At 40.3% G+C, this 288,358-nt stretch overlaps 1 protein-coding gene across 1 annotated transcript; it reads left to right on the top strand.

The window, feature by feature from the left end:
- The first annotated feature begins 47,873 nt into the window (after positions 1-47,873).
- Positions 47,874-266,672, top strand: LOC136864765 (serine/threonine-protein kinase 17A). Its single transcript, XM_067142134.2, has 7 exons — positions 47,874-48,388; positions 214,350-214,562; positions 220,826-220,964; positions 231,475-231,601; positions 240,362-240,410; positions 257,532-257,711; positions 265,493-266,672. Exons 1-7 carry the CDS (start codon positions 48,222-48,224, stop codon positions 265,938-265,940), a joined length of 1,323 nt encoding a protein of 440 aa, XP_066998235.2. The 5' UTR covers positions 47,874-48,221; the 3' UTR covers positions 265,941-266,672.
- Positions 266,673-288,358: the final 21,686 nt, after the last annotated feature.

Below are 288,358 nucleotides of genomic sequence, written 5' to 3'. Positions count from 1 at the left end.
ATCACCAATATTTGCTTCCTTAGTTCAGAATTCTGTTCCTTATATGGAGCTTCATGGAAGTACGAGATCGAAGCAGTCCTTCAGTATAACCCACCTTAACAAGGTGATGGCCTGTTCCGTATTTCCCGTTGTTGAATGTACTAATATTTGTGGCAGCATTATTTCAGAGTTAGACACTCTCTTGTCATCAAGGACACAATTCCAAATGGAGAGGCTGGTTAGCCAAGGAATTTGTCAAGAAGATGTGGCTGTGTTGTTGTTGGGCAATATGAAGTGTGGACTGAAACAACTGTGTATAAGAAAGATAATTGAGCAGATTGTGAAACATGAATTACCAGGCATTCAGGTGAAAGTAGAGGAGATTAAAAACCAGGATGAAGACTTGTTTAATTACAGTGAAGATCTGGGGAAAGAGGCATTGTTGTTAAAAAAATTGAATGAGTCGGTAATTGAGTGTGTTGTGACAGATCATCTGAAGCTGCCTATTAGCTTAGTGCCAGGCTTCTTGATCGAAGCCGCTCGCCTGCAGCTGGCAACTTACCTCTTCTCTGCAGAAAGCATCAGGTCTCCATCAGATGTGTTAGGACCCTGAATCTGAACTCAGAGATTCCTGGGAATCACTTTATTGTATATGTAATTTAGCCTGCACACATAAAAAACACTTAAATTAATTGAAAACTCTATTAAACAACTACATTTTTCAAGATTTGATTAATTTTAACATGTATGTAATGTATATATGTAATTCATTTTACAATATGGAAATATTGTATTTATTTATAAGATATTTATTAAAGCATTTTATAAAATTATAATTATAAATTATATTATGACATATTTTTAATATGTATTGTTATCTTGGTGATCCATTGTATAATGATTTGTATTGAAACAGTGATTTTAATACATCTATATATATAAAATCCGGTCTAGAAAGCCAAGAATAACGGCCGAGAGGATTCGTCGTGCTGACCACACGGCACCTCGTAATCTGCAGGCCTTCGGGCTGAGCAGCGGTTACTTGGTAGGCCAAGGCCCTTCAAGGGTTGTAGTGCCATGGGGTTTGGTTTGGTTTGGTATATATATAAAATAACTTGTCCTGACTACCAGACTGACTGACTGATTCATCATCGGCGAGCCAAAGCTACAGGACATAAAGAAATTAAATTTTGGGGATATATTCATATTAAGATGTAGGTGCTTGCTAAGAGGGGATTTTTGGATATTCCGTCGCTAAGGGGTGAAAAGGAGGTTGAAATTTTAAAATGAGTGTATCAATATCTCAAAACGTTAAAAGTTTACAGATGTAAAAATTGGTATTTAGAATCTTCTTTAAAAATAAGGAAACACATATTTTTTTGTTTTCAGAAAATTCCAATAGGAGGGGTGAAAAAGGGGCTGAATGCCTTTAATCAGGGTACCGGTAATTATATCTCAGAAAGTGAGGATATTACATACCTGAAAATTGGTACTTTTGATCTCTTTTAAAAATAAAGAAACACGTAATTTTTTGTTTTTGGAAAATCCAGTTAATGGGAGGGTGAAAAGGGGGCGAATTTTTAAAATCTCAAAACTTTTAAAGTTTACAGATGTAAAAATTGGTATTTAGTATCTTCCTTAAAAATAAAAAAACAAATATTTTTTGTTTTTGGAAAATCTCAATAGGTGGAGTGAAAAGGGGTGAAAAAGGGGTTGAATGCCTTTAATGAGGATACTTATATCTCAGAAACTGAAGATATTACAGACCTGAAAATTGGTGTTTGGGATCTCCTTTAATAATAAAGAAACATGTATTTTTTGTTTTTGGAAAACCCAATTAATTGGGGGGGGGGGGAAAGGGGATGCATTTTTGAAACGAGTGTATCTATATCCCAAAACTTTTAAAGTTTATAGATGTAAAAACTGGTATTTGGTATCAACTTTAAAACTCAAGGAACACAAATTTTTTTGTTTTCTGTAAATCCCAATAGGAGGGGTGTAAAAGGGTGAATAATGGGTTGAATGCCTTTAATGAGGATACACATATCTCAGAAACTGAAGATATTACAGAACTGAAAATTTGTATACGGGATCTCCTTTAACAATAAATAAACATGTATTTTTTTGTTTTTGGAAAATCCAGTTAATGGCGGTTAAACAGGAGTGACAAATTAGGGTGAATTTTTTGAAAGACTATATCTACAGAATATCCGAGAAACATAAAGTGTTATATACGTAAAAAGTGGGTATTTGGAATCTTCTGTAAATGTAAAGAAACATAGGTGATTTGTTTTTGGAAATTCCACTTAAGGAGAACTAAAAAGTGGTGAAATTTTAAAATAAGAATTTCTACAGTATATCTAAAAAAACTTAACATGTTACAGAAGTGAAAAATGGTTTTTATTATCTCTATTAAAAAGAAACGTGTATTTTTAGTTTTTGGAAATACCACTTGGGTGGAAGGGGGGGGGGTAAGAGTGACTGAAAATGGTGTTGAATTCTTTTAATTAGTCTACTGATATCTCAAAAATGAAGATGTTACAGATGTGAAATTTGATATTTGGAATTTGCTTTAAAAATAAAGAAACACGTATTCTCGGAAACTCCAATGAAGGGGGGGGGGGGGGAGGAAAGAATTGAAAAATGAATAGACTTAATTGTATGAGAATACATACATCTAATAAAAACTAATGTTTTTACAGACGTGAAAATTGGTATTTGGATCTCCTTTAAAAACAAAGAAAAACTCGTTTTGGGGGGGGAACCATCCTGGGGGGCGGGAGTGAAAAGGAATTGAATTCCTTTCATGAGGACACATAAATCAAAAACTGAAGAAGTTAGAGTCATGATAATAGGTTTTTAGAAGATCCTTTACTATTAAAAAAACAAGTATTTTTTGCCAGAAATTTCACTTAGGGTTGGGGGAGGAGTGTGAAAGGAAGTGAAAGAAAGTGAATTATTTTTATGGGGATACTTATATCTCAAAACTGAAGGTAATAGACGTGAACATTGGTGTTTGGAATCTCCTTTAAACATAAAGAAAGATGCCTTCTTTTAATTTTTTGGGGGGTGGGGTTTAAAAGGAGGTGAGACCAATTGATTTTACCGTTCATAATGTACTTATAAGGAGCCTCTGTTGCTCAGGCGGCAGTGCACCGGCCTCTCACAGCTGGGTTCCGTGGTTCAAATCCCGGTCACTCCATGTGACATTCGTGCTGGACAAAATGGAGTGGGAACAGGTTTTTCTCCAGATACTCTGGTTTTCCCTGTCATCATTCATTCCAGCAACACTGTCCAATATTTCATTTCATTTGTCATTCATCGATCATGGCCCCAGAGGAAAGCTTCTGCAGCTGGCAAAATTCCTATTGTCACCGCTAGATGGGGCTTTATTCATTCCATTCCTGACCCTGTCGAATGACTGGAAACAGGCTGTAGATTTTCAATGTACTTATTCTGATCATAAACAGATCATTTTTAATCTTTCCTGGGTTCGTTTTCAAGAGCCATCTTTTCCTTCGGAGAACGTTCTTAGATTACAGTAGACTCTCCTGGCATATGAATAAAAATTTAAACACATTTGAAATAAACGATAGGAATGAGATTGATCGTCAGATTGTTCACCTCTATAATAAGGTCAATAATGCACGGAAGTATGTCATTCGTATCGCCAGAAATCCCGCACACTTGCCTACACGCAACAATTTTGCTGGTCACATTGTCAACAATGACAATGGTAGCAGTGGTAATTTACCGCCAAGTAGCGTTCTTGCATCTTGCTGTGGGGTCCAGAACATCTAATAATAATAATAATAATAATAATAATAATAATAATAATAATAATAATAATAATAATAATAATAATAATAATAATGTTATGGACCGTCGTCAAATTGTGCGGACCATGCTGGAAACAGGTCCTGGCCTGGTAATGACTGGGGTTCAGTACCGCCAAGGCATCCAAGACGACACCACGCCAGATCTCCTTCAGGATTTGATTGATACTAAAAATGCTTATAGGAAAAGATAGCAAAGATTTATGGATCCAACTGACCGTGTGGAATATCTGGACCTAGCCCGGGAAGTACGAAATCGATTGCTGGAAAGAAAGATTGAAAAGTGTGAGGAACTTTTCCGTAATCTCTCAGAAAACGAGTCAGATCGCGAATTTTGGCGGATTCTCTCAGAAAGCGAGTCAGATCGCGAATTTCGGAGGATTATATATAAAACGTTAAGCATTCAATTACAAATTTCAGTATAATACAGTAGCAAAGCACGGGTATCTTGCTAGTATCTTAACAAGTCAATTTTCAAATTTGTCAGATTCATTAATAAATTTTCAGATGATTGTTCCTGGTGATGAAGATGATGGCGGGCTTACTGATAATCTCAGCTCTTGACAGTTACATGCCAGTGCTGAAACAAAGTTTGTAAATAATGAAATAATTGGGATTAGTTACGATGGTAAAGGGGTGTTACCAGAGGACGAAGTACCTTTTGTGCCTACTGATGCAAGATCTGTTCCAATTCCTGAAACTGCAAAAGAGTGGATAACTGATAGAGAAAATAATAAATTAAATTACAAACCAAGATGGACAGAAGGGGCTGATTTTGATATAGGGCGACTATTGATTTTTCCGGAGCCTAATTATAGCAAGTGCAAATCCATGACTGTTGTTGAAATTTTTGAACTGTTTGTAGACAACCAGCTGATCAAACATTTAGTTCAAGAGACTAAAAAGTATGCAATGTTTTTCAATTGTACAGACCCACAAATAACTTCTGATGAAATTCATTGTTTCATTGACATACTTTTCATTTCTGGATATAGTAAGTTGCCCTCCAAGCATTCTTACTGGGATACACAGGATGATATGAAGACAGTAAATGACTGTCATTCTCTATCTCTGTGCCTAATGCACAAGTATTGAGGGTGGACTTTTATCTGCCTCTGAAAATGTTGACTACTGTAGTTATTCTATAGTATGTAACTTCATCTGAAGTTCTTTGGTTCTTCATTTTCTTATTTTTGATTTTATTTTACTGTTCCAGTGAGTGTTTTGTTTCCACAGGCAATAAACTATACGTATGTCTGTCTGTACGGCAAATAAAGATTTTTCTTCTTTGTTCAATAATTCTATTTTTTAGCTGTGATGTGAATAAAAACTGATTTTCAATATTCTTACAATAAATAATGCTAAGATTTTTCAACATTGTTATTGTACGACAAACAAAAACACACTTTGTAACCTAAATTCGATTTCCAAAACTCATTGTTAAAAAATAGGTAGTGCAAGAGCCTAGCATTGCCATATTGCAACATCAAACATCTTATGACCTAGCGGTCCCAAGAAACTGAAAGTAATTTTGTTAGTTTATTTTGGTCTCAAATATGTGGTAAAACACAATAAATAAATTATTCTCAGAAAAAAAATTAATTCAGGTGCTAATGGGCTAACAAATAAATAAATGAATAACTTTGACAATTAAACATAACCCTATTTTTAAGAACGCCTTGACCAAATTAATTTGTTATGAAATAATTAATACTGCTCCCAGTCACAAATTTTATTAAGTTGTATTCAACAAAGCGTATCAGAACTTATACTTTATCGCCAGGTGGTGAAATGGTGACATACAGCTGGTAACAATGTTAATTATTTCATAACAAATTTGACAATTGACTTATTAACAGATGTATTAAAACCACTTTTTCAATACAAATCGTGATACAATGGATCACTAAGTTAACAAGACATATTAAAATTGTAGTACATGTTTTGTCTGTCTATAGAGCATCTTCAGCTATACAGGTTACATTGCTCAGTAACACATAATTAAAATGACAATGTATTGCAAATTGAGGTGGGGAATTTAAGAACACCTCTATAGTCTTAAAAACACTGAGTAAGTATATGCTCACCACTGCCTCAGTACTGTTACAACATACTATTGAATGAATGAAAACCTACAACCTGTTTTCCAGTCAGTGACCGGGTCGGGGATGGAATGAACGAAGCCCCCAAATACAGGGAGGATGGGAATCTTGCCGGCTGCTGAAGCCCATCGCACTCCTCTGGGGGCAATGATTAATGACTAACAAATGAAATTATATTGAAAACTGTTGCTGGAATGAAAGATGACAGGGAGAACCAGAGTACCCAGAGAAAACCTGTTCCGCTTCCTCTTTGTCCAGCACAAATCTCACATAGAGTAAGTGGGATTTGAACCACGGAACTCAGAGGTGAGAGGCCGACGTGCTGCCGCCTGAGCCATGGAGGCTGTATGTTACAATATACTGTTATACAATGTAAACACAATAAAAAACTTGAGTTCAACTGATTATTAACCCATATGCATCCAGATGCCATGTTCACTGACATTTATAAGAATCCGCCAAGTTTCTAGTATGCAGCATTGGTGTTATAGACTGTAGTCAAATGCTTTCAGCAGGGCTGTTCCGAAATGACACGAATAAGTCTGAAATTACCTTTTCTGCAATGAATAAGGCATTGTAATAATAAGAAGAGAAGAAGAAAAAGAATAAACTATATTTGATTGAATAAGCCCTCAACAAGCCCTCAACAACTCTTCTTTTTTTCTTTCTTGTTCCACTTCCTTTCCTAAAGAAAAACAAGGAGCCATATTTGATTAAGTAAGCCCCCACCAACTGTTCCTTTTCTGTCTATCTCCACCACTTTTCCTAAGAAGAAGATGAAGAAAAATCGAGTAAGTCGCGTAAGCCCTCAGCAACTATTGTTATTCTTTCTTTCTCCATAGCTTTTTGTAAACGAGGAGAAAAAGAAGACGGAAAGAAGAGAAAGAATGAGAGGAAGAAAAGAAGAAGCCATATTTGATCAAGTAAGCCATCATCAACAGGAAACAAGAGGAAGAAAATAAAAAGGAAAGAAGAAAAAGAATGAGCCATATTTGATCAAGTAAGCCCTCAGCAACTGTTTTTTTTTTTTCACCACTGCTTTTCCTAATGCTGAAGAAGAAGAAGAAGAAGAAGAAGAAGAAGAAGAAGAAGAAGAAGAAGAAGAAGAAGAAGAAGAAGAAGAAGAAGAAGAGGATGAGAAAAGAAGAAGCCATATTTGATTTAGTCCTCAACAACTGGTTTGTTTTTTCCTTCTCCAGTGTTTTTTAAGCAGAAGAAGAAGGAAAGAAAATGAGGAAGAAGAAGAAGAAGAAGAAAAAGAAGATAAATATGAGCCATATTAGATCGAGTAAGCCCTCAGCCACTGTTGTTCTTCTTCCTTTCTCCAACGCTTTTCCAATACTCTAATGGGGTTGCGGGTGCAGACCAGTACATTTAAGGATATATATCCCATAACACAGAGCATGTACCAATCCGCTTATGAGTGCATTTGGGTTAATAATAATGGAGTTATGTCAAAGGCATATTAAAAAAGTTAATTATTGTGCAAACCTACAATGCCTTATATCCGGAGCCATCTGTTTTCAGTTTCGACTCAGTTAATTTATAAGTGTTGGGTTCACAAGTATAAATAATGAGAGTTTTCCACCTAATCAATACTTTATTATATGAAGTGTCTAAAATATTTCAATCACATTATAAACACAGAACTGGTTTTGACCTGTTAATTAGGTCATCATCGCTGCTGATGAACCTGCTTATTCAATAACGATTGTACAATGTAAAACATTGCTTAGACTAAACATGAATGCCACATATTCCAAAAAAATACAATGCTACAATTTTAAAATATATACAACAGGGTACAGTTCTTGAAGTCTAAAAAGGCTTTGACATCCTTGTGTCACGTGAATATCACACGTTCCATTAAAATATTATGCTATAATGTTAAAATCAGGGTACAGTTCTTAAAGTGTATAGGGTTTCTGACATCCTTGTGTCAAGTTAAATATCTTGTGCTGTAATGCCAACATTATATCCAACGGTTGTACAAGGTAAATTCAAAAGTGCATTGTTGGGCCGCAAATATACGAAAGAACGTTATGTCCAGTAGTATATGGGTTCTGTTCTTGTTTTATAGGTACTTACGCTCATCCTCAGCCCATTATTATGCTGATAAACATGCTTGTTTTTACTAAGGCTTCTTGTTGAGATATAAGTTGCTATATATGAAGTACTGATATTAATAAAAGTAAGTGTGAGTGCTCCCCTCTTCATACATGTGTTCCACTCAGGTAAAGTCAATTGATCTATGAAAGAAGAAAAGGAAGGTAGAAGTTAGATTAACTAATAGAGAGTGCCTGTTGAATGTGTTGTGAACATCATGTGTGTGCTACTTACGTGCGAACTTGATATGTCTTTGAGCATGGTCGGGAGCGTGCTGCACACTGTTCCATGTACATCATGTGGCTGTTGTAGCATTAAGATGGAGAGGTAGTGGGGAGGGGGAAGTAGCTTGTGGAAGGGGAGGGGTGGAGTGGGGTGTGTCTTTTGGGGTGTGTGTGGATTTGTGTTTGCTGATTCTTTTTAGATATGTATCTTTTAGAATAGGAATGGCTGTGATAAAAAGAATGTTTGCTTTATCTGTAATTTCATTTAGGTTGAAGTTAGGATTAGCATACTGGTCCATACTGATGTAGAAATATTCCATTATATTGAGCAATGGGCCTGCGGGGTTCATATTTAAAATGTTCATGTCGTTCTTGATATCAGTGAATTTATGCTTGTAATTCTCGACATGTTGCCCTATGGATGAAAAATTATTATGTTTTATAGCATTGATATGTTCATTGTAGCAAATTATAAACTTCTTCCTGTGCGCCCGATGTAGCTTCACAGTCATTGCATTTTATGCGGTATACTCCTGAGTGGCTGTATTTATTGTTTTCATTGACGGATTTTGTATTATGTAAAATGGAAGCATTATTACGTGTGGTTATGTAAGCTGCAGTATTCTTAGATTGTGTCTTTTGAAAATATTAGTTATGGGGTGGATGTGCGTGTTGTTAAAAATAAAAAGTGCGTAGTCTTTCTTAGGGGTGCTGTTTCTACTTAGTTTGGATTTCGGTTGATGTTTTATTTTGTGAATGATTTTACTTATCATGTTTCTATTGTACCCATTTTGCTTCGCTATTTTGTGAATTAGGTTTAGTTCGTTCTTCCTGAGATAGGGGTTTATTGAAAGCTCTGGATATCATACTGTAGTATGCCGCATTTTTGTGTGCGTTAGGGTGAGTGGAATCTATTTTTATTGTATTGGATGTTTGTGTAGGTTTTCTATAGATTTTGTATGTTAAGTGGTCTTCGGTTTTAGTGACAGATATGTCAAGATAATTCAGAGTGTGATCTTTTTCAGTTTCCATCGTAAATTTTATAAGTGGATCTATCTTTTTAACTGTTCAAGTATGTTGTTTTCGTTTGTAAACCTGCAGTCTAAAACAACGAAGAAATCATCTAAAAATCTACACCAAAATGATATATTGTTAATTTTTCTAATTACTGAATGCTCTAAATGGTCTATACCAGGTGGCTCACGGACGCCGTACTTTCTACTTATAAATGTCCCGCATGCATAAGTGATCTGTGGGGTGTCTACCAACTGATTTTAACAGGGGAACTACTGCCAGCGGGTAGGTTACGTCAGAATATGAAGAGATAAGAAACAGAGTCACACTCGCAGCATGTTACTCAGCTCTGCCGGTCGAATGCATCCCTTGTATTCGTAAACATCATTTTCGACCGCATAGTTCTAGGCTGGTGTATGGTATGTCATAGAAAAAATTGTAAAAATTGTATGGTACAGCCGCACTATATTTGCTGTCTTCATATCGGCAATGGCTAGTGTGATCAGCAGCGGTGAATACATAGACATTATTTTAAGCTGGACAACCTGGTCGGAATGCAACAGAAGCTCCAAACAGACGTACGCCTTCTACACACATATTTCACCGAACAGTATTCGTTTTTGTTCCGTACAATAATCTCTTTTATCGAGTTGAATGTCTACACGTGTCTAAATAAATAAGTTATTAGATTTCCTTTTCTACATCTTTGGCGTGTCTACAAACAGTAGCGGCGGTTAGGGAGTGGGGTGAGGAGGGACAGTCGCTCCCACCCGCACTTTGTAGAGTAAATATGACATTTATTCCATTTTAGCCAGCTTGAACTAGGAATTATTTTAAAAAAGCTATTTGTACAAGCCTTGCTAAATCTTTCCTTTATTGTATAGCGCTACGGCAAGTAGTGGAGACGTTGCATGTGGCGTGAGGAAGAGTAGTAAGGGTACAAATTGTTGTCGAGGTCGTGGCCACGGAGTTATAATTCACCCGCTTGCTGCGCGCATTCATCAGTCTGGCAGTCTCTTTATTGTCTGTTAGTTTCTTAGTGTGTATTCAAATACTAAATGATTATTAATTGCATAATCATGCCGTACATCTATGTAATTGTACAGGGCGATCTGGCCATGGGGTTACGGGCGCGCAGTTGTGAGCTTGCACTCGGGAGATAGTGGTTTCAAATCCCATTGCCGACACCACTGAAGATGGTTTTCCGTGGTATCCCATTTTCATACCAGGCAAACACTGAGGCTGTACCTTAATTAAGGCCCCGGTTGCTTCCTTCCCATAAGTTCTATCTGTGTCAGTGCGGCATGCAGTCAATTGTAAAAACAGATATATTTAATTGTAATTGTAATTTCAACGCGAGAGAATACCAACTTTACATTCACCGGACTAAATTATTTCGTTTGTATTATGCTTTTATATAAGTAAATGTAATTAATCAGCCCCATGGATTAGGCCTATTTGTAATAATAGTTTTTTTGAGATTTTGATTCAATGCTGTATAATAAATTTTTCACCAGGTCTCACAAACATACTACGGGGCATTTACTTAATAAATAACATAACACAAAGAAATAACAAACATTGGTATTAGTTCTGTTGAAATACGATTACAACTGAATATTTTTTTTACAATTAGCTTTACGTCGCACCGACATAGATAGGATTTATGGCGACGATGAGACAGAAAATGGCTACACGTGGACAGGAAGCGAGCATGGCCTTAAATAAGGTACAGCCCCAGCACTTGCCTGGTGTGAAAATGGGAAACCACGGACAACCATCTTCAGGGCTGCTGACAGTGGGATTCGAAACTACTATCTAATTTAGTATTTGAATACTCACTAAGAAACTAAGACACTAAAGAGACTGCCAGACTGATGAATGCGCGCGACAAGTGGGTGAATTATAACTCAGTGGCCACGACCTTGGCAAAAAATATATATACCCCTACTACCCTTCCTCACAGCACAGGCAAAGTCTCCATTACTTGCCGTAGTGCTATACAAATTGGTTAGCGGCGATGAACAGCATTTTGTGCGTATTTCCGTCAATAATTATGTTAATAATTAAATAAAATAAATGAAGGAATTAGCAGATAAGATAACAAGGTTTGTACAAACAGCCTTTTTAAAATAATTCCTAGTTCCAGCTGGCTAAAGTGGAATGAAAATGTAATGTGTACTCCACAAAGTGGAAGGGTGGGGGAGCGACTGTCCCTCCTCGCTGCACCCCCTAATCGCAGCTACTGTTTGTAGACACGCCAAAGGTGTAGAAAAGGAAATCTAATAACTTATTTATTTATACACGTGTAGACATTCCACTCGATGGAAGAGTTGCATGTATGAAACAAAAACTAATACTGTTCGGTGAAGTACGTATGTAGAAGGCATACGTCTGTTTGGAGCTTCTGTTGCATTCCGACCAGATTGTCCAGATTAAAATAATGTCTGTGTATTCACCACTGCTGATCACACTAGCTACTGCCGATATGCAGACAGCAAATATAGTGCGGCTGTACTATACACCAGCCTAGAACTATGCGGTCGAAAACAAGGTTTACTAATGCAAGGGGTGCATTCGATCGGCAGCGCTGAGTAACATGCTGCAAGTGTGACTCTGTTTCTTATCTCTTCATATTCTGACATAACCTGCCCACTGGCAGTAGTTCCCCTGTTAAAATCAGTTGGTAGACACCCCACACATCACTTATGCATGCGGGACATTTATAAGTAGAAAGTACGGCGTCCGTGAGCCACCTGGTCTAGATCTCAGCTATTATTCCTGAAGCTGGTGAACCCATGGGGAGGCCTTGCTGTTTATAGATAGTATCATGGAATAGAATAGAACGATGCAAGAAGGAAAGAAAATCCCCAGGTAACTTGTAAGTCAACAGTCTCTGGCAGCATTTCTGGGCAATTAGAATTCTCGGAATAGGCCTATACACCACTAGGTAGAACTGCATTCCGATGTACCTTCTCTCCCCTTGCACTCGAAATAGTACAAACATTCAAAAGGGATTTCATTATGTCAGAAGAATGGTTTTAAAAGAAAGGATTACATGTGGTCCGGCGTAATAAATTGTCCTGCAACGAGTAAAGTGTCCGCTTAAGTCAAGTGGACGGGACAAATGGTGATGTCCGCTGTCTGGAGCTTGAGGTGTGGCTTAAATGAGGCCAATTTAACACTTGTCTTATGTAAAATAAAATCAGTTCCGAGGAAAATTGTCCGTGTAGGGAGGTGTCCGCTGAATAAGGATGTCCGTTAGGGCAGGTTCGACTGTACTACTGGACATAACGTTCTTCCGCATATTTGCGGCCCAGCAATGCACTTTTGAATTTACCTTGTACAACCATTGGATATAATGTTGGCATTACAGCACAAGATATTTAACTTGACACAAGGATGTCAGAGACTTTAGACTTTAAAAACTGTACCCTGATTTTAACATTATAGCATAATATTTTAATGGAACGTATGGCATTCACAAGACACAAGGATGTCAAAGCCTTTTTAGACTTCAAGAACTGGTCCCTGTTGTATATATTTTAACATTATAGCATAATATCTTAATGGAACGTGTGGCATTCACGTGACACAAGGATGTCAAAGCCTTTTTAGACTTCAAGAACTGTATCCTGTTGTACATATTTTAACATTGTAGCATTATATTTTATTGGAATATGTAGTATTCATGTTTAGTCTAAGCAATGTTTTACATTATTCAATTGTTATTGAATAAGCAGGTTCATCAGCAGCGATGATGACCTAATTAACAGGTTGAAATCGGTTCTGTGTTTTAATGTGATTGAAATATTTTAGACACTTCATATAATAAAGTATTGATTAGGTGAAAAACTCTCATTCTTTATACTTGTGCGCTCAAACTATCAGTACGGACAATGAAGCTGATAGATTATAGTAAGTGTTGGGTTCTTCAGTCTGCCAAAACTAATTTTGAGTAATAAATTTATAAACTATGTGATAAAAAAATTGTGACAGTGAAATGAAATGGCATATGGCTTTTAGTGCCAGGAGTGTTCTAGGACAAGTTTGGCTCGCCAGGTGTAGGTCTTTTGATTTGACGCCTGTAGGCGACCTGCGCATCGTGATGAGGATGAAATGATGATGAAGACGACACATACACCCAGCCCCCGTGTCAGTGAAATTAACAAATGATGGTTAAAATTCCTGACCCTGCCGGGAATCGAACCACCGGGCTGAGTGGCTCTGACGGTTGAGGCGCTGGCCTTCTGACCCCAACTTGGCAGGTTCGATCCTGGCTCAGCTGGTGGTATTTGAAGGTGCTCAAATACATCAGCCTCGTGTTGGTAGATTTACTGGCACATAAAAGAACTCCTGCAGGATAAAATTCCGGCACCTCGGCGTCTCCAAAAACTGTAAAAGAGTAGTTATTGGGATGTAAAGCAAATAACATTATTATTATTAGGGAATCGAACCCGGGACCCCTGTGACCAAAGGCCAGCACGCTAACCATTTAGCCATGGACATTATGACAGTATTATACTTAAAAAATTGAATTGTTATATTTTTCAACTATAATACTGAATTTCAAGTTCCCCCGTCTATCATTCTAGGCACTAAACTTTAACTTAATTCAGTTCTTTTGTACTACATTCTAATCATTTATGAAAACTGCAACATTGAATACATGGCAACATATACACCCATAAATTACTTTCTATATGTGGTAGCCACTGGCGTCAGACCATCTCATCTACATTTTGTAGTTGTGTTCTTATATTAAAGACAGGAACATGTACAATGATCCAGCCTGCAACTATCACTGGCATGATGTAATTTTGCCAAAATTTTGCACCGGTAATGGGCACAGTAATCAATTGATCGTTCGCTATTGATCTGCATTTAGGGCTGTTGCCCAGGTGGCAGATTCCCTATCAGCTGTTTACCTAGCCTTTTATTACATGTTCTCAAAGAATTTGGAAATTTATCTTATGTCCCCACTGGTAACCTATTTCAATCCCTAATTTCTCTTCCTATAATCAAACATTTGCCACAATTTGTCCTCTTGGATTCCACCTTTATTTTCATATTACAATGTTTCCTACTTTCAAAAACACCACTCAAACTTACTCGTCTACTATGTCATTCCATGTCATCTCTCCACTGACAGCTAAGAACAAACCTCCCTACTTCATTCTGTTGCCCATCACCCATGAAGTGGATAAGAGGTTGGCCTTCCAGGAAAAGGGACATAAAACCAATATCATTATTATTAATAGTAGTATTTTCATTTGTGTCAAGACCAGATTTTTGCCCATTTAGTGAAGCCCCTATTGTAGCAAATGTGATTTGAAAATGATTAAGATGAAGAGAAGAGATCTAATAGGATAATACTATGAAAGACAGCAAGTCAATTGTTTTTATGCCTGACTCCTAGACTTTTCTGATTTGTCCAGCCTTGTCAGAAAATCAACATAAACTCGTCAGTATGAGAAAGCAGGCCTGCTCCCGTTTTTTCATTTCACAATTATGAATCTATTGTCAGACTGTTAGAAATGTGTGTTTATACTGCACACCCTCCATTATGTTCGGCTAGCGAGTACAGTAGCAAACTTTCCTCCTAATTTGCTCCGTGATGTCTTGCTTCCAGAGAGGCCTGGTGTGAGTCTTTCAAGTTGATGCCCAGGGGCGACCTGTACATCTGAGTGTGTGTGGTAGGGAGAGGGTGAAACCTAGTGTTGGTGCATAGCATACCCCTATCCAATAAAACTTAGAGATCTGGTCAAGGCTTAATGTCCCCATCTGATATAAGAATCACCATCAACAGAGTAATTTGCCTTCATTCAATATGAATATTGTTATGAGGTTTAAACTGAATCCAGGTTTTTGTCACATAATTTAGTGATTAGTATGTGATGACAGTTTTATATACCTTGCCTTTCAGCTTGATAACCATCTACCTGTCACACAAAACACCTGTCAGCAAACACCATTTCATCTATCTAACACTGATGCGGTGCTTCACATCATCATCGATGATGGTATGGGTGGCAGTAACAGAGTCCAGGTACTTGAATTTGTCCATCATTACCAGTGGTTCACCTACTAGATAGACTGTATTAGGTGAACCTTGAACTTTTGGCTTGGCATAGTTACAGAACATATTATACTCGGTCTTTTTACAACTAATTCCGAGTCCATTATTCTCCAACGCTACCCTCCAAAGCTCTAAGACTGCCTCGACCTCTTCACGTGTTTCACCAACTAGCACGTTGTGGTCCACATATAGAAGGGTCCATGGTATGAAGGTCGATCAAATATAAATGGGATTTTTATTCCTGAACATCAGCAGTTGGTAGAACTGACTCGTGCTTCTGCTATGCTTAGGCGGGACTGTTAGGAGTGGGGAGAGAATTCTGTTAGATATTTCCGGCCGTTTTGTAAGTAAGGCTCACGATGTCGGTGCAACAGGTGCACCCTCCTCCTCCCCCCCCCCCCCCCACTTCACAAAGCATAATTATAAATTTTCTTGCTCGATAAGGAGTTACAGCGGCGGAAATTTGCCAGAGATTGACTGTACAGTTTGGAGATCAAACATTGTCAAGGACGCGTGTGTTTGCCTGGCATAAAAAGTTCAAGGAAAGATGAGAACGTGTGGAAAATTAGCAACACGATCACCATCCTTGGACCAGCACTACAGATGAAAACATTCTTGTGGTTAAAGACATTATTGACGATGATCGACGGGCGACAGTATCAGAAATCGCAGAACAAGTCGGAATCAGTTATGGAGCTGTCAAGCAATCATCACAATGCGACAATGCACAGCCCCATACTGCAGCCCTAACTGTCTCCAAGCCACAGGAAATGCACTGGACTACACTTGATCATCCTCCTTACAGCCCGGACTTATCGCCCAGCCATTTCCATTTGTTCGGACTGCTTAAAGAAGCTTTAGAAGGGCAACGATTTGAAGATGACAAGTGTGTGGAAGACTTCGTGTGCAACTGACTGGTGACACGACCCTCTTCTTTTTATGATGAGGGCATCAAAAAACTATCCATACTTTGGGACAAATGCATTTCCACAGCAGGAAACTATCAGCTGCTCTGTCTGATAGTTAATGACAGTGTTGAACAGAATTGGGCTCATGGCTGAACCTTGATGTATGCCAATCCTGCCCTAATTTATGGCTCTGAATGTTGAGCAAGGCAGAAGAAGCACGATCAGCAAATGGACATCACAGAGATGTGAATGGTGCGATGGTCAGCATGTGTCAATCAGTCTGACTGACTGAGCATTGATTGAGCACATGCAAGGATCATTTAATACTACCCCTATCAGTGAGAAAATGGAGGAGCAGCAGTTGCGCTGACATGGGATAAAGAGAGAAATCTTGCCATCAAGGAACCAAGGAGGGGATGAGGACGTCCTAGAGCAATGTGGTGGCAAGCAGATAAAATAAAAATTGAAGATAAATGGCAATCCAGTGGTGCACACATCAAACCGAAGGGAATACTCTGTGAGGACCTGAAGAGTCGAGCCTGAATGGTACTCGGGAGTGTCCATTATGTGCACCGAGATGGCCAAGAAAGAAGAAAATAAAAAATTAGAGATTAGAAATTGTATACCTCCACATCTATGCTGGTGGCCAATATTCTGATGGTGAACACTTTTTCCACCAACAGGACTCGGACCAGCTAACCACCTTGTTAAACCATGAAGACTTGACACTTTATACAACCATGTCCAGCAGGTGGGAAGTCATACTTCCTAACTTCCAGAACTAAACAAAGGTACAAGGAATTTGGAATTTGGGTGCCACACAACAAGACCATCCTCAACAAGAGGAACATCAGTGCTGGAGATGATAATTTCTCTAGACCATCATTTAAGATTAATTAGTGGCCTGTCACAGCAATAGCTGCAAACTTATTTCTTGTCTTATTGCTTTGCCAACATTATAATATGATGTAGTGTATGAGTTATTTAGCTAACTGTTGGAGAGTCTTTCAATTGTCTCTGGATTAAGAGAGGAATTTATAGAATTTTCATAATTAATTCTGTTTTCAAGACTTGAATCTATTCTATAAAACAACGTGGTGGCAAGCAGACAACCCTGCCCTGCCATTATTCTCCAACACTACCCTTCATTCCATATGAACATTGTGGAGAGGCAGATGCTTATAAAGCTGAAAGGCAAGGTATATAAAACTGTCATTCGATACTAATCACTAAATTACGCGACAAAAACCTGGATTCAGTTTAAACCTCTCCACAACACCATTTCATCCATTTCTTAAAATTAATATTTAGCCGTGGATCGCAGCTACCACTATGTTCGTCAACAGATGTGGATTTGTGAGGAGATGGACTTGCTATTCATTGATGATAATTCATGAATAGGAAATAGGGATATTGGAAGATATGGCCTGCATTTCAACAGAAGGAGATCTTCACATTTCAGCAGCCTCTTAGAATAGCGGAACAGCCACCAAATGGGAAACGAGTAAGGAAGCAGAGCGATGGTCATGTGAATTCATGTGATAATTGAAGTGTCCCTTTAATTTTAGCTACCGGTACCTTGAGAGTGGTCTCACATCCGTAGCTCCAGCTTTATGCCAGGCATTGTGTTGCAAACCAGCAACCACACCAGTACAATCAATCACATAACATCTCACTACAACTGCTCAATGAAGTTTTCAATCCACATGATATACGACAATTCTCATTACATTTGAGACGATCAACAACTTGTCAAAGGATATGGTGACACAACTTCCCTAATTATAGAGTTGCCACTAGGACAAAGTACTCTTCATTTTTTCAGTACAAAACCTACCACACTGTTTAACAGGTTATAAAAAAAGATACTGTGTAATAAATCGTATGAGCATGGAATATGAAATGACTTTCACATACAGTGCAAAAAGAAATTATGAAGCAAAAAGTATGCACATGATGCTATTGACTGTAAAAATGGTTTCTTAAAATTAATATTGAACCGCGGATGGCAGCTACCACTGTTTGTCAACAGATGTTTTTCTAAACCTTATGAAGCCCAAAACTGTGATCAGAATTTCGTTATTGTTCCCCGTGTTCCCACCATCAAGCCCGTGACTGATATATTTTGCAGGCCATATTTTTCTTTATAATACGAGACTGTAGGGTCATAAATGCTCTTCTTCTCTAAATTCATTTCTTGCGGTTGACCAGAATGCGATTCAAATTGCACTGTTGGGTCAATGACCATTCTGTTCCTGTTTTCCAGTTTAAAGGCAATGATTCCATTGGCCTGGTGCTTCCATTTGCTGCGAATCCAGGCACTTCCTCGTAGACCATATAGCCTCATTTTTTGAGGGCACCAGCCATCATATGTCGAATCTTGTTGTGTTGACTATTCCTTAAAAGCTCTCTGAATGAACAAGCACCCAGGACATAGGCAAGTGTTTCATGCTCTCTGTAGCAATGCTGACAGAGGGTGTTGTCCTGGGACCTGCCAGGTAGGCAGCGAACTGCAACAACATTAGCTGTCATCTTGATTGCTTCACACCATTCTGAACATGACAGACCCTGGTGATCAGATATCCACTTCTTAGTTGGTGAGTATTCCTTAAATAATGTGACACCCTTACTCTTATGAGGCAGTTCACTCCAATGCAAAAATTCACGTTCTCGCAATTCGGTACGAACCTTCCTGGTATGAGTAAATTGAGTGTAACTGTTGATGATTAGGTCAGTTGTTTGAATGCCAAGTTGCTTCAAGCAGTCGTAACTCTCTGCTTTATGGTCCCTTGTGATGGGTAATGGGTAAGGTAATGGTGATGGTGGTGATAAGCACATTACTATTGCTACTAATTATAATATTAATTATAATCTAAACAAAATCAGGTCAGCCGTCCATTCCTCAAGATCAGATTGACATCATGAGTGGTCTCGTTTCCATAGACCATCAGTGGACTGTCCAGGAATTATCCACGGAGGTTGGTCTCAATCATCAAATGATGTGGCACATGCTGACAAAATGTCTTAACATGAGGAAAACTGCATCCCGTTGGGTTCCACATCAACTTACCAATGTACAGGAATGGCTCCGGCATGCACTGGCTGGCGTCCAACTGGACAGATACCGCAACGAAGGAGACGCATTTTTGCAGCATATTGTCGCCATTGATGAGACTTGGGCACAAGCCCATGAGTCTGAATTCAAGCATCAATCAAATGAATGGCATCACCCAGGTTCTCCACGTCCACAGAAATGTTGACAGGAACCCAGTCGGGTGAAGCTATGCTAAAAGTGCATACAACTATGAAGGTATTATTCTTACGCATGCTGTGCCTGAGGGACAAACCATCAACTGTGACTAATATTGCCGATTTCTTGAGCGACATCTGTGTCTGGCTATGTGGCACAAACATCCTCATTTATTGCAAGATGATCACCACATCATGTTACATGACAATGCATGTTGTAATGTTGCAAACAATGTCAAGCTCTTATTGCGATGATCATATTGGGGAGTCTTGGATGGAACACCCTCCGTATTCACCAGACATGAGTCCTTGTGACACTGACCTGTTTCCAAAGTTGAAGGAACCCCTCTGAGGCTGCTGATTTCCTGACGTGGCATCTGTACTATGCGCAGTAGGGTGCTCCGTCACTGTCATCAACAGAGAATGCCTTGGCAACGTTCCCCACAGGCTTCCCGACATTAGGCAAAAGGTAATAGACTTTGCGGGTGACTACATTGAAGAATTGTAATGCAGTTGTACTTGTCAGTCCATTAAATATAGCATTTTAGCAGGCGAGTTGGCTGTGTGATTAGCGGCACGCGGCTGTGAGCTTGCATCTGGGAGACAGTGGGATTGAATCGTACTGTTGGCAGCCCTGAAAATGGTTTTCTGTGGTTTCCCATTTTCACACCAGGCAAATGCTGGGGCTGTACCTTAATTAAGGGCATGGCCACTTCCTTCCAACTCCTAGGCCTTTCCTATACTGTCGTTGCCATAAGACCTATCTGTGTCGGTGCGATGTAAAGCCACTAGAAAAAAATTGCGTTTTATCAATATTGCGACTACATTATTTACAGCCCTCATATTATTGCCCCCCTTATATGGACTAAGAAATCTACTGATCATCAGAAAACTAAACATAAGATAAAATGGTGTACTGCTGAGCATGAAGTTTAAAAACAGGAAGGTTATTCTATTCTAGACACTACATAAAATCCAGAATATGTTAAATACCAAAAAGGCATACGTTTGCATGTGGAACAAATATAAAATGGCATTTATAGAAGCTAAAATATCTGCAAATAATAATTGTATACGAAATTCTAAGAATTTGTGTAAAACAGCTTGGACAGTAAATAAGGGTGTCACTCTTCTAATGCAAAACTTGTGGCTATAAATGACCCTGATTTATTTAATAACTACTTCATTCATTTGGTGGAAAAATTCTGTTCTGAATTTCAATAATCAAGTAGTATGGCTATTGAAAAACTGACAATCTCAAATTTCAAACTGACCACATGTAACTTAGATTTTAAATGGAGAATGGTTAACTTCAAAGAAGTGGAAAGATTTGTTAATAATATGAAATCTTCAAACAGCAAGTATCACTATGGTTTTACCAACAACACTTTAAAATTGCTCATTAAGCCTATCTCTATTCCACTGGCAAAGATCATTAATGGATGTCTTCAAATTGGTTACTTTCCAGAGCAACTAAAATTTCTAGGTTAGTTCCAGTGTTACAAGATATTAGAATCATTCCGTATTGATGGTTTTCACTGTACAAGGGTGAAAAAATGAGTGTATCCTCCTAATTCAATACATCATATATTCCATCATTAGACAGAGTAAACAAATTCAAACATGTTTCGGCTCATTTGAGCCATCTTCAGTGAAAAATGAGGGGAGGGGGTGTTGAAATAATTTACATAATACAAGTTAAAAAATGCCAAAGATTCCGAAAATACGCGAAGGCTTATTGCGCCGAGCAGAACATTGTGTTCCAAGTCTGTCATCTGCGGTCTGATAAACATGCTGTACTGGCTAATGAAATTAGTCAGTATCCTATCTCGTAATATTTAATGTGGTGTCGTTAAAAGTAAATCTGTCGTGTTTTGTGTGCGGACATACAGAATCCCTATGAGGAGTCACTTAAGGTATATCACACAGGTATGATTAACCTGTAGGCTACGTACAATGAATTCTGTGAGTAATATTTTAAATAGACCTTTTTCTCAACTGTCTGTAATGGAAAAGACCGAGATAAAGACACTCGGTCGACCAACGCCTCATTTACAACTAGAGCAAGTCGGACAATATAAAGGGGTGAATATTGACGTAGATTCCAGCCAGGGGTGTGTACAGAATATGAGTGGTTGTGTGGCTGTGATTCAAGGAATGCGTTTTTCTGTTTTCCGTGCATGTTATTCGGACATGACCTGACGTGGACGAAAACCGGAGTAACAGATCTCAAACACTTGAAAGAAAAAATTAAAAAACACAAAAGTTCCTTCCAACATATCAATTCATGCATGGAATTAGCTGTGCTAGGGAAAGTTAATATAGTGACTCAACTGGATTCTGCTTATTGCCAATCCATAAACAAACACAATGATCAGGTTAGGAAAAATAGGCACATATTACGCAGAATTATTCAGTGCATAAAATTCTGTGGCGTATTTGAAGTGGCACTCTGTGGCCATGATGAGACAGAAAATTCTCTAAATCCTGGAATTTTCAAAGGTCTCATTAATTTTATGGCTGAAATAGACGTTGCTATGAAAGAACACCTGGCCAAACTTCTGTATTTAAAGGTACTTCAAAGACCATTCAGAACAAGCTTCTTGACTGTATGTTGAATGTGTGCATGGAAAAAAATTCTTCAGAAATTGGGGAATCCCAGTTCGTTGCAACAGAAGCAGATGAAACAACGGATGTTTCAAACAAATGCCATTTGGTACTAGTTTTTCGATATGCATTAGAGGGTCAGGTCCATGAAAGTTTCTGGGGGTTCATGAATCCAACTGACAGGACAGAGGATGGATTGAGTCAATGTCTGTTAGAGCAAATTAATCCCATATTAAGGGACACACCACGTAAACTTATTTGTCAGAGTTATGACGGAGCCAGCGTAATGAGCGGAAGGACAGGGGGTGTGCAGGCAAATTTGAAAGTACACTACCCTAATGCACATTTCACTCATTGTTATGGACACCAGCTAAATTTGACAATGCAGAAGGCTTGTTCGTACAATCCCCAAGTCAAATTATTTTTCTGTAACCTGTCTGCAATTCCAACTTTCTTTTCCAACTCATCTCACAGAAGTGACCTCTTGAATGAAATAATGAAGACTAGACTCCCTCGGACAATCACTACTCGCTGGAACTACAACATTCATACGGTGAATATCATTTACGAGAATAGAGATAAACTGATTGAGTGCTTTCGTAGAATAGAAGAAGAAGGTAAAACGTCTGTTAGCATAAATGAAGCCAGTGGACTGCGACATGCTCTTGAGGATACCATATTCATGTTCTGGTTGTCTATTTTTCACAAATTAATGCCGCATGTTGACATTTTGTACAATCAGCTACAAAAACGCGAAACAGATTCAGTCCAAACAAAAAAGGCTATTTCTGACTTCGCAAAGTGTGTAACACAACAACGTGAAGAAATAGATACAATTTTATGTGATCTCACGGACTACAATAATTCTGGTAAAAGACATAGAGTAAGTGACACAAGGACCATTGCAGTGAAGGAAGTATGTGATGTAATGAATTAGGTGCATGATAGGTTTGCATTTACTGGGTATATTGAAGCTGCAACACTACTGTACTCCGATTCATTTCACAAATTCTCTATAAACTTTCCACAAAATGTATTAAATTCTACTGTTACATTATCCAATGTTGCAGAAAGAAAGGCTAAAGATGGAATTAGAAGTGATTTATAAACGGACAGATTTCAGGCAAGTCAAAGGAGCTCTACCACTCCTCGCTTTTATTTTAGAAAATAATCTGAAATCAACGTTCAAAGAAACGCTAAAGCTTCTCAGGATAATTGTGACAACACCCATGTCCACAGCCAAAGCAGAGCGCTGTTTTTCAACACTGGCTCGTATTAAGACATTTCTACGCAACACAATGACCGAAGAATGACTATCTGCTCTGGCAATGATTTCTATTGCGAAGGACCTTATTTAGGATATGCCTGACTTTGACGATAAAGTCATTTCTAAGTTTGTGAATTTAAGGCATAGAAGAATGGAATTCATGTTTAAATAAAGGGATAACACTGCGATCGTTGAACAAGGCCCTACCGTATTCTTCATTTGTATGGCCAGGGTGAGTAGACTGTACTTCATTTGTCCTGTAGACCCAGTAGTAGGCCTATCAGTCAGTACAGTAATTTGAATGGACTTCTGGATTACAAGGCCATCCAACAGTAGGTCCATAATGTATATAGCACTGTGAACGTATTTCAGATAGACTTCAGTGGCAGTAGGTACATTGAAATAGTTCAAGATACATTAGTGACAGTAGGTACTGTACATTTAAATATTTCAAGATACGTTAGTGACAGTAGGTGCTGTACATTTAAATAGTTCAAGATACTTTAGTGACAGTAGGTACTGTACATTTAAATAGTTCAAGATATGTTAGTGACAGTAGGTGCTGTACATTTAAATAGTTCAAGATACCTTAGTGACAGTAGGTACTGTACATTTAAATAGTTCAAGATACGTTAGTGACAGTAGGTGCTGTACATTTAAATAGTTCAAGATACGTTAGTGACAGTAGGTGCTGTACATTTAAATAGTTCAAGATACTTTAGTGACAGTAGGTACTGTACATTTAAATAGTTCAAGATACTTTAGTGACAGTAGGTACTGTACATTTAAATAGTTCAAGGTACTTTAGTGACAGTAGGTACTGTACATTTAAATAGTTCAAGATATGTTAGTGACAGTAGGTGCTGTACATTTAAATAGTTCAAGATACTTAGGGTGATGAAGAGTCTGGATCCCTGCCTTCTTCAAATGGACACCAACATTTCATTCCACTTACTTACTTACTGGTCGGCGCTACAGTCCTTGTAGGTCCTTGGCCTCCTTTATCACCTGCCTCCATTCATCTCGGTCCTCAGCTTTTCTTCTCCAAAGTTTAACCCCTAACTTTCTAAGGTCATCCTCAACATCATCAATCCATCTTTTCCTGGGTCTTCCTCTCCTCCTCCTTCCATCAAGTTTCCATATTTTACGGTGCAGGTTTCTGCCATTCTCTGAACATGACCGGCCCACCTAATTCTTCCCTGCTTAATTTTAGCAACAATATCTGGCTGGCCAAACAGTCCTTGCAGCTCTACATTTGTCCTCATTCTCCACCCATCCTGCTCTCTTACTGCACCGAATATCTTTCTCAATATCTTCCTTTCCCACCGTAACAGCCACTGTTCTTCTCTGGCGGTCATCACCCAGCATTCTGAGCCATACATAACTATTGGTCTTAGTACTGTTGTGTATATTTTAATTTTTGTATTCCTGCTGACATTCCTGGATTTAAACATATTTTGCAAGGCGTAAAAGCATCGGTTTCCACTTGTTATCCTCTCCTGTATTTCCACGGAGGTTTTATTGTCCTCTGTTATTATAGAGCCTAGATATTTGAAAGATGTGACTCTTTGATATTCCTTCCCATTTAATCTTACTGGGGTCCTTCCTCTTACTCCCTCTGTATCTCCCATCTTCATATATTTTGTTTTGTTTATATTCACTTCTAGTCCTAGGTCCCGTGCTTTCCCTTCTAATACTGAGTAGCTCTCTTCAAGAGCTCTTTCATTTCTTGCAATTATTGCTACATCATCAGCATATGCTATCACTCGTACTAATCTGTTCAAAATGGTTTCCCCTGGGTTGATAGGCAATTCACGGATTACTTTTTCCAATGCTAGGTTAAAAAGCAGTGTGGAAAGTACATCTCCCTGTCTTAGTCCTCTCTCCACTGAAAACTCCTCTGACAGATCTTGCTCCACTCTCACCTTGCATACCGTTGTTTTCAAAGTCATTTCTGTTAATCTAATCAATTTCCTTGGGATTCCAAATTCTTTCATAATCTTGTAAATTTTACCCCTATCTAGACTGTCATATGCCTGTTTAAAATCAACATACAGCTGATGTAGCTGTTTGTCATATTCATAAAATTTCTCTAGCACTTGTCGTAATATAAATATCTGATCCAGAGTAGAGCGATGTTTTCTAAAACCTGCTTGGTAATCCCCTAATATTCTTTCCATCCATAATTCCAATCTTAAGGCTAGTACCTTACCAAAAACCTTGTATGTTCCATCCAGCAAGGTGATCCCTCGATAATTTCCACATACTGCCTTATCTCCCTTTTTATGTAATGGGTAAATTATACCCAATGTCCAATCCTTGGGTATTTCCTCCTTTGTCCAAACCTCCTTAATCAATTCATAAACAGCCATTTCTATTCCCTCTCCCCCATATCTCAACAGCTCTGACTCCATTCCATCTTCACCTGGGGCTCTATTATTCTTTAATGCATTAATTGCAGCTTTGACCTCTTCTAAGTCTGGCTCTTTTACTGATTCCTCTTCCAATTCTCTTTCTTCCCCATCAACATTTATATTTTCCTCCTCTCTATCATCTTCATTATTTCCATTGAGTAACTCGTAAAAATACTCCTGCCATCTTCCAAGCACTTTGCTTTTATCACCCAGAAGGTTTCCATCTTTATCCTTGAAGAAAACAGCTCTTGGTTGAAACCCTCTCTTAATGTCTTTTGTTCTTTCATAGAACTTTCGTACCTCGTTTCTATCCTTCATTTCATCCAGTTCTTCGATTCTCTTTCTTTCAAAAGCTCTTTTCTTATATCTACATATCTTATCTGCTCTTCTTCGTTTCTCTCTATACTCTTCTACTGTTTGTCTTGTTCTCCTTTGAAGCATTCTGTTCCTAGCATCATTCCTCTCTTGGATTAATGTTGAACATTCCTCATCAAACCATTCTGCTCTCTTTACCAATTTCTTCTTTCCCAGGGTACTATCTGCAACTTCACTGATAGTTGTTTTCAGTATCTCCCATTTATCTTCCACTTCTCCTTTCTCCCATAATTCCCTTTTTATTGCCAAAGATTCAGCTATTTTCTTTTTGTATTTCTCTTGCAATTCCTCATTTTTTAGTCCTTCAATATTGTGCTTTGCCTTTCTTGTTACTTTTTCCGTTCTTGCCAAATCTTTTTTTTGTCTGTACTTGACTCTAACAAGATAGTGGTCTGTATCAGCACCTCTGCAGCTTCTAACATCCATAATATCTGATGCATGTCACCTGTCTATGATAACATGGTCTATTTGATTTCTTGTCACACCATCTGGTGAAATCCAGGTCTCCTTGTGAATGTTTTTCCTAGGATGCCAAGTACTTTTAATTATCATCTGCTTTCCACTCACAAAATCAATCAATCTCAATCCGTTATCATTATTTACTTCATGCAGGCTTTCTTTCCCTACTAAGTGTTTGTACACTTCTTCTCTTCCACTTTTTGCATTTAAATCTCCAAGGATAATTTTCACATCATGCCTTTGAACTTTATTAATTTCTTCCTCCAATTTGGTATAAAATGCATCTTTCTTCTCATCTTCTGCCTCCTCAGTAGGGGCGTACACACAAAACACAGTTACGTTGAAGAATTTTGCCCTAATTCTCACAGAGCACATCCTATCATTGATTGGAGTAAAGTTGATCACGCTTTGCTTTACTGACTTATGTATGAGGAATCCTGTGCCATTACTGCCTGCTTTTTCTCCACTGTACATCAAAATATGTTGTCCAGACATCATCATCCCTTGCCCTTTCCATCTTAGTTCCTGTAGAGCTGCTCTTTTCACTCCATACTTATCCATTTCATTCCTTAATTCTTTCAACTTGCCAGGTCTCTTCAATGTCTTAACATTCCACGTTGCTAATATAATATCCTTTTTCCTTCTCTTTAGCCGTTTTTCTCGCCGGTTCGTCACCAAGTTTTCCAGTCCTGCATTATTCATTCTTAAGGTATCTGTAACAGTTGGTTTTTTACGAGGTAGGGGAGTTAACCCTACGCTCAACCCCCAACCTGGAGGACCAGGGTATCACTCTTAGTCTGGATCATCACCTTAGACCTGTCCAGCTTGGGTGGCCCTACCAGGAGCAGATGCTCCCGCCGGCATAGCTCTAAGGATCATTTGACCACGCAAGCCTCCAATAAACACCCGGCAAAATATATTTTGCCTTCGTCAAGGTGGTGATACCTTCGGGAGGATTTCATTCCACAGTTTCTCTTAAAATGGAGAGGATGACAGTGAAGTAGGTGAGTAATCATCAAGTATTTAACACTGTATGATGTGTATCCGGGTATGCATTTCTTTACTCATGTGTGCTTAGTAAGAACGTAAATTTGTGAAAAAGTAGTGTGCCCCTCCGCCAGTTCCCCTCAGCAGCCACTACTGGGATAGTTATGAAAAAATGGAGGTTAGGGTATTCCGGGATGCAAGAGTATTTTTTTGTTCTCCATCTTTAAATCAATGCCTTACATTTTGTGAGAAATGGCTTTAAAGATGGATCACAATTCATTGTGAAAGGAAACCATCTCACATTCTCTTTTTGGTGGTGTGGCAATACAACGGAATGAACATGATGTTTACATGGTGCTTGTAGGGAACCCGAACGATGAATTTCAGTGTAATTTTGAAGCTTTATACCAAGAAGTGATCTGTGGAGACATTTCACATGTTACAGAAGGGGAATGGATGAATGAGATGAAGAAATTGAAGATAGATACCACCAATAATGAGGCAAGTTTGGGGCCTATAGAAATACCCATGGGGGCAGACGTGGCTGGCAAACCTCTAATAGGAAGAAGGGAATTGTTGTCATGTGGTTTAGTTGCAGTAGAGACTTTGTTAGGTTGGACTTTGATGGGAAAGATTGCTAATACCAAGAGAAGTGAAGAAAATGAAGGTTTGCTTGTAACTTCCATGTTTATTAAAGAGGCAAGTATTACTGATTTGGGGAGATTGGATGTAATAGGCGTGTCAGATCCTGTAGAGAAAGTTACAAAGAAGCAATGAGAAATTGCAGCAAAAGATCATTTCCTCCAAAGTGTTCATAGGAACTTCCTATGTTTTTTAAGCTGGAACAGTCATGAAAAAGTGGAGGTTAGTGTTTTCCAGCATGCAAGAGTGCTTTTTGGTGTAAAGTGTAGTCCTTTTCTCTTAGGAGCTGTAATCAAACACCACTTATTGAGAGAAGATTCAAATCATTCTCTTCTGAAAGAAAAGTTACTGCACAGTTTTTATGTTGATTATGTTGTTTCTAGTGTGGGCACTGAAGCTAACTCAATGTATTCATACCAAAACCAGTCAGAGTCATGTCAAAGGCCACATATGAACCTATGGGGTGGGAATGGTCCAATGAAAAATGTCAAAGTGCTCATGAGAACTCTTATTCTGCAGTATTGGGTTTGTTATGGAATCGAGAAAGTGATGAACTCAAAGTTAACATGAGTTGGATTAGAGAATTCCATTTTATCACCATTATCTAGCAAACAATCCTGTTGATCTCACACAAAGTGTTTGACCCTATAGGTTATAGTTGCCCTGTTATGTTGTGTCCCAAATTGCTCCTACAGAAAATGTGGAAGATGAATCTTGATTGGGATACAGAAGTTGATGATACCATCAAGAAATAATTTCTGTTGTGAAATGATGTACTCTCTCAATTAGAAGAAATTGGCATCCCCAGATGGGTACAGAAACCTGTGAATATAGAGGAATGCACTTACACACCTTTTGTGATGCCAGTCAAGAGACGTATGAGGACATAATATGCAAAAGCTGCAAAATCCAATTTCTGACATTATGTGCCCAATGAGGAATTCTTTGGTTATATTTTATTAATCATAAGCAAAACCTGCCATTTTATGTTATAAATGCATGTAGAAATTTGCAGTTTCAAGCAATAACCGCCATGTCCTTCGGGTCATGGCAAGCAAGAACCGCCAAGTCCACAGGGGCCAATGAAACTGCTCATCCGTCTCACGTGACATAGTTCATAGGTTTCATTTCACAGATGTTTATCAGGTTGTAAGATCACATACATTTGTTTAAATTATCAAGAAATATATTAATAACATGAAAGATTGTTCCGCTAAAATAATGCCTCTCAAATCAAGAGAATAATACTGAGAAAAACAAGCAGTGGAGTTGCAGTTCAGGGTAAAACACATTACTGCACTGATCTATATATCCCTAAAAATATTCTCAGGAAGGGAAAGAGATTAGGAAACACTACTCTTAATATTCTTCCAAATGATGTCCATGTGAAGAAACAAAAGCTCACAGACATAGAAAACCGACTGAAAAAGCAATGGAATGGATTAGCAGGAAATGGAGAGCCTCAAATTCTACAAGGACCTCATCAATGCTTCCAATGAAAATCTACCAGAATTACTGGAAGATGAGCCTGCCTGTGAAGGGAATGGGAGTGAATGTGTGCCTGATCTGAGAGTTTAAAACAATGTGAATGTTTTTCGATTGTCAAAATCTATTTGGTGAAATGTAACTAATTAAATTAAATATTATTCTTGAATTTACACTTGTAAAAAAGCTTTTTATTATTGAAATATTGAATTGTTAACACAAAATACAGATTGCAGAGACTTAGCTTCACATTCATCTACATTCATCTATATGACAGAATTTTGAATTGATGATTGCTATCATGTTCCAACCAAAACCCTCCAAGTCCAAAATAAAATCCACATTTGCAGCAAAAATAATAGGTATATGTTTATTTTTCTTTTTTCATATTATTCCCAAACCTCTTACATATCTCTTATCCAATACATACACAATAAGAAAAAATTGTAAAGGAGAGCCACGTTTTTCTCAATTTTTGAAAATTTTGTCAATGTGGACTTGGCAGCTTTTTCATCTTATGTCCTTATATGCAGCAGTAGTTTTGCTCAGAGTAGAGACAAGCGACAATTTCAAATTCATCTGTTGGCTGCCAAGACTAGTCTCTCCTATACCGAGCTCGATAGCTGCAGTCGCTTAAGTACGGCCAGCATTCAGGAGATAGTAGGTTCGAATCCCACTGTCGGAAGCCCTGAAAATGGTTTTTCGTGGTTTCCCATTTTCACACCAGGCAAATGCTGGGGCTGTACCTTAATTAAGGCCATGGCCGCTTCCTTCCCACTCCTAGCCCTTTCCTGTCCCATCGTTGCCGTAACACCTATCTGTGTCGGTGCGATGTAAAACAACTAACAAAAATAAAGTCTCTCCTATAAAGAATATTTTTATTCCTTGCTTGGATGTTATGACTGCAACTTTAGGAGCAAGCCTTGCAAACTCAGTTCTGACAGATTGGGATGGAAAAATGTGAAGACTTTGTTCTGGAAGTGATTCTACTTCGGTAATGGGATAGAGTACCAGGGGATACAAGGGCGGTCTTCATCAGAAATTGAGTTAATGAAATTAGGAACATCACTTGCTCTGAAGCTTAGAAGTCTGTTCCAGGGGAACTTAACAATGCAGATTTACCTTCCAGAGGCTGCAAAACTAAATTAGTTGCTTCTAGATGGTGGGAGAGACCTGCATGGTTAAAAGAATCATGAGGAAATTGGTTTGCATGCAATGATGATCTAAAAGAAGTCAAAATCAACATGGAAAAGATTAGATCCACTGCTGTACTGAATGTTTAATGTTTGGTTTTGGAAAATCAAAAGAACCGGTATTAGTCGTTTACTTATAGGCCTGCGTCAGAGAAGGGAATTAACTATGAAAGAGTATGCCACTTTTTTTCTTTTTTTTGCTAGTGGCTTAACGTCACACCGACACAGCTAGGTCTGATGGCGATAATGGGACAGGAAAGGCCTAGGAGCTGGAAGGAAGAGGCCATGGCCTTAATTAAGGTACAGCCCCAGCATTTGAGTATGTCACTGTTAGAGTGTATTCAAGAGGACCTTTTCCTGGATTGAGGGACAACAGACTGCAAATGCTCAGTGCGTTTCAAGAAATGAAAGAATAATTAGGTTGAAAACAAAGGTTACCTACAGAGATGACCATAAAGCTTTTTGTCAGCCTGCAGTACTTTCATCACAACACGAGGTAGTTAACAGGTTATTCATGACAGAACACAATATACAAGGACACGTAAGATTGTAAATGCTACTAAATAACCTCAGGGAATGGTACTGGATTCTAAACGGTTGGAAAACTATAAGGTTGCTTTTGTCCAAGTGCGTCATGTGCAAGAGACACAGTGAAAGACACCTCAAAGTTATTTCACCTCCACTTCCATCCAATCGAGTACGGATGCTGCAGTGTTTGAGATTGTTGGACCAGATTTAACCGGGCCCTTATATCTACAAAGATGAATTAAAATGTTGGTGTGCCTCTTCACTTATGCGGTGTTTAGAGCTGTCCATCTGGAATTGGTATCATCAGTCTCAACAGAAGCATTCTTGCAAGCACTCAGTTAATTTGTGGCTCGCAGAGGAAGATGTTCTGTTATCTACAGTGACAATGGAATTAATTTTGCCAAGGCTTCCAATCTGCCTTGAACTCTGAACTGGGAGGATATAACTAAGTATAGCACTGCTAAGTGCATTGAATGGTGTTTCAGTCCCCCACAGGTGCACCATGCTGGGGTTGCTGGGAGCGCTTGATACACCTTCTCAAAGATTAATTAAAGAGGATGTTGGGCAGGTCAACTCTTACTTATGAGGAGATGATGACTACATTATGTGACTGTGAGAGTTTAATGAACCAGCCCCGTGGTGTAGGGGTAGCATGCCGGCCTCTTACCTGGAGGGCCCGGGTTCGATTCCCGGCCAGGTCAGAAATTTTTTTCTGGACCTGAGGGCTGGTTCGAAGTCCACTCGGCCTACGTGATTAGAACTGAGGAGTTATCTGATGGTGAGATAATGGCCCCGGTCTAGAAAGCCAAGGATAACGGCCAAGAGGATTCGTCGTGCTGACCACACAACACCTCGTAGCCTGCAGGCTGAGCAACGGTCGCTAGATAGGCCAAGGACCTTCAAGGGCTTTAGTGCCATGGGTTTTGGGGAGAGTTTAATGAATTCCGGACCCTTGACTTGGAAGATGGTTCTGAGCTAGTACCTCTCTCCCCTTCTTTATTCCCGCAAGGTATAAGAGAGATTGGTGTTCCTGATCATGATACAATTGACAAACACAGCCTCAAAAGGAGGTTTAGGTACAGGCATACTTTGAAAAGGGATTTGAGGAAAAGATTCAGAAGTGAATATTTGGGGCAGTTGGTGTTACATCATGAAAAAGAGGGCACCCGTACTGTAGTTGTGGTGGACGTGGTGTTGATTGGGTGCATAAGAGACTGGCCATTGGGATGCATAATTGAAGTTATACCAGGTAAGAACGGTGTCGTCAGAACAGTGAAGCTCAGAACGGGCCAGGGAGAGTTATTATGTCCAATAAAAAGGATTTATCGATTGGAAATGTCTTCTGATGACCCTATTGTGCTCTCTAGAAACTGTGATTCTTCAGGTGTACCAAGGGATGATAACAATGGTGATCCAGTTGTTACTCGAAGTGGCTGAGTGGTGAAAGTTCCTGACAGACTTGATTTGTAAGCAAGAGGTTTGTATTTGTTGAGTAGCCTTCTGCTACCCAAGGTGGGAATTTGTTATGTCAGAATTTGCTGTAGACAGACTGTTGGCCATTTGCCAGTAAATTACATCTGGTGGCCACTTATGAAAATGTGGAAAACAATTGAATGTAGCAATGGGTGCTGTGTTTAAAAAATAGGAAGTGTGATGTAGGCTGTGAACAAGAAGTGTTTTTTCATTAAATTCAGTATAGATGAGCTTCCAGTTTTAATGGTAAAACTTTCTTAAATTTGTGTTTCTGCAGGTAATGGTATTACACAACAATGACGATATGAAGTTTAAATCTCAGCCAATGCATGTGGGAATTTTGAAATGAAGAAGTCATGCAAAAGTACTACAAGCTTGCTCTTATTATTTTATTACACTAACCAAGAACACTATGGTTTACTAGGAAGTCTATGAAGAACACCTACAACAAAATGTAGGCCTACATCAGATATATGAAAAGGGCTGGAGTATCTCAAGAAGGCTAGAGTTAAATGATTGAAAAACTGCACTAGCACCGTGCTTTGGCAACAATGCCAGCGGTGGCACAGAAGGAACACTGCCAACTTTTCAAACAACATGGTGCCAGTGGTACTATAATCGCATGAACAGAATGGATATTTATGATCCTTATTTTCTATTATGCCAACAGCTGTAGCCGTGTTGAAACACCGGATCCCGTATGATCTCTGAAGTTAAGCAACATTGGGCGTGGTCAAGATTTGGATGGGTTGCCACACATTGTTGGTGGGGGGTAAGGGAATGGAGGAGTGGAAAGGAACTGGCCACGCTACCCTATGTAAACTCCGGCTCAGGCACACCTCTGCAGAGGTTCGGACCTGCCTTTGGGCAGAATACACCTTTACCTTTATTTTCTATTAATAACAAAATGCATTCTACAAATGTGGTGTTGACGAGTCACAAGAGGAATACAGACACCGCAGACTTTACTTGGAACACAAGTGAGAGGAAGGAATACGTAACGAAAACAGTGCTTTTCTCGACAGTGCCAGTGTGGAACGGTGCTGAAGGAACAGTGAGGCTGTTACTGTGCATGAAAAGAAATACCCACTCACATTTGCTCAGATGGCATGGCACCGCAGAGAACAAATTCACACGATGCGATACGAATCACAGTTGGCACGGTGACTGGCACAAAACGGTGCTCTTTTATCCATTCAGTGCCATCTTGTAAGTGCAGCTAGTGAACAAGTTGTAGAGTACATACCTGAGGCTACATTTTCCCCTTGTCATGTTCTTTCATGTAGTAATACCAATATAATGGTCCGTTATTGGACATTATAAATTTTCCAGCTAACTCATTCTTGGTTGCCTGCGTTTCGCCCTTGTGTGCTAAGTTGGGCTCGTCAGTTGGGACTTAGCACACCTCCCAAGATGCAAGGCTAGTGCATACCGTAGAGGACGAAGGACCAAGGGGGAAGTTTTCATTCCCCTTCCCGAAGGGAAGGGGCGGGCCACCTAGAAGGTAACGCCTTCTCTCTGGCCAGGAGTCCACTGCATAGGCTACTTGAAGCCACCAGCAGTGCCAATGCACTATGAGAGCTATGTCTCATTTCCAAAAATTGATGCCTGCCTGGCCATCAGATGATATAGATGTTGATTCCCATAGGGAACTTAAAATATTTGTCCTGAATGAGTAAATTTATAATACCAATATAATGGTCCATTATTGGACATTATAAATTTTCCAGCTAACTCATTCTTGGTTGCCTGCGTTTCGCCATCGTGTGCTAAGTTGGGCTCGTCAGTTGGGGCTTAGCACACCTCCCAAGACGCAAGGCTAGTGCATACCGTGGAGGCTACTACTACTACTAACAATGCTTTCATTCCCCACCCTGAAGGGGTGGGGCAGGCTACCTAGAGGGTAACGCCCTCTCTCTGGCCAAGAGATGTGGGCAGGTTGGGGAGATGTGATGGAAGAAGGAGGTGGGTAAAGGATGTGAAGAAGTAGGAGATGGGATAGGAATTATGTCTATGCCTAGGGATTGAACAAACGCTTTACTTAATTCATAAGTACATAGTAAAGCACATAGATGATTTACGGAAGGGTGTGAGGGAAAAGGTGTTGTGCAAGGGGGAGAGATGAAGTTTGGAAGGAAGTGCCGGTGTAAAGGTGCAAGGTGAGGAGATGGAGGGTGGCTGTCATATGATTGAGGGAAGCGATGAGAAGATGGAATTCAAATGCTGGGAGGGGTGGAGGGATGAAACCAGTTGGAGGAAGGGGTGGACACACTGGTGGAGATAGGTAAACAGGAGGAGGAACTGGCCGGGGAGGACGAGACGTTTGATCAGGGGGTTGGCGACCGGGTGAGGGTGGGGAATGAGAGGGTTCCACTCGATAATGTTGGCCGTGGACACTGGCACCGGTGGTGATGAGCTGGAGGATGGCCTCAGATGTAGACAGTTGGAGCCGAACCAGAAATGTTGGGCCATGGGCGTTCCGAATCCGGATAGCACGTTGGACTGGAATGCCCGCTGCACGAAGTTCTTGTAGAACGTCCCTGTCGGAAATTTCAGGTGGAATTCCACGTAGTACACAGCTATACACAGCTGGAGGGGACTGTGAAGATGACTGGGTCGATGATGTCTGGATGGCGGCTGCTGCGGTGTTGGCTGGTGAAGATATCGATGGCGAAGCGGCGATAGTTAAGTCCGGCGTGCTAGCAGGGAGGTGCTGAAGGGCAGTGGACGAAGAAATTGGGAGAGATGACGACATAACAGGTGATGGGTGACAAGTGGTAACTATCCGGATTCGGAACGCCCATGGCCCAACATTTCTGGTTCGGCTCCAACTGTCTACATCTGAGGCCGTCCTCCAGCTCATCACCACCGGTTCCAGTGTCCACGGCCAACATTATCGAGTGGAACCCTCTCATTCCCCACCCTCACCCGGTCGCCAACCGGGGTGGGGAATGAAAGCATTGTTAGTAGTAGTAGCCTCCACGGGATAATACACATTCACAACATCTCTCTACTAGTGGGCATCGTTTTTCTCTTCAGCATTATTTTGTTCGGCCGGGTGGCCTTCACCTATATCTGCTACTCAGCCGACCTTAATTAGCAAAACAGTTGACACCTCGTTGGCTGTCGACTTCCCCACGACCATGGCCTTTTGCATAATTCCTGGCGTGGATCCTGCCATTCCCGAAGATGACATCTTCGACGACCTTTGTGCCGCTGGCATTCTGGTCCACAACGTCTATCGACTGGTTGATGGCCTCACCTCTACACCTCCTTTACAGATTCTGGTTCATCTCAGCGACGAGGCCGCCCTTCAACATCTCTACACTTCGGGCGCAACGATTCACTGTCAGATCTATGCAGTGGTGCCAACCCCTCCATACATTGAAGACCAGCTTTCCGCCAACCCAACCCTTGTCCCAACTGTCCGTGAGCCTCCATTTCAGACGATGCCTCTGCCCTCAACTCTCACCATCCCGACAACCACCACAATTACCACCACAACACCGTCCATTCTTCTCCCTTCCTCACTTCCCATCACCACTGTTACCACTTGTCATCCCTCCCCTGTTATGTCGTCCTCTCTCCCTATTTCTGTGCCCCCTGCCTTTCAGCAAGTACCCGTTAACTCGCTGGCCTCGTCTGTCACAGTTTCGCCACTGCCATCTCCGCCGGCTAACACCGCACAGCAGTCATCATCGACCCAGCCGCCTTCACCGTCCACTTCTGCCGTGTACAGCTGTGTGATCCGTGGAATCTCTCCAGACTTCTCCGACAGGGACGTCTTCCAAGAACTCCATGCAGCCGGCGTTCCTGTCTGACAAGCCATTCGGATCTGGAACGCCTCCGGCCCAACTTTTATGGTACGCCTCCAGCTGACTACATCCGAAGCAGTCCAACAGCTCATCGCCATCGGTGCCCGTGTCCACGGCCATTTTTATCGCGTAGAGCCCTCTCTTTCTCCGCCTTCACCTGGTCGCCAGCCCTCACATTGTCCATCTCGTCGCCCCCGGCCAAACCCTCCTCCCATTTTTTCACCTCCACCAGTATGCCCACCCCCTCCTCCCAACGGATTCCTCCCTTCTCCCCTTCCAGCATTTGACCTCCTCTGTCTTCTCACCGCTTCTCTTACCCATCTAATCACTTCCCTCCATCTCCTTACTTTGCACATCTACCGCGCCACTTCCTTCTAAACTCCACTTCCTCCCTTGCATTTCACTTCTTCCCTCACGCATATCCTGTAACTTGATAACACATGTATTTGTAAACACATCATTGTATATACCATTTGTAAATCTGTCAATAAAGCTCTAGATAACCCACACATCCTTAACCATATCTCCTTAACCTATTCATTCATACTCAGGCATAGGCACAATTCTCCTCCCATCTCCTACATATTCACATCCTTTACCCACCTCCTTCTTCCGTCACAACTTCCCAACCCCCCCGCAACTCTTGGCCAGAGAGAGGGCGTTACCCTCTAGGTGGCCCGCCCCACCCCTTCAGGGTGGGGGAATGAAAGCATTGTTAGTAGTAGCCTCCACGGGGAGGATTGCTACGAAGTACAAGAGAGCCCACCAAGAAGTTATCAAAACAGTCACCGAAAGAAGAGAGTTACTTATGGGTTCAGTTTAACGCGTCAGTCCCACAGTACGCACGAACAACTCCGTCCACACAATGCACACTGATAGCAACTACAAGACGCATCCCCTACACCGAACATCCACATCCTCACTTATTTTTGCTTCGGCTGGGTGTCGGCTCAATTATATCTTCGCACCCAGCCAATCCAACAAAGCACATAGGCCAGACATCTCATTGGAAGTAGGCCTCCCAACATGTACACCTGTGTTGTCCTGGATGTCCAACAATCCATTACTGAAGAAACCATCCTCTCGGAACTCCGCAAGTCTGGAGTATGCATCGCAACAAGGCTGTATGAAGGTTCCGTACCATCAAACGACGTCCTGCTTTTCAACACATCCACCGAACATGACCATCTTCTCGCCACCGGTGCACAAATCTGCCAACGCCTCCATCGCATGGAAGACACTCCCAGCAATATTTTAGAGCAACTCCCGGACTATTCTCCTGATTCACCTCCTAATACACCCCCGCCACAACCCTTGCCCTTTCCTTACACTACTACTACCACCCTCACAACTTCCCCAGTTCACACCTCCCTCACAACTTCCCTCACGACTACGGTAACCACCCACCCTATACCTATCATGACCACTTCTATCACCACGCTCCCCACCCCTACCTCATCAAATCAAGAACCAGCGCCTGCAACTGACACTACCACCGACACAATGCCGCCACCATCGACTGATTGCACCTGCGTCATCCGAGGAGTGGACCCGCTCTTAACCAACAACGCTATACTTCAAGACCTCCGCCAGACAGGAACACCAGTTCGCTGAGCAACTCGGATTTTCAATGCTACAGGACCTACCCACCTCGTTCGCCATCATCTGCCGACTCCTGACATTGCCCAACATTTCATCAACAACGGCATCCATCTTCAAGGCTGCCATCATCACACTGAACCATCTTGCTCTCCTCCCCAACCTGCTAACCGATCTCATACACCCTGTCGCCGTCCCAGTCCGGCTCCTCCTTTCCTTCCACCAAGTCCACGAATCCGTTTATATCCTCCTCCACCCGGGTTTTCTCCTCCAATACCACCCCCAACAAACCCCCTCCACAACTTACATCCCTGCATAACTTCTCCTGTATCTTTCACATCTTAGCCATTTCCCTTACCTCTAGCACTAACACAACCTTCGTCCAACAGCCATTTATATCATCCTACTACATACTTACTAAATCTGTGTAATATCTTTTGTACTACTTTGTACCCATCTCTGCTAATAAACTCACTCAACAAAATTCAATACTTAGGCATAGGCACAATTCCCATCTCCTATATATTCACATCCTTTACCCACCTCCTTCTTCCGTCACATCTCCCCAACCCGCCCGCATCTCTTGGCCAGAGAGAGGGCATTACCCTCTAGGTGGCCCGCCCCGCTCCTTCAGGGTGGGGAATGAAAACATTTAATAGGTAGATAGCCTCCACGGGGAAGACTATACCACGGGTCTTTCATCGACCTCTCAGAAGTGTCTGGACTTGAACTCCGTATCAACTAACCTAATTTTTGTTCGGCCGGGAGCTCTTCACCTATGCTCAAGCTCTCTGCCGACCCCAATAAACCATATGGCCGACACCGCATTGGAAGTCAGCTCCCCCAACCTACGCTACGCTCTAACTAACATGGCCAATACCTCCACCCTCACCACGACCACTACGACCTCCGCCTTTGCTTACCTTACCTGCCTATCACCACAGTAACATTTTCCCATCTTTCACCGCTTTCTACAATGATTCGTCCTCTGTCATCATCTCTTGATCTGCCTACTTTCCTTTGCATCCCTCCCCGCTACTTCAACAGTTCGTCCCCCAACACCGATGCCGCAGCAACGCCACGGGTCCCACAGTCATCCTCCTCCGCTGATTCCGCACCAGGACCATCATCTCTATCGCCACCACCAGATCGCTCCACTGCAGAAGCCACTCGAGAACCGTCATCACCACCACCAGATCGCACCACCATCTACAGTTGTGTCCTTCGCGGCGTGGATCCTGCAATCTCAGACCATGACATACTCACTGAATTAAACCTGGCAGACATACCTGTTCGTCGAGTCTTTCGTATATGGAATGCCTTGGGACCAACTTATCTAGTCCGACTCCACCTGCCCACTGCGGACGAAGTACAACGCATCATCGCCAGCGGAGCACGCCTCTACGGTCGACGCCTGAAAGTGGAACCTTCCCACTCCCCTCCCCGCCTGCCTCACAGCCCACGTCATCGACCCCGGCCACCACCTCCATATCGTCCTCCACCACAAGTCCGTCCACCTCCTCCCCCTCCAATTCACTCCTCCTTCCCACCACCATCGCAAGCCAAACTCCTCCGACTTCTCACCACCTCCCTTTGCACTATATCTGCTACGCTTCACCTCCTCATTCTACATCTTGGAACTCCTATCTAAACTTCAGCCACTCCTTAAAAACGCATCTCCCTACCCAAAGAGATCCGTATCATTTCTCCTTCACCAACACGCATCTTTGATCACCCACCTTACCCATATCACACTTCACACCGTTCTCTTCACTGCTCCTGGCCTGAGAGAGGGCGTAACCCTCTAGGGGGCCCGCTCCGCCCTTCGGGCGGGGAATGCAAACGTCTCAAGAAGAAGAAGAAGCCTCCACTGTATGCACTAGCCTTGCGTCTTGGGAGGTGTGCTAAGTCCCAACTGACGAGCCCAACTTAGCACACAAGGGCGAAATGCAGGCAACGAAGAATGAGTTAGCTGGAAAATTTGTAATGTCCAATAACGGACCATTATATTGGTATTATAAATTTACTCATTCAGGACAAATATTTTAAGTTCCGTATGGGAATCAACATCTATATCATCTTTCATGTAGTGTCGAGATAAATGTTCTCGTGTATTCCTATAAAGACTGTACTGTGTTTTAGCTTTTTGTGATGGCGGGTAAACTTCAGACTAGTCCCATGTGGAGATATTTCTCTCACTATAAAAACAAACCTTACATAGCCGTTTGTGGTATACATAAAATATCTCTGTCATATAAGTTAATAATAACTTGAATCATCGTCACCCAACAGTGATTTTGTGTGGAGCTGAACAAGTAGCAGGGACTGTTTTGTAGGTGTTGCCAACAGTACAGCTGTTTCTGATATTTCTCCCGTTGAAGGTACTGTCATTAGTCACCCTTCATCACCATCCACATTGACTCAAATTCCACACAAAAGAAATCCTAGTACAAAATCAAACAACCAGTCTATGGTAACAGGCTACGTTAGAAGACTGCTGACTGCCACACACACACACACACACACACACACGCACACATGCACACACGCACGCACGCACGCACACACACACACACACACACACACACACACAAAGGAAATAGACTTTGCCCTAGCAAAAATTATTTTATTGGACTTACAACCATACAGTTCAGTAGAAGATCGGGGATTTGTTGAATATACCAGAGCATTAAATCCAGACTACGAACTTCCATCAAAATATTTACTGAGTAATTCATTAATAAATACACTTTAAAAATCATGTCTAGTTAAAGTAAAGGAATGTTTTCTCCTTGCACCTACTGTATGTTTAACAACTGATTGTTGGACATCAATAAACACAGAAAGTTTTATGGCAATCACAGCACATTTAATTTTTCCAGACACAATGAGCACGCAGAGCATATTATTACAGTGTTTTTCATAAAGGGTAAGGCGGGCACGCAGAGCATATTATTACAGTGTTTTTCATAAAGGGTAAGGCATACCTCTGAATATCTCTGCACTCAGGTTAAGTGAGTCGTGAGTGAGTGAGTGAGTGAGTGAGTGGAGTATTGATGATAAGATCATCATGGTTGTATCTGACAATGCCCCAAATATTGTATGTGCAATCCAGATGGGAAAATGGAAGAAGTTTGGCTGTTTAGCTCACACTTTGAATTTAATAGTACAGTGGGCATTAAAACACAGCCCCTTACAAGCAGTTTTACAGAAAGTGAGGCTTACTGTGGAATATTTCAAGAGAAGTATGGTAGCAATGGCAGAGCTCAGAGCTTACATAGCTCAGAACAATTTTCCAGTTGAAAAACTCATACAGGATGTATCAAGTAGATGGAACTCTATGTTGTATATACTGGAAAGAATTCACAAACTTTCAAATGCTGTGAAAAATATGGCTGCTGTTCTAGATGCAAACTTTCCGATAATCGCAGTAGATGAATGGGTCATTATTAAGGACAAGTGCATTGTTTTGAAACCATTCAAAATAGTGACATGTGAAATGTGTGCTGATAAGTATGAGTCTGCATCAAAAGTAATGGTTTTGAAGAAGGGATTGCTTTCATCCTGCAAGGAGATGAACGATTCGTTTTCATTGTATAACTACTGAAGTTATCGAGTCTTTGGAATCTGGTTTAGCAAAATGCTATGGAGATATCGAGAAGATGTGTACCTTCTAAGATCCACGCTTTAAGAAGGTAAGAATGTTTGATAACCCCCATGATGCGGAGAGGATAAAAGAGCATGTCACTGAAATTATTGCACATGGAATATTGAAATCCAGTCATGAAGAGAACATGGAAGAATTCAGAAGTTCTGCTGAATAGAAACTGCTGCTGAAGATGAGCTTGGCAAATTTTCTCCATGGGCCATCTAAAATTAGGATTTTTTTCAGCTGTCAGGAGCCAAAACACTCAACTCCTTTGTCCAGAGCTATTGTGGAAGTGAACTGCTGAACATAATACGTAATGTTTTCACTATACTTTTAAGCCTATTATCATCCGGTTTTAGCCATGTACATCTGTTTTATATATATGGGCTATCACACAGTGTATAAATAAATATACTAACTAAAGGTTTTCCTTTGCCAACAGATATTTGGAAGACCCTTTGGTCGGCAGATATGATGATCGCTTGAAATGTTGGTTAGGAAAGAAGACCCAGAATCCCAGTCTCTACACTCTAGCTGTTGGAAAGTTGTGTGTTGTAACTACATCCGTTCCATCCGAACGTGTCTTTACAAAATCGGGACACATTCTGACGAAAAGACGGAACAGACTGTCAGCAAGTAAAGTATAGAAATTATTGTTTTTAAATGTTACTGGAAAACAACTTTAATGATGCTCAAATTCTTTAATTAAATAAAAGCACTTCTGCAGTGCATTTCAGTATGAAATTTGGTTTTATTTATTTTCTAGGTTATGAAATGGAACGATATTGACACACAGTATAATGCTCTAATCAGCATATCATGGCCTTACAGCTTAGATCTGTACTCGTCCACATGTGCTAAATTAAGTGTGCAATAGGACATGCCGAGTCATAGGTAGTGGTAGTGCCGTGCAAAGAGAATGAGTGACACAGACTGGCATGGTGCGAGCCGATGCCTTTAAAGGTACGAGATTTTGTATCACTACTTAAGGCCAACTGGATCCCTCGCTGCACACCTTATACCTGCCTTGAAAATCGCTTGTGAAGCCCAGCATAAAGCTGTAATTGGAGAGTTTCACCACAATACCGCTGGAGCGCTGGCCTCCTAAGTCACGGACAGGAAACTGTATACCACAAATTACTGCATTTCCAGTTTTATTTACATTGTTTTGCTGTCGTAAATGTTGGCAATGTGTTCACAATGAGGTGTTTGTTGGCTTGATATTGAGAGCTGATAGTTACACACTAATCAGTTTATTTTTTTATTGTGCAGTTTGGTGATTTGATTTTTTAATTTGTATTTACAAATCTTGGAATATGTGATATTATTGGGCGCGTTTTTGTACTTCAAACATAAATTTTCTGCAAACAAGAACAAATGTAATGAGTGGCTCAAAGTGATTTCTCGCCGTAACTTTGTTCTAAACAAGAACTTTAATTTATGCACTAATACGTATTTTTTAAATTTTGTAGTGATTTGTTTTTCTTTAACTGTTTGGAAATATTCAAATATATATTGCTGTGTGCCTTTTTGTACTTCAGCCATGAAAAAAGGGTAAAGATATACTATCATTTCGTGAATTCTTTGTAGACCAGGACAAAACTACGGAGTGGCTCAAAGCAGTTAGCATTTTCAACTTAGTTTTCCGTTTCTATTTCGGGAATATATCTTTTTTTTTTTCTTTCTTTCTTTCCTAATTGGTTTACCCCTCCAGGGTAGGTTTTTCCCTCGGACTTAGCGGGGGCTCCCATCTCTACCACATCAAGGGCAGTGCCCTGGAGTATGAGACTTTGGGTCGGGAGATACAACTGGGAAGGATGACCAGTACCTCACCCAGGTGGCCGCAACTGCTATGCTGAACAGAAGCCTTGTGTTGGGGATGGGAAGACTGGAAGGGATAGACAAGGAAGAGCGAAGGAAGCAACCACGGCCTTAAGTTTAGGTACTATTCCCGCATTTGCCTGGAGAAGTGGGAAAGTATAGAAAACCACATCGTGGATGGCTGAGGTGGGAATCGATCCTCCCTCTACTCAGTTGACCTCCCAAGACTGAGTGGATCCCGTTCCAGCCCTCGTACCACTTTTCAAATTTCGTGGCAGAGCCGGGAATCGGACCCGGACATCCGAGGGTGGCAGCTAATCACGCTAATCGGGTATTTTTTACCCCTACATTTTCTTTCATTGAATAATCCTTTAGGCGGAGTCATATTTGCCACATGACAGCAACACAACACATTTTTATCCAACATAATCTGAACTTTAACATTTAAACACTGACAAGCAGAACCATTACTGTTATGATAGTAATGCCAACATATAAAGTGTTACCTGTGCAATGAACAGTTTACAATGTATTTACTCAAAGTACTTTTCTCTCGCTGAATTTTTATTTAAATTAATTTTTTTTTTGCTATTTGTCTTACGTCGCATCGAAACAGATAGGTCTTATGGCGACAGTGGGATAAGGAAGGGCTGGGAGTGGGAAGGAATCAGCCGTGGCCTTAATTAAGGTACAGCCTGGTGTGAAAATGGGAAACCACGGAAAACCATCTTCAGGGCTGCCGACAGTGGGGTTCGAATTCACTATCTCCTGGATGCAAGCTCACAGCTGCGCACCCCTAACCGCATGGCCAACTCGCCTGGTATTTAAAATTCTAGTACAATCAGTCAATAAATCAGTCACTACTGATCTGCATTTAGGGCAGTCGCCCAGGTGGCAAATTCCCTATTCATTGTTTTCCTAGCCTTTTCTTAAATGATCGCAAAGAAATTGGAAAATTATTGAACATCTCCCTTGGTATGTTATTCCAATCCCTAATTCTCCTTCCTATAAATGAATATTTGCCCCAATTTGTCCTCTTGAATTCCAACTTTATCTTCATATTGTGATCTTTCCTACTTTTAAAGACACTAATCTTACTTATTCGTCTACTGATGTCCTCCCATGCCATCTCTCCACTGACAGCTTGGAACATACCACTTAATTGAGCAGCTCGTCTCCTTTCTCCCAAGTCTTCCCAGCCAAACTTTGCAACATTTTTGTAACGCTACTCTTTTGTCGGAAATCACCCAGAACAAATAGAGCTGCTTTTCTTTGAATTTTTTCCAGTTCTTGAATCAAGTAATCCTGGTGAGGGTTCCATACATAGGAACCATACTCTAGTTCGGGTCTTACCAGAGACTTATACGCCCTCTCCTTTACATCCTTACTAAAACCCCTAAACACCCTCATAACCATGTGCAGAGATCTGTACCCTTTATTAACAATCATATTTATGTGAATACCCCAATGAAGGTCTTTTCTTATATTAACACCTAGGTACTTACAATGATCCCCAAAAGGAACTTTCACCCCATCAATGCAGTAATTAAAACTGAGAGGACTTTTCCTATTTGTGAAACTCACAACCTGACTTTTAACCCTGTTTTTCATCATACCATTACCCACCCTCCATCTCACAACATTATCAAGGTCACCCTGCAGCTGCTCACAATCTTGTAGCTTATTTATTACTCTGTACAGAATAACATCATCTGCAAACAGCCTTATCTCTGATTCAACTTCTTTACACATGTATGTATGTATGTTTAGTCCTCAGCCCGAAGGCTGGTTGGATCCTCAACAGTTCCGCCATAGCTGTCATAGATGGCCTAGGCATCACTGAAGAGGCGTACTAGGGAAATGAGGAGTGAGGTAGTTTCCCGTTGCTTTCCTCACCGAGTCAGAAGTTGCTAGTACCGGTACATATCAGTCTGCCAAGCCCACTGAAATGCAAGCACCAACTGACCCTATGAGCAATATTTTCACACCATTCATAGCAGGGACTGGCTGCAGAAGGAATGGCATTACTAGCATCACTCATACCTCAGTCACTTTCATATTGTCAAAGCCAAGAATAAAGCTGAGACAGATCAATGAAAGTAACAAAATTACTCTAGCCCATACCAGAAGACATAGTGCACTGCAAACACTAGGTCCTGCCAGCAAAGGCACCTCTTTACACATATCATTGATATATATAAGAAAACATAAAGGTCCAATAATACTGCCTTGAGGAATTCCCCCCTTAATTATTACAGGGTCAGATAAAGCTTCGCCTACTCTAATTCTCTGAGTTCTATTTTCTAGAAATATAGCCACCCATTCAATCACTCTTTTTTCTAGTCCAATAGCACTCATTTTTGCCAGTAGTCTTCCATGATCTACCCTATCAAATGCCTTAGATAGGTCAATCGCAGTACAGTCCATTTGGCCTCCTGAATCCAGGATATCTGCTATATCTTGCTGAAATCCTACAAGCTGAGCTTCAGTCGAATAACCTTTCCTAAACCCAAAATGTCTTCTGTCAAACCAGTTATTAATTTTGCAAACATGTCTAATATAATCGGAAAGAATAATTTCCCAAAGCTTACATCCAATGCATGTCAAACTTACTGGCCTGTAATTTTCAGCTTTATATCTATCACCCTTTCCTTTATACACAGGGGCTACTATAGCAACTCTCCATTCATTTGGTATAGCTCCTTCAACCAAACAATAATCAAATAAGTATTTCAGATATGGTACTATATCCCAACCCATTGCCTTTAGTATACCGCAGAAATCTTATCAATTTCAGCTGCTTTTCTAGTTTTCAACTTTTGTATCTTACTGTAAATGTCATTGTTATCATAGGTAAATTTTAATACTTCATTAGTATTACTCACCTCCCCTATCTGGACATTATCCTTGTAAGCAACAATCTTTACATACTGCTGACTGAATACTTCTGCCTTTTGAAGATCCTCGCACACACACTCCCCTTGTTCATTACTGATTCCTGGAATGTCCTTCTTTGAACCTGTTTCTGCCTTAAAGTACCTATGCATTCCCTTCCATGTTTCATTAAAATTTGTACGACCACCAATTATACTTCCTATCATGTTAGCTGACTTCATTGCTAGATTCAATTTCCTAGTAAATTCCTTCAATTTCTCCTTACTTCCATAACCATTTCTAACTCTATTTCGTTCCAACCTGCACCTCCTTCTTAGTCTCTTTCCTTCTCTGTTATAATATAGTGGATCTTTACCATTCCTTACATCCTTTAAAGGTACAAACCTCTTTTCACATTCCTCAACAATTGCTTTAAACCCATCCCAGAGTCTGTTCACATTTTTATTTACCATACCGTATTCCATTACAAGGTACCGAATGAAATGTAATCTGAAACTATATATAACTTACTGAAATTAATATTTAAACACGTTTTAGTCTTATCCATACAACTGCCCCAAAAGTAAGATTTTATGTTTTGTCCAGCCCCCTTTCCGACAGTAGCACTTGAAGAATTTTAAAACTCTAATAATTGAACAATGACTTAAGATTAACATCAGAAGACAAAAGTATTGTGTTAATTTCTGCTATGTATCTAAATGCTAATAAAAGTGATTATGTACTATTTTTTCTCATAATTAAGGAACATCAGTTGGACTACTGCATTTCTCCGCAGTTTCATTTCACGACATTATTTTTGGCAAATGTCAATTAAAGTAACCTTTAGGATTAATCATTTTAACGGTATTAACCTATGTAACATGGATTGCAGTGCGTGGACCCGATTGTCAAAGCCGGTAAGGGGCTAGCTAGAGCGTTGCATACGAGATATATGTGTATCTCGTCGGCAACGGCTAGAGTGACACATCAATTCGGCCGTGCACTACCGTTGCCCACGAGACTTAATTCATTACTTTGTCGCTAGGGTCGCGCGCATCCGCTACTGTCTGTAACTCGCTGGTAGTACGATTAGTCGATTGGATGTTGTACAGTCGATTAGCAACCTGTATTCGAAGCTGTGCTGCCTCCTATTCTTTGTTACGTTGATGTTTGTTAGTGACATAACAAACCGCGTGAGGGGCGGTTGTAATGAACGGTTTGTGGCTATTGTACTGCAAGTTTAAAAAATGTTGTGAATGGCAAGAATGTTGTTACTGGCCGTGTGACTTTTGTAGTGATAGATAAAGACACGTGGAAGTGGTCTACAGACGTTAGGGAACCAGACGCTTTTATTGAGACTGTTAAAATATAAAAAGTCCTGTGTTGTAAAGTAGAAGCAAATTAAAATTCCCCAACGACTTCTCTTCCTGACTGCTGACAGTTGTTTTGCCTTACTTTATGAGAGAGCTATTTGTCGAAGAAACATGTGATTTGTTTTTCTAAACTTAATCAATTGAAATTTATTTGAAGTTTTAGATGCGATTTTGCCGCTCAGACATGTCGAAGCCACATTTTGGTGATAATATTTATTTGAACACTGAACATAAGGGACTTCTAAGTGTATCAGATGAACGCTTGACCAATTTGATAAAGAAGGAACCTATTCGCAACATATATCATGTGGAGGATACGCCTTTCGCAAGGTAAGGATTGCGGTTCTTTCTTTTCAGCACTGTTTGAATTAGTACCTCAGTAATACTTGTTTGCAACTTCACTTGGTGATTTATTAATTTCATATTCCCTCAGGAAAAATCTTTTGTGAGGTGAGTTTCGTCCGCCTTGATCAGAGTTCAGGGTAAATTGACTAAGTTATGTTTATTTTGATATTAGAATGAAGTCTCTAGCACCTAATGGTCTTGGATGTGTAAATACAACCCTTGTTTGATCGGGACCTAAATGGCCCATTAGTTGTCACTTTTGTGAAGAGGTCCAGCATGTACAAAGTTGATCGGAAGTGAAAGAACACCTGTTGATTCAGTCTTCGTAATAAGCAGATGAGTTGTATACTAACCTATATACGTGGCTGACCTCATTTTACTAAGCTGTAGGCCAGTGTTTGTCAGTATGTCATCTCGAAGTTACCTGTGAGGCAAAATAAAAACATGTTTCATTAAGTGGTTGGTGTTTAAGGGTATCTAGAGATTCTTCGAATGCTCGATTAATTCCACAGAATGTTATCACAATGCATTGATGCATTTCGTGATACGGTATCGCTTGCTTTATTGTAATACGTGTTACTCGTACCGTTCTTCGTGAGTCTTTCCGAAATCAGTCTCTTTAAAGAAGGAAGTAGTCTCGCACATCCCCTTTCATTTCCAGTAATTAAGGTTCTGAATTTCGGTATAAGCGTACTGACGTATTTTCAGATGACGGTGGACTGTCTGTCTTAAGTTACTGTCAAGTCTGTAATTTAGAAAATGTCAGAAAATATGTTTTGTTGCGTCTATTGTGAGTGTGTTTTTAGCAAAGTTAAGAAGAGGGTTGATTTCTGATTAGCATCAGATGTTATTGATGTGACTTACTCATTATCGTGGTGGAGTGCTGTCTGTATGCTCGTACCGTAGCGTTAAATTTCAGTGGCGTACAAATTTCAAACTGAAGACTATGCCGTTCTAAAATGTTATGTTTAATTAAATATACCAGCTTTCACAAGCGATTGAAACAGACGTTCTTTTTCTTCACATTTGCAATTAAACTAATTACTTTGGCACATAACTTAATGAAGGGTCAAGGGTGAGAAATCTTCCGGGACCGAGCTCGATAGCTGCAGTCGCTTAAGTGCGGCCAGTATCCAGTAATCGGGAGATTGTGGGTTCGAACCCCACTGGGGCTGTACCTTAATTAAGGCCACGGTCGCTTCCTTCCCATTCCTAGACCATTCCTATCCCATCGTCGCCTTAAGACCTATCTGTGTCGGTGCGACGTAAAGCAAATAGCAAAAAAAAAAAAAAAAAAAAAAAAAAAAAAAAAAAAAAAACTTCTGGAAGCGGAGGGGCTGGTCCCCACCGTCGACTGTTCTGAGAATGGTTTTCCGCGGTGTTTCCATCCCCTGCACCACCCCCTCACCTGGGCACATCAAATCACCGCTTCCAATCACCATGACCTGTGAGGGGGCGTAACCCGCTAAGAGCACCGCGGTAACCATTCAGATACGGAATGAAAATATTTAGTAGTAGTAATGGGAAATATAACTGGGGATGGTGTGCTGAATCAACTGCTTGTTATTTTTTTTTTAAATAGGGCCTACTTTGCCAGTTTTTTTAATTCCTGAGTGGTGTTCACTTGCAATAACCTCTTGGATCTTCAGTCCGGACTTACATAACGGAATGTTTTCACAATCCGTAAAATTGAATTGAGCGAGAAAAGAAATTGATTTTTTAAACTATTTTGCGTAAGACCAAGAAATCCCCTTTCTTTAAGAAACACAGAATTGCATTACTTTTACGGTTAACGCATTTTTGGCTGCAAAAAAATAATCAGCAGGAAAGTTGAGGGCCATGTACAGAAGAAGAGAAAAAGCGATTGAAATTATCACGAACGACAAAATCGTTTACAAAAAGCGTGTCAAGTCTCCCTCACTTGACTTAAATATACCATGACCGAGCTCGATTAGCTGCAGTCGCTTAAGTGCGGCCGGTATCGAGTATTCGGGAGATAGTAGGTTCGAACCCCACTGTCGGCAGCCCTGAAGATGGTTTTCCGTGGTTTCCCATTTTTATGATGATGATGATGATGATGATGCTTGTTGTTTAAAGGGGCCTAACATGGTTTCCCATTTTCACACCAGGCAAATGCTGGGGCTCTACCTTAATTAAGGCCACGGCCGCTTCCCTCCCACTCCTAGCCTTTCCCTGTCCCATCGTCGCCATAAGACCTATCCGTGTCGGTGCGACGTAAAGCAACTAGCAAATATATATATACCGTACACCATGTAAACTACTACCTACATTTAGACACTGGTTCCTTTTGTAGAAGACGTTGTCAGAGCTTTAAGCCCTGGGATACACTGGTATATTGGCAAGGTCTGGTTTAATTTCTGCTACTCACATATTAAGTAGGCTTATTGAACCAGATAATTTGGATCGAATCCGCTAGATTATCTTGTTCTAGGATGTGGTCGTATCTCACATTCGAGAATGACAGGCTGGCAATGTTTTTAAGTTCCTAACTTACTTCAAAGCTAAAAATAACACCTAGGCTATAACACTATAACATACCTGTAAAAAAACACACACACTATTAAACTTGTTCATGAAGGAACATCAGATTCTATCAAATCACATGTTTCAAAACATTCTGTTCGTGTCCTTTAATAGGTACTCGAAAGTTGGAACATATCTAGTAGTGCTCCAGTAGTCCGCCCCCTCTCCTCGCTACTCCAACAAGGAGTGCAAGAAATTTCTAAACAATTTTCATTTGTTTAAACATGATTTTCTTTGAATCTGATGACGTTCTTTCTAGAGCAAAAGGTGCCATTCTTTGTTTAATAGTATGTTTTTTTTACATGTACTTTTAAGTGTTATATTTAGCGTTCGACTGACTTCCCTCTTAACAAATTCCTAATTGATGTTCACTTGAAGTAACGTCTGGGACCTGTTGTTTAATCCCCATAATTTGCTCATGATCCATGTTCGTTCTTCCTACCTCAACTGTTGTCACATCCGCCGAGGGATTTTCACGTGGATTTCTTGGTCATGAACGCAATTATTAGGTGACGTGATATTTGTATGTTAGGGATACTGTAACTGGATGTCAGCAGTTTCCGTACCTTCTAAGCACTGATCCATGCAGCGTCATTCACATACTTGAGAAACGTATGAGTTGCAGTCTCGCTGTTCATCATCCGTGAGATGTCCAGCTCCATGGCTGAATGATTAGCGTGCTGGCCCTTGATCCAAGAATTCATTATAGGCAGGGCCCCATTTTCATAGACGCGCAGGTTGCCTATCGGGCGTCAACTCGAAAGACCTGCGCTGGGCTCCTCTGGAGGCCACTCACCGTTATTTCGCATTTGTACTCTATTCTTCGTCTTCTTCCGGCGGTTTATTCCACACTGGTGTGGTTGTGGGTGTGAGAAGTGTACCAAACACAAGATAGAGGGAGTAACGAGTCTGACCCAGGACCCTCTGAACCAAAGGCCATGATCCAGGTCATTCAGCCAAGGAGTAGGAGCGGACCATTTTTCTCTTGTCAAATACTGAAATGTTAACTGTCCCCTCCCCCCCACCCCCCTTTATGCATATAAAACCACTAATGCATCAAAATAACACTATCTAGCAGATCGATTTCAGTGAGTACACATAACTGAATGATTATCAAATTCCCAAATATTGCAGGTGGAATATCTCTTTTTCTGTTGGGCTTCGCAAGGCAAAGGAATTACCACAACTGTGTCGTATGCTTGCTTTGCTTCCACTGTATGTAATTCGGGATCTGGGACTAACTTGTCACTTTATTGAGGAGCTGCGGACGGCGGTGTGTACGAAGAGGGGAAATATGTAATGGCTTGTGCTGTGGCAGTGACTTCTGCTAGTGTATCTGAAATTAGACTTCGGTACCTTTAGGATCTAATTTATCATCTTACATTCGGGAGATTGTGGATTCGAACCCCATTGTGGACAGCGCTGAATATGGCTTCCCTTGGTTTCCCACTTTCACACCATTCAAATGCTGGTACTGTACCTTTAATAAAGGTCACAGTCGCTTCATTTCCCCTCCTAGTCCTTAACTATCCCATCGCCGTCATACGATCTATCTCGGTGCGACGTAAAGCAACTTGTAAATAACAAAATCTAATTGCCGAGAGGAGGGGTTAGGCGACCCTGGATCGCTTCACTCCGCTATGACATCCAAATTGTATATTGGTGAAATTTTGCTATATTCAGCGGTGAAGTACACATCGTAGACTTTCGTTACGTATTGTGTTGAATTTAGTGAACTGCACCGACCCCTTCCTTTCTTTCTCAATCGTAATTATGAAAATAATATCTCCTCCAGAGGGAATTAACTTCTTCCACAAGTACTATAGGCCTTCCTTAGATAATCCGAAACTCTCCGCCTTTTCCATGGTCTGTCTGAGAAGTACGTTGTGATGAAACTTTTCTGATGAGATCCTGTAAGTCGTCCCCTCCCAATACAGGGCTCGTCCTGTGTGAATGCAGAGTTGGTTCTAATCATAAGACTGGAGCTTTTGTGAAGTGAGTTTAGTTAAATATTTCGGTACAGATTAAAGTTGACCACGATGTGTCTAGTAGCTCATTGAAACTAGGACTTTTATTTCCTCTTCCGTTTAATACAGCTGAAATGTAGCGACCGATGACTGTTGTTGGTTGTAATATGGCTATCGTGACGAATTACACTGCCGACTATGTGAGTTTCGCTCCTCATTAGTGACGAATTTGACACTCCCGCTCCAGACCTTTATACTGCGGATTTTTAATTTGACATAGCTGGGGATCCCGTCTCCCAGTTTAGTAGCTACCGTGAATATACATAAGGATATCATCGAATTCATTTCACTGGTAGATCCGTATTATTTCTGTTTCACAGGGAAGGGTAACTACACGTTTAAATATTTGTGATTGTAAGTGGTTTTTATTTGTTGTGCATTTCCTAATTTGTAATGCAAGGTGTGGCTATATTCATTTCCTCTGAAAACTGAGGAGACTATGTCTGGTGCATTTAGAGTTTACGCCTGATAGGCCACCTGCCTATTCAGATCCGGCCGGGAATCGAACCCGGGACTCCTTGGACCAGAGGACAACACGCTAACCATTTGGCTATGGAGCCGGATAACTTAGTCATGATAGATAGTTTCAAAATAAGCTGAAAGTGGGACGGAGTGTATCGTCCATTTTAGAATTTTTCTCTTTCTTGAACTACACGGACCGATTTGTAGTTGTTGGTCTGCTATACACACAGTTCTCCATATTTCTCCTACGAGGGGAACCCGCCAAGTGTAACTACCCGTTTTCCCAGAAACTTCGCTCAGTGAAAGAGGGGTAGAAATAAGCGAACACATCGTTCCTCCCTCTAGCGAACTAACGAATCTGCAAATTGTCAAAAAATTAGGAGAGCTGAAAGAAGTTGTGATTACACATGTCAAATCAATTTTTATATTTAATGATATTTTATGGGTTAGGCATACAGAACGATCTGCAGATGTGAGACTTTGTCAGAGGATAGACATTATATAAATAATAAAATGTAGACCAAAACTTCAGAACTACAGATTCCCCAGTTTGTCATTTTCGCTAGTTTGCCGTAGTGGGGACGACATGTTTCGGCTTATCCGTAGACACTCGACCGTTCCGAGAAAATGACTGTCGAAGTTTCCGACGTGCATTACGTGCCTTTTAACGCGGCTTCACACTTTTGCGCCCCGTATTCAAATCCCGATGATTTTTTGTTGTTTCATTTATTTACTTTTGTCCAGTCCGGCCCCGTGGTGTAGGGGGCAACGCGTCCGCCTGTCACCCGGCGGCCCCGGGTTCGATTCTTGGCTGGGACAGGGGTTTTTAATTGTAAATGATAAATATCGCTGGCCTGGGGACTGGGTGTTTGTCGTCCTTAACGTTCCTTTCCTCCATTCCAATTACACGCAGGTTCATATCACATGGTGCAAGTAGGGCAAAAGATCTCTATAGGTCGACGCCCCCGCATTAAAAAAATACTTTTGTCCATTGACGATTACTACACGAATGGTTTTGTTCAGTGTATTTTGGAATATCGTTGCCCATTTTTCGTCTGTTAATATTCTGCCTGGTAAAATGAATTTTAAAACATCAGTATTGTTCTACACTCATTGCACGGCAAAATGTCACGACTAGACGCGACGTAATAAAAATCCACGCATTGATTCATAATTAATTGCAAGCGCCAGTTTTTGGAGAAATGATTCGTTATGCGTGGTTTGTTTTGTCGCAAACTTATTGTCAACACGTCAAATCTTCAGTAATGTTAACGAAGTTCCTTTCCCAAGTGACATTCCCACCCAGATATGGTACTGTGGCAAACCTGCCTTTGCGCGATGCTTGTGGTAAGCGATTTTTTTATGTTTCGACTGCTTCTACGATCGGTATCATCCAAGGTAATGCACCGTATCTCCCTGAAGTGTTAATATAAGAATGAACTTACAAAACATTCTAATCCTTGAAAAATACTACATATATAATAAATACAAAACACTTATTGTGGAACCTTGTTGTAATTTTACAATCAACATAACGCCGTTGTATCCACTAACTTGATAAGAAATATTCGTGTAGTAATCGTCAATGGATATAAGTAGATAAATGAAACAAACCAGAAAGAAGTAATCGGGATTTGGACACGGGACGCGAAAGTGTGAAGCCGCTGCGCCACTCCGTCTGTTCAACTTGCTACGCGCTAATGGGTACGCAAAGCACGACGGAAAATTCGACCGTCATTTTCTCGGATCGGTCGAGCGCCTACGAATAAGCCGAACATGTATTCGTTTATTTCGACCCGTCTTTCGCTTAGCGAAGTTTCGGACAAATAGGGTTGATACACTTGTCGGGTTCCCCTCGTTAGTGGTATCTTAGCGATTTCTTCTTCGCACATTTTCTAGGAGTACTTTTTAATAGCGATTCATACAAAACCTCGAGCTACATACACGTGTGCTAGGTCCTTGTAATTACACTTCATTTATATACGCTACCAAAGTCATAGTTCTTCAGATTGACCCGCATGTCTAGGTACGTGGCTGGTAATCAAAAAGTCCCTAGCTTCATGGAATACGTACCTTCCAGTATTTTTGTCAAATTTTCTCTCATACTACTATAATTTTCTTCGTTTCGGGAAAGTTTAAATTATGTTGAACGCCGGTTCCAATTCGATAGTATGACGAGACAAAATCATTTTTAAAGCATAATTTATTATGAAATACTTCTGAACATTAATATTTAAATCATATCTGTATATATAAAATAACTTGTCCTGACTGACTGACTGACCGACCGATTCATCATCGCCGAGATATAACTACTGGACATAAAGAAATGAAATTTTGGGAATACATTCATATTAACATGTAGGTGCTCTCTAAGGGAGGATTTTTGGATATTCAGTCGCTAACGGGGTGAAAATGGGGGTGAATTTTGAAAATGAGGATATCTATATCTCAAAAACTTAAAAGTTTAGAGACGTAAAAATTGGTACTTGGAATCTCCTTTAAAAATAAATAAATACGTGTTTTTTGTTTTCGGAAAATCCCATTAAGGGGGATGAAAAAAGGGGGAAAAGGGGTTGAACACCTTTTACGAGGAGACTTATATCTCAAAAACTGAAGATGTTACAGATAGGAAAATTGAAATTTGGAATCTCCTTTGAAAATAAACACATATTTTTGTGTTGTTGGATAATCCGATTAATAGGGGGTGAACAGGAGTGACAAACGGGGTGAATTTAAAAAAAGACTATATCTGCAAATTATCTCAGACACGTAACATATTACAGATTTGAAAACTGGTATTTGGAATTTCCTGTAAATGTAAAGAAACAAATATTTTTTAGGAAAATTCACTTAAGGGGAACTGGAAAAGGGGACGGTAATGAATTCCTTTTACGAGGATACATATATCTCAAAAACTGAAGATGTTACAGTCGTGATAATTATTTGGAAGCTCATTATAAAGAAACGGGCACTGTTTGTTTTTGGAAAATTCACTTGAGTGCGGAGTGTGAAAGGAAGTAAAAAAATGAATTACTTTTCTGGAGGAACTTATATCTCAGAACTTAAGATTACAGACTTGAAAATTGGTATTTGGAATCTCCTTTAAAAATAAGGAAACACTCATTTTTTGGGTGGGGGAAACTAACTTAACGGGCGGGGGTGGAGTGAAAAAGGAGTTGAATTCTTTTCATGAGGATACTTATATCTCAAAAACTGAAGATGTTACAGGCATGAAAATTTGTATATGGAATTTTCTTTCAAAGTAAAGAAACACGTCATCTTTTGTCTTTGGAAAATCCACTTAAGGGGGGTGATAAATTGAAAAATTAGTTGAAATATTTATATGTCAAAAACTGAAAATGTTACAGACGTGAAAATTAGTATTTGAAATCTAATTTAAAAATAAAGAAACACGCATTTTTTGGGGGGTGGGGAATCAACTTGGGGCGGGGGTGGTAAGAAAGGAGTTTAATTCATTTTTATGAGGATACATATATCTCAAAAACTGAAGGTGTTACAGACGTACAGGCATGAAAACTGGTATTTGGAATCTCCTTTAAAAATAATGATACACGTATTTTTTTGTTTTCGGAAAATCCAGTTATGGGGCTGAAAAGAATTGGAAAAGCGGGTGAATTTTTAAAACGAGTACCGGTATATCTACATTATATGTCAAAAACATAACATGTTAGAGACAAGAAACTTGGTATTTGGGAAGTCCTTTAAAAATACAGGAACCTGTACCTTTTTGTTTTCGGAGAACGCACTTAACAGGGGCGTGAAAAGAAGTGAGAAATAGTTGAATTATTTTTTATGAGGATGCTAGGAGTTGGAAGGAAGCGGCCATGGCCTTATTTAGGGTACAGGTCCAGCATTTCCCTGGTTGCAAATGGGAAACCACGGAAAACAATCTTCAGGGCTACCGACAGTGGGGTTCGAAACCCCTATCTCCCGAATGCAAGCTCACAGCTGCGCGCCCCTAACCGCACGGCCAACTCACTCGGTAGATGCACTACTATTTGCGGACGTGAGTATATACAGTACCTTGGTGCAAACTTAAGTATACAGAGGGCTTGTACACATTGCAGTGAGGCTCAGTAACCATTGCTATTACCTGATCCTCATATTAGTTCCGATTTCTACAGTTACGGTTCAATTTATTGTACCAAATTGTGATTCACACGCGATACAGCAAGGTAAGCGCATGAATTGGGGATAGCGTTGCCGGGTGTCCCGGATTTACGGGATTTCCCGTATTGGAATGTCTGAAGTACTGTCCCGTTTTAACAGTATGCGGGACGTCCTGTTTCCCCATATTTAAACACCTCACTTCTGAAGTCCTGGAGAAAAAGCAGGACTTCTTTAAGATAAGTTCCACATTTCAAGTTCGTAAGTAGTTAAACAGAAATAAACAAAAATATTTGAGTGTGATCTGATAGAATCTGATGATGTTCTTTCAATTAAGTTGATTCTTTTTCAAGTGTAATACTGTTACCGTGTGTTTTCTTTTTCAGATAGTTTGTAAAGTTATTAATCAAAATTAGTATTGGTAGACTGAAGAACCTAACAGTTATAAATTAACTGGGTCGAAACTGGAAAGAGATTGCTTCAAATATTACAAATTATTGAAAAAGGCTAAAAGTGACGAAAAATGAGTTTTCAACTTTTTATATAGAAAATGAAACCGCGAAATATTGTCATAATGTTTGTCCCTACAATGTAATTATGCCTGGTTTTGTAAATTGATATCTGCGTTTTATTGAAAAAGTATTATATCGTGTAGACATGACCAGTCCCTTAATGGCATTTAAAAAAATGCTATTTGCTTTACGTCGCACCGGCACAGATAGGTCTTATGGCAACGATGGGAAAGGCCTAGGAGTGGGAAGGAAGCTGCCGTGGCCTTAATAGCCCCATCATTTGCCTGATATGAAAATGGGAAACCACTGAAAACCATCTTCAGGGCTGCCGACAGTGGGGTTCGAACCCACTACCTCCCGGATGCAAGCTCACTGCTGCGCGACCCTAATCGCATTTTGGGGACCCCTCGATGATTTCCAACAAATAAGTGTGGAAAATAATGAAGGAATGACCATTGTGACGTAATATGATAATCATATATCTCGACTCGCATAGTTCCGGCACTGGAGGTTGTGTGTGATTGTGTATCTTCTTCAGTAGAACCCTGAAACCTCTGACTATTCCGTTATCGCACACGAGGCTGTTGGCTGTGTCGCCTCACGTTCTTCATACTTGCGCACACAACTTGTTGTCCGATCCTCTTTGTTCGGTTACACTGACAGCTCGTTGCGTAGTCTAATCCTTTCGGACTGGAAATGTTTTTCTTGCAGCAAATTGGAGAAAATGTGTGTTTTTCGTCCTTGTTGTCAGTGGGATTCGAACTCTATAGTCACCTGACTGGCAAGCTGATACTGTACTTCTCGGCTACGCTTATAGAGTCACTGTAGGCTACGCTGTCTGTGTATAAACGTTTGAAACTGTCTTGGCGCGAGTTCAAAACGCAGAGTCGTTAGGGTTTGTGTTCAGTTAATGCCCATCTTCATCTGTGATCGCTTATTTGAGCGAGATTCATTGTTCGGCTACTCGGTTCGCATGTATCTGGGAACCCACAAAAGGGTCGCAGTATGAGCCCTAACAGTAACAGTACTTAATCCATCTCTTTCAGAACTTGTTTATAGTGTACCGGTACTTAAATTGCTGAGTAGACCTATTAATTTCCATCACTTTTAGTGCAGTGTACCACTGCCATAACATGGGAATTAGAGACCAGTATTATTTCCTGGTCTATGATTATCATCTAGTTGGGCTTTTTAAAGTTCATTTTACGTCGCAGCGACACAGATGTCTTATGGCGACGATGGGATAGGAAAGTGCTCGGAGTGGGGAAGGAAGCGGCCTTAGTTAAGATACCTGGTGTGAGAATGGGAAACCACTGAAAACCACTTGCAGGGCTGCCGACAATGGGGATCGAATCGAACCCACTATCTCCCTAATGGAAATTCACAGCTGCGCGTTCCTAACCGCACGGTCAACTCGCTCGGTTTATCATCTGCTCTTAAATAATAATATTGTTAATGGCTTTCCGTCCCACTAAGTACTTTTTCTGTTTTCGGAGACGCCGAGGTGCTGGAATTTAGTCCCACAGGTTTTCTTTACCAACACGAGGCTGACGTATTTGATTACATTCAAATACCACCGGACTGAGCCAGGATCGAACCTGCCAAGTTGGGGTCAGAAGGCCAACGCCTCAACCGTCTGAGCCACTCAGCCCGGCATCATCTAGTCTTGATCGTTATGCAGTTCTACAGGGTGTATCTAATGATTTATAACAGAGATCGTAACAGGGATCAAAACAAGAACAAATGCGTTGTTAGCGAGTTCCATGTGACGGAGTTTCAGGACGTACATTGACCACATCAAAAGAAAGTCTACCGTGAGCAAACAACATTATTGATATACTGTTTCAGGTCACGGATGTCGTTAACCAGAGTAGCGTACACCACACTTCTCATGTGTCCTCGCTGATGTAAGTCCTGTGGGTTAAGATCAGGAGACCGAATAGTCCAAGGCACTGGACCTCAACGCCCGATTGACTGTTGTGGAAAGGTACAAAAACAGGTGCACATGCAAATTGAAGTGCGCTGGAGCCCCATCATGCGTGAACCACATGGCGCGGTGAGCTGCTAGGTGCACATGTTCCGGTAGTAAAAGCAGCGTTGTCCCTCGAAGAGGTTAGATAGGCTGGTCCATTCAGTCGTCTGGGTAGCACGTATGGGCCGATCCAGTTGACCATGGATAATCCAATATTAACATGGCATCCAAAGCGCTGTTGATATATTAAAACTGTACCATGCGGATTTTCAACTGCCCACGTGTGTGTTTTATGCAAGATTGATGTCATCTCTTTCAAATTTGGCTTCGCCAGTGAAGTAGAGTCCTAATATTAAAATAAGGGTTCTGACAGCTAACGCAGGAGGGAGGGCCTGCCGTTGCGCGGTGTTGCCACATTCCTTTCTCGTTTCTCTCTCTCTCTCTCTCGTATTCGTTCAGACTGCTGTATTCTGTACCGTGCGACAGTATCTAACTGACAAAGAGAGGCCAGACCCTGCGTCCAGCCGATTTCGACGAGCTTCAAAGTACCTGTTGGGGGACACTCAGCAGTAACTCGTGTAGAAGGGTTTAGGTCAACACGCTTTCGTTTTCGAAAAAAATGAGGTCAAATGTCATGACGCAGGACCTGCTTTGGTCCAAGTGGAGGCGATAGAACACTAAAAGGCGAACAAATTTTATTTAAACAGTCAGGTCTGCAACCTAATAATTTCCGAAAAACTGATGAATCCTCGATTCCAATGCGACGGATATATACTTAGAGTTACGCCAAAGTTAACCGGAGCGGTGGCCGCTTGGTCACCGTACTTGTCTGCGAACCTCCACGACGTGATTTCGAGTCTCGTCGCAATTACATTTTTTGTGCAAGGTCTGATGATCTTGTGAGAACGTTTAGGCCTATATCAATTTCAAGTAGAAAATAAAGTGTGTTGCAATTTGCGTAATACTTTTGTTCCATTTTTATCTTCATGTTCCCCAAAAAATATGTTTTACCGAGCGAGTTGGGCGTGTGGTTAGGGGTACGCAGCTGTGAGCTTGCATTCGGGAGATAGGGTTCGAGTCCCACTGTCGGCAGCTCTGAAGATGGTTTTCCGTGGTTTCCCATTTTCACACCTGGCAAATACTGGCGCTGTACCATGGCAACGGACGCTTCCTTCCCATTTCTAGCTCTTTCCTATCCCATGTCGCCATAAGACGTATCTGTGTCGGTGCGACGTAAAGCAACTTGTAAAAAATATATATTTTGTACAAAAAATGTAGCTGCGACTAGACTCGGATTCACGTCGTCGAGATTCGCAGACAAGTATGGGGCGAGCACTGGGCCACCACTCGAGTTAACTGCTCTGTAACTCTCCATGTTTAAATAAAATTTGTTCGTCTTTTAGTGTTCTGTCACCTCCATTGGTCCAAAGCAGGTCCTGCGTAATGAAATTTGGTCTCACTTTTTTCGAAAACGGAAGGGTATTGACCTAAACGCTTCTACACGAGTTACTTAGTGTGTGTCCCCCATCAGGTACATCGAAGCTCGTTGAAATCGGTTGGACGCAGGGTCTGGCCTCTCCTTGTGAGAAGAGAAAGGTTTGGCAAATCCAGGTGGGTAGCAGGCACGTCTCCATGGTGACCGCAGTGTGACCCACGTTTCGGTGGCAACTATATCCCTACTCTCTTCTGTCCAGGCAGGCAATAAACGGATCCTCTGTGCGCTAGCAGTCAGAACGCTTCTTTCAATATGCCACTATAAACGAACAACGGTTGACAGCGTCAGTATTGTAGTGGCTATGTGTAACGCGTTGTACCTCAATACAAACACATTGTAGAACATACGTTTAAAGTGGTATTTATTCTTGTTTTGAAACCAGGAATCGCCCCGCGACGTTTGTTACAAATGTTTAGATACATTCTGTATTTGCACGTAATTTAACTCGTGCAGAATGATACATGTGATCACGTCATCGTCTGTAATTCCTCGAAATTTACAATTACTGTACGTTCATATGATTGTCACATATGACTGATAATAGAAAGTAACATAGTTGAATTACGTTGTGCCTTTGCTTGAATTTATTATCTGCTGCCTGTCAATCACTTGTCTGGTGTTACCTACATTTATTTTCCTTTTGTATTAAATAATAATCAGTGGCGGCGATAAGGATCCTGCGGGGGGTGGGGAGAGGGGTGGCTTGTGAGGGGTCCATTACTTCAGTAGCTGAAGAGTGATTTTACATATTGACAGGCCCCGATTTCAAGTAGTTAGCGCCCTGGGCAAACAATATTTAGCCGCCCGCCCCTCTGCTCGTTTTCCTGTTCCTCTAAAAAAATAATTGTTTACAAATTAAATATTACAGTTTTCAAGATTATGAGTTTTAAAACAGCACATTATGCAAATACAGTTCTCATAATTAAACTTATCAAGTCAAACAAAGATAACAGCCAAATAAGAATGATACTGTTTTTATTTTTATTTCAAAAACCGTTGGTTCAGTTTGATAGTTTCTATGTAAGTAAATAATTTTAGATATAAGACACGTTTTCTTCATAAAACTTAAATATATAGATTAAATTCAGGTTTAAAAGTTAGAATAGGTTAAAGTGTTTTATATAGTCTAATAAAATAATTGGAATAATTTTTGGAATGTAAAAGTAATTTGAGGGAAGTGAATTTAAGACGTAATTCACGCAGTCCATAATTACTCGATCCGCCGGCCGCCGCCCCTCAAAAACTGGCGCCCTGGGCAAATGCCCAGTCCGCCCATTTGTAAATCGGGGCCTGCATTTTGATAAAGCTGCAGCACACAACAGTGTTATTTATATTACAGAGGGTTATTCCAAACTTAGGCCGTCGTAGTGCAGAGCTTCTCTCATCAATAGCAGTACGGTAGTTATTTCTGAAAGAATGTGGGTTTCCCAACCTGTTCCAATAATAACCATCCCTTGCTACCACTCACAACAATCGACAAATACACTAGTCCAAGACATACTGCAGACTTACAATACTTAGAAAAATAAATGACAGCAAGTTACCATAATATGGATTCCCTCACATAAGGGAATACAAGGCAATGAACAATCTGACATATCAGCTAAAGGAGCAACTAGTCTTCTTGTACATGATCCAAACTTTCTAATTCCCCATCGCAGATGTTGCTCCTTATCTTACTACAAGGATCCGAAAACAATGGTTAACTGACTGGACACTGAAACAACCCACAAGACTTCATGATATCAGGCGTGGATCCACAGATAAATTTGATGTTTCATTCCTCCAGCGTCGAGAACAAGTGCTCATTACTAGAATACATATAGGCCATAGCAAACTGACTCATGTACATATCTTCTCTAAGAAACCTCCACCAATATGTGGCACCTGTCAAAAAACAAAAACTGTTGACCACGTTTTACTAGAATACCATCTATACGATCAACAAAGACAGTTGTGTAACTTAAACCAGAATAATAGCAAGTACGTTTACATGGGGATTGAGATCGATTTGAATACACTTTCCGTACTGAATACGATTCCCCTTTATATGTAGTAGGCTATTTGAGTATCGTATTGAATCCGCCAACAGAAGGTTATCGTTATTTTGTTAATCGCAAGAGCTGGCCGTCTTATAATATGATTGCAGTTGTTGATCATTTATGCATGTAAATATATTTACTGGCTTATTATATTTGTTATTTCGACAAAACTTTGATGATGATTCCGTCAGAACAAACATGGAGTGTGAGCGCAGTCGTTTTCAATACGCTCTCAGTACGATCCGCGTTTACATGGAACTCAATTCGAACCGAGTACGATACGATCCCAGATTTTACCACATCGACCTTGAGACTCAATCCGAACTGAGTCCCCGTTTACATGGCGTTTCCAATACGGGAAGTGTACTCAGACCGATCTGAATCCTGCATGTAAACGTACTGAGTGTATATGACATCTTGAACAAAGATACTCAGTGTAAAAACATCAAGTTTTTTAGACAAGCAAATCTATTCAAAGACATGTAACCACTATCTGATCAGTATGTACTGTTGTTATTTTTGCAGTTGTAAATCTATGTAATCAATGTAATTATTCCTTAATGTATAATTATGAATGTCTAAGTTAAACCGACAATAAATAAATTTAAAAACAATCAACAAGGCTTTTGAAGTAATTAGCCAGTTTTGAGAACCCAGTAGTCAGCGAAGATGCGATAACAAAGACATCCTCTTTATCTAAACTCTAAATACTGAAGTTTCGAGCCTGTTTATAACTCTCGGCAGTCAGTCTAGCTAAATAGGCTATGATGGGCGATTGAGTTGTAAATTATTTGGTCCTAGGAACGAGATTTATTAATATTGTGACGGCCAGCGTGTTTTGGTTACTATAATTGTAATATGCATATCTTGTATGTGTGTGTATGTGTGCTCGTACCATATACGTATATTATTTTTATTCCTTCGCATTTGAAAACTAAATTGTGTAAATTATTATTATTATTATTATTATTATTATTATTATTATTATTATTATTATTATTATCGTCGTTGCTGTTCATTGTAATAATATACTACAAGGTTGTAAATAAACTTGTAACGTTCCTTATCATGAAACGAGGGCTGGGAATTTCAGACTTCATTGGTTAATTGCCGATGGCTCGGGGGCTGGGTGTATATGCCACCTTCAGCAGCAGAGTTCATCACACGTAGGATCCCGTCCTCACGGACACGCAAGTTAAACAATTCCTGCGGGATAAAATTCCGATGTTCAGGTGCCTGTAAAGACCATTAGAAATTAGAATGAATGTTAGACAGATGTTAGTGTTATGCCATATTTTCAAGTCCCGCGGCATCTACCGCAATCCTAGGCCCTAATAATTACACTTGTACACCCAACCACCGAGTCGATGGAGTTATCAGAGTGCCTTCACTCACGCGCAAGACAATTATTGCTGTTATTATCAAAAATGTTTCGCAATGACTTGATAAATCAAGAATAACAGAAGCTTTGTTATCGCCAAAGTTCGAGCAGATGTTATGTTGCAAGAGTATCATTGGTCCCCAAAAGACTGAGTCCATGGTGGCCAAATGATATTGATTCCCACGCAATGACAAATGAATTGCCCTTCCCGTTGCCATTTTTGGGGTGGGATAAAATTTAGAATCATCATTGTGGCTCAGTCCGGTGGTATTTGAAAGTGCTTAAATACGTCAACCTCATGTCGACAGTTTTACTGGCATGAAAAAGAACTCCTGCGGGACTGAATTCCGGCACCTCGGCGTCTCAGAACACCGTAAAAGTAGTTAATGAGACGTAAAGCAAATAACATTATTTTAATAATAATAATAATAATAATAATAATAATAATGGCGTGTGGCCTCCGCAGAAGCCTGGTGAAGGTTTTTCAAATTGACGCCTGATAGGTGACTTGCGTGTCCGTGAGGACGGGGTCCTACCTGTGATGAATTCTGCTGCTGAAGGTGGCATATACACCCAGCCCCCGAGCCATCGGTATTAACCAATGAAGTTTGAAATTCACGGCCCAGCCAGGAATCGAACCCGGGATCTCTTGAACCAAAGGCCAGCACATAGACTATTCGGGATTGCACTGTGTAATGTTTTAAAAGCTCAAAGGTGCAATAGTTCTAGAAACATTTGTTGTTGTTGTTTGCCTTCGCCATTCTCATTTGGTCGCTTTTACGGGTTGACTCATGGCAGTCTTGGCCAGTTGGTGGAATGCGAAATGCATGTTGTTTTGTAAAGTAGAAAGGTTATTTATTTTAGGATTCTCTTAAACGAGAGCTGTGATTCATCAGTATCATTCGTGGGAGATAGTTATACAACAAATTTAGAGCAGTGAATATTGAATGAAATTTGTCTTAGTCCTTTATAATATTATAAAACTTGAAGTGTGGTAAAGGTATTGAGGTGCGAAGAAATCACCCTAAGATGGGATATGAAATGGTAGATTGTTTCTTAACGTTCGCGTAATTAGTGACCAGTGTTAGATTAGAAATACAGTGAGATTATTCTGAAGACTGTTAGAAAGCTGCTTGTTGTCGCAGGAAATTTAGGGCGCATTGTAGACTGGAACTTGATATATAGCTTTGCATTTTAAAATGACTTGTTGCGAGAAAATCTGTCTAGCGCAGTTGATTAGTCGTTCAAAGTTATGGAATTAAATCCATTAAATGAATTAATAAGCTTTAAAGAAAGCTTGGTCACGTAGCTGTTAGCTTACTTTCGGGGATAGTGGGTTCGCACCCCACTATCGGCAGTCCTGAAGATGGTTTGTCGTGTTTCCCATTTTCACACGAGGCAAATAACGTCGTTGCAGGTGCAATACTTAACAGTGAGAGACTCATATTAATAGATTTCCTGGCACTTTCAGTAGCTCCCTTTCCCGGCCCCACATAATACATCAATCTTTGTATAGGAAGTATAGATTATTTTTCTTAATTCTATAACAAACAAAAATGTTCACCTGTTTTAGCAATCTTGACAAAGATGTATCTTAATTGAGGCCACATGCGCTTCTTTCCCTGTCGTCGCCACAAGACCTGCCTGTGTCGGTGCGACGTTAAACAAATAGTGTTTCGAAGCATTGTAAAGTTCGAACTTTTCTTTCTTCGCAACTGCAATGACTGCGTGAATGGTTTCGGATTACCGAGCGAGTTGGGTACGTGGTTTGGTCACGTGGCTGTGAGCTTGCATTCGAGAGATGGTGGGTTCGAGCCCCTACCTTATCTCGTCGCCATGTGACCTGTCTGAGTCAGACGTAAAACAATTAGCAAAAAAGTTTGATTCTTCTTCCTATTTAAGAAATTGGTGCCATATGGTCAAATTCTCGAGCTGTTAAATAATCCCTGAGAGTGTTTCTCAGTTATAGAGTTTCATTCCCCTATTCTTGATAACTTCTGTTTCATATCCTGGCAACACACATCATATGAGAATTAGAAGCCAACACTTAGATGCTCGATACCGGGCGAGTTGGCTGTGCGGTTGGGGCGCGCAGGTGTGAGCTTGAATCCGGGAGATAGTGGGTTCGAACCTCTCTGTTGGCATCCCTGAAAATGGTGGGTTCGAACCCCTCTGTTGGCATCCCTGAAGATGGTTTTTCGTGGTTTCTCATTTTCGCACCAGGCAAGTAGCCACGGCCACTTCCCACTCCTGGCCCTTTCCTATCCCATCGTCGCCATAAGACCTATCTGTGTCGGTGCGACGTAAAGAAAATTGTAAAAAAATGCTCGATACTGGACTGCACTGATTTCCGAAGGTTATTTTGGCTGTGGATTTTTGCCTAGTTTCCTCTAAACTTAATGTAGATAAATAGACCTACTATCTTCGGGTTACTGAGACTTACCCCGAACCTAGATCCTGACACCAGAATAACCTATATCACTTGCAACCACGCTACAACTACTACAGCGCTCTTAATCTCCATCAAATGTGAAATCCCTCCTCGTTCTATTTGCCGTTCGCCAGTTTTTTTTTTTTTTTTAGCATCTCAGTTGAAACGTTGCTCACTGCCTTTTGCACTTTGTCCTAATCGAAATGACATTTCTCCCTTTTTTCTCTCGTCACTTTAATCCCAGTAATGTTCCATAATCATTTATTTGACATCCAGTTGTGCTTTCACCAGCCGGCACACTCCTGTACGTGGGGCTGACATTCACGTTGTTTTGCTCCTAATCACCACCACCACCACCACCACCACCACCACCACAGTTACTCTTGTACCTGGACGATACGTAGAACTTCATATGCTTTGTCACTGAAACTAAATAGCTTCAAGCACCTTATATCATTGCAGTTAAGGCCACGGTCGCTTCCTTCCAACTCCTAGGCCTTTCCTTATCCCATCGTCGCCATAAGACCTATCTGTGTCGGTGCGACGTAAAGCCCATAGCAAAAAAAAAATAATCAATGCAGTGTCATAAATGCGGATCACGTCTGATTTTGATCGCGCAGTTTTATACCATTTCGAACAATGCATGGTTTTGTGACTAATCTGCCTCGAAGTCTTTGAATATGAAGTGTTGATTCTGTTTGCGAATTCTATACCAAAATGTTCACCAGATTTTGCAGACAAAGATGCAATAGCACTAGTGAAAAGAAAATAAGCGAGCTTGTTGTTTACGTAACTGATACTATGATCTGCCACGGGACCTCCAGTTTGACGTGGAATCCGACTCACAGGGACATGACATTCCAGGGACCTTGCCACTCAGCTATCACGTCTCTACTAGTGCAAGTTTTTTGTTGTTGCGTTTGTATGTGAGGGGAAAATGAGAAATAAATATTTGAGTTGAAAATACGGTAGAACTTGGTTTTAACGACATACAAGGAACCTGATAAATTGTGCCGTTATAAACGAGTGTTGTTGTAGCCGAGATTTGCGCCATTATTCGAGTAAATGATACACGGTAGAACAAAACTTGAATAGGCTTATTTTAGAATGTGCACCCTTACCTTTAATCCTGGCATTAATGTGCAAAACTGAAGTAGGGTAGGAATTATGATATCCAATCTAATTGCCACTAGGGGTCGTCCGGATAAGCAAAGATCCGGATAATAGACTTAAAAATAAATGTTATAAAATAAACATACAAGGGGTTCAGTACACTACATAAAACATTTATAAACAACTAGCAAGATACCCGTGCTTCGCTACGGTATTATACTGAAATTTATAATTGAATGCTTATTGTTTTAGATATATAATCCGCCGAAATTCGCGATCTGACTCCTTTTCTGCGAGAATCTACCAAAATTCCCGATCTGGCTCGTTTTCTATTAGATTACGGCACGCTTCCTCCCATTTTTCAATCTTCCTTTCCAGCAATCGATTTCGTACTTCCCGGGTTAGGCTCAGGTATTGCTCCCGGTCAGTTGGGTCCGTAAATCTTTGCCATCTTTTCCTATAATCATTTTTAATATGGATAAAATCCTTCAGAAGATACGGCGTGGTGTCATATTGGGTGCCTTGGTGGCACTGAACCCGCGGCCGGACTGCATTCTTAGTCATTACCTGTCCAGGAGCCGTTTCCAGCGCGGTCAGCACATTTGACGACGGTCCGGAACATTATTATTATTATTATTATTATTATTATTATTATTATTATCATTATTATTATTATTATTATTATTATTATTATTATTATTATATGTGTTTCTGGAATTAATGATGACAGGGAAAACCGGAGTATCCGGAGGAAAACCTGTCCCGCCTCCGTTTTGTCCAGCACGAATGTCACATGGAGTGACCGGGATTTGAACCACGGAACCCTGCTGTGAGAGGCCAGCGAGCTGCCGCCTGAGCAACGGAGGATCCTTATAAGTACATTAAGAACAGTAAAATCAATTGGTCTCACCTCCTTTTACACCCCACCACCCTTAAGTTTATTTACCGCCAACACCCCCCCCCCCCCCAAGAAAAAATTAAAAGAAGGCGTGTTTCTTTAAGTTTAAAGGAGATTACAAACACCAATGTTCACGTCTATTACCTTCAGTTTTGAGATATATGTATCCCCATAAAAATCATTCATTTTTTCACTTCACTTCCAACTGCCCCCCCCCCCCCCCATAAGTGAACTTTCCCGCAAAAATACTTGTTTCTTTAATAGTAAAGGATCTTCTAAATTCCAATTATCACAACTCTAACTTCTTCAGTTTTTGATTTATGTGTCCACATGAAAGGAATTCAGCTCCTTTACACTCCCGCCCCCCAAGATGGTTTTCCCCAAAACGCGTTTTTCTTTGTTTTTAAAGGAGATCCAAATACGAATTTTCACGTCTGTAACAACTTTAGTTTTTATTAGATGTATGTATTCTCATACAATTAAGTCAATTAATTTTTCAATTCTTACATCCCCCCCCCCTCCTCATTGGATTTTCCGAGAATACGTGTTTCTTTACTTTTAAAGCAGATTGCAAATATCAAATTTCACGTCTGTAACATCTTCATTTTTGAGATATCAGTAGCCTAATTAAAAGAATTCTCCATTTTCAGTCACTTTTACCCTCCCCCCTCCACCCAAGTGGTATTTCCGAAAACTAAAAATACACGTTTCTTTATGTTTAATAGAGATAAAAAAATACCATTTTTCACTTCTGTAACATGTTGAGTTTTTTGAGATATACTGTAGAAATTCTCATTTTAAAATTTCACCCCTTTTGAGTTCTCCTTAAGTGGAGTTTCCAAAAACAAATCACAAATCACCTATGTTTCTTTACATTGACAGGAGATTCCAAACACCCATTTTTTACGTCTGTTACATTTTACGTTTCCAAGATATTCTGTAGATATAGTCTTTCCAAAAATTCACCCCAATTTGTCACTCCTGTTTAACCGCCATTAATTGGATTTTCCAAAAACTAAAAAATACGTGTTTCTTTATTTTTAAAGGAGATCCCTTATACTAATTTTCATTTCTTTAATATCTACCGTTTCTGAGATATGTGTATCCTCATTAAAGGCATTCAACCCATTTTTCACCCTTTTACACTCCTCCTATTGGGATTTACAGGAAACAAATAAATACGCGTTCCTTTATTTTTAGAGGAGATTTTAACTACCAATTTTTACATCTGTAAATTTTCAGGTTTTAAGATGTAGACACACTCATTTTAAAAATCTCACCCCCCCCTTTCACCCCCCAATATTTGGATTTTCCAAAAACGAAAAAATACGTGTTGCTTTACTTTTAAAGTAGATCCCAAATACCAATTTTCAGGTCTATAATATCTTCAGGTTCTGAAATATAAGTAGCCTCATTAAAGGCATTCAACCCCTTTTACACCCTTCCTATTGGGATTTTCCGAAAACAAAAAAATACGTGTTTCTTTATTTTTAAAGAAGATTCTAAATACCAATTTTTACATCTGCAAACTTTAAAAGTTTGGAGATAAAGATTCACTCATTTTAAAAATTCACCCCCTTTTCACCCTCCCATTAATTGGATTTTCCAAAAACAAAAAAATACGTGTTTCTTTATTTTTAAAAGAGATCAAAAGTACCAATTTTCAGGTCTGTAATATCTTCAGTTTCTGTATATAGGAACCGGTATCCTGATTAAAGGCATTCAACCCCTTTTTCACTGTTTTTTACCCCTCCTATTGGGATTTTCTGAAAATAAAAGAATACGTGTTCCCTAATTTTTAAAGAATATTCTAAATACCAATTTTTACACCTGTAAACTCTTAAAGTTCTGAGATATTGATACACTCATTTTAAAAATTCACCCCCGTTTTGAGCCCCTTAGAGAAGGAATATCCAAAAATCCTCTCTTAGCGAGCACCTACATCTTAATATGAATCTATGTCCAAAATTTCATTTCTTTATGTCCAGTAGTTTTGGCTCGGCGATGATGAATCAGTCAGTCAGTCAGTCAGGACAAGTTATTTTATATATATAGATTGTGAACAAAAAAGGACTCTTGTTTGGGTAACTGAGAATCTGGGTAACTAGGGTCCGGATAATGGCTTTTACTGTATGTACAACGTAAATTACAGTATTAAGCCGAGCGAGTGGCTGCGTGGTTTGGATCATGCAGCTCTTATCTTGCATTCGGCGGATGGTTGTTTGAACCCCACTGTCAGCAGTCCTAGAGATGGTTTTCCGTGGTTTCCCATTTTCACACGAGGCAAATGCTGAAGTTGTACCTTAATTAAGGCCACGGTCGCTTCATTCCCCCTCCTAGACCTTTCGTATCCCATCGTCGTCATAAGACCTATCTTTGTCGGCGGGACGTAAAGCAAATTGTAACAAAAATAAACTGATAAAAAAATTCTTCAAAATGCTATATATATTGACCCCGAAACCTTCTTGAAAGATCAAATAATGACCCACCATCCGAAATCGGCAAAAATGCAAAATAATGCGAATTAAGAACGCGTTATTATCCTTCGTTGTGTATGTATGTTTAGTCCTCAGCCCGAAGGCTGGTTGGATCCTCAACAGCTCTGCCATCAGCTGTCATAGATGGCCTAGGCATCACTGAAGAGACGTACTAGGGAAATGAGGAGTGAGGTAGTTTCCCGTTGCTTTCCTCACCGAGCCAGAAGTTGCTATTACATATCAGTCTGCCAAGCCCACTGAAATGCATGACCAACCGACCCTATGAGCAATATTTTCACACCATTCATAGCAGGGACTGGCTGCAGAAGGAATGGCATTACTAGCATCACTCATACCTCAGTCACTTTCATTTTGTCAAAGCCAAGGATAAAGCTGAGACAGATCAATGAAAGTAACAAAATTGCTCTAGCCCAGACCAGAAGACATAGTGCACTGTAAACACTAGGTCTCGCCAGCAAAGGCACTATCCTTCGTTATATCGCTGAATACATTTCTGTACTCTGAGCAACGTTCTAATGCAAAGGAAAGAAAGATGATACTTCATCAACATCCGCCACTTAGTAATCACATTTAGAATATCACACGCTATTTTTCGCAGCAATTCTGATAATTGTAAATTATTATTAGTCATCGACGGAATAATCTTCAGCGGCATTTATTTGTTCAGTAGGTGAAATTCCGTCATTGCAGAAATCATAATCCAGACTGAGGTTTAAAATGACGTTGTATACTAGGTAGACACGTACAGTGACCGCCAAACAACAACAACAACTAATACTACTGCTGCTACTACTGCTACTACTACTACTACTACTACTACTAAACGTTTTCATTCCTCCCCTGAAGGGGGAGGCGGGCCTCTTAGACGGTGACGCCGTCTCTCAGGCCGGGAGATTTGTTATGGTGAAGGAGATGTGCGAAGAAGGTGAGGGGGTGGGCGGCCGTGGCCTAAACTACGAACTGTCCCGGCATTCGCCTTAGTGCAGGAGAATGGAAAACCACGGAAAACCATTCTCAGGACAGGCGTGTAGTCCGGCACTGTGCCCCAGACCCGTCTCCCGAATGCAGAGGCGTAGAGCCACGGTAGAGCCGTGGCCACCTTTCCTCTGCTCGGTTGGCCGGTCAGAGTAGATTTTTTAGATTTAGATTTATTATTTTTCTTTAGATCTACAGTAATAATACCCATTTGATCCGTTATAAAGAAAAATAACAATGTCCAGCCTAAGCCAAATTACATACTACTAACTTGGTGGACCCTACACAGGCGGAATACCGGGCAACCATGCAAGGTTCCACCCCTAACTAAATCTGTTAAGCTGCCTCTAACATGGACGGATGAGCCGGTCAGAGTACAGAGCTGTTGGACCACGGACAAGCCATGGCATCTTAAGGGACGAAGCCCAAGGGCCGAAAACCACTCTGCATGGCGCGCGCAGTGAGCTGACATGAAGGACTGGCTGTATTCCCCCCCACTCAACAGGTTACCTGGCGGGATACAATAACAGCTTCTTTGTCCAATCCTTTGTCCCGTAAGGCTCGGTCGTTAGTAGATACAAGATGAAAGTGCACAGTAACGGTTATCCATCATGGTTAAGTATACCATTGAGCAACAAGTGTTTGTTGAAGGATATCTTTTAAAAAAGAAATCGTGGGTGTGTGGGGAAGTATTGCAAACGATTTCATCAAAACCATATGTCACTGCTTTGTTTGAAATGAAAATTGTTTTCAGCAGTTGCTTTTTTTTTTTTCTTTTTTACGTCGCACCGACACAGATAGGTCTTATGTCGACGATGGGACAGGAAAGGGCTAGGAGTGGGAAGGAAGCGGCCGTGGCCTTAATTAAGGTACAGCCCCAGCATTTGCCTGGTGTGAAAATGGGAAACCACGGGAAACCATTTTCAGGGCTGCCGACAGTGGGGTTCGAACCTACTATCTCCCGAATACTGGATACTGGCCGCACTTAAGCGACTGCAGCTATCGAGCTCGGTAGCAGTTGCTTTAATATTAAGACAAGAGAGGGAAAATCTTTGCATGCTCTTCATTTCCTTTTTTATGATAACGAAGCTGTTTCTTAATTCTTTCTTGTGAAGATAACAGCGGCTATCTGAAAGACTGAAACACATTTTCCTTATGAGGAATGTGTTGGTACCACAGAATGCTTGGCACTATAGACGAGGTGCCACTGAAACCGACGTTGCTTAAACGAAGTTCTACCCAGTAGGAATAAAGAACAGGATATTGATTTAATGTCCCGATATTTTATTTTGGTACCTGATGAACTGCAGATTTATGAGCATTGTATCATTACTAACATCTGGAACTAGGCTACTTTCAGAAACAAAGATACTCTATACGCTTGCCATGCTACGAAAACAGCAACTAGCAGTGTGCTTGAGGTAAATTATTTCAATGCACTTCGTAGCGAAGGTATAATAATAAACGGTTAACACGTATGATTAATTTTAAAAATTTCACGTGCTATTTCACTTTTCTTTTTCCTGCGTTTTTCCACGCTACGTTAGGAACTACAATAAATTCGACGAACGGAGATAGGTAAACAGTTGCAAAGGATAGCCGATATACTAGAAGTAATTTTTTTTTTTTTGCTAGTTGTTTTACGTCGCACCGACACAGATAGGTCTTATGGCGACAATGGGATAGGGAAGGGCTAGGAGTGGAAAGGAAGCGGCCGTGGCCTTAATTAAGGTACAGCCCCAGCATTTGCCTGGTATGAAAATGGGAAACCACGGAACACCATTTTCAGGGCTGCCGACAGTGGGGTTCGAACCTACTATCTCCCGAATACTGGATACTGGCCGCACTTAAGCGACTACAGCTATCGAGCTCGGTACTAGAAGTATCAACCTGCGCTTAGCAACAACGGACAACCAAGCAGATTCAGATTGTTGAGTGGTTACTATACAGTAGTTATAGCGACACAGTGTATACAAGTCGTTGAATTGTGTTCCTGCGTCTTGATAACAGTGAATTAAGAATTGCTGTTGAGCTGTGAGTTAAACAAAAGACTGTCGTTTCAATTCGTCATTAATTTTACGTCTTTCCGACAAACACAGGTCTTCCTGCGATGAAGGAATTGGGTAGGGCTAAGACTGGGAAGGAAGCGTGGCCTTAATGAATGTACAGCCCGACCATTTGCCTGATGTGAAAATGGGACACAGTGGAACTCTGTCTTTGGGGCTGCCGACAGTGGGGGCTCGAATGTCACGAATGCAAGCTTTCACCTACGTGACTCAAACCGCGCAGCCAACTAGCTCTCACTCGGTTGACGATTCAAATTATTATGTATGTTGAGCAGAATTGATTGCGAAAAAACTGTGTAGGTTAAATAATAATAATAATAATAATAATAATAATAATAATTTAACGTTCCCTCGAGTAGTATTTAAGGAACGCCAGGGTGTCTGAATTCTGTCCGGCAGGAGTTCTGTATTTTGCTGGAGACCAACGACACTCCGCGGGTGCGTTTAATCACCCTCAAATGCTGACCTCAGCCGAGATCGATCCCACTATCTTGGGAACAGAAGGGCAACGACTAACCGACTGCGGCAGTGAGGTCGGCAAGAGCGTTTTTTCATTCGGGAGACAAATTTGTACATGCTGTAGTGCTTCTCTAAGTATGTGAACGACATGCGTGCACAGTCCTGATATGTTTAATTAAGGACAGTGCTACGCATAACTCTATACGGTTTCTACAATGGCGCTGCAGGAAGCGAAATGAGCGCCTTGTTAGTACAGTACTTACACCGAGTATGCTGAAGTACTGACACGTGACAGATGTGCATGGATGCATTGATCCTTGCTATTCTAGTCGTGGATTGGACAGTCTGCCGTACATTATTGGAATAGTACCGAATGCAATCCTGATTTGTGTGAATCGATCCTTCTTACGTGTAAGTGAACTAGGCTTCTACACGATCCGTAATTTTCCTGTAGCTGTTTCTGCTTCCATGCCACTCACCTTGAAGTCATTAAATACCGATCGTAGCCATCGTTTCGTTTCTTAACAATTTTCTGCTTTTCTTACCCTTTAAGAGGTATTCTGTTAATATCTTGGGGACTTATTCTTTATTCACATTAAGTGATCCCTACATCATCTGAACTGATCCATGTACAGCTTCATCCGACGTGATCATTCCTCATTTTTGCTTTCATTACTAACACCCTCTTGCCATCGTTCCCACTACTTTGTGCCAACAGTCGGTCTCCTACTTTCATGTCTGTTCCTTCCAGCTAATTAACATGATATCTTGATCTTAGTCAGCCTTTTTTTCACCCATAAAACAAAACTGATCTAAAAACAGTGTCATGTACGGAACGATTAGTTGTGCAAATTAGTTTCCTTTATACATAGTTCCATACATTGCTACTGCGAACATTTACTTTTCTAAAATTTTATTTGATTTCTGTCTATATACCACATTTCTGTGTGAATTCATGCGTACATTTCTGTTCTGATGGAAATGTTCCTATATGTCGAATGTGAATAAAAGAGGCAAGGAAAAACATGGTTTAGACTGTTCATTGTATTTATAAAATTAATAATTTGGTCACGTTCTAAAAGAAATCTGTTACGAATAGCTAAATACAATATTTAACATTTGTTTTTGCTTGCTCTAGTATTATCTTCAACTGATATAAGGCATATTGTTCCCGTCATGAATATTCTGCTTGGTATATTCATGTTTAAAATGAAGAGACTCAGACTGACCTTTTTTTTTCGCGATGATGGACTAGGATTAGAAAGGAAGTGACCGTAGCCTTGATTTACCTGGTGTGCAAACGGGGAACCACGAAAAATCCTTTTCAGGGCTGGTGATGGTGGGGTTCGAACCCGCCGTCTCCCTTTATGCAAACCAACAGCTACATGGCCCAAATTGCGCAACAAAGTCGCTCGATAAAAGAGAGAACTCTGCTTGACAATATATATATATATATATATATATATATATATATATATATATAATAAAAAAGACGGCCATTGGTGAGTCCTTATTTTAAATTACCGAGCTCGATAGCTGCAGTCGCTTAAGTGCGGCCAGAATCCAGTAATCGGGAGATAGTGCGTTCGAGCCCCACTGTCGGCAGCCCTGAAGATGGTTTTCCGTGGTTTCCCATTTTCACACCAGGCAAATGCCGGGGCTGTACCTTAATGAAGACCACGGCCGCTACCTTCCAATTCCTAGGCCTTTCCTATCCCATCGTCGCCATAAGACATATCTGTGTCGGTGCGACGTAAAGCAAATAGCAAGAAAAGAATTATTTTAAATTGACGCGTGAAGAATTTTGAAGCATTTCAGAACCATTGCGTTGTGCTCTTCCGAATTTTCCGCAGATCACTTTTAACTGATAGTCATATTTCATTTTGCAATTGTAAATAAAATGTTTGAAATGTATGTATGATGTTCATAGCAAGGAACGTGTCATTCGTCGAAGTTTTGTGTCGAGAAATAATAATAATAATAATAATAATAATAATAATAATAATAATAATAATAATAATAATATTTTTACATCCCACTAACTACGTTTACGGTTTTCGGTGCAGATTTTTTTTCTCGCGGGAATTTTTTTGTACGTACTAGTAAACCTACTGACACGAGGCTGACGACCGGACTGAGCAAGGATCGAATCTGCCAACTTGAGTTCAGAAGGCCAGCGGTCTACCGTCTGAGCTGCTCAGCCCGGCGGAGAAAAATCAAATAGTAATGAAGAGTTTCATAAGCTATATCCACAGGATATTTCTGCCAATGTGTCAGTTTGTATACTGCACGTACGTACAATTTATGGTCACTTCATGTTGACAAGAAACGCGGTCTCGGTGACAATCCCCAGTTTTGGAGTTCGTGGACTTGGCCGATCTGCGCCGTAGTCTAAAACTCGCGAGTAGGCCTACCATCTGCCTCATCCTACGAGATGACGAATAGTCAGAGGACCTCGTCTTCCGTTTTATGAGGAATAGTGGGCTGTTTTATCGTATATGAACACAGTATTTCCTGTTGGTCTTTATATTATTGTTTACTACGTTTTATTTAATTGACACTGTTTTACTCTGTGTTTGTATATTTTAATGTGCTTTTTTATATCCATTTGAATAATATATTTTACTGCATGCCAAGGCAATACCTTTTTCTACCGTAATGTATATTTTCTGTCATTTTATCAGAAAATAAGGCATTGTGAATTAGATCTACTGATTGTTTTAAACTCAATCATTTTTCATCATCGTTTGTTTTAATTTCTAGTCAGTGGATACGTTTTAAAATGTTAATTATCATGCCATTTCGTTTCACCCTGTAGCATTAGGGGCCGATGACCTAGATGTTAGGCCCATTTAAACAAGCATCATCATCAGCAATCCACAGTTTTCATGACGTCTGCTTTGGCACTGTCCTTTTTTTTAAGGGTAATGGTTCCCAAAGTGTGCTCCATGGACCCCCAGGGATCCGCGGGATTGTCATATTTTCTTTAAAGAAAGAATCTACAGAGTGCAGAAAAACTTTGTTTCGTAAATGAGAGTAGTGTTAGAAGGTACAAGTACGAGTATTGTGAACATAGGAACCATACGTTTGTGATAATTAGTTTCGGCGCTGAGCGCGCATATAGATTTCCGATCGGCTGCCAGCCTCCCAGGTGCTGGAGCGTAAACGTGACACTGGTTTGCTTATCTTGTTTTTTTTTAGCTGCACATTGAAAACGGACTAACGTACGAGTACAGTACCTCAAACCAGGTGTTCGAAATGTCTCCCTCAGACTTGGCGGCACAATTTACATTGGCGCAACAATGATTCGCATATTGTGTGGAAAATTCCCGGCGCTTCTCGGACTTGATGTGCAGGATTGGTGACGGACAGGCGGAAGGACAACGAAGACGTAAGGTCAAGTGGACAGCGCCTCAGGAAAAGTAGTGTGGCTCGTTTACGCTCTCGGGTCAGGGAGGTAGGCAGCCGAAACTAATCATCGCAGACCTATGGTTACTATGTTCACAATGCTCGTACAGTATTTGTATCTTCTAACACTCCTTTAATTTACGAAACAGTTTTCCTACACTCTGTATTAATACTACATTTTCTCGACACAGCTGTACAGTACTGTACGTGACTACAGTATACTAGAGAAAGCTAGAACGTTTATCGGTAAGGGTAAATTACCAGATCTCACCCTTGTGTGTGAACTGGCCTTCAGGCTGTTTTAAAAAAAGCACAACTTTCTTTCTCCTTTTTTCCCGGATAAAGTCGTCAACTCTATCGAAAATTATTTTATTTTGAGAGATGAGGGTGGCGATTAACTGATTGTAGTTGTAAAAAGAGACAGTGTAAGTTTGCAAGGCTATAGCCGGATAAGATAGTGAAAATTGCCCGTAAGTCAAACTGGACAAGTCATATACTGTACCAGTCGTTAGCCTTTCATTAGAGAAGCATTGTTGCCAATTTCCAAACCGCTGTCGGTAACTTAAGAGGAGGTCAAAATGTACTGTTCCTCTCTACCATTCCAGGAACTACTACTTGTTTACATATGGTGCTCTGTCGTCAAGTACTGCGCAGTTCATCAGTCTGTATGTCCTTGGTGATACGGTGGTTCTTTTTTTTTCAGTCTTGATCAAAAGATCGAAAGGACAGTAGCTCCTTAACGATCAACACACATTCCATTCTGAATTCGCCCTATCGTTGTTGCATTTGAAACATTCTTCTCTAAAATTCATCTACTGTATTGGGTCCACAGACGTACTCGCTGCTCGCCCCGCTGTCACCTGTCACTTGCGAAAACAAACTCTGGCTCCTCCTTACCCAAATGCAGTCGTATTTTGAGTTCGTAATATCAGCTTAAAAATGCATCTCTGCAAAACTCCAGGCAAAAAATTCCGCCAATTATGACGGAGGTGGGGGACGTCAACACAGACATCCTATAATGTTTGAAAAGTTTGTAATTAAACGTGACGGTTTTCATGGCATTTTTATTGTTTATAGTATAATAATTTTGGTAAGAACAAATAAAAATATTCGAGTGACTAACGTCTTTGTTTATAGGGTGTGAATAGTAATCTCATAAACCCCGTCGTTGACGGGAGCATGTGCAAAGTTATCTAGCTCCTCAGCTACTTTCCGCCAATATTCAGGCATGCTGTTTTAATAGGGACGCAGCAGTAATCCCATCAATCCGATATGAGGGCAGCAGAAGGAACAAATCGCATCACAAACAGTGGTCAATGTAATGTCATTGTTGATCAGTTGTATGAGCCACGAACCTGCTACGCCTGCGTAGCAGGGGGAGAGGTGATACTCCCACGTGGCGCGTCCCAGGTGGCGGATAGGGGGGTCCTAACCGGCTTGCCGGCGGACTTGAGGGAAATAAAATACCTCTCGCGGACCAAACACACTACCCCCTGCGGGTGGGGTACGCACATGTAGAATACACCCGCGGTATCCCCTGCCTGTCGTAAATGGCGACTAAAAGGGGCGACCAAGGGTTGACTGAATTAGAACCATGAAACTAATTTTTAATCGTACCATTACGCGGGGAACACTATAGGTTGCCTGTACTTGCGAGTAGTACCACTAAATTCGGTACGAAATAGGTTTGTGATTAGTAGCAGTAAAAGCCTGGCCTGGTGGATTCCAGTTCCCGTGCGTCGTACCCATGTGAGCAACGCTGCGGGTCTGGGCGTAGCCTGTGAGTTGTACCACTATATGAGCAGCACCGTGGGTCTGCGTTGCCTGTGGTTAGTACCCACTATGTGAGGAACACCACGGGAATACCGGCGCCCGTGTTTAGTACACCTAGGTGGGGAACCTTCTCGGTTTGCGTTGGCTATGAGTTGCGCCACTGTGTGAGACACACCATAGGTCTGCGTTACTTGTACGTATTGCAATACTTGTGAGTTAGTACCATCTTTTGTGGAACACCGTGAGTCTTCGCTACTTCTGATTAGTACCCCAACATGACACATACCATGGTTCTATTTTACTCGCGACATGTACCATTCTGTGGGGCCTTAGACGTGGATTTTGCACCCCTTTAGACGCCAAGCATCATTGTGCTTTATAAGTGGTTCCTTGGTCGGTAATAATGTTATTTTCGATGTGTTTTGAGTCTCATCCACTGTCTTTTGTTTGTCTGTTTTTTTTTTGTTTTTTGTTGGGTTCCTGTCCATCCATTCATTCTTCATGACATATTTTATTTTTATTTTGGTCAGTGGATGCCTTTGAAATTTTTGTTATTTCATTTCGTACCATTAGGGGCCGATGACCTTCGATGTTAGGCCCCTTAAAACGACAAGCATCATCAGTTGTACGAGCTTTCGATATTGTAGGCCTTCACATTTAGTTTTCTTCCGACTCTGTGATATTAGGGCATCTAATGTAAAGGGAGTCGGTCCTCCCTTCGTTCATGACGACCTCTTGTTATTCTTCAAGCGATCGTTTCTTTACTATTTTTTTCTCATTTTTATAATCATCTTCACCATTTTCCTTGTCGATTTGGTCCGATGACCACGCGGTTTTACACCTTAAGACAATCATGGCAAAAACCATCGCCAGTTCACATGGTTAAACAATATTTCCATGTTAGCAATGCTCGGCATTGGTATGGGCTAAGCAACAAAAGTCTAAATTCATGAAATATCATACCATTTCATAGTCGGTATGATTAAACTGTATAACACATAAATGATCGGAACTTGTATTCTCTATACCTTTTGTTATGTAATGCTTTTCGATAGGGCCTATAATATAGGTATTTCAAAAAATTAAATTCTAGGCACCTTCCCCTAAACTGCCATTTCATCCAGCGTGAATAAAATTATTTGTACCCTAGACTGTAGTACCTTATTCCCAGAATTTACATATCGATCTTCATTAAATTCTGTTCACCCATTTTCTCATGGTTCGGCGTTGAGATGGACTTGGCAACAAAAATTGAAATTCATAGCCGGTACGGTAAACATGTATAAGACGTAAAAGATAGAAAATGTAGTACTTATCGGTAGGACCACTTAACATAAATATTTGATAATTAAATTTTAGGCCTTCCCCTAATGCCATTCTGCTCATTGTGAATGTTATTGTTTATAGCCTAGATTGTAGTGCCACATTCTCCCACTTTACATACCGATTTTCATTCAATTCTCTTCAGCCATTCTCTCGTGATGCGCGTACGTACGTACATACATACATACATTTTGCTAATTCTTAGCATTGTACAAACAAAACTCTTTATTTTATATATTGATAAAAGTATCAGTCGCAACCCTCTCCGGTGGGTGTGTCAGTGAATACATAGTCTTTTTCTCTCACTTGTTTGTAACTTCACCTATTCACCATCGTTGACAGGGTTACACAACGTAAACGAACATCTGTACGAATGGTTCAAAGCGATTTAATCGAATCTGAAAATGTTCTTAAAGCACGAAACATGTCATACTTTATTAGAGAGAGAGTTTTTTTAAAATAATGAATGTTTTCGACAAACTGAAAAGTTTTAAGTTACATTAACTGAGTCGACACTGGCTACCTTAACAACATACATCTAGGAATTTCATCGAGGCAGATTTCCATCTGTTAGTGATGTCTGATCCGACGATCGTAAGTGGACCCTTACTCTCCGCCGGCTAACGAGATAATATCGAAGCAAAAAATTAAATTTAAATAATACAAAATAACGTCAAGCGCCCAGATTGGCACTTACCGCAAAATAGGTGTAAACGGTCAAGATAGGCACTCATAGGCAGTTAGAAATGCCTTTTATTTGTCATATGACGAACCGACTATGACGTCTAGCCTATGCATGTTTGAGCTTTTTAGGAAATATCCTCAGCTTAGTTGTAATCGGTCTTTCATTTTCGGGTGAGCTTTTAGTGTATAAATAACCCTATAAATAGTATTTTACGGAGCGGGTGGCTGAGCGGTTCGGGTCACGGAACTGCCAGCTTGCACTCGGGAGATAGTAGGTTCGAACCCCACTGTCGGCAACTCTGAAGATGTTTCTCTGTGGTTTCTCATTTTCAGACCATACAAATGCTGGGACTGTACCTTAATCAAGACGTGGACGCCTCCTTCCTACTCCTAGCCCTTTCCTATCCCATCGTCCCCACAAGATCTAGCTCTGTCCGTGCGGCGAAAAGCAAATTGTAGTTTAAAAAACGTCGTCTCGGTGACTAAATGAAATGTTCTTGCTCAAAATCTTCCTTGGACATTGCGTTGTGATTAACTTATGTATCGTATCTCATATTCATCCTGGCTATACAGGTTATTTTATTAGTCCATGTTCCTGCAACTACACTGAAGAAAATGTAAATTGCAACACCCAGGAGTGGTGCTACATTGCTGCAATTGAACATGCAGGACGAGTGTTCGGACGGCGAGTTTCTCTTAAAAGACATGGCTTCTGTGAATTCTTGAACACGTGGTTAAATTTCTGACATAGAAAATGGTTTTCGTGAAAAAATAGTACTACGAGAATTAGTCAGTATTAGGTGAATAATTTAGAATTGCTTCTTTGAGATCGCAATATTACATTTCTACAGCCAGGAATGTGTAATACTTAGTTTGATGTTTTATCGTTTCTGTAAACTCCTTTCGCGTTCATATTTTTTCACTACAGGATGTGCCTCTACTCTACTTATCATGTGTACAGCAGTCATATCCATGTGCCTGGTAAGGATACAAACCATATGCTGTGACATAAGTGTTCGTTAATGTAGAGACACTTCATTCCGGTCTTTTGGGAGAGAAACTTTATCCTAAGGATACGTTTCTTACATAGCCGAAGAACAATGGTGCTAGGCCGGCTAGTTTGTCATGTGTGCGGCGGGCGGAGCTGGAACAAGTGGCAGCTTCCTGTTCGGTTTGCCGCCCGAAGGGGGGGGGGGGGAGGGGGGAAACTGTGAACTCCTATACTTGTTATTGTAGCCTTACTTTGCATCATTGCTCCAGAATAGGCAGTAGGATATTTTGTAAAAGAGTCGGTCCTTCTGTTTTTTTCCTAGTAATTTAACGTTGCATTATCTGGGATAGCCTAGTGTGCAGTTACAGAAAACTATTTTCAGTGGTGCCGATGGTCGATTTCGGACCACTACCTCCCGAATGCAAGCTGACAGTTTCTTGGGTCGTATCGCGCAGCAATTTCACTCAGATCAGTCTTTCAGTGGAGGTCAATATTGATAGGGAATTTTGCTTGTATGGTCGTAGGATTTTCGGATTCGATGAAATACTAGTTAATGTTTGGTAATTGGTCATTGAAAATCTATATTTGGTTCCATCGTAATACAGTTTTGTTTTGAATTCCCCATGATGTAGCGGCTCTGGATTCATCCTGGTCTGAGGGTTGGAACGCGTTCACTAGCCTCGTGTGGTCCGTTGAGAAGCAATTGATATGAACTCGAGCGAACCCGGTCATGAAAGCCAAGCAGTACGACTAAGGAAGTCTACTTGCTGACCATGTAGGCCATCAGACTGTACAGCAGGCGAATCGTCAGGCCTGTCTGTATAGGCCACAGGATTGCGTTTTGTTTTTGTTAAAAGCTGTCCCGTTTTACAGTATTATACATTGCGAGGGTTTAAAGCTTTCGTCATTTTGTTGTTTGGGTCACGAGCCTGAAGATTAATTTGATGCAACGCTCTATGCCAATCCTGAACTTACATTTTAATTTTTTCATTGCTACTGCGTACTACTTCTACTCTTATCTGTTGTATTCATGCCTTGGTTTATCCTTGCCGTCCCTCCCCCCTCTTCACTATCCTCGAAAACTATCCGGACAAGTCCCATGTGTTCCATCAATCTTACTGGGTCATATTTCACCAGATCGTTCATATCTCACAAATTCGATTCAGTACCGGTATTTCATCTGTGATCCGATGACCCTTCTCATCTTCAGCATTCTTCTGTAACACCATACTTCAGAAGCTTCTGTTCTCCTTTCTTCTGCGCTAGCGCTAGTTATTGTCCGTGTTTCACTCCGTAAAATGCCGCGCTCCACACGGAGGTATTCAAAAACAATTTTCTAATATACGTAGCAATTTCCGTTTCTTTGCTTGGGCAAGTCTACATTTCTCATACTCACCCAAGACAGTCTTTCGCAGTATTTCGCATAATTCTGAAAACTAGGTAATTTTTAGGTCTTTCTGCTATCTTGTATTAATGCCATCCTAGTGGACATGACTGTACGAACCTGTTTCCAGAGAATATGAGCTATCAGGTGTAGTCTCTGCAAGTACAGTATATCACTTTGTTTTCCTTTGACATAATGTAGGCATGGGGGTTGGGGATACAGTAGCCCTAGACTCCGAGGAACACATACGAAATATCAGGCTACATTTTGTCGATAAGCTTAGACAATTTTCTACCCTTCGTCATGCTCAATTTCTTGCTAGACGCTGCTGAAAACTGCATGGATGTTTTCCTTGCCTCAATTGTTTATTTGCGAAGGCACACTATTTGATGTTCTAGAATAAATAGAATTCCTCTTGAAATTAAATCGTTACAATCACTTTCGTGTACTGATACCGTTTTGTAACATTCTCCAAACGCTTTATCTAGTATGGAGAATTTTGTATTTAGTCTACTGAATTACATATCAATCGTCAAGACAAATTCCATTACCGGGCGAGTTGACCATTCGGTTAGGGGCGCGCAGCTATGAGCCTGCATCCGGGAGATAGTGGATTCGAACCCCACTGTCGCCAGCCCTAAAGGTGGTTTTCCATGGTTTCCCATTTTCACACCAGGCAAATGTTGGGGCTGTTCCTTAATTAAAGCCACGGCCGCTTCCTAGCCCTTTCCTATTCCATCGTCGGCATAAGGCCTATCTGTGCCGGTGCAGCGTAAAACAAATAGCATAATAATAATAATAATAATAATAATAATAATAATAATAATAATAATAATAACAAAAAGCAAATTCCATTAAGATTCGAGACAACTGGAGGACAGAATTACTCACTTCGGATCGTATCTAATTATAATTTATTGTAGATATATACTGAACCCCCAACCCCGTATCAGGAAACGGGTCTAATCGGTAGACATACATGCATACATTGCAGGGCTGGACAAATCAGAAAACATCTAGGAGCCAGTAACATTTCTTAGGCGCCAGACATAAAATATAAATTTGCCTACCTCTATAATATTAACCAGTTTGATCTCTCACTTCATCTTAATCAATCTAAATTCACATTCACTGCTCTAGACATTTCATTTAATGGACTTAAACCGGCGAGTTGGTCGCGCGGTTAGGGTCGCTTCTCTGTGAACTTGCATTCGGGAGATCGTGGGTTCGAATCCCACCGCCGGCAGTTCTGAAAATGGTTTTCCGTGGTTTCCCATTTTCACCTCAGGCAGATGTTGGAACTGTACCTTAAGGTCATGGCCACTATTTTCACATCCTTGCGTTGCCGAAAACATTCGATGTGTTAGTGCGACATTAAACCACTGTCATTATAAATAATGGGCTCAAATGTCCTAATCCCTGAGCAGTAGTAGTGCAGTACGCGAAGAACATCTTATTCTTCTAGTCCCTATCCGTTCCGCATGTCGGCAACCATCTTGGCTGTGTCTTGTCTGTTGTGAGCTGCTTGGAGTAACACTGCCGATGTCTTGAGAGTGCAGTCTGAGGTTTTTTTAGCCAGGAGATTCGTCTTCTGCCAACACCTCTCTTTCCAGGTATTTTTCCTTGCAGGATTTCTTGCAGTAGTTGGTACCTCCTTCTGTTCCTCATGATGTGGCCGATGTATTGTAGTTTTCTCGTTTTTACAGTGGCCAGTACTTATCTCTTCTCATGCTTCGAAGGATCTCTGCATTTGTGACATGATCTGTCCATGACACTCTTAGCATCCTTCGGTATACCACATCTCAAAGGCCTCTAATATTTTACTGAGCGACTTCGTTAAAGTCTACATTTCAACAGAAAACACACAGCACCGACAGGGTCTCAATTTTATAACTAATGTTAAGTCACGACTTTCAAATAGTTTTCCCATTTTGTTGAACACAGTCCTAGCTTTCCCAGTGCGGGACTTCAACCGAATTATCCCATTGATCATTGACGGTGGTGCCGAGATAAGTGTATTTCCGGACTCGTTCAACAGGTTTATGGTCAATTACTAGATGACATGCAGGGATAAAGTTTTTACTTATGACCATAACTTTGGTTTTCTTTATATTAATGTCAAGACTGTATTCATGGCTAGTGAATGCTACTTTTTTAATGAGATATTGTAAACTTTCTGAACTATCTGCAAAAATTACAGTGTCATCCGCATATCGAATCTTGTTAATCCATTGTCCGTTTAAAAGCACTCCCATTTGTATATCATCCAGTGCTTCCCTGAAGATATAATCTGAATAGATGTTAAATAGCAATGGAGACATTATACAACCCTGTCGTACACCCCGTTGGATATGTACGTCTTCCGTGTTTTCCTCTCCCAGTCTAACAGAAGCAGTCTGATTCCAGTATAAGGTGACAATGATTCTTAGATCCTTATTGTCTAGACCAATACTCCTTAATATTTCAATCATCTTGTGGTGTTGGACTCTATGAAAGGCCTTCTGATAGTCAATAAAACAGGCATAAATATCACAGTTTATGTCTCTACATCGTTGAAATAATACCCGAATGCTAAATAGAGCTTCCCGTGTGCCAACTGCATTTCGGAAACCAAACTGTGTAGGTGAAATTTGATCTTCGTAGAGTTTGTATATTCGTCTGTGAATGATCTCCAGAAAAAGTTTCAACAAATGGCTCAAAAGGCTTATCATTCTGAAATCGCCACATAACTTACCTCCTGTTGTTTTAGGTAATGCAATAATTTCTGATTTTAGCCACTCATAAGGAATGTTGCCAGAATCGTAGATGTCATTGAACATTACAGTCAGCCACTTCACATTGTCCTCATCAAAAAAGTTTTAAAAATTCTGCATTGATGTTGTCTGGGCCTGAGGCTTTGCCATCTTTAATTCCTTTATTGCTGTCCGTATTTCCTCTACTAGAATACTTGGTCCTGTTTCACAGTTTAGCTGTGGAGGTTCTGGTCAGTTGTCCAGAAACGGTTGTTCTATATATCCCTTCCATGTATGTTTTTTTTTTCTAGTTGCACTGGCACAGATAGGTTTTATGGCGATGATGGGAAAGGACAGGGCTAGGATTGGGAAGGAAGCGGCCGTGGCATTAATTAAGGTGCAGCCCCAGCATTTGCCTGGTGTGAAAGTGGGAAACCACGGAATACCTTTTTCTGGGCTGCCGACAGTGGGGTTCGAACCTACCATCTTCCGAATACTGGTCACACTTAAGTGACTGCAGCTATCGAGCTCGGTACCATGTATGTTTTATTTTTTTCTAAGTCGACTATGACTTTTCCTTCACTGTCTACGAGCTTGTTTTCTGTCCTTGTTTTGAATTTTCCTGTCAGCTCCGTAACTTTACGATGAATGTTGTAACAGTCATGTTTTAGTTGTAACGCTTCTATTTCAGCACTTTATTCCTGCATTTCGTTTTCTTTAGCTTCTCTTATTTTTATTCCTGATCTCTTTATTAATGTTTTTATATTCATTAGTGTTACGATTTGCTATCCTCCTCTACCCCATTACTTTAAGGATCTCATCAGTCAACTAGGCCTTCTTTTTGACATTTATTCGCATATGTTTATCTTTAATAAATTCCGTTGTGTATTTTAATTTTTCAATTTTCACTTCAGTGCAATTTATTTAGTTGTAGTTCAACAAAGAACATAACTTAGAAAATTTGGCGCACAGACCGGCCAAAACAGAAGGTTTAGTTTGTCGATGTAATGTTTACGAGAGATCACGGGATATATCGAACTCTCATCGATTCCTGTCGGAAGTTCAGATGTAGCCGATGCTTATAACCGTTTCAAAACCCTATGATCTCCATCAGCAACAATGACAGAAGGAAATAAAACACCTTAGGAACGAATTTTACTGTCGACTTTTTAAAATGCCATCATATTTTTTATACGTTGTTATTTTCAGGGTGCAAATACATTCCGAAAATGCTATTTTTCCTCAGATTGGAATTTAGCAGTTGAGTTTGAACATTTTAGGCGCCTACAAATTTATTTTAGTCGCTATGGCGACCGGGCACCTGCGATTTGTCCAGCCCTAATATACTATACCTCATCTTGAGGCATGCCTGTAGTGTCTGTTGTTCAAAAATCAGTTTTCATGGATCATTAGCTGATCCGAAGACTTCCCGTCATTGGATGTGGTGTTCTGCTTGTTGTACATGATGTAACGTGTACGAAGATTTCCATCTCCACGAGTCCACAATGTGTAACAGGCAGGGAGCAACGCAGTCAGAGCATCCGCACTTGTACCGACTGATGTCTACATCTGTTTCTAGGCAGCTCGCTTGTCTGTTTTTGTCAGCCAACTAGTGCTTATTTTTTGTTGATTCAGTAGTGTACGAAACGAGTATGAAATCGAAACTACACGCAGGGAACCGAGACGCTTTTCTCACACTGCACATGTTCGTCGTGTTTAAGAATGAAGGATATTGTAAAAAATACTGTGATGTATTGGGAGTGACTTGGACTTGCAGCAGCAGGATAGGGATATCTTGACACAATTAATTCCGCGTGAAATTCTTCTGACATGTTTTATATAATCTAGTTCTAGACTATAATTCTAGGTCTCATTTGCTCTACATTGACATTCTGTGAGAATAGAACTTCGAAAGCTATCTACCTTTTTTCGAGTCTCGGTCTCAGTTGGAGAAGAATTCGCCGCTTATTATACTTTTTCACGGCCGGATAGCACAATTATTGCCATCTCTCGGACGAAATGAGCATTTTCGACTGCGAACTTGAAAGTGAATCGTCCTGAAAAGTAAATGGGTTGTTCCTGAATGTTGATAGTCGTAACATGATGATTGATTTTATGTGTAACCTACATGTATTTTTTGTTCGCTGTTAGCATTACCTATTTTTACAAAAGAAAATATTTATAAAATCCTCCTATCAATACAAGTCAAGATGAAGATGACTTGTATTGATAGGAGGATTTTATAAATATTTTCTTTTGTAAAGTGATAACCGTCAATACGGAATGAGATTCATAACTTGCAATTACATATTTTCTCTATAATTTTCAGGAGGATTAGACTCTAGAGCGCGGTATTTGCAAAGCAGAACGAAGCATATTTCCACATCTCCGGGAAGTGGCATGCATTTTGCCGGCGCAAACCGGAAAGAGGAAATGCGGGCTTCCGCCACTGGGTTGTGATTTCAGGCTACACGGCCTTCGACCAAGGTTGAACTTGGTATATTCGAAGCGAATTTCATGTATAGGTGTATTGATATTCAGTCGAACACATCTCGTCTCACCTCGCCCGCTCCCCATTTCTATTCTTTTCCAGGAGCCACTTCTTTGAAATTCTTGGAGTCTGTCGGGTTATCGTTTCCTGTGTGAATACTAAAGATACATTATGCTTGATTTACCTCGAAGGATACTGGTTTCATGGCTGCATTTCACGAATAGTCTGGCTGTCATTGTCCCTTAGCTTATCATTGCCCAGAATAGTCGTTTGAGTTAGAATTCATACATTAATTGCCGTAATCTAGCCTGAGAAACAGGATTTTTATTGTAGTATATGACGTGGGAAAGGCTATTTTAAACCGAACTAGACCTACTTCAGAAATAATTGAATGCCTTTTGAACAAAGCGCATTTGAGTTATCGAAGCCGTGATTGATAAACTAATGTGAAGTCGGGTCCACATAGGTTTAGAAATAACCGCTAGATGCATCATTCTCTCTATTAGCCATAATTTTGTTAGAAGGTAATTTGTACTCTACAAGATCTCTTACACAATAGAGGGTTATGTAAAAGCTCGTTTACCGAACGAGTTGCCTGCGCGGTTCGGGCCATGTAGCCTGTTACCTTGCATTCGGGAGATGGTGGACTCGGGTTTTCCGTGGTTTTCCATTTCGCACCAGGCAAATGCTGGAGCTGTACCTTAAGGCCACGGTCGCGTCCTTCCCAGTCCTAGCCCTGTCTTGTTCCATTGTCGCCATAAGAGAGGTCTAATAAAAGCTCGACTTTCAATAAAATGCGTCGTCTTGATCGATTTGAAACAGGATTGATAATCACGCATATAAATTAAATTATTCTCATGCACAACAGCCTTCGGGAGGCCTGATCCCCATATTCAGTCCCCGTAATGCATTACGGTGTCTCGTGGATAGCGCCACGAAACCCACCACTGCGCCATGTGTAGGGTTTTTCTTTTATCATTTTACGCGTTCAAACGCGAGATTGACTTGTGTATTTTTATTGGTGTTTAATATCTTTCCTGAATATACTGAGGATAAGGTGAGGTTTAAGTTTACCGTCTTGTCACTGCTGAAAGGGGAACACCTTGTGATATCTACACAACGTTGTCTGCTTACCTGTCAACAACTCTGCAGGATGTAATTCAGTTGAATGAAAATATTGTACGCTGTTTGGCTTCTGGCAATGACTTGAGGATTGTAAAATGCGCTATAATATTTCGGAACCTGAAAAGTTATAAGAACAGGCGGTAAAGGAAAGTAAAGAGGAATTTGGAAAGGGGATCACAATCCAAGGAGAGGAAATCAAAACCTTGAGATTTGCCGATGATATTGTTATTTTATCTGAGTCGCAAAATATCTAGAGAAGTTGCTAAATGGTATGGACAGAGTCTTGGGGAAGGATTACAAGATGAAAATAAATAGTCCAAAACAAAAGTAATGTTATGCAGTCGAAGTCAGGTCGTGCAGGAAATGTTAGATTAGGGAATTAAGTCTTAAAGGAAGTAGATGAATATTCTTACTTGGGTAGTAAAATAACTAACGGTGGAAGAAGTAAGGACATAAAATGCAGACTAGCAAAGGCAAGGAGGGCCTTTCTTAAGAAAACACATTTGCTCTCTTCGAACACTGATACAGGAATTAGAAAAAATCGGATGGGACTTCTCCTGTCTCATACATCTTACACACTAAATGAAATAACCCTGCCATGCTGGTTTCTAGTAAGGCAGTCAGTAATTCAGAGGGAATGTCATCAATTCCAGGTGCCTTATTCCTATTTAAGTCGCTCACAGCTCTGTCAAACTCTGACCTCAAAATTGGGTCTCCCATTTCATCAGCATTAATAGCCTCTTCTTGCTCCAGAACCAAATTATCTACTTCTTCACCTTGATACAACTGTTGGATATGTTCCTGTCATCTTTCTGCTTTGTCTTCTTTCCCTAGAAGTGGTTTTCCATCTGAGATCTTAATATTCATACACCTAGATTTCCTTTCTCCAAAGGTTTCCTTGATTTTCCTTTATGCAGCATTTACCTTTCCTAGGACCATACAACCTTCGACATCCTTGCACTTCTCCTTCAGCTAGTCTTCCTTAGCTGCCTTGCACTTTCTATCCACTTTATTCTTTAATCGCCTGTAGTCTTTTCTGCCCTCTTCATTTCTAGCATTCGTGTATTTTCGTCGTTCATTAATCAGGTCTAGTATCTCCTGAGTTATCCATTGATTCTTAGTTGATGTTTTCTTCCTTCCTAACATTTCTTCAGCAGCCGTGCTGACTTCATTTTTCATGACTATCCACTCTTCCTCTATTATCAGGTGCGCATGAAGCAGAGACAGGCAAGAGTAATAGTATATTATAAAAAAATAAGTGTGCGACAAACCAGGATTTTTTGTTTATTTCTTCTTTGAATTTATCGCCAGTTATGTGGAAACTTATACCAGGAAGTTTAAAGCCTGTTGCTGTCCGCTCTACCAACTACAAACACCTCGTCAACGCTGTACCGTCCGAATCTTCTTCCTGTGGTAGGGTCAACGATTGAAGTAACGTTGCAATAGTTACTGTACAGTACGTATTATAATTTATATAATAACGTGCTAGGTCAGTTTTCAAACATTTTGATCATCCATAAATAAGTCAATATAAATTCCTGGAATCTTTCCCGGAGGTGAAATTGTGTTTAGAATGTTTTAGGAATAGTTTTCGCACCGAACTCCATCTAAGCATTCAAACCAATGAAGAAAAATCTGTTCACTGTCCTTTGGTGAATGAAAATCAAGATGGAAGACAGTAAGATGGGCCATTACGTTCTTTAAAAATATTTTAGTCCATCTAGAATGACGGAATTGCAATGCATGTGTCATTGCTGTTTTGTGTTTTTCCTACTCTCGTGAACAACTTCCTTTCGTGTCCATAAATCCTTGCTTGTCTTCTCGAGTCTTAAGATCTGGATTGTAACGCAACGATGTTCCATGAGGTGTCTTGAAAGTGCCCAATAGATCTGAAGAACAACTTTTTACTGAACGTGGTCGCTTTAACCGATATATATTAAATCTTAACTTTCCCCAACTATTCTTCCCATTACAGATCTTTAGGGGTACAGTTATTGCATAGTTTTATCAATTCGGAGTAAGTCATGCTTGTACAGCTAAGAACTACATCCGCAGGTGCCCATAGAATTGTTCGTGCTGATGTGAGTCAAGAGCCCAACGGGCACATACTTTCCGCTTGCCTGGGCACTCGACTTGAACGGATCAACTGGTGCCCTTTCTCTTTCATCCTCTACCACAAGTTCTGTCGTGTTTTGGTTGTTTCTCGCCATCGAAACAAGTGAAAATTTGAGCTGTTTCTCTCACGAATGCCCTACATCTACCGCATAACTCCAGCACACCCTTTAATAAAATAGTTTCGCTGCCGAAATGGTGGATAAATTTCAGTCCATGACACCTATCTTTTACAGGATTCCCATGATACACCTTAACGAGACTATATCGTCCCGTACGAACATTTGGCAAGGATAAACATATACCTGTTGGCGGAAGACTAATGATTACGTTGAATTGTATTTTTGGAACTGTAACACTTTTCAGCTGGACACGCCGGCGAATTTCACAAGTACTCAGGATGAAATAAGCTACGGACTTGGTTTATTCCAGAATTCCTGAAACTGAGAAACTTTATAACTCTTCCTATGTGCTCCAACGAAGCTTTGGTTCTTTATAATACGATGATGCTGCCTCATTTAAGGGGCTTGGGTCATCGTGGTCAGCAACTCCCGGTGCTTCGTGCTTGTGAACTCTCTGGGTGGATAACTTGGAACTGCAGCCCTTGAATTTCTGAACTTGTTACTGTATGTAGTACCGAACATGTTAGCTGAGTGCGTTGCGGCGCGACCAGTTATGGTTGCTAGCTCTGGGTTCGAATCTCCCTGCCGGCCATCCTTGAAATATTTTCCGTGGTTTCCCATTTCAACTCCAGACAAATGTCGGGATGGTACCTTTCTCAAGGCCGCGGCCGGTTTATTCCCATTCTTTACCGGTATAATTACACCTACACCCATTGCGGTACATGCACCTCATCGTGATGGGGTGTATCAAGAAAAGCAGCTAGAGAACCGGCGGCAAGCCGAACATGTCCTCGGACATTTCCGGCACCATAAACTATACGCTAAAAAAAGTCTACAATCTTTATCGGTGCAAAGCAGGGGTGGTTTAGGGATGCTTAGTTCACAGAAATGCAGAGACTGGATTCTCTTTCAGAAAGTAGAGACCATTCTGGGCGTAAAGGCTCATGTGGTCAGCACGACGAATCCTCTCGGCCGTTATTCTTGCCTTTCTAGACCGAGGCCGCCATCTCGCCGTCAGACATCTCAATTGTAATCACGTAGGCTTAGTGGACCTCGTAACAGCCGTCAGATCCAGGTAAAAATCCCTGACCTGGCCGGGAATCGAATCCGGGGCCTCCAGGTAAGAGGTAGGCTAGGCACGCTAATCCTACACCGTAGGGCCAGCAATGCAGCGACAATTATATGGAAATAAGCATTTCCAAGACGAAAGTAGGATTGAATATCAACTACGGAATACAAATCTGGAACATGTGGATCGTTTCAGATGTTTAGGATATCAACTCTGTCGGGGTGTATGTTTGTGTATTTTTGTTATCTCAGCTTGATGGCTAGTTAGATCCCCCTCCCCTCTCCCGCAGTTCCACATCATCTGTCACACAAAGTCCAGATGAGACTAAAGATGAGAGGTAGTTTCCTGTTACTTTTCTCGCCGAGCCAGAAGGTGCTATTACACGTCAGTATGCAAAGACCACTGAAATTTTGACACCAACTGACTTTACAAGCTATTTATTGCTGGAACTGTTGGTGTAAGCGATGGCGTTACAAGCATAGCTCATGTGTCCACTTTCGCATTGTCAAAGCCAGAGACGAGACTGGGACAAGTCGATGAAAGTAACAAACTTGTTCTGGCCTATACCAGAAGACTTAGTTTTCAGGCACTGATGGGAGTATAGTAAGTGATATCGAATCAAAGTGCAACTAAACTAATGCAGTGAGCTCTTTGTTGCGATCAGCGGTATTCTATAAAAGGAAATGAGTTGCCAAAGAAAATTACCCATACATAGCTCCCGTTTTCATGCTGACTCGGCTGTGCAAGTATGAAGGCTGGGCGAATCAAGGTGTCTTGTTTTGAAGCTGCGGGTAATAGACATTGAAGTAGCGAGAATGAAGACTGATTCAAACACGTGGAGAAATTGGCGGGAGGACAATCTCAATACGAGATTGATAGTTACGATAAGAATGAAGTCACTGGATGAAACTGTTCGTGTGAACAGATTTCGATAGTGGGATGTGCAGCGAATATAGCGGAATACGTTGCGTAGGAGAATGAAGGCCATGGAGAGTAAGAGATGTAAAAGACTGACGATTTTCTCAAATATCCATAAATCGTATCATAAGCTACCACATTACACACTAAGGTAATTCCATTGTCGTAGTCCCGTACCTTTATAAATAATGATACCCCATCCTTGCCACGTTCTGCTCTGTGGCTTACTGGTCATTGTTTTGGCATTCGGTCACCGGGGTTATGGGTTTGATTCCTGGCCGGATTGTGAGATTTTAATCTTGAACGGTTAATTTTTGTTTGCTCGAGGCCTGGGAATTTGTGATGTCTCCAACAATTCTCCAAATCGCACACCTCATTCAACACCACACCCTTCGCCACATACACGCAGTTTATTATACACGGCAGATGCCGCCTATCTTCGTTGGAGAGTCTGCCTTACAAGGGCTGTACCAGGCTAATAAAAGCCACACAAAGTTGTTATTAATAATATCCCCGCCCTAATTAATCTTCCTTCCCCACATCTCTATATTCCAGTACGTACATAAGAATAACGACACGTATCAAATAGAGCCCATATCGTAGTTAAATACGCACAGGGGGCTGATAGCTTTGATGACCCTAACCTCTCCATGAAGATCATTTCCATAGTCATTGTGAGCGTATAAAGAATATTTCTTTAAACGTACGAACAGGACCGTTCCGGGTAGTAATTTTAAAAGCACCCAATTAATACTGTGTCGCTGTGCTCATGCAAGAGTCCCTTGTATCTTAAAAAACGGCCATCCAATACCGGCAAGAAGTGAGCAATTAATCTCTACTTAATGAATTCAGCTGATAAGAGATGTTTAATATTGATTGAGAGATTAGCCTTCATGAATTATTGGACCAAACCATTGCATGGTTATCTGAATTAGCTATTGGTCAGAATACACGTGCATACTGGTTTGGATTTTTCTTCAATCATGTAAATTTATATTATGGCTCGATATTTACAGGGATGTTTTTTCAGTGCCATAGGGTTGAAATGTATCACTATGTGTACGATACATGGTCCGTATGTTATTACTCAGATGGCATCTATGAAGGATCACATAATTGCTCTAATCCAACATTACCCGACGGGAACAACCATATCACCGAAAGTGCGTTACCAAATGAGAGTGGATGAAATCTGTCATGTTGCTGCTTCGCTATTAGCACTACTTGCGACAGCAAATGGTTTAGTAAAATGGAATGTGTAGGACACAGACCAGCAAAATTATCTGAGAGGAAGATGTTCGGGAATCTAGGCTTGAAGGTAGATCTTCTTTGTCCCCATGTAGATGAAAGGTCAAGATGTCTCATGTGTTCTGTACTTGTTACCAATAAGTATATGATATGGATCAACGTCCTGAAGATAAAGATTCTGATAGCTGCAGTCGCTTAAGTGCGGCCAGTATCCAGTAATCGGGAGATAGTGGGTTCGAACCCCGCTGTCGGCAGCCCTGAAGATGGTTTTTCGTGGTTTCCCATTTTCACACCAGGCAAATGCTGGGGCTGTAACTTAATTAAGGCCACGGCCGCTTCCTTCCCATTCCTAGGCCTTTCCCATCCCATCGTCGCCATAAGACTTATCTGTGTCGGTGCGACGTAAAGCAAACCTCCTCAGTTTAAAGGTGACCGTTTTAAAGTAGACTATCTTAAAACTCTCCTCACAGCATACATACATGATACATATTAAATACTAATCTATACATTTCAATTGGAGGATAATAATATGCATGTAAGTTTGTCCTATATGAGTTTTTTTACGTACCAAATGTCATTGTGCACGTGTTTTCCTGCTCCGACAAGGAATAAGGTAAGGTCACTAATAAGCGGCCATAAAATCAGTATATCGGTTGCTATGCCATTAGACATTTCCTGCCTGCTAGTGCATAGAAAGATGTGTTTCATTCTGAAGTCGTTTCATATGATGAAGAATATTTCCACCAGCGCTCAGCCGGTAAAGCGTTGGCCGTCTGAACCCAAGTTGACGGGGTCGACACCGGATCAGTCTGAAGGCATTTTAAGGTGCTTAAATATGTCAGCCTCGCGTCAGTAGGTTTACCGGCACGTAAAAGAACTCGTTTGGGATAACATTCCGGCACCTCGGTGTCGCCAAAAACTGTACATTTAATTAGTGGGACGTAAAACCAATAGCATTATGATCATTATTATCAATAGCATTATGTCCGCATTCACGACGAGTGCTCAGCGTCTCGGTCTTCAGTTCTCGGGGATTTGGGTTCGATTAACGGCCGGGTCCGAGGGTCTTTAATCTTAAACTGTTAATTCCGTTTGCTCGGAGACGGGGTGTTTACGCTATCTACAACATTCCTGCTGTTCATACACTAGACACAACACCGCACAAACACGCAGTTTCCTATAAGCGGCAGACGCCGCCCACTATCATCGCAGTATCTGCACCAGGCTAGCAATAGTCACGAGAAATCAGTAGTAGTAGTAGTAGTAGTAGTAGTAGTACCGATGAACGAGTTATTAACTTACAAATTTAGCCCCTATTCCTTATAATTTGCCGAGTTTGCACGGAGATGAAAATGTGAAGGCATGTAGTGTACTTTAGATTACCATAAAACAAATTTCGTACGGTAAATTAATCTATATACATATTTAATATTGATAAATGCAATGTACGGTAATTCAAAATTAAAAATTCTATTTCTCTTCCAAGTTCAGCATCAACCCTCGTACAAAGCGACCGTTCCTCGCACCATGTATTCCTTGAGTATTTTTGAACATTCATCTGAGAACTTGAACTAAGCGCACAAACTATCGTGAAGTTTGTCGTCCTTTTGCATTGTCAACATCGTATTTTAGTCACGAGGTGTCCTACCTCGACTTGCTAATCTGAACTGTTGTTTGCGCCGTGTGCTGATAACACGTAGGAAGGTCGGTATCCTTGAGTTGGTTCTAGCACTCTTCTACGCCTTTCTTTTCTGTTATAACAACTTTGTGTGTACATGCCCTAGATAGATTCTGAAATCTCGTAATGATACTCATAGTCAACGACCGGATGTGCTGGTAAAAACAGTGAATTCATTAGAATTATACTAACCATATCCACTTGCAAAATATATCGGTAGTGGACGTTGATACTAGTCAGTAAAAATTCGTTAGCTATTACGGTATTTTGTAACGGAGATCACAATTTCTGTAAAGATATTGTCGTTGTGCAAATGATTTGTCATAAATTAATGTGTCTGAAGTTAAAACTGAGCATTTTACAGATTTCATCCATTTCATCTCTTGGTGGAGTTCGATAATACAGTACTCAGGTTTTGACAGATTCTCATTAACCATTTGAGAGTGTACAGTACCTTCCTGCTCTGTCAATTATTGTCGATTACGAATTATTTATTGTTCTTAAATTTTCGCCCATTGCCCCTCTTCTATATTCAAAATAAAGCTATACATATACAGGATATTCTACTTTATTTAAATCTCTTCGGTAATTTTAATTTTGGATGATATATTGCCTTCATTTTGTAATTGAAAGTTATTTTTATGACCATTTACTTGACGGTCTATTTTACAGATGTCTATTAAATTAATTTAACATCTGTGTAATAAACCGCTGGCCGTGATAACTGAATGGCTTTCCACTAAGTCGGCCGCGGTCAGAATATCAAGCAATGCACGTGGGATAGTTTTAGTGGTTCGAATTCTGGGTAAGATTCTGTTAATAATCACAAGATCACCACGTAAAACTGCAGGTTTGCTTGTTTAAAAAGAAGTTAATCCGCGCAATCTGTACAAGGCCTAAAGTACAGTACGTAGAATGGTAGTTTTCTGAATCGAATGTTGTCCAGTGCTGAGGTCGTTCCCCTGAGAACACTGTGACATTATCCTCTATACCACTACAGTAAACTTCCCAGTATCCGTGTTCGGATTATCCGGTGTTCGGATTTTCCATGCATGCATGACTCTTTGTGATTATTCGGGTCATCACCGAGCGAGTTGGCCGTGCGGTTAGGGTCATGTAGCTGTGAGATTGCATTCGGGAGATGGTGGATTCAAAACCCACCATTGGCAGCCCTGAAAATTGATGTCCGTGCTTTCCCCATTTTTACACCAGGCAAATGCTTTGACTGTACCTTAAGACCTCGGCCGCTACCTTCCCAATCTTTCCATGGCCGAAATCATTCGATGTGTCAATGCGACTTTAAGCAACCCAAGTTTGGGTCATCACTCCATATACTGGCTTGATGCAGCACTCCACGCTGCCCTATCCTGTGCTAACCTTTTCATTTCTACATAACTACTACATCCTACATCTAGCCTAATCTAATTTGTCGTATTCATGCCTTTGTCAACCTCTTACCGCCTACACTTCCTTCAAAAACTAACTAAAGTCCTGGGTGTCTTAAGATTGGTCCTGCTATTCTATCTCTTCTTCTGGCCAAATTTAGCAAAATTAATCATTGCCCAGAGGAATGCCACAGGCTTAGGCAGCCGGCACAATTCCTATCCTCGCCGCTAGATGGGGGCTTCATTCATTACATTCCTGGCCCGGTCGAACGGCTGGAAAACGGCTGTGGATTTTCAAGAAAGGCCTTCCTTGCTTGTGCTAGTCAACATTTATGTCCTCCTTACTTCTGCCATCATTAGATATTTTACTGCGTAAGTAACGATATTCATCTACTTCCCTTAAGACTGCATCACCTGACTTCATTCGACTGCTCCCCATTACTTTTGTTTTAGTTTTTTCTTTTATTTTCAGCTTGTACTCCTACTCCATACCAATCAGCAATTTATTATTTACTTCAGACTTTTATTTTAAATGACCATCTTTTCAGTACAACATATTTTTTGTTTTAATGTGGAACAAAAAATGATGTATTGAAAAAATGCCATTTCAAAGAAAAGTTTGAAGTAAATAACGTATTTTCACTCAATACGGACCAAAAAGTGAGATTCATAACTTGTAATCAGGAATTTCTCGATCTTCTGCAGACTCGGCTAAAATAACAATAGGCCCTATCATCCGTAAATCTCAAGTTTTGATTTTTTTGTCCTTGGATTGTGTTTCCCTTCCCAAATTCCTCTTTACCGCCTGTCCTTTAAGATATTATTTCATTGTTTTTAAAAGGAAATGATGTATGTTACTGATAAAATCTGCATTACCTCATGTTGCACGCATTCTAGAACGTCATTTTCACATTTAGTATTGACCTGCATTCGATTATCTGTTTTTTTTAATCCTTGCCTATTCGGGTCCCTGCTAACCAAAGAATATCTTCCGTGGAGTGGTTGTGGGGGCACCCTACTTTGTACAGGCGGAATTCTGCTGAGACTCCTCACGCTAGTACTGTCGTGAAAGAGAAAGTTGACTACTGTCGGATTTTTTATTATGGACACTCGAGTTTAGGCTTTAATTACAAACGAACCAATAGGCCTATTGCAATGCGAGTTATACCGATGTTTTCCTTGTTTAATTCTACATTAGCGTATATAAGACACATTGTTTTCGACGTTCATTAAATATTTTTTATTTGTGGTTATAATAAATATTGCCCGTGTTTTTGGCTTCTTCTCTAGGAAGCGCTCACTTAGGAATATATACAAGGAAAACTACTTGTCTGATGGTAATGAAATTTTTATATGTTATAACCACATGTATTTGTAGTGTAATACTCCAGTTGCAATTTTTTTCAACCACCCCGAAAAAGGTTCTTATCATTTTTCTAAAGCAATTCTTTCTCAGCCCAGGATAAACGTACAACAGCAAACATGGGCTTGTTTTGAAGCACTCAGTCATGGTTATCAGAAACTACAACAACTGTAACCGTACAGTTTGGTACCGAATTTATGAAGAGTAATATTGAAAGGAGGTTTTGTGTTCGCCGGACCGTGCGATTAACAGCAGGCCGGGTGGAGAAATCGGGCGCAGTGTTGCCGCGTTCAGTAGTAATCACGCGCGCAACGAACACAGCTTTTCGTTTACTTTCAACCTTTAATTTTATTTCCTCTTATAAATTCCACTTCCCATCACCTTTTCTCATAAGGGCTTTGGACCTTCAAAGGCAGGTTTAAAAATGGTTGACTTATTTAGAAATATCACACTGTACAATTTTTACAAGAGTTATTTGCATTATTATTTACATATATTTACAATATTTAATTCTATCAATTTTCTTCGTCTGAAAAATCACTGTATTCCGATGAATCGGTGCTGCTGTCATTCATGTTGATTATGACTGGCTCGAAATAAGGGACGTTTTCAGACAGTCCATCTTCCCAGTAGTGGTCTTCAATTTTCTTCGCGTGTTTAATACATTGTTTCCAGAGTTCAGGGGTCACGGTACGTAAGGCTTCTCGGCATAAAGCGTCAATTGCTTCCATACCTCTACCATTTTCTAATGTGTTAGCCATATTTGTTTTTGCTATTTTCCCTTTTACGTAAGCCCAAATGAGCTCGATTGGATTAAGCTCGCAATGGGCCACTGGTAACCAAACAAGCTGTACATCTGGTCGAAGTCGTTTAGTCGGTTGTTCCAGCTTCTTTACCGGTGTTTGAAAATAAGGCCTGGCAAGGACAATCAGCTCTGATTTCGTTAATTTGTTATAATCGTCAACTCCAGGTGGTAGTGAAATATTCTTTGATGTTATCCGGGATATAATTTCAGGTTTCCGCCATGACATGTTCGGGTTTTTAGATGAAGGATCGACCATCGTATGATATGGAGCTTGATCTATAACGACAGCCGACTTTTGAGGCAATAAACTCAGGACTTTCGTGAACCATTCTTCATAATGAGTCGAGTTCATCTCATTGTGGTAATCACCACTGCCTTTCTTGCCAATAAAACAAAGTTCTGCACCGTCAAGAAATCCTTCTTCACTTCCGATGTGTAAAATTATGATGCGTTTCCCAGCTCCAGACGGTGTTTTGAACACTCCACGCCTTCCATAAATTTGCTGAATGTACCCTCTGTACAGATTATAGTTGTCAAAGTTGTTTTCTAAAGCTTCAATCACGTTTTCTTGCCACCCATATTTCATAGTATGGTTCTGTCCGCACCACGTTTCGTCTGTAAAGAAGATCTTGTAGCCCTGTGCTCTTAAGTCTCTAATTCGTCTAAGGTAGGTATGTCGGGATGCAGCAACTGTCACAGATTCCATTAGCACTGGTTTCCTGTTTAGTTTTTTGAATCGGAATCCCAAGCTTCGAACTACTTTCATAAGCGTAGAAATTGACATATCGGGAAAATCCGGCATATTTTCTAACAGTTTCATGCGGAGGCTTTTAATTGTGGGAAATATCTTATTCATATAAAAATCGTGCATATTTCTTCGTATTTTGCCCAAAGTAAAATCATCTAGATGGATTTTCGGACGCCCCGGTCTCACACACTGCTTCTTTCTTGACCTGGATGACGTATTTCCATCATTCTCCTTTGAAGCGGCCCCTACTCTCTTCACTGACGACAGCGATAATCCAAGACAATCTGCCACCTTCTTGTACACAGGGGACCTCTTGTCCCCTACTCTTTTCCCCTCACATTGAAAGAAACAAATAGCACTCAAAATCATTGCAAGTTCACCCTCTGATAACGGCGGTCTTGGAGGCAACTTGAAGTGACGTGGCCAACATGCAGAACATAGGACAACTGAAAATAGCTTGCAGATAAACCAAGGTCATGGGCATTCCGTTCCACAACTGCCCGGGGCGAGTGCACTGTATTCGTTGCGCGCGTGATTACTACTGAACGCGGCAACACTGCGCCCGATTTCACCAGCCGGCCTGCTGTTAATCGCACGGTCCGGCGAACACAAAACCTCCTTTCAATATTACTCTTCATAAATTCGGTACCAAACTGTACGGTTACAGTTGTTGTAGTTTCTGATAACCATGACTGAGTGCTTCAAAACAAGCCCAACTTTGCTGTTGTACGTTTATCCTGGGCTGAGAAAGAGTTGCTTTAGAAAAATGATAAGAACTTTTTTCGGGATGATTGAAAAAAATTTTAACTTGAGTATTACACTACAAATACATGTGGTTATAACATATAAAAATTTCATCACCATCAGACAAGTAGTTTTCCTTGTGTACATTCCTAAGTGAGCGCTTCCTAGAGAAGAAGCCAAAAACCCGGGCAATATTTATTACAACCACAAATAAAAAATATTTAATGAACGTCGAAAACAATGTGTCTTATATACGCTAATGTAGAAATAAACAAGGAAAATATTGGTATAACTCGCATTGCAATAGGCCTATTGGTTCGTTTGTAATTAAAGCCTAAACTCGAGTGTCCATAATAAAAAATCCGACAGTAGTTGGCTGTTGTTTAGCACGGATAGAAGCGATGCATTGATCAGATAAGGCTTTTATTGTCCATTGTTCTTCACCGTTGTGGTTTATCTTTTCAATCTTTTTATTTGAGCATGAAAGTTACGTATGATGAGACTAGAGCGAATGAACCACATTCCGAGCATGTCCAAAGGCCATTGAAGAAGTGGACTATCTCAATGAAGCAATTACTGCTCTTATTTTGAATGACACTTGACGCAACTGTTGTTGACGTAGGCACCGATCTTATATTAGGCTTGATATAACTTTTTCACTGTAATTATGTTCAGAACGGAATCTTTTATTTTACTACTTGAAACATTAGCAAAAAATATACTTCATAATGTTCAAGTTGTTCTGTGTGGCAAATATTTCATGCGATAGTTATCGGAACTGTTCAGTCTTAGCAGTAACAGACGATACTTTGTATGATACACCTCCTTGTACATTGTTAGAATAGTTTCCATTACACTTTTTTCAAGGAGTACCTTCCATGGAAAGGTAGTGAGGACACCCTACTTTGTACAGATGCTAGGAAGTCGGAAGTCTGCTGAGACGCCTTGCCGTGCCAAGCTGAGTGGCTCAGGCGGTTGAGGCGCTGGCCTTCTGACCAAACTTTGTAGTTTCGATCCTGGCTCAGTCCGGTGGTATTTAATGGTGTTCAGATACGTCAGCCTCGTGTCGGTAGATTTACTGGCACGTAAAAGAACTCCTGCGGGACTGAATTCAAGCACCTCAGCGTCTACGAAAAAGTAGTTAGTGGGACGTAAAAACCAATTATATTATTACATTATTACTCTTTACCTTTGCGTAGTACCTGCTTCCAGTGTAGTAATTTAATTAAACGTTTGTATTTAGGAGTAGAAATAATTCTTTCTGTTGCATAATACTGTAGTTTCTAGAAACTGTTGATGTCGATGTATTTTCATCAGCCGATAGCTTTTGTGTGACGAAACGCGTGATATCATTTCTATCAGGACTCTAGCTGCCAACTGCTGTGTTTATTTTCTTGTAGCCAACGGATGACTTGGAGTAATGATCTATAGAATGACATCCTGTCTTGTTGTTGCTTCATTTATGAGACCATGGGCACTTTGGTCGCCACTGAATACTGTTAGTTTTCTTTAGTATTGTGATCATTTTCCTAGTGTATATTGCTGTTTATTTCCGATAAGGTTTTTCTTTAAACTGGAACTTGAAATTAAAATATCTTAAATAAGGATAACAATCTTGGGGTGGGATGGGGGCACTATATTGGGATGTCACTGGAGTTCACCAGGGAGCGGGTTAGAACCAGCAACTTTGACTTCGGGTTGGTTGTGTGATGCTCGGTGCGCCGGTGAAGGTTAATTTTAACATCCATGATGAGCTATTTACTGTATCTCCAGTGCAGTTCTGTCAGTCAGGAATTATGGCTAATTGAAGTTGTAAAAGTGTGGTTTGGAAGAATTTTGAGCTTGGCCTGTTATTGTACGCCATCATATACTGACATAACTTCACAGCTCAGACGACAAAGCAGTTAGACCTGGAAAATTTCACAGTTCGACGATCTTAGGTTCGAATCCTGGTGCTTACAACGGCTGTCATTTGTACGATTCTCTCTGTTGTGGCGCGACACCTAGGTGCATGCTGTAATGGTTTAAAGTCACAGGGTTCGTATCCAAATCCAGTGGACCTAAATAATTGGTGTTGCTCTGCTAAAGACGAGTAAACGAAGGTTGTGTCACGCTTACTACTCGTAAGTTAGTTTCTTTTGTTGTTGCTATTTTACGTCGCTCCGACTCAGGTCTTATGGCAAAGTATGGGGAAAGTATATTTAAGATTGTATTGGATTCTAAATAATAATGATAATACTACTAATAATAAAATAATAAAATAATAATAATACAGGGTGTAACAACGTTCGGCCACATTTTCAGGGCATTCCTTAGACGTAGAAGAAGAACATATGTTATATGGATATGGGTCCTTAACGCTTTATTTTCATATTAGAACTCAGTTCCTACAACTCTAAATGGTACATTAATCATGGGAAACACACAGGAACAGAACGTACCAGCGTACCACATGAGACTCTTTCTTACATGAAATGTTTTTTTTTTTTTTTTTGCTATTTGCTTTTACGTCGCACCGACACAGATAGGTCTTATGGCGACGATGTGACAGGAAAGGGCTAGGAGTGGGAAGGAAGCGGCCGTGGCCTTAATTAAGATACAGCCCCAGCATTTGCCTGGTGCGAAAATGGGAAACCACGGAAAACCATTTTCAGGGCTGCCGACAGTGGGGTTCGAACCTACTATCTCCCGAATACTGGATAGTGGCCGCACTTAAGCGACTGCAGCTATCGAGCTCGGTACATGAAATGTTTGTAGCATTGTTACATGCAGCAATCCGCCATCGCATTGAATTTCGGAATTATTATTATTATTATTATTATTATTATTATTATTATTATTATTATACCCCTCTACTCTTCATACTAGTGCACTTCATGAATGTATTGTACGATGCTGTCTGTGGTACCGCTTCCCGCAGGTGCATGCTTGAATGGTTTGAAGTCTGATATTGCTGTTGTCTGGTTGCCTTGAATGGTACTATTCTTTTCTTAATCAGTTATTACTTGCCTCACCCGTTGTCCTTCGACTTTCTCATGTTATATGGCGTGATAATATTTGATAATCATATGACTTCGGCTGCAGAATGGAAGAGTTGAACGAACTCAGCATCAGTTTCAACGTTCATTCTCACCATGCTACCGCTTCACTCTTGTAAACATTGCGGAATGCGGATTTAGTATCCTAAGGGAGAGCTCTGAATGATATAGGCGTACAATAGTTTTAGCAGCCTCATTTTCTTGTTTAGCTTATCAGCACTGACCGAATTGTGATTTTGAGGTCCTGTGAACTTCTATTAGAAAGAAAAAAAAGAGAGGAGAATGGTATTCTCTCTGCAGTTGCAGTTTCTTGTATTCTTAGAGACTTTTCTAGTTACGAAACTAAGTTGGATTACTTGGTTAGAATAACTTTGTCTGTTAGTGTACCTCTGATCTTTGTACTCGTATAAATAACCTGTACTATTCCGTCCATTGTTCGAAATACTTTGTGTACGGATGTCCTTTCTTGGCCATGAGTACACTCATGTGTCCTCAGCCTGTCCAGGGTCTAGTCGCTGAATCATTCGGACACCTGTTCGTCTGCCATCCTCCCACGCGAAGATCATCGGCCGGCGCCACCACGAATTGTGTCATGTGCCAAGCGCCGCGTGCTGCAAGGTCCGTGCTGACAGCATGCCCTAATCCGAAGTTTCTTGGCATCTAACCGTAAACCTTGAACCGGCATCAATAACAACATTCCTGGCCGGATACTAAGGCTGTAATGTATTTAATTTCGTAACCGACTCCCTCCTGTGTTCTTCCGTGATTCACTTATAAGTTGATTTAAAGAGAGGAGCAGCCTTGAAATGCTAACTCGTTTGCTCCTTTTTCTATTTAACGTAATACTATATTCACTGGAGTGTTATAAAACCACTTTCATTGCCCATTTATTTTCTCTGTATTTTTACGGCCCACATCAAAATGTAGAATAGCGAATGGAATGAACAGAAATTTGCATGTGGACGAAATCGTCGTCTTCTTCTTCTTCTTCTTCCGTTTTTTCAACACTTTGTCGAGTCGCGGGTGCTAACCGTGTAGCACATTCAAATCAATCAAATCAATCAATACTGATCTGCATTTAGGGCAGTCGCCCAGGTGGCAGAATCCCTATCTGTTGTTTTCCTAGCCTTTTCTTAAATGATTTCAAGCAAATTGGAAATTTATTGAACATCTCCCTTGGTAAGTTATTTCAATCCCTAACTCCCCTTCTCCTATAATGAATATTTTCCCCAATTTGTCCTCTTGAATTCCAACTTTATCTTCATATTGTGATCTTTCCTACTTTTAAAGACGCCACTCAAACTTATTCGTCTACTAATGTCATTCCACGCCATATCTCCGCTGACAGCTCGGAATATACCACTTAGTCGATTTGGATTTGGCCCTGTTTTTAGGCAGGATGCCCTCCCTGGCGCCAACCCTATGTGGAGGGATGTAATTACTGTTGCGTGTTTCTGTGGTGGTTGGTGGTGTGGTGTCTATGTATGGAGTGGAGAGTGTTGCTACAAACACAAACGAGCCCCCGAGCCACAAGAATTAATCACATGATTAAAATCCCTTACCCGTCCGTTAATCTAACCCGGGACCCTCTGCACCGAAGGCCTCAACGCTGACCATTCAGCCAATGAGTCGGACATGTGGACGAAGTACTGTACGGTAAGAAATCTAATCAGAGGAAGTTCAGCGCTGTAAAACTATGCTTGTTGTGACGATTACCATATTACTTGTTTCGACCATATTTTAGGGCTTCTTCTTTCATCTTCCAGCAAATAGAAAAGAACAGGGCTACTTTTTCTGCTGCCATTTTAGCTCGGTCGACATCACTCGTTTCGTATCTAGATGACCGCAATTCTCTTCCCGGTCAATGTCTGTGAGATTTCCAAAAATTAAATTAAATTCCACGTGATTCTGATTCGTCATATTTTTGTAGGTGCCATTAATTTAGGAACACGAAACAATAAATATTACTTCACATAAAATCGCCATATGCAGATATCGTAGAATGCTGGTGAAATTACCAAACACCAATTTTTATCACTATTTTAAAACCTGCTTTATATGCCAACTTAATGAAAGGAGGTGCTGAAACTGACCTCCTTCGTTATCCACACACTTTTGGAACCTCTTCAAGAAACTATCCGTCTCTTATTGTGAGCAATGTTGACAATTTCCTAACGGATGTTCAGTTCGAGTTCTATCAGTGTATGTTGGTTTGTTTGTTGTGGAGAACTTACAAGTGATTTTGGAGGAAAATTTGCAATCCTGACCAATGTAATATAATATAATGTTTCTCCTTGTGAGAATCTTATGATGCCTGTTTGGTGTCTTAGGCTGAATACTTCCCGTCATCTGATAGTTGTGGCGCAAAGAGTGGATTTATTACAAGGTGAAACTTTTCATCGATAACTTTTGCTTGAATTTTCTTTGAAATTGACGGTTGGGATGACTAACACACATGAACCATAAATAGAAACAAGTTGCTCGGGCTCAGTAGAATACTTTAGTTAAGCAATAATACACCTTGCGGCTAAATGCACAAAAAGAAAACATACACATTTTAGTAGTGAACCGTTGCATTATCCAACACAAAAACACAACTCGTGCTTGCTAACGCGACTGTGATCGCACCTGCTGACGAGGACCAACTGTGCTCTTGTCCTTAGCCTGGGTGCGGTTGTCAGTTCATTGGATTGAGCTGTATTGTACATGCTTGCTTGTTCTTTTGCTTGCTTGCAAACAGATGCAGGGCTGCATTCTTGGAGCACTAGGAAGCCGGAGGAAGATACATTCAGGATAATCAGTTAAGCATCCTCACCCTTGAGCTCACTAGTGGGCGATTCTACTATCAGCTTATATCTTTCTGGGCCAATTAGAGATTGCATATTGATAACTTTTAGCTTGCCGGGCTGAGTGGCTCAGACGGTTAAGGCGCTGGCCTTCTAACCCCAACTTGGCAGGTTCGATCCTGGCTCAGTCCGGTGGTATTTGAAGGTGCTCAAATACGACAGCCTCGTGTCAGTAGATTTACCGGCACGTAAAAGAACTCCTGCGGGACTAAATTCCGGCACCCTCGGCGTCTCCGAAGACCGTGAAAGTAGTTAGTGAGACGTAAAGCAAATAACATTATTATTATTATTATTATTTTATTATTATTATTATTATTATTATTATTATTATTATTATTATTATTATTATTATTATTATTATTATTATTATTATTATTAACTTTTAGCTTGATGCATCAAGGCAATTTGATATAATAGATGGATTCGAGGTTAAGCCAGCGGGTAAGAAATTATTAGAAATCTTACGATGAATTTACAAATATTATATAGCGGCAGATTTGTTGAGCCATGTAATGTTTAGCCCGTAAAGAGAGATTTCACCAATAGTTAATACAGTAAAAGTTTCTAGAGTATCATTAAAGCTTGACAGTTGGTAATAATTTCACTGAAAATGGAAGAAGACAGCGAAAACTAGTCATGCACAATTCGTATCTTGAGGAGTAAAAGTGCTCCTTATTTTGACATAAGAAAGTAAACAGTTTCATGTAGTGTTCGTTGACCTGACGCACATCATGTATATACTGTATGCTTCAACATTAAATTATACAATAGTTTATTTCAAAACCGATGGTGGTGTAAACAAAAAAGAATATAACTTCTCCAAGACCAGTCGGGAGTTCACTCATTTTGTACCATAAAAACTAGAACAACACACTGACAATGACAATATCAGCTTACTTTTTGAAGTCTTAACGTCGCACAGAGAAAATCTAGAGGTCCTAGGGAGAAGATGTGAACACAACTAAGTCCAACTGAAACTTTACAGAAACAGACTGCATTTATAACCTGGGATTCCAGTCAAAAGTCTGTCGTCTAGTCGTGATACGGCGAATAATATAGTTGGAATATGTTATGGTACACATGTTTCAGTTAAAGCTGTTTACTGTAAGCCATCGTGCTGCTATACAACCTAGTTTATTGCAAACATGATTCCTTTTATGATGTCGCATGTGTTGCGTGCTATGTAGTGTTAGAAAGAACTTCATGCAATTGCCACTCTTTCTTACATCAATTTGACTATGTCTTACGGACTTGGATATAGTCTATATTTCATATTTTGGAAGGGTATGCACTGTAAAGTGTGGCATTAGTTCAGAGCGGCTAGAGGTATGGAATACAGAAGACGATGGACCACCCACCATTTGGAACTCGTGCGTCTGGTTTATCTTCATGTGAGCAACTGATGACCCTGCATCATACAAAAGTTCGCGTAACGAATCTAGTTAATCGTTGGGATTTTGCTCATCTCAAGCGAATATTGAGAGATAATTGATCATTTTTGTTTAAAGGGACCTAACATTTAGGCCATCGGCCCAACATTGGGAGAGAATGAAAGAATTTGTTGTTCTTTGCTGAGACTAGCATTGGATCGAAATCTGCCATCGCGGCATTCGTACGTGTCTAGCATCAAGTTTATGTGGAAGTCCTTGTATCAACGGGTGAAAGCTTGAGTGTTTTGGCATGATATCGAAATAGGATGACGGAATCCTCTCTTTACCGAAGTATATTCAAGGTGTCCTAGATATCATTGTTAAGCTTTACGAATAAGACTATAGAAAAAATATAAGGTTCTTCGTAACATAGAAATAAAACTTACGAATGGAGTTGAATGACTTCAGTTGCCAGACATGAACCATAGCTTGCTTGAGTTCTCCATAATCATATGTATTTTGCCATAGTAAAGCCAGATTTGTATACAATATATCAGCAGTACAAATGAATGTCTAGCAAGGTACCACGACCCTCTATAGAACTATTATTTCAATAGCATATAGTAGTGTTTTGGTTCAGTTTGAACATTGGACAAGAACATTCTCAATTACATAATAATTTGTTTAAAATTTCTGGTTTTCTTTTTGCTTAACGTGAACACTCCGAACATCATTCCTCAAGTAGTGTCTATTCTGTCGAAGTGATTTCACGCAAGTCCATGGAATAGTAAGGCTCACGTTCGAGTATCCATCCGGTCACAACGTTCCAGTTCAGAAACGACTGCTTTAAAGAGAAGCTACGTCCAAAACATTAATGCCCAACTTTTTCCCTTTTGCGACTCACTAGTAAATATACGATAAACTATCGCTACTAGATATTTCTAAATTAAATACGGGATTGAGATGACTCTTGCCCAGTCAGCAATAATTTGATTCAGTACATTAAAAGGAAAGCGGACATTTTTAAGAAATAAATTTTTAATCAAAATGTTCCGTTAGTATGATGGGTCGAATGTGTGAATATACAACTTGTTGATCGGCATTGCTCTTAGGAAGAACAATCCTACAATTCTTTTTTATATTGTTCACTACTGAAAATGAATTTTTTAACAAGTACTAAGTTCAGAAAGGTAGCAAGTGTCATAACATTTCTAGTAAAAACAGGTGATGATGATGATGATCATCATCATCATCATCATCATCATCATCATCATCAAAAGTCTTCAGTGGAGATCGTGGCGGTGAGTCGGTAAAAGTTTTCTTACCACAGGGGACAGGCTAACCGAAGCTAGCCGCTGGTAAGTTGAACCCTACTATACTGTATGTCGAGATCGTCTCCCCTCTGAATATTAGTGCTGAGCAATGAAGTTTTGCCAATGTTAGCCTAAGAATCCACTCGGTCAAAGCGGATAGGGCTGCCAAGGAGGCGATCACAGCCCCCGTTGGCGTGCAAGATTCCAGCCAGTGATATTCGTTCTCAGCTGAGACATTTGGTTATCTCTCATTGGGAGATGGTGACAGGCCACCCCTCTTCCAAATAAGTTGAGATAGAAGGGACTACGAAGGTATGGAAGACTTCCCCTTCGGGCTTCTCGGTATTATATCGTCTTCTGATCGACCACGGTATAGCAACGCACTGCTACTTACTGAAGAACTGCTCCCCCCTTCCCCCCCCCCCCCCTGGTGTGTACTTGCGGCGATCATCTCACCGTGGTACACATCCTTACGGAATGCGTGGACGTGGTCGATCTGCGTCGTAGTCTTAAAACTTCCGAGTACCATCTCCCTCATCTTACAAGATGACGAGCAGTCAGCAGACCTAGTCATCCGTTTTATGAGGGATGGTGGCCTGTTTTATCGTGTGTAAAAGTGAGTTTTTATCTGCTTTTAATTTTATTTTATTGGTAACTATTTTTATCTGTTGATTCTGTTTTAGTTTGTTTGGTGTATTTTTAACTTGAATGATATACGGTATATGTTTGTACTTAAAAGCAATGCCTTATTCTACCTTGATTTATTTTCTCTATTATTTTGTAAGAAAATAAGGCGTTGCGAATTAGATACACTGATTATTTTAAATTCATGATCATTTTTCTTCATCATTTCTTTTAAATTCTAGTTGGTGGATGCATTTTAAAATTTTAATTATTTCATTTTGTCCGTGGTTTCCCATTTCTCCTCCAGCCAAATGCCGGGATGGTACCTAACTTAAGGCCACGGCCACTTCCTTCCCTCTTCCTTGTCTATCCCTTCCAATCTTCCCATCCCCCCAGCAAGGCCCCTGTTCAGTATAGCAGGTGAGGCCGCCTGGGCGAGGTACTGGTCATCCTCCCCAGTTGTATCCCCCGACCCAGAGTCTGAAGCTCCAGGACACTGAGGCGGTAGAGGTGGGATCCCTCGCTGAGTCAGAGAGGAAAACCAACCCTGAAGGGTAAACAGATAAAGAAGAAGATTTCATTTCATTCCACGTCCTACCATTAGGGGCCGATCACCTAGATGTTAGGCCCTCTAACAACAAGCATCATCACCACCACCAGCTCTCGGTCAACAGATGGTAATTGGCTATCGTGAAATGAAATTGTTGATACACTGAATGAACCCGTCTTATGATTACAAACTTCATATAACCTTATTATAACTGAAATAAAGAAAATATCTAGCAAGGTTTATATTTTAAGGTATCAAACCCCCATACATTTTGTACCTAAAAGTTATTGGATATTACCAGTCATTCATTCTATAACTGAACCCAAACCCATTGCACTAACAGCGTCGCTGATATTCTATTGCACTAACCCAGGATTTTGCGACTTTTCTATTATCTTTGTTTCACATGTGTGGTAAAAATATGCATTTTGTAACTTCTCGATCATGTTTGAAATTATCACAGTCTGATTTCGATTTGGATACAGAAGAAACTATCGCTGGTTACATAATATTTTAACGCAACTGCTGTTTTTATCATTGTGCTGTAAGGAAGACAAAAAACTCGTATTGACTAGTAATTTCCGAATTTCTATGAATTACGGAAGAGGGGAGAAGGGTAATCCCAACAACTGTCGGTAGATTGACAAGTAGCCTAATTGAAAATCTGTACGTCTGGCCATTCGTTCATGTTGGAGAGACTGCCTTTAAGGCTCCTTCCGCTTTGCTGTGATCACGTGGCATGACTGCAGCCGACCGCCCACTTCTGCCCACTGAGGTTTTACAACAGTGGCCAAAACACGTCAGTGGTTGAAGGATCACGGTTTAATGCGAAAACTACACATTTCCCCACTTATAGCTGCATCGGTGCTAAGATTTAATTCTAAGATGGAAAAACTGCACTGCTCTTTTCCCTCCACTTGCCGGCTGTTGTGAATTCAGGCTGGTGACAAGATACATTCCTGAAGTTTGATCGGTCAACCTAATATTCTTCTACGATATTTGTTAGTGCCGAAGCGAATTTACATCGCAGAATATCAGATCAAAGATTAGATGTATGGCTTTTCAGGCGTTTGCTCTATTAACCAGCATTTCGTCTTAGGTCTGACACTAGACTCGTCAGAGTGGGATGTGTCAGACCCTACCCACTGATGCTGGGGGTGTATGCAGGTGAACTTATCAGAAGCCTCTTATGTGGCACAGTCTGATAACTGCATACGGGAGATAAAACTCCACAAAGGAATTAATGCCCGCCTAGCAATTCCCTCCATGGGAATTTAGAATTACCATTTGGAATTGCTAGGCGGGCATTAATTCCTTTGTGGAGTTTTATCTCCCGTATGCAGTTATCAGACTGTGCCACATAAGAGGCTTCTGATAAGTTCACCTGCATACATCCCCAGCATCAGTGGGTAGGGTCTGACACATCCCACTCTGACGAGTCGAGTGTCAGACCTAAGACGAAATGCTGGTTAATAGAGCAAACGCCTGAAAAGCCATACATCTAATCTTTGATCTGATTTTTTATATGCTCTATTGGTGGAAAAATATCTAATTCCCTCCATGGGAATTTAGAATTACCATCGCAGAATATGTAATGCAGTTTTATTTTTATATTACCTTCTTCCAAGTAAAATTGTGAAATTGCTCAGTTTTACGTTGTGTGCAACCTATATCTAGCTTATAAAGCCTTTTTATTGCCATCGCGTACCCTCGGCGACGCTGTTAGTGCAATGGGTGTGGGTTCACTTATAGAATGAATGACTGGTAATATCCAATAACTTTTAGGTACAAAATGTATGGGGGTTTGATACCTTAAAATATACACCTTGCTAGATATTTTCTTTATTTCAGTTATAATAAGGTTATATGAAGTTTGTATTGGCGACAGGTCAAGAGTCTACGTACTGTTGTACTCAAGTGCATACAGCCATGCTCCATGATAAGACTGGATACCTGAAATATTCGTGGGTCCTAGATTCGAATCTGGAGTGAACATAGGAAAAAATGGAATAAAGGGCGGGCTGGGACTAAAAATGACAATCTGGTCATGGATATTTTCTGTTATATCTCAACTTCAGGTTTTCCCATGTGCAAGGAATAATCCGCACAGTAGTGGAGGTCGGTTTAAAGGGAGGGAAAGAAGACAAGTAGTTTGGTAGCAGCTCAAGGCGGAGCATAAATCTCAGGAGGAGAAAAATTGAGATGCTTAGTTCTAATTCCATGATAGCCTATGCATCCACACCTCAACTACAGTTTAGAAATATTTCTAGTTTCCCAGGTGAGAATGCTGTTAATGTTCTTAAGTTTATTTATTTGCTGTTTAACGTCGCACTAAAGGGTGGTTTTCGGTGGTACTTTGGTTGAGAGTTGACTCGTGTGAATTTCATATTTCAATGTTGTTGTGATTAATTACGATCAGTTACATTTGTAACTCAGTTTGACATCCTTGTAAATACACTCATCAAAGAAAGTAAAGCATATACCAGATTTTGTTTAGTTGAGGTGGAACCGATGTATGTTATTTAATGTGAACTCGGAATAGTATTTGTAAATACAACGAAAACGTACACTTCTCGATGACTTTGAACCCAATGTGAAAAAAAACCACTCGGTGTGTGACTAAACCAAAAAAATTAATGATCCTCCTCAGAACATCGCAAATTCAAGACAAGTCTTCAATGTAGTCACTTGAGTCAATAACGTGTTGGTCCTCCACGAACCCTGAGGCATTCTTGAATGCGACGGGTCATGCTCATTACTAAATCGTTGAGCATTTCTTGAGGCAAACGGTCCTACTCCTCGATGGCAGCATCTTTTAGGGTCTGAATCGTTAGTGGTGGATGTTGACGGTTGGAGATTGCTCTTTTAAGGAAGGTCCATGTATGTTCTGTGCAGCTTGTCACCGAGCGATTTGGCCGTGCGGTTAGGTTAGCGTAGCTGTGATATTGCATTTGGGAGGCGGTGGATTCTAATCCCACCGTCGACAGCCCTAAAGATGGTTTTGCGTGGTTCCCCCATTTTCACACCAGCCTAATGCTGGGGATGTATCTTCATTAAGGCCACGGCCTTTCCTTCCCAAACCTAACCCTTTCCCGTGCTTACGTCGCCGTAAACCTTCAATGTGTTAGTGCGACGTTAAGCCACTAGCAAAAAGCAGTTTATGTCCCGGCAAGACGCTGGTCATTCCATTCTCTGGATCCCACGTACCTTCAGGTATCCAATCACAGCTGCTTCACGGTGTGGACGAGCGTTATCGTCCTGTAGAGTAAACCAATTCTGTTACAGTCTCTGCAAAATGGGTCGGAGAATGTTGTGTCCATACACTTCGGTCGTCGTTTTTCCTTGAACGTGAACCAGTGGTGTACGGCGGCCGAACATGTTACCTGTTCAGAATAGTGCTGAATCTCCAAGATGTTGGTCACGTTTTACTGAGAATAATTCATTGTAACGTCCCCCCCTCTGGCCTTCCATGAACGCAGAGTTGTCATCAGGGTGTAAACCAAATCACGCTTCATCAGTGAACAACGTTCTGGACCATTGATCTCCTGTACAAGTCTGATGTGCTCTAGCCCATCGAACGCGAGCCACCCTGTGATGTAGCCCTAAGGTGTCTTCTTAAATACAGTCCACATCATGAAGTCTATTGTGCACAGTTTGGGCACTTCAGTAACTCTTGTGGCGTTTCAAAGCTTGTGGCACAGGGTAATAACTGTGCGTAGAGACAGGTCTTTAGCTTATGTTGTTTCGCGTGCCCGGACTGCGCGAGGAACTTTTTCCACAACTTGGAGACAACACTTCGATTATCATGAACGCTGCTGCTAACGGAGCGAGTTAGCCGTGCGGTTAAGGTGAGTAGCTGTGAGCTTGCCTTCTGGAGATGGTGGGTTCGAATCCCACCGTCGGCAGCCTTGATGATTTTCCGTGGTTTCCCATTTTCGCACCAGGCACATGCTTGGGCTGTGCCTTAATTAAGGCCACGGCTGCTTCCTTCTCAATCCTAGCGCTTTCCCATCCTTAACGTCGCCGGAAACCTTCAGTGTTAATGCGACGTTAAACCACTAGCAAAAAAAAATCGACTTGTAATGTTGCATCAACATGATTTTGATACGACCTGCCATATACTACTACGACTACTACTACTACTACTACTACTACTACTACTACTACTACACCAAAAATGTTTTCATTCAGCCCCCTGAAGGGGTACGGTGGGCCTCCTAGAGGGTGGTGTCCTCTCTCGGGCCAGCAGATGTGTTGCCGTGATTTGAGGTGCGGAGAATGTGAGAGATGAGCGGCCATGGTCTATAAAATGAACTGTCCCGGCATTCACCTAAGTGAGGAGAATGGAAAACCTTTCTCAAAATAGCCGACGGTGGGACCAGCCCATTCCGAATGCAGAGCTGTAAAGCGTGACCAGTGTTAGCCGAAGTTACTCTGTTTGGTGCTGCCATAGACAGCGTATGACGAGGTATTGTAGTGTACGGTGCATAGATGCGAGGCACACTGACAAACTTGCTTGGACGTCACCTCAGCTCTAGTGGACTGGCTTTATTTACCAGTCGTGAGTTGGGTGCCCTTAGTTGTGAAGAAGACAGGGTTGCCAGGATTTAAACAACCTACTTACTATCTAACCATAAATGAAACAAATATTAGACATTGGTGGGAACACTGCAAATATGCGTAACTATGTTTTTGATGAGTGTAATTGTGGACGGATCATAGTAACTGAGTGGCATAGTCTCTGGCTTTTCATCAAGGCTGTAGCAGTTCGAATCCTAACCAGTGCATACGAGATTTTTGAAACGAAGTACACATCCGTATGGTATATTCCTACTGTTTTTGCAGCTAAAGTTTTCATGGGTTTGTCTGCTCTGTGATAAATCTATCATCATCCTCGATAAATCCCTAAGGTATAGCAGAGTTTCTCTTCATAAACTTCCGTGAATTTCAACTTGGCACTCTGTAGTAGTGCTTTGGCGGCCTTTATTTCCCCTTTCCCTATCTGAATTCTCTTTGAGTTGCGGTGACACTTTATGGTTTGGCATAAAACATTGTTTTTAAGCGCATTTAAGCGCATTGAACGGCGAAGTCGGAACACAACTTGGAATGAAGTTCGATGAAGCAATAGAGGCGTGCCCAAATTTCGAATGACTTTAATTTCGCTGTAGTATTCGTATTGACTTACCAATCCCATTTGTACGGTCCTTGTAGTTGGTGGGCTTCCTGTCATGGTTTGGATATCCCTTCATTAAAATTTAAAAAAAATGTAATTGTGATAACTTATCTGTGTCATATCACCCGATCCCATGAAATCTCTGAAGTTGAAAAACATCGGACGTCGTCAGTGCTTGGAATCTGCTGTTCCTGAGACGGTAAGGAACCCGGCTGTTCAGTGTTCACTTGGCTTAGTGAATGCACGCCGACGCCCAGAAACTGGATTTGGCATTAAGCTTTTTTGAGTTCAGAGAAGATGCTTGAAATGACTAATTCAATCAAGCATTGACGATTAATTTACGAAAAGCATCTTTCATGGTAGGCATATGAAGTGTAATGACAAGTAACTGAAGAATATTTTCCCTGAGCATTATCCGTAATTCGTATTCTATGACAACAGGCTAGTTGAAGTATAGTGGAAACAACCAAGACCTTATCCAAACTTAGACGTTTGTAACCTAGTCGGTGCCTCCAGCTAGGCCAGGGGCTGATCACGTATTCTGAGCCGGAATTTACTTGCAGATCCTCCTTTAGTCAACAGCATATGGGCTACGCATCCGAGTGGTGACCACGCCCAATGTTACCTAACTTAGGAGATCTCACGGGATCCGATGTTTCAACATGACTATGCCGCTGGCCCAGTTTAATCATGCAGAAGAAAATTGAGCAATAGAAGCGACTGTCTTGAGTGCATCATTCACCTGGTCTTATGCAAGTAGTTAGCAAATAAACATAAATAGGAAGCAGCTAGTCTGAGTTGCTCTATCCATTTAGAACTTATCTTCTCTATGCAAGTTCGCTGGTTCGAATCCCGTATGAGGTCATTGACATTTAAAAATATGCGAATGCCACTGACATTTCGAGAGTACAGAATTCTTGCAGTGCCGCTCCACTGCTCTGTAGAATGCCAGCGGGTGCAATAGGTCGGCGACTTCATTGCTATCTCCACGCCAACCTACTAGTAGTCATCATGTGTCAGATAATATGTCACACCCAGGTAGTCCGGAACTATTGTTGTGATTTACGAGCAGTAGATTTGTAGTCCCGTAAAAAAAAAGTAATTTGCCTGTTCGGTATTAAGTCGCTAAAATTAATTATGGCACAAAATTGTGGGACCGCAGGTTATAGGATATTGAAAATGTGGAATATGATGCATACTAGGCAAGAAGAGGAGCGAGGTCGTTTGACATTGCTTTCCTCACTGGGCTAGAAAGTGCTATTGCAGCACGACTAACCCTATGAGTAACACCTTCCACAACACTCAATGTGAACTCTCCAGGCAAATGCCGGTGCTGTACCTTAATTAAGGCCACGGCCGCTTCCTTCCACTTTCTAGGCCTTTCCATCGTCGCCAAAAGACCTATCTGTGTCGGTGCGACGTAAAACAAATAGCAAGATGCACTCGTCGCCCTCCGAATGCCATTACTAGGGCCCGGATTCTTACGTAATTAGTATTCCAGTTCTTTACTTGTAGACAACTGGAAATGAAAAAATATCAGCGAATTGTGGTTCTGATATGGTTATACCTGAGCTTCAGTTTTACATATTTTTACGTAGTCTTAGCAAGATTACATATTTATGTGAAGAATGTAACATTTTTGTACATATCTAGGTAATTATTAAAACAATCTAATATTGTATCAGCTCGTTTAATTTTCAGAATATAGTAAAATAATTGGCGAATTTCATCTCATATAAAAAATATTTCAATCGGTGAAGTTGGTTTTAACATTATTTTTAAAATGAGGGTTTCTAACCCTTTGTCTGTGAAATACAGTAGGTCTGAGTGTATCAGCTGTATACAACACGACTAATCATGTCTCAGAATCTTGGGATGGGTCGGTGCCTTTCATTGGTTAGAGTTTCTAACAAACTCCATGTAGTATTGAAACGAAATACGTTTTATTCGAGCTCTGTATCTGTTTGCAAGAAGAGCACCTGGAAGATATTTCACCCGGCTAGTTTTATCTGTTAAAATATGAACCGGAGACTTCCTGCGATGTTGGACGGTCCTTCTCACCTTACAAGGTGACGTTATCGGAACAGCGCCAAAACATCACAATGACTGGGCGAGTTGGCCGTGCGCGTAGAGGCGCGCGGCTGTGAGCTTGCATCCGGGAGATAGTAGGTTCGAATCCCACTATCGGCAGCCCTGAAGATGGTTTTCCGTGGTTTCCCATTTTCACACCAGGCAAATGCTGGGGCTGTACCTTAATTAAGGCCACGGCCGCTTCCTTCCAACTCCTAGGCCTTTCCTATCCCATCGTCGCCATAAGACCTATCTGTGTCGGTGCGACGTAAAGCCCCTAGCAAAAAAAAACATCATAATGGAAAACAAGGAGAAGTACTTGGTGACACACTGCGCAGCACGGTAAAAATGTTACCGTACTATTTGTGTTACTTAACAAGGGTCTAAAAACCGATTTTATATTACCTTATGTAGTAAGCCGGCCCCGTGGTGTAGGGATAGCGTGCCTGCCTCTCGTCCGGAGGCGATTCCCGGCCAGGTCAGGGATTTTACTCTCGACCTGAGGGTTGGTTCGAGGTCCACTCAGTTTACGTGATTAGAATTAAGGGGCTATCTGACGGTGAAATGGCGGCCCCGGTCTCGAAAGCCCAGAATAACGGCCGAGAGGATGAGTCGTGCTGATCACACGATCCCTCGTAATCTGCAGGCCTTCTGGCTGAGCAGCTGTCGCTGGGCAGGCCAAGGCCCTTTCAAGGGCGTTAAGTGCCGTGGGGTTTGGTTTTTTAATGCAGTAACGTTTGTTTCATTTTCAGGGCATGAGGGCAACAAGAATTTAGCTACAATAAAACATTGTCTAATATACTCCGCGATTTACTGTGCATAACATTATTTTTAAATATTGGACTATTTTGATTATGCTTTTAATTTTATTATTTTATACTGTCAGAATTAGAAAGCAGTAGACTATGTACATTATCTAAAGCAACAACGACGACTTTGTCGTAAAATATGGAGGTATTTAATACAGTTTTGTCTCATAGCGTAACCGTAACTCACAATAAAAGGAATATACGAACATTTTTTTGTAAATTTAGTGCATTGATACTATACGTATTTTATGAATATTACATATTTAATTAATATTTCACGGATATTTACTACATTTTTATGTACATATTTTGCACTTGGATATTATATAAAAAGCCGGGTCCTAGTCATTACTCAGCACCACCCATAACTCAGCAGCTTCCATTATGTCACAGCCAAGGATGAAACTGCGACTACGGTGGAAGCTACACTTCGCTTTGGCCTTTGCCGAGAGAGAGAGATTCAAAAATACTGCATCCATCAAGAAAAGGCAACACGGCCAATCCCTCATGTGCACCACAGTTCGCGCCCTCGACCCCATAATTGTGTAGGAAAAGTGTCGGAAGAAGATGATTTTCCTGCTTTATACAGCTTGCGAACGTCAGTTTTCTGATCATTTTACTTAAATGGCACGACTGTAAAATTATTTTAAGTGTCCTAATTTTTCTAGTAAAGTGTCACGTAAGTAATTATCATGTAAAACCCTTAAGTCAGAAGTACTTTAGTCCTCAGTTATATTGTCCGTGTTATAGAGGTCGGTAATATGAAAGTGTGTTACAGAAGTAGAATGAGTTACGTCTTTTTTTAAGTTTATTTTTTGTAAGTGTATGCCTTAGTTCATGAGTAATTACTGGGAGAAACCTAGCCTGTGTTCCCAACGTGTTGCTCACGCAAGAGTTCCTAGAAAGATAACAGACGGCATTGTAGGTGGATCGCATTCTTAGAATTAATATCCGCAGGAATGTCTGCGATGCACTTCCTATCGCCGAGGTAAGAGGACGCGGCAGGTTGCACGGAAGGAAGAGGAACCTGACGCACCGTTAGTACAGTATTACAGGGGCCAGAATGGGTTACACTTCTATGGTCCTAGAATTGCTCTGATGACACAGAGTTGAATGTATGTAAAAACTATCTATTCATGTTTATTAACGAAGTGAGGGAGGTAGAAATACGTTTATATATTGCTACCGAATTGATCTGGTGGATATGATTACCGACAGCTTGTTGGTATTATTATTATTATTATTATTATTATTATTATTATTATTATTGCATTAGAATAATGCATTGTAGCGAGTAACGACTATAATGAATGACGATGATACTTAAATGATATCATATTAGTATTCCTACGAAAGTGACAGCGGCTCTGTCCCAGTAAATGCATTTGGAATATTAAAAAAAAATCACATTCTTGTGGTCAGAAATTAATGTAAGATAATAAGTTAAAAATGATCACTGGATTAACAACTCATGTAAAGCTACAATTTTGCTTTGCATTGTTGGGTATCTATGCTCTCTCCCTAAAAGTATAATCTTGTTGATTTTGAGACGAACATTTATTTTATCTATGAGAAGTTCTTTGGTTATTCGTACCCTTTTATTCTGAACACAAGTGCTCTCTTTCGGTTTCTTCGTCAAATTACATACAGTCTCGTAAGGGGCCGTGATAGCATCACTGTTAAGTTTCGTAACTGATTGTGCTATTAATTCCATGAAAATCACCTACCCTCTATACAGGAGGCAGCATGCTTCCTATGACACCTTTGTTGCGTTTAATTACAGTTCTCATAGTTTTTCCATGGCTAGGAAACTACGCTTTGGCTCTTTATAATAGTTCTGAGCGACAAATGGCCGAAATAAAACTGAAATACAAGGTTAACATGTTTAAAATAACGACGTAGTATCAGATATTTTTTTTCATCTCCCGCTTTTCCCACACTCTGGAGATGAGTGTGACCTACGTAACTCATGTGGATTTGGCTAGATGCTCTTATCACCAACCCTGTGTAAATGAATAATAATAATAATAATAATAATAATAATAATAATAATAATAATAATAATAATAATAATAATAATAATAATAATAATACAAATTATTGTTGGTATTATTATATAATAATTAATGTATTATTATTATTATTATTATTATTATTATTATTATTATTATTATTATTATTATTATTATTATAATAGACTGTTATGCCTTTCAGCGTTCAGTCTGCAAGCCTCTGTGAATTTACTAAACGTCGCCACAGTCCTCGATTTGCAACTGTGCTGTGGCCTCATTTAGTTCTATACCTCTTATCTTTAAATCGTTAGAAAGCGAGTATAACCATCGTCGTCTTGGTCTACCTCTACTTCTCTTACCCTCCATAACAGGGTCCATTATTCTCCTAGGTAACGTATCCTCCTCCATTCGCCTCACATGACCCCACCACAGAAGCCGGTTTATGCGTACAGCTTCATCCATCGAGTTCATTCCTAAATTAGCCTTTATCTCCTCATTCCATTGTTCCCACCTGTTTGTACCAGCAATCATTCTCGCAACTTTCATGTCTGTTACTTCTAACTTATGAATAAGATATCCTGAATCCACCCAGCTTTCGCTCCCGTAAAGCAAAGTTGGTCTGAAAACAGACCGATGTAAAGATTGTTTGGTCTGGGAGCTGACTTCCTTCTTACAGAACACTGTTGATCGCAACTGCGAGCTCACTGCATTAGCTTTACGACACCTTGATTCAATCTCACTTACTATATTACCATCCTGGGAGAGCACACAACCTAAATACTTGAAATTATCAACCTGTTCTAGCTTTGTATCACCATTCTGACATTCAATTCTGTTGAATTTCTTACCTACTGACATCAGTTTAGTCTTCGAGAGGCTAATTTTCATACCATACTCATTACACCTACAGTCCCTGGCCAAATTAATATGACCACCTAAGGAAACCTAGGAAAATAAACTTTAAATTGCCTTTATGCATTTCATTCATGTTTTATTTATCTTAATTGTGTGAAATGTGACTAGACTTATACATATACACACAGAATAACACAACTAATCACAAAATTCAGATTTGAACTAGTATTTTGTCAGTCCTCCTTTTGCTGCAATAACGGCCTGCACTCTGCGAGGCATGCTATCTATGCATCGTAAGCTCATATCCTTCAATTGCTGGTTGTGGTTCCGGCGGAATATGATCCGTTCAAGTAAATGTATCCTCATAGTGACATTGTCTTTTTCCACTTCCCTCTTTAACAGTTCCCATACATTCTCAATTGGGTTGAGGTCGGGAGAATTACCTGGCCAGTCCAACAGAGGAACTTCCTTTTCCTTCAAGAATCTTTTGACAGTCTTTGCCGTATGGCAGGGGCACCATCTTGCATAAATATTTTCTTTTCATCTCCTTTGAACCAGTCCCGGAGTTGTGGAAGAAGTCGAGTTTGCAGAACATTGATGTACTGTTGTTGTTTCATCGTACCTTCAACGATGTACAGCCTACCCAGACCTCTGCCACTAATCACTGACCATATCATCACTGAAGTTGGATGTTTGATAGTCTTTATCACACCGGGCGAGTTGGCCGTGCGCGTAGAGGCGCACGGCTGTGAGCTTGCATCCGGGAGATAGTAGGTTCGAATCCCACTATCGGCAGCCCTGAAAATGGTTTTCCGTGGTTTACCATTTTCACACCAGGCAAATGCTGGGGCTGTACCTTAATTAAGGCCACGGCCGCTTCCTTCCAACTCCTAGGCCTTTCCTATCCCATCGTCGCCATAAGACCTATCTGTGTCGGCGCGACGTAAAGCCCCTAGCAAAAAAAAAAAAAAAAAAAAAAAAAGTCTTTATCACACAATCTTCACTGAATTTTTCCAATGGCCTTCTCTTAATAAACTGAGCCTTGTTCATTAAAATCTGGAAGGTGCTTTCGTCACTAAAGCATACCTGAAACACAAAAGCACTTTGTAAATTTTTTAAAACTATGGATAATTTTCAAATCAAATGAAGAGTTGGAAAACATACTGATCTCCAGTCTTCTACAGTGAAGTGTTTGTGCGCCTTAGCCCATTCCAACCGTTGCTTCATCTTCTTTGGATTAAGTCTGTGCTTGCGAGCAGGTCTGCAGCTTTTGTAGCCCAAGTCTGCCAGTCTCCGCCGAACTGTTCTGGTAGACACTGGAATTCCAGCATCGTTTAATTTCCTTCTTATTATGCTGTTCGTTGCTGCTCTATCTTCTATTACTATTTTTCTCAACATTCGTTCACCGCGAGGTGACAGCACCTTTTTTCTGCCACACTTGCCCTTACGATTCGTTGCCAGAGTGTTCTTGTCACGTAACCTACGACTGATATTAGCCACTGAAGTTTTTGAAACTCCAACTTTTTTTGCTATTTCTCGCTGTGAAAGATTAGTTTCAGTCAAAAGACCTTGAATCATTCCCCTTTTGTTTGGTGACAGGTCCTTTTCTAAGACCATTTCTGAAAACATAATGATTTGAGGTTAGAATTGGAAAATGTTGTTAATTTTCCCCCAAAGGAGCATAAACTTATCGTGAACGGACATGAAATATAGGTACATGCAAGCTGAAATGAAAATAATTGATTAGGTTTAACTTACCATTAGAATTTTACCTTTAAAAAGCAAATTGTGTGCAGAGAAAATGAATACAAGAGCGACACGCATTTCCCTCCATAAGTATAAATTGGCGCCAACATGTAAACAGTGTGACCAACATACAATATTTTTCATAATTCTTCGACTTAAATGTTTCCTTGATATATAAATGCACTTATAGTCTTCCTACAAACACTTTTCAGTGACGAAAATGGTTAAATGAATCCATAAAGAGAGAAAATATGAGGTGGTCATATTAATTTGGCCAGGGACTGTATTTTCAAGTTCCAAGATATAAGACTGCAGTCTTTGGGTACAATCTGCCATTAAGACCAAGTCGCAGCATAGGCCAGACTGTTTACTACATTTCCACCTAACTGAATCCCTCCCTGCATTTTATACCTTTCAGCAGATGATCCATGTAAACTACGAACAGCAAAGATGAAAGATTATAGCCTTGTCTAACCCTGTAAGTACCCTGAACCAAGAACTCATTCTACCATCAATTCTCACTGAAGCCCAATTGTCAACATAAATGCCTTTGATTGATTTTAATAATCTACCTTTAATTCCATAGTCCCACAATATAGCGAACATCTTTTCCCTCGGTACCCTGTCATATGCTTTCTCTAGATCTACGAAACATAAACACAACTGGCTATTCCTCTCGTAGCATTTTTCAATTACCTGGCGCATACTGAAAATCTGATCCTGACAGCCTCTCTGTGGTCTGAAATCACACTGGTTTTCATCCAACTTCCTCTTAACGACTGATCGCACCCTACCTTCCAAGATGCCAGTGAATACTTTGCCTGGTATACTAATCAATGAGATACCTCGATAGTTGTTGCAATCCTTCCTGTTCCCTTGCTTATAGATATTGTATGCGCAATTTTTAGTGATAGATTTTTGTACTGGGTTGAGGAGTAAGAAGGGAGCACTGCCGATTCCGGTAATACTGCCAACTGAATGGAAATGAAATCTGAACTGAATCGATAATATGATCGATCGATATGAATTTTCTAAACCTTTATCATTTTACGCCAACAACTGTGTCACACACACAATATATAATACTATATAACATTTCTCGATGCGAAACTTGTTCCTAGCACGAATTCTATATTTTTATTTTGCTGTGTAAACAACAACAGTACGGGTACATAAGGTGTACGCCAGATGTCGCACAGCGATCATAAGCGATTCTTAGTTTGTGTTTCAAAGGTTGCCAGTACGAATCTCGAAGATAAACGAAGTCGACCGATTCAGCACTAGCGTGTAAATCTATCGCTAAAAAGTGCGGAGATAATAGGTGCAATTACTGCTTTTGTCCAATCTGAAGGTACCTTACCAACACTCCATGCTAATCTTACTACTCTATGAAGCCATTTCATCCCTGCCTCCCCACTATACTTCACCATTTCAGGTCTAATTTCATTTATTCCTGCTGCTTTATGACAATGGAGTTTATTTACCATCCTTTCCACTTCCTCAAGCGTAATTTCACCAACATCATTTCCCCCCCCCCCCCCCCCATGAGCTTGGCTGTTCGCAACACCACCAGGGTGACTTCCTTTTACACTGAGAAGACGTTCAAAATATTCCCTCCACCTCTCCAGTGATTCCCTGGGATCTATTATGAGTTCACCTGAATTACTCAAAACACTGTTCATTTCCTTTTTCCCTCCCTTCCTAAGATTCTTTTGTTACTGTCCAGAACGTTTTCCCCGCTGCTTGACCTAGCCTTTCCAGGTTATTACCAAAATCTTCCCACGACTTCTTTTTGGATTCAACAACTATTTGTTTCACTCTGTTCCTTTCATCTATGTACAAATCCCTGTCTGCCTTTGTCCTTGTTTGGAGCCATTTCTGATAAGCCTTCTTTTTACGTTTACAAGCTGCTCTCACTTCATCATTCCACCAAGATGTTCGCCTTTTTCCATCTTTACACACAGTTGTTCCTAGGCATTCTCTTGCTGTTTCTACTACAGCATCCCTGTATGCCACCCATTCACTTTCTATTTCCTGAACTTGCTTACTGTCTACTGTTCGAAACTTCTCACTAATCATATCCATGTATTTCTGTCTAATTTCCTCGTCCTGGGGATTTTCTACCCTTATTCGTTTGCAGACAGATTTCACTTTCTCTACCCTAGGCCTAGAGATACTTAGTTCACTACAGATCAGATAGGCCTAGTGGTCTGTATCATCAAAAAATGCCCGAAAACTCGTACATTCCTAACAGATTTCCTGAATTCGAAGTCTGTTAAGATATTGTCTATTATGGATCTGGTACTCCTAGCCTCCCATGTGTAGCGGTGAATAGCCTTATGCTTGAAGAATATATTCGTAACTGCTAAACCCATACTAGCACAGAAGTCCAAAAAAACGCTTCCCATTCCCATTAGCTTCCATATCTTCCCCACATTTACCAGTCACCCTTTCGTATCCTTCAGTTCTATTCCCAACTAGTCCGGCTACATGGCTAAATGGTTAGCGTGCTGGCCTTTGGTCACCGGGGTCCCGGGTTCGATTCCCGGTAGGGTCGGAAATTTTAACCTTAATTCGTTAATTTCGCTGGCACGGGGGCTGGGTTTATGTGTCGTCTTCATCATCATTTCATCCTCATCACGACGCGCCGGTCACCTACGGGTGTCAAATCAAAAGACCTGCATCTGGCGAGCCGAACATGTCCTCGGACACTCCCGGCACTAAAAACCATACGCCATTTCATTTCATTCCCAACTATCGCATTGAAATCGCCCATTAGCACTATTCTATCCCTGCTGTTGACCCTGACCACGATGTCACTCAATGCTTCATAAAACTTGTCAACTTCATCCTCATCTGCACCCTCACATGGTGAATACACGGCGACAATTCTAGTCCTGATTCCTCCAACTGACAAATCTACCCACATCATTTACGTGCCTAACAGAAACTATGTTGCGTGCAATGGTATTCCTGATATAGAGCCCTACCCCAGACTCTGCCCTTCCCTTTCTAACACCCGTCAAGTACACTTTATAATCTCCTATCTCTTCCTCGTTATCTCCCCTTACCCGAATATCACTTACTCCTAGCACATCCAGATGCATCCTCTTTGCTGACTCAGCCAGTTCTACTTTCTTTCTTCTATAAGCGCCATTAATATTGATAGCTCCCCATCGAATTCCATTTCGTTCGCCAAGTTGTTTCCAAGGAGTCCCTCGCCTGTCAAATGGGAGTGGGACTCCGTTACTCCCATAGGTCCGTGGCTTCCTTAAAATGTTCTGAGCTCGGTAAATTCATGAAGCAGGATGCTACCCTACTTGCAATAGTCCAAGTGAGGATCTCTCCTCTAACGGGTTATGGACCACCGGTGAATTGTATAGTCCTAGCCGCCTGAGAACAAGGAGGGCCATGGCTCAGAATATGTCCGAGATGCCCACTCCCATTCCATAGCAACTGGTATCCCGACTCTCAGGACCACTTACTAGGCCACTCAGCCGTTGCCCATGTTTCACGAACTAGGACGTGACTACAGTAACCCACACCATGAACCATATTATTATTATTATTATTATTATTATTATTATTAGCCGAAGGACCCGTCGTTGACGGGATAATAACTTATCATGTGCATGATTAATCCACCCCTCATGTTGTTTCCCAGATTCTGAGGCGCAAAAGTGAACATGCCTATCCCTGTCAGTGGATTGTCGTGACGTACTCGCTTTCTTGCCCTCGATGGCCCTTTACAGTTTCATATTGTTTTATTATTATTATTATTATTATTATTATTATTATTATTATTATTATTATTATTATTATTATTATTATTTATGATCATGCTTCCGATATAAAAGGAAGCTAAGTGTCGGGTTCCGATGTTGTAGGCCTTCACATCTAGTTTTTTAAATTTTTTTAAACTGTGATATTAGGGCACCAATGTAAAGGGAGTCCGTCCTCCTTTCGTTACATTCCTTCATGAATTTTTCTCATTTTTGTAGTCATCTTTACCGGGCGAGTTGGCCGTGCGGTTAGGGCCGCGCAGCTGTGAGATTTCATCCGGAAGATAGTGGGTTCGAACCTCACTGTCGTCAGCCCTGAAGATGGTTTTCCGTGGTTTCCCATTTTCACACCAGGCAAATGATGGGGCAGTATCTTAATTAAGGCCACGACCGTTTCCTTCCCACTCCTAGCCCTTTCCTGCCCCATCGTCGCCATAAGACTTAACTGTGTCGGTGCGACGTAAAGCAAATTGCGAAAAAAGAAAGCATCATTAATTTTCCTTTCCGATATGCGCTCATTTGCACGCGCTTTTCACCTTAAGGCAATCATGAAAAAAGTACCACCGTCGCCATTTAACACGACTGAACAATATTTCCACGTTAGCGATGCTCGGCGTTGACGTGGAGTAAGAAACAAAAGCCTAACATAGGAATATCTCTGTTATCATAGCTGGTACGATAAAACTGTGTGTGACTTAAATGATCGGAAAATTGTATTCTCTACAACTTTTGTTGCTTAGAATTTATCGATAGGACTACTAATTAATAATAATGATATTTGAAAATTAAATTTTAGGCCGTCCCCTAAACTATTATTTCACCCTGCCCGAATAAAATTATTTATGGCCTGGACTATATTGCCTTATTCCCCGACTTTATCTGCCGATTTCCATTAAATTCTTTTCAGATATTTTCTCGTAGCTCGGCGTTGATATGGACTAAGCATCAACAATCTAAATTCATTAATATCTCTTATCGTAACCGGTACGGTAAAACTGTATAAGACATAAATGATCGTAAATTGTATTTTCTATAACTTTTGTTATGTAGTGTATATCGATAGGACCCATAATAACAGGTATTTGAGAATAACATTTCAGGCCTTCCCCTGAACTACCATTTCACCATAGCCTAGATTGTAGTGCATTATTCCCCGACGTTGCATACCGATTTTCATTCATTTCCTTTCATCCATTATTTCGTGATGCGCGTATACATGCATGTAGATGGACAGAGATGATGGAAAATTAAAAACTGCATTTCCTTCTTACTGTGATCATAACCGATACAGAAATACCATTCTTTTCTTTTTAATTCTGAGCAACGTACAGACTAAACTCTTATTATATATATATATATAGCCGGGCTGAGTGGCTCAGACGGTTAAGGCGCTGGCCTTCTGACCCCAACTTGGCAGGTTCGATCCTGGCTCAGTCCGGTGGTATTTGAAGGTGCTCAAATACGTCAGCCTCGTGTCGGTAGATTTACTGGCACGTAAAAAGAACTCCTGCGGGACTAAATTCCGGCACCTCGGCGTCTCCGAAAACCGTAAGAGTAGTTAGTGGAACGTAAAACAAATAACATTATTATTATTATATATATACTGCATAGTTTAGCCGCTCCTCTGCACCATTTGCGCATAGAGGAAGTAATTATTATTGAACTGTGGCATTGGTTTCCATTGTCCTTCTTATCTTTCACTCTGTTAGAGATTACATCTTTTATCCTTATTCAGAGCACAATAAAGGCATTTTGCTGGATGAATGCGCTTCTTTGCTTGAATGGTGATGTCAGCTCTATATGCAATGCGGAGAAAGTGAGTTGGCTGTCGTACTCTTCCTGGATGTTTGTTGCCAGAACTGAGGGTTCCTAATTATATTCAACAATGCATCCATTAAACACCGGTGTTGTGTTGTTGAAGTTTCTTCCTGAACATAACGTGGAATGTAAAGGCACACATTAGGGACGAACAATCGCGGATCTAGGTTACGTCCTGTGAAACAAAATTGTATTTACACAAATCTTTGACGGAGATTAGAATATGGGGTTCAGTCTGGCCGACCTGAATGGCGTAGTCGGTTATTTGTTGGCCTTCTTGTTTAGGGAGTGACCCTAGTTAAGGTCGTTCGTTAAATGTTACAACTTTGTAGTAGACTTCCATCAAATGGAGTAATAATAATAATAAATAATAATAATAATAATAATAATAATAATCCCACCACAGAAGCCGGTTTATGCGTACAGCTTCATCAATTGAGATTATTCCTAACATAGCATTTATCTCCTCATTTCGAGTACACTCCTGCCATTGTTCCCACCTGTTTATTATTATTATTATTATTATTATTATTAGTAGTAGTAGTAGTAATAGTAATTATTATTATTATTATTATTATTATTATTATTATTATTATTATTATTATTATTATTATTATTATTATTACTACGTTCGGCTCCTTGGCTGAATGATATGCCTACTGGCATTCGGTTCAGCAGGCCCCGGCTTCGATTCCCGGCGGGACCGGGGATTTTAACTGCGTATGGTTAATTTCTACGGCTCTGGGACTGGGTGTTCATGTTTGTCCCAACACACTCACCTTCAAATTCACACAACAGACCACACTACCGACCACAACAGAAGCACATAACAGTGAATACATCCCTCCACATAGGGTTGGTGTCAGAAAGGCCATCGGGCCGTAAAACAGGGCCGTATCCGCATGTGCTGCACAGTTCGCACCCGCGACCGCACCAGTGTGCGAAAAGCTGAAGAAGAAGTAGTTTTTTCAAAGTTGCTTTACGTCGCACTGACGCAGATATGTCTTATGGCGACGATCTTTAAATAATTAGAAACTGAATTTAACCATCGTCGTCTTGGTCGCCTTGACTTCTCTTACCGTCCACGACCGAATCTGTTATTCTCCTAGGTGATCTTTCCTCTTCCGTTCGCCTCATATGATCCCACCACAGAAGCCGGTTTATGCGTACATCTTCCTAACTTAGCTTTTATCTCCTCATTCAGAGTACCCTCTTGCCATTGTTCCTACATGTTTGTACCAGCGATCATTCTCCCTACTTTCATGTCTATTACTTCTAAATTTTGTCGGGCGAGTTGGCCGTGCGGTTATGGTCGCGCAGCTGTGAGCTTGCATCCGGGAGATAGTGGCTTCGAACCCCACTGTCGGCAGCCCTGAATATGGTTTTCCGTGGTTTCACATTTTCACACCAGGCAAATGCTGGGGCTGTACCTTAACCTATCCCATCGTCGCAATAAGACCTATCTGTGTCGGTGCGACGTAAAGCCACTCGCAAAAAAAAACTAGTTGATGGATCCATTGTTGAATTACATGCGCTACTTTTTCGATCATAGATGTTTGCAGTTTCCTCACTGCACATACCACACAGGTCAGAAAAGAAAGTTTATATTGAATGGTAAATTATGCACCTTCATTGATCTTCAATCAGTTGGTTATCGAAGAAACAATACCCTTGCCTAAAATTCCTGAGACTCCTCCAAACAGCCAAACGAAAATGTGTTATCATCCTGTCGCCGAATGTCTACAATTCGGCACTAATTCATCGCCAGATAATTCAGTCATTATGAAAAATGCTTCACGTCAACTTTTAATGTTACAAGCGCTGTATCACCCGACGAATCTATGACAAATACCTCACTATCACCTGAAAACAAAATCCACGCCAAAAATGTCACAGATAGTACCTTCATCCCATTTAATATCAGATCAGCATTTTCAGATTGTTTATTAAAAAAATATATATATTTTTAAGAATGACAGTAGTGCAAACGCAAATCAAAAGATAATCGGCATGTTAATCACAACAAATCTTCAAAGTGATACATCTCAACGAGAGCATTCGATAGACAACCAGTGTGGATTTTGTCATCTGGATTATAACTGTGAGAATTACGTGATAAAAGGATCATGGATTCAATGCCAGGACTGCAATGCGTTGTATCATGAAATATGTGTTGAGGGAAAAGGAAAGACATATTTTGAGTTTGGAAACTGTGTGTGATCCAAATCATACCTTGTGTGATCAGAATGACACAAGACTAGTTGTACCAGCGGTACAATTGCGATCAAAGACAGGCTCTTCTGTACAACAAGGGTTTATTTAAATACTAGGCCTATTATTAATAAAGTGTGCCATAGTTTAAGGTGGCTACTTTATTGTCAATGTAAAAGAATGTTGGTAGTACTGCAAATGAAGTGTGAGTGTACGATTGATTAAATTTTGATCGAAAATGTACCACCTTACCGTACATTTCATCTTCATTCAGCGAGGCCTACCTTCGTTGTATACGTTTTATTAGTGGATACGCATTGCTGGTAAGACAACGGCCATGCTTTTCATTGAGGTACAGCCTCTGCATTTGAGAGGTTTGAAAACTGTGAACAATCTTCAAAGTTGCCGACATTGGAATCTGAACTCACCATTTCCCGGTACAGCTACATGACTCGTTTCGCTTTGCCATTTGTCTCGAAAGTTTTATTCAGATGCACTTTCGATCTCATAAGTAAGGCTACAGTCAATAGACCAACTTACAGTGACACTACTGAAGTACTGACGAGTTGAGGAAGGAAAAACCAACAAAAACTCTGGAGGTTGAGAGCAAGAAAACTTCTAGATCAATTCGCGTTTCATATTGCTGAGTTCAAACAATAGTGAATAAAATAAATGGTATAGTACTTACTTTGAGGCATACTCCACTGTCTAAAAAAAGTGTGCGTTAACTTCAGTCTTGTGTCATGTTTCTCAAAGCAGATGCACAGTCACGTAGCTAACCGTAGGAACAAACTGTTTATAACGTTTGAACCTTCACGTACAGCTTCTATAAACGTATTCCCCTCCCCCCGAAATCTTCTATTTCTTCGTTGAATAACAGTTATGTATTCATTTTTCTGATAACTGTACCGCTGTATTTCATTCATTCCTATCTAGGGATAACGTGTATGTCCTTGTGTCGTCCCATCTGTGTTGTGCTCAAACTTCGGCTTAAATGCCAATGGCTCTCGATTCAGTTCGCAGTATGAGGCACATCTCGTGAATAAGCTATATTTTATTAGCTTTCATGTGTTCTTTGAACTCTGTAATTACATGCCTTCATACGGATGAATAAAGCTACCAAATGACTTAGATACATTGTATGGGTCCCGCAGCTCTAAGCTAGAATTCAGGAGAATGTAGATTAGAATCCCACCTTCGGCAGCACTGAAGATCGTAATTCCGTTGTTTTCCATGTTCACACCAGGTAAATGCCGGGCTGTATCTCAGTGAAGGCCAAGATCGCAATCCTAGCCCTTCCTCATCCTTACGTCCTGGAAAACCTAACTTGTATTAGAGCGACGTTAAATCATTAATAAAAAAGTAAAATAAAACTCTCTCTTCGGTAATCATGTTTCCATCTCTTTGTGTGACTTTTGTGTTAAAAACCCAGGAAAGAGGAAAGGATGTTAGTTGGCAGTTGTTTAACGGCCCTTTGACTTCTCTTGGTCTTAAAAAAATGTGGAATGTCACAATTTTGCCCTCTAGAAGTATTCATTAATATGTCAGTACATCTCCTAAGAACACGGCCGACTACAATCCTACAACCTTACCTTGAGCATTAGAGACGTACGTCCAATCAACTACTCTACTCAGCCGATCCTAACAGGGGATGTTTCTGAACGAATTTATCATTTTGGACCTCTTCTTTGAGACAACTACAATCAGTGTTTGTTATACACTTCTTCTTCTTATTATTATTAATCTGTTTACCTTCCAGGGTTGGTTTTTCCCTCGGACTCAGCGAGGGATCCCACCTCTACTGCCTCAAGGTCAGTGTCCTGGAGCTTCAGACTCTGGGTCGGGGGATACAACTGGGGAGTTTGACCAGTACCTCGCCCAGGCGGCCGCACCTGCTATGCTGAACAGGGGCCTTGCGGGGGGATGGGAAGATCGGAAGGGATAGACAAGGAAGAGGGAAGGAAGCGGCCGTGGCATTAAGTTAGGTACCATCCCGGCATTTGTCTGGAGGAGAAGCGGGAAACCACGGAAAACCACTTCCAGGATGGCTGAGGTGGTAATCGAACCCACCTCTACTCATTTGACCTCCCGAGGCTGAGTGGACCCCGTTCCAGGCCTCGTACCACTTTTCAAATTTCGTGGCGGAGCCGGGAATCGAACCCGGGCCTCCGGGGGTGGCAGCTAATCACACTAACCACTACACCACAGAGGCGGACTTGTTATACACTGCCAAATAAAAACATGAAACATCCCCAAGAACAAGGTCATTTTATTCACAAGCGATGTGACATGTAGTTCATCATTGCAGGAGTATATGATTACAAATTGTGACCAAATGAAACACACGTCATAGTAAAAGGTGCCCAAATAGTCGCATCAGTACATAATGTACACCCCTCTGGCGGCAATGCAAGCGTGTATCATGAAGGTGCCGAATGGCATCCTGGGTTAGATTGTCCCAACCTTCTTGAACCTTTTGATGCAATTCGGCAATGGTTCTTGCCGGCTCTGGAGAACGCCTAAGTTCTCGCTTCATCATGTCCCATACGTGTTCAATTGGCGAGAAATCATGTGATCTTGCTGGCCAGGGCAGTTGTACACCTAGTAGAGCATGTTATGTCGCAACAGCTGTATGTGGACATGCATTGTCCTGCTGAAAAAGCACATCACCTTCCTGTCTAAGAAATGACAGTAGCATGGGGACAACAACGCTTGAAATGTAGCGAGCACTGGTTACGTTACCCCGCTGGAACACCAACTGTGACCGCGAGTTTTAACTGATGGTACCACACACCATAATGTCTGCGGTGGGATCTGGGTGTCGTGGGCGAATGCACTCTGGAATAGGCCGCTCACCAGGTCTACGCCGTACAAGTGTACGTCCATTACTTGTACACAGACAGAACCTACTCCCGTTAATGAAGACAGCAGAGCGCCATTCCCCTCTCCAGTCGACTCTTTCACGACACCAGAGTAGGCGTGCTTGGCGGTGACTTGGTGTCGGTGATAAACTGGCCAGAGACACATGTGATCGGAATCCTGCTGCAATGGTCGTTGGTGACGCAGCAGGTGCAACATGTGGCCAGATTTCGTTCCTGGATGATGGTGATCGGTCGGCCACCGCTGCTTGCACAATGTGTCGATCTTGACGTGCGCCTGTACTACGCGGACGTCAGGAACCTGGTCTAAGAGTGTGGGAATGTTTCACAGAACACTGCTGAAAGCAGCGACACACCACCGATACATTGTGCCCAACATGTGCACTCGTCCATCGATACGTCCATCCAGCTTCCCGCAGGCCCACAATGCGGCCCCGTTCAAATTGCTGCAGTTGTTCAACAGGAGCACATACTCGTCGACGGGGCATGGTTGTACCGTAGAATGAATGTTTCAAACACTGTTCACCTCTAACCTCAGCACAGTTACTGCCTGCCGAGTGCGCACGGACAGGCCTCCTGAGTGCCATCTGATAGCCGATGTCCGTGACAAATTAATCGCTAACATAACCACCCCTCAGTATGCACATACTGTGTTCACTGAACACCGTCCTTGAGAATGTTGCCTGTTTTTTTCTTTTTCGGCAGTGTATTTTGCTGGTGTTTTAACGCCACATAACATACTCAGTTTTACATCGACGGTAGAATAGGAGGCTAGGACCGGGTAGGTAGCGGCCATGGCCTTCATTGATGTAAAATATGAAATGGGAAACGACGGAAACCATCTTCAGGGCTGGGACTGGGAAGAACGCGGCCGTGATCGTAATTAAGGTTTCTACACTAGCATTTGCCTGGTGTGAAAACTACGGAAAACTATCTTCGGGAATTCCGACAGTGCAATCAAAAGCACTATCTTCCGAATGCAAGTCCTGCTCCATGGCTAAATGGTTAGCGTGCTGGCCTTTCGTCACAGGAGTCCCGGGTTCGATTCCCGGCAGGGTCGGGAATTTTAACCATCATTGGTTAATTGCGCTGACACGGGGGTTGTATGTGTGTGTTGTTTTCAACACCATTTCATCCTAATCATGACGCGCAGGTCGCCTACGGGAGTCAAATCAAAAGACCTGCACCTGGTGAGCCGAACATGTCTTCGGACACTCACGGCACTAAAAGCCATACGCCATTTAATTTCCGAATGCAAGCTGACAGCTGTGTGATCCAAGCCATGTTGCCAGCTCGCACGGTTTACGTTTTTGGTAAAATTAGCCGCAGGGTGTTTTATATAAGTAAATCAAACCTGCTACTTCTTTTTGTTCTCTGTATGAACAAATATTGTAGTTCGTTTAATGGGTTTCATTACTGTGTGTCATTTTGATTACCACCCGTTGGACGTATGTGACTGATTTGCTAGCTCAGTAGAGCTGTGAGGCTGGCACGTGCAGCGAAGGCATCCCACTCGTCTTAATTAATTACCGCGAGACACTTGTATCCTACTCGCTCATGGGCAAGGTTACTGCCGCAATTGTGTTAAAACAATGTTGGAACTTATTCTACCAACTGGCATGCATGTGCTACTCGCTTTGATACAACGTGACGAGTTTCGCGTGTTCTACCTTCAAAAATTGTGAACAGAGAATGGAATGGTCTAACTACACGTCCTATATCCTTTGCTTTTAATTCCATCCGATAGCCCAAGTGCCGTCTGTTACGGTGATCTCTGCTCTTACAGATTCGTGATTAGTTGTTTAGGAATGTATTTTCTTCTTGCTCAGGAGAGAAGTTGTTATGCTGATGGTATGCATATGACGTCCTTTTACAGTAACTACGACATACATAAGAGGCTCCGGAGTGTCATTATTTAGCTCTGAAAGTTCTCTTTGAGAGCCTTTGAATCTACTGGGGGGGGGGGAGGAGGATCCGGCTTTTGGTAGTATTATGTCGACCCACTGTACAGGGATTCCATTCCAATTTTGGTCACCAGAGACGAATTCCCCACATTTGGGCCGGTGTGATTGCTTGAAGTTTATTACAAAGGCCAACAATTATTCTCTTTAATAAAACCTTCTTTCTCTAATGGCATATATTAGTAGTGGAAGACAAAATTGGTTCCTGTAGCTGCAGAACATTTATTTTTACTGCCTCGGTTTGTATATTTTACGGTTTTCTAAGGATGCATAATGATGAGCAACCTTAGAAGAAATTACGCTGCTCAGTTATGTACAAAGGCGTCATGAAACTCTTAATCGTCATTGAATAAGAGCCATTTGCGAAGTGGAATATAAGTGTTAATGGAAGTCCCAAGGAGAACGGACGAAGCTCTAGAGACGTCGGGATCGCTATTTACCGCACTTCGGTAGTCCATTTTGCGTTATCTACGGTCCGCCACATGAGTGTAGTAAGATATATACGTAAAATGCGTCCGTCCTTACTGCAGCAAATTTCACGTTATTGTCTAGACAGAGTTAAATATTAGTCTCTTTTCTTCTTGAATGAACTGAACAATTCTGAGAATATGCTCTTGGACATCTCGTGTATTAAACTTATCGGATGGAATGTCCGACTCGTTGGCTGAATGGTCAGCGTACTGGCCTTCGGTTCAGAGGGTCCCGGGTTCGATTCCCGGCTGGGTCGGGGATTTTAACCTTCATTGGTTAATTCCACTGGCTCGGGGGCTGGGTGTTTGTGCTGTCCCCTACATCCCTGCAACTCGCACACCACACATAACACTATCCTCCACCACAATAACACGCAGTTACCTACATATGGCAGATGCCGCCCACCCTCATCGGAGGGTCTGCCTTACAAGGGCTGCACCCAGCTAGAAATAGTCACACGAAATTATTATCGGATGGAATCCTTGAATCACTGTGATTTCCCATATGTTCGAAGTCCACGTAGACCTGTAGTTCCCTTGGTTTTGTCACATTTTATCTTTATGGATGATACTAATTTAATAAACAATGGAGCGGGATGCGCTCAGCCTCGGGTATTCTCACTCAGTTTTTTCTGTCGTTTCCCACTGCAACTTAAGGCGAATGTCGAATTTGTAGGCCTATCTGATATGTAGGCAACGGTCTTTTCCTTCCTAGCTGTAATTAATTAATTAATTAATTAATTCATTCATTCATTCATTCATGACTACTTCACACATCAGTACAGACACCGCATCGAGACAGGTTATGAAGGAAAATCCTGTCGGCGATTAAGCCTGTTACACGAAGTAAAAAAAACAACAACATAAGTTACGCTTACTGCACCATCACTATCGCATGACTGAAGTAGAACTGTGAAATGTCCATGTCGGTACAACACTGCTCGCTGGGCTGAGTGGCTCAGACGGTTGAGGCGCTGGCCTTCTGACTCCAACTTGGCAGGTTGGAAGTTTTTTTTTCTATTGAGACCTTAATACGCGGGTTTGATCCCGGCTCAGTCCGGTGGTATTTAAAGGTGTTCCGATTCGTCAGGCTCGTATCGGTAGATTTTCTGACACGTACAGAACTCCTGTGGGACAACATTCCCGCACTTCGGCGTCTCCGAAAATCGTAAACGGTAGTTAGTGGGATGTAAAACCAGCATTATTATTGATGATGATGATGATGATGATGATGATGTTGTTCGTTGTTTAAAGGGGCCTAACTTCTAAGGTCATCGGCCCCATTATTATTATTATTATTATTATTATTATTATTATTATTATTCGGATTCCGTTTCCGGCTCTCCAATTGGTGATATATTTCTGCTTTACGTCGCACCGACAAAGATAGATCTTATGTCGACGGTGGGATAGGAAAGGGCTAGGAGTAGGAAGGAAGCACCCGTGACCTTAATTAAGGTAAGGTAGAGGAGGGTAAGTGTGCGCACTTAATGTTTAAGCCCTTATAACATTGTTTTCCATAAATATGTTTGTAACTTTAATACATATTTTGGTAGAAGGGAACATGAAGAATATTTATATATTTTTAAAATAATATACAGTGATAATGATTTATTGCGACACACGAGTTTACACAACTTTACGTATGCGAACACTTAGACGACATATGCGGGTAAGTGTGCGCAGGCTGTAGTCTAAGTGTGCGCATTTGTTTTCTCATTACATTTCCTTTCATTTCGTTCAGTCACAATTAATTATAACTACTTTTCAACTGTGATCACAAACAAATCCTCCATGTCCTCCATATCAAGTGCACAACTCATGCCACCATTCCCCAAATTCACTGCATTGTACCCAATCATCGTCTTCACATGATTCTTGACACCCAGAACAGATGTAGACACCCGGAGATTGTTCACCTCTGGATGTGCGAGGCATATATGTTAGCTTTTTTGAAGATGAATGTTTTGGACGGACACCTTCATATTGTTTACCATCTCTTGCAATTTTAGATATCTGAGAATTTCTTTTTGCAAGTTGTTTTTCAGTTCTTGCTTTCATCCTTTCTTCCTGTTCCTTAACATTTTGTTTCTCCTCAAGGCTATTCTCATAAGGAGACGATGTCAAAATCTGAGATTTCTGACCATTCCTTTTCCTTTTGTTGTTATTTTCACACTTAGGTAGGGGTGAATGTTTGTGATTGGTAATTGAGGTAAGGCAAATACTTTATTACTTTGTGACTCCTGGTTCGTTCCTTGGTCGTTCATTACTACTTCCTCTCCTGATCAACATGTTCACCCCGTAAGGTCGAAATAGATAATTACAAGATGAGGCACCGTAAACTGAGCTCATATCAGCAGCCGTGTGGCGGCCAAGTGTACGCACGCTCGAATTAGGTGCGCACACTTGCCCGGCTGTTTATTTCTTTTGTTTGATTCACAGTAGATGGCACTAGTGATACTATTTTTAAATGTGAATGATGGAATCCTAACCAACATTAATAGCATACTTCACAGCATTTAAGTCAAACAGGTGCCGTTATTATGGGCAACTCAGGAGCTTATTTTACTTCATTAAAATAATATAGTACGTTTCGCGAAAAATAATGTCTTACCTTTTCTGAATTATGATCGTACAGATAACTCATCCAAGTTGCTGATACCACCTTATATGTAATACATCACCTCACTACACTCTCAGCTGTCGACCAGTGATGCCAACGGCTGAAAAAATTGACTGCGTATACTTAGCCGCCTGCGTACACTTACACTCCACTACCTTACAGCCCCACATTTGCCTGGTGTGAAAATGGGAAACTGCGGAAAAACCATCTTCAGGGCTGCCGGTAGTAGGGTTCGAACCCACTATCTCCGGAATGTAAGGTGATAGCTACGTGACCCAAACCACACAGTCTCTTTCTCGGTGGAAGTGGGTTCATATCCCGCCCTTGGTCATACTGTAAGCGATCTTTTTTAAGACTTCCTCCACTTTAGCTCTATGCGAATGCTGGGATTTTGACACAGCCTAAGTATAATTGACTGTTCAACGTGACGTCATAAGTCCCTAAAATTAAGTGACATTATTCTTGCTTTTTATCTCCTGAAAAACCACAATTTCCTCACGACACTGCTTGTCACTGGTGAATTCCGAAAACGTGCTAATGAATTTTGTTGGACGCAGGGGAATATTTCTAAGCAAGCAAAATTGCTGTGTGCTAATTATATATAGCTTCCATGAAAATTTATAAACCTATGAGGTTTTTTTTTTTCATGGCCAGATAAGCGCTGAGATATTGTAAGTCGTGCATTGTGTAGCGAGTAGGGAAATGTTTCCTGCAACAGTTTACACAATAGTGTGCATGGGAACGGACCTTTAACGGCATTGTTACTCAGCATTAAGGGTCAGTGACGCCTTTCACCTGGCACTACTCACTTCCGGAGAAATATTCCCAGTTATGTATATTTCATGTGATAATAGCCTCTTGGAAGAACTGCCTGTTTAGTTGTACATTCTCTGTCACAACTTTCTTTCTGAATAATAATAATAATAATAATAATAATAATAATAATAATGCCGGGCTGAGTGGCTCAGACGGTTGAGGTGCTGGCTATCTGATTCCAACTCGGCAGGTTCGATCCTGACTCAGTCCGGTGATATTTGAAGGTGCTCAGACACGTTAGCCTCGTGTCGGTAGATTTACTGGCACGTAAAAGAACTTCTGCGGGATAACGTTCCGGCACCTTGGTCTCTCCGAAAACCTTCAAAGGTAGGTAGTTTTACGTAACCAATAATAATAATAATAATAATAATAATAATAATAACGAAGTTATTGGCGACATCGTAGCAGATAGCACAATCACTGACTTCTGACCAAGGCGGTCGTAGTTTGAATCCTGGTCAATGCATGTGGGGGTTTTAAAGTGAAAAGTCGCCTTCCTGTGGTTCAGAAACTACGAGAAATGGACATCCAGTGACGATATCAGCAATCACGTTAAACTACAAGCATGCTGCTTTTTTGTTTCTGTTGCGCAGATCATTTCTCGAGAAGCTTGCTGTGGTTGTGGTTTGTAACGTGCATAACAACAAATCTAGAACACGAGGCCTATTATCAGTAATCCTAATAAGGAAAGCCATGTCCGTACAGACCATGGAGGCCCTTGAAGTAGAGGAAGGTGCTACCCATAACCTCTGCACTAAGTGGTTAGCTCTATGCCTCTATGCCTTTGCTCCCAGAAATCAAACTTATTTTAGGTGTAAGCTGAGTGAACCTCAGAATTATGTTCTCTCTAGAAGTGCAAAAATCTCATTTCTAAATTGCTCGATGTCCTGATGGGGAATCCAACCCACGTCCATTCGGTGAATTGAGCATATCGTTACGCTATTTTACATACATCGATGAAATGTCTTGAATTCTGGAATTGACGAAAAGTTACGGTATTTGAAAAAGGGTCAACTTTGGGAAGAATTAGATTTTTTTATAGACACCATATTTGGGTTTCTCCATTGCTGCAAGCAATGAAGAGCTACTGATACAACTGCATGCACATTTCTGTAACCTTTTGTGATATAGTGTATGTAGATACCGATTTCATGGCTCCTAGGTGAGTGACAGGTTAATCAGATACCGATTTTTCAGTTGACTCATATTTCCTCGATAGGATAAGAGCGATGCTGTTCTTTCTGGATGGGCTACACTTAATGGTGCTAAAATGTTAGGGGCTCTTATAAACAAATGTACTAGCATGTTGAAGAATCTTTTCATGGAAATGTCCCATCTCATAAGAATGATTAGCAGTTGAGGGATTTCGCGCCTATCGTAATTTTTAATAATCAGTAAGCCTTCTTATGCAGTACTAATGGCCTTGAGAGGACTGCCACTTCGTATTGCTGTACTCTGTTGCGAACTGTCTGTGCCCGAGCTACACTGCGTGGGCGTAGGGAGTTGGTGTACTCCCGTGGGTTTGTCTGGCTCAGGTGGGTTTTGTCTGGTTGAGATACTTTTATTTTTATTTTTGGACCGATCAAATTTCAGCACCACTAAATTTATATCTCAAGTGGTTTATTTCCTTGGTGTGAGTTTGTGTTGTAATTAATTGACCAGCGTTGCGTGTGCGGTCCAGCTTCTTATTCTTGTAGCCAAAGATCGGGGCTTTCACCCCCAGCCCATGTCAATGTGATATTTATAAAAGTACCTCGTTTTCTTGTACTACTTGGTATACGTCGCACCGACACAGATAGGTCTTATGGCGACGATGGAATAGGAAAGGGCTAGGAGTGGGAAGGAAGCGACCGTGGCCTTAATTAAGGTACAGCCCCGGTATTTTCCTGGTGTGAAAATGGGAAACCGCGGAAAACCACTTCAGGGCTGCTGACAGTGGGGTTCGAACCCACCGTCTCCCGAATGTAAGCTTATAGCTGCATGACCCAAACCCTGCAACCATGGTTTCCCATTTTCACACCAGGCTGTACCTCAAGTAAGGTCATTGCTGCTACCTACCCAGTCCTATCCCTTTCCCATCTTTACGTTTCCGAAAACATTCGATGTGTTAGTGCGACGTTAAACGACTAGCAGTTTTCATATTAAAGATATGGACGACATTTCCGAGGAAATAACTTGGAAATTGATGTAGCTCAGAAGCGCATAAAATTTGAGGATACCACAAATTACACACTTTTTATAAAACGGCGAATTTTGAAGGATCATATTATTTTATCCTAATATGTCTCCGTGGCTCAGAGGCAGCGTGCCGGCCTCTCACCGCTGGGTTCCGAGATTTAAATCCCGGTCGCTCCGCGTGAAATTTGTGCTGGACAAAGCGGAAGCGGGACATGTTTTTCTCCGGGTAATCCGGTTTTCCCTGTCATCTTTCATTCCAGCAACACTCTTCAATATCATTTCATTTCAACTGTCAGTCATTAGTCATTGCCCCAGAGGAGTGCGGCAGGCTTCGGCTTCATTCATTCCATTACTGACTCGGTCGAATGACTGGAAACGGGCTGAGAATTTGGTCCGACTCATTGCCTGAATGGTCAGCGTTGAGGCCTTCGGTTCAGAGGACTCCGGGTTCGATTCCCGGCGGAGTCGGGGATTTTAATCGCGTCTGATTAATTCTTCTGGCTCGGGGACAAGGTATTTGTGTTTGTCGCGGCACATTTCTCTTCATATTCAGACAACACACTATACTACCAACCATCACAGAAACACGCAATAGTGATTACATCCCGCCATATAGGGTTTGCGTCAGGAAGGGCATCCGGCCGTAAAACAGAGCCAAATCCACATGTTCGACACAGTTCACACCCGCGACCCCACAGATGTGGGAAAAGCAGTAGAAAAAGAACAACAAAATGGTGGACGGTGCTTGAGTTGGGGCATCAGGTGTAATAAATCATTTTAAAAAGGCCACAACGAAATCACATTTATGTTTTGAAATATTTTCTACCGGGCGAGTTGGCCGTGCGGTTAGGGGTGCTTAGCTGTGAGCTTGCACCCGGGAGATAGTGGGTTCGAACCCCACTGTCGGCAGGCCTGAAGATGGTTTTCCGTGGTTTCCCATTTGCACACCAGGCAAATGCTGGGGCTGTACTTTAATTAAGGCCACGGCCGCTTCCTTCCCACTCCCAGGCCTTTCCTATCCCATCGTCGTCATAAGACCTATCTGTGTCGGTGCGACGTAAAGCAAGTTGTAAGAAAAAAATCTTTTCTTGACATTTTTATTGTTGTTGTTATTTTTATTATTGAACAATACTGTTTGCTATCATTTGTGTTGCAATTGCATGTACAGGATTTCTCTTCTGTTATATACAAATGTGAGATATACTTGCAGATTATTTTCCGTTGTAGGTGCCTATCACTTTCCAATTCATACATTGTTTTTAAAACCTTATGTTATAACAATAAAATATTGTTTTTAACAGATGAACTCATTTGTACACTTGCATAAGCAATTAGTTCAAGTAGTGTATACCATGAATTAGACCCCGAAAATAATTTTCCTCTCTCCTGAAAAATACTGGCTTGTTGGTTAAATCCTTATTACGGGGCGATCTTTAATTAGGCCTAACTTGTATTTCTCTACGCATGTCAATTTTTTTGAGCACGTAGCCAAGTCAGTTTATACGACTGACACTTAAGTATAGAACATAAATATAGAATCAAAATTTTATAAATTAAAGAAGTTATCTTCTTTCTTTCTTTCTTTCTTTCTTTCTCTCTCTTTCTCTCTCGGTTTTACCTCGACAGTCTGGCTTCGTCTAAGGACTATGAATGGAATCGAATACTCACCCCCTAGTTCCGGATCACCTGGAATTGGGGAGAGAGTGATCATTTATTGCAATCCAAATTATTTTAATACATGCATAACTTTCTTGTTTCAATTGATTTATCTACTACTACATTAAACATTACAATTGTGCCTAATCACAACTTACACCCAATCTCTAAATTGTAGTTTTTAAAGTTTTATTTATTTTTGTCCTAGACTTTAACATTGTTATATAGTCTAGGACAACATGTATCTTACCCTTATTAATTTGTACTAATGCAAGTATTTATTTTTGTCACGAGTCTGGACAGATTTATCCTATCTAAGGACTAGGATAGGAATCGTTACTAGATTGCAGACATCGTCGTGAACACGACACATTTCGTCTTGGGTGCAACTGGGTTATGTTATATTTTGCTATTTGCTTTACGTCGCACCGACACATACGTCTTATGGCGACGATGGGATAGGAAAGGTCTAGGAATGGGAAGCGGCCATGGCCTTAATTAAGATACAGCCCTAGCATTCGCCTGGTGTGAAAATGGGGAAACCACGGAAAAACCATATTCAGGGCTGCCGACAGTGGGGTTTGAACCCACTATCTCCCGGATGCAAGCTCACAGCTGCGCGCCCCTAACCGCACGGCCAACTCGCCCGGTCGATTATGTTATCAGGCTGACGATCAATCAGCCTCACTCATAATCATTAAGTAGGGGAGGAGGTCATGTTCTCGAGGAATCAGGGTAATAATTAAGTCGGTATTATTCATACTATGTCCCACGTACTACCTCTACAGTGATTGAAGACGTTGAGGTGTAGAAAATTTTGTCCCGCAGGAGTTGTGCTAAATCTGTCAACACGGGGCTGGTGTATTTGACCACCTTCAAATACCATCAGCCGAGATCAAACCCGCTATCTTGGGCTCAAAAATCCAGCGCTTTACTATCTAAGTAACTCAGCCCTGCTGATCAGAATAAGTTGGTTGGTCTGGTAATATGATCTGATTTATGCACATCCCCAGCGTTTTTATTTATTTATATGATTGGCTGGATGGATGAAGCTGTACGCATAAACCGGCTTCGGTGGTGGGGTCATGTGAGGCGATTGGGGGAGGATAGGTTACCTAGGAGAATATGGAGTGTCAGAGAAGCAGAGGTAGACCAAGACGACGATGGTTAGACTCAGTTTCTAACGATTTAAAGATAAGAGGTATAGAACTAAATGAGGCCACAGCACTAGTTGCAAATACAGGATTGTGGCGAGGTTTAGTAAATTCACAGAGGCTTGCAGACTGAACGCTGCAAGGCATAACAGTCTATAATTATAATGTATGTATGTATATATGATTGGCTTTGGGCTCTAAGGAGCCATGCAGTCAGCACTCCACAATATAATAGCATAATTGCTATACCAAAACTGGAAAACCCTCAAAAAAGACACAAAGGAATACAATACCTTTGGTGGTGGGGGGGTGGGGGAGGAACCAACAGCGTGTGAGACACTGATCAAATTTACGTATTCTGTCAAAAATAGTCCCATCCAAAAGTTGTCTGAAGTTGAAATGAAACAGCTCGGCAAGCGTTTTCAAGGATGACCGACTGCCTTCCTAGTCCATTGACCGTAATTGTCGTAACCAGTGCGTAAAGCATCCTGAGGCAGTTTCACTTAGTCGAACATTGGAAGGAAGGAGCTGGCACAATCATGAAAACTTCAAATCCTTGTTTCGACAACGCTGTGTTGCCGAGTTCTTTGCTGAACACTTGTGAAGGAGCAAGAGTTGAGTGTGCATGCTCACTTTGTGTGGGCTGTCGACAGGTCTCCCACTACTAATAAGGTAGCAGCAAGCCGGTCTAGGTTTAGGAAACAACCAGTTGCTTGTCAGACGTAGAAGACCCTCCATTCATAGAGAGTCTTCGTGTTGGGAATAATAAAGTGACTCATTCGGCGATATAAGTGTTCTAAAATAAATGGCAAGATGGTTTAAAAAACATCATATAATTGCCTTCGTTGAAAACCAACAATAAATTAGATATCCAAATCTTCTTCATTAACGAACTTAAACCATTGCACATAGCCTACAGCCCCTTATGGGCCTTGGCCTCTTAAGACGACTGCCAACCCATATTCCTTGCCTTTCTTGACTTGATCCACTGCTTCTCATATCAACAGCTCTTCAGTTGACTTCAGGGGGCTGAATGTACCCCGTTCCAGTACTTAGTCTAGAATTAAAATCCTTGGACACGCCAGAAAACGAATCCAGGGCCTCGTTAAACACGACGTGACTGGCAATTCTTCGTCACATGTAAAAAAAAAATATTCAGAACATAATACTGTAGACTTTAGTCTTATTTTCATTTTCCATTATACACCCCCCCCCCCCACAAACCTTCATTCCTCAGAATAGATATGGTACATACATTATTATTATTATTATTATTATTATTATTATTGTTGTTATTATTGTTATTATTATTATTATTATTATTATTATTATTATTATTATTATTATTATTAGACTATTATTATTCATAAATTTGCTTATTATAGGACATGAGTGTGTAGTATACACTACATGACGTCCTACATTTTTCTTTTAAGTCGGGCATGTACAGTATATAAGACCAAAAAATTGTCGGTCTGATTTTTCTTTCCTGCTATTTGCTTTACGTCGCACCGACACAGATATTTCTTATGGCGACTATGGGATAGGAAAGGCCTAGGAATGGGAAGGAATCGGCCGTGGCCTTATTAAGGTACAGCCCCAGCATGTGCCTGGTGTGAAAATGGGAAACCACGGAAAACCATCTTCAGGGCTGTCAACAGTGGGGTTCGAACCCACTATCTTCCGATTACTGGATACTGGCCGCACTTAAGCGACTGCAGCTATCGAGCTCGGTGGTCTGATATTTTTCCTTATAAACTGCTGATTTAGGTATTGTGTGCTCTTTTCAATTTGAGCTTCAATGTATTTAATTGCTTGTTTTTTTTTTATGTGGCTGTGTTTTCTACTGGCGCATCTTACTTGTCGCGGTGTGCTAACTCGTTTAAAATTATGTACTTTTTCAATCTTTACTTATTAAGAAAAAGCAAGCTTGTAGTTGTACGTGACTGCTGATGTCGTAATCATTGCCACGGGACGTCCAGTTTTACGTGGAATCCGAACCACAGGGACCTGAATTTTCAGTTTAAAAATCCTACCTGCTTTGGTTGGAATTGGAACCATGGCCACCTTGGTAAGAAGTCGGTGACTAATCTACTCGGCTATTACACGCTGTTACTTTCCTAGAATTGATAGTTGCCAAGGTATTCTCAGAGGAATAACACTGTAATGGAAAATATTTATTGATCATTTATTGAGGTTTATCTTGCTGATTACAGATGCAGGAACACTGAATTGAGTAATGTATCAACATTCCGTACACAAAATTCTTGTGATGATAGAAAAGAAAAGAACCCAGATATTTTTAATTCAATAACTATATACAGTATGTCGAAAATCGATAGTTGAAGTATATTTTGAGGTGGTTGAGATTAAAACTGTTATAAGTCGATTTAATTGTGATCTTTTACAAAAACTGTTCAAACGTGTGTCCTTCTGTCCTCTACGGCGACGTGCCATTACATGTCGTACACGTTGAAAGACCCCAGGCATGTGCTGTAGGGAGTACGCAACTGCGGGCACCTGTGGGACGAGCTCTTCCTAGGATTCAGTTGGAGTCTCATACATTCTCTCGCTCTTCTCTGAGATCTCGACGAGCGAAAACGTATCACGTGTTGTCACAGCACAAATACTACATTCTGACGTTATGGCATGTTTAACAGAATATATAGAATAAAGAATGAGAGTCCAAATTAATGTGTACCCATACAGTACAGTTTCTGATTTTGCCAGTTATTTTCAGGCCTATAGTCATTTACCAAAAATAGTTTGTTTCGGTCTCTGTTATCATCCCTAGAAGTTGGAATATTGAATGTTGATATACTGTCTGTAACCAGCATATTCCAAACCCACAAACTTTGTGTGATGTCAAGATTAACTTGCTTCAGCAGTGCAGCTAGTTAATTCCTAAAAACATTCATGAGACATGTTCGTCTACATTGCGAATGAGTACGAATCTCGCGGACGTCACAGCATGCATTTGGTGACTTTCACTAAGTGATTAATGTCTTGCTTCCTTCAGTAATTTCCAGCTGCCGAAGGGGCATATTGTGATGATTAACTATACCACGATTACTTACAGGAGCTTATTAATCAGTCCCGTTGTAGTCCATTGAGAAACTACTGTACTGTGCGATCTACTTCTTAGTTACCGGGCTGAGTGCCTCAGACGGTTGAGGTGCTGGCTTTCTGACCCCAACTTGGCAGGTTCGATCCTGGCTCAATCCGGTTGTATTTGAATGTGCTCAGATACGTCAGCCTCGTGTCGGCAGATTCACTGGCACGTAAAAGAACTCCTGTGAGACTAAATTCCAGCACCTCGGCGTCTCCAAAAACCGTATACGTACTTAGTGGGACGTAAAGGAAATATTATTATTCATTTTATTATTATTATTATTATTATTATTATTATTATTATTATTATTATTATTATTATTATTAACTCCTTAGTCCCATACGGATTTGGGGATGGGGTGAGGTGAAATTATTTGGCATGCCCTTCCCGACGCCAACCTCGGTTGAGGAGCTAATGAAGTGAATGGTGGTGAACGAAATTGGGTAAGGAGGTGTGAGGAATCAGCTGTGACCTATGAATAGGAACTGTCCCGGCATTTTCCTGGAAATGAAAGTGGCTAAGCACAGGAAACCATTCTCAGGGGTTCGAACCCACGCGTCTCCGGAATACATCTATGCAGAGCGCGTTAACACTCACGGTCACTCCGCTCGGTCATTGAGAAACTAGTAAAAAATGAAAACCTACGACCTGTTTTCCAGTCATTGACGGGGTCAGGGATGTAATGAATGAATCGTATATAGGCTATTAGTACGATGGGCTCGCCACTCCCAAAGTGATTTATTAATGACTGATAAATGCTATGAAATGAGAATGGAGAGTGTTGCTGGAATGAAAGATGACAGGGAAAACCGGAGTACCCGGAGAAAAACCTGTCCCGCCTCCGCTTTGTCCAGCACAAATCTCACCTGGAGTGACCGGGATTTGAACCATGGTATCCAGCGGTGAGAGGCCGACGCGCTGCCGTCTGAGCCATGGAGGCTCCCTGAGAAACTAGTACTACGGTGGAAATTTATTCAACGATTTTCTTGCGCTCATGATGAGTTATAGGGGTGGGAATTTGTTTGTCACCAAAGAAGGGCTCCTTCGACCAACAGCAGCACTGGGTTAAATATTCACTTGCTTGGTCTATGACTGAGTCCGAAAGCGAACCCTTCTGTTTTTTCACGTCAATTTTTAAATGTTCTTTCACACAATGGAGTCATTTTCGTTTCGTCTGTTGGATTATTGGTTTCCATAATTATGCCTTATAGATCTTTTCTATTGGTTTCACATCGCACCTACACGGAGAGGTTTTATGATGACGATGGCATAGGACAGGGCTAGGAGTGGGAAGGAAACAACCATGGCCTTGATTAAAGAACACCCTCAGCATTTTCCTGGTTTGAAAACGGGAAACCACGGAAAACCATCTTCAGGGCTGCCGACAGTGCAGTTTGAACTCAGTTTCCCGAATGCATGTTCGCAGCTAAATGACACGAATCGTGCAGCCAACTTGCTCGGATCTTGTATGCTTTATGTTGCTGTAAATATGTACATGAGCGATCACGTGAAATGAATTGAGAAATCTTGGTTAAGAGTTTGGTTTACGAAGTGTGCTTGATACTCTTTGGTGTGTGTGCCTGTTCTAACTCCAGTGTGTCTGCTGTATGTGCAATTAAATTGGGCTAAAATTGCGAAGGGAATGGCTTTGACTTACGTGCTGTTACCATCCTCGCATTCACTAGAATTTGAATCAGGAAACTACGAAAAAACACTTACAGGGCACCGAGAGTAGAGTTTTAATCTACCTTTCTTTTCATTTGTTTTCTCGAGGCTAAATTGACCCTGTTGAAGATCCATACCATTCTTAAAATTCGCATCACAGTCGGAATCGAACCCCTGTCAACTGGGCACGAAGCTACTCTGCTACCCACAGTTCATATTGGTGGCGTGAATAGAGAACTACTAACCTACGAATATTAAATCAGCTTGAGTCAGAATAAACTTGGCACCAGACTGTACTCTACTATTATTGCTCCTCAAGCTTCTCGTATCCTCATAACACACAAACCAACGCTCATTAATTCGATCTCTGCTACGCAGTATCTTCAGGATGAGAGGGCAATCTGAACTTGGGTGGATTGAAATAGAGCAATGCAAATTATTGATTCAGGTTTCAACCAAATAGTCTTACGTGACACTGTGTCAGGAACTATTTCTTCATTGACGGATACGTTCTGTTGTTTTATGGTAGTTAACCGAAATTCCACTTAATACCCTTAAGACCACGAATAGTAGTATTGCCCTGCCAAATGACTGGTTAGAATAGTATCAGGCAGGAACTTCACTTGGTGCTAGGCTAGATTGTTATTTTATTATTTTTATTTTTTGCACAGAAAGTTATGAATTGCGTATTATTTAGACATACTCAATTCAGAATGCAGCTACACTTGAGGCAACGTTGCCTTATAAGGCCGCATACTGGCATTTATCGGCTCGGTCGAACACGCACTATTCGTCCAGAGTTCGCGGAACGTGTTGGATCCCACGCACTGTGACGCAGCTCTACCTTGTGCCACGACTTAAAACGGCATTGCATTGCCGAAGGACACATCGGCAGCTTGCTTTACATTAGAACGTCCCAGTCCTTGCACAATGACCTTCGTATAAATTACTGTGCGGACAGTCAACAGCAGCTATGATATTCAAGGAATTCCGCAGTGAGGAGTCTGCACTTTCATGATCGTTTCTTATGAAGAAGCCATTCTTTGTCGTCATCTCTCCTGAACGGGACTATACGGTAATGCTAAATATAAGTTTCTTGAGATACTGAATGGGAGCCATTGGGCTATGTTGTTGACATGTCGGGATCTCCTGGCCTGAGTGAAATGAGAAATGTTGTTATAGTACATTTCTTCTACGTAACTTGACACCCTCTGTAGTTTTAGTTCATAAGAAGCTGTTTCGTGACTGATCATCCACCACGTGAAGGTAATCACCGTGGCCTTAATTAGAATGTGAAACTGAGTAACTGCGGAACATCAACTTCAGGACTGCAGTGGGTCTCATACCCACTATCTCCCGAGTGCAAATGAGTAGTCAACTCACTCGGTAAGATTCATTCTCAGAAAGATTACATTCATACAGAATTTTCATACACAATTTCAATTATTGGATTGTCTAAAAAGTCCCGAACGTTTCTTGTGGTAGAGGTGAAACAAATTATATGCATTTAAGAAACTACCTTTACTCATGAATCCATCCCCCATGTTTCCTAATTCTTTTGAAATTCCCCAAGACGCAGATAATAAACTTCATCATATGGTTATTTCACCGACCTTTGAACCTTTGATTGAGCAATGGCAATGCTTTAAAATCATTTCCACGCCTGAGCAACGTTTACCTGCCTTAAATGGAATAGGTTCACTTGCGAAAACGACTTTGCTCATTCGCATTCGAAACCCAAGACTATGAATACTCTGTCAGGGACGAACTTGACTGAGAGCTGTTGTCAAGTTATATCCCCTTCCAAGTGGTTAGATCATATCACATGTTTTGCAAACTGTGCGATTTTATGTTGAAGTTCAGACATTCACTAGTAAAAAGAAAAAGTGGACACAACTTTTCGGACAATCCAATACGTCAGTATGCTATTATACCACATCCAATTTAGAAACAAACTGACGGGCTGTGTGTTTGATTTCTGAGCCGATGTTGGTAGGGTTCGATCCCTGCTCGACCGGGTTGTATTTGAAGGTGCTCAGATATGCCAGCCTCGTATCAATATACTACTGGTCGGGTTAATATTCTAATCGAATATCCGTAGGGACTGCTGGATCTTGTTGACTATTCACGTAGTCTGCACTTGAGGGTAATATCAAAGATTATAAATTTCATGGCAATATTTTTATAATTTATAGTTTTAGGCTTATGGCCAGCCACGTAGTGCAGGGGTAACGTGCCTCCCTCTTACTCCGAGACTTCAGGTTTTATTTCCGTCCAGTTCTGGGATATTAATTCTGGATTGAGGGCTTAGGAGGGTTTACTCACTCTCGTGAGACCAACTGAGGAGCTATATGATACCCGAGGTAGCTGACTCGGTGAAGAATATAAAACGGTAGGACTGTGGATTGCGTCACGCTGACCACGCGGCACTTTAGTATCTGCTGGCCATTTTTTGTGCTGTACATTAGACGAATTGTCATAGGAAACTTGATTGAAAACGAACTTCTTATCATGTTTCCTATTTCAGCCTGCCAGCGCTTCCTCTGCATTGTACAGTTGCTCAAAAAGAAAAAGAAAAGGAAGGAAAGAAAGAAGGAAAATTGAGCGTATGGTATCGTATAAATGCCTCGCAGGTATTCTACACTTTTCTCAAAAACAATTGAAAAAATAATATGTTTGTTGTGGGTATCCACAGGGTTTGTATCTACATGGGAGCTGTATTATTATTATTATTATTATTATTATTATTATTATTATTATTATTATTATTATTATTATTATTATTTTACAATGTCCTTTACGTCACACAGTTAGGTCTTATGGCGACGATAGGATATGAAATGGCTAGGAGTGGGAAGGAAGCGGCCGTGGCCTTAATTAAGATACAGCCCCAGCATTTGTATGGTGTGAAAATGGGAAACCACGGAAAACTATCTTCAGGGCTGCCGATAGTTGGGTTTGAACCAAACTGCGCAGCCACTTGCTATGTAGGTGTGACTTAACTGTTTAGGTGCTCGCTTTCTATACCGAAAGTCGCGTGATCGAATCCCGGTTCACTCGGTCAGCATTTAAATGTACGCGAAAAAGAATTGCGGCATTCGCGTATTTCTTACGATCGTCAGCAGTTAAAGGAACGGCAAAGGCATGTCATTTTCTTCTTCTTGGCCTTTCTTCCCCAGTTTGGGGTAGGCAATGGATTTGGCCCGGTTATGCGGCCGGATGCCCTTCCTAAAGCCAGTCCTATGTGTATTCACTATGGTGTGTTTCTGTGGTGGTTAGTAGTGTGGTAAAAAGGAAGTAATAATAGGATGGCCTCAGCAACTGTCTGCAAACATTTTAATTTTACGTCATCGTCAATTTCGACGTTCTGTTTTACTGTAGGCCTACTATATGACAGAGTAAACCGAATCTCTCTTTGGCGTCTATGGCAGAGTTTTAATGAATTTTATCGGGTGACTACCAGATGTGGCACCAGAGATTTTTACATTCTGACATTGTACAACATGGAGTTTTGAATGGACTTCCTCCGCGCCTTCAAAAATCCGACTACCTCTGCCGGGTTTGAACCCGCTGTCTTCGGATCTGGAGGCCTACACTCTACCACTGATGGTGTATTGAGACGAACACGAAATGTATTAAGATGAATCACAGGAATTGACCGTGCACAGTTAAAATTTTCGGTTCGGCCGGGAATCGAGACTAGGGCCCTCTGACCAGAAGACCAGTACACTGACCATTCAGCCATCGAGACGAACAAGGACATATCATTAACGTCTGATGTTCTGGATAGAAATCGTGATATGGAATATGGAGTCGAAGGAAAATTAAGAATCAGTAGAAGTTGATGGAATTTGTTCAGAAGTAATGAAATTAAAACTAAAACCTACAACATTTTTTCCAGTCAGTGACCGGGTCAGGGATGGAATGAATGAAGCCCCCATCTTGCGGCGACGATAGAAATTGTGCCGGCTGCCGAAGCTTGTAGCACTTCTCTGGGGCAATGTTTGACTGACAGATGTAATGAAATGATAGTGGAGAGTGTTGCTGGAATGAAAGATGACAGGGAAAACCGGAGTACCCGGAGAAAAACCTGTCCCGCCTCCGCTTTGTCCAGCACAAATCTCACATGGACTGACCGGAATTTGAACCACAGAACCCAGCGGTGAGAGGCCGAGGCTCTGTCGCCTGAGCCACGAAGTCTACTTAAGTCATGAAATATGGTGGCAAAATAAAGGTAAAATGGGTTCATATATTTGCAATATTAAAGACAAGATTTGGGTGAGAAATTGAATGATCACAGTAATCTCACCAGTCTACAGGGTGGACACAGTCCCGTCAGCCGCCACCCCCACCCCCCACCTAAATGTATGAAAAATACAAACTTTGAATCTTCTTCTTTTACTACCGGTTTTTCCAAACCTTGTGGGATCGCGGGTGCGAGATATGTTGAAAAAATATGTGGATTTGGTCCTGTTTTACGGCCGGATGCTCTTCCTGACGCCAACCCTCTGTGGAGGGATGTAATCACTATTACCTGTTTCTGTGGAGGTTGGTTGTATGGTGTCTGAATATGAAGAGAAGGGTGTTCGGACAAACACAAATTCCCAGTCCCGGAGCCAGAAGAATGGGAAATGATTAACATCCCTGTCCCAGCCGGGGATCGAACCCGGGATCCTCTGAACCGAAGGCCTCAACGCTGACCATTCAGCCAAGGAGTCGGACTATGCAAACTTTGAATATGTGTAAATATATTCACTGAGTTCCGATGTGTAAATGACATCTGTTGCTGTAAGCTTTAATGTCGAAAAGATTGGTATGCCATCCATTATGTTCAGAACACAAATTAATGTGTCGCCAGATCCTGTGGAACATTCTTCTCAGCATTGCTTTTATAACCCGTGTGAAAGCAATAAGATGAATGGAAAGCTGTGAGGGTTTATTTTGCCTTAAATGGGCATCTCAGAACAGATTTTCAGTGTACCCTAAGTAACTGAGTAATCATTAGAGCCCGGATTATATGTAATATAAAAATGAGAAATATGTACATAAATATGTAGCTAAATTTACTAAATATGTAATAAATAACAAATATGTAACTTAATATCTAAGCGTTATTTGATGTATTCTTGTACAGAGAAAAGGAAACAAAACCGAAAAAAGTTAGAAGTGCAGATGTTATTCAACCTCTAATTTTCATTTGGAGGCGCAGTTAAAACTAAATATTTTTCCAAATTTTCTGCGAATCGAATGCCTTCTATCTGTTAAGATCTTCTTATATACACTGACTGACAGAGCAAATGCAACACCAAGAAGGAGTGGTTCGAAAGGGATGAAAGTTGGGGAAAAAACAGAGACGGCACGGACGAATAATTGATGTTTATTTCAAACCGATATGCAGGTTACACAATGCGCACGGCATCGACTCAGTAGGATGTAGGACCAGCGCGAGCGGCGATGCACGCAGAAACACGTCGAGGTACAGAGTCAATAAGAGTGCGGTTGGTGTCCTGAGGGATGGTTCTCCATTCTCTGTCAACCATTTGCCACAGTTGGTCGTCCGTACGAGGCTGGGGCAGAGTTTGCAAACGGCGTCCAATGAGATCCCACACGTGTTCGATTGGTGAGAGATCCGGAGAGTACGCTGGCCACGGAAGCATCTGTACACCTCGTAGAGCCTGTTGGGAGATGCGAGCAGTGTGTGGGCGGGCATTATCCTGCTGAAACAGAGCATTGGGCAGCCCCTGAAGAGACGGGAGTGCCACCGGCCGCAGCACATGCTGCACGTAGCGGTGGGCATTTAACGTGCCTTGAATACGCACTAGAGGTGACGTGGAATCATACGCAATAGCGCCCCAAACCATGATGCCGCGTTGTCTAGCGGTAGGGCGCTCCACAGTTACTGCCGGATTTGACCTTTCTCCACGCCGACGCCACACTCGTCTGCGGTGACTATCAATGACAGAACAGAAGCGTGACTCGTCGGAGAACACGACGTTCCGCCATTCCCTCATCCAAGTCGCTCTAGCCCGGCACCATGCCAGGCGTGCACGTCTTTGCTGTGGAGTCAATGGTAGTCTTCTGAGCGGACGCCGGGAGTGCAGGCCTCCTTCAACCAATCGACGGGAAATTGTTCTGGTCGATATTGGAACAGCCAGGGTGTTTGCACATGCTGAAGAATGGCGGTTGACGTGGCGTGCGGGGCTGCCACCGCTTGGCGGCGGATGCGCCGATCCTCGCGTGCTGACGTCACTCGGGCTGCGCCTGGACCCCTCGCACGTGCCACATGTCCCTGCGCCAACCATCTTCGCCACAGGCGCTGCACCGTGGACACATCCCTATGGGTATCGGCTGCGATTTGACGAAGCGACCAACCTGCCCATCTCAGCCCGATCACCATACCCCTCGTAAAGTCGTCTGTCAGCTGGAAATGCCTCCGTTGACGGCGGCCTGGCATTCTTAGCTATACACGTGTCCTGTGGCACACGACAACACGTTCTACAATGACTGTCGGATGAGAAATCACGGTACGAAGTGGGCCATTCGCCAACGCCGTGTCCCATTTATCGTTCGCTACGTGCGCAGCACAGCGGCGCATTTCACATCATGAGCATACCTCAGTGACGTCAGTCTACCCTGCAATTGGCATAAAGTTCTGACCACTCGTTCTTGGTGTTGCATTTGCTCTGTCAGTCAGTGTAAATAGAAAAAGACCTTTCAACTTCACATGAAGTCACTGGCGCGTATTTCAAATGAGGAATGATACTGGAAGATACGTTCTCAATCTCAGGGAGCTGCACAGACTCACCGTTAAGTACTTGGCCTACATTTGAAACAAAATTGAATCCTGGGATCTATTTCAATACATCATTCAATCTTACTAAAACATATTCACCGATTGCTCCTGGCACAACACTCATTTTAGTGATTGCATCTTCAACTATTGCCATAGATTCATGGAGAGGCTGTCCAGAAGTTTCCAGCTTTGTAATACTGTTCGGAATCCGACTATAATGGCTTGTGCTTTATGGAATCGACGAAGCCACCTTCGAATCTTGAAAAGCACTCACAAGGTACACTCACGCACAGACGCTGCACTTTCAGGAGGAAATGGTTCCACCTCTGACTTCACTGCTTCAAAATGTTCATTAAAGAAGTTCGCAGTTTCTATCCACCTTCCCCATCTGGTGATCACAGGCTGTGGGGATAAAGGCACAGCTGGTGATAATTCCTTGTAGCACTGCACGCGATGGGGAGATTTGCGGAGAACTTCTCTTGTTGCTGATACTAAACCAGGGCCGATGACCTTAGATGTTAGGCCCCTTTGAACAGCAAGCTGCAACGATACTAAACCATTCACTTCAGAAAATGTTTCTCTTATAGTCTCAGCTCCTCGATGTAATCCATGTGCCAAACATGTGAAGTGGACCATATTGAGGTAAAACATAGACAACGCAACCGCAGCTTTTAGCATATAGGATGCAGCATCTGAGTAGAGCACCAACACTTTTTCTTTGTTAATCCCTTGCTCTTGAAGTCCGTTGTTGATGAATCGCGAAACTGTAACATGATTTGTTTGTTCCAGTGGTTGAAGTAAATTAAACAAGACTTACACGGAACCTGAGGATCCAGTTTACTTGATAGATTTGCAGTGAAACGACTCTAGGCATCGGCCGACTCGTCAACGGCAATCCATATGTATGAATCGCCAAGTGCAGCTCTAATCGTCCCCATCATGTCAGTGTAGCAGGATTTCATATAGTTTTTCTGGAGTGTTGAATCATCCGGAATATTGAAGTCGCAATATTTGCGTAGGAATCCTTGAAACTTTGGCACTCAAGTTTATACCATGGTATGTTTGCAGCGACCATTGTCATGCACAAATCTTTTTTAAATTCACTGGTAGAAGACGAAGAATGTGCCAGCGCCCCTTGTGTAAGAACATCTTGTTTCCCCAACGGAAATTTTTTATTATTTCTCACATGAAGATCAGTTTATAAATGCTGCTTTAATTGTGACTTCATGGAGGACCCAATAGGTTTGTCACACACTCCGCATAGCACGAATTTACAGTCACTTGTAAAAGCTTCATCAGTCAAAATCTTTTAACTTTGACTTTAGTTTGGATGCGACTGGTGCCATAGCGATTCACTGACTGACTCAGAATATGGTTTGAGCAAATGTAAATAGGCAGTACCCTTTAAAATATTTAAAATATGTAATATTTAACAAAATATTTATTATGCCTCGAAATATGTAAAAAATATGTAGTGCCGCGCTGAGTGACTGAGACGGTTGAGGCGCTGGCCTTCTGACCTCAACTTGGCGGGTTCGATCCTGGCGCAGTCCGGTGGTATTTGAAGGTGCTAAAATATGTCAGCCTCGTGTCGGTAGATTTACTGGCACGTAAAAGAACTGCGGAACAAAATTCCGGTACCTCGGCGTCTCCGAAAACCGTAAAAAGGTAGATTGTGGGACGTAAAGCAAATAGTCCGACTCGTTGGCTGAATGGTCAGCGTACTGGCCTTCGGTTCAGAGGGTCCCGGGTTCGATTCCCGGCCGGGTCGGGGATTTTAATCGCTTCTGATTAATTCTTCTGACTCGGGGACTGGGTGTATATGTCCGTCGCAACACTCTCCTCATCATATTCAGACAACATGCTACACTACCAACCACCACAGAAACACGCAATAGTGCTTACATCCCTCCATAGAGGGTTGGCGTCAGGAAGGGCATCCGGCCGTAAAAACAGCGCCAAATCCACATGTGCGACGCAGTTCGCACCCGCGACCCCACATGTGTGGGAAAAGCGGCAGGAAAAGAAGAAGAAGAAGAAGTGGGACGTAAAGCAAATAGCATTATTATTATTATTATTATTATTATTATTATTATTATTATTATTATTATTATTATTAACATATGTAACATTAAACTCCTGGAATAATGGTCCTTTTAGTGTGATTCGCCAACATTTTAGCTTTTCTTGTAGCTACATATATGGGAACAGAATATGTAATTACATAGAATCCGGGCTCTAGTAATCATACATGAACAGTATCCAATTATATTGGTTGTGCAGATCTATGGAAGGCGTGTGACAGAGTAACTAGGGAAAATGCATTGTTGTCCTGATAGGTTACGGTGGCAAGATTAAAGTTATTTCGGGCTGTCGAAGATATTTGTACTAATAATCAAGCCGCAATCTGAGTCGATGATAGAATCTTTTATTGTTTCTAAGTAGCTTCAATATCGTAATCTGTGTCATTGTTCATAGTTTACATGGGTAATTTATTCATAGGCATAATAGGGGCGTAATTTTTTCGCATTAATTTACGTTCGATTTCGCGAAAAGGAAACAATTTTTCGCGTTATTTCGCGAAATAAGACTGACCCCAACGCTTTTATTTCGCGTTAATCGTTCCCTGAAATTATTCGTCTAAAGTTTAATTGGTGAGATTTGTGAATTATTTATGTGAAAACCGAGCTCGATAGCTGCAGTCGCTTAAGTGCGGCCAGTATCCAGTAATCGGGAGATAGTGGGTTCGAGCCCCACTGTCGGCAGCCCTGAAGATGGTTTTCCGTGGTTTCCCATTTTCACACCAGGAAAATGTCGGGGCTGTACCTTAAGGCCTCGGCCGTTTCCTTCCAATTCCTAGGCCTTTCCTATCCCATCGTCGCCATAATAACTATCTGTGTCGGTGCGACGTAAAGCAAATAACAACAAAAACATTTATGTGAAAGATAGATAATAAAGATAAACAATATTGATAATCATTCATTATTCCTTATGTAATTTTGTTTAGAACTATAATATAGCCCTAGTCAGGATTACATAACAATTTACCCTTTCACCCTATATGGTCATACTGTTAAGGTATTTTGTAGAATATTAATACGAAGAGAAAATTCTGTCGAAATGAGAAATCCATATTCTGTCTTCTGTTTCCCCTCACACACGTGATATTGGAATACAATTTCAAGATCGTTATTTTCTATGAATTTCGTTGATTTTCGCATTTATCGCAAAATAAGTAAATTTCGCTTTAAACTGGCCTTGTCGCTTTAATTCTCTGTAATTCGTGAAAACAAAATCACTAATTTCTTAACCAGGATCATATGATTCGTTAAGATATCGCAAAAACGCTTCAAAATATTTATTGACGCGCTTATCGTTAATGCGAAAAAATCATGCCTCTAGGCATAGATGTACATGTGGAATTCAGTGAGGTGGAAATCATGGAAGTACTTTAACTCATGCTGGGACCTGGTTGTAATTTCAGGTTTCGTCGAAAGCTTGCATAAATGCTATGCCTGCGGCACTCTTGTGCGGTAGTGAGAATGCATTTTATTTTTTGTTATAGTACATAGGAAACGTTGCTAATGTCATATTACTCATGTAATATTTCTGGAAAGCATTATTAACTGAATGGCTTCCGTGTTTCATTATCTTTCAACTGAAAATTGCTCTGATCTGGATTTCGTTGTGGTGGTTGTTGCTGTTTGTCTTCTTGTTGAATTATTTTATGGGCTAGAGACCTTTGGCCATCATCCTGTTTTTTCTGTGAATGAATCTCTCTGATTACATACTGTACATTCCTGTCACCTGCCTGTTTGGATTTCGCGTAAAACTGAGGTGCTGGGCTGAGTGACTCAGGTGGTTGAGTGCTGGCTGTAAAGCCCGCGTCGGTGAGTTCGATCTCTTGGCTCAGTCTGGTAATATTCAAATGTGGTGAAATACGCCAGCCTTGTGTCGGTAGCTTTTCCGGCACGTAAAAGAACGCCATCTGGCGTACATTAAAAAAAGCAATAATTCCATTGCCGCCTCAAAAATATTCGACCACTATACAAAAACAACATAAACCTCGCGTAATGGACAACCTTGTTACACGTTCGGTACTTTGTAGGTCCACCTGATGTTTTATGACAACTTCCAGTCAATTCGGCGTACTGGCGATAACATTCTTGATATAATCAGGCCTTAATGTCGCCCATTCTTGTAGCAGTCTCCTCTTCAATTCTGTGAGGGAACTTGGCGGCCGCAATTGCAGAGCTGCTTTCATTCGACTCCACACATTCTCGATGAGGTTCAGGTCGGGTGATTGTGGTGGAGTCTCCAAGACCTTCGAGCAGTTGTACAGCAGCCACTCCCTGACAAGTTACGACTTGTGCTTGGGGTCGTTATCTTGGTAGAACTTGAAAGTACGCTGTATACCAAGTTGTTCCGCAGATTGTCGCAAATTATTTTCGATGCAACACATCCCCACACCATTGAACTTCCTCCACCATATTTTACCGTTGCTTTTAAATTGATTGTTTTCAGTTCGTCGTGACGTTTCCGCACACCAGTTATTGCTTTCCGTCGGACCCGAAGAGGTTGAACTTTGACTTATCAACAAATAACATCCTCCCACCAAGCACTGGGTTTGCTTAGGTAGGTTTTTGCAAACCCTAGCCGCTTTTTTTATTTACCGCACTAATGTATGGCTTCCTCCTTGCTCTTCTCTCAAAGAACTCATTCCTTCGCAGTGCCCTTCGCACGGTTTCAGTACACACTTTCTTTCCACACTCCTCTAAAACAGCTGCTGCCATTTTCGGGGCACTAGTTTTCGGATTTCGTTTCACATTCCAAACCACAAATCGCTCCTCTCGTTCTGTCCGCCTTCTTGGTCTGCCGGTCTGGGGGAACTGAATAAATTCGCTTTCTTGGTCTGCCGGTCTGGGGGAACTGAATAAATTCGCTTTCTTGGTCTGCCGGTCTGGGGGAACTGAATAAATTCGTTTTCTTGGTCTGCCTGTCTGGGGAACTGAATAAATTCTATCTTCATTTTTGAATCGTCTTATATCTCCAACTTTGTTTTTATGTGAAGCATCTGCGATATCTTTCTATGCGATTTACCTCGAGCATGGTGTATCACGAGCTGGCGTTCTTCAAACGTGGTATTGTGTTGTCTTTTGCACCCCATTTGATACCATTCCCGCAACACTGCAGCAAATGACTTCGGCACGACGTGTCTTGCGGCACCGCACTACTGAACTGAACGTTTTGCGACACTATTTGCCCTGTCGCTGTCGACGAACACAGCGCCAATCCCGGCCTGTCCGGGTGACCGAATATATTTGAGGCGTATCATTTCAGCCATGTGCGCAATGTCCTTTCATTTACAGCATACTGTACATCAATGTTCCGTGATTCCTCTTCGGCATAAGCAACTACGTGTAGTTCCATTACTTGGATACATTTGGTTTCACATTCTGCTCATGGTTACGTTATTGTCATCACTTTTCCGCGCATGTTATCAGTGGCCAAATATTTATGGGAATGGCTGTATGTAGCCGTGTTTCTTTGGAACTACATTTGTACTGGAACCTCTGGATATGGAATAAGGTAAGATTCTAACGTTTTCCTGAAGCAAAATTGGAACAGTATGAAGAAAAATGATAGCCGACCGGAATCGAATCATTGAAGTTGGGCTTCTTATAGTTGAAATTTATCTCATATCACTCAGCCACGAATGTCAGAGTGAGGATTGAAGCACATTCATGGCTGGAAAAGTGCAGGAATAGGCAAATAAAGAACTGACAGAAGCTGATGGAATTAGTTGAGAAATGATATGCTTAATGGCAACATAACTTGTGTGCTTGTATCGATATATTCAGTTTATGATCAACACGCCTATTATTAACATTGTGCGAGCACATGTTTAATACAATTCTCTTCCCTTAATTGCTACATTTGGGTAGAAGATATTACATTTAATTCGCCAGATGCGTCTTGTATTGTAATGCTAATTTTGTCGAAGAGGCGAGCTTTTCACCAGGACACAGCACATATGGCCTTGACAGGCCCTGCACTTCCCCATGAATGTGACTCCTCCCTTACACTATGCTAATAGAATAGACTGAATGCTTGACGGCACAACCTAACCAAGGTTGTGCTCAGTCTCACGGCTTTGTCTACAGTGCTTCAGCTTTATTACAGCATATACGACCTTCTTGTGCTGTGAGTACATTTTACTTCCATTTTCTCGGAAACTGACCATAGTTATTCCTGCACTGAATGAGGAGACTCTAGGCATTTCTTGCCCAGATGCGTTAAGCCAATCGAATTTCTCATTCGAATCCTCCTTCCTGGCGTCTATAACTTTACCCTCCTAGGATTAGGGAAAACAGTATTGCAGACAAAACAGTTTAACTGGATGTCGGTGAATCGTAGAAATTTCAACGGATTGTCGTTGCCGGTCTTCGTTTACAAGAATATATTGACGAGACTTACCTCCAATCAGAGATTGGTGTTTTAGTTTTCAGTCAGACTCGTGTAGATCTCCCGTTTTAAACAATAGATCACCTCTTGGGTTTAATAATAATAATAATAATAATAATAATAATAATAATAATAATAATAATGTGACAATAGTAAGACCTCTCCATGAGTTCGAACTCCCGCTTCATTAAGTGGCAGCAGTCTTATCTAACGAAGTTTCACAAGATGACACCACTGTTGATTCTAAGTGCCACCAAGTGTATTGAAGTGTAATTAACGTGGTTGTGAAATGTTAATGTTTTAGTTGTTTGGTAACATGATTCCTTCAGCTGTTTGAGTTGTCACGTTCGACCAATCAGTTTAATTACGTCATTTTCTAGAACAATGAGGCTCGAACTCGCTATCTCTCGAGTACAATTTCACAGCTACGTGACTCAAACCGCATAGCGAACTAGCCAGGTTTACGCATATAAACAATAGGAAAGTAATACTAGTCGCTACGGATTGAATTGCTCAGCCCTCACTGTGCGTTAGCCCGCTGTTGAGCGGCGAGCAGGAAACCATTCCACACAGCTCGTCAGTGAGCTACGCCGCCATACCGTATTCCGGCTCGATTTCGGGGCTTGCAGTGGAAACAAGCAGCTAATGTCTCTTGACAGAAATTAAGCCCGAAGTTCTTTACGCGGCAGAAATCCTAACCACCAAAGGAACAAAACTGTTTCAGAAACTGAGATTATAAACGGGGAAAGATCTCACAGATCCTACGAGGAACTATACCTTAATCAAGATCCTTTATTGGACACCATTATGAAAAAGACGCCTGTTTCTATGGATGTCTGGAAAGGATGGAATGAATTCGCTTTAGAAAACCATGTCGCTTTGGTACAAACAGGTCAAACGAGATCTAGCAACATTCAACATCCCTGAAACGCTAATACTTGACAGAAAGCTTTCCGAAATGTAAATGCAATTAACCTATGAATCGAGTTAAAGATATGATTGAGACAAAAGAGATAATAAGAGCTAAAAACAACAACAACAACAACAAATCCAAATAATGAAAGAAATATGGACAACGAACAAAGCTCTCAAGAACGCACAAGCAGTCGCAATAACCTAAATGCAAATCATTTTGATTAACTTTCGTAGTCCATAGCTCGCTCATCCGAGAAGGAGATTTTTGTTGAACATACTCATCACTGGAGTGTGTTGGGGAATATTTTACCTCTGGCATTCATCGTAATTGTGGAGTTTTAGGTTTTTAAGATATTGTGATTGTGTGCAGCGTAGGTTGTGGTGGGACTCGGAATGTATGTGATCTAAGGCTTTCCAATCTTGCAACCACTTCACCTTTTCAATGATTTCGTCATTAATCTTCAGTGTTTGCCGTATTGTTCTCAGTATTCATGTGCGTTTTGCTGCACAGTTTTATCAACATTTAGAGACTTACGCTTATGACTTTGTACACATTATTAACTTCCTGGAAATGTATGACTGTGATGTTACTGATACATTGTGGTAAAATAAGTCACGTATGACAGCACATCAGAATGTTGTGGCCCTGTTCCAATTTGCGTTAAGTAGTACCTCACTTGTAATACTCAGTTGTAGGGTAACGTGCTCAGTTCATTGGCTGCTCTGAGAATAGCTACGAGCTGTGTCCGCTCCAAATGTGCTTCAAATGACATTATCATCACTAACGGTCACTCAAACTACCTTATGCCAAAGTATGTGGCTCACTTCCCCCCCCTATTAATATCATGTAGACAATAACATGTAGCTCTGAGCGTAAGTTTCTGCACATACTATTTGTAATAGCTGCAGTATTTTCTATTGTATACCTTTCAGCGACTTCGAATTCAATGATCTCTTCTAATAGTAGAATTACTTCAGTGCAATGAACTCAGCGGTATTCAGAAATGCCGCCTATTTAGGTTTTGTTAATGATTTGGTATTTAAATGAAGTTACACATTGAGGATGTCATCTTAGAGAATGAAAGGGAAGTCTTCAATAAGAGACGACACAAAATAAACGTCTCCACTCACCAACATTGTTGGCAATTTCTGTTTCGCTGATCCAGCAAGTAACCTTAACTGCTGCAGCCGCTTAACACTCATTGACCCCCGGCAAAGCAGTCCTCCGAAATGATGTTAAGAAAGGAAAGAAGTTGTTCTCTCTCGTTCTCTCCCTCTCCCTCTCCCTCTCTCTCTCTCTCTCTCTCTCTCTCTCTCTCTCTCTCTCTCTCTCTCTCGGTTGTGTAGCGCAGTTGTCAATTGCAAAGTCGGTTGGAATTTAAGACTGTGTAAGTGGGAGAAAAATGCTTTGTAGAAAGGTAAGGAAAGCTTGCAGGATAAAGTTCTGGTGCGTGGTCTCTCACAGGCCAGCATCGGTTAAAGAGACTTTGGACATTATTATTATTATTATTATTATTATTATTATTATTATTATTATTATTGTTACCGTGTTTTTGCGGTAGGTAGAGGTGAAAGAAGGTGCGGGCTTGAACGGGTCTCAAACTACGGAATCAAAGTTAATGTAAAATTTAACAAGGTTATATTTTCTTTTCAAAATTAAGAAATAACAAGTACGGCAGGTACAGAGTAGCAAGGCAACAAAAGGTGCAATTACAGTATTTACAGTGTTTGGGCTTCGAGCCCCGAATTCACACTTCTGGGGCAATTAGCCCAACCTTACTCCAAAATAAGTTTACCAGAGGGGCAGAAAACCCCATTCATGTTCAGGAGCACTTGCTCCAAATTACACAGAAAAGCCTCCTCGAGGCATACAACACTCAATTTTCAAGAACGAGCCACACGCTCTCAAACTTTAAGCCTCTCAAAGGCCACACCAAACTCCACCTTCAAGTTGTCCTCTCAGGACATAGACACAGGGGTAACATACCCAACCTACTAGGATCTATTAAATGAAAAAGGTTAATTACATGACCTCTAAAATAACAATTTGAGAGGAGGCGATCTGCACTCCTAATGTATTTGTTTCAAAACCTAATTTGGCTCTAGGCCACTGATGCAAGGGCTAATCCCATACTACAGAGGTGACTTTAGAAAAGAACAATTTACATTACATTAAGGAAGAATCGGTTGTGAGAAATAAGTTCACCTCAAAGCAATATGAGTGGGAGCTCGAGAGGGTTAAGCACTCTCTATCCCAATTTGTAGCTTTAAAAGAGAATAAACGCTAAGAGTAGTTACATTTTAGGAAAGGTTACATGGTGGAAACTCTTCGGACCCGCCCCGAGAGTTAAACTGCTGAGCTAGCAAGAAAAGAAGATATTAAAAGGCCATTACCTGGTTATTGAGCTGCTGCCCGAAGAATGAGGCGCTTCCCGCCCCCTGCTATGTACTTTACACACTAAAAGTTGGAACAGAAGTGGCACCGAGACCCTAAAATCAGCAGTTTATATACTCTCGCGGAAAGTTCGAGGCGTTTCGGGGAAGAAAACACCCGCCCACAATCACTTTATTGGTTAGGGATAAGCAGCATATTCAAGTTGGGGGAAGATACATCAGATTGGTCAGAAATTACTTAAAGAAATTCGGGATTGGCTAAATACAAAACAAGGGGAAAGAGAGGGGTATACAGCCAACTTAAACAATAACAGACAGAAATTTAACAAGAAACAAACTTTTGAAATAAAAATTTCTGCAAAAAGCAGTTCTTTCACATGGCACTAGGGTGCACCATAGTAGATTTTCAGTAGTGTCCTCTAGAAGAGGAAGTTCACACTTCTTACTACCGGTAAAACAAAAATACATCAAAAGTGACACAGTTCAAAAACTCCAAAATTTCCAAGTAGTGACATCTTCTGAGAAACTTGAAAATTAATATCGTCGATAAAGTTCGGACTTCCTCCAGCAGAGGAGTTTCAACTGGCGCAAATTTTAACTTAGCGGCGTGGAGGTGTACCGCCCGGTACAATTATTATTATTATTATTATTATTATTATTATTATTATTATTATTATTATTATTATACTAGCTTTCGTTTAATTTCCAATCTGTTTTCCAATTTGAAATTATAGAATTTCATCCTGATATTTAAGTGTCTACAAGTATTTCTTATGGGCAATGTGAACATGTTCGAACGATGGAACTTTGCTTCGTGTTTAAATTTCTGGAAATCGGTTTCATTGCTTCTGCAAATAATTAGATTATGGTGTTTTTTGTTTTAAGGGGCCTAACTTCCAGGTCATCTGTCCACTTGGCAGTGGCGGCGCGTGAATTAAACGTTTGGGGGTTCACTGCTGTGGAAAATAACGTGTTCAGATTTATTGTTAATTGATGTTTAATTAGTTGTAAAATAGTGACATTACTTGATTAGCAACGTGATTTTCCTTTGAAGGCACACAGCTGCAGTTCGAAGAAGTTACCAAAGCAATGGAGAATGAGGTGCAATTACTTTGAGCTGATCCAGTTTCCTCTGATTTTGAAGACGTTGCTTGCGTAGGAATAACTGCTTCGAGAACGTGTTAGGCAGACTACTGTTGCTTATGTGTTGACGTATTTTGCTGTTTACTTTTCATAAAACGCGTATTACTTATGAAAAGTTTCATTAATTATTTTAACTTTGGCTACGTATGCCTATTGATGCTATACAAACCGTAGTTACCAAAATATTCTGGCCCATTGCGGTTAATTGCCTCAGAATCGCAAAATCATGAAATTAAAATCCCTCAAAAACCTTCTAATTACAGCAAATTTTTACCGCGCACTGTGATAGTGCTTCGGATAATTTCGGGACTGCTCGATGTAAGTCGTGTCTATCGCTGCTCCTCTTAGCCCCTCGCCTTGCGCACCCTCCTTACGCCTCACGGCCCCGCGTCCGCAGTCCTGCAGTTGAACCTCTTCCCTGGTTCCGGAGAACAACCGAGTGTAGATGTAAAAATTATCGCTAAGTGCGCGAATATGCAGAGCTAATTAAAGGAATATGCTCTTGATAAACCATGTTACTAAAAGTAATCTACCTTATTTCTAGGGGGTTCACTGAACCGCTGTACATACAGAACGCGCCGCCACTGCCACTTGGATATTAATACATACCTCCCAAGTATTCCGGTTTTTCCGTAAAATGTACGGATTTTGAATACCCGCGCTTTGTTTCGCTTTCTGGTGTCAGATCGGATTTGCTTGACTTTCGACAGCGGCTGGTAATACGAGATGCAGTGTTTGAAATTAAGAAAGGATATTATCAGTCTATTAGGGAGGCATATTCTTCGTAATTTCCTTGTTTTATACGATCACGGAAAGTGTTCCCAGTGTTAAGTGGAAACGGATGAGCACTCAAGATGTAACTTTGTGTAAGTATTTAATTTCAGGGGTGATCATAACATATATTTTACTTGTATTAGTATTGTTTATAATCTCCCCCCCCCCCCCCCTTTGCCATCCTTTTTGCGTCGCATGCGCGTGTTGTTACAAATTTTCCGCGTTACGATCTTCCGGATTTCTCTTTTTGAAAGTTGGCAGGTATGTATAATATTAGATCTGGCTACTTTGAACTTGGGATAATTTAGGTTGTGAAAGTTCGAATGATTACAAGTGACTGAGCATTGCCCAGTTGTTCTTCCTCTTAAAACAATCAGTCACTGATCATTTTAACTTGTACAACCTAATTTCTCCACACAGAGGGTTGATGTTCGAATCCCTGCGGATCTGAAGCGGAATTTTCAGCTAAAACATCACGCGGCATCAGGAAGGGCATCCGGTCTTTGCCAACCGACCGGAAACTCAGATTCAGGGTTGTTCCAGCGATCCCAGAAATGACAGGGATGAATTATTATTATTATTATTATTATTATTATTATTATTATTATTATTATTATTATTATTATTATTATTATTATTATTGGAAAAGGGGTAGAGGTTGTCTGGCTAGCGCAATGGTCTTGATTCGAATTTCAGGTCAAGGAATACGTACAATGGATTATCAAGTTATTTTTTCATATCAGTCGTTGTTTCGAAGAAAGACACTGAGTAAACTAAATGGTTTGAATTTACTTTTGTGGCAGATAGTAGTTTTGTGTTCCGAGTGCTGTGCAGTCTAATCTCCAATCAGTCCGAGCGGCTGCATCCTAGACTGCCCCCTGCCATTACCAACACAAAATCGGTAGATATGGTGTTATGGTGCATCTGTTGTGTTCGTTAACATAAAACAGGGTTCTCTTCCACTGTTCGTCATGAAACTGCAATTGGGCTAAACAGGCATGTTTTTAGGCAAAAAATATTGAGTTTTGCAATGCCACCAGCACTCAGTTGATCGAGATCTTCAACGAACTTCTGTCTCTTTTCTTGTTTGAACGTGAATGATATTCTCTGATTGCGAGTTTTCTTCTCTTTTTTTCCTTGTTTCCATTAGCATATCTTAATGCATCCAGAACATAGAAAATGTTGGGATGGGCAGCATTTAACTATTTATTGAACTTGCTATGAAACGTTTCACAGATGTTCGTTGTAAGAAGAGGGCAAGAGAAACATACTTGACAAAATATCGTTAAAATGCATTTCGAACTGGTTACAAATTAAATATATCTTTACCGAGCTCGATAGCTGCAGTCGCTTAAGTGCGGCCAGTATCCAGTATTCGGGAGATAGTAAGTTCGAACCCCACTGTCGGCAGCCCTGAAGATGGTTTTCCGTGGTTTTCCATTTTCACACCAGGCAAATGCTGGGGCTGTACTTTAATTAAGGCTTCCTTCTCACTCCTAGCCCTTCCCTGTCCCATCGTCGCCATAAGACCTATCTGTGTCGGTGCGACGTAAAGCAACTAGCAAATATATATATATCTTTGCTCTCTTTGATAAAGAGAAATAGGAAACGAATCTGATAAATCGTAAGCCATAGTATAGAACACTACAGTTTGTTATTTTTATGTATTTATCTACGAACATGAAAGAGAAATGAGCTTAATTTAGAATAATAGCTTGATTTTTAATGGGCGCATCAGTCGCTCGGGAGCTGTCCGGGAAGTAGGTAAACGGGACTCGTCTGGGATGTGGAAATTAATGACCGGGAGCTAAGTAGGTAATAGTGGGCAGAGTTCTTCTAGAGCTGGTATAAGTTTAGCAAAGTAACCGTTGTAACTTTAATTCACATTTTTTCCCCTCCGGAATACTCTAAAAGTTTCTTGACGAAGTGTAGTATTGCTGGATTTCTTGTTCAAATTCATAAGCCTAAAACTTTGAACAAAAAGTACATTTATGAGATAATTGTTGGAGATTTCAAATTAGGCACACGAAGAGAAGATTTTGCACATGTTAAAATCCAACAAACTCACTTGTTTGAAAGTTCTATGAACAATAAAACTATTGTCGTCTATCAGATTAATGCATAACAAGCAGTAAACACGATTTAATAATGTGAGTTGGGGTTCGAAGATATCTAAGGTGTACTTCGCCTTCCGTAAGAGGCTACTAGCTTGAAGTCAGGTAAATATTTATAAGTCTGTACTGAGTTCTCCTCCACATTCAACAGTCATTATGCATGGATTGAATAAATTAATGGCTGCGTGGATGAATGACAGTGAACGAACGAATGAATGAATGAATGATTGAACTGAATTTATGCGTGCATGAATGAATAAAACTCTTCTCTCCCAGTCGCGGTTAGCATGAAAAGAAAAGGAAACTCTTCACTCTCAGTCACGGATAACCAGTAACTGCGAAGAGAGCCCGTGAGAGGCTACTAAAGGAACATGTTGCTGAAGCTTGCCTCTTAATTGTGTACTCTGGGTAACGATAACAGGTTTTAACACTCGAAAGAGCTCACGGCTTGTGGATTATCTATGCTCTCTTCCCATTTTAGACATCATCTTTCTTCAAGGCTGGAAGACAATATTAAGTATAATTTTCTTCTTTTCGTCTTATTATAATCATTAACCTGTGGCCAGTTACAACGGTGATTGCCCCCTTGAGAAACTGCAGCAACACCAATAACAACCCTGAGGACTTAGCACGTTGGTAAATTAATCACTGATAGAGAATATATAGCGGAATCCGCTTCCTTAGATGAATGGTTAGCATACTGGCCTTAGGTTCAGAGGGCCCCGGGTTCGATTCCCGGCCGGGCTGCGGATTTGAACTGCGTGTAGTTAGTTCCTCTTGCTCGGTGACTGAGTGCCTGTGTTCGTCTTAATACATTTATCTTCTGATATAGAAACACACCAAAGGAACACACAATTGTGAATCCATCCATTCACATACAGTTGGCGTCAAGAAGGGCGCCCTGCCGTAGAATTGGGTCAGATCCACCTCAGGTGTCAAGAAGGCCAGGAAGAAGTATAATGTGCAACTGTGTATACCTTTTGGGATGAGATATCATTAGGATCCATGTACTGAGAACTCTCCTACTGTGTGTTCATGTGAATGCTGGTATGTTACCTAATGACCGCACCGGAAGCAGTTTTTCCCACGAGAAATTAAAAATGCACTAATCAGAATAGTACAGCAGCTATATAGAATACACACACAACTGTGAGCTAGCATTCGCGAGGTGGTGTGTTCGAGACTCACTGTCGGCAGCCCAGAAGGTGGTTTTCCGTAGTTTCTCATTTTCAAACCAGGAAAATTGTGAGGCTTTACCTTAAGGCCACGACCTCTTTCTTCCCAACCGAAATCATTCCATGTGTTAGTGTGACGTTAAACCACTAGAAAAAAAAGGGATAAACGCATTTTGTATCCAGGGCTGTAGATCTCAATGTGTTGTGAGCTCCTAGAGAGAAACGACCATGTGGACGGATGTTGAAGATCAGAAGGAGTGGAGGCATGCAAACCTACCTCATCACTTGCTTGGAATGTGGAGAACTCACTGTTGTCTGTTGTTCGTGCGTGTTGTGTATTTTGAGAATGCACAACCAGTGGAAAACAGTAGCGAAGTTAAAATAAATACTCAGCTTTGTCTGTTGAGTAACGCTGAAAGTGTTATATATACGGTATATTTAGCACAGGTTTTATTTTTCATTCTACTAACACCTAATTTAAGTCTTGAGTGTACACTAGCGATCGTGGTTCGAGTGTGTGCCAATACACTCTACCTTACAACATCATGTTTACCTATTTTGTCACGTTCATTCTTTAACAATCCTGTGTTGGTCTTGAGACCATACACAGAAAGGCTTCTGTGAGCAGCGAATGTCAACATTACTTATTTCGAAAAGCCACTACATGGGCATGTAGTTGTTAGTTGTAAACCTTGCAACTCCATACCGGTAACACAGGAAATGCAACGGAACATCGCACGTGAACAGAGTTTTGATTGGTTACTCCTTGATCTATTTAATGCTACACCAAAGTGAAGATGTACTAGAAATGGAGTGATGTGAACTCGTAGGAGCCACTGCCGTATCGTTATCGACGGTCTCAGTAGGCCCTTAATTTCTTTAATGTCTCTTATTTCCTGTCTGCTTTTATCAGGTTCTCTTGTCTTGGTCAAAGAATTTGTTTCTTGGGTGAGCCTGCTAGGTGACCATTACTCCTGTTTGCACCCATCAGTATTATTATTGCCGGGCTGAGTGGCTCAGGCGGTTGAGGCGCTGGACTTCTGACCCCCAACTTGGCAGGTTCGACCCTGGCTCAGTCCGGTGGTATTTGGAGCTGCTCAAATACGACAGCCTCGTGTCGGTAGATTTACTGGCACGTAAAAAAACTCCTGCGGGACTAAATTCCGGCACCTCGGCGTCTCCGAAAAACCGTAAAAAAGTAGTTAGTCCCTTTTCCTGATGCGCCATCGTCAGCAGCAAGGTGATTCCGTTATGTTTTGGGATGGGCTTTACATTAGTGAATGATAATGCTCGTGTCCATCTAGCCCGAGTGATCAGTCGGTTCCCTTTACGCGTATGGGATACAGCTTATGGTGTGGCCAGCATATTCTGCGGACATGAACTGTGTTGAACATGTATGGTGTGAACTGATGAGTGCAATTGTCCTCTGTCCTAATCATTCTGCTAACATTTAGCATCTGACTGAAGCTGCTGTCCAAGAGTGGGTAATCGACCCCAAAACAAGGTGGATACTTTGGTGCTGAGTATGCCTCGTCTTATTAAAGCATGCCTCAGGGGCGCGAGGTGGCTATACGCGGTATTGATATGCCACATAATGAACGATAGTTTAGTGTTCAGTATCCCAAATTACCAAATTTATGCGTTTGTTTGCATGTTGTTCTGTATAAACTCATTGTAATGTACAATGTACGTACATACAGATAGGAAAATAAGAAGTGCACTAAACGAGAATGTGCAAACCCTTTGTGGGCACTGTAATGTGAACAGTTCCACTTAGTGTATCATTTTTCTTCTAAAATCCTACCTGTCACCTGTTGATCCAGGTTTGGCTATTTTGTCATGAGACGTAACCAAACAGGCCAGATGAAGCCTTTTGGCAGAAAATGGCACATAAATTCATCAGAAGTTGGCAGTCAGTGGCTACGACGGTGGAAGAAGGAATCCTGAAAACACCTCAACGGCGGAGTAGGCAGAGGAACTGCGAACCACAAACTGCTGCCTTGCAGATAGGGAGAGGACTCCCAACGGCTAAGGGAAGATACCCTGACAAAAAATGGGCTCTCATGACAGCTAAGAGGGCAGCCCCCTCATCATGCTAGCTTCCGTAGGGCTAATAACCCACGTGGAGCGAAATTAACTATTCAGAGAAATATGAGAGTAGCCGGGCGGATATCAAGGAAACAACCTGGCGCGAAACGGTATATGAGAATTGGTACTTGGAATGTGACTTCGCTGTCAGGGAAGGAGGTAGAAATAGTTGAAGAAATGGAGAAGTACAAGCTTGCCATTCTTGGAGTCAGTGGAACCAAGAGAAAAGGTAGTGGCCAAATAAATTTGGATAAGGGACATGTAATGACTAATGAGATACTCAGGAGCAAGCAGGAATGAACGGACAAAAGGAGTGGCCATCATTATGTCCGAAGCAGTGGGAAACAAATTGACAGGATGGGAACCTATTAACTCCAGACTTATCACAGTTTATGTGGAACTAGAAGAAAGTATTACGCTAGTGCAGGTCTATGTCCCCAGTGAAGATATGCAAGAAGTAGATAAGGAGCAATTCTATGATCAAATGCAAAAAGCTATAGACAAAGCCAGGGAAAGAAGTAGACATGTTATTGTGATGGGGGACTGGAATGCTAGGAATGGAAACAGTTTACGTCGAGGACATGGATGTATGGGCCAACATGGAGCAGAACGTACCATCAATGCCAATGGTGAAAAAATGTTGGAATTCTGTATTGTAACGAGCTAAGGATTGGCACCACGTTTTCCCCCCATAAAAGTATCCATAAAATAATTTTTGAGGCAGTAGGCCGAGGAGCAAAGAGTTGCACCAAGAACATAACTTATGCAGCACTAGATGTAAGGGTCTTCCGCGGTGCAGAAATGAGTACAGAACATCGGCTTCTGGTTGTGAAAACAAGGTTTAAAGTTACACCCACACCCTCTCATCTTCGATTCGAGAAAGTAAGAATTTCTTCATTCATAGAGGAAGAGGTAAGGCAGAATTATGTTCAGAAGTTTGGGGGAAAACTTCAGCAAAGAGAAAGAGGAGAGGCTGGAACTTAGAAGAGAGATGGAGGGAATTTAAGACGAATATTATCAAAGTAGCAGAAGACGTCTACGGGAAAACTACAGTAAACACACGAGGGAAACGAACAAAGTGGTGGACTGAGGAAGTCAGGGAAGGTGTAAGGAGGAAGAAGGCATCATGGAAGGAGTACATGGGAACAAGAAGGGTAGAGGACTGAGGGATTATGTTGAAGCACGTAATGAAGCTAATTGACAAGTACAAGAGGCAAAAGAAAGGAACTGGCAGGAATTTGGTGAGGAAAAGGAATCAGAATGCAGAAATAATCAGAAGAAGTTTTGGAAGATACTAAGATCCCTCCAAGGCAACATTGGATAGAGAACCAGAAACATTAGACAGGAACCAGAAGATACAAACGAGGCCACAAGACATTATTGATACGTGGAGAAATTATGAAGACGTGTTCCGTGCAGATTAGAATTCACAAAACGACTCCGGTAATGGGGCAGAAAAACTAGAAGAAGGGGAGACAATTATGCAGAGTGAAGTAAGAGAGGCTATCCCTGAAATAAAGGTGGGGTATGGAGGAGAGGCTGTGGTGAAATGGATGACTAGAATATGCCAACAAGTATGGAGCATTCAGAAGATTCCAAAGGATTGGGAGAAGAACATTATTGTTCCTATCCATAAGAAAGGCAGCACTCTGGACTGTGCAAACTATCGAGCAATTTGTCTTTGCAGTATGGCCGGAAAGATACTGGAGAGGAGGCTGAGAAAAGAAGTAGAGGAAAACTTGGAAGAAGAACAGTGTGCTTTCAGGCCAAATCGACAAACACACGACCATATATACATACTAAGAACCGTTATAGATAAACGACTCAGTTGTGGGAAGATGTTCTAGCTGCATTTGTCGACCTAAAGGCCGCATTTGACTCGGTCCCCAGGGAACAGCTTTGGGCAGCACTTGAAGAGGAAAAGGTAACCAAGACTCTCTTATGCCGCATTAGGAGCATGTACAATAGAGTCCAGAGAGTGATAAGAATAGCTGGTGAATGTTCTAGGGAATTTGAAATGGCGAAGGGAGTAAAGCAGGGTGACAGCTTGAGCCCTCTTCTCTTTGTGATCTTCATGAACCAAGTCATTAAGCAGTGTAAAAGAACTAAACGAATTAAGGTTGGCAACTGGAACATGAGAGCAATATATGTCCAATTCTTGGTCTATGTAGATGCCATTCTGATTTTGGCTGGGAAAGAGGAGGATCTCCAACAAACTCTTACTGAATTGGTTTATGCCTTCCAGGACCGTGGGATGGAAGTGAATGCGAGCAAAACCAAGGTCATGCAGTTCACCAAAGGAGAAAAGTACAGCTTCAGATCAAGTGGAACAATGAGGATATTGAGCAAGTAGAACAAATTGAGTACCTGGGCACCATCTTCAGAGAGGATGGAAAATTAGAGACAGAAATAAACAACAGAATTAGAAAAGCTAATCAAGTTTACTATGGTATTAAAAACACAATCATAGGGAAGAGAGAAATTATTAGAAACACAAAAATGCGGGTATATCATGCCGTGTACCTGCCAACCCTCCTGCATGGTGCAGAGAGTTAGAGTTGGACAGTGCATAAAAAACTGGAGAGTCGTTTGGTTGCCGCTGAGATGAGATATTTGCGGAAAGTTGCCGGGAAAACTCGAAGAGAACACATGAGAAACACCACAGTGAGAGATAAGCTTCAACAGGAGCCAAGAATGGGTGTCATTGAGAGGAGAGGATTGGGCTGGATTGGTCACCTAGACAGAATGGAAGATGAAAGGAAAGCGAAGCAGGTGTGGCGAGCCCGACCAACAGGAAGAACAACACGAGGGAGGCCACTATTTGAAAGGGACGAGTACATCTTGGGACTGATCAGTAAGCGAGGGAAGACCCTGGGTGATGTTCAGAGAATAGCGCACGACAGAAGAAACTTTAGTAAATAGCTGAAATGCCCCGACGCGTAACGGCACAAAGGGAAAGAAGAAAACATAACTAAACATCCGATATATGGGTATAATGGTAAAAATATTAAATATTGCCTGCGGCTTCCAACAGGGCGATCTCGTTATGCGTGTGAGGTCGTTCTGCGAAGTTGGGACTACTTAATAAGCAAAGGTAAATGTTCAGTTCTATAGTAAATTCATTTATTTGAATATGGAAGTTTTGGAATGACAGTTACAGTAAAGCATCGCACACGTCATTTCTTAAATTGTATAGTTATGATTAAACCTAATGCAGGAACTCAAAATACTGCAAATAAAAGAATATAAGTAAGGAAATGCAATACTATTCACCTATATCACTACTTTTAGCTTATCTACATCCGACGAATCTGATGACATTAAAGTAACTTTAGTTCCTCTCGTTGGACTCGTGGGATTTTGAAAAATAATTCAGTTGCAATTTGAGTTGAAGTGGAGTCTTCCGCGGGCTTTGGACAGTCGTTTTAAATGTCATGTTTCGAAAAACAACAGTTTTACAATCGGCGGGATTGTTTTCTTCGCTTTCTGACTATACAATTTCTTGTAATATTTCAGGACATGTTCAAATTCTCTTTTCACTTCAGCACTTCTCACAGGATCACGTTGTCTTTAAAATTGGTCATTGCGTTGTCGATCTTCTGGAAAGCCTCGACCATGATTTTTGTTGTGGTTTCCACAATATTTCCTGGTTCAAAGGCGTAAGATAATCTTTGTTAAAATTCTCTGACAAATGCAACGAAAGGCGCATGAGAATGCGCGAACACAGAAGAGCTTCAGCGCCTGATCATAAGATGGTGGTGTTCCATATTAAAAACAAGCAAACAGAACATGCTAGTAAAAACAAGCGAACACAATACGTGTTTTGTATAAGTTGGCGTTTAAATAGAAATCTCTTATATCCGAAATCGCGAAAAGCGGGATCTACCTGTGTATTCCTCAGTTTATCAGACGTTTTTTCGTATTCGTTTTATGTTTAGTCTTTGATTTCTGAAAACCTGTCCTCCTCCTCTGTTTCTCCCTCTCTTCACAATTGCTCATTCGCTGTCAGTTCTTGGAGCTAATGGATCTTCCTTCATAACTTCTTCTATTCCTAGGTCAATAAAATTGCCTGATTAAATATAATCTTATCATTACTTCATCAGTTGCCTGCGTAGTCCTTAACCCGATAAGACAACAAGTAATTGATGTATGTCACGTGTTAAGGTAGACTCGATTGCGAAGTTATTCTCGCATTATCGCTTAAACCCAAGGTTCGTGTCGTAACGTGAAATAGGAACGAATGCACTAACAACCGTGATTTGGAAGGATTTTGCAATTGCTGTAAAAGCCGAGAATAGAATGAGGACAAGCTAACTGTAGAAAAACCTAAATATTTTTCTACTTTTATGAAGTGTTTGTGTACAAACATCTAGCGATCGCTTTGAGTGATGAACTCAAGATACTGCATTCTTTATGTATCCTATACGGTCTTTCGTGCAGATTCATTTCGTTCCGAACATTGCCATATTTCATGCATGGTAAATTAGTTTAATTCTATGCTCAATCCCTTGTGTCCAGTTCTGACTGTGTTGTACTTAATCTCGTCACAATTGAATAGAGTAGCTTGTGAAATGTGTACAGGTGTAGGCTTCATCTATACATTGCGAAAGAATATGCCTTGTAGTTCTTCACAACCGTTGGAAATAGCATAGGGCTGGTATGTGTCTGAAGATAATTAGAAGAATCAGTTTTGTCAATTAGTGCTGGAGGAAGCTAATGACGTTAATTGGCAGTTCTCAAGTGAGGAAGCACACTTTAGCATTTGGTGTGGCTATTCGAGAAACAACAATAATATGAATAATAATGGAGCCTCTGCTAAGTACCAAATTTGCGTTCGCTCTGTGTTGATTTGAAGTGCTGGTGGTCCTTTGGATGACTCACGAGTGCCTTGAGTAAGCTCCCTTGTTAATAAAGTAACACGTACGTGCCACATAATACGGCACGTGAAGTGACTAGCATTATGGTAGTATAGGAAGGGAGAGCAATTAAATGTTAATAGATGATACACACGAGACGGTCTTCCAACAGCCGCGTTTTCCGTAACACGATCTGTGCTCTCAAGCCAACGTGTAGTTTTATGGGATGCATAGAGATTACGGTTCCAATTTTCTTTATACCTAAAAATATGGAATAGTACCGTGTCTCTAAGATGCTAGGGGCTTTACGTCGCACCGACACAGATAGGTCTTATGGCGACGATGGGATAGGAAAGGCCTAGGAGTTGGAAGGAAGCGGCCGTGGCCTTAATTAAGGTACAGCCCCAGCATTGCCCTGGTGTGAAAATGGGAATCTCTAAGATGAGCACTAAAGTGAAAAATACTCGCTAAAACCTCGAATTTTCAGGTAGGTGGCTTATTAAAGCCGTCAGGTATAGTACTTCCGTACTTTTTTTTTCTAATTTCATTGCTGCCAGTAATTTAAGAACTTAGTGAATTTCTGATTCTTGTCCGGTTCCTTGGCTGAATGGTCAACGTACTTGTCTTCGGTTCAGAAGGCCCCGGGTTCTATTCCCGGAAGGACGGGAGATTTTATCTGTGTATGGTTAATGCCTACGGCTTGGCGACAGGGTGTTTCTATTTGTCCCAACGCATTCCTCTTCATATTCACACAAAACATCACACTGCTAACCAGCACAGAAGCACGCAATGGTGAATACACCCTTCAAATAGGATTGGCGTCAGGAAAGGCATCCAGTCGTAAAACCGCGCGAGATCCACATGTGCGACGCAGTTCAAACCCGCGGTAGAATAATAATAATAATAATAATAATAATAATAATAATAATAATAATAATAATAATAATAATAATAAAGACATTTTCTGATTCTTACTTCCGGAGCCAATCCTGATATAAAGCTATTGTTATAAGCGTTGTGCTCTTGAGTCCAGGGTTTACCTGCTTAAGCCAGTTTTACTGGAGTCTTTCCAGTGCTCTTTCCTTCTTGGGTTTTTCTGTCTAGAAAACTTATGGACTTATCGAGGTTTTTAGAACTTATTTAATTTCCGTTAAGTTTGTAATTTTGCTCACTACTTCTTTTCGAACAGTAGAAACATTTCCAAGTGATTTAAATCGTTTTACATTGTTATTTACAAAGATTTACGCAGAAGTCTCATTACTGTATAAATCAGAAAATGATCTCAAACTAGAGACAGTTTTATTCATTAGATTTCAGCTTAAGTGTGAATAATTCTTTGGCGAGTTTCAGAAGAGTCGAGTGGTCTGTGTCAGCTGAGATTGTGAAAAGTGGTTAATCAACAGTGAAAAATCGCTATGTTATCAGTGGAGGAAATGGTATTCCTGTCGGTGACGGGACTTAAATAAGTTAGATTACATTTAAGAATTACGAAAGAGTCATTAATTTTGTCACTGATTTATTTTGAAGTAGTCAGACCTAACAACTAAGTTGCTAAATGTATTGACAACGCTTGGGTGTGTTATTCCGCGGATGAAAGAATGACGTGCCTTTGGTTGCGTCAGGTTTTAGGGGCCCAACTGGAGATTGGTAGGATGTAATATAGTCTCCTGGTGAAGATGATGTGACATTTATCATCGATTATTTTATTCTCTTGGAATTCTTCTGCGAATTGCTTATTATAAGTGAGATATTATCTTATCTCTGAAGATCCTGCACGAATATTATCAATCATCATGTTTTATTTTCTTACTGATTGCGAAATCGTTATCGTGTCGGTGTGTCTATCGCGGCGTTACTTTGTGACCAGCGTGTTCTTTACATTCATACAAGGTCGCTGTGTGTTATCGCTAATTTCTTTAATCGAGACTCGTTTCTTTAACGTACATTTGTTCTCAATGGAAGTGATTTAATGAAGCCCGTGTTCGCCAACCGCAGTATAGAACTAAATATTCGTGATGACAAAAAGAAACAGACTGGATATTGTCTATTTCTTTTCATTCCTAATGCTCTGTGGAAACATCCACACACATTCCAGCGTGAAGTTTCTTTTTTTACAAATAAACCCCTCAACTTTCCCCTTGTCCTAATTATACGAGCTGGGTTGGCGCCGAGGAATGACAAAAGTATAAAACAGGGCAATATTTAGATGCTCTGCTTATTTTGGATGGGCGGCGCTAAATTTAAAAAAACACACAGCTTCTTCCTACTCGGTGTGCGCGTTGAGTAATAACATTCCGTTCTCCGTGGCTTGTTGGGCAGACAGTCGCAGGCATGTAATCATGGGACCGTTCGAGAATGACGCAGAATTTATTAAATGATTCACATAAGCGAAATAAATTGAACCAAAGCCAATCCTCTGACACAACGGCGCTATGAACACTCAACACTTCTCTATAAATACGAGGTGCTGAAAGGATTGCAGAGACGAAGATGTGGAGCTTGGATGTTTAATATGGTAGGTTTATATTCCTCTCGTATAGGTGATGAAAATGAGTTCTGTGTGGTAAACAGAAATATGTGCAACTATTTTTTAATAATCTGAAGAGTTATACAGCGGCCAGGTCTCTTGGGTGAATGGTCTAACGGAAATAAAATAAAGAAAAGTATAACAGTGTAGTCAAGAATTGAACCCAGGTTTATAGACAAGATCTTCCTCCTTTGAAGTACATCGGTGTCCGATTCGGAATGATATCTTCCTCTTTTCTATGCTCTATCCCTTGTGTAGCAATTTATCAATCTACCAGACGGATGGAAAAGTCTTCCCATTGTCAATTCCCATTTTATTGGGCGTAGGAAGACCAACTCGTCATTCTTGATTAGAAACAGTTTGCTAGATGACAGTAAAGCACATGGATCACATTTCCGGCATGAAGCCTATTCGTGATGTATATTAAAAGAACCCCCGAGATGCTATATTTTTGACGGTAATGCGGTAGGTAGTATTTCTTCTCTCTGTTCGTCAGTTTGAAACTCGTATGGAACAAGTCTGTCTTTGAAAACAATGTAAGTTCTTGTGCACTATCGAGACTATGGGTGCCGTATAGAGGTGCAGTAGTAAGCTTGATGTCATACTTTGGAACCGGTTTAAATGAAACCCTTCCTACCTCTTAATGACCGAAGGTAGTGGGGAACTATTGTTGAAATATTGTGTTACCGCAGCCTGTAACCCAGGCAGGCACTTCACATTATGCTTTGTATGATGTTGCACTATTTAAGTGCTGTAGAAAGCAAGTGTGCCTAGCTTTACCATAGGAGGAAGTAACAAACAGTTGAGTAAGGGCGTGATGTAATTGCTTGGTACGGAAGAACTGTCTTAGTTAATATGGGCATTGTTTAACGAGCTAGATAATTATGTGGGGAAGAATAGTTTCTCTTTCCATTCAAAGGTATCTTTGAGACTTAAACCCACTTCTTGCAAACATTCATTATTGAGAAAAAATACATTATACTGAACGAGTTGTGTAGGGAAATAAGCTTTGATGTTTATTTTTAACATTTATGGAACATTTATTCATAGTGAATTGTCCTTCATTGAATGAAATCAGGTTTGTGTATGTTGGAGAATAATGCATTTGAGTGAAAGTTCCTGAAATAATTTTAGTTGATTGATTCTATAGCCAATAACACTTTTAATGTACTTAGTTATCGTGTATGATATGAGAATATACGTTTAGGGTGAAAATAAATCGATAAACCTACTGTGGGATAGTGGACACTGAAATTTTACCATTATGTCATTTTTAAATGGGTGATCAACCTATGGAATTATGGTTGATTTGTGGTCAGTTATTGAGACGCTTGTCTTAAGATCTCATTCAGGAAAAAGTGTTCTAATGTCTCTTAGTGCCCACAAGTATAAAAGTGTATTTTCTACGTGGACACCACGAAACGTGCAAGGTTCTGAAACGACGTGAGTATTTTCTCATTCTCATCACCGTTACGTTAATTAATTGCTAGAAATGCCCGGCTGCATGGTTAAATGGTTAGCATGCTGGTCTTTGGTCACAGGCGTCCCGGGTGCGATTCCCGGCAGGGTCTGGAATTTTAACCATAATTGGTTAATTTCGCTGACACGGGGGCTGGGTGTGTGTGTGTCGTCATCATCATTTCATCCTCATCACGACTCGCAGGTCGCCTACGGGAGTCAAATCAAAAGACCTGCATTTGGCGACCCGAACTTGTCCTCGGACACTCCCGGCACTAAAAGCCATACGCCATTTCATTTTTTCATTACTAGAAATGAACTTCCGTTTTTTTTCTGAATTATCCAATTAAAACCCAGTGCAAGCACAGTTCCATGGACCATAAGACACGTAATGGGCGCCGATATAAGTTACGAGATTAATGCAAGCGATTTTCGTGATGGTCACATCTTCTGGAACAACGTCCTACTCGAGTGCAGCTGGTCTGCGTACGGCAAGGAAATGGCTTTAACAGCAACCTCCAGTGCGTGTTCTCCATTGGTGTCAGCTGCCCACACCGCGGCCCTAAGACAGGTGCTACTGAAGTTGTCTCAACAGCGTACTCTGTAAAAGTATACATATTTTGAATTCATTGAAACAAAGTATGTATTCATCGCCCCCTCTCCCTCCAACTACAAGGTTTTAAGTTTTACCGGAAGGCTGATTTTACTCTTTAACATTGAAGTAAATATCTCGCATTTAAGCACTCTTAAATGCCAACCGACTGCGCCAGGATTCGAGCACAGTATGCGAGTTCCAAACCAACTTATATACGCAGCTGGCTTGACCTACGTTCAATTAAAGTGCGAAATGAAGACTTTTCTCATAGAGAGTAAATGAAGAGAGCGTATTTATCACCGGGGCTTAGTTGCTAGCTTTTCAGTCAGACAGCCAGGGTTCGAATCTTGACGGATTTTGAAAAAAAATGCATGGCGTTAGGAAGGGCTTCATCCGACCTTAAACCCCTGGCCGAAACACAAAATGAGTCAGGATGGCTCCTGCGACCTCAGAAATTATCGAGAAATTTATTACAGTGTGGATTCTCTTGAGTGTTCATGAAGCCTTAAACCAGTTGCTGCTGAACAAAAGAATACAACGAAGTTTTGTATATTTGAACCCATCAAAGAGTATAGGTTTAAACTCGTGAAGATTGTTGTTATTTGCTTTACGTCGCACCGACACAGATAGGTCTCATTGCGACGATGGGACAGGAAAGGGCTAGGAGTGGGAAGGAAGCGGCCGTGGCCTTAATTAACGTACAGCCCCAGCATTTGCCTGGTGTGAAAATGGGAAACCACGGAAAACCATCTTCAGGGCTGCCGACAGTGGGGTTCGAACCCACGATCTCCCGAATACTGGATACTGGCCGCAATTAAGCGACTGCAGCTATCGAGCTCGGTAAACTCGTGAAGAAAGAATATATAGTTACTCATTTGATGAGCATATGATCAGTAGAGTTCCAAATCCCGGTTGTGAGTGGCTCCTCAGTGCTAAGCCATTGGTGGTTTTAATAATTTTTAATGTTATTTTGCTTTACCTCCCACTAACTACTTTTACGGTTTTCGGAGACTCCGAGGTGCCGGAATTTTGTCCCGCAGGAGTTCTTTTACGTGCCAGTAAATCTACTGACACGAGGCTGACGTATTTGAGTACCTTCAAATACCACCGGACTGAGCCAGGATCAAACCTGCCAAGTTGGGGTCAGAAGGCCAGCGCCTCAATCGTCTGAGCCACTCAGCCCGGCCATTGGTAGTTTGTCGGTGCAACCTGGATTTAATTCTCACGACAGAGTGTGAAGTTTGTAGTCGGACTATGTTTTCTCTTTGATCTCCTAAATTTTCTTCGTTTCAGTCCTGAAACCCTCCACAATAATTAATAAAGTACGAGACAGGTTTAGCTAGCCGACACGTTCATGTCAACCGAGCTAGTTGGCCGTGCGGGCGGGGCTGTGGCCTTGCATTCCGGAGATAATAGGTTCGAACCCCACTGTCGACAGCCCTGAAGTTGGTTTTCAGTGGTTTCCCATTTTCACACCACGCAAATGCTGGGGCTGTACCTTATTCAAGGACACGGTCGTCTCCTTCCCAGTTCCTGTCCTATCCCATCGTTGCCGGAAGACTTGTCCGTGTCTGTGAGACGTAAAACAAATGGCAAGAAATAAAAATAAAGGAAGAACGTTCCTGTTGTTTTCTGCCGTGATCCGGTACAGGTCTGGTATCCTGTTGAGTGGTATATTTGTGTATTTATGTTTTAAGCCTTTCACGTTCTGGAATGCTAGACGTGATAGTAATTCTGAATTAGTTGTTGTTTGTGTCATCAGATAGACTGGTTTGATGCAGTCCTCCATGTCTCCCTATCTTGTAATAAACGGTCGGGCTGAGTAGCTCAGACGGTAGAGCGTTGACAGTGTGGTGGGTCTTGTAGATGCTCGAATACGTCGGGCTCGTGTCGGTATATTGAATCCTATGGGACAAAATTCTGGCAGCTCTACGTCTCCGTAAGCTGTAAAAGTAGTGAGTGGGCCAAAAAAACCAATAGCATTATTTTTATACTATTTTGGTCATCTCTATGTAACTATTACATCCTATACATACTTGAATCTATAGACATGATATGGCTTTTGGGTTTATGCCGTGTCAAGAAAATAAGGTGACATTCTTTACGTTTCGCAGAGAACTTTGCTCTGCGTCTTCAGAAGAAAATCTCGACTGTCCATGAGAAAGGCTTCTCAAACAATGAGGTTTAAATTTAGACGTTATAATAGAAGTGGAATGTCGAAATTCAAACCTCGTTGTTTGAGAAGCCTTTCTCGTGGACAGTCGAGATTTTCTTCTGAAGACGCAGAGCAAAGTTCTCAGCGAAACGTAAAGAATTTCACCTTATTTCCTTGACACGGCATAAGCCCAAACGCCATATCATGTCTATAAGTACGGGCCGTGAAAGCATCAATGGCAACATACTTGAATCTGTCTGTCATATTCATGTCTTTGTCTCCTCATCTCTGTTTATGTTTATTTAATCTACCCAACTCACCTTCAACAATCTTCTACAACACCACTTTTTTGTACTCTTGATACAATTGGCTTTTCGTCGCACCAACGCAGATAGGTGTTATGGCGACGATGGGAAAGGAAAGGGCTAGGAGTGGGAAGGAAGCGGTCGTGGCCTTAATTAGGTACAGCCCGAGCATTGCCTGGCGTGAATATGGGAAACCACGGAAAACCATCTTCAGGGATGCCACTATCTCCCGGATGCAAGCTCAGAGCTGCGCCCCTAACATCACGGTCAACTCACTCAGTAACACCACATTTCAAGGACTTCTAATTTCTTTATATCTGTTCAGGCTTTGGCGTTTGAGCGTGTCTAAATGCGGCAACTCTGTGTCGTTGGCTTTCCAACATATTAAATCAACTGGGGGACAGAATTCCATCATTCCGGAATCTCATATAATCTGTAACAAAAAAAAAATATTATTATTATTATTATTATTATTATTATTATTATTATTATTATTATTATTATTATTATTATAACCCTTCCGAGTTTGGTTTCCTGTTCATTTTACCATTATTGGTTATTTCACTATGCAAATTGATGTTTATTTACTTCCTCTGAGACTGTATTTCCTACTTCGACATGTATGTGCAACCCTTGCCCCGTTTCTCTACGGGCCGGGTATGAAGTGGGAAGAATCTTCGTTGCGTGTTTTTAAGACTGGATGCCCTTCCTGACGTCAACCTCGTCAGAGGACTATTTCCTACTCCGATATGCCCTACATCATCCGATTTCTGTGCATTCGGGAGATGGTGGATTCGAGCTCCTCCATCGGCAGCTCTGGAAATGACGACAGCTTCCTATCTTTTCCTATAGTGGCCGGAAATCTGAGTTAGTGCGACGTTAAAACCACTAGTTTAAAGAATCCATTGCATTCCATTAGTTTTTGTTAGATGTATGTATTGTTTCTTCTTGAGCTTCTTTTATGTCCATGTCATGCATTTCATTTCTCGAGAGCCTTTGCAAATTCAGACAGAATAATATTATCATCGGCAAGGTCGGAAATCGAACATGAGACCTCGAGGACCCACCAAGATGTTGACCACTCAGGTGTAGGTACGACCTTTTGCATTTATTTATGCGATATAATATCTGAAGTGTCTTGGCTTATTTAATGATAATTTGATGGCTTTAAGGAAGCTAGTTTACAACTACAGTATCTTTAGACGTTCTTTAATGGTGATTTGTGTATTTGAGTCCTGAAGTGTGTGTGTTTTATTAGTGTTTCATTGGTGAAGCCTATGCAAATAACGTTGCTTGTAATTAGTTTCTGGAGCGATTGCCAAAGTGACATTGCGCGTCGTTGTCTAAGAGTGTGAAACATGCGTGAAGAATGTGTACGACGCGGCGGCGGCGGCGGTCGGAACGTCCGCTATGCGAGGAGGCCAGTCAAAATAACCCTGCGAAGGAGAGAGGAGGGTGACCAGCTATCCTGTAGGTTGCATACCTTACCAAGTGTGTCCTCTCTCTACTGCATGGGAGCCACCTTTCTCTGTCCTTTCTGATCCTGTTCTGTGTCCAGTATATAGTTTTTATACACAGAACGCAATAAAATTTGCGTTTTAGGAATGCAGTATTCAGACAAGAGTGTGTCCGTTAGGAGTTGCTCGCTCTGCTTTGCCTAGAAGAATAGTATTTCTTTCATTGTAGCTGTATGTTAGTGTGTGGGAGATGATGGGTTCAGACCCTACTCCCTGAAGACCTCTTCATTCCCTGGGTCCACATATGTGGACCACAATTTATAATTTTATTTCCTTGGTGCAAGATTTCTACAATTGAGACCCAGAGTCCTATCCTGTTTGAGTTAGTGCGACGTTAAACTACATCACTTCGGGAGATAGTGGGTTCGAACCCCACTGTCGGCAGCCCTGAAGATGATTTTTCGTGATTTTCCATTTCCGCACCAGGCAAATGCTGCGGCTGTACCTTAATGAAGGCCACGGCCGCTTCCTTCCCAGTCCTAGCTGTTTCCTGTCCAATCGTCGCCATAAGTCCTAACTGTGTCGGTGCGACGTAAAGCAACGTGTAAAAAAAAACCTCAGCCTCGTGTTGATAGATTTACTGGCATGTAAGAGAACTCCTGCGGGACTAAATTCCGGAAATTCGGCGTCTCCGAAAACCGTAAAAGTAGTTAATTGGGACGTAAAGGCAATACCATTTTTATTTTTATTACTATTATTATTAAACTACATCACGGGTAGCGATATAAAAGGAACTGCTCAAAAGTATCAAATGTTATTCCGGACTGTTTCACACTAGACAGTCATTGCTCCCTCATTTGAATGCGTCGATCGTTTCCATCATTCAAGGTTGCACAGTACACCGGATATCACAGAGTCGGCTCCAAACCTCATTAAACACACTCTGCTCTCAAATCCCATTGCCGCTTGTCTACCAACCATGCACTTCTGCATGTTTTCTCCACTAGGTGTTGTTGAACTGATCTTTTCTGGAGATCATCAAAGTGTAAGTGGCTTTGTCCTTTTATTCTCTGTTAGAATTAGGCTTGATTTTATTGTTTTGTTTTTCGTCCGATTCATTGGCTGAATGGTCAGCGTTCAGAGGGTCCCGGGTTTGATTCCCGGCCGGGTCGGGGATTTTAATCGCGTGAGATGAATTCTTCTGGATCGGAGACTGGGTGTTTGTGTTCCAACACTTTCCTCTTCATATTCAGGCAACACACTACTGTACCAGCCACCGCAGAAACACACAATATAGGGTTGACCTTAGGAAGGGCATCCGACCATAAAACAAGACCAAATCCACATGTACGACACAGTTCACACCAGCGACCCCACAGGTGTGGTAAAAGTGGTAGAGGAAGAAGAATTGGGCTGGTGTTTGAGGTTGATTTATTGGAAAAATAGTATGTAGCTTTATCGTGCTCATCCACAGTTTCAGCAGATGTTACTTATTCCGTTTTTCAAGTAAGTTAGGTCAGAAGAAATGACTGATTGCCTTATGAACTTGAAAACTCGAGGCTTATTGTAATGTTACCGTTTTAATCTATCTCATCTACATACAGTTAAGTTATATTCGGGGGGAAATGAAATACATCTTCTACAAATGACTGTGTTTGTATTTCCTCCATGAATCGTCGTCGCTTCTTTTCAGGGGCTGGGAATGTCGTGGTTAACAACTCTGTGCCCTTAGTGCGTGTGAAATATGTTACATTTGAGGCTTTTCTGTTCGCACTGATATTGTAGCAAGTATTGGGCAGAGAACGGCCGTGGTCTGTATGTTAGACGCCATCATGGCACTTGGTGGAGTGGGGAATCGACTTCAAGATTGGGAATTTAACGAACTTCTCTTCTTAGGTGTGACCCCGAAGCTGACTACCCCACTAAACCCTCTCAAACTAATCTTAAAATCACCGAGCTTGATAGCTGCAGTCGCTTAAGTGCGACCAGTTTGCAGATAGTGGGTTCGAGCCCCACTGTCGGCAGCCCTGAAGATGGTTTTCCGTGGTTTCCCATTTTCACACCAGGCTGTACCTTATGGCCACGGCCGCTTCCTTCCACTTTCTAGGCCTTTCCTATCCCATCGTCGCTGTAAGACCTATCTGTGTCGGTGCGACGTAAAGCAAATAGCAAAAAAGAAAAAAATCTTAAGATCGTGGCAGAGCCGGGAATCCAACTCAGACCAGCAAGGCAACAAGTATTATGCCCATCCATTAAAGCCTGTGGAAATGCTTATTGTGATCGAAAATCTGCAATAAATCATTAAGAACATGTCACGGAGATATTTCGAGATAGTGACTGGTAGGCGAGTTAAAGCAGTACTACTTGAGTTGCCTGTGTGTTACGGGTCGCGAAGTTGTGAGCTTACATTCGGGAGATAGTGGGTTCAACCCCACCATTGGCATCCCTTAAGATGGTTTTATTCCATTCTAGCACCAAGCAAATGGCGAGTCTGTACCTTAATACCAAGACTGCTTTTTCCCCGTTTTTCGACTGTCGACCTGTTGTCCCCATGAAACTCAAACGGTACGGTGAATTGCTCCCTTTTTATTAATTCCGATTCCGTTTTGTCCCCTTTTTAATAATGGCATGACTGAATTATTTGTAGAAGCTCTGGTAAGGGTGCGCTAAGTAAGTGCCATATTCCGAAATCGAATATCTGTACGCTGCGCGATAGAAAACTACAATAGGAACTGGATTATCAGTACAGAATCAATTGGAGCTGGGAGGTGTCCGCATACGCAAAAATCCGAGTAATCTAACTACACGAATAACCTAACTCAAAATTGGAATGCAGTAAAATACACACAATACGTACAATATATTTTATGAAACATTTGTAAACTGTAGGATCTCTAGTAACATGTTTTAATTTTATAATGTAACTGGAAGACTCTGATTTATTCTTGACCAGTTTTATTTGTTTACCTATCTTTGTTATTTATGGTCTATTTCCGGTAAGCACGATGCAGATCTGGGAGCTGAATACGCGATTCCCTCTGGATGACTGCCATGTATAGTATTATGTTCTGTGTGGAATGTATTTTCTCGAGGGGTGTGCATTATTGGATATTTTAGGTCTGTTACTGTTGTACTAACTTTCATATCATGATTTTTATCTTTTGCACCAGAGTTGGGAATCGAATTCTGGCCAGTTTGTCAGGAAGCTGATATTGTAACCCCTATGTCACAGCGTCGATTATTTGTTGATCACGTATGGGAAAATGTGCTGTAGGAATTAAGTTACGTACTATCTAATGACTTGCTTAAGATGAGTGACAATACCATTCGGCGTTCACGCTTCCACCCAGTATGAGACCAGAAATATAATTGAAGATGGATTATATAAAACAGAGGTGCTCAACTGGGTGCCCGTTGAGGGTAGCCCAGTGCGACCGGGCGGGCTTGACTTAAATGCGGGCACCTTACGTAGCAGGCATACGTCACAGTGAAGCAGTGTCGTTCGATTGTGACTACGAAGCTCTCCTCCACTACTCAGCGACATGTTGATTCGGATACAGTATCAAAAATAAAATAAATAAAAACTATATAATAGCGAGAAAACCGACCTTTTCAATATATTCTGGTTTGATTTATACTGCGTTCGATATAGACAGTCAGTTTTATTTTCTTATATTTATACATTCGAAGAAATCTGACACGTTATAATTTTGGTGTTACAATTTACAATGATACAGGGTTTAAGTGTACAAGCTACGATTTATAATTCCTTGGATCGGAATGACAGTATTTCCATTAAAAAAAGTAAAAATCCCGTTATTCATTCAGCAAAACTTAATATATTTATATAATTCCACAAGTTTACCGCTTGATTCTGCACAGTGTTGTAGTGTTACCTGACTTTCTCCGTTCACTGAATTTCTGAAAAAAAGTATTTTAAACTTATCAGGCGTCCGATGATAATAGCTTGCCTGTAAATGACGAGGGAGTTTCATCACGAGTGAGGACATAGATATTTACTATCTAAGATTAAAGTACAACACCCAGCAACAATGTAAATGCATCTACCAAAATAGGTTATTTACTTGAAGGCACATTGTACTAACTGATGTTATTACCGGTAAGCATGATTGGGTTGTTGGTGAGTTTATCAGATAATTTAAACCCAAGCAACCACAAAGGCCACAGCTTATCCACCTTAACTCCGTATTATATTAGACATGTTTCTAAAGCACCTCTTACAATATAATATTGAAAATTGTAATTGCTTACTCGTTATTGTATCCGGTCAAATTACACAAACCGCAATTAACATAAATAACTTATTTTTACAACGTAAATTTAAAATTACGTGGATTGCTGCCCTCTTTCCTCCATTTCGAGCTCGAGTATCGCCACAGTGATCGAGAGTGACTGGGAGAACTTTCATTGAATACAATGAAGATATTCATTTCAACCGTCGATAGGCAAATTATTGGTTTTTTTTTTTTTGCTAGGGGCTTTACGTCGCACCGACACAGATATGGCGACGATGGGATAGGAAAGGCCTACGAGTTGGAAGGAAGCGGCCGTGGTCTTAATTAAGGTACAGCCCCAGCATTTGCCTGGTGTGAAAATGGGAAACCACAGAAAACCATCTTCAGGGCTGCCGATAGTGGGATTCGAACCTACTATCTCCCGGATGCAAGCTCACAGCCGCGCGCCTCTACGCGCCCGGCCAACTCGCCCGGTCAAAGTATTGTTAGGTGGGTGAATTCCATTAGGCAGATTTCGGGATCGCCCATTGCCATTTTTAGAAAAACACAATGCCTACATTACTTAAAAATGTTTAATGCAATTTTAAATATGATCGAAATTGAACTAATTTGGCATTATTTAGAAAATAAATGAGAGCTTTGCGTTTCGCTATTTTTACTAAAAGTTTTATTTCGTTAATCAGGCGGTATAATTTGGCAGAAGTCGTCTTCGCAGTCCAAGGCTCTTAATTAGCTCTACAAGCCACAGGTTTGTTTTCGTCCGTCAATAAAACTTCTCACGGCAATCCTAGCATTTCTCTAAAAAGTGTACATTTCTCTTTATATACGCCACAAGTGATTGTGTGATCAACCATCACGTTTCTTAACTACGTAAATTCCCGCTGGTCTATGTCCTGCATAGCAAGTAAAGTTATTTGGGGTAGTTAACGCACAGCGAGAGGTCGTCGAGTAATTTTCTGGTGGTCATTTCCTTTACTATATTTAGATCTCATTGATTGCTTCTCTACTGAATGGAATTTATATCTGATTTCCTCCCATTGCGATATGACGAGTTTGAGTGTCATTAGGAAAATCCTAGAATGCAAGTTTCTAAATACAGAAAAGTTACAGGTCTTTACACATTGATTGGTTTCACGTGCGTATTTATTTTCTTAACTACCTTCATACTTCAGGATTCAATACTATTACAGTTAGAAAGAAAAACGTTAAGTTATACTGCATTTCAGTCAAGTTGGGACAGACGGGGCTCTGCTGCATGTAAATCACTCGTACCGTAAGTTAGGTTGGGATCAATACGCTAGGATATTTTTCCCCTGCTCCATCAGCTGTTCTTTCCTCTTCTTGCCCATTTAGTTAGAAAGGCTGGCTGTAGACAACCAGGAAAATATTCTTTGCTCGAATGACGATGCCGAATGTAAGCTGTTTCCTTGATTTAACAGAATCTGCAATAAAATGACATAATATAGCGATTAAATGGCATCTGTATGATACGAGAAAGACGGATCACTTACTCGCTGGCTTGTAACATATCTTGAAATATAATCGGTTATCTCCGTGCTCATTTTGCGTCATTGAGACTACGAGGGCTGCTTGTTGTGTATCAAGCACAGTATTATTGAATGCAGGTGCTTTCCTGAAAGAAAATATTACGCTCTTCTTTTAAGGAGGTCATTTCCAAGTGTCTGGCTGTGTGGTTGAGAGGCTAGAAGCGTTTTCGGGTTCGATCCCGACCAAGTCCGGTAGTATTTAAAGGTGGCAGTATACGTCAGTCTCATGTCGGTAGCGTTACTGACACGTAAAGCAACTCCTGAGGGACAAAATTCCAGCACCTCGGCGTCTCCGAAGACCAAACGTAGTTAGTGGAACGTAAAACCAATAACATTGTTATTAAACAGTCCCAAGTACTATTCACGTAACCACGATCTTCCTATAAAAACTTGTCCCTAATCGTGGGTGGTAAAATACAGTACTTGCTCATGAAACACGGACTGCATTCACTTGGTGGGAGGGGAGGCACGCGTTAGTTTTCTCACTGATGGAGAGCGTGTTTTCAAGCGGGTAGTTCAGTTTGACCACATGCATCAATGGGGGAAAACCGTATGAAAACGTCCGTTCGACATGGTGCGATTAAAAAGTCTGTGGTCCTCATAACCATTTAACGCTTGCTTGTAGCTTGACACTGGTATGTAAAAGGGTTCTAAGTTGTGTATTTTCAGTAGCGTAGCCAGGATCGATCGATGGTGGGTGGGGGAGCTGGGGGGCTATAGTTACAAAATGATAGAACATGATGAAAATGCGTGTGCGCGTGTAGTGCGCGCATACGTGAGTGTCATTATAAGGATACTGATACAGGTGAATTATGTTGATATTCAGATTGCAACACCGTAACACTACAAAATGTTACATTAAAATACAGGGAAAAAAACAACAATATGGCCCAGGTGAATAGTTTTGGGGTGAATGGTATGTTCGGATTACAGTCCAAAATCCAACTTTCAGGGCTTCCTTGAAAATAGGTTCAAGAAATCTGTCGGCTTTACAATCGTCTCTGTGAATGTTCAAAAGAGTCAACCCCTTGAATCGACTTTCACTTGTTTATTGTCAGTTTCTGTTTATTTTCATTTGAAATTTATCCATGGGGTGGGGGAGGTTCTTACCTCCCGTACCCCCTCCCCCGCCCTGTTTAATTTTGATACTATTCTGTGAAAACGTGTCCTGGCTTGCACACTTACATCAATGTCGAAGAGTTGTTGACATTTAGATAAAGTAAGATCCAATAGAATTCTTCATTCTTCGTCCTTTCTTACTCTTATATATAGACGTAAGCTTACTATCAGGAAATTAATTCACAGCTAACAAATATTCCATTATTTCATTTCCTAATTAATACGTGATTTATCCTTCCCTCTCCTCTCCCTCTAATTGCCAAAATAAACCATCAACACACCACATCGGATTATCTACTGTAGATACTAAATTTTGAATTGCTCGTTGGGGACCCATGGTGACCCCATGCTGGTGTGGGCTGGTAGCTCAAGGCTGCAGACCACGCGTGAAGAACATTTGCACTAGTGCACCGCCCGCTCCATCCCTGCTCCAGTGTTACAAATAGATATCCAAAGGCACAAAGGATGTCACTTTATTGAAAGGAAGTGGTGGCGCGGGAAATTTCCTGTCCTTGAACACATATCCTGTGTATTCTACGTTTGTGAGCAAGCCAAGATTTTTATGTGATTATTAATCTTACAATCAGAACAACAGGGGCTTCTGAGGTTGGATAATTTACCGGGCGAGTTGGCCGTGCGGTTAGAGCTTGCTTCCGGGAGATAGTGGGTTCGAACCCCACTGTCGGTAGCCCTGAAGATGGTTTTCCTATCCTCTCGTCGCCATAAGACCTATCTGTATCGGCGTGACGTAAAGCAACTTGTATAAAAAGAAGGTTGGATAATTTAAACTGTGCTATTGTGCGGTCCTTGGCAGTATGTGTAACTGCTTGGGAGGTAGAATCTGTAATGATGACCTGGACTTGAATTAAGAAACAGTACTATCCCAGCATATTTCAGTTTGAGCAAAACTCAGAGAGGGGAAACAGCTCAGGGCACTCATTTCAGTGGAAGCATTGTGACTGGAATATTGGGACTCCGAACGGTGCAGCCATCTAGTTCTGTTTTTGTGGACCCTCTTTTAACAGTGTTCGTGAATATGAGTAATTTTGCAGATTGGAGAGGATTATGTTTTCCGTTCTTCTCTTTCCCTTGTTTTTCCTTCTTTGCCATATACTAATGCATATTTATGTGGACTTAGGATTCATATAAGAGACCCAGAAATAACATTTTATTGTAGTAAGTATGGAAATGGAATTCATAATCCTAGTATATATTGTAAAAAGGCCACCGCTGTGATCTAGGTTCTGCCGTGGTAGCTCCCTCTTGATTGACCGTAATTAGATTCCAATGTTGCCTCGAATTTAAGGATCAGGAATGGGTTACGCTTAGCCATGGAAACACAGCAGAGGAGGGGGAAGGGTTTGATAGCTTAGTGACATTGCCACAAACTTTTCAGGAAGGTGACTGCGTTTAGAATTCCTGCCAATGCTTGTGGTACGTATTCCACGTAAAACTGGTGAGTCGTTAACTGTGAGCATTACGTAAAACTACAAGCTTCCTTTTTTTAAGTGAGGTTTTTCACTTCAGCTACAGTGGAATACTGGATTGATACCTTTCTTATCCTAGTGCCAACTATTTCCAAATGCCCACACCACTTACCCACTCACAGTCACAGGCTGTCGAAGAGACTTCACAAAGTCCCATTGCCCTTACATGAAGCTGCAGGAAGAACAAAATATTGATTCCGCTTCTTTACCGAATCTTTGAAATATGAGGTATATCCATCTCTGTCACTGAGCGCCCTAACGCATTATGAGATAGAACATCCCGGTTCACGACTTTCGATGGTTCTCATGAGTGCGGCCTTCCCTGTAATTTTCCTCTACTATTCTAGGCTCAGATGGCTGTACTGGAGTTGGTTCCCAAATATGTTAGATTGTTTCCTACTGTTTTGGAGGAGACACTCTAATTGGTTTCCAAACTACTGAAGGGTCAGTACTGGAGTTAGTTTGCCAGTACACTTTCTCCTTCCCATTTCTAACAGACTGTCTACTGCGGCAGGCATGATTAAAAATGTTAGTATACAGGATGCAGTATAAGTCAGTTAACTGCTGCACATTATTGCATGTTTTTGGTTGATAGTCAAATTCCTTCTTATTTTCCAGTGTTTAGTCGTATAATGTACAGAAGTATAAGGAGAGTGTTAGAAACTTTCCATCTGAAGCCTTATAAGCCTGCAGTGCTACACGCCCTAAAAGAGGATGACCCTCATCGAAGATCGAAGACGTGAATTCTGTGAGTGGTATGTGATCCGAAATGTAAATTGATCCTAACTTTTACAGAACAATGTTGTGGTCTGATGAAGCATTTTTTAAGTTAAAGTGAAGAGTTAACAGACAAAATTGTATGTACTGACTTCTGAAAATCTATGGTTTGTAATTGAGGAGGAATTATGTATTCCTGGAGTTACGATTTGGAGAGGTATATGCAGCGATGGAATGATAGGTACTTACCTTTTCAATAAGACTGTGACTGCGAATAGGTACCTTTACACAGCACTACGGAGATGGCCAAAGAGAAGTTGTAATATAATTAGAAGATAACCGTATATTTAAAGCAGTACGAAACAAACTTACGTGACAGCAAGATGGTGATCCACCGCACTACGGATTAAATATTCGTGAAATTTTGAATGACTATTTTGAATAGTGGATAGGAAGGCAGTATAATGCTGATTGGCCGCCGAGATCCCCGGACTTCACATAATGTGATTTTTTCAGAGAGGGGTGGTATAATGAAGAGCAACATTTTCACTACAAACCTACAGCATTTAAATTATCTGATTGAGCACGAATTTGAAAACATGTTTAGTAAAAATGGAACTTATGCTACAAGATATGTAAATCAGTGTTTGAACTATGTCTTAAATGTTCAGATAATAATGGAGGCCACTTTTAACAGTTTCTGTTTTACTCTTCTTTAAACCTCTCAATCCACTTATTCTCATATTCTTCTTTAGCAGTATTAAGGCCTAATTTTATACCTATTTGCTCCTAAATTTGGATGTAAATTTCGCACTGAATTTCCGTGAGGACATCCGTCAGTTGGAATACATTGGGGCGTGGAGCGTAAGACCTCGCAATGTAGTAGATCCATTATATTATAAATATGAACTTCCTCTGTTCCGGAATCTTACGAAAATATATGTATCATTATTATTTAAAATGATGATTACCAGTTCTCTATATAACTACGTAATTCAAGGCCCAAAACTTACGGGAACCAAATCGAATTCCGGAAATTCGGCTTCGGAACTAGCTCGAGAACTCAGACCTTGATAAATACAATTTTAGGGACTGTGTGGTAGAAGGAAAAATAATTGAGATAGTTGAAATTAAAGATGTTACTCTTAATAATTAAATGTCATTTGCTTTACGGTCCACTAACTACATTTTAACGGTTTTCGGAGTGGCCGAGGTGTCGGAATTTAGTCCCGCAGAAGTTCTTTTACATGCCAGTAAATCTACCGACACGAGGCTGACGTATTTGAGCACCTTCAAATACCACCGGACTGAGCCAGGACCGAGCCTGTCAAGTTGGGGTCAGAAGGCCAGCGCCTCAACCGTCTGAGCCATTAACCCGGCAGATGTCAACTCATTTCTCAAAAGAAATGTTACAGAGCTGGTTATTGTGGGTACCGATCTCGATTGCTGCAGTCGCTTAAGTGTGGCCAGTATCCAGTATTCGGGAGATAGTGGGTTTGAATCCCACTGTCGGCAGCCCTGAAGATGGTTCTCCATTTTCACAACAGGCAAATGCTGGGGCTGTACCTTAATTAAAGCAACGGGCGCTTCCATCCCACTCCTAGTCCTTTCTTGTCTCATCGTCGCCATAAGACCTGTCTGTGTCGGTGCCGACGTAAAGCAACTTTAAAAAAGTTATTGTGAACATAACTCACGTCATGTTATTTACTCTTCCAAAATATGAATTAGGCTGTATTTGTGCTTCTTCGAAATGTAACCTGTGCTCTTTTGCTTTTAAGATTAAAGTATTGTTTAAACTAAGTTTAATAATTCATAATCTGCGTATTATAAAACTTATTTCATGTATTAATGATCTTATTTACGGGCTCATTATATGTTATCTTATTGCGATAGTAACGTGCGGTGGACTACCGCTTCTGGGACCGAACGAGTTGGCTGCATGGTCCAGGCCGTGTAGCTGTTACCTTCCATTCGGGAGACGGTGGGATCGGACCCCTCAATCGGTAGCCCTGGATATATTCTACAGTTGTTTCCCATATTTGCATGAGGCGGTCGTTTCCTGGCCAGTCCTAGTAGTATCCTCTCCCATCGTCGCCGAAAGACAAACGAAACTTGCTTGAGTTGGTACAACGTTAAACTTAAAACAAGAAAGAAACTAGCTCGAGTTGAGCCAATTCGAGAAAGCTTGTGCACTGCACTTTCAAATTAGCCTATATATATAAATACAATAATAATGTTGTTTGTACTTACAAAGTTGTTGCCCCATGCTTCGTGTTTAGCTCGGATTAGGTATTCAAACGTCAAAAATAGGTTCAGTCAATTTTTGCCTGTGTCGACATCACGGGAAAACGGCGTAATAGAATTTCTCGAAACTCTGTATTTGGGTTCAAGGGATACGAGGTTTGTGCAATAGGCTATGTTATTTGATTAGTTCATAGTAGAGTAGCAATATTTAGAGCGGGGGTGGGGCTATAACAGAATATGTTAATTTCCATCGTTAATTTTGGCTGTATCGAAAAACTGAATCAGTTATTAGACAATATTAGAAAAAGAAAGGAAGATTATGCAGAAGCGAAGAAAAGGGCACAAGGTCGAGAGATATGGAGGTCACAGCCATGATTGGACCTGCCGGATGGCAGAACAACCTATGATGATGATGATGATGATGATGATGATGATGATGATGATGATGATGATGATGATGATGATGAAAAACTGAACATAATAAAAGTTATGTAAAATATTATTTCCGATCTTTTTATGTTTAATGTCGTTTTACTGAACGAGGAACAATAGCAAAGATATTCGTGTGATGATTAGATTTTTCACAAACGTTCAAATAACATCGGAAATATTAGTTACATCCAAATAGTGTATATAACAATTATGATTGAAAATCTAATTTCTAATCATTTATATGAAAACAGAATTACAAGTCAATCAACGGCGAGCATCGCCGTCATGGTAACGAACTAACTGATGATGGTTGGTGTTGTGATTGATTTCATAAGCTGCAAATCAGCAAGTCGATTATCTAAAATATATACTTACAAAACCACTACCGAGCTCGATAGCTGCAGTCGCTTAAGTGCGGCCAGTATCCAGTATTCGGGAGATAGTGGGTTCGAACCCCACTGTCGGCAGCCCTGCAGATGGTTTTCCGTGGTTTCCCATTTTCACACCAGGCAAATGCTGGGGTTATACCTTAAGGCCACGGCCGCTTCCTTCCGACTCCTAGCCCTTTCCTGTCCCATCGTCGCCGCAAGACCTGTGTGTGTCGGTGCGACGTAAAATCACTAGCAAAAAAAAAAAAGAACCACTGATCTGCATTTAGGGCTGTCGCCCAGGTGGCAGATTCCCTGTCTGTTGTTTATCTCGTCCATTCTTAAATGATTTCAAAGAAGATGGAAATTTATCGAACATCTCACTTGGTAAATTATTTCCAATCACTAATTCCTCTTCCTATAAACGCATATTTGCCCCAGTTTGTCCTGTGATATGCCAACTTCATAGCTTCCTTCTTTCTTACGTTTAAAACTCCACTCAGGTTTATGCACCTACTAATGTCATTCCACGCCATCTCCCGTGACACCGCCGGGCTGATTGGCTCAGACCCCTAACTCAGTCCGGTGGTATTTAAAGGTGTTAAAATACGTCAGCCTCGTGTCGGTAAATTTACTGGCACGTAACAGAACTCCTGCGGGACTAAATTCCAGCACCTCGGTGTTTCCGAAAACCGTAAAAGTAGTTAGTGGAACGTAAAGCCGGGAACATAACTCTCCACTGACAACTTGGAACGTGCTGTTTAGTCGAGCAACTCGTTCACTTTACTTCCAAGTCTTCCCAGCCCAAAGTTTGCAACATTTTCGTAACACTACTCGTTTGTCGGAAATCACCCAGAACAAACTGTGCTGTTTTCCTTTGATCTTTTCCAGTTTCCCTATTAATCAGGAAGGCAATGTAGATAACTACAAAATGTGATGGCGTACAATGTCCTTTGCTTCTAAAACAACAATAACATTACCCGGTCTGATTATAATTATCGTTGTTAGCTGAGGTGTGGTTTGTATATTCTGCTGCCGCTCATGGCATTGCTGCCACAATTACAAAAACGAAGCCGTCAACGACTGGTTCACAACAGCTAGTCAGAACTAAAATTCGGAACAATAAACAGTGGAACATTGCCAATATTTTATGTAGTATTCCTTTACAAGGGACGTGCCTTACTTTCTACAAATCCGCCAATTACATAACTACGGACACTACAGGAATATGGGCTATCACTCTCCATAAGAACAGGAGACCATTGTTTGCAGTATCACTAGCCACTATCTTATGATAGCTTTGGATGACCTAATTCTGAACCTTTATGGGATAAACAATCATTATAATACAGTAGTAGACATTTTTGAATAGTCGTATGTATGCGACTTCCCTGTATTTAATCTTCCAATTGTCTTACATTATACACTTTTGAAGGATACTATTCTCAGGCTAATCCAATATGGACTCGATTGATAAAAACGTCGTTGTACATAGATGTATGTCACTGATATCATTTCCTATAACCTAAATTATGGAGAGGCAGAAAGGAGGTCAGATTCAAGAAGTCTGCAAGACCCATGTGAAGTAGATTCGTGCCGATGGCTCTTAGACTCGTAAGTGGTAATGTGAAGTACCTAACGGTGTTTGCCCCTTCTTCCTGTGTCTCCGACTGCAGGCCATACAAGGAATAGATTCCATATTCCTACTCGGCGCGCTAACAGTATGACGGCATGTCCGTGATTACATTTGATTCGTAGAAATGACCTAACCTATGGCTAAATATCCCTTTTAACGAGTGTTTGTATTGAACTTAAATGGCAGGTGTACTGTAAACACAGTGTATGACTTAATTTGTTAAGAAAGGTAGGTTCGTAAACTCCAAGAAAATTATTGATATTGATTGAAGAAAAGTATCGATAGGTTGCTAATTGATTTTGTACTTTATATTTCTATGGCCCGTGTAAGTTTTAGAGAAGTTATCTTTTTTGCTTAGATGTAATCTGTAATCGTGAAATCTGTTAACACTGTTACGGTGAGTTTCTCAGGTAGGCCTACTCTAGATTAGGGTCCAAAGTACGCTTACGATGCGGGAAAGTAGTCCCGCAACACATTTCAGTCTGAAGAGACATTTATTACGGGTTAATATTTGCCTACATTGCTGTTGTTTGCCTCTGATAACGGCTCGTCTCTTCGACTACTATCGGTCTTGAGATAGCCGGAGTGCCATAATCTTGCCCTAAAAAGTGGGTTCTTTAACGTACCACTGAATCTATGGGTACGAGTTTTTCTCATTTAAGCACTCGATTGCGTTGGGATTCGATTCCATTAGGCATGTGCCCAACCACCGTAACTACGCACCCGCTCTTTGATAACTTATTTGTGAGACATACCTGTCCATACCTGAGGATAGCGTACCTACCGAGAAAGCCAGTCGCTCCTGGTATTCTATATTTCAAAATCCTTTCTCCAAGATTCAGGGACGTAACTCACTAGTTCTTCACCAAGGTGACCACGGTTAGAATCCTAGCCGAATCATTTTAGAAATGGGAACATGCCTGTAACGACCTTGTGGTTCGGAATCCACGTAAAATATTAGGCGATGCGACTTACGAAGATAAATCTTGCTTGGCTGTTGGTAAAAAGGAGGTTATGTCAGGTGATAGAGAATGTGACGAGAATACTTTCGCAAGACTGCTTCAGTACGGAAGATGCTTTGCTTTATCTTCTCGTCAGTCTGTGTAATACAAGTTGCGATTTCGATTAATGCTATAGGTATATGTTTTATGTCCTGCCGACTACTTTTACGGTTTTAGGAGAGGGCGAGTTGCCATAATTTTGTTCCACGGGAGTACTTTTACATTCCGGTAAATCTACCTACACGAAGTCCGGCTCCATGGCTAAATGGTTAGCGTGCTGGCCTTTGGTCACAGGGGTCCCGGGTTCGATTCCAGGCAAGGTCGGGAATTTTAACCATAATTGGTTAACTTCGCTGGTCGTCTTCATCATCATTTCATCCTCATCACGACGCGCAGGTCGCCTACGGGTGTCAAATCAAAAGACCTCCACCTGGCGAGCCGAACATGTCCTCGGACACTCCCGGCACTAAAAGCCATACACCATTTCATTTTGCCAACACGAGGTTGGCGTATTTAAGGACCATCAAATACCAGCGGACTGAACCGGGTCCAGTAATTTGAGCTAAGAAGGCCAAGCTCTACCATCCGAGCTACTTAGTCCGGCAAGCTACGATACTAGTATGCAGTGAAATCGCGATACAACGATATTATAAGGAGAGGGCGTTTTCGTTATATCGAGGATTTTATATTTCTCCTGATATTGATAAATTAAATATCGATACCTCATCCACTATTACGTTTATATTTTATGTCTCACTAGCAAGATACCCGTGTTTCGGTACAGTATTACAATGAAATTTATAATTGAATGCTTAACATTTTATATATAATCCGCCGAAATTCGCTATCTAACTCGTTTTCTGAGAGATTGCGGCAAAGTTCCTCCCATTTTTCAATCTTTCCTTCCAACAATCGACTTCGTACCTCCAAGGCTAGGTCCAGGTATTCCACCCGGTCAGTTGGGTCCCTTAATCTTCGCCATCTTTTCCTATAAGCATTTTTAATATGGATCAAATCCTTGAGGAGATCTGGCGTGGTGTCGTCTAGGGTGCCTTGGCGGTTCTGAACCCGCGGCCGGACTGCAACCGTAGTCATTACCCGGCCAGGACCTGTTTCCAGCCCGGTCCGCACATTTTGACAACGGCCCAGAACATTATTATTATTATTATTATTATTATTATTATTATTATTATTATTATTATTATTCATGGTCTGGAACCCACAGCAAAATGCAAGACCTTTACTTGGCGGTAAATTACATCTGCTGCCATTGTCATTGCTGACAATGTGACCAGCACCATCGTCGTGCGTAGGCAAGCGCGCGAGATTTCTGACGACACGAATGATATACTTCCGTGCAATATTGACCTCATTATAGAGGTGAACAATTACACGGTCAATTACATTCCTGTCGTTTATTTCAAATGTGTTTAAATTTTTATTTATATGCCAGGAGAATCTACTGTAATCTTACTTTATGATCTCCAAAGAAAAAAAATGGTTCTTGAAAACGAAAGCAGGAAAGATTAAAAATGATCAGTTTATGATCAGAAAAAGTTCGTTATGAACAGTAAAATCAATTGGTCTCAACTCCTTTTTCATCCCACCGCCTTTAGGTTGTTTACCCCCCCCCCCTCAAAAGAGGAGATGTTTAAAGGAGATTCAAAATACCAATGTTCACGTCTGTTTTTTTTTTGCTAGGGGCTTTACGTCGCACCGACACAGATAGGTCTTATGGCGACGATGGGATAGGAAAGGCCTAGGAGTTGGAAGGAAGCGGCCGTGGCCTTAATTAAGGTACAGCCCCAGCATTTGCCTGGTGTGAAAATGGGAAACCACGGAAAACCATCTTCAGGGCTGCCGATAGTGGGATTCGAACCTACTATCTCCTGGATGCAAGCTCACAGCCGCGCGCCTCTACGCGCACGGCCAACTCGCCCGGTGTTCACGTCTGTAGAGATATAAGTATCCCCATAAAAATTCACTTTTTTTCACTTCCTTTCACACTCGCCCAACCCCCCACCCGTAAGTGAATTTCCCGTTAAAAAATACTTGTTTCCTTAACATTAAAGGACCTTCTAAATACCAATTATCATTTTTGAGATATGTATCCACATAAAAGGAATTCAACTCCTCTTCATCCCCGCCAAAACGCTTTTTTCTTTGTTTTTAAAGGAGATCCAATTAACAGTTTTCATGTCTGTGACATCTTTAGTTTTTATTAGATGTAATAGATACAATTAATTCAATTAATTTTTCAATTCTTTCACCCCCCCCCCCCTTCATTGGATTTTCCGAGAATACGTGTTTCTTTCATTTTAAAGCAGATTCCAAATACCAAATACCAAAACAAAAAAGACATGTTTCTTTACTTTTAATAGAGATAAAAAAATACTATTTTTCACTTTGGTAACATGTAAAGTTTTTGAGATATACTGTAGAAATGCTCATTTTAAAATTTCACCCACATTTTAGTTCCCCTTAAGTGGAGTTTCCAAATACCAGTTTTTACGTCTGTAACATTTTACATTTCTGAGATATACTGTAGATATAGTCTCTGAAAATTCACCCCAATTTGTCACTCCTGTTTTTACCCCCATTAATTGGATTTTCCAAAAGCAAAAAAAAAATACATGTTTCTTTATTTTTAAAGGAGATCCCAAATACCAATTTTCAGGTCTGTAATATCTTCAGTTTCTGAGATATATCCTCATTTAAGGCATTCAATGCTTTTTTCACCCTTTTTACCCTTTTTACCCTTCCTATTGGGATTTTCCAAAAACAAAAGATACATGTTTCTTTATTTTCAGAGGATTCTAAATACCAATTTTTACATCTGTAAACTTTTAAAGTTTTGAGATATAGATACAATCATTTTAAAATTTCACCTCCTTTTTCACTCCCTTAGTGACGGGATATCCAAAAATCCTCTCGTAGCGAGCACCTACATGTTAATATGAATGTATCCCCAAAATTTCATTTCTTTTTGTCCAGTAGTTTTAGCTCAGCGATAATGATAAGTCAGTCAGGACAAGTTATTTTATATATCTATATATATAAAATAGCTTGTCCTGACTGACTGACTGACTGACTGATTCATCATCGCCTAGCCAAAACTACTGGACATAATGAAATGAAATTTTGAAGATACATTCATATTAAGATGTAGGTGCTCGCTAAGAGAGGATTTTTGGATATTCCGCCGCTAAGGGGGTGAAAAGGGGGGTGAAATTTTAAAATGAGTGTATCTATATCTCAAAACTTTTAAAGTTTACAAATGTAAAAATTGGTATTTAGACTCTTCATTAAAAATAAGGAAACACATATTTTTTTGTTTTAAGAAAATCCCAATAGGAGGGGCGAAAAAGGGTGAAAAGGGTTGAATGCCTTTAATCAGGATACCGGTACTTATATCTCAGAAACTAAAGGTTTTACAGACCTGAAAATTGGTACTTTTGATCTCTTTTAAAAATAAAGAAACACGTATTTTTTTGTTTTTGATAAATCCAGTTAATGGAAGGGTGAAAAGGGGGATGAATTTTTAAAATGAGTGTATCTATATCTCAAAACGTTGAAAGTATACAGATGTAAAAATTGGTGTTTAGAGTCTTCATTAAAAATAAAGAAACACCTATTTTTTTGTTTTCGGAAAATCCTAATAGGAAAGGAGGAAAGGGGTGAAAAAGGGGTTGAATGCATTTAATGAGGATACTTATATCTCAGAAACTGAAGATATTACAGACCTGAAAATTGGTGTTTTGTATCTCCTTTAAAACTAAAGAACCACGTATGTTTTGTTTTTGGAAAATCTAATTAATGGGGGGGGTGAGAAAGGGGTGAAATCTCTAAAATGAGTGTATCTATATATATCACAAAACTTTTAAAGTTTGTAGATGTAAAAATTAGTATTTAGAATCTCCTTTAAAAATAAAGAAACACGTATATTTTTATTTTAGGAAAATCCCAATAGGAAGGGTGGAAAAGGGTGAAAATATGTTAAATGCCTTTAATGAGGATAATTATATTTCAGAACCTGAAGATATTACAGACCTGAAAATTGGTATTTGGGATCTACTTTAAAATAATAAAGAAACAGGTATTTTTCGTTTTTGGAAAATCCAAATAATGGGGGCGGGGGTGAAAAGGGGTGTGAATTTTTAAAATGAGTGTATCTACATATGAAAATTTTAAAAGTTTACAGATGTGAAAAATGGTATTTAGAATCGCCTTTAAAAATAAAGAAACACGTATTTTTTTGTTTTCGGAAAATCCCAATAGGAGGGCTGTAAAAGGGTGAATAATGGGTTGAATGCCATTAATGAGGCTACTTATATTTCAGAACCTGAAGATATTACAGACCTGAAAATTGGTATTTGGGATCTACTTTAAAAGTAAAGCAACACGTATTTTTTCGTTTTTGGAAAATCCAAATATTGTGGGGTGAAAAGGGCGGTGAATTTTATAAAATGAGTGTGTCTACATCTTAAAACTTTAAAATTTACAGATGTAACAATTGGTAGTTAGAATCTCCTCTAAAAATAAAGAAACGCGTATTTTTTGTTTCCTGTAAATCCCAATAGGAGGGGTGTAAAAGGGTGAAAAATGGGTTGAATGCCTTTAATGAGGATACATATATCTCAGAAACGGAAGATATTACAGAACTGAAAATTTATATAAGGGATCTCCTTTAAAAATAAAGAAACACGCATTTTTTTAGTTTTTGGAAAATCCAATTAATGGCGGTTAAATAGGAGTGACAAATTGGGGTGAATTTTTTGAAAGACTATATCTACAGAATATCTTGGAAACGTAAAATGTTACAGACGTAAAAAGTGGGTGTTTGGAATCTCCTGTAAATGTAAAGAAACATAGGTGATTTGTTTTTGGAAACTCCACTTAAGGGGAACTCAAAAGGGGTGAAATTTTTAAATGAGAACTTTTACGGTAAATCTAAAAAAACTTAACATGTTACAGAAGTGAAAAATGGTTTTTTATCTCTATTAAACATAAAGAAACGTGTATTTTTAGTTTTCGAAAATACCACTTGGGTGGAGGGGGGTAAAAGTGACTGAAAATGGTGTTGAATCCTTTTAATTAGGCTACTGATATCTCAAAAAATAAGATGTTATAGACGTGAAATTTGATATTTGCAATCTGCTTTAAAAGTAAAGAAACACGTATTCTCGGAAAATCCAATGAAGTGGGGGGGGGGGGGGGTGAAAGAATTGAAAAATAAATTGACTTAATTGTATGAGAATACATACATCTAATAAAAACTAAAGTTGTTACAGACGTGAAAATTCGTATTTGGATCTCCTTTGAAAACAAAGAAAAACGCGTTTTGTAGGGGAAACCATTTTTGGGGGCGGGAGTGTAAAGGAGTTGAATTCCTTTCATGTGGACACAAAAATCTAAAACTGAAGAAGTTAGAGTCGCGATAATTGGTATTTAGAAGATCCTTTACTATTAAACAAACATTTTTTTTTTGCGGGAAAGTTCACTTATTGGGGGGGGGGGAGCAGTGTGAAATGAAGTGAAAAAAGTGAATTATTTTTATGGGGATACATATATCTCAAAACTGGAGGTAATAGACGTGAACATTGGTGTTTGGAATCTCCTTTAAACTTAAAGAAACACGCCTTCTTTTAAATTTTTTCGGGGGGGGGGGGGTTGGCGGTAAATAAACTTAACGGCGGTGGGGTGTAAAAGGAGGTGAGACCAATTGATTTTACTGTCCTTAATGTACTTATAAGGATCCTCCGTTGCTCAGGCGGCAGCGCGCCGGCCTCTCACAGCTGGGTTCCGTGGTTCAAATCCCGGTCACTCCATGTGACATTCGTGCTGGACAAAACGGAGGCGGGACAGGTTTTTCTCCGGATACTCCGGTTTTCCCTGTCATCATTCATTCCAGCAACACATAATAATAATAATAATAATAATAATAATAATAATGTTCCGGACCGTCGTCAAACGTGCGATCCGCGCTAGAAACGGCTCCTGGATGGGCAATGACTAAGAATGCAGTCCAGCCGCGGGTTCATTGCCGCCAAGGCACCCAATATGACACCTCGCCGTATCTTCTGAAGGATTTTATCCATATTAAAAATGATTATAGGAAGAGATGGCAAAGATTTACGGACCGGGAAGTACGGAATCGATTGCTGGAAAGGAAGATTGAAAAATGGGAGGAAACGTGCCGTAATCTAATAGAAAACGAGTCATATCGGGAATTTTGGTGGATTCTCGCAAAAAACGAGTCAGATCGCGAATTTAGGCAGATTTATATCTAAAACAATAAGCATTCAATTATAAATTTCAGTATAATACCGTAGCGAAGCACGGGTATCTTGCTAGTATATAGATATGCCGCTTACTGGTACTTAGTCAGCTTGTAGCCAGCATTTCTTTGTGTCTGCTATTTCATTGTATTTCTGTTTTAATTTCTTTCCGCCGGGCTGAGTGGCTCAGACGGTTAAGGCGCTGGCCTTCTAACCCCAACTTGGCAGGTTCGATCCTGGCTCAGTCCGGTGGTATTTGAAGGTGCTCAAGTACGACAGCTCCATGTTGGTAGATTTACTAGCACGTAAAGGAACTCCTGCGGGACTAAATTCCGGCACCTCGGCGTCTCCGAAGACCTTAAAAAGTAGTTAGTGGGACGTAAAGCAAATAACATTATTATTATTATTATTATTATTTATATTTTAATTTCTATATGTCAGGTTCTTCAGTCTGCCAAAGAAATAATTTTGAATAATAAGTTAACAAACTACCTGCAAATTGCATTAATAAATGTTATTATAATTAATTTAATTAAGTTCACATTTTAAACCTTGTTAAGCAAGATCAGAACATATTCCTGACTAGTAACTGTGTAGTTCACTACACAATTCTCTTAGCGTTCTTTAATCAAAAATAGTTCAGTTTAATGGGTTCCCTCCAGGAGTTCATAGATTGGTGTAAATGCAGATGGCCGTCCAGTACTTGACAGGATTCCCTTTCATTTTTCCTGTGCGACCTCATAATGGATGCTGTTTTGTTTCTGAGAGCCTTTGTCTTAAACCAGCATCTTAAATTTTTTTTACAAGTTGCGTTACGTCGCACCGACACAGGTAGGTCTTACGGCAACGATGGGACAGGAAAGGACTAGGAGTGGCAAGGAAGTGGCTGTGGCCTTAATTAAGGTGTGAAAATGGGAAACCACAGATAAACACCATTTTCAGTGCTGCCGACAATGGGGTTCGAATCCACTCTCTCGAATGCAAGCTCACAGCTGCGCACCCCTAAGTGCATGGCCAACTTGGTCGATCATCTTGAAATTCTCAGTCCCAGTGAATTACAATGTACCTACAGATGTATCATGCACATCTGTCTCCTTGCCTTTTCTTCCAATGAAGTCGTTATTCCTCAAAACACTTAGGCTTGTCTCTCGTATCTTCAAAAGGTTATCAAGCAGATGTTGCTGTTTATCACAATGTACAAAATCTTACATGAAGCAATAAAAACAACAATCGCCCTTTCTGTGGTGTTGTTAATATAGCATATAACGTGCTACATAAAAAACCAAACCAAACCCCATGGCACTACAGCCCTTGAAGGGCCTTGGCCTACCAAGCGACCGCTGCTCAGCCCGAAGGCCTGCAGATTACGAGGTGTCGTGTGGTCAGCACGACGAATCCTCTCGGCCGTTATTCTTGGCTTTCTAGACCGGGGCCGCCATCTCACCGTCAGATAGCTCCTCAATTCTAATCACGTAGGCTGAGTGGACCTCGAACCAGCCCTCAGGCCCAGGTAAAAATCCCTGACCTGGCCGGGAATCGAACCCGGGGCCTCCGGGTAAGAGGCAGGCACGCTACCCCTACACCACGGGGCCGGCAACGTGCTACATAACTTTAATAATTATTCTTTGACCATTTTTACCTCTGCTTTGTGAGTATTGTTTCAGCATATCTCTGTTCAAGTGTCTTGTGATAGTCAAATCTTACTGAGGTGTTAGTTGGTGTGATGCTCCAAGTATGAGGATTAAAAAAAAAAAAAAAAAAACCCCAGGAATACATTGGCCTGTGCAAATTTTTCTTGTCACTTGACTCATTAATTAAAGTGCCCTCTTCCCCAATGGGTAGTTACATTGAATGATCCTGCAGTAGTTTTGCTGTTGTAGATGAGTCTACCCCAAATATTCTTGTCTTTGGCTATATCAGCATTTAAATTTTCCATCCTCAGATCATATTCCACCATATTCCTTAACTGCCTGTGCTTCCTCCTACCCTGCACATCCTTCTGCTTCATCTTTGTGTAGTCATCATTTCTCATTACTAGGGCTCGGATATTTAAGACCTAAAAATAACCCAAATAAGCAAGCAAATATGACCTAAAAATTGACAAAATATGACCTCGAAAGTGACAAAATATGACATAAAAAAGACAAAATATGACCCAAAAATTATTAATCTAAATATGGCCATTTTAAAATAAATTATAAATCGAAACGGCAATGCCTTTGATGCATATTTGTTAATTAAATCCTTTATTATTACTTTCATATCAATTTTCTGAATATACATGTTTAGCAGTTATTCATTCGATTTTCCTTGACTCACTCATCAAACATTTGTGAATGCATACCTATAAAGTACAATGTTCGTTAGGATAATCAGATCACACAATATTTTAAAAGTCAAGACGTGTTTGCACCCTGCATTCGTGGTTTGAAATACGAGAAAAATAGAAATCAATTTACTTTAAAAAAATATATTTGTAACTTTTAAGCCGAGATTCCATTAATATTATTCAAATGCGTTAAAATTTAAATTGAGCACCACGAAGCGAACTGGTGATGATGATGCTTGTTGTTTAAAGGGGCCAACATCTAGATAATTGGCCCATGAAGCAAATTAAGCCGATGTCTTTCAATACATTGTGGTAGAAAAATGTGTATTTCAATCTGCGCCTAAGGCTAAAATGTTTTATATACTAATTTGAAACAAAACAAAAACGCATGATTTCACAAATGCTACAAGTTCAGAAGTAACTGGAATGAGGTTGAGGTTCTAATATCTGAACAAAAGCAAGTGAGCGATTTCCAGAAGTAATTAGCTCACTGCTGGAATGGATTTTTCACGATTATTTCTGTCTCTACCTGGGAGACCCTGTTGGCAAGTACAGCAGGTGGGGTAAAAGGTGCAGCGAGGTCTATGACCTTCACTCTGTACAAAGGGTATTCCACTTGTATTAACTGCAGATGTGATACCGAGAAGCAGTTTTGTGAACACTAGTTCGCACTCGGTAAGTCGAAGATGATTTTGTACAGCTACAGCTGTCGTCAAACCGCTGAAGTATGACGTTTCTACGAAAATAACTGATAATATGACCTTAATGCACAAAATAGGCAAAATATGCATTTATATGACAAATAAAAATCACTTAATTGTGACGATAATAACCTGATTTGAACCAAAATCCAACCAGGCAAGAAAATGCAGAAAAATAAAAAATATGACTTTTCCTAAACATCCGAGCCCTACTCGCTACATGACCAAACCACCTCAGGCTTGCTTCATCTTAGGTTCTTTCCTTGTCACCCCACATGACCTGAGCAATCTAATGTCTGTCATCTAGATCTGATTGATGTTGCTTGACTTCAGAATAACAGTTTCTATGTGAAATGCCATGGATTGTCTTTCAATTGTTCAAGGGTTCTCCCCCTTTTTATCACGCATCTCTCACTTGAGCTTCTCCATCCATGCATTCTGTATCCTGTATCTTACTTCTTTCTCTTCCTAAACTGTTCAGTTGTTTTTGTTTTTGAATGACCAGTATCTAATGACTTGGGAATATCTGACACCATACAACTACTCATGCTCATTGTATCTTCTAAAATAAGAGGATACAGATATTTCTTTATTTTGTTAATAATGTGTGGATTATGATTCATAGGCATAATTTAGTTTAGGAATATACATATATGAATATGAGAACTGATATATTTCTTTTTTCTTTTACTTACATCATCTTTCCTGCTCTAAAATTGCAACATTTGTTTTTATTTAGTACTAGTAGAGGCTTATAATCTCTTTACCTGGTTTCAGAGGAAAGTTTGCTGCCGTTCGAAAGTGTACTCACCGTGATACAGGAGTGGAATATGCTGCAAAGTTCATCCGCAAACGAAGACGTGCCATGGATCAGAAAATGGATATTCTCCACGAGGTGGCAGTGCTAGTATCTGCTTCCAGTTGCACACGTATTGTTTCGCTGCATGAGGTTTATGAAACTTCCTCGGATATGGCGCTGGTTTTAGAGCTGTGAGTGATGAAATATAATCGGTATTTAATGTTTCTGGTTGTAAGAGTAATGCACTTCTTAGTCAAATATTTCTAAAGTGCTTGTTGCAAGTTTGGCATGTTTTCAAATTACTTTTGAGTTACAAGGTTCTTGGAACCTTCCATGAGCCAGAACTTAAGTCTAAGCAATGCAATAAGATTCTAAAATTTGTATACAAATATGCATTTAAAATAGTGAAATATCTACTAAAAATGATAGATTAGTGCTCCTCTTTTAATATAAAAATTATTGATACAAAATCATTGCAGTGCTTGTTTCAACAACCATAATGAATTTTTCTAGATTTGCCAGTGATAATAGATTTCTGCTGCTTGTAAGAACATTCTTATTAGTTATGCTGAGAATGTTCCTCCCAAATGATATGTAATTAAAGTGTAGTATTTGAATTTCACTATTTCTCTTCCCATGTAATTATTAATTTTTGCATTGTGGCACTATACTGGTGATCATCACAAGCTTGTAACTTGCATTCTTTTCCTTTTTCCCCATCACTCCTGTGCCAGTTAGATCCAGAAGAGTGAACCTTTTAATAGTCTGTGGTACCGGTATACCTAATTCACTTCATAACTCAAGACTACAATTGTTTGATGATTAGCCTATTGAAGGAGGTAACTCGTTAACATTTTGTACTGAGGCGATGCAGAGCATTTCCATTGTTAGGTGACTTACTTGACTTATATCTGTGTCCCCTTTCGGAGCAAAGGACTGCAACAAAAGTCCTCCATTGGCTCCTTCTCCTTGCAATCAGCTGTAAGTCTGTCCAGGATTTGCTGTCCTCCCTCATCTCTTCCTTCACACTCTTCCTCCAGGTCATCCTTGGTTTTCCTCTTCTTTTTTTTTTGCTCCGTGCGGGTTCCATCTAAGTCCTTCTTTTCTCGATGGCATCTTCCGTTCTCGGATATTGACCTTATCCATCCATCCCCATTTTCTCAGTGTTATCTGCTGTTTATGTGGGTTTTTCCTGTCCTAAGAGTTCTTCATTTGTGATGGTCTCTGGCCATTGTATCCGCAGAATTCTTCTGAGGCTACGGTTGATGAAAACCTGTACACTCCTGGTGATCTGAGTTGTAACTTTCCAGGTCTCACATCCATACAGGGCAACCGCTTTAACATTTCTATGAAAAATTTGTAGTTTTGTCGTGGTTGAGGTGTCACAGGCTTTCCATATCGCATATAGCTGAACAAATGTGAAATTTGCCTTCTTGATGCAATTCTTAACATCTGCGCCGGTACCACCATCCTCTGCCATTACACTATCTAGATATTGAAGCTCTGTCACCGTTTCGGTCTCTTCTCCGTTTATCTGGAACCTCTAATCTGGATCGATTTTGCTGTTTATTCACATTTCCTTTGTCTTTTTGCGGTTGATCTTCATTCCTGCTCTAGCTCGATGTTCTTGTATGCGTTTCAACTTTCCCTCCATGTTTTTGAAACTTTGAGAGATAACACATACATCGTCCACAAAATCTAGGTCCTCCAGGTGCTGCATTAGTTTCCATTGAAGTCCAGTTTTGGCTCCGAACATCGCCTCCCTTATGACCAGATCCATGGTGATAAGAAAAATGGTGGAAGAAATAATACATCCTTGTTTCACTTCTGGGCTCACCTCAATTGGTTCAGTCAGTTTTCCCTCGTGGATCACTTGGCATCTATAATTCTCTTAGAAACTCTTGATTAGGTTGATGATTTTCCCGGGTATTCCATACCTGGCCAGTGCCTTCCACATAAGTTTTCTCCCCAGGGAGTCAAATGCTTTAAGGAAATCCACAAACATCAGATACAATGTCGTACTCCATTCCTGACATTGTTCCACTATGATCCTTAGTGTATTAATTTGGTCAATACATGATCTATTTTTACGGAAGCGCTGACAGGTGCACGTTATGTGGACATCCTTTCAGACCATTTGCATCTCTTTCTGGTCCTAGAGTATCCTGATGAAGATGCCATGTATCAACAGGACAATGCGCCATGTCACCGCTCTGTGGTGGCATACAGGTAGTTGGTGGAGCACTAGCACTCTAGTGAAGTTATGACAATGGATTGGCCCTCCAGATCCCGCGATCTTAATCCATTCGAGCATTTATGGGATGCTGTCAATGCTGGTGTAAGCTCCATGAACCCCACACCAAATAGATAAAACCAGTTGTGGGTAGCAGTGCAAGATGCGCGGGTCCAGATCTGTCCAGAACGATTCCAACACCTCGTAGAGTCAATGCCTTGCCGTATTGCTGCCATTTTGAGGGCTTGTGGAGGAGCAACTCTTTATTAACAACACATTAAGTGTCTTACCGTGACTTCTGGCCACTCAATGTAAATATTACACTATAACATACCTGTAAAAAAAAGACACAGTATTAAACAAGGAATAAATAATACACACTATTAAATAAAAAATGACATGTTTCGTTCTTAAAAGAACATCCTCAAATTCTATCAAGTCACATTCAATATTTGGAAATGTTTATATTTATCTCTGTCCAAACATCTATGAATCTGAAATCTAAAATTTGGAACATATCTTTGTCACAATTCCAACATACGAATTAGAATAAGCAATCAAGGAAATAGGCTTTATTCTCACTGAACACGAAAAAGAAAGCCTCACAATAAAAAATCCCGAACTTCCACACTAAGAGCCCTCCCCAAAATACACAAAAACAGGTGTATGGTGTATTGAGTTTAATTGAAAATTCTTCATTCAATGTGAGTGGAGTGGTTCATCTTGAGCCTTTCCTCCAGGTAGCACTTTCTTCTTTCTGATGGGTCTTCCTTTCACTAAAGGAATGTCCACCTCTTCACAAATGTTCATTGTAAACTGCAGTGCTATCTCAATCTAATTTCTTTTGTCTTTCAAAAAGATCTTCAGACTTCTCTTTTGATAACACACTCCTCAGAACTGATTCCAGTGAACTGTAGATGTATTTTTGATGTGGTGTATGTATTTCTTGTAAGCAGTTACCCTTGAAATACAAAAAGCATTTAAAAAAAAAAATCACAAACTGCTAGCAATAGCATGTGCACTGCTCCTCTGGTTTCGACAGTGGGATCACAATGTTTTTCTATGGCATCAACAGTCTTTTTGAAATTAGCATGTATAGGTTTTACAGCTTGATAGTTAGCACTCAATCTTGTACCTGAAAGTCTCTTGACTCTAACTTCAACATTAGTTACAAGGATCATCCGTCTGTGTGCGGAAACTGAGAAAAAGCAGTACAGATTATCTGATGTCCCAAACATGTTTACACATTGTAAAACAGTTTGCCAAAAGAATGCACTACACACAGATTAAGAAAGTGTTTGTACAAGGAACAAACAATACTTCCGGATTAAGTTTACGAATCCTTGCCTGGACTCCAGAGTGTACTCCAGCTTTTGTAGAGGCATACACAATGTGATAATCCAGCCCATTGTATGCAGTTGCCTTTATAATGTCTTGTCATGAGTTTTCTTAATTTAGCTGAAAATAGCCTAAAAATGACTCTTACTTCTACTTCTTTTTGTTCATGTTATGAACATGTCGAACTATTTCACGCCTCTGTCCAATGTGTGAGATATCTGGTGTACTGTCAAAGATAATGCTGCAATAATTTGCTTCCTTAATAATAAACAAAATATTTTTTGTAGCGCTCTCCCTTAGAAGTGTGATATGCTCGTTTTGTTTGGTAGGGAACAGATAGCTTGTAAGTATTTTGCCTGTCTGTGACTGACCTGCCTGCTCTAGTTTTGATCAAGTGTTCTCTTAGAAATTTCTTTTATACCAGCTCAAACAACTGTAAAAAATTTACTGTTTTCTGTAAACATGTTCTCTGTGGCCATGGAATGGTAAATTTTGTAGAGCAAAAATAACATTACGTCTAAGAGCCTTTTCAAATTATACCTCCATTTCATTTTTCTTGTTTCTGTAACAGTCTGGTTAACTAGGTTGGCAATTTTGTTAGCAATTAGACTTGTTTGTAACATTCTACATTTTCAAAACAAATTTAATGTTGCCAAGAGTTTTCATGACTGTGAACTTCCAGATGAATTTTCCACCAAAATTGAAAACTATTCCAGAAATGTGACGGATTACCACTCCAGTTTTTATCAGTGACAAAGAGCCTACAACAAAAAGATTACAAGCTTTTTCCTCCAGATTTTCTTGACTTACTTGACTTAATTCCTATATCTCCTAAGTGGAGTATAGGGCATCAATGAACTTCTGTCACCAGACTCTATTCTGTGCATCCATCCGGCTTCTGTTCATTGATGTTTCTGTAATAGGTTAATCTCGGGCATGTAGGTTATTGGCCTTCAGCACCCAAAGCCTGGTGAAGGGGCTGCCTTCTAAGTAGCCAGGCCTACTGATTTTCTGTCGGGGTTTCTTCCGTTAGCCTTTGAAGTTCCCACTTCTAACTACAAGGCAGCAGTTCCTGTTCTATTTTCCCCGAATAGGGGGGTTGCCTCTTCCGTCAGTTCCACCGTTCCAAAGTCTCTCTTCTCTGCCTTCACTGCCGTTGAGGTCTTCACCGTATCCCTGGCAAGGGACCCTTACATGGGACTACCAGCCGGGTCAGCTGAACCAAGGATTTTTAAAGAGGTGTTACTCCTCCATCACTTGCCCTTTGTCCTGACTTGTGACAGGCAGAGCCCGGCTTCCCAAACATTGGGCCGAGGTTGGTGGGTTTCCTCCAGATTTTCATCTTGCAATTATGAAATGGTAAGCCTAACAATCACATTCTCTTCCCTCTCCCTGCATCCTTCTGCCTCTCTCAGCATCTGCAGCTTATTCCATTAGTCTCCTATGCAACCTAATGTTCTTACGTTCATTCCTCAGTCAATTTCATATTGTCAAAGCCGAAGATTTGACTGAGACATCAAACTTGTTGTATCAAATTCCTGAAGATACAGTGTATCTTACCAGAGGTCGTCCTGGGCTGCATTAAAAGGGAAGTACATTGATTATGTTGGGATGTATTTCCTGATTCAGTTTTTGAGTCAGGAGTGATAGGATGGAGAAGAATAAATTGAGATTGTTTGGACATGTTACGAGGATGGAAGAGGGAAGGATACTGAAACAAGTGTTCGAGGCTAAGATAGAAGGAAAAAGGGCAGGAGGGAGGCCCAGAGCAAAATGGATGGACTCTGTCAAGAACAGTACAAGAAAATGTAGACTGGACTGGAATACAATTACTGAAGAGGAGTGGTGGAAGGAGAGGCAGCAGTGAAGTGCCATCAACACCCCGACCTGGCAGCAGCTGGACAGAGGGAAACGAAAATGATGATGATGATGATGATGATGATGATGATGATGATGATGATGATGATGATGATGATATTTCCTGACTGTTAGCAACATTAGATGTTCAAATTTAAATGGATAGTTTCAGCAATTTAATTTAATTTATTGCTTGCTACAGAATTTTCATCCCAATTACAGCAGAATTCTTTGTGATACAAAGTGAAATTACTAATAATTATTACTTAAGATAGCGGGTTCAAACCCGGCAGAGGTAGTCTGATTTTTGAAGGGCGGAAAAAAGTCCATTTGCCACTCCATGTCGTACGATGTTGGCATGTAAAAGATCTCTGGTGACACATTTGGTGTTTATCCGACAAAATTAATTAAATCTCAGCCACAGACGCCCAAGAGAGTTTCGGTTTACTCGGTCTGCCATCTAGTGGGCCTAGAGTAAAACGGAACGTCGAAATTGACGAGCAGACAGCCAGATGGCGTCAACTTGAAATGTCTGCACACGGTAGCTGAGGCCATACGATTATTATTATTATTATTATTATTATTATTATTATTATTATTATTATTATCATTATTATTATTATTATTACCTAGCCTAACTTAAATTAAATTTGTTACTATTGTTAGCCATGTCAAAACATGGGGTCGCATGAGATCTCCAATGTTAAGCAACATTATGTGTAGTAACCAGTTAGATGTGTAACCCACATGATGTTGGGTTGAGGAGGAACAGAAAGATTTCCTGTGTCTAGGTTTTAATGTAGTACCCATGTACTGTCTTTGAAGATGGTATGTACATATATGCACTGCTGTTTTAAACTCTTTAGTGTATATTATATGTGCTGTATGCCAGTTTTCTCATACATCATCTTGCAGATTTTAATATTAAACGGAAACAGAAGTCATTGTTGTGCATTACAGGTATATAGCGAGTTAGGTGAAGACTACTTGTATTTATTATTAGGTTGTTATGTTTGTATGTTTCAGTGCCTCAGGTGGAGAATTACAGCGTGTGCTGGATGAAAATGAAGCCTTAGATGAGGGACATGCAGTCCATGTAATGAGACAAATTCTGGATGGTCTAAGCTTCTTGCATGACCACAATATCGCTCACCTAGATCTCAAGGTAAGCATGTGTCAATTTCTCATCCAAGTATCCAGTTTATAATTACTTATTGGCATGAAGCCAGCTGCACACGTAATTGCGTACGTGAACAATACGCTTGGGCAAAGGCATTCTGCTAGTGTACATGGGCATGTGCACATCTTTTGACTGTACAAGCTACCTGTGAATGTTTGAATTTCTGTACTGTGAACTTGCACATGCTGTGCTTGCGCTAGTAGGACTGGAGGTGTGTGGGTAGATTCTCTACTTGTGCAAGCGAGCGCTGGACTTGCTTAGGTCTTGGAGTCGTGACATCCGATCTACTACAAGGAAATCGCGAGGTACTAGATCAAGCATGGCAGACTGAGCCGTAGGTGGTAAGGCCACAGCCGTTGCCATGGTTGGATGATAGGCAGCTCTTCATAACTCACACAATAAGTGAAAGTCAGTACAGGAAGTTCACATGTTGTGGCAGCTTCATTTAAATCTTACGAGACCACATATTCGAAGAATATTGTCTGGCCAGTCACCCCACTGCGGTAATGAGTAGACTGTACAGCTAGCATCCCAATGCAGAGTGTCGGGTGGTGGTAAATAACCCGATCCCCTAAGGCAGTGGTATTCAAACTTTTTTGTTTTACCTTTGCACCCCTGAAGTACGAGTATATTGCGTTTATACCAGAAATAACAAATGATTGTTTCTGGATGCCAAATAATATTAACAATAATAATAATGTTGCCATTGATGCTTTCACGATCCGTACTTATAGACATGATACTGTATAGGGTTTTGGGCTTATGCCGTGTCAAGAAAAGACACAAGCCCAAAAGCCTATACAGTATCATGTCAATAATGATAATAGTAATCACCATCATCATCCGCAGCTTATCCCTCTTGCCCAGGGTCATTGCACGCACTGAAGCATGAAAGAGTTGTGGCCGGGGATTTAACGTCGCATGCCCTTCCTGACACCAGGTGATTTTCAACTGAAAATCCCATCCCAGCAACACTAGGAATCAAATCACGGTCGTCAGGATGACAGGCAAGCAGCTAAACTACTACAACCCCCTGTTTCCCAACAGTTACTGTAATGTGTTGTATATATATCGTTGCTGGGCAAAGGAAACCTCATAACTCCTTCGGAGTTAAGTTTACAAAAGAAGACAAAAACTAACCGGGTCAGCAGTGGTCGGAAAACTGTTCCTGGCATTTTTCTTGCTTAACGATAGCCCAGTTATTCGACTATTGGATCCTTCTGTTCCCTTCTCAGGCAATGCGGCAAGCCTTCACAAGACTGTTGGAGAAACGTGGTTATTAATGCAAAAATTACTATTGTACTATGTACACTGCTACTGAAAGTGAATGAATGGATTTTGCAACAAAAAAATTAAAAGAGCACTGCAGCATAAGTAAGCATTTTTACATACCTAGTCACTGGGAGGAACAAACGGACACATATTTTAGAATGAATAGTTCAGAAAGGGGACTCTGTGTAGTGGTAGACAAAAACACTAAATCAAAACAATATTTTATTGAAAATAAGCAGGCTCGAATCGTTCACGAACTGCTAACTGAAAACAGTTACAAGCAACGATAAATTTGTGTACCCCTTGAGACATTTCTGCGTACCTCTAGTGGTACGCGTACCACACTTTGAATGCCACTGGTCTAAGGCAACCAGCGGTTACAGGTGGATGAGTTTCCTTAGGTGGAGTGATGGTCCCCTCAGTGTAGGAAAGAACACCGGAACCCATTGAGTAGCGTCTGGCCTCAGATTAGGGGCGGCTGGAAAACGCATCTGTACTCCATGTTAGGAGCAGCCTGATCACTTGCTGGCAGTAGCTTTAAAATGCCTCTGGAAGTGGCGACCCCATCGTAATGACAGTCCAAAATGATAATGGTAGTTTTAAATCAGCCTTCGAAAAGGCTAAGGTGTTTCCGGGAGGAGATGCGCAGTTTTTGTGCTTCGGGAACTGTGAGAAGTGGGTGACCAGTAGAGAACATTATGAAGGTGGCAATAATCAACCTCATGTTACTGACTGAAAAATCAGAAGAGGTGATTCATGGAGAAGGAGATGATAGCTATGATGGGATTGAGTTAGGTTAAGTGGAAAGGATAAGGAAAGAAGTAGTTGAGGAAGGAATACACTCTCTACTGGAGTGGAGGACATCCAACGAGGTCATAGATGAGTGTGTAGGTAAAGTGGACTACATAAGAGATAGAATAATAAAGGTACAGGGACAGTGTATGCAACCTAGACTGGATGCAAAGAAGAAGAAATGGAGAAATTCCTGGAGATGCTGGAGAGAGAATTAAAGGATGTGGAAGTGACTGTCACAGGGAACATTAATTCAAAGATGGGATGCGACAGAAAAGGAATGGAAGAAGAAATTGGACGTTTTGGGCGTGGGAAGAGGAATGAAGAGAGAAAGAGAAGTTATTGGATTTTTAGAGAAGTAGTTGGATTTTTAGAGAAGTTGTTGGATTTTTATCCGAGAAATTGGTTAAGTGTGGTCAGTATGTAATTCGGGAAGAAGAATAGTAGGAAGATTACAAAATATGGGGGAAACAGGAAATCATGGATAGTTGTTAGATATAACAGCCTTGCCAAAAGTAGCCTTTGATGGAGACCACAGAATAGTAGTCTGTCTGTTAGGTCATCAGCCCAGAGACTGGTTGGATCCTCAAATAGCGCCAAAATGATGTGTACTAGGCAAGATGAGGAGTGAAATAGTTTGTTGCCATTGCTTTCCTCACTGGGCCAGAAAGTGCTATTAGCATGACTGATCCTGTGAGCAAAACCTTTCATAGCAATCGGACGCACTTGCCGTGCTCCGAGTGTCTTTACTCGGATTTACCCGAACCTCGGCAGCTTCCATATTGTCACAGCCATGGATGGGACTGGGAAAATAGTGAAAATGAAAGAAATAAGGGAAAATAAAATAAAAGATATTGAAGTAAAAGAAACACTTACTCAGAGCTGAGGTCCAAAGTTTGATAGTGGAATAGGATGTGTTCAAGAAGGAATAGAACGTGTTCAAGAAGGCATTTGTAAGCTGTGCAGAGTGTGCTTGTAGTAGAATAGTTGAAAGAGTGAAGTATAAAGAGACCCCATCGTGAAATTTCTGTATGCTGCAAGTTGTTTCTGGATTCAATTCTGTCAAGTTGTCTATCCTTTTTTCTCAATACTGTCCATGCATTACACACCATAAGGTAGCTTGCCAGTTTCTGACAGTTACTACCACTCTCTCATTAATGGCCTTCTACACAAAATAAAGGATGAAAAATGCAACATGCTCAAAAATCTTACCTATGAGACATATGCCACACTAACATATCTTAGTGCTCACGTACACAAAGTCTAGCCCAGAATTTCAGAAAATTTGGGTATGAAGTGCTATTCAGATCACAGGACAGCACTCTTAATAGAATTCAGTCCAGAAACAACATCCAGTATACAGATAACACTGACCTGCGAATTCAAACTTTCCGATCATTGCATGATCAGGTTTTTGTGCAAATTAAAAATGAATATTTGATAAATATGCAGCGTGCGCACATGCAAGATTACTATTATCACATGTAAAGAATGCTTCTTTCTTATTATTTTCACCCATCTGAACACTCCTATCTTAACACTGATATACTTATGAACATAATATAAAGATATGTAGTATATTGTGTTAACAGATCTGTAGAAAAACACAGCCAAATGGACCAAAATTTACCACGCATTAAGCTTCATAATGTACTGAGAATGGTAAGTCTGGTTTCAATTTTATAATGTCCTACCTTAGTATAAGAAATGTCTTTGCCTTGCTTTTCATGTGTGAGGAGTAGTTGGACCTTCTCTCTTTAGTAACCAGCAGTAATCGGCCAGCATGTTTTTGTTCCATTTCCCGTGATATCTGCATTCCATTTCCTGTAGATCGTGATGGAATCTTTCTCCTTGCTCTTTGCTCAGCATTCCTAGGTTCTCAGGGAAATGGTCCAGATGTGAATGTAACACGTGCACTTTCAAGCTCATTTTGCAGCCTAAATCTATCCACCATTTGTTTGTAGCCTGAATCCTTTGTGTTTCCAAGAAACTTTTTGACCACATTCCGGAATGCTGTCCATGCCGATCGCTCTGCAGCCCACATATCTTCAAAATTAGCATCAGAAAGAAGTTCTCTGATATCTGGACCTGTGAAAATACTCTCTTGATTTTGGAATTACTGATGTCTGGGAATCTATGACACAGGTACTGAAAGCATTCACCTTCATTGTTTAGGGCCTTAACAAATTGCTTCATAAGCCCTAGTTTGATATGAAGCGGAGGTAACAGTATTTTGCTCTTGTAAACAAGAGTTTCTTGTTTTATGTTTTTGGACCCTACAATCCATTGTCTACGTGGCCATTCTTTTTGAGCCGGGGTGCTTTGTGTATCCTCCTTGTAAACCTAAAAGAATACCTATCACTTTGAAATCACCACACGCTTGCCACTTGCGTTCCTGGTACTACAGTTTACACAACAGCATTTCGAGATTTCCATATGTTTCTCACATAATAACTGAATGAGCAACGGGAATGGATGCAAGTTTGTTTTCATTGTGAAGAAGGACGCACTTCAAACTATGCTTGGAGGCATTGATGAAAAGTCTCTAGTCAATGGTGTCATACTGTGGTGCTCCTAGTTTTAAGATAACCTTTGGAATGTTGTTGCAGTAAACCAAGGCTCCCTCATCAGAAAAGAAGGGTGTAAATTCTTGTTCGCGATGTCTGTGCCAATAGTACGCCATCCCTGGTGCCAACATGTTCCTTTCACAAAGTCTAGACTTGAGTAACTCGGCAGATTTCTTTGTAAGGCCAAGATCTCGAACGAAGTCATTTAATGCACATTGCTCGAACAGTTTTGGTTCTTTTTCAACACATTCAGGGGAGAAATCACAGTCAGAGTTAGTGCCTGCCATTTCTGTGTCAGATTCAGAAGAGGGACAATCCTGTAAATGTTCTGGACGCTGTGGTACTGGTGTATCAGGGCCATGAGGAATGGGTAAAATTGCAGATCGAATATTGCTTGGATACACAATGTTACCTTTGTTGCTGCTGTTAAATCCCTTCACATTCACAAAACAGAAGTAGCAATGAATACTGTGGTCTGGGGATACTCGCCACACCATTGGTATGCCGAATGGCAACGCAGTTCACTTACCGTTCACCCATTGCCGTAACTGCTCTGTTCAGGTTCTACAAGCCTTATGTTGTGCCCACAGCTTGTCTTGGTCTCCACGTTTAAGCCAAAGTAGGCATAGTAGGCCTTTCTCACAAACTCGGTTATATTGCGCCGCTGTCTCATCGGCACGATTGGTACATACATAGCAGAATGTATCTGGATTGTTCCTGCAGCCACGGTGTGGCATGTTGTTGGATGTAAGTTCAATAAAAATATTAACACAGTGCGTCACTCACATATAGAACACTTATGAAGACAAAAATCTCTTTTCACTAGCAAGTGAAACACAACTCGGACTGTCACGGACAAAACACAACGAGAGAATGACGCCACTCAGCCAAAACCACGCATTGCTGGCTATGTTGTACATAGTTGCCGGGTCTACACTCTTGAGCGTGATAATACAGGATTACGAGATGGCTGGAGGGCATCAAATTAATAAAATAATAAAAGAATATGGAAATTTAAATTAAAGCAACACTCTTCCTAACAGCGTAGGAAGTGCATTAGTGCCGTTAATGAAATAAGCGTAATGTAGGATTTTTGAGAAAATGTGATGTGATGGGGAAAAATTAACATCGGATCCTGATTCAGGATGCAGAAGTCATCCTAAACAGCAATACAGGATGGCGGCAATGAAACCATCGCAGGACAGTGTAATGTATAACTTAACTGGCATTTATGAACTCAAATGCTGTGAATACCCTGGATTGTCTATTGGACAAAATGGTTAACATTTCAAAGTAAGGTACACAGAGTACTCAAATGGAACACAGAATTGATTTTTGTCAGCCTCTCACTAGGCATAGGGCACAAGCACATAGACGCCAACACAAATTGGCAAGTTCAGAACAATGTGTGTTTTTCAGTCAATAAATACTTTTGATGAAGGAGCTGAAGTAGGTAAATATATATATTAACTAGCTGATGTACCCGTGCTTCGCTACGGGATTCTCAGAAAGACTGACTTGGTGGTTTTCCTAACTGAAGTCAGCATAGGTCATTACAAAAACGTCAGTAGGAATGTAGCGATTGAAAGCAATGTTATCATATAAAATACTCGATCAAATGAAAAACCGCACACTTTCTCACTTTCAACGAACAGTACTACGGTGCCGATCTAACAGTCCAAAGTTCCAGAGCTGGAACAACCAGGTCGCAGACTGCCATGAACACTCCTCTGTCATTATTCCGTTAAATATGCACATAACTCATTCCAATCAGTGCCTCAGAGTAGGGATTGAATAGCTCGAATGCTATTTTTTTTTCTTTTCTCTATTTGCTTTACGTCGCACCGACACAGATATGCCTTATGGCAATGATGGGTTAGGAAAGGCCTAGGAAGTGGAAGGAAGCGGCCATGGCCTTAATTAAGGTACAGTCCCGGCATTTGCCTGGTGTGAGAATGGGAAACCACGGAAAACCATTTTCAGGGCTGCCGACAGTGGGGCTCGAACCCACTATCTCCCGATTACTGGATACTAGTGAATGCTATGATGAGCCAGTGTGTTACGTACCTGCAGTATCAGAAAATGTATGAACCAGAGGAATGGCATGCTAAAGAAGAAAGTTTCCCAACTCCCCAGTTATTTCCCGCCAGTGTTCAGTCAGGCTGTTATACTCGGTACGCAGCAGTAATCCCATCTATCCGAGTTCAAATCAAATCAAATCAAAATCTCTTTATTTGCAAATGAGGTGTCTACCTCGGTGGCAAATGGTACACTAAAATACATTATTGTCAAGCACTAAATATTAAATTAACAAGAGAAGAAAATTTTTCCTATAATACAATATTATACAATTTACGCTAACAATGTTTTCTATTAAACACACAGCTCATCCTTAATAAATTTATATTGTTTACAAAATTCTACTTATAATATCTCCTGTCCTACTTACAAATATAGTCAACTGATATACAGTATGTGGAATTACTTCAAATGATACTATACAACTGGTATAACATTAATATTTACATTGCATTTATTTATTTACTATTTTTTTTTTTTACCCGTTCTGGATCCTAAGTAGCATAACGACCTGCTGCGTCTTAACCAGAGCCCCTTTTGCCACCACCTTTCAGAGTTCCTGAAGGGCCTTCACAGCTACCGTAGCGGTCCCAGGGCCCTCGAAGTCCCCACTGTACTTCACCCCTACAGGCAGTCCCCTACTTTGGCTGTCCAAACTCCTTAGACCAGGGGATGGAATTAATTTATTCACACACATTTTTTTATTTACAATAACCTGCACTGGTCGAATGCCCTCTAACACTTCATTTATTTTCTCTGTTGCTGTTTATTCTCTTCTTGAATATCTGTACAGATTTTGGAAACGGATCAAACACTACCCCTGGTAAACTGTTCCACTCCTTCACACCCTTCCCAATGAATGAAAATTTACCCCAATCGCTTCTGCTAAAATTCCTTCTAATTTTATATTTGTGGTCAGTCCTGCCGATATAATTATTTTCCAACTGAAGCCTCTCACGGATATCTCCCCATGCTTCTTCTCCTGTATAGGCTCTATATAATCCTGTAAGTCTAGTTTTCTCCCTTCTCTTACTTAAAGTTTCCCACCCAAGTTCCTTTAACATTTCTGATACACTACTCTTTCTCCTGAAATCCCCTGTTACAAATCTTGCTGCTTTCCTCTGCACACTATCTATTTCTTTTATTAGGTATTCTTGGTGAGGATCCCAAACACTGTTTGCATATTCCAATAATGGACGAGCCATACTCAAGTAACTTTTTTCTTTTAATTCTTTGTTGCATCCTCTAAGTAGCCTCATTATGACATGTAATGATCTGTATGCTTTCCCAACAATGTCATCAATATGCAAATATCAGTGCAAATTACTTTCAAATCTCCCACCTAAGTATTTGCACTTGCCATCTTTTGGGATAACTACCTCATCCAAAGTATATTCAAATTCAGTTTTAAAGCTCCTCTTTGTAAAAGTTGTAACAGTTGATTTGCCTCCATTAACCTTCATATTATTTTCTTCAACCCATTGTTGGATACTTTCAAGGTCCCTTTGTAATTCTGAACAATCCTCAATGTTGTTTATTTCTCTATAAACAATTATGTCATCTGCATACAATCTTATTTTTGATGTTATATTGTTCCCTAAATCATTTGCGTATATTAAGAAAAGTAACAGACCGATTATACTACCCTGTGCAATTCCCTCCCAAACTTTCTCTTCCTGAGATACATTATTTCCTACTTTGACTTTCTGAACCCTTGAATTTAGTTGAGCGGCACCATAAGAAACGAAGAAAATCACAACAGACAATGGTCAATGTAAAGTAATTGTTGATCAGTGTTAAGCGCTTTGGATATTGTAGGCCTTCTGAAATACCACTCTTATCATAGTTGGTACAGTAAAACTGAATGAAACATAAATGATCGGGAATTGTATTGTCCATAACTTTTGTAATGTAGTACTTTTTGATAACACCAACAACATAGGTACCGGTATTTAAAATTAAATTTTAAGAGCCTTCCCCTAAACTACCATTTCATCTCGGGGAAAATAAAATTATTTACAGCCTAGACTTTAGTTTCTTATCCCCGACTCTATATAGCGGTTTTCATTAAATTCTGTTAACCCATTTTCTCGTGGCTCGGCGTTGATATGGACTTAGCAACAAAAATACAAATTCATTAATATCTGTGTTATCCGAGCCGGTACGGTAAAAATGTATAAGACATAAATGACTGGAAATTGAATTCTATATAACTTTAGTTATATAGTATTTATCGATAGGACCGCTAATAATATAAATATTGGATAATTAAGTTTAAGGCCTTCCCCTAAACTACCATTTCACTCAGCGTGAATAAAATAATTTGTAGCCTAGATTGTAGCAGCTCATCCCCCGACTTTACATACCGATTTTCATTAAATTCTCTTCGGCCGTTTTCTCATGATGCGTGTACAGACAGACAGACAGACAGACAGACAGGCAGGCAGGCTGGCAGGCAATCAGGCAGACAGACAGACAGACAGACAGACAGACAGGCAGGCAGGCAGGCAGGCAGGCAGGCAGGCAGGCAGGCAGGCAGGCAGGCAGGCAGGCAGGCAGGCAGAAATAAATTACGGAAAAGTAAAAAGTACATTTTCTTGTTACTATGGACATGACCGATACAGAAATACCATTCTTTTCAAATTCTGAGCAATGTACAGACAAAACTCTTATGTTATATATATAGATGAAACACAGATAGAAAATGAAGTCCTGGTTTAAGCAAAAAGAAAATGGAAGAAATTGTAGAGTATCCCCAAGAAAAGATAATGAAGAGTATGTGGAAGAGAAATTATGCTTAACACTGCAGAATATTTGTGAAGGGGCAGGGAAATTATATGAAAAATAAATGGATTAATAGAAAGAAACTATGAATATCTTGTAGTGTTTTAAGTTTTCTTTTCCAAGCAGATACTCTTCAGCTTCACCAACTCCCTTAAAACTGGGTCAAGTTCATGTGCACAACACACGATGCACCCATGATCCCACCGGGGTGTGGGAGAGCAGAAGAAAAATCTTCAGTTTCATACTTTTCTTGAAGACATACTTGATTGCGAGCCATTTTGTTGCTTATACAAGTGCTGTATTTTTCATTTTTCACTTTTCTATAAATGCTATTTACTAAATTAATCACCAAATCACCTGTGCTCCTTAATTGAAAATATTGACTGGCTGAAAAATATATGAGTTATTCTGGAATGAAGCTCACCTAGCAAAACCAAACCAAACCCAACCCCATGACACTGCACCTGTATGGGTGTTGGCCTAGCTATTGATCGCTGCTCAGCCCGAAGGCCTGCAGGTGATGTGGTCAGCATGACAAATCCTCTAGGCTTTCTAGACTGGTGCCACCATCTCACATGTCATATAGCTCTTCAGTTATTGTAACGTAGGTTGAGCAAACCTCGAACCAGATTTCCGATCCAGTTAAAAATCCCTCACCTGGCCAGGAATTGAACCCAGACCCTCCTGGTAAGAGGTAGGCCTGCTACCTCTAGTTTGCAGGGCCGGTGCCATTCTGAAATGAAAACATAAAATAATGTACAAGATGGTTAAGAAAATAATCTTATTTCTTGTGTAACTGGAAAAGATCATATTCTGAAACAAATTGCCATGTTTTCATACTGTATACAAGTGCTGTATTTTTTCTTTTCTTTCTATAAATGCAGTTATATTTACTAAATTAATCATCAAATCGCCTGTGCTCCTTAATTGAAAATATTGACTGGCTGAGAAACATACGAGTTATTCTTTAATTCTGTTTAATCTGTTTCTTTCTATTTCAGCCTCAGAACTTACTTCTAACTGCAGATTATCCTGACTGTGACATCAGGTTATGCGACTTTGGCATCTCTAGAGTTATTCAGGATGGTGTGGAAGTACGCGAAATAGTTGGCACACCTGATTATGTTGGTAAGTGCCTATGTTTTAATAGTGTCTCTTTTTGTTGTTGAAGAGTACCTCCAAGAAAAGTGAAGAGACTAAAAAGTGTCCATGGGGAAAACTACTTGCCTATTTTGTATTTTGTTGTTTTTCTTGGCAATTGAAGGGCTTATTCCCAGTGTGACGTATCTCCATTAAATCATGATGTTCAGAAAAGAGCTGTATAATACAGTATCACATTTTAATTTTAAGATAGATATGTCATTCATCGCACATCAGTTCCCCCATTTACTGCAAAATCTAAGTATATAAAGGGGAAAAAATCCAAATGCCTTGGGCTGGTAGAAGCGGAAACACATGTTTGGGATTTAACTTGTTTTGGAAACAAATGTTTTAAAAACATAACTACGCATTCACTCATAGCGGAAAAACTATTATATATTATCTTTTAGCATTGACGTGTTCTTGGTAGTGGGTACTAAAATTCCTACCTGTTTGACCTACATATTTGCTCGCATATAACTTGCACCTTTTTGACCAAAAATAAGTGTTAACATTTTCGGTGCCTGATATACGCGGGGATTTGTGTGCGAAAGATCGTATTCCAGAAAAAATCTAAAATTTGCATTAGGCTTTTGAAACAACACAACTGGCATACTTTTGCCCTATTTATTGTCACTGCCTTCATCTCCGAACTATTCTTGCATGCATCATTCTGGTCACCATCTCATACTGCATCATCCTGACTTCTGTCCAACGCATTTGCGGTGCCCGTCTTCAAGAAACTTTTCACAATAACGTCTGTCGACAAGGTGACCCATGCCTGCATAACCCAATCACACACAAATTCAACTTTATTTTGCCTGCTGGCATCAGCTCATGCCCCCCTCCTGCCATCCATTCGGCGTACATTTTACGTATGTTGTCCTTGAAGGGCTTGTTGACGGAAACATCTAAGAGCTGTAGACAATGTGCGAGTCCACCAGGAATTACGAGATCAGTTTTCATTTCCTGAAGACATTTCTTTGTGTCTTCCACCAAGTGTCCAGGGAAACTGCCCACACTAGCATTGCTGGGTGTTGAAGCAGTGCCCCTGGCCGTGCTCCCCACACCATACGGACCCAGCTGTATCCATCCATCCTTTCTCTTGAACCCGTACATGAATGCCTTTGGGCAACTTCGCTTTAGGCACCGTTTTTCTTTTGAAAATAACGTACGTTGGCAATTTTCTTCCGTCTGTGGTTATTGCTAGCATACGCTGTTTTTCACTCCCAGTTGTACGTACAAGCATGCTAGATTCTCCCTTGTTGTTGATGGTGGTGTTGCATGGGATGTTGAATTTTATGGGGGTTTGATCTGCATTGCCAATTTAAGTTACGAGGTCATTGTTTTTCCTGCCACATTGCTATCACATGGTGATGAAAATCTATGATGTTGTTGCTGAAATCTCGTGCGAGATACTAAAGCAATCATTTTGCAACTCTGTAACATAACGAAACAACTCGTCTTCCAGCTCAGGAAACCTACCAGTTTTTGGCCCTCTGAATGCCTTACATGTTTGGTTGGTGGTTTCTAGCGCAGCTTTCTTTTTATGCCAGTAGCGAACATTAAACTTAGTTACACTGAATTCTGACCGGCAGCTCTGTTACCATGTTCTTCAACATATTTTATCACTTTGAGTTTAAACCCAGCCATATAACTCCCACATTTCTCCATAACTTAAAGATCGACCTACACAAGAAAACTTAACTGAGAAACAACAATGAAACATGAAGATAGAAACTAGTATTTGTCGACATTACAACAGACCAGACAATACCTAATACTGTGATTACTTGACTGCCTGGACAGGGAAACACTCCCAGTGCACGTGATCCACTCTGCCGGATGGGTAGCGATAAGCATATTGATAAAAGACTGAAGAGTGAGAGGGATGGCTGAGTGTGACTGTCTGGCTAGGAACAAGGCCTTGGGGCAGTGGTTTGCAAGTTAGGTTTTTTTGTTACAACAGCTAGCCTCAACCATTCTGCAGGTAGGAAGAAATGCAGCTTCTTCTTGTACTGTCCGTACAAAGTACCATAACAGCAATTGGTACACTCCTGATATGTAATGTAGGCACGTCCACGGAATATCCAGACTTTATTTCATGTGTGTACAGTATGTCTTTATGACAACGTCTGAAATTAATGGGGATTTTTTCACCTGCACTTTCAAGTGTTGAAAATGGGGTGCAAGATATACGGGGCGACAAGTTATATGCTAGGAAATACAGTATATAACTTGCTTGACAATGGTTGAATTTCATTCTGGAGGTGCCTGAATTTAAAAATTTAGTACCGGTATTATTATTAGTGATATTTGTGTTATAAAGTAACCTGGCATTAGTGCTATTGGTCTTGAAGGCAACTGGGATATGTCTTTTTTAAATTTTAGCAACTTGAAAAATCCTATCGCTGTTGTATGTAAAAGTGACATGCTTCTTTATATTACCAGCAGTTTCTTTCTTTAGAGTGGTGTCAGGTTTGTTCTTCACTTTGGTTGAGGACATGGGGGACTTAAATCATTCCTATACTTTTATTGAATATGAAATGTACACATTAAACACTTCACAGAAAGGCAAATTACTCAATATTTGGGAAAATAACCATATTCACTTAGGTCAAAAATATAATGTAGCCTCCAATCTCGATGACATTTTTGAGAAAGTCAATGTTTTATACGATGAAATCATAAATTTTGATAGTAAGATTAATTTTCTGCTACAAGCATATTACTTATCAGTCACATGTCCGCTTTCAGCATCTCACCCCCATTATTTACATTCCCCCTCCCCTTCCACCAATAACGCCAACAGCACTCGCACAAGGACGAATGTGTTACCAACTTGATAATAGCTTAGCCAGCATACTAACTTGTTGTGATGCAAATACAGAGCTATTGAAAACGAGCTTAATTTTATAACGTTCTTCTTCTCTTTGCAACTTTCTCTCTCCTTTTCATTACTCATTATAGTCTTCCCTCTATCGGGCGAGTTGGCCGTGCGCGTAGAGGCGCGCAGCTGTGAGCTTGCATCCGGGAGATAGTAGGTTCGAATCCCACTATCGCCAGCCCTGAAAATGGTTTTCCGTGGTTTCCCATTTTCACACCAGGCAAATGCTGGGGCTGTACCTTAATTAAGGCCACGGCCGCTTCCTTCCAACTCCTTGTCCTTTCCCATCCCATCGTCGCCATAAGACCTATCTGTGTCGGTGCGACGTAAAGCCCCTAGCAAAAAAAAAGAAAAAGTCTTCCCTCTCTTTTTAGACTTCACAACTCCTAAGGTGGTTTGACATTAGTTCAAATTGCAACACTCCTACTTGGCTGGCATTACATTTGACATACTTCAACATCTTTACATTCAGAAATTTTTGGCTGCCAGGTATTATATGAAAGTAAAAATTTTTTAATGAATAAGATTGTTACCTTAGAAATGAGCTCGCCACACACCTATCAAGATGAATGGTTTTTGAGACAAAAATATTATCTTACATTCATTTAATAAGGGATGGCCATTTCATCTGTAATGTTTTAATTCACGTGATCTTATTCCTATGTTTTTACAACAGTGTAAATTTTATTCATAGCACATAAAGTTTCGTAATTTTACGTTTTTATTTTTAACATTTCAAAGCAGCTGAAAATGGCTTAAAGAGGCTGAACCATGTTCTGTGCTCCTTCTCTGATGTTTTTGCAGTGGTAAATTGTAAATAAAATTAAAGGTATTGACTAGATGGACCATTTATGTTTATTATATAGCAATATTTTTAATACGGAATCAAAATGAAGGTATATTTTTATTTAGGTGTTATTTTACGTCATGGACTGAACACACCTTGGGATTGCAAGAGACTATCCTCACATCTTGGGATCCACTGGCTAGCTTGGGGTATTGCCGATGTGGTACATATACGGGACAGTATATTGTGGTACTGGTCGCCCATTGCTCATAGCTCACCCAGTACCTGAAGAACTGCGCGTCACCTGCAGGGTACACCCTAGCCTTTTCTGAGGGCTTTTATTACAGTGGATTCACATCTCCCAAAGGCATTTTAGAGCTGCTACCAGCAGGTGTTGAGGCCACTCCTAACATGGAGTACAGATGCCTTCTGCAGCTTCCCCTAACCTGGGGACAGGCTCTGCTTGATTGATTTCAGTGTCACTTTCTACACTGAAGGGACAATCACCCCACCAAAGAGAACTCGTCAGCCGGAGGCATTTGGTTCTCTTGGGGGTAGAGTTATTTCTCTCCGCCCAGCACTTGCAGTACTAGATCAAAATTAACTACTGTAATTTCTACTAACTGTGTTTTACTTCTAATTAGTACTCATGTTCTTAATTTAAATACATTATTGGTATACATTGTTAAATAAGATCAGAAAACTAGCAAGAACTATTTAAGACAGTTTGGGGATATAATATTAGTCTTCATCACTTTAATTATGGAAGGCATTTTGTGCATTGGAGTATAATAATTTATTATAAAAAATCATCACAGGATGCTCTTTCGAATTCATCCAAAAATACGTTCAACAGGTAAATTACTTATGCCCATGCACAGAAAGTGAATATTCTGTCGATTGCAAGGCTTGCTTAGTATTGCTAAAATTATACCAATCTTATATTGGACACTGCACCCATTACCAAATAATTTGATTTTCTGTATTCCTGTACTCACCATCATCATCATCATCATCATCATCATCCATAATCATCATCCTCATTTCCCCTTATCCATCTCCTGCCGGATCTGGGTATTTATGGCACTTCTCCGCTTTCCTCTCTCCTTCCACTATTTCTCTTCCATCATTTTGTCCTCTCATTGCAAAATTTGGTCAAGAGGTGGGAAATTGCACTGAAAACCTCTGAACTCCCTCTTTTTGACAAATACAAGCATTGCATAAAACTTAATCTCCCATGACAGTTGGGTACCAAGTCATGTGATTTCATGGATCATTCCTATTGGCCAAGTATAAATTTGACTACTTGGAAATGAAAACAGTACAGAAGTACGTCATGTTGAAGTAACTTCAATTTTCAATCTTGCTTCAAACCGGGATGGACAACGTTTTGGTGATAAAATATTTTTTATTATAAACTTATAAACAAGGACAATATTTTTACTCGTTCGCTGAATAGTCAGCATGCGGCCGTTCGGTGCAGAGGGTCCCAGGTTCTATTCCCGGCCAGGTCAGGGATTTTAATCACTTCTGATTAATTCTTTTGGCTGGGTATTTGTTTGTCCCAACATTCTCCTCTTAATATTCAGCCAACACACCACACTACCAACCACCACAGAAATACGCAATAGTGATTACATCCCTCCATATAGGGTTGGCGTCAGAAAGAGCATCCGGCCGTAAAACAGGGCCAAATCCACATGTGGGACACAGTTCACACCCGTAACCCCACAAGTGTGAGAAAAGCGGAAGATGCATAGGTACAAAGAACCCACTTTAAAAATGGAGAAATGTCACTTTGGAGTTATGCCCTTCAGTTCTCTTCACTTTGGAAATATAAAAAAAGGAAAGCTGAATGTGATGAGAAAGAAATCCAGTTGCTCTTCTGATGTGAGGAGTTTATTTTCTTCCATATAACTTACAGTTTTTGTTGAAAATGATTTTTTTTAACCTAATGTTTGTTTTAATGGAAAGTCTACAAACTTTCTTGAAATACAGTAAATTCTTCATACAATGGTACCACATGGGCAGAAAAAAATATTGTTGTAGAGGGAGTTATCACTATAAAGACGGAACACAATAACATCCGAAAATTTAATTCCTACTAATATGAGGTTTATGACAACAGAAATGCTCAAAAATTATGAAATGATAATGCCTTATATATGTTCAGCAGAGAACATTTATATTGACCATGTCATTTATAATTTTTCACACATAATTGTTGTTTACATTGTGTAGCACTCCAGTACTGTAAACTACCGTAGCACAGAAATCTGAAATGGCAGTTTGTTTCACAGTCCTCTTCACAGACAAACACACATAGACCTAATTTCATGGAGGTTCACTGCTACATTTAACACAGTCCTTGGAATGTATGATACTGTGTCAAAATAAGAAAACGAAGGGGGCTGTTTCAGTTTTCAATAGCTGTCCATTAGCTATGGAACTGCTGTTTAAATAGTTTTGGTATGAATACTACCTAGGTCTTCCTGGAATTCCATAGCTGTCAAGTTCCCAGAGTTGCTCAACAAACCCATCCCTCAGTTTAGTACACAGCTACACTGCCGGAAAGAAAACATGCAACATCCTCAAGGACAAGTTCATTTTATTCGCAAGCGATGTGACAGGTAGTTCATCATTGCAGGAGTATATGATTACAAATCGAGACCAAATGAAACACACGTCACAGTAAAAGGGTGCCCGAACAGTCTCGTCAATACGCAGTGTACCACACTTTGGTGGCAATGCGGGCTTGTATTCGTGCATGCAAATGATCATAAAGGTGCCGAATGGCATCCTGCGTTAGATTATCCGTAGCTTCTTGCACCTTTTGATGCAATTTGGCAATGGTTCTTGCAGGCTCTGGAGAAAGTGTAAGTTCGCACTTCATCATGTGTTCAGTTGGCAAAAGATCCGGTGATATTGCTGGTCAGGGCAGTTGTTGTACACCACGTAGAGCATGTTGCGTTGCAGCAGCAGTATGTGGATGTGCATTGTCCTGCTGGAAAAGCACATCACCTTCCTGTTGATGAAATGGCAATAGCACGGGTACAACAACCTGTGCAAAATAGCAGGCACTGGTTACATTACCCTGCGTTGCAGACTGTGACCGCAATTTATAACTGATGGCCCCCACACCATAAAGCCTAGGGTGGGACCTGGGGTGTCGTGGGCGAATGCACTCCGTAATACGCCGCTCACCAGGTCTACGCCGTACACGTGTACGTCCATCACTTGCATACAGGCAGAACCTACTCTCATCATTGAAGTCAGCAAAGCACTATTCCCCTCTCCAGTCAACTCTTTCACAACACCAGCAATGTTGTGGTGTCAGTGGTAGCCTGGCCAGAGGCACAATTGATTGTAATCCTGTTGCAAGCAGATGTTTCCCAATGGTCCTTGGTGACGCAGCAGGTGCAACATGTGACTGGACTTAGTTCCTGGACGACGTTCGGTTGGCCACTGCTGCTTGCACAGTGTCGATCTCGACGTGCATCTGTACTACGCGGAAGTCCAGAGCTTCCCCTAAGAGTGTGGGAATGTTCCACTGAACACTGCTGATATCAGCGACATGCCACTGATACAATGTGTCCAACATGAGGAGCAATCCGTCGATACGTCCATCCAGCTTCCCGCAGATCCACAATATACAACCCTGTTCAAATGGCTGCAGTTGTTCAACAAGAGCACGCACTCATCGGCGGGGCACGGTTGTACCCTAGAATGAATGTTACAATCGCTGTTCACCTCTAACCTCGGCGCAGTTACTGCCTGCAGAGTCAAAACAGAGTGCACAAGCACAGGCCTTCTGAGCACCATCTGTTTGCCGATGTCCGTGACAAATGAATCGCTAACACAACAACCCCTGAATACAGTCCTTGAGGATGTTGAATGTTTTTTTCCAGCAGTGTAGGGGAAGTCCGTGTAATTTGGACCATTTAAATTTAAAAGTCCATAACTCTATTGACCTCAATGAAAATTTCTCAGATTTTATACTGTACACGATAATTAGGATTTGTTTAAAAGTAATATTTATTCTAAAATTTGTTATCTTGTAATTTGGATCGAACCCGGGGCCTTCGGTTATGAGGCAGACACCCTACCTCTACACCTTGGGGCTGGCCTAAAATTATAAAACAGTTCTTTCAGATTCACCAGTAAAACTACGATGAAATGTAATTATTACAGTTGTTTCAACGGTCCAAATTACACACTCTCGGGCAGTCCATATTACTCGGCATGCAAGGATTTAATCCAAAACTAAGTAATGTGCAAAGTATTTAAAATTATCAATGAAACTATGTTAAAACTGACTTAGATATTTCATCAGTAGTTGTAAAAGTTAAACACCCTCTGGCTGAAATAACTACTTCACAGTACACTTACTTGTCACCGTATAAGCTTACAAGGAATGAGAGTATTAATATTGTTTTCCTCCTCCCCCTTTAACCGTAAGTCCATTAGCAAAACAACTTCCAGGAAGAAAGCTACCCCCTTTAAACACTCTTGCTTGCTAGGCTTGCACAATAGGCAAGTTCAATTTTCGAATGGCAGTAACATGTTCCTAATCACTTTTATTTTTGGTTTATCATAGTACTGTACTGGGAGGAGAGCATATCTCTGGGGTCTGAAAAGGCAATCATAATAGAGAGATTTATAGTTAACGAGAGTATTGTTAAATTGAGAGGAATTTTACATTGAATAAATGGAATTAATGCTGGGACTAGAATATTTTATCATTATAGAGGGATTTTAAGATATTCAATAATTTACCTGCCAAATCATGTAACTCCCACTGATATGAGGTGGTATAGATTGAATATATTTCAAAATTCAGCTTTTCTTTATCTGTATTTGATTCTAGGAAATTGACAAATATTTTTCATGTAAGAGTTATGCATTGCTTTAACATTACTTGTTATAACAAGGCTTAATAGCTGTTCTTCTTTAATGGCATTTGTCTAGTGTGAAGGACATCTAGAGTCCACTCAAAAGATTCTTGCATTACATTGTTTAGTTGCATTCTACTGATTACTTTGTAGTTATTCAGAAGGCTAAATTTCTGTTTCAGCTCCAGAAATACTTAGTTACGAGCCAATTAGCCTTGCAACTGATATCTGGTGAGTTAATTTTTGTTTGTTTGTGATGATCAATAGATAAGTATACAAAATATGTTTGTGAACTCAGAGTTTTGTTATGAACCATCTTGTCCCTTTTTTATTTTATTATTTTTTTATTTATAACCATTCACCTCTCACTACTATCAGATTCAAGATTATGTATATTTGAGTTTAAACCTATAAATATTGAATGAATGAGTGATTTCAGTTTCAAATACACCAAAATTTTGCACATTTATCTGGAAGTTCAATTGAAAATGCATACTATGACTTTCGCTTATGTGCAGTTTGGAAGAATATTATCATAGGTTATGATTTTCATTTCTGTGTTGACGTATAACTAATCTGATATCAATCATTATGAGGATTGCCTACACACATTTCAAAAGGTTGACATAGGTAGGTAAGGGTTATTCTGCCCGAAGGCAGGTCCGAACCTCCGCAGAGGTGTTCCTGAGCCGGAGTTTACATGCGGTAGGGTGGCCAGTTCCTTTCCACTCCTCCATTCCCTTAGCCCCAACCAACAGCGTGTGGCAACCCATCCAACTCCTGACCACGCCCAATGTTGCTTAACTTCGGAGATCTCACGGGATCCGGTGTTTCAACACGGCTATGGCCATTGGCAGGTTGACATAACACATCATTAAAAAATTATTCACACAATGGCAATTGCCTAAAAACATATCAATAGTTTGTCATAAAACATAATGACTAATTATGTAAACAATGACATGAAACACTCGGCACTTTTTTAAGAAAGGTCTCGGAATCTTGATTTTATCATCTTTAAGAACTGATGATGACTCAAGGGAGTCGAAACCGGTCATCGCTTAATAAATTCAAAATATTTTACATTGTGTCGAATGGTGGAACATCCCTCAATGCCAACTTGGCGTTTTATGTCGATGTGTATATTTCAACTCGTTCATATTGTACCAGTAAAAGTTCGGGGCGTAAGGCATGAGAAGGATCTCAGGTGGTGGAAGTTGGTTTTTGGAGCCGGTACAGAGCAGGATAGACTGGCAGGGCGAATAATAGGTGGTTATACCCTTTTTCAAAAATTTATTAATAATGTTAATCAATTCACCACCCTGCAATGTCGATATAGAATGCAAATAATTTGTTGAAATCAAAAGGGTTAACGTAAATCTTCTTGAATGCAATTTGTGAAAATAAATAAATCTCACAGATCCAATAGTTTTTTGCGAAAACATAAAGTGTCAGTTTTTCACCTAAAGTCTTTCTAAGTATTATGACATGACATGAACACACTTATATTGAAAATAAGAATTTGAACTTCTGTTGAGAGTTTCTCAGTTTGTGAGCCTTGAAACATAGAACACTTCCTAGAGTCTTTCTTATGTGAAATAGATTTTGAAAATAGATTTATCATTAAAAGATGAATTTTGAGTAATGGTGGGAAACCACGAAGTATCGTCACACGCAGCACTGGGTAAACCACTGTTCACGATTGGTAAGAAAGGAGAAAAAAGAAAGTCAGTTTGTAACTACTCACTTATTAAAAAACTTGGCTTACGAATACTGATGAGAATCTGGAACATTCCGCGGGTGCAGATGATGACTCGAACTTGAAGTTCCACGAAGAAACCACGTTGACGTCATAGATGAAATGATGTTGAAGGTAGTTGGATCTTGTAGAATTTTCTGAAGATTTCTGCTGCTCGTGGAAATGATCTTAACACACGGAACATGCAAGTAGTATTTACAGATACTATGTTAATTTTAGGACGTCCAATGAGTGATCACAGTCCTTGTTGCACTATTTTAAACTGTCTCTGAGAACGTCCAACACAGTGCAAACGCGTAATATTTCTCATTACCGTCTCTAACCACAGTCTTTGAATCGTTGTCCTGACAGATAACACTGATTCTCTAATGTTGATAGAACTATCTTATTTTAGAAAAAGTTCTTAACTTTCACTAAGTTTATCACTGTAACACGTCATGTCCTAATATGGCACATAAATAAAAAGGCATAGTCCAAGGATGTGCTATGTTAGAAAATAAGTTCTAGAGTAGTTAAAATTACTGTACACGACAGTTTCTGTTGGTAATTTAATATTGTGTGCAATTAATTAAGTCCACACGTCATGTTGTGAATGTCCAATATATAACTTCGAACATCACTGATTTCGTACGTGTTATACTTTGAAATGTCTGTAAGTTATATCATAGTCGCGGCACAATAGACTACTTACGGTGCGACGTCTTTTTTTTTTCAAGTACGATGGCGATTTACTAGCCCGTAATTTCGCCTCCGCAAAACACGACGAAAAGTACTGTCTTCGAGACTGCACGAACATACTATGTGAGAGCCAGTCTCCCCTCTCTCTTACTCATACACATACTGCACTGTTAGACTGGACTGTTTGCAATGAACTGAACTCATCTCAACACACAACTACCTGTTAGCCTTGACCCAGTGGCATATATAGCTGGCGCTGGGAGGGGTAGTTTCTCTCGGTCATGTGACCGTGAGTGCGTAATTTCTGTTAGATTTTAAATCATTGTAACTCAGCAACCATAGGATGGATTAATTTGGAATTTATAGAGGTTAGTTTTCATGACGTCCGCTACCATTTAGCATTTGTTCCATTAAAATTGGTACAGGCGTTGAAAACTTGCGAAAAGAAAGATATTTTCGAGAAATATCTCTAGGGGAGGTGAGCATTGAACGACAGGTGACGTCACTTGACTCCGCCTAGCGCACTCGTGGAGTCTGGTACATACTGGAACATTCTTTTACTTAGATGTTCGTACGTCGGACGGATCTTATATGCTGGAACAACATTTCTTTTGATAACTATGGACCAGGACCTAGGCTTTACTGGTACAATATATTTTCAAGTAGATTGAAACAAGACCAACAGGTCTGTTCCGTGTTCCACAAACACACGACAGTGTTTTAAATCCAGAACAAAGAACTTTCTTAAAGTTGCCAAGTATTTCATATCATTGTTTGCGTTTCATGTCAAGGTGTATATTTCAACTAGTTCATATATTTCCAGTAGTTTGAAACAAGGCCAACAAGTCTGTTCTGTGTTCCACAAACACACGGCAGTATCTTCAAACCAGAACCAAGAACATGTTTAAAGTGCCAAGCGTTTCAAGTCAAGGTGTATATAATTTACTAGCAAGATACCCGTGCTTCGCTACGGTATTATACTGAAATTTATAATTGAATGCTTATTGTTTTAGATATATAATCCACCGAAATTTGCAATCTGACTCGTTTTCTAATAGATTACGGCAAGTTTCCTGCCATTTTTCAATCTTTCTTTCCAGCAATCGATTTTGTACTTCCCAGGCTAGGTCCAGGTATTTCACCCGGTCAGTTGCGTTCCTAAATCTTTGCCATCTTTTCCTATAAGCATTTTAATATGGATCAAATCCTTCAGGAGATCCGGCGTGGTGTCGTCTTGGGTGCCTTGGTGATACTGAACCCGCGGCCGGACTGCATTCCTAGTCATTACACATCCAGGTCCACACATTTGACGATGGTCCAGAACATTATTATTCTTATTCGTATTATTATTATTATTATTATTATTATTATTATTATTATTAGCATATTCTCCCAATAATGGAAGACGTTAAGCAAACAACTCAATCAAGCTTTCTTTGGGTTCTTCTTGTTCTTCCAATAGGCTTTCATTCTCTCTGAGAAGGCTTGTTTACGTTCTTCCGACCATTTCGATCTGCACTGTTTTTGCTTTGGTTGCTCTGATGTAACTTCCCACTTGTTGACTTTGTGTCTGAAGGTGTCTCTTTCTAAAATGTCTGTTGCACATATGTTTGCGTTTTTGAGGTCCTTTCGAAGTTCGTCCAGCAATGACATGACATGATTATTATTATTATTATTATTATTATTATTATTATTATTATTATTATTATTATTATTATTATTATTATTATTATTATTATTATTATTATTATTGTTGTTGTTGTTGTTGTTGTTCTGGACCCCACAGCGAGATGCAAGACCGCTACTTGGTGGTAAATTACGTCTGTTGCCATTGTCATTGTTGAGAATGTGACCAGCACCATTGTCACGCGTAGGCAAATGTGCGGGATTTCTGGCCATACAAATGACATACTGTACTTCTGTGCATTATTCACCTTATTATAGAGGTGAACAGTTGGACAGTCAATCTCATTCCTATCGTTTATTTCAAATGTGTTTAAATTTTTATTTATATGCCAGGAGAATCTACTGTAATCTAAGAACGTTCTCCGAAGGAAAAGATGGCTCTTGAACACGAACCCAGGAAAGATTAAAAATGATCGGTTTATGATCAGAATAAGTACATCGAAAATCTACAGCCTGTTTCCAGTCATTCTACATGGTCAGGAATGGAATGAATAAAGCCCCCATGTAGCGGCAACAATAGGAATTGTGCCGGCAGCCGAAACCTGTCGCACTCCTCTGGGGCAATGATTAATGGATGACAAATTAAATGAAATTATATTGGACAGTGTTGCTGGAATGAATGATGACAGGGAAAACCGGAGTATCCGGAGAAAAACCTGTCCTGCCTCAGTTTTGTCCAGCACGAATGTCGCATGGAGAGACCGGGATTTGAACCACGGAACCCAGCTGTGAGAGCCCGGCGCGCTGCCTCCTGAGCAACGGAGGCTCCTTATGAATACATTATCAAACACCAGTGTTCACGTCTATTACCTTCAGTTTTGAGATTCAAATAATTCACTTTTTTCAATTTCACACTCCTCTCCCCCCCCCCCCCCCCCACCCCCAAGTGAATTTTCCGGCAAAAATACTTGTTTCTTTAACAGTAAAGGATCTTCTAAATACCAATTATCATGACTAACTTCTTCAGTTTTCGATTTGTGTGTCCTCATGAAAGTAATTCAACTCGTTTTCACTCCCACCTCACAAGATGGTTTCCCCCCAAAACGCATTTTTCTTTGTTTTTAAAGGAGATCCAAATACTAATTTTCACGTCTGTAGGCCCTGACAACTTTAGTTTTTATTAGATGTAAGCATTCTCATACAATTAAGTCAATTAATTTTTCAATTCTTTCACCTCCCCCACCCATTCGTTGGATTTTCCGAGAATACGTGTTTCTTTACTTTTAAAGCAGATTCCAAATATCAAATTTCACGTCTGTAACATCATTTTTGAGATAACAGTAGCCCAATTAAAAGAATTCAACACCATTTTCAGTCTTTATTACCCCCCCTCCACCCAAGTGGTATTTCCGAAAACTAAAAATACACGTTTCTTTATTTGTAATAGAGATGAAAAAATACAATTTTTCACTTCTGTAACATGTTAAGTTTTTTGAGATATACCGTATAAATTCTCATTTTAAAATTTCACCCCCTTTTTAGTTCCCCTTAAGAGGAGTTTCCAAAAACAAATCACCTATGTCTCTTTACATTTACAGGAGATTCCAAATACCACTTTTTACGTCTGTAACATTTTTCGTTTCTCACATATTCTGTAGATATAGTTTTTCAAAAAATTCACCCCAATATGGCACTCCTGTTTAACCGCCATTAATTGGATTTTCCAAAAACAAAAAATACAGGTTTCTTTATTTTTTAAGGAGATCCCATATACAAATTTTCAGTTCTGTAATATCTTCAGTTTCTGAGATATATGTATCCTCATTAAAGGCATTCAACCCATTATTCACCCTTTTACACCCCTCCTATTCAGATTTACAGAAAACAAAAAATATGTGTTCCTTTATTTTTAAAGGAGATTCTAAATATCAATTTTTACATGTGCAAACTTTTAAAGTTTTGAGATATAGATACACTCATTTTAAAAATCCCCCCCATTTTCACCCCCCCCCCCCCCACTATTTGGATTTTACAAAAACAAAAGAAATGTCTGTTTTTAAAGGAGATCCAAAATACCAATTTTCAGGTCTGTAATATCTTCAGTTTCTGAGATTTAAGTATCCTCATTAAAGGCATTCAACCCCTTTTCACTCCTCCTATTGGGATTTTCCGAAATCAAAAAATACCTGTTCCTTTATTTTTAAAGTAGATCCCAAACACTGATTTTTCAGGTCTGTAATATCTTCAGGTTCTGAAATATAATTAGCCTCAGTAAAGGCATTCAACACATTTTCACCCTTTTTCCACCCTTCCTATTGGGATTTTCCGAAAACAAAACATGTGTTTCTTTATTTTTAATGAAGATTCTAAATACCAATTTTTACATCTGTAAACGTTCAAAGTTTTGAGATATAGATACACTCATTTTAAAAATTCACCCACTTTTCACCCTCCCATTAATTGGATTTTCTGAAAACAAAAAAAAATACGTGTTTCCTTATTTTTAAAGAAGATTCTAAATACCAATTTTTACGTTTGTAAACTTTTAAAGTTTTGAGATATAGATACACTCATTTTAAAATTTCACCCCCCTTTTCACCCCTTAGAGATGGAATATCCAAAAATCCTCTCTTAGCGAGCACCTACATCTTAATGTGAATGTATCCCCAAAATTTCATTTCATTATGTCCAGTAGTTTTGGCTCGGCGATGATGTATCAGTCAGTCAGTCAGTCAGTCAGTCAGTCAGTCAGTCAGGACAAGCTATTTTATATGTATAGATAATTAACTTTTATTTCAAATGGTTCACATGTTTTCAAGTTGATTGTAACAAGAGCGGCAAATCTGTTCCGTGTTCTACAAATACTCGACAGTATTTTTAACCCAGATTCCGAGACCTTTCTTAAAAAAGTGCCAAGTGTTTCATGTCATTGTTTACATAATCAGTCATTATGTGTTATGACAACATATTGATATGTTTTTAGGCAATTGCCATTGTGTGAATAATTTTTTCACGATGGTTTTATGTCAACCTTTTGAGATGTACAGTATGTAGGCAATCCTCATAATGATTATCAGACTCCTTGATTTAATCATCTACAAGAACTGATGATAATTTCAAGGGAGGCGAAACCAGTCTTCGCTTAATAAATTCAAAATATTTTACATTGTATTGGGAGAATATTCTCAAGTTTAGCTATGCCGAAGTTAGAGAGGCAGTTAACACTCTTATATGGGACTTTGCTCTATCGGGGATGCTACTGTAAGAATCAATATGGCTGCACAATCGTGAAGAATCTACATCTGCATGATGCTATATGAAAAATAAGTTGTTGTAATGTAATCTACGAAGGTAATGCCAAAAATAAGGTCTCCTATTTTTTGTGATAAATACATAGGACCTGTTTATTTCTACAATGGTTTTACATCATTTTACAGCTTGAACATATAGCTATTTTTCTACATAAATCACCATTTCGGTCAATGCAATTTTTGTAGGACGTTGTGGACAGTTTTTGTATGCCCATGTCATACCAACTCGCCGCCATGCTGTTCAGGAAGTTGTGATCCTCATCTTTCACCTCATCGTCGGTGCTGAATCGCTTTCCAGCCAAATGTTCTTAGTCACTGGGTGCCAAGTTGGAACTCTAGGGTGGGTGGGTGGGTGATGATGTTCCACTGAAACTGTTGCAGGAGAGCAATGGTTTGCCGGGCAATGTGCAGGGCGAACGTTGTCATGGAGAATGTTTACGCCCTTGCTCAACATTCCTGATCTCTGGTTCTGAATTGCCCATCTCAGTTTTTTCAGGGTCTCACAGTACCTCTCAGCATTAATTGTGGTCCAGGGGGCATAAAGTTGACCAATAATACTCCTTTTCGATCCCAAAACCACCAGTTATGTCATGAACTTTACCAGCAGACTGTGTTTGCTTGAATTTCCGTGGCTTTGGCGAAGAGGGATGCCGCCATTGGCGTGATTGTTGCTTGGTCTCAGGTGTAAAGTGGAAAGGTTTTGTCACCCGTGACAGTTGAGTCCAAAAATTTGTCCCGTTTGACTGCAAAGCATTGGAGAAATGCGCAGGAAGTATCAACTCATTGCCGCATGTGGTCTTTAGTCAGCATGCGTGGCACCCATCTTGCGCACACCTTCTGGTATTTCAATTTATCCGTTAAAATTCTGTGAGTGGCAGTTCGGGAAACCTCAGGAACCAAAGTTCAGAGATCATCCAGGGTGATCCACCGATCTTCACGTGTGATTTGTTCAACCTTCACGACTGTCTCGATGGAAATTCACTGTCTCCCACTCCTTTCTTCATCATGAATTTCAGTCCGACCGGCTGCAAACTCTCTACACCACTTACGAACATTTTTGACATCCATGCACTATTAGCGATCGATTTCAATCAATTCAGTACCATTTGCGTTCAAAAACCGAATAACTGCACGCACTTCACACTTGGTGGTAACATCCAACAGGAGCTCCATTCTCAAAAGCTGCCAAGCCAAGACTAGGTGCCTCAGCACAGCGTGCACATGTTTATATGCGAGCGCGAGAAACACTCTTCACAATATTGTGACCAACGGCCACACGAACAGAGTTCTGTATTTATAAAAAGTAGGAGACCTTATTTTTGGGATTAACCCTCGTATGTATATATTTATAAAATATGTCATGCTTCCTATCCAGCTATCACAGAATTTTTAAAGATTTCCCAAGCTTGCAAGTTATTGCTACGGACTATATAAGTTGCACGCAAGCAATTCAACAGGAAGCTTCCTAAGTAGCCATAGTCATTATGGCATCATTGTGTAATGCTGCCATGCAGTTATTTATGGGTTCGAGTCCCAGTAGTTCAACATTTTTTTTAACCTTCTAAATGTTAGTTGGTAGAGTACTAGAGGTGATAGTACACATTTCCTAATCATTAGAGTGTGTGTCAAAAAAGGCTTGGGTTCTATTCCAAATCTATCCACGCCGCACATATGGAGTAAAGGTATACGACGTTGTTCACGGTGATTTGTCCGTCAAATGAGGATGTTGAGGTTATATTTCTTTGACTTCATAACAACTTGCTGGTAAGTATTTACACCAAAGTGAGGTATTCATAGAATGCCAAAAAACAATTTCTTTTTCTGATCCTGTCAAAATATCTGAAGCATTAAAAATAAAAAAAATAAAAAAATCTGTACATCTATGGGCCTGTACTACAACTGTCAGATAAACAGCCAGATACCGGGCGAGTTGGCTGTGCACATAGGGGCGCGCAGCTGTAAGCTTGCATCCGGGAGATAGTGGGTTCGAACCCCACTGTTGGCAGTCCTGAAGGTGGTTTTCCGTGGTTTCCCATTCCTATCCCATCGTCACCATAATACCTATCTGTGTCGGGGCGACGTAAAGCAAAAAAGAAAAACAGCCAGATATGTAGGCTGCAGTTTTTTGTATATTTAATGCTCCAGATATTTTGACAGGATCAGAAAAAGAACTTGTTTTTCGGCATTCTGTGAATGAATACTCACTTAAAAACATGTACAATACAACCTTTTAAGCCAATCGTTATAAAATTTTAATACATGTAGCTCCAAGTATTTATTAATAAAAAGTTATCAGTTTCATTAAGAAACTTTCTCTTCATACCAGGAACTTGGATGAAATAATACTAAACGCCGTTACAAGCCCTCCAATCAGGGGAGAATTGATGTACATGGCACCCATAGGCAGAGAAAAATATTTCTGCCCCTTATTTCATCATGAATGTACCATGAAATAATTTAAATCAGTCCGTAGCTGAATAATAATAATAATAATAATAATAATAATAATAATAATAATAATAATAAATACAGGCATATCAAACTTGCCAAACCCAAGTCAGGAATTTATAGCATGCTCCTTTATTGCAAATTTGATGATCACATCTTCATAGTCTAGTTGCTGTGTTATGACAGAATTCACGGAAAGGAGGGCATGACCGTTGACTTGATCTTGCAAAATGGATGATCATAAATACTTTCTGAGTTTTTGAGGAGTGAGGAAAAACGTCTATCTTGGTTGCAGCGATTGACAGAATTGTTCATAATGCAAACTGTAAGTTAGGAAACAGTTCTTGAATGTGGTTTTCAAGCAATACACTGTATAGTACATTGCACTTAAAGTGGATATTTTAATTTTGTTTCTCTTAATATATGCTTTAAAATTAATAACCTCATCGCTCAAATAAGGGGCTGCCTGGCCGAGGCAGTAAAGGCGTGCTCGGTTCACCCAGAAAGACATGGGTTTGATTCCCCATTAGGAAATCGTAAACCGAGCTCGATAGCCGCATTCGCTTAAGTGCGGCCAGTATCCGGTATTCGGGAGATAGTGGGTTCGAACCCCACTGTCGGCAGCCCTGAAGATAGTTTTCCGTAGTTTCTCATTTTCACACCAGGCAAATGCTGGGGCTGTACCTTAATTAAGGCCACGGCTGCTTCCTTCCCAGTCTTAGCCCTTTCCTGTCCCATCGTCGCCATAAGACCTATCTGTGTCGGTGCAACATGAAGCCAATAGAAAAAAAAAAGATTAAGAAACGAGATTTCCACTTCCAGAGGTGCACATTGCCCTGAGGTTCACTCAGCCTACACCAAAAATGAGTACCAGGTTAATTCCTGGGGGCAAAGGCGGCTGGGCGTAGAGCTAACCCCTCTACCCCACCAAGTGCCAAGGTTATGGATAGTGGAAGCCTTTACCTTCCACCCCTCCAGGGACTTTCATGGCCTGTACGGGGATGACTTTGCTTTTTTCATCACACAAACATTCTTCTTAGTTGTCTTAGTTATGGTCTTGCAGTTTTCTAGCACATTTTAATAGTTTAGTGTTATCTTGTCCAGGCAAATTATTAAGGAACTCAAATCTATATATATAAAAAAAGAGTTTTGTCTGTACATTGCTCAAAATTTTAAAAGAATGGTATTTCTGTATCAGTCATGTCCACAGTAATAAGGAAATGCACTTTTTACTTTTCCGTAATGTCTGTCTGTCTGTCTGTCTGTCTGTCTGTCTGTCTGTCTGTCTGTCTGTCCATGCATCACTAGAAAACGGCTAAAGATTATTTAATGAAAATCGGTATGCAAAGTTGGTGAATAAGTTGCTACAATCTAGGCCATAAATAATTTTATTCACGCTGATTGAAATGGTAGTTATAGGGAAGGCCTAAAATTTAATTTTCAAATATTTATGTTTTTAGTAGTCCTGTCTTAATAAAAATTGGTATACAAAGTTGGGGAATAAGTCGCTATAATCTAGGCTATAAATAATGTTATTCACGCTGAGTGAAATGGTAGTTTAGGGGAAGGCCTAAAAATGAATCCTTAATATTTACATTATTAGTGGTCCTATCTCATTTAAAATTGGTATGCAAAGTTGGAGAATGAGCCACTACAGTCTAGGCTGGACATCATTTTATTCACGCTGAGTGAAATGGTAGTTTAGTGGAAGACCTAAAATTTAATTCTCAAATATTCATATTATTAGTGGTTGTATAGATAAATACTACATAACCAAAATTATATAGAATTAAATTTCTGACCATTTATGTCTTACACATTTTTACCGTATCGGCTATGATAACAGAGATATTCATGAATTTGTATTTTTGTTGCTAAGTCCATATCAACGTCGAGCCACGAGAAAATGGGTGAACAGAATTTAATGAAAATAGAGTTGAGGAATAAGAAACTACAGTCTAAGATATAAACAATTTTATTCACCCTGGATGAAATTGTAGTTTAGGGGAAGGCGCCTAAAATGTAATTTTTAAGTACCTATGTTATTGGTCCTATCGAAAAGTACTACAAAAGTTATAGAGAATACCATTTCTGAACATTTATGTTTTATTCAGTCTTACCGTACCGACTATGATAAGAGTGGTATTTCAGAGTCGGAATAAAACGAAATGTGAAGGCCTACAATATCGAAAGCGCATAACATTGATCAACAATAACATTACATTGACCATTGTTTGTTGTGATGTTCTTTGTCTCTTATGCTGCCTCTCAACTCCGATAGATGGGATTACTGCTGCATACCGAGTATAATAGTCTGACTGAATTTTGGCGGGAAATAGCTGGGGAGTTAGAAAACTTTCTTCTTCAGCTGGTTCATACATTTTCTGATACAACTGGTACGTAACACTGGTTCATTATAGTATTCCAGCTATTCAATTCCTACTCTGACGTGCTGTTTTGATGAGCAGTAGACATACTTAAGGCAGAGGCTTACTTAGTAGTAGTAGTAGTAGTAGTAGTAGTAGTAGTAGTAGTAGTAGTAGTATGGCATGGTCTAGAATAACAATTTAGGCTTATTCCAAATTATAGCACCACAATTCACTAAATAACTCAGAATTCAACCCTGAAAAGAGCTGTTTCTTAAAAGTTTCTTCCTCTTCACTTTTATTGAATTCTACATTCGTTTTATTCCAAATTAGCAGTGAAGAGGGGGTTTCTCCTCTGGCTTGGAGGAAAAACTTGCCACCAAATCAGATAGATTTTTTCCACCGCCAGTGTAGTGAATTGATATTTTCCGACTCACTGGGTATTCCTAGGAAACAGATTAGTAAAAGGGCATAGTTTTTTCCCTGGGAGTCGCCACTATTCGACCCCCTCCCCGCCAAAAAGGGACGAAAAGTGTTGACGGATCACGGCAGTCTGCGGCTTGGTCATTCCAGCTCTGGAACTTTGGACTGTTAGATCAGCAGTTTAGTCCTGTTCATTAAAAGTGAGAAAATGTATGGTTTTCATTTGATCGAGTATTTCGTATGAAAGCATTGCTTTTAATCGTGCCATTCCTACTGACGTCATTGTAATGTATGTTCATTTCAGTTGAAAAAAACCAGTAAGACAGTCTTTCTGAGGATGTAAAAAGGCAGGTGGAGAGTGAGTGTCTGCCATTATAATGAAAGTGGTGGAGTAGGATGGAAAAATCAAGAAAATCTCACCCAAAATAACTTTTGTCACATTAGGATTCGAAACTACGAATAGCAGAGCATCCCAGAGTTGTAAAGGTGCTGATGTCTTTTGAGAGATTTGTGCATTGTTCAGGGTCTCCTTGTATGCTATAAAACTCTTCCATTGATTTTTTCTTTTCTCCAAATATCAATCTGTCTATAATAACCAGTAATATCTTCACCTGAAGATCTTTCTTTCCTTCAAAACTAGGTAGTATCAAACCAGTCTGTTCTGTCCGCTTTGTTTTCTTGACTTTTCCCTTGTTGGGGATGTTTTGTACGTATTTATCTTGCTTTTCGAAACCAGCGATTTCATATGCTTCGTACAGAGAACACATCCAGGTAAAGGAACTGTAGAAGTTTTATTACAGTTCCAATATCAGTATCAACATTTTGTAGCAAGTTATTTGTAGCATTAAATCTTTTCAATATTGCTGACCAAAAAGTTGTCATTATTGCAGTTTTCAGACTCTGTAGCCTACACAGCATTCCAGTCGTCTTGAATCTCAATGAAGCCTTTTGAGTTTCATCATTTTGAATAACTTCCAAAGCTGATATTATTTCTGTCCAATTAACATTGAGACTATAGCAGGTATCATGCTGCCTTGACCAGTGTGTTTCTGAAGGTTGTTTTATGGAGACTGAACTATTTATTTTTTATTTATTTTGACTGCAAAAGATTCCACCGGCTACTCAAGCAGGGAAAAAGGGAAAAAGTGCAGTTTGTTGCAACAAATGAAGCCACTTGAGGACAACACTCTGCTGCACATGATCCTACTAAGTTAAGGAGATCTAAAAAAATTGACTCTTTCGAGGAAATTATTACTGTATATTATGTCCGCCTTACAATGCAATACAGTGCTAAAAAAATGTACACTATAATTACAATAATGGAAAGCATTATTTGTTACTAGTACATTTTTCAGTCTTTGTTAGACTGCTGGTTAGTGAAATTTTTTTGACCTAGGACATCTTTAAATGCTACTGAAAGGCTAAAAATTATGAAAATGAAGTGATGATGATGTGTTAAAATTAAAGGTCCTTTAAAAATGTGTAGCATGACTGTTAGGTCCTCTTGTTTACATATCTTAATGCTAAACATCACACTATTCTAATATACGTATGACATGATTGTCAGCTTGTAGCATATTGATGGCATTATAAAACGTTTTTGCATTCAAGTCGTAAAAATGGACTGTTTATGTAGGGTTGACTATGAGCACTCCTTTTAAGTGAACTATGGTGGACTTTATTTGACTCCTAAGAGTGTTAACACGGAAGAAATCACATGTTCACATCTATCGTTCTTATTCCTTTCGGAATCTAGAAAAGAACAGAAAAAACTATGTAAGTGCATGATAGGGCTCGGATTCATTTGCACTAAAAACTCCAAAAATATGCATGCACATATGCACTAAAATGTTGAAAATATGCTCGTACATATATGCACTAAAAATAAAACAAAATACACTTGCCAAAAGTATTACTTAATTTTAGCTCGGTGTTAAACTGACAAATATATTTCATTCCTTGCAAAATGATGTATGGCAGTAGGTTATCAAGAGTTTTTCAATATTTTCAGGAGTCAGTGACTTTCTGTTGTCGGACAGAATTAATTTATAAGCTGAAAATGATCGTTCTACGTCGACGGACGGATAGAACATTTTGTCGTTGATTCGATATGATCTGACATAGGAGGGAACTGTGTCTGGATATCGGTAGATGAAAGACTGCCTCATTCCACTAATGTATTTGCTTATGGATTGAATCTTCTTCAGTCCTGGGTTTGAGTCCAACACTGCACTGAGTTTCATTTTAACTTTTTCTCCAGTTTCACCAGAGACACCATTTGAAGAACTAATGGTGTTTTGAATTAACTGAGGGGATTCGTGTAGGGGGGGGGGGGGGGGGAGGACAGCGAGTTTCTAGGCCCTTAATCGCCTTCGAAAGTGACGAATAATGCACATGGATGAAACTGATATCATTGTATGAAGTTTCAGATTCAAATGCACGAACACACGCAGCATGACTATCGTCAGTACTTTTAACCACATCTTTCACTTGATTAAAGTTCTCCTGGTAGAACGATACTGCGGATAACCAAGTTCCCCATCTTGCGAGAACAGGTTCCGGTGGAGAGAAACCTGAGGCAGATGGATTTTATACAACTGTACACAAGCTGGTGCTTTTAGGAACAGTTTTTTCCCACTTGAAATTACTTTGTTGACAGATGGAAAGAGGGTACGTATCTCTTCTGTAATACGATGGAATCCATTGTCCAAACATGTGACATGGATGAGATTTGGAAAAAAATACTCAAAGAGATTGACCAGCTTTCAACATATACAAAGTTGCATCTGTGACTAAAAGGCGCACTTTGTAATAATCACTCTCCGATTCACTAGGCCACAGAAGTCACAGGGAATCATTAACAAATCTTGCAGCTGCAGCGTAGTTGGTTTTTTCTAGCACTTTGCACGAAAGTAAGTGAGGTTTGCCGGGTTCTTCCGGACATAATTTACCCACTATGAAGTTTGCAACTTATCGACCACACGAATCGGTTGTTTCATCTACCGATATCCAGACACAGTTCCCTCCTATGTCAGATCGTATCGAATCAATGACAGAAGCGTGCAGTGAAAGTAAATAGTTCTTCCTAAGGGTAGATTCATCTGGTATTCTTCGATTAGCACAATACTTTTCAAGAAACGTACGTAGATGTAGATTATTCAGTTCATGCAGTGGAATGTTGCTGCATACAAAAGCCTTACGAATATCTGCAGAAAATGTACTAACTTCACACCGTGTTTTCACGTTGGTTAAAAGTAGCTATTGCGTATTCTTACTCTGCTCTTTTGATCTGAGATGTGAAGCTGTTTTCGAATGCTGCTCAATTTGAAATTTTTTATCACATTTTACACTCTTGTTGCACACTTGACAGTATACTATATCACCGTCACTTGTATAGTCACTATTGACTGATATCCACTGTTTAATTAAAATAGACCTAGAGCTCATATCTTTAGGCATTTTTGCAGTTTAATCTGGTAAAACATTGCAATAGACGACAAGCAAGTTAACAGATCAAATGCACTTGTTTAAGCAAACCTTGGGAGGCTGCTGTAAGGAGAAAGGAATGTCAGAAGGAAATAGCCGTCGTGAAATGCATCGCCTGCTTGTATTGTGACACTGAAAGCCCTTTCTTAGATCAGGGTAAGGCTTCTCATGTTGTCAAGGGATGTAAAACATATAGAGTTCATTAGATTTTTCATTTCATTCAGAAATCTTACATAATCGATCACACTTAAGAGAAAAATATACCTGTATATGCACTAACATTCAAAATATGCATTTGCATATGCACATATGCATTTTTGAAATATCCGGGCCCTAGCGATAGAAATGAGGTTAGCCAAAATAGGAAATGCCACAGTCAGGTACTCGATCCCTGTCCTTCAGTCTCTCTGAATGGGCTCCATCCTCTCCACATGTTTTGTCTTGTTGATGTTATGCTGGCCACTGTTCGGCAGTGTTGTTGTTGAGGGAAATCAGCCATGGAGGAGTAGGGTGCGGAATATGCGGAGATAAGCATGAACCCGAAGGGGAAGTAAATGCTTGGTTGTGACGTGTATTGGATGTTTTGTTGGTTCTAGATTCTGATTTAATATTTGTTAGTTCCATTAAAAAGGATATTAATTTTTTTCTGAAGTTTAATTTTTAGCTTTTCAGTAGCATTTAAAGTCTTTTGTCAAAAATTTTCACTAGCCAGCTGAAAATGGTCTAACAAATACTGAAACATGTACTGGTGACAAATAATGCTTTACATTATTGTAATTATAGTGCAAAGTTTTTAACATTGTATTGTATTGACAGTTGGACAAAATGTAATAATTTTAAAAGATTTTTTTAGATTTATAAGTCAATACGACAATAAGTCAGTATTCCTGGCAAGAGAGATTGCAGATAATTTCCTACTGGATGGTCGAACATTATCAAGAGTATTACTGTGGTTGAACAACTTTGGTGCAGCATCGAGGACCGTAAGATATGGAGACCACTGACCAATAGCCTGCTCGGAGATCACGATGCTCAGAATTCAGGGGGGCTTACTTATTGTCTGATCTCAAATTGCATGCAACTTACAGATCTAAGGCATAAGTCATTCAGTTGGTACTTGTATGTTCATAATTATACTGTGTTTCTTTCATCTATGTAAGAGTGCAGTGCTATATGAACTTTATCATGATCTCATTGTTTATGGTCATTTTTCTCTATCTTCTATGCAGTGAAGTATTACATTATGTGATTACAGGTCTGTGGGCGTACTAGCTTATGTACTCCTGACAGGATGTTCACCTTTCGGTGGCGATACAAAGCAGGAGACTTTTTGCAACATCTCGCAGTGTAAACTTTCCTTCCCTGAAGAACTATTCGAAGGGGTATCGGATTGTGCCAAGGACTTCATACGTGCTACCCTGAACACAGATCCCAGGTGAGAATTATGCTCCTCATTTATCAGTATTACAAACAAACTGTGTGGCACTACGGCCCTGACAGGCCTTGGCCTACCAAGCAACCGCTGTTCAGCTCGAAAGCGTGCAGATTACAAGGTGACGCATAGTCAGCATGTTGAATCCCCTCTGCCGTTATGCATGGCATTCTAGACCGGGCCCGCTATCTCACTGTCGATAGCTCTCAACTGTTCTTGTATAGGCTGAGTAACTTTAGATTGTTTATGTTGGTAATAATAAAGGTCTTGGAAATTGATTCAAATGTTATTTCACACAGGAAAAAGTTAACTTGAAAACAAAATTTATTCAACACTGTGAAATGGCTAAAAATCGTCCTCCGTAACTTAACTTGATGCGAGCTAGGAAGCACAGTTCACTAGTCAGCAAAATTTAGGGATTTAAAAAAAAATTGACGTGGTAAGTTCAGCCAAGCAGGCTTAGATTAATTGCTTTTTGAGAAATTTATTTAAAATAGATGGTTTGTAAAATAGTTTAGTTACACTGGGGTAAACTAAAGAAAGTCTCTAAAAGTTCAAGTTATTACTGCCGTTTGTATAAATACTTAACGTCTAAAAGCTGAATAGTACCAGTAAAAAGATGTTTAAATTTCACTGTATAATTTTACTTGAAGTTGTAAAGGTCCAAGTTCGAGCGTCGAAGACTGGACCACAGATGCGATGCCCTTAAGTGATTATCTGGCTGATGGACAGTTGATGGCTGGTTAAAATGTCCTTAGCTGTTCCAGGCAGCTAAGCAACTGAGCGTTGTTCAGGAAGCAAGTGCTGACAACATGGCTGAAACTGCACCATGAACTCGAGCAAAGGGCATATCCAAGAAACTGCTTGTGTTGGCTAAAGTCTAGACGTAGAAGTGAAGTCCAGAGGGCTATGGTGAACAAACTTTGTGAAATAGTAGTGAATTGATGATGATGATGATGATGATGATAATAATAATAATACAATTTTTAATTAACATTCTAATAAAGACACAGTGGTCAAAAAATCTGTTAATTTTAACAGGGAGTTATGAAAACAAGTTAATACATGTGAGAATACCACCCAAAAGTCTTACAGAACATCACAGCAGGACGTTATGTTCTACCAATAAGAATCAAAATAATTGGACCTTCCAGGATGAAGTCACAAGATGGAATGGGTGTTAGTGTAATAAAAGCAGCCATCCTTGCATGGAATGTAGAAATTTTAATGTGAAAAAGGTTAGATTTAACTGTAAAATGCAACAAGTTTAGTGAATAATTAAAGTTATACTACACATCCAGAAAAAGGAATTATAAGCTACTGTGGCATTTAAATATCAGTTTTTACATAACTCTCGGACTAACATATATTCGTGCAACCATTAAACTTACATTTTGCCACCTATACTGACATAATAATTTTAAAGGCTAGGACAAAATAAAACATATCAATTACAATAACCACTCAACACGAGTATGTGGGCCAAAGGGATCTACCGAAAGGAAATATATATACAATATATTAAAGCAAAGCGTATATACACAGAATACCATCATGTAGTCATCTATTCAAAAATAATGGAAATGCAATAAAAGCATCAAGTTGGTGATGTGGGATTTTTAACACACAGTTATGGTTCATTGTGTGGCAAATCAGTACTATGTGTAGAATGTTACAATAAAGTATGGCCAAACTTTCAGGTCACATTCCCCACATGTTGAAGTAGAAACTATGTTATATGGTCCTTAGTCTGGAAACTCTTTATTTCTATGTTAGAACTAATTTTCTACAACTCTACATAGAACATTAATCATGGGAAACAGTGATGGTTGTGGTTATTGTTTTAAAAGGAAGTACAACTAGGCAACCACCCTGTAATAATAGGAAACATAAAATATGGGGAACACACAGGAAGAGAAAGTACCAGCATACCACTGGATTGTGGTGGGTGCCAAAAGTGCAAAACATCAGTGATCACCAAGGAAGACTTGCTCTTGTCAGAGAATATCACATTTGACCAACTGCGTAGCATGTTTTCCTGGGCAAACGCAAGGTGCTATACCCTCTGCTCATCAGTGAATGTTTGTTTCTTAACCGCTCGCCAGGATTGTAACCGTGCCTCATTCAAGTGTCTCAGGTCTGTCCTTGAGCTGTTGGGAATATGTGTACCCTGGTGTAGCTGCATGATGTTCATGAATGGAATCGAATGGGCTTCCGCGATCAAGCAATTTTCCTGTTTCTGGTTCAAGACCTAACACAAACCCCTGCCAGCATGTCGCCTTATGTCCCATGATTTTTGAAAATGTCTTGTCCAATGTGTAGCCATACTTTGTGAGATGCCTTGTCCAGCCTCTGTTGCAGTTAGATTTCCTTGTTCATGTTTTTTTGCTAGGGGCTTTACGTCGCACCGACACAGATAGGTCTTATGGCGACGATGGGATAGGAAAGGCCTAGGAGTTGGAAGGAAGCGGCCGTGGCCTTAATTAAGGTACAGCCCCAGCATTTGCCTGGTGTGAAAATGGGAAACCACGGAAAACCATTTTCAGGGCTGCCGATAGTGGGATTCGAACCTACTATCTCCCGGATGCAAGCTCACAGCCGCGCGCCTCTACACGCACGGCCAACTCGCCCGGTTCCTTGTTCATTTAGAGCAACTGCCTACTCAGGGATGTAAGGTCCTTGGTGTGCCATAATTGCCAGTAGAATGACCTACCTGTGTGTAATAAGAGTGGTGGGGGCAGCCTGAAATCTGATTGGTTTGCACTCTGTGAAAGAAAAACCATCCCAAGCGGATTCAAACCAACCACCTTTCCACTGTGAACCTGAGTCTGTTTCTATTGGGCTCCTGTCTTTAACAAAAAGGCTCACATAACACACATATTAGTCTGCCTGCTGCCTTCCACCTTGCTCATATTTAAGGTCATTCATAGGAAGCGCTGCTATCTTATTGCTTCCCACACTCATAGATAACTCCAGTTATGATGGCAACTTCAATATCATCATCATCATCATCATCATGGTTGCATGTGACATTGCTTGTCACTGTACAGTTGGACTTAGGATTTTTCGGTGTGCTCACTTTTTGTGTTGGCAAGTGTACATATTAATTTATAGTGGTTCTTAAGTTGCATATACTTTGTATTACTATTAAGATTCGTTTTTTAAATTTCATATTTTTCATTTAAAAAATTCTGTACATTAATGGGGTTAAGTGTAAGAGAGGACCACACAAGTCCTAACTTTGCCACTATTAAAGACAATAAGTTAAAAAATAGTCCTTGTCTTGCTATTTAATATACATTTGCCCAGTACAGTTTTTGTCAATAAACTTGCATAATTCTGTTTTGTTTGAATAGTAATGTGCAGCATTTAGGGCAATTTATTGTGAAAATTTTCACGTACACTCATTCTAAAAAAAACATAGAACTGCACTATTTGTAGATAAGCCTCCATGTGTTACCTAGCCAAGAAATCTCTATGATAAAGTGTTCCTTCCTTTCATTCATGCTAATAGTCGGGCACTGAGAAATTTTCAGCCAATCACTTTTTTGTTAGGAAGTGTAACTGCTCATCATTTAATTTCTGCACACTCATTCTCCTTTCTTTCCTGTCTACTTCTACCTTTGTTGCCACTACTCTGTAATCTCTGCCAAAAGCATAATCAGATATGGCTGTAACATCCATCATAATCTTTGATTTGCTTTTTCTGTCAATATATTGTTGTACTTTTCTCTAACTGAAGTGTTATTTTATTGATCCTGTCATATGTACTTCATCTCTACCACACATTCCTGGATATTCTTCTTCAGTATCATACCTACTCCATTTCTGGGTTTCTATCCCTCCACTGTATGGCAGCTTGTATCTTTCCTGCAGACTGTTCTTCATATATTTCAATAATTGATATTAACTAAATATTTTGTGAAAATTCTTGTGTTGTAGAGAATTGTGAGCATTTTTAGAGTATGAGAGGAACAAAATCATGTTCAATGGAGTAAAAGTACCTCAGTATTATTTGCATTTCAAGTCTTTGGTTTATTTACAATGCACAACATTGTCAGGTCTCTACCTGTATATACGAGGGCTGTTTCTTTATTAGTAGTGTCTGTTAATTAATTACCGGTATGATATGTCTACAGTCTCTCAGTTAAGTCTGCAGCATTATATAGAACCTGTTTGCAAAGATGTGGAAGCCGTAGTATCCCTGTAGCACCATCTATTCCCTGGATGGAGTGATTGCGGTCTATCGCCTGCAGAACTTTGGGTACAGTTTGGAAGTTTATGCCACGAAGTAGTTCCTTCATCTTTGATATCAAATCAAATTCATATGGGCTTAAGTCCGGGTAGTATGAGAGATGATAGAGCACTTCCCAGTCCCATCGAGTGTATAAATCAACCACCAGTTGCGCGACTTGTGGCCGAACATTGTACTGCAAAATGATGGAAGATGTCTGCGAACGTGTTGTCACTTCTTGCGAAACACTGGTAGCAGGTGATGTTCCAAAAATGAACAGATAACGCTATCACTTTCATAAACCAGAATCATCTTTGCATTGCTGGTTTCTGATACACTTTTGACTTTTGTAGTAACTCATAATAACACCGTTCGTTCCATTGGCATTTGTTTGTACCAAAAATATGGCAATGCAATGGCATGTGATTGTGCAGTTGTCAACTGGAAATCAAAATGGGAGACAGTTGGTTCATCATTATTTGTTCAAGGTAACACTCTTTATTTTTCTCTTTTTTTTTTTTTTCCAGAGCTTGCCTTGTTTACTGTTGCATATGCATAATGTACTAAAACACAATGGACTACAAGCAGCAGTTGTTAAGCTCCTCTTTGTGACTGAAATATTTCAGTACTCACTCCTTTTACTTGATATAGTATAGAAGTAGTTATAGTAACAATACGTCTACCTTATGGCGAAGAAACAGAATTTATATAGCCACTCTTATGCAAGGCAGCAATGAACAAGACATTGCATAATCCAGAGGCCATGAAAATCAAAGAGTGTTTAATAATAATATTATTGGGCAAGCTAAAGGTAAAGGTTCATCATGTAAAAGGGACCAGACAATATTAAGCGTACCAAAGAAATGATATTCAGATCAAAACACCAGATGTTAAGGTTAACCTCTCAATTTATGTGTAAATAAAGATAGAATCTATAAACCTATACCATGACTAGTTTCAAAATGGAATGTGTTTATAACCCAGCACGCATACTAGAAAATTTACTGACGACCAGCGATCACAATTTATAGTACATAACAAAAGCTTTAGATAAAAATTTGTTAAAAGGAAATAATATATTAAATGACAATAGAAAGCTTTTAAAGGCTAGGACAAAAAAAGCCCCTATCAATTACAATAACCACTCAACACGAGTATTCGGGCCAAAGGGATTTACAAGTTACAAGTAACTAAGGGATTTACCGAAAGGAAATATATATACAATATATTAAAGCAAAAGGAAGTGAAAATACCACCAAAGTCTCTCGCCCCACTTTACTTTTGTTAAACATGAGAATTCAACTTTGGAACACACCCAAATTTAGAAGGCCAGTTTTGTTTTAAAAGAAAGTTTCAGACTGACCACATTAAAACCAAGTTTGTCAAAGACTTATGCCCCATACAAAAATAGAAGAAGGAAGGCCAATTATTAACTACTGCACATTAATCTAATAAGAAATGCACTTATCTGAGAACAATGTCTTTAAAGGTTGTAACAAGAATAGTTGCATTTGTTTAGAAAAAATATATGTGATCTGTGCTGCCATATATGAGTCAACAAATCAACCAATTACCGAGCTCGATAGCTGCAGTCGCTTAAGTGCGGCCAGTGTCTAGTATTTGGGAGATAGTGGGTTCGAACCCCACTGTCGGCAGCCCTGAAGATGGTTTTCCGTGGTTTCCCATTTTCACACCAGGCAAATGCTGGGGCTGTACCTTAATTAAGTCCACGGCCGCTTCCTTCCCACTCCTAGCCCCTTTCTGTCGCCATAAGACCTATCTGTGTCAGTGCGACATAAAGCAACATGCAAAAAGAAAAACAAACTTAACCAATTCTCCCAGAGTTAGTTTCAAAAGGATTTGGGCCACTGTAGCTGTTACTAAAGTAGTTTTTAGGCATGACAGAAGTTTGGAAATAGTCTCCTGAATTAAAAGGGTTGTACCCTAAACAATCGCACTGTCCACTCCATTCAGCTGAGGCAATATACATAAGTGAATTAAAAAACAATCACCTGACAAACACCACCTTGGCGAACTGTCTTAATATAGTAGGTCTGGTATGGTAACGGCATTCAAGATACTGAAGAATGAATTTTCATGATCGTGATCAAAGCCTAGCTTCCTTTGCCATCTAGCACTTCTCCTCACTGACACAGCACTATCAGAGAGAACAGTTTGGATAAGCAAGCTTGAGGTTATATACTGTTAGCAAGCAGGCGGAGTCTAAACATGTCGCCACAGATTGCCGCACAGTACTTCAAACCACAACATCTAAATTGTTTCACCACCAGATGGAAGGCGAAATAATCACCTAGGAGATTGTTCCAGAAGCTGGTAGATCGCAAAATGGAAAAATTACCACTTCATTTCATTTTGAGGCTGGTAACAGGAAGTATAGCAGGCAGATGAGCAGAGAAATTTCCAGATGAAACAGACGGATGGTGGTGCTGATGATTTTTTCAGCCAGCGTGAGGTGTTTGTTGCATGCAGGTAGGATGATCGTTACACTCCACATGGAGCTTCATCACTGCTATTGGAGAACAAGACAGATGTACCTAGCTTATTGGTGCAGTGAGGAGAAACAGGTTCCGCTACTCTGCTAACTTTGTCAGTTACTGTTACCAAAGGTCAGCTGGTTGTTAACTAGGATAATGCACCTGTAATACCTAGAATTAAGAGATGCTCTTTGATGGGTTGTGTGCTTGACATAGTTTTGGATATTAACCTTGAAATAGATCACTTCTGTTGATAAAATTCCAAGGGCAGTTAATACAATGAGAAATATTTTTATTGAGAAAGAAAGACTTTTAAAAAATGCAAGTTATATTGTATCAAATTAGGATTATTACATTTATTTTTCAGAGTGAGTAAATTTTCAATTTATTATTTATTCAAAATAACCAAATACCACACATAGAGGTCATAAAAGGGTAAAATGTGTAATCTACATTTTTGTAGGCATAATTTGCATTTATTACAATTACTAAAAGCCACAAAATCTAGCTAAAATAAAAATAAAATCACGTTAAATATTTGTGAAAATACAACTAGTGTACAGGGTTAAAGAACACTGTACTAACATCACTTACAATTAAAATAGAAAAGATACCTCAGTATTTTAGATGTGTCCATCTCCCTGCAGTATGTGGTGATGAACTGAAGAAGGGAGATTTTGTGGAAATACATTTTTAATCTCCCAGAGAGCGAGATGTTCCTGGAATGTTCCCGTGCCATTCTGTAACATATTAGCTTTGTACTATACATTTATATTGTACATAGACAGTTTACTGTTCATAGTCTTAGTAGTTTCTAATATTAGCAGGTAGTTAGAATGGTTGTGAAAATTCAGTATTCCACAAAATTGTATATATATATATATATATATTCAGACCTCTCTACAAATGTTAGCAGTTTGTAATGGGTAATTACTTATCATTCTGAATATAATTTTTAGAAAGTTCCACATTTTACTTTTATATTTTTAATAGACTTTCAATTTTTGCTTTTTTTTTTCAAATTGTTAATTATTTGATATTTATTCTTCTTTCAGACTTCGTCTTACCGTTCAAGAATGTTTGGTTCACCCATGGCTATCGACAGCAATCGTTGAACTTCAATGCAACCCAGACACTTCAATTGAAACATGTGTATCTGGTTCTAGCCCTGCCAAGACCTTCCATCATGCGAACGGTGATGGAAGTCTCTTGTCTGACTCTCAGAATGGTAATGGAAATGAAAGCAGTGAGGATAAAGATAAGGATAAGGTGGCAGAAGAGGAAGAGGAGGATCTACCTCTACATAAGCGGCCTAAGAACTGCTTGGCTGGCCGACGGTCATCATTCCCTGTTGCTTCGTGTCTATCCTGTTCCCAGTGTGGAACGCAGTGTTGTCATCACACTACATCACATAGTTCTGATTTGCACATCAGCCAACATCGACACTCTAGTATTACCAATTCTCCTGTCAAGATTATGCTGGATAGGGGTATCATTTGTTAATGCTAGCAACATCTTATTTAAATAGTACTGTATATAATGATGAAAGAAGTGGATAGCATTTCTAATTGGTAAACATTCTAAAATATTTTAGTGTCAAGTAATGCACCAACATACAGCAGAGAGAGACCTTGAAGTACACTGCATATTAGTTTGCAGCATTTCCACTTTATTTATTAAAAGTAGAGGACACTGGATATGATATAGAAAGTTATTCCTTTGGGAGCAGAAGACAAGAGACTGTTATTTATACCAGTGAAGTATTCTTTATCTTAAGTTTGCACGCTAAGCTACTTCTTGGCTAGTCTTCCCTTAAGCAGAACTAAGGTTGTCACTCAAGAAGAAGTGTCTTCAAATTGCTCACATTTAATATTGTATAATTATGTAATGATGAATGAATGAAAACTTGTGATCAACTTTTACAGAGTGTAGTAGTCACTTAAGACTCCATGGATGAATGTTGTGGTTATTTTTGTCAGAATATGGCTATCACTTACAGCAATAATTCATTGTGACTGTACTTGTCCAGTAAGAGAACTCATAACAACTGGATACATTGCTTTTAGCAGTTATATCTAGTTACTGCAAGGAAAATATGTTTAGGTGTAGTGTTATTGCAGGAATTGTAAATTTGTTCGGGTGAGGAGAGAAGGGATTAGTAGAAATTATTTATGAATGTATATCCTTATTGTTCTACATTGCCTAGATGGATTGTATAATGTCATCATCATCATCATCATCATCATCATCTTCCATCTTGATATTTATGCTAAATGAATGCCTCCTTGTATATGCATAATATACAGATAAGTTTCCATTTAAAGACTGAACAAGTTGATTAAGATATGGGGTTGGGTATAGAATTACTCTTGCATATCTTTTGTGTGTGAATAGTGAAATAATTTCACAAGAACAGCAGCTCCATGTGTATCAGTGCAACCGCATTGCCTCTGTGGATCAGCGGTAGAGTGTCAGCCTCCAGATCCCAAGATAGCGGGTTCAAACCCGGCAGAGGTAGTCGGATTTTTGAAGGGCGGAAAAAAGTCCATTCAACACTCCATGTCATACGATGCCGGCATGTAAAAGATCTCTGGTGACACATTTGGTGTTTACCCGACAAAATTCATTGAAATCTCAGTCGCAGACGCCCAAGAGAGATCCGGTTTACTCTGTCTGCCATCTAGTGGGCCTAGAGTAAAACGGAACGTTGAAATTGACGAGCAGACAGCCAGATGGCGTTAATTTGAAATGTCTGCACACAGTAGCTGAGGCCATACGATGATTATTATTATTATTATTATTATTATTATTCGCTCCCACATGTATTCTTCATATCCTTTATTTCCGAATCTGGTCCTGGGAAAGATAACAGAAATTTGAAGTACTTATTTTATATTGCATGAGCTAAATTATACATGATTTTCATTTTTATTTTAATTGTATCTTCAGTAACGTCGGTGCCATGTGCCCAAATTGCCTTTTATTCAGCATGTATTTCACCTATATTATTCAAGCTTTGGTTATTTATTTCGTTCCAATTGTTATGTGTATAGTTCAGTTCTGCAGTATGTCTTAATTTTTTTTTTTTTTTCACTTATAAACGATTGATTTTGACTCCTTTTGTGTTGTTCTCACTGCATGATTTCTGAGCCTTTCAGCTTTTTCAACAATTTTGAATTCTTTTTCCTGCAGTATGTACGGTAATCTACAATATTACACTTTACTCTGGTGGGATTCAGTTACTGGTAACAGTACTTTAGAATCTGAAATTAGGTACCTATGTCACATTTTTAGTGCAATCTCAGAGGTTATTGAAAGACATCCGTGAGATTTAGTTAGCCAAGATTTTAGGAAATAAATTCTTTTTTCCTACATCACCACAGTCTAATTGAGTTGGTTGAGCCGAGTAAAGGGCTATGTGCTGCAAAGAAATGGAACTTTTCTCTTGTACTAGTGAGAAAAATGTTTCTTTTACAGGAAGGAATCAAAGTTGTTACTCCTTATTAGCCAGTGACAAGCTTATGAAACACTGCAAGTTTCTTGATTATGGATTTATAAAGTATGTAAATCGTATTATTTAAATGAGACTTGCAATGACAGGTACACCTCCCTTTCCTCCAGTTTGCAGTCTTTACTCATTCACTTGCCCATTACACACTTAGAGTTTAGATTGTTTTCTGATAACATGTACCATCATTCTAGAATATCACTCGAGCCACCCTTACATGTCAACTGCATAAGTCATTCAAGTGAATTCAAGCTTTAATTTAAAATGAATGAAAGTGGTAGTTTTAGAGGCAGTAAAGAGATGATATTAGCCTGTCAGGGTTAAAAAGGTCCAGTTCTAATACAGCTCCAGTAGTGGTGAATCTGCGCACTCCTTTTCAGTGTTCAACTTTTGTCCATTAAAGACTGGAAAGGAATCCTTGTTGAAAGGAGATTATATAAAGAGGAGTCAAATCATCTGAGAATTTACAACTGTATTGATTTTATGTTAGATAGTTTGGGGTTTGCAAAAGTAAATGAACCTACATGTTTCCCTTGCTTCTAGATATGTAGGCAGCAGCAACAGTCCATAGAAAGTACAATGTTCCATCTGGCTCCCTTCAGAGTTGTATGCTTGGTAGAAGGATTCCAAATCTGAAACCAGAAGTTTTCTGGGCTTGAAAGTTTCTCATTGTTCAGAACTTTTTTTTTTTTTTTTTTTTTTTCCTCCTCCCATCATTACTTCTCTTCTTATATGATTGTTCTAGATTCACTTGACATGAAAAGTTGCCTTTTGCTGCTTTTAACACTGATCCATGCAGCACTACAATGCAAGAAGCAATGCATAGTTTCTAGTTTACAGATTCTGCTTCCTGATTTAACTACTTCATCATCCACTTTATTTTAAAAAATGTTTATATGTTGAAGTGAGACTGTTTCAAGTGAATGATACAGTACGTATGTTCTGTATGTATTTCAACAAATGTGATGTCACTCACAAGTTTCTTTCCTTTCTTTCCTCCGTTAGTGTATAATGTCAGATGTAGTTGTGGAATAAAAATGGCCCAGATCGTAATCATAGAAGATTCTCTAATTTTGATGTATAAGTACACATTTTCATGATTCATTTTCAGTTAATGAGGAGAAGATTTGCTCTCAATGAGAAATATTTTGATGATGTTGCTTGCCAATTATAGCTTGCTATATATCCATTTATGTCCATGTTCAATTTGCATAAAAGGTTCCATCAACAAAAAATATTTATATTTGCATGATTTTAAACCTTCAGAGTGGTCGCACAAAGGTTTCAGTTGGTGAAGAATATCCGTATAATGTGCAAGATGTATTCATATCTAAGGGGTCCAAAATCGTAAGGAGTAAAACACCTGAATATTTTACTGCAAGTTACCCATGAACCTCATTTGCTTTACAGAGATGCCCTGCATTAGATGCTGGGGGATGCCTAGCTGAGGCAGTAAAGGCGTGCTCGGCCCACTCAGAAGGACGTGGGTGATTCCCTGTCGGGAAGTTGAAACATTTAGAAACGAGACTTCCACTTCTGAAGTGACACATGCCCTAGGGTTAACACCAAATATGAATACCAGGTTCTCTCTTCCTCTTAGTGCTGAGGGTATGAACTGTTGAAACCTCTATCTCCCACTTCTCCAAGGGTCGTTGTGGCCTGTACATAATTGCTTTGGAGAGAGGACTAATACTGCAATATAACAAGTACCTTACATGTCTGCGTTTCCTAGAAAAAGTTTAGAATAATGTACTGTACTTGGCAATTAGCTTTGAAAAGAAAGTTATTCGTTCTTTGTCATGAGTCTTCTGTATATGAGTTAAATGTGAATCGATATTAATTAGTACATTAGTGAAATATTTGCAAATCAAAACCACTGCTGCGATGGCATCATTGTTGGCTAATTGTTACATGTGTAACTGTGAATGTCCCGTAACCGACCCTTTGTATGGACTAAAATCTCTCTCTCTCTCACACATGCATGCACGCACAGTAAAAGCAAGGGAACTGGCGGCACTAAAGTAACAAAATGCCCACAGCTAGCGATTTAACATTGCACCAACTCTGATAGGCTTCATGCCAATGATGGGTTACAAAAGAGTTGGGATTGGGAAGGAAGAGACTGGCCTTCAGTAAGGTACAGCAGTGGCATTTCTCTGGTATGAAAATGAGAACCCATAGAAAACCACCTTCAGGGCTGCTGATAGTGGGATTCAGATTTACCATCTTCTAAATTCAGGCATATTTAATGTTTCAGAAGAGAAAAAGCAAATTAATAAAGAGATATGAACAGACCCTATGGGGAAGAATGTCATTTATAGGATTTCATAATTATACTCTTTGTTTTATTCTGTCTAATAGTTAAACATTTTATTGACAAAGTATTTATTAGCATAACAAGCATATTCAAGGAGCACAAGTGTCAAGATTGTGAAAGGATAACATGTATTTCTGTTCATTCCTCCCCTCTTCTACTCCAGCACATTATGATGTGGGTAGTCTAGTTATTTCAAAGAAACAAAACATTTTTTGACAAGTGCTTTTAATGACTAAATCCCTCTTACCTATAAGTTTTCAAGATTATATACATTTAATTTCCTTACTTCTTTACTTTAAGCATGGCTTGAGGTGTACCTTGTATTGAAAATGTTAATTTAACAAGATATTGTGTTAGATGTTACGATAGTATACTGTACTGCACTGTGGAAGTATATAAAAGGAGAAATCTAGATAAACATTTGTTTAAATAGATGATTTACCTGAGATGGTGTTTCTTATCAGTGCTGCAGTTAAGAAACTTGGGAATAGCTTTATACTTGTTAATGTGTCATGTTGATTGTGACGGTGTACATAACCATGTGGAGAAACTACTGTATATAAGATTGTTATGTATAGTGCCATACTGGCAACTTTTCTATTTATATACTGTATATCTAATTCATAGTATGGTACTTCAGAAGCAGGTATACCACATTGAACAAACCAGGGAGGGGAAAGGGGTTAACTCTACACCATGAAATATGGAATTCAATTTTCCCGCACAAATTCTGAGAAATCTGTCGGACTAGAAAACCAAAGTGATTGTATTTTAGAGAAGTATTTGTGAGATCTATGTGATATTGTGTCTGTAAATTTACAGGTGTTGAGGCTGATGATTGATAAAGACCCCCTTCCAGTACTCTGTTATAAGATTACATCCTTGACTGAGTGTTCACATTATTTTCATTCAAAGAGGGAAGCACATATATTGTCATATTATGTTGCTAAAGATACTACAAGTTATGTAACACATTCCTTCTGTGTGATTTAATATCTTATCTTTTATTACATTAATAGTCTACCTGTTGTGTTCAGAAAACATTGCTCAATGTGGTAAACCTCTCTTTGAAAAACTAAGTCATATATGCCAGGTGCAAAAAGAAAAAAATTGAAAATAAAGATATAAACATCAGAAACACACTACATTGTCTTCTTTTTGTCTACAGAATAAATGTCATGTGATGAGATTGGGCGAGTATTTCTCATTCCAGGTAATTTTCCGCAAGGAAGTCAAATGCAGTGCACTGGGAAATATATTACCAGTAGCTGTCCTCATGTGACCAACAGTGCACATGGCTAAGCCAGGGAGAGCTGGGATTATATTTTGTACTACAGCTTTTGTCCAAGAGCCCAAAGAGTACGCATTAGATATGAAGAACAAGTCGGCTCATACCCAACATCTTAATTTTTTTGACAATTTGTTTTACATCACACCAACGCAGATAGGTCTTATGGTGATGAAATGAAATGGCGTATGGCTTTTAGTGCCGGGAATGTCCGAGGACATGTTCGCCTCGCCAGGTGCAGGTCTTTTAATTTGACTCCCGTAGGTGACCTGAGTGTCGTGATGAGGATGAAATGATGATGAAGACCACACATACACCCAGCCCTCGTGCTGGCAAAATTAACCCATGATGGTTAAAATTCCCGACCCTGCCGGGAATCGAACCCGGGACCCCTGTGACCAAAGGCCAGCACGCTAACCATTTAGCCATGGAGCCGGACTTATTGGTGATGATGGGATGGGAACTAGGAGTGGGAAGGAAGTGGCTGTGACCTTAATTAAGCCCTGGTGTAAAAATGGGAAACCATGGGAAACCATCTTCAAGGCTACCGACAGTGGGGTTCCAACCCACTATCTCCCAGATGCAAGCTCACAGCTGCGCGCCCCTGACCGCACGGCCAACTCACCTGATCCCTACATCTTCGTCTGGCTATGAAACTTCTAGCAAGTAGGCAGACCTGCATGTTACCTTTGGACGTCTGATGCAAAACGCGTTCTTACATCATGCATCATGTATCCTGTAGCTGTATAGAGTCTGACTGCTACGTATGTGAAGAAGAATGGAGTGGTCTCGCAACTGAAATATTCCTTTTTCCAGGAAAACTTGCTTCAGTTCCAAGTGTTTAAATTTTCTGTCAGTCAGATCAGTCAGAGAAAAATCTGGAATCTGTTGCAACAGTGCTGTACAAGGAAAACAAGTCTCAGTTGGAAATTGCACAAGAAAAGGCCCCACTCTTCCCTCTCTAGTTACTTCTCCATTACTTGAATGTAATCCGCTGTGAGTGAGGCTAAACGATATTCCACATTGCCTAGTTAGGTTCTATGCGGGTAGGTATGCAAGTGTCAAGCCTGGTGGTTCAAGCTCACTGTACTTGTCAGCTGCACGGGTCAAGCAGGAGCAGAAGGGTTTTTGTTCTTCTGTAGGATGCATCATGTTACACACTTTCTGCCCGAAGTTGACCCAATAGTTTAGTCTGGGGAGGGATTGATTGCTAATTACTCATTCTTCAAAATTCCTGCTCACATACATGTAATTGAATATGCTAACTTATGAGCTTCTGTACTGTATTAGCCTGTTTCCCTAAGGATGTGCATTACTTTTTCTTGGTCATTTAATGCCGACCTTAGTTGCAACACCCCCTAACAATGATGAAGAATGACGTACTGAAGAGAATGTCATAGGGAAGTGAGCACACAAGACAAAATTTTAAAAAAGGAGCAAAGAAACAAAAACAGTAAATAACACCACAAATCTTAATAAGGAAGCAAGGAAACGAGGAAGAGTGCAAGACCCTACCCATAAAATAGAGGTGGGGATCACTAGGAATGGCGAAGGAATACACCCAAATGACACCAACATTTAAAATTTTAAAATAAATATATACTTTAAAAAAATCTTTTTACATATTATCAAATGAAAGAAATCTTTTGGACCCTGGTAAATAAAATGAACTTGAAGGAATGAAAATCTAAATGGCATACATAAGAGTTGGTAAAATAAATAATTTAGGTATAAATAAAATTAATATACTTTAAAATAAAATCATTTCTTCATTTTTAAAAGAAAGTCCTGGTGCACGGGATTGCTTAAAACCTAACAAGTTACTAGTAAATATTCTTAAACAAACTTAAAATTTTAATAAGAATAACAACAAATTACTTAATAGAGGGCTTCCGACACACCCTAGTGGAAGGATCATTCCCCGTAAAACCCACATAACTTAGATCAAACAACGCATCACAATAAATTGAAACTCCACACAACAACAGACCAATATGTTAAACACATACCGCAAAGAAATTAAAATAGTATAAACATAAATAAATTATGAATTAAATCACCCGACATAGTAGGCATGGAAATTAACAAAAACACGACCCGAAATAAATAATATGAGGCAGGACATGCAACCACAAGAAAGAAAAGAAAAAAAATACCACAAACAATCCGTAATTATTTACACAGCAGCACACACCAGCGGACGCAAATCCCGACGAGACAATAATGCATAATTTCAGTTGCGTAACTGCTACACGACGACAAGATAAGCAAATAACAATCAGAAGAGAAGATAAGGCCCAAGCTACGATCGCTCCACACTAGGGGTGCCCAAACCCTCAATTAAAACCCCAAACTTTACATTATTAAGGAACTACATCTTTGAATTTAATGTGGGTATCCCCATTTCATAAAGCAATAATGAAATAAAGCCATCCACAGTAATGCAGAAATATACAATCCTAATCCCTAACTATACGTATCAAGCAAATAATAAAATCTACGAAATATTCTACTACTAATAATAATATTTTTAAAAAAAGGGTGGTGTTTAGTGCAAACGTAGTACTTAGGATGGAACACGGGTAACAGGAGGCCGAAACACATGAAACGATGTACAAAAACAATATGAGAATCACAACATCACGATAGTGTGCCCCCACATAAACACCGCAATAACAGTAATGAATATGAAATTTACCAATAGAAACTGCACACATATCAAAAAACTCAGGGAAAACACACGCAGATACACCAGAAATAAGAATAAACAAAGGGAAATGCAAAATTTAGGAAAAAACAACAAAGAATTTAGACGGTTACCTAGAGCAAACAATGCACTTCGCCGTTATATACAGCACACACTTCAAGTATGAACGCCATCACCAAACAGTGACATAATTTCAACTACAATAAATACACCAGTAGAATACAGTAACACACACACCAAGAAAGTTATATACAGTAATAAATCCTAAAGGCATACTTTCATGGTGACCAATTATGCCCAGGTAACCACCTCGTGTCTCACCTAATTACTACGGCACTCACAAGTAAAAATTTTAAAATACTTTACATAATAAACTCGAATATAACTAAGATACAGTGAAACGAATTTTGTCCTCCTCGCTTGGCGAGGTATACCCTCCTTAATTACCCAATACTGACCGATTCAGTCATAATTGTTTTAGGAGCAGCACAGCCGTTAGACATGGCCATCAGCGTCTACTTCTCGCTCAGTTCCAACAGCCGATTGATACACTCTACACTTCGCCACATGGCGCGACACAGTCTAACACCGCTACACGCTCTGGCGGAGACCACCAAAACACAAACACTGTAGTTGCTATGTATTCTCATAGATGGCATAGAAGTCCATGTAGCTGTCCATCATACAATTATACCCTGTAGAGGCACTACCATACAGAAAACTGTGACGAAAAGTCACAATTGCCATGTTTAGACTGAATAGATGACCAATATGCTAACAGTTCAGAGCACTCATGCATTAAAATAAGCCAAGTCCACCAGATACAAGGTTTTAATCATCCAATACTCCAAATGGTGTTGAATTCCAGTTTCAGCTCAGTTTACAGGCCTTAGGCCACAAATACATGGTCCAATAGCAGAATGCAATTATTCACCAAAGATTACTAGAGCCGAAAAGAGACGCATTTTAAACATACGTTGTGTAGACAGTAGATTGTCCAAATTATCTCACATAATGAGTATTATGCTTAACACCTCATAGTGATGCAGTTGGTTAGCTATCATCCTTCTGACCGGGCGAGTTGGCCGTGACGTTAGAGTTGCGCAGCTGTGAGCTTGCATCCGGAAGATCGTGGGTTCGAGCCCCACTGTCCGCAGCCCTGAAGATGGTTTTCCGTGGTTTCCCATTTTCACACAAGGCAAATGCTGGGACTGTACCTTAATCAAGGCCACAGCTGCTTCCTTCCCACTCCTCTGCCTTTCCTATCACATTGTCGCCATAAGACCTATCTGTGTCGGTGCGACGTAAAGCAAATAGCAAAATCATCCTTCTGGATGGAGCGAGTTGGCCATGCATTTAGGGGCGTGCAGCTGTGAGCTTGAATTTGGGAGATAGTGGGTTTGAACCTCACTGTTGGCAGCCCTGAAGATGGTTTTCTACAGTTTCCAATTTTCATCCCAGGCAAATGCCGGGACTGTACCTTAATTAAGGCCACAGCCGCTTCCTTTCCACTCCTAGCCCTTTCCTCTCCCATCGTCACCCTAAGACCTATGCAAAGCCAATCATTAAAAAAAAGTCATCCTTCAGGACCCTATTTCATAAAAGTGGCAATTTTACGGGTGACAGGAAATTTTCAGACAGGTTTACACGTGGACAATTTTGTGTTTCAAAAGAGCTTTCAATTTTACAAATGTGTCTAGAATTTTATGACAATTTTACAAATATCTCTTTCATCAAACTTTTGAACTGACAGGTAAAAAGTTGGCAAATTTGTCAAATTTTAGGGAACATATGTGACCTGTTGCTCGGAAAGGGACCCAAAGTCGGCAGTGGAAATTTTACAGCTGAGCTGAATGAGTGTCTGTGTTGTAAAAATTGCATTTCTGTGTTTTGACGACTTGCGCTGCCTATGGGTTTTCTCAAAAACTAAGTTATGTAGCAGTTCAAGTCTTCATCACTCGATGTCGTGGAAACTTTGTTCGATTGGTAAGAAAATTTGTGAAAGCTGTAGTTGCGTTCCTTTTTTTTTTTTTTTTTTTTTTTCAAAGTACAGTTCTCTTACTGGCAACAGTCAATAATCAATATCTTCTGAAGTATTACGTCTAGAAGCATGAACTCATTTTTTTAAAATGCTCAGTATCTTATGTCAATTTTAGACCCACAAAAATCTTAAAAATGAAAAAATCCAAATTTAGGTCCCTGTCCATGCAACGGTCACATATATTGTTATGAAATGGATGTGTCATTATTTTTCGACATATTTACAGATTTGTAGAATTGTCATTGCAGAGGTGACAGGTTCCTTTACATGTAGCCTGTAGTGTGTATGTAACTTGGAAGTTGATTTTCGTGAATGTTTTGTCATTTAAATTCTCTTGCGGATGATGAATTCTACCAACAACAGTAGTAGCAGTAGTGATGGTAATGAAGAAATTGAAATGAGACCACGCCGGGTTTTTAGACAATGGATTAACGTAAACTTCAATTTGTGAGAAATTTTGCATTAGTAAGGCATCAGCTGATTACATTATAAAATCAATAGGACAACATTTGCTGTCATATATGTGAAGAAATTATTCACTCGCACCTCATGAGCAAATCTTGTGCACTGCATTGCCTGTTTAATATCGTAATCTTATCAAAATGACTTGCCATTCTACCTGAATGAGTAGGAATAAAATGTAGATTAAATTTCAGTCTTGCATTTTACTGTTTATATTTTTTAGTAATTACAGTTCATCATTTGTACACCGCATTCAATGATCTATATTGCTCTTCAGCTCCATGTAGAGCATAATACAGTAAACTTCAGGTCTGACATAAAATTGCCATGTTTATGAAACAAGTCCTTGAAGTTTGACAAATGGCAATATTTTGCCTGTCACGTAAGAGAATCTTACAATATTTGTGAAACAGAAAATTGTTATGAAATATTGATAAATTTGTCAGATCTGTCTAATTGTTGAATTTATTACACTTGGCAAGTGTTATGAAACAGGGCCCCTGTCTCAAGATATCAGGTTTGATCCTACTTAAGATAGGTTGCATATGAAGGTGTTTAAATGCAACAACTCCATGTTGTTGGCTTCTGACAGATACTGTAAAGAATATCTGGGGTACAAAATTCTGACAACCTGCTGTCTCTAGAAATTCACAGCATATTCTGGCATGTTAAACAAATGGTGGTGTTAACATAATCTTCTAAATGTTCTGAACTTATTGTTTCATTACAACCTCTAGGACCAATAATAATCCACCTCACCTCATACATAACTTCTTGGCATTTTCTAGAACTCTGTGAACAACAGTACATTATATTCAGAGCATTAAAATGACTGTTTACACATTCATGCCCGTATCCGAGTTGTTGCCTATAGCGCGTGTTCATCCTCTGGACCGTATCCGAGTTAGCCCAGATAAGCGCAACCTTGAATTTCAGCCGTTGCTACGTAGCTGTGGTTTATTTTTGTCACAAATATGTGCGAGAGAGATGAGGGTAATACCATTATGAATGCTTCTACTCTCCAGAAGCCACATGGCCTTGTAGATTTTACCTTCCAGTGCATTTTTTTATTCCGTTTCTGAACGAAGGCTAGTGCTGGCCAAGCTAGCTGCATAGTTGGTTTGTGATTGCACAAGTGTATGTATAGTCGCATTCTGATGTGTAACCATGTTTCTTAGGGACAATATAAGTGTTGACAAAATTGCCGACATCCTACTCGATGAAGACTCATGTGATGAACTAATTCCTGAACTAAATGAAAATGACAGTCATGACAGTGAAGAAGATTCTCCTAGACACGTGACAGAAAGCACAGTACCTGAAGGTGTGACATTAGCCACCACACCTTCCAGAGATACTAGAGGACTTCTTTAAGGTATGTGCAAAATTTTGTTTCTATATCTTTAGTTTAGAACTTATTGTGAAAGTAATTTGTTGTTATTTGCTGTGCCACTAACAGCTGGAATAGCTGGGCCAGTCATTTAAATAGCCTGCTCAGATGATGAGTATGAATGTGTTAAGATGAAAGCAAGCTTCATCATTCATAAAAAGAAATGTGGAATCAACACTTCATGGATTACAAATTCTGTCAACAAAAATTAAGATTTCCCTACTGGATTAGTTTGGTATGAATGTATAATATAATAAATTTCACTCACTACTGATCTGCATTTAGGGCAGTCGCCCAGGTGGCAGATTCCGTATCTGTTGTTTTCCTAGCCTTTTCTTAAATGATTGCAAAGAAATTGGAAATTCATTGAACATCTCCCTTGGTAAGTTATTCCAATCCCTAACTCCCCTTCCTATAAACGAATATTTGCCCCGATTTGTCCTCTTGAATTCCAAACTTATCTTCATATTGTGATCTTTCCTACTTTTAAAGACACCATCCAAACTTATTCGTCTACTGATGTCCTCCCACGCCATCTCTCCACTGACAGCTCGGAACATACCACTTAAAACAGATCAGATGCAAGGCCTTTCAGGCGTTTGCTCATCCCACTCTGATGAGTCTAGTGTCAGACCTAAGACGAAACGCTGGTTAATAGAGCAAATGCCTGAAAAGCCTTACATCTGATCTGTTTTTTGAAATGCTCTGTTGGTGGAAAAATATCTAATTCCCTCCTCGGGAACTTAAGAATTTCCATTTACATACCTCTTAGTCAAGCAGCTCATTTCCTCTCTCCCAAGTCTTCCCAGCCCAAACTTTGCAACATTTTTGTAACCCTACTCTTTTGTTGGAAATTGCCCAGAACAAATTGAGCTGCTTTTCTTTGGATTTTTTCCAGTTCCTGAATCATGTAATCCTGGTAAGGGTCCCATACACTGGAACCATACTCCAGTTGGAGTCTCACCAGAGACAAATATGCTCTCTCCTTTACATCCTTACTACAACCCCTAAATACTCTCATAACCCTGTGCAGATATCTGTACTGTTTATTTCCAGTTCCATTTATGTGATTACCCCAATGAAGATCTTTCCTTATATTAATATCTAGGTATTTACAATGATCCCCAAAGGGAACTTTCACCCCATTAACACAGTAATTAAAACTGAGAGGACTTTTCCTATTTGTGAAACTCACAACCTGACTTTTATCCCCGTTTATCATCATACCTTTGCCTACTGTCCATCTCACAACATTATCGAGATCATTTTGCAGTTGCTCACAATCTTGTAACTGATTTATTACTCTATACAGAATAACATCATCTGCAAAAAGCCTTATCTCTGATTCAACTTCTTTACTCATATCATTGATATATATAAGAAAACATAAAGGTCCAGTAATATTGCCTTGAGGAATTTCCCTCTTAATTTTTACAGGGACAGATAAAGCTTCACCTACTCTAATTCTCTGAGTTCTATTTTCTAGAAACAGAGCCACCCATTCAGTCACTCTTTTGTCAAGTCCAATTGCACTAATTTTTGCCAGTAGTCTCCCATGATCTACCATATCAAATGCCTTTGACAGGTCAATTGCGATACAGTCCAATTGACCTCCTGAATCCAGGATATCTGCTATACCTTGCTGGAATCCTACAGATTGGGCTTCAGTGGAATAACCTTTCCTAAACCCAAACTGCCTTCTATCAAACCAGTTATTAATTTCGCAAACATGTCTAATATAATCAGAAAGAATGCTTTCCCAAAGCTTACATACAATGCATGTCAAACTGACTGGCCTGTAATTTTGTGGGTTACTGTAGTAACGTCCTAATTCGTGAACCATGGGCAAATGGTTGAGTGGCCTAGTAAGTGGTCCTGAGAGTCGGGATACCAGTTGCTATGGAATGGGAGTGGGCATCTCGGACATATTCTGAGTCATGGCCCTCCTTGTGCTCAGGCAGCTAGGACTATACAATTCACCGGTGGTCCATAACCCGTTAGAGGAAAGATTCTCACTTGGACTATGTGCAAGTAGGGTAGCATCCTGCTTCATGAATTTACCGAGCTCGGAACATTTTAAGCAAGCCTCGGACCTATGGGAGTAATGGAGTCCCACTCCCATTTGACAGGCGAGGGACTCCTTGGAAACAACTTGGCGAACGAAATGGAATTCGATGGGGAGCTATCAATATTAATGGGGCTTATGGAAGAAAGAAGGTAGAACTGTCTGAGTCAGCAGAGAGGATGCATCTGGATGTGCTAGGAGTAAGTGATATTCAGGTAAGGGAGATAATGAGGAAGAGATAGATTATAAAGTGTACTTGACGGGTGTTTGAAAGGGAAGGGCAGAGTCTGGGGTAGGGCTCTTTACAGGAATACCATTGCACGCAACATAGTTTCTGTTAGGCACATAAATGAGCGAACTGTAGTAACTGTAGTTACTGTAGTAACGTTTGTCAGTTGGAGGAATTAGGACAAGAATTGTGTCTGTGTATTCACCATGTGAGGCTGCAGATGAGGATGAAGTTGACAAGTTTTATGAAGCATTGAGTGACATCGTGGTCAGGGTCAACAGCAAGGGTAGAATAGTGCTAATGGGCGATTTCAATGCGAGAGTTGGGAATAGAACTGAAGGATATGAAAGGGTGATTGGTAAATGTGGGGAAGATACGGAAGTTAATGCAAATGGGAAGCGTTGGCTGGACTTCTGTGCTAGTATGGGTTTAGCTGTTACGAATACATTCTTCAAGCATAAGGCTATTCACCGCTACACATGGGAGGCGAGGGGTACCAGATCCATAATAGACTATATCTTAACAGACTTTGAATTCAGGAAATCTGTTAGGAATGTATGAGTTTTTCGCGGATTTTTCGGTAATACAGACCACTATCTGATCTGTAGTGAACTAAGTATCTCTATGCCTAGGGTAGAGATGTTGACAATTGGGCTTCAGTGAGAATTGATGGTAGGATGAGTTCTTGGTTCAGGGTACTTACAGGGGTTAGACAATGCTGTAATCTTTCACCTTTGCTGTTCGTAGTTTACATGGATCATCTGCTGAAAGGTATAAAATGGCAGGGAGGGATTCAGTTAGGTGGAAATGTAGTAAGCAGTTTGGCCTATGCTGACGACTTGGTCTTAATGGCAGACTGTGCCGAAAGCCTGCAGTCTAATATCTTGGAACTTGAAAATAGGTGCAATGAGTATGGTATGAAAATTAGCCTCTCGAAGACTAAATTGATGTCAGTAGGTAAGAAATTCAACAGAAATGAATGTCAGATTGGTGATACAAAACTAGAACAGGTAGATAATTACAAGTATTAAGGTTGTGTGTTCTCCCAGGATGGTAATATAGTAAGCGAGATTGAATCAAGGTGTAGTAAAGCTAATGCAGTGAGCTCGCAGTTGCGATCAACGGTATTCTGTAAGAAGGAAGTCAGCTCCCAGACGAAACTATCTTTACATTGGTCTGTTTTCAGACCAACTTTGCTTTATGGGAGCGAAAGCTGGGTGGACTCAGGTTATCTTATTCATAAGTTAGAAATAACAGACATGAAAGTAGCAAGAATGATTGCTGGTACAAACAGGTGGGAACAATGGCATGAGGGTACTCGGAATGAGGAGATAAAGGCTAATTTAGGAATGAACTCGATGGATGAAGCTGTACGCATAAACCGGCTTCGGTGGTGGGGTCATGTGAGGCAAATGGAGGAGGATAGGTTACCTAGGGGAATAATGGACGCTGCTATGGAGGGTAAGAGAAGTAGAGGGAGACCGAGACGACGATGGTTAGACTCGGTTTCTAATGATTTAAAGATAAGAGGTATAGAACTAAATGAGGCCACAACACTAGTTTCAAATCTAGGATTGTGGAGACGTTTAGTAAATTCACAGAGGCTTGCAGACTGAATGCTGAACGGCATAACAGTCTATAATGATTACGTTTGTATGTATGTATGTATGTATGTATGTATGTATGTATGTTTGTATGTATGTTTATCACCCTTTCCTTTATACACAGGGGCTACTATAGCAACTCTCCATTCATTTGGTAAAGTTCCTTCATGCAAACAATAATCAAATAAGTAGTGCCATTTTAGATGTGGTACTATGTCCCAACCTATTGTCTTTAGTATATCCCCCTAAACCTGATCAATTCCAGCTGCTTTCTAGTTTTCAACTTTTGTATCTTACTGTAAATGTCATTGCTGTTATAGGTAAATTTTAATACTTCTTTAGTATTAGTCACCTCTATCTGGACATTATCCTTGTAACCAACAATCTTTACATACTGCTGACTGAATACTTCTGCCTTTTGAAGATCCTCGCACACACACTCCCCTTGTTCATTAAAGATTCCTGGAATGTCCTTCTTCAGACCTGTTTCTGCCTTAAGGTACTGTTATATACAAGAACAGGTATACAAGAACACAACTATATTTTATTGCTTCAGATAGTCTTAACAACATATATACATACATTCAAATAAAACTTTCCTCGAAGCAGTATGAAAATTATAAACAGTTAACGTTGCTTGAAGACTGAAGTTCCAAAAAAATGGCCACTTTATATACATATATACATGAATCTATCTTGATGCGAAAGTTCATTGAAAAGCTAGAGTTCTTGATAGTTGAAAACTATCTGCTCTATGCCGTCACAAGTGTAATCAGTAGCGAAAGCTTGCACTAATAGAATATTAGTTGTTTCTCTAACTTGTCAGGAACTGACATTGAAATGCATAATTAGTAGAATACTAATTGATGTGATTGAGCCTAGGTGGGACTGAGGGAATACTGTCATCGGGCTCGACGTGGCTGCGGGAAACGGGAGCGGAGGCAGTAACTCGAGGTGAAACCTCAAACACTCAGAATCAGTCCACCTATCCGAGACACCTTTTTAAGAGGGATAGCCTCCGTGTTCGACATTCGGTGCAATCTGGTGCTGGGCACTGGTAAGTCCTCGCAAGTGGCTCGAAGGCAGCGCCTTTATATAGCTGGCTGATGTAACAGGCAAGCGCAGTGCAGACGTCTCGTAGAGTCGAGAACAATCCAGGCTGTTGCGTGCGCGGAGCAGGCGGCGCAGAGCGAGGAGCGCGAAGACACACGACAGGTACCTATACATACTCTTCCATTTTTCACTAAAATTAGTATGGCCACCAATTATGCTTGCCATCATGTTATCCTTAGCTGACTTCTTTGCTAGATTCAATTTCCTAGTAAGTTCCTTCAATTTCTCCTTACTTCCACAGCCATTTCTAATTCTATTTCTTTCCAACCTGCACCTCCTTCTTAGTCTCTTTACTTCTCTTTTATAATATAGTGGATCTTTACCATTCCTTACCAGCTTTAAAGCTACAAACCTATTTTCACATTCCTCTATGAAACATCAGTTTGTTGTTGTTGTTAAATTCTGTTCAGAAATTGTATGGTCTTACAGGAATCACTATGTCACTTTTCTTCAACTCTCTTCCATGCTCATTTCAATATGTTGCAGCATTGTATTTGACAATTGCCTTATAGTACGATTTGATGGCTACATTTTATATGGCTCCCAAGCCACATTGGTGTAGAGCAGTGGCGGCGCGTGACTTTCGTCACTGGGGGTTCAACAGAAGGAAATATCCTCCCCCCCTCAATATCTCCTCTCCCCCCTGTCACCTGTGCCATGACTAAGTTCAGAGAATGGGCATAACAGTGCACATAATGTGCATGCCTAAAATCTTCCCTGATTAGAACTTGCACCCTGAATGGTGACCACTCATTACATTTGCTCCATCGTAACCTTGTGAAATCAACTTATCTCTATTATCCACAACTTCGCTCAAAGAAAATTTTAAACACTCTGCTATTGTCTTAGCATCATGACTAGAGGGTAGAGGAAACCCCAGAATATTTCAACTGGCTTACTGTTGGGAAGAATGATAACAAATTGTGCTGTAGTTGATATATCGGTGGTTTCATCTACGATTACCGAAATGAAGTGCGCTGTGGTGATTTTTTTTTCTCACGACAGATTTCATACATGCACAAAAGCAAATCATTCTGAATGTCTTTCGAGGTGCCTTTGAAAACAGTAGCTTTGGATAGATGGTCCCTTAATGCAACGTCAATTTCAGAATTAAAATTGACGGGGCCTCGAAATATGCCATGATTCGATGATTCACTTGTTTCGTCATGCCCATGCAGTGCCATCTCAAACACGCCACATACTTTACACAGCACATAACGAATTTTCCGTACTTGGTCGTTGTCTCTTTCCACAGACTGCCTGTAAGCACAGTCAAATTACTGACGGTTATCGTGTCTTCCCAGGGGATAGAATTGTAACTGGGCAAGCATATGAGATTTAGAACTTCTGTGTTTCTTTATTATTATTTTTTGGGCAGATATCCTATATCTACCACTCCGACTTTGGTCCAAGTCACTTTGCTTTCATCACTCATGAATCATAAAAAAGGAAAACAAATCAACATGTTAGTAATTTCGCACCCACAGATCCACTCGATTATTTTATACGGTATAAATCCAATCTGAATTTACGCACGATTTCATTACTTTTACTTTTAGGATGCCTCGTTATATCAAATCAGGCATTGGGCGTCCGGTATCCTTAATCTTAATCTTAAGTTTACGCTCAAGAGAGAGAGAGAAGGAAAGGTTGTCTTCTTAAGTATTGTATCACTCTTCAAACTTATTATGTAGCTCCTTACCTTTGCCGGGAACAAAAATTATGGACGCAACTACAGTGCACAAAAATACGCACACGGACAAAGTATTGTAACTTCTTTATGTCCTAAAAATTACGTTTCTGAACGGCACAACAGTGCAGAAAAACACTCACTCACTCGCTTGCACAGCGTACAATAATATTACGAATTATGATAACTATTACAAACTGTTGTAAACACTAGCATCACACTTGAAAAACAGAGTAAACTTTAGGGATGCATGTTCGCAATGTTGGTGACTTAATTTTAAGATCTCCTGTGGCTAGGCAATTAGCGTTTTCTTTGGTATTACATTCCCGCTACTCTTTGCCTCGGTGATTTTTAAGTTAATTTTCTCTCCAAAAAGTAATTATTCCAAAGAAGGCAACATTTGGGAAAATACATCAATTGGAATTTGGCAGTTATGTGACTGCTGGCAGTAATGATGCTCTTCAACACTAGCGCTAATTATGTGCACCATTTTCTGTTACGTAGTTGAATTCCTGTAAGGGCAACAGATGGCAGGCACATACCCCAACACAAGGTCAGTCTACCTTGCCCCAACACCCCCGACAACACGACTAGAGAGAGTGGCATATTGCGCATGCGTAAACCAAGGATATCTGTTTCTGCGATATCCTGGTCTAGTCTACGTGCCGGCCGATGTCCCCCCGCACCTCGCCACTCCCTTCGCCCTGGTACGGACGGAGAGAGTGCCTTCGAAGGGGGTTCATTCCAGACAAGTATCCAGCCACGGAACGTGCGCAGTTCACACGAATTGAAAGCCAGTACGAGTATATTACGGATGGATGGGCTAAGCAAGAGCTTCGAGATTGACAAGGGAGTTATGAATATTAAGTATTTGAATAAAATTTGATATAAACTGGAGGTTCATTGCTCCATTGCGCTATACCAGAAACCGCCAGTGGTGTGGAGGGAAATGAGTTAGCTGATAAGGCTTCCAAGGAGGCTGTTGCATTGCCCCCGTTGCCTTACAAGGTTCCAGCAAGTGATATTCGCTCTCAGCAGAGACATTTGGTTATGTACAAGATGGAGAGGTGGGCCACTTCAGTTCCAAATAAGCTGAGAGTGATAAAAGATACAACGAAAGTATGGAGAACTTCCCGTCGGGCTTCTCAGAGGGAAGCAATGGTATTTTGTCGTCTTCGGATCGGCTACGGTATAATAAGTCACTCCTATTTACTGAAAGGAGAACCCCCTCCAGTTTGTACTTGTACTTGCGGCGATGATACTTTTACCGTCGTACACATCCTTACGGAGTGCGTGGACCTGGTCGATCTGCGCTGTAGTCTAAAACACCAGAGTACCATCTCCCTCATCCTGCAAAATGACGAAAAGTCAGCAAACCTAGTCATCTGTTTTATTAGCGATAGTGGTTTGGTTTATCGCATATAAACGTAGAGTTTCGTATCAGTCTTTGTATTATTGTTCACTGTTTTATTAATTTGACTCTGTTTTAGTTTGTGTTTGTATATTTTAATGTGTTTTTAAAAATAATAGTTTGCATGATATATTATTGCATTTTAAGGCAATGTCTTATTCTACTATAATCTACCATTTTACCAAAAATAAGGCATTGCGAATTAGATCCACTGATTATTTTTAATTCAAAATCGTTGTTCATCTTCATTTGTTTCAAATTCTAGTCAGTGGCTGATGACCTTAGGTGTTAGGCCCTTTAAACAACAAGCAGCATCATCATCATCATCATCATCATCATCATCGATGGCTACAATGCCACTGGATTATGTCATGAAATTTAGGCAAACATGTCATATATGAACTTTCCTTTAAAACTTGCAAGAAATAATCACTGCTGTGAAGTGTATCATATTGTTACTCTATAATATCAGCTCCCTGTGAGGATCAGTTAGCCCCTGAGTCCTGAGTTCACGGGTTCAAACCCAGCAAAGTTAGTTGGATTTTTGAAGGGTAGAGAAAAGTCCTTTGTCACTCCATGCCATGTGAAGTTGGCATGTAAAAGATCTCTGGTTAACGTAGCTGTCTGCTTGCATTCGAGAGTTAGTGGGTTCAAACCCCATTGTCGGCAGCCCTGAAGATGGTTTTTCAAAGTTTCCCATTTTCACACCAGAAAAATACTGTGGGCTATACCTCAGTTAAGGTCATGACCGCTACCTTCCCAGTCCTAGCCCTTTCGTATTGTTTCCGACCACCCTGTATGTGTATATTGTTGGTGGTTTAACGTCGCACTAACATACTGTTCGTGTTTGAAGAATTCTTATTGCCAACAGTCATCTAGAACATTCTTTTTATCCACCTGTTAAAAAATCTAACAGACACACACTGAACTTAACATCCTAGAGAAAGGCCTAAACACAATTGGCAAAACCATTCCAGACTGAGAAGGACAATAACTACTATAGCAGAGGTTGAACAAGCCATTAAAAATTACCTTCAGAGAAATAAAATGAGGTTAGGTACGAGATGCATAAATAGCTGCCCAGTTTAATTCATAACCAGCGCTCAAAAGATCATTGAATTCCTGAAGAAACTTTAAATAACCTCAAGCGTAAAGTTAAAGATAACATAATAACTACCAAGGCCGATAACGGAAATACTACCGTAATCATGAAGAAACAAGAGTACACAGAGAAAACAGAACGATTGTTTTCAGATGTCACCTTCAAGAAGCTTAAAAAGAATCCAACCAATAATATGAAAAAAAGTTAAAACAACTTCTGAAGAACACATCCATCATCCTAATTGAGCAAGAAACCCGGATTCAGAATTATTTGATAGGATAGTCAGCTATGTGGGAAACGACATGGAAAGAAATGTGATTGTAGCGGGAGATCTGAATTTGCCAGATGTAAATTGGGAAGGAAATGCGAACGACAGAAAGCATGACCAACAAATGGCAAATAAGTTAATATGGGAAGGACAGCTGATTCAGAAAGTGATGGAACCAACCAGAGGGAAAAATATCCTGGATGTGGTGCTGATAAAACCAGATGAGCTCTATAGGGAAACTGAAGTAATAGATGGTATTAGTGATCATGAAGCTGTTTTTGTGGTAGTTAAAAATAAATGTGATAGAAAGGAAGGTCTTAAAAGTAGAACTGTTAGGCAGTACCACATGGCTGATAAAGCAGGCATGAGGCAGTTTCTAAAAAGTAGCTATGATGGGTGGAAAACGGTAAATATAAATGTAAACAGACTCTGGGATGGGTTTAAAGAAATTGTTGAGGAATGCGAAAACAGGTTTGTACCATTAAGGGTGGTAAGGAATCGTAAAGACCCACCTTATTATAATAGAGAAATAAAGAGACTAAGAAGGAGGTGCAGACTGGAAAGAAATAGAGTTAGAAATGGCTGTGGAAGTAAGGAGAAATTGAAGGAACTTACTAGAAAATTGAATCTAGCAAAGAAGGCAGCTAAGGATAATATGATGGCAAGCATAATTGGCAGTCATACGAATTTTAGTGAAAAATGGAAGGGTATGTATAGGTATTTTAA

The sequence above is a fragment of the Anabrus simplex genome, chromosome 2, assembly GCF_040414725.1.
Source record: "Anabrus simplex isolate iqAnaSimp1 chromosome 2, ASM4041472v1, whole genome shotgun sequence".
Classification (NCBI taxonomy): Eukaryota; Metazoa; Arthropoda; class Insecta; order Orthoptera; family Tettigoniidae; genus Anabrus; species Anabrus simplex.
The sequence above is the reverse complement of the archived record's forward strand: the minus strand, read 5'-3'. Positions and strand labels throughout refer to the sequence as shown.

Excerpts from the sequence above, each read along its gene's own strand:
- LOC136864765 (XM_067142134.2), top strand. The coding sequence starts at position 48,222 with ATGCGATTTTGCCGCTCAGACATGTCGAAGCCACATTTTGGTGATAAT. Across the intron at positions 231,602-240,361 it reads TGGCACACCTGATTATGTTG|CTCCAGAAATACTTAGTTAC; the intron begins GTAAGTGCCTAT and ends TTTCTGTTTCAG. Across the intron at positions 257,712-265,492 it reads ACCCTGAACACAGATCCCAG|ACTTCGTCTTACCGTTCAAG; the intron begins GTGAGAATTATG and ends TTCTTCTTTCAG.